Source organism: Bidens hawaiensis, unplaced genomic scaffold (genome assembly GCF_021521415.1).
Source record: "Bidens hawaiensis isolate Kalapana, Puna unplaced genomic scaffold, B.hawaiensis_p1.1 tig00015851_1, whole genome shotgun sequence".
Classification (NCBI taxonomy): domain Eukaryota; kingdom Viridiplantae; phylum Streptophyta; class Magnoliopsida; order Asterales; family Asteraceae; genus Bidens; species Bidens hawaiensis.
In genome coordinates, this window is record NW_027492415.1 from 8,679 (window position 1) to 297,036 (window position 288,358).

Below are 288,358 nucleotides of genomic sequence, written 5' to 3' on the forward strand. Positions count from 1 at the left end.
TTAATATTAAAATAATATATATTATTTCGTTAAACTTTATATCACGCTAACATAATTATTTTTCAAAGACTAATTTTCGTGAAGATCCATAATGCATAAACGTTATAGATCTTAAACCCGTCAAATTCGTTTAAAACTAGTTTAGCTTATATATATATATATATATATATATATATATATATATATATATATATATATATGTATATATATATTTTCTTTCGTTAAACTTTAAAATTCATTAACATGTCGTTGTTCAAAATAAAATATACCATTAACATCCAAACTCCGTAAACTTTATAATATTCAAACTTAGCATTTACCTCGTAATTTAAAAATATTAGATTTAATAAATCGTTAAAATTAAATTATAATATTATAATATCAACCTTCATAAAATGATGAAAAATATATAACAATCCCGACAACCCGATTTATCTACTTTTTATAAGTCGTTAGTTAATATTGATTTTGTACTTTTAGATTCTAGTTTGTGAAGTTAAATTGCTTCAGTTTCATTTACGCACTTTCGATTTTATTGCAAGTTTGTCTTCAACTTCAAGGTGAGTTTCTCACACCCATTTTTACCCTTTTTACTATTTTGGGGGTAGCATATATATCCTATCAATTCAATTTCTTTTATTTATTATTTACAAACTACAATTCGCATCATGGACTTGTGTGTTTACTTGTTACTTGCTACAAATTACTTGCTCATGGATTACTTCAAGATAGTATGATCATACGCCCCCCCCCCCTTGCGCTTAATACATTTGTTGTTATGAGTGGAAAAGGGCCTCATTATCCGAGTACCTTGGTGCACAATCCCAACTGGAAAGGACCTTACTTGCGCTTATCTGAGTACGCTGGTCCACAATCCAAGTTGGAAGGGACATTAGTTGCGCATTTACACTTGTTCATGGAATTGTATGATTTTTATGTACGTATATCAAAACTTGTGTGAACTCATCAACTATTCATATAGTTGACTTTATTTTATATATATGTTACAGGTACAATTATTAGAGGATGAAACAGAGAAGACACTAGAACTTAGGTTATATTAATAAATGGAAAAGTTATTAATTGTTCTTGTATTTTCCTTGTATTTCTTGTAACAAACTTGTGTACTTGATGTTTAAATTAATTAATGGTAATATCGTCACTGAATAGTGTCACATGTGTTTTGGGCAATCTGTACGTCACACTCAGGCGTATTCCGCTTTAGCCGGTGTGTTACACTGTAGGACTGATGATGTCGTTTGATGACGACAACAATTCATAAGATGGTGCCGACAGTGATCGCTAATATTGGGTGTTTTGTTTACAATAACCCATACGATGCTTACTACATCCCGTATATGGCAATAGGTCATATATATGTTGGTGTTGATGATGCTGTTGAAAGATGATGATAACACTGATAACGAGATATATGTTACCCGTATGATCGACGCCGACTACGATAGCCTATACAATGACCACGTTGATTACCCGCACGTCTGATGATGATGCCGTTTCATGGTGACAGTGATCGATGATTATGATGATGATAACTACTATAACACATGATAATGATGATAACTTTATGATGTAGATCATCATCATAACACATATGGTGATGATGATAACCTAGAAGACGATAATGATACAAAACTACATACTTATTCATTATGATAATGATAACACTAGAATGTTATGAGCTTCTCAATTACGAAGTTGTAAATCTTATCCAGAAAATCTTACTAATGGTTAAGATAAGTAGTTCAATAATGGATAAAATTTTAATTTTATTTAAAAAATACGATTTTTTAAACGAACTCAATTTTTAACGAAATTTATACCGGAATGTTCATAAAAAAAGTAAGTAAGACTATGTTTTTATATTTTTTTTAAAAAGTGAAATATACTACTCGTAATAAGTTATAAAACAAAAACCAAAAAATATATATAATTAAATGTGTAGAAAATAATAGAAAAATAAAATAAAAAATTTAACCAATATAGATTGTGATCACGGTCCCACCAATTCTCTATTTATTTTCTATCTATAAAATATCTAGTAGAGATAAACATTGATCCTCTATAATTATTCTCTATTTTTTGTCTATTGTTGCCTTCTCTTTTTTCCCTCTCACTTCCCATTTTCCCTATCATTTACCATTTTCCCTCTTTCCTCATTTCGCATCTCAATTCTGAAATTTGTTTTCTGTGCCAAAAATCAATTCTCGATCTTCAGGTGGGTTACATTGTTTACTGTGATTTATGTAGTCAATGATATTCGTAGACATCGCTTATCCTGGTTAATTTGTTCTGAACATATAGACTCGTCTGACATAAAAATGCCACGTCTCAATAATGGAGTTAAGTTCTTGGTAGATATCGACAGCGATTCCATGAGTAACATGGTATGTTAATGTTATCAAAAAAAAATTGTATGAAACATTTTACAGTTTTGCAACATATACATTCTAAGAACTTTTTTGTGTTACTTATAGCTCATTCCTAAAGTTGTTCAACCAATGTTTGCTGACATTAAATCGAATACCTGCTGTTATTTAATTTATGATCAAAGTGGTAGAACATTTTCTGTAGTTATAATCAAAGTACTTGATGACTTTTATTTTGGAACCGGTTGGACTGAAATAATCAGAGAATGTTGTATAGAAGCTTGAACATATGTTGTTTTTCAGCTTAAGTCAACATCTATGTTGAATTGTTTACTTTCAAAAGAAACGTAAATGATCAATCCGATACTATGTTATACATTCCAGTCAGAAACCGACTCGTCCATTTCTTGGTAAGTTTTAATTTATGTTTTTAATGATTGTTTCCAAATTCAAATGTCTATTAATTAACATGTTTAACAAGATTTCCCTAAGTGGTATGTGATTAAAGAATTTGGTGAAAATCACATGAATTTGCTTTTCGAGGTTATTGCTCCAGATAGATTTATATTTAAAGTTTCATGTCTTTTGGGATGGAATGGGTTGTAGGCTAGTGGATGGATGGATTGAGGTTTTTAAACAAACAAACTTGAAAGGTGGTTCGTTTGTTGGGTTTGAAATCATATCAGATATTACATTTCATATTAATGTCTTTCATGAAGATGGCATAGAATTTATCCTTTCTGGTACAAATCAGCTGTTTCTCAACTATCAATTAAGCAATCAAGGTAATTCCTCCCAAAACTCAATTCATCTTGATGAGCAAAATGATGACTCTAAAATCGTCTTCCACATGAACACGTCAACAAGAAATTGGTAAATTGAATTTTTAAATTTCTTTTTTATTTACAAGTATATTCGTTTAAATTTTAACAATATCATCTTAACTTTATAATATATTTGAAATTTTGCTTTTCACAGCGTCTTCCGTGTCACATTGCTACCAAGATTGATGCCTATGATGGAATGCTAATCACTTTGGTCAATCCTAAGGTCGTAAAAATAATGACTCTTCATGGTGAAGTGTCGAATCTGAAGTTCAGATATTATTTACCAAAATGGAAAAATTTCAAGGATGAAAATGAATTACAGATTGGTGATAAGTGCAAATTTGAATATGACTTCAATGAAGGTACTTTGTTAGTTTCAAAACTTGATTAGTGCAAGAATGCGCGTTGTGTTTGGTGATTTTTGGAACATTTATGATTTGGTGACTTTGGAAACTATTTATATGTTTTTAAATGTTTTGAATGTGGTTTCGAATGGTTGTATTGATACATTTTTTAGTTTATTGTCTTGAATGTTGGGATGTATTGTAAAAACAAAAAACACTTTGTTAAAAACGCTTGTGATATGCTTATTAAATCGTAAACACACTTTTTTAAATCTAAAAATAAAACAAAAACACTTTGTAAACTATAAGGTTAAAATATGTTATATATTTGTTCAAACGAGTCTATTACGCTTGTAACACGCTTATGTACAAAACATATATAAATATTCTAATACGCTAGTAACACGCTTATGTACAAAATCAGTTATTCAATAATTGATGGTTTTTGATTAATTTGAAACAAGAATTAAAGTCTATTATGCTTGTAACACGCTTATGTACAAAAACATATATAAGTATTCTAATACGCTAGTAACACGCATATGTACAAAATCAGTTATTGATTAATTGATGTTTTTTGATTAATTGGAAACAAGAATCAAAGTCTATTACGCTTGTAACATGCTTATGTACAACAAATCCTTTCAAAACCCTCCTATATATATATATATATATAGTTTTTTTCAATAAAAACTCCTTTTTCAACCCCATAAACACTAAAATAAAACACTTAAAAAAACCACAACATTCAGTAACAGAAGCAATCGATCTTCATGGATGAAATCTCATCGCGGACCACAACATCCAGTAACAGAAGAAATCGATCACAGGTTTATTGTTTTTGTGGTCAAGAAGCCATTCTAAGAACATCAAGGACCACCAAAAATCCAGGTCGGAGGTTTTACAATTGTGCATCTCAGGTTAGTGAAATTGCAAATAATTTTGGAACTCATCCCGTCTTTATGTTGACTGTTGACCCTAAACTCTATATTTTTTAACTTAGGGCAAAAAATGTGATTTATTTATATGGCCTGATTGTGTTTCATCCACAAGATCTGGTGTGTGCACAAGATATACAGACATAATTCCTATCTTGATAAGGGCAAATAAGTCATTAGAGAATCAACTTGCAAGGAGTGTAGCTTCACGGATTGAATCAGAAAAAAAAATGAAGATATTGTATTTTATTTGCTTCTTGTTTTTTTTAGGACTTTTAATTAGTTTTGTAATCTGAGTAAAAAGCTAAGAAACTTTGTTATGATTTAGACCAGCTATTATGATGTATTTTTATGTTTTGAACGGATTTAAAGGTCTTTTAATGAGTAGTTTAGTTTGAGTGTTTTCAAAATGAGATATTTGACCATACATATTGTATCTATTTTATTAAAAATTTAATAAAAATATGTTCCTCCTAAATTTCGAACCTGCGATATTTGCAATCTATGTTTAATCACAAGCGCCTCAACCGTTTGAGCTACACCCTGAGATCATAATAGAACCTCTTCTAATATTTATATAACAAAATTTTGAGGTTTAAAATTTTCGTTTTTACCCACCAATTAATTGAGTTATCTTCTTATGGAAGACTACCAAATAAATTATTGACCAAATAAAATATCACAATCTCACCAAACCCTAATATATGATCTGCTAGTGTATTTATTGAACTCTCATCAATTAATTTCTACTAAGCAGCTTCATTAATCTCAGGTGAGTACCAAATATTTTTGCTATTAGTGTCATACATAATAAAATTTCAGTTACATTTATTGGCGTTAATTAGTATATATATATATATATATATATATATAGTTGATGACACAGTTAATAAAAAAATACTTGGAAGATGGATAAGTCTTGGATGTCAGTAGGCGACAGGTGCAGTAAAGCATACAAAGATGGTGTTAAGGCATTTCTAGATTTTGCAGTTCGTAATTGCAATGAGACATCACCACCAATTTCTATCTCTTAGTGTAGACGATGTAGAACATGACTTGTACAGGCCTGGAATTGATAAGAATTATACTACTTGGATAAAATATGGAGAAGCCGACACCAACATTCCAACTAATGTTAATAATACTGGGTTTGCCTGCACCTGCATTCCAACTAATTATGGTAATAATACTGGGCTTGTTGACACCAACATTCCGACAGATGCCTGTGAAACTGTAGAAATGGTAAATACTACAAAAGACAATTTCAAAGGCGACAAGAAGCATCAACAGTTTCTACAACTGCTTGTTGACGCTGAGAAGCCCCTGTATAAAGGATGTCCTGACTTCACCAAGTTGTCTGTATTAGTACAACTACTCAACTTGAAGAGCAAGCATGGGGTATCTCATAAGTTCGTTGATGAACTTCTGAAATTGTCGAAAAAGATGCTACCTGCAGATAACGAAATAGTAAATAATATGTATGAGGGCAAAAGGATGATGAAGGCAATGGGCTCTGGATACGAAAAGGTATATGTGTGTATCAGCGACTGCATTATTACTATAAGGATTACAAGGATTTAGAAGCATGTCCAGTTTGTAACAAGTCAAGGTGGAAGGTGGATGAGAAGACTAACAAAACTTTCATAAACACGGCCGCTAAGGTACTGTGATACCTTCCCATTATTCCAAGATTCAAGCACCTCTTTCAATCAAAGACCACAACAGAGAACTTAACATGGAAAGCCACGAGTACCAATAAACCCGGTGTTTTACGCCACCCATCAGATTCACCAGCATGGAAAGCCATAGATGACAGGTACTCTAATACCATCGGAAGCGATCCAATAAATCTTCGTCTAGGGATTTCCACCGATGGGGTCGACGTACATAGAGGCAATAGAAACCACAGTGTATGGCCTGTTTTAGTAGTCATTTACAACCTTCCACCTTGGATGTGTATGAAAAGAGAGTTCATCATGCTTTACTTATTTATATCCGGAGTGCCAGGAAACAATATTGATGTGTTTTTACAGCCTTTAATTGACGATCTAGCATCTTTATTTGAGGTCGGGGAGCCAACATATGATGCATATAAACAAGAAATGTTTACACTACGTGCATTTGTTTTATGGATGATTAATGATTACCCTGCTCTTGGTACACTATGTGGTTGCCCTTACAGTGGATTCAAAGGTTGTGTAGTGTGTCGGGGAGACACTCAGTGTGTTCGACTTTATCACACAAAGAAGCGGAGTTATGCTGCCCACAGAAGGGATTTATCACATGATCACCCTTTCAAAAAACAAACAAAGACCTTCAATGGAAAAGAAGAGATGAGAACCGCTAAAGAGCCTATGACAGGAGAAGAGATATACGACGAGGTCAAAAATAGTAACAATGAATGGGGAAAGGGATCTGAATCCGTAAGTTGGAGTAAGATAAAAAGGGATAACACAACGCCGCAACCATATTGGAAGAATTTCAACATATGGTACCAACGGCTCAGCTATTGGAAGTATTTACCTGTCCAACATTGTATTGATTTGATGCATGTTGAAAAGAATGTAGAAGAAACTATTTTCGGGACGTTGCTGAACATTCCCGCTAGGATAAAAGACGGATTGGCGGCTAGAAAGGACTTGGAGTTTTTAGGGATTAAAAAGGAGTTGCAACCGAATGCAAAAGACAAAACAGAACTGCCTGCAGCATGCTTCACATTATTAGCTCAAGAAAAAGACATGTTTCTTGAAATATTGTATAAACTGAAGGCTCCACTAGGGTATTGTTCTAACTTCTCTAGTTTGGTGAATGTTAAAAAAAGGAAGCTACAAGGCCTTAAATCAAATGATTATCGCATGCTTATGCAACAGTTTTACCCCTTGCAATACGGTCCATCATGCCAGAACCAATGAGAAATGCTATAATCAGGATTTAATTTTTTTCAAGTCAATTTTTAGCAAAGAAATCATTGTAGAAGAGCTTGATAAGATGCAGGAGAGCAAATAGTTACACTGTTCCTGCTGGAGAAGTACTTTCCTCCATCATTTTTTGATGTCATGGTTCGCTTAACCGTGCACCTTGTCAGTGAGATAAAATTATGTGGGCCACCATGCTTTCATTGGATGTATCCATTTGAAAGGTGTATGAAGGTTATCAAAGGGCATGTGCGAAACAAAACTTATCCAGAAGGGTGCATTGCTAAGGAGAACATTGCGGAAGAAACAATCGAGTTTCTCAGCGAATACCAAAAAAAATCAAGAGTACTATTGGTATTCCACATGATAAGCATGATGATAATGGGGAGACAATTCCTATCACAGGCTCTAAATCAGTTGAAGTTTCTCCTGATCTCTTCAAGAGAGCACATTTCTATGTGCTGCAGAATACGCCTGAAATAGCGTCGTATATCGAGTAAGTATTACTAACATATATACTCTAAATTATATATATATATATATATATTAATTCATAATATATTACACTCCTACTTGCAGACAACACAAGACCTCTTTGAAAAACCAAATGCCTAATAAACGACAAACATTGCTGAAGAAGGAGCAGACTTTAAAGTTTTGTGACTGGTTACGCGATAAGGTAGATCAATTTATTAAGTCTTCTATAATTTTTAAAATTTTTTTATAGTTTCTGCAATGTAGGTGAACTAATCCTTGTAATGAAATTCTGGTTGAAAGAGAGCTAGCAGGCTCCCCAGGTTCTATATCAGAAACGGTAAAGTGGATTGCACACGGATAAACCGCAACGTATACAAATACGAATCATACGAAATCAACGGTTTTGCATTTCGTACAAAATCTCATGATGGTAGAGTTTACCAGAACAGCGGGGTTGGTGTAGAGGCGGATGACATGCACATCAAAAAAGATGTGGTGACCTATGGACAAAACTTTTATTTTTGGGTTTTGCAAGAGATATGGGTCATAGATTATCATACTAAAAGAATTCCGGTCTTCATGTGCCGATGGGTTGACCGTAAACATGGCAAACATGATATTCTTGGTTACACGTCGGTCGACCTGAACAAATTTGGCCACAAGGATGATCCGTTCATATTGGCCTCGCAAGCACGCCAGGTGTTTTATGTTCAAGATCAACTGGATAGAAAAAAAGCATGTTGTCCTCATGACTCCATCCAATAATTATAGACATTCGTATGATGAGGTCGATGAGGAATATAGTACAGTAACTTTCCCTCATGAGGGTAATAGATTACCACGTGTACAACCAAATCAACTGCTTCGTAATGAGTCCCCGGATGATTACTGGAGGCCGGGGAAAAGCTTACAACTATTCGTAATGGAGATTGAACCCTACATAGTCCCCGGATGATTTCCACGTGTACAACCAACCCAACTATTCGTTTGATACAGTAGTTTGTTCGCCTAGTTAGATGTCAATAATGTTTAAATTTAGTTGTGATACAAGATATCACCAGTCTTTACTTTGTACTTATTAATTCAATGTAAACAAATATTTTAATGTTAATAATACTATTACTACTTATACAGGCCGGTTTGTCGAATTCATTTCAATAAAGTCTCAGTCATTAAGTTCAAACAAACATTAACTAAATACACACATTCAAACATCAAGTGTAACGCTGAAACCAAATAAGAAACAAATATAAAATACAACATCATGTTGTCACAGTTAATCCACTTTATTTCCATACTGTGACAGTCATCATTTCTCCGCCTGCTGGTTTTGTTTCTTGCACAACCTCTATTTGTTCCTATTGTTCTTCTGCTTCTAATTCAACTTACTTTCAACAACTAGTTTTCCTGCAAAACATTATCAACTCATTTTATAAAAAAAGACCATTATGCCCTTCTTTTCACTAATCTGCATACCAAAATTGTACCCTCCATACTCAGATCTTTGACCAAATCATCTGTGGGTCTTAGACTTTGAAGAAGCCTTTGAACAAATAAAATTCAGTTTTGAAAAAACCCTTCAAACTCAATGCCATCACTAGTAACCTAATTTAAGATCTGGTGATGGCATCGAGTTTTGGAAGGGATTTTATCAAAATTTAAGATCTTTGGGATGTTTAAGATCTGTGGAAACCTTAGATGTTTTCTTCTTGGCCAAGTTTGGAATTCACATAACATATATATAAGCGTAATAAATTTCAGTCAGAAGTTTTATTGCAGTCATTAAAGTCAAAATAGTTGGTAGTTTAGTAACTGCATACTACCTATCAAAATGGTATCCACACGCTACATTAAAGTTAATTAAAATAAAAAAAACTATATCTAGTACGCTTTAAAAACGCTTACTATAAATATTGGATGTTTTAAATTTTTAATACTATTACTATATCTATTACGCTTTAAATACGCTTACTAGAAATATTGGTTGTTTTTAATACTATTACTATAGTACGCTTTAAATACGCTTACTAGACATATTGGTTGTTTTTTTGTTTTAATACTATTACTATATCTATTACGCTTTAAATACGCTTACTCGAAATATTGGTCGTTTTTAATAATATTACTATAGTACGCTTTAAATACGCTTACTAGACATATTGGTTGTTTTTTGTTTTAATACTATTACTATATAGTTAATACTTAAATTACATTACATTATAAAAAAACTAACACCTGGCATCAGATTCAAGTTCTGAATCTACATCAATATTAATATTAGTTCTATTAATATATATATATATATATATATATATATAATGACAGACTCGTTTAGGCTCGCGAGCCGGCTCGAGCTCGATAACTGATATAAAATACATCAACACAGTTAATTATAGGATAACCAAAATACAGAGTATTAATAATTAATTTACATTCATTATAATATTAATATATCTGAATCTATCATCTGATCATTCTCTTATGCAATAAGAGAGGGCATGATCCTCTACCACATGCCGTCTGAGGTGTTGGCGGAGTCCTTTTAGCCTTTGCAGGTGAAGGTGAACCTCAGTATGGAATGTCCCATAAGCGGACACATCCTTGAAGTCCTCGATTCCGTTCAACTCGATCCAGGCGACCTCGATGCCCTGGACTTCCAACACAATGCTGAAATTATCAGCAGTGGTGTACCCAAGAAACCTAACCATTCGGTTAAATTGTTGGTACCGAAAGGCTAGAGGGTTGACATAGTCAACATACCTCACACGTTGATTCTTTCGGACGACGCCAGAATCAAAGTGGAAAACAATTGTTAAGAAGGTGGGGTCATAATAGATGGGTGGAGACTCACCCTGTTCTCGTACAATTCAATTTGCCGGCGCCATAATATTTTCGAAAACAATGGTGAAGAAGATGGTGAAAAAGGTGATGGGTTGATTATGATTTGCTGGATTATTGGAGACGATGTGGGGGAAATCGGAAACCATGAGTGGTATTTAAACACCATCATCGGAAACTGGTACATCTCCCTGACAATTTGAAATTGGCGACACAAGAAAACTAAAGGACAATGATTACTTGGCCACTCGTCAATTTACCGTGTGGCCATTAATTACGTTTGGACACACTTAAAAATATTTTAGTGTGACAATTTATCACTAATAGCAATACATAATAAGTGTATCCGTGACAATAAAAAAACTTAGAAAAAATAAAACTAAAATACTCTTTGGTCACATAACCTCGTATAAGTGGCCATTAATTACATTTGGACACACTTAAAAATATTTAAGTGTGACCATTTATCACTTATAGACACACATAATAAGTGTATCCGTGACAATAAAAAACTTAGGAAAAATAATACTAAACTACTCTTTGGTCACACAACCTCGTATAAGTGGCCAAATATTTTAAGCGTTTTAGCCACATTACTAATAAATATAATGGTTGTTCGTCATATTTCGCCACATTTTTAAAAATGTGGCTAACAAATGTGACATTAGGTAAAACAACGTAATATAAGTGGCTATATCTTTTACCTTTTAGACACATCTCTTATCAATAAAGTAGCCGTTCGTCACATTTGGCCACACTATTAAAACATGTGGCCAGTTAAATGTCACAGTTTTCCCTTGAGTGTGGCTAATACATGTGTTTTTGGTCACATGTTTCAAAGATCAAACAAACTATGACTGTAGGTCACATTTCGCCACACATTTTTATAATGTGGCTAGCTTGTGTCACAGTTTTTTTTTCAAAGTGTGGCGAAAAGTACCTGAGTAGGTATGGAATGGTCACATGAAGAAAAACATGTGTGGCCAAAACTAGTCTGGATGGTTTTCAAACGTGGTCAAAGACCTTTTAGCCACACATTTAAGCCGAAGTGTGGCAAATCGCCCGGACCACATGTGTGGCTAAAAGGAGATTTTCACGTAGTGGCTTTAAATAATATGTGAACTTTGGTACTTCAAGCGTGTTTATGTGTTTCAGGATACTTGACGGTAAGGACGCTTATCGGGATGAATTACGGGCTTGAAACGAAGATGTAGAAGACTCATGATGATTGGCACGCTTTCCTATGTAAAATAAAAGAAGAAAATAAAGAGGATGTGTCAGACAACCTTAGCGCGGCGCTAAGGGACCTTAAAGCTACTCTAAAGTCAAAGTTGAGAAATCAGGAAAGTAGACCTTAGCGCGGCGCTAAGGTCTCACCCATGGACTTTAGCACCGCGCTAAAGTCCTTCCAGACGGGAAAATTAAACCTAACTTTAATATTTTGAGTTTTCAGCCCTCATTCGAGTGAACCTTCATTCTAGTAAACAAGTACAAGCGCTAGAATGATTTTGGATTATCCCGAAGCCTCTGGTTCGTCCGCTAATCGCATGCTTTCGTCCTCTTATCAGATAAGCGAATCCTTCGTGATTCCGATTTCAGGCTAAAACCATTGTATTCACTTTAGGTTAGGGTTTTCTGTAAACTAACTTTGATCAGATTCTATGTTTTGAATGCTTATGAACTTGATTGAATGTTTTTAATCTTGTTTTACATTATGAATTGATTGTTTAAATAGTTTATGTTTTTGATTATCAAACTTTGCATCCCTTTTCTGGTTGTGTTCATCACATGTAGGGTTAGCTCTTATGTCATTGAACCGGTAATCGTTAGTCATTTCTTAAAATTGGTTTTCAAACATTAAACTGGTAATTGGGTAAACCGGAGTTCAGTTGTGTCAGCAATTCGGATAGGGTATCGTTTGTTTTCATACCCCAACTGTTATGAATCTGTGATTATTTGGTCAGCACATTACCGGAACCTGAAGTGAATAATTTTCCCATAATTGTTTACAGCTTTAAAAGTAATCGTGTGTTCTTATAAATCAATTTTTGCTAAACCACTTGACATCGCCTGTCCACCTTGGTATAATAATTAATTCTTATGAACTTTACTTGCACTTTCCACTGATTCTCTATGGAGACGACCTTACACCCGTGCTAGTTATAGGTATTTAAGTTTTATAAATACTTGTTTTTTATTAGAGAATGACATCTACATCACAATGCAAGAGAAAATTTTAACAGGACATTCCCTCACATGTTCGCCTTTGACCAGTTTGTTTATGTTTTTAAAGTTTACGTCGCCGAGACGTCTATGCCATAAAGATGACTCATTCTCTGAGGCCTTAGATATTAAACATGAAGCGGTTCTTTGTGAGTAAGATCTATTCATGTCCAGTATTCAAGCAACACTGCGCTTCGGAGTACGCATCAAGATAGATTCTTCAGGGACTTTGAAACCTGGTTTTAGAATCAAGCATTCATTTTCAGTGAATAACGTGGAATATTTTCGATCACATATTTGTGAGACACTAAGAAGATTGTGATTCAGTTGCTCCACCAAATTGAAGTCATCAAACATCAGGATTCCATTTGACATTCTTCCTCTTTTTTTGATGTTTCCTACCACGTCTCTGGCAAATGAATTGTGTCCACCATCAAACGGTTTAACGTTGAACAGTAAGGACTCGTCTCCCATCGCGTGTCCAATACAGCCATTGTCTAAGTACCAAATACTGTTGACAGACCTTCTTGATAGACCCTACACATATTAACAGTTTAATTAGACATGGGTTCCCGATACTTAGTTGTATCAGGAAGGTCGACCACAGAGTTACCATATTTTAATTTCGTGTCATGGATTATGAATTTTTGGGATGTGTCAGATGTCCTTAGAAACCCATGCAGATGCAGGTTTTCTGGTTTTTGAAGAGTTTCTGCATTGTCTTCTTCTTGGTTTTAAAACAAAATCCTCAGATTTCTCAATCTTTGGATTCCTTTTCTTGTTTCTTTTTGGTGAGTCCTTTGACCTTTCAGACTTAGAACTCCTTTTAGCTCTTTCCTTTTTGGTTATCCAAAATGATGGTTTACTGGTTTTCCTGCTTTTTGGATTCACGTCCATTTCACTGGGAGAACTATCAGTTTGATCAGTTCTTGCTCTTGGGCTTGGTGTAGCCTTAGAACAAATTGATTAAACTGTCTGTTCATTTCTCTTTGCTTTCTATGCCAGCTCTTGCAATGTCTTGCAAGGTGAGATGGTAAGCACAAACAAAACAAAGTTTCTTCTAGAATCTCTATAGAACTCATCAAAACTATGATATACATGTTGTGGCGAATAAGATGATGCTTGAAAAGGAGCATAGAGGTTATCAGATCTGTAACCTCGATCATCAAAAACATTTGAATGGAATGCTTTGGCATAATCTTGTTGATTAAAACCATAGTAGTTGTTATCAAAGTGATTGTATAATTGAGGATAATTATTTTGATTTGTTTATTGAAAGAAAGAGTTTTTGTGAGGTGGGATATATTTATAGGATGTACTAGCCTTTTCATTTTCAAAACTATTTCTTTTATTGTATTCTCCCTCAATTTTACCATCTTTTGATGAATAACTAGTTACGTTTGTTTCATCAAACACGTTTTCTTGCACATTTATGTTACTAAAAGATTCATCATACACTGTTTCACAATCACTATCAGACATAGAAACATCATTCTTATTCAAATTAATTTTAGAAGTGCCAACATTAACACTCTCACATAGTACATGATCCACCTAAATATTTTTCAATGTTTTATTATTACAGACGGGGTTAACAAATGATTGTTTTAGATTCACACTAGAATCAAAAAGTGAATTTAAATTATTTTTTTCTCTCCATAACCCATGTCCGTTTCCACACATGTACTTCCTTCTACACAACCTGCCGAAGAAGATGATGAACTACCATTTGGACTAACTGATGAAATAATGGAATCAAAGGTTTTGTAGATAGGAGGAACAAATGTCTTTGGTTTTGGCACATGACCAATACCATAGACCATTTCGTTGTCAGGTGGGTCTTAAAACCAAAGTGAGGTAGGCTAGTATAATTTTCATTAAATGGAGGTGGAACAACTATATTATCATAGCCTATACCTGTCTTTTTTTTTCTCCCCAATCAGTGCTCTAATAATTTCATTCAGTTTATCGGAAGCTAACTCAAATTTTTCAACGGCTGTTATCTTTGTGCTATGTCTAACTCTAGCTTATCAATTTTAGCATTTAATTCGACAACACATCTTTCATGATTTAGCTAGTTTATCAGACTGAAAAAGTTTTTCATTATGTTTAGCCATATCATTATTGTGAGTTTTAATCCTGGTGGCAAATATCTTTTCAGCTTTCTTATAATCATTATTCTGACATCTAAGATCTAGATTTTCATCTATCAATGCAGAGTTATGATTTCTATAGTTCCTAACTTTATCAATACAAGCTTGAGTGCAAAGTTTGTGTACCTCGGGAATGCTAGAAAAATGGAGGTGTTTCAGTAGTAGGGCTAGATGAGGTACTGGCTTCATTTGCAAATGACATCCCAACAAAGGTCAGAGGATTGATCAGCTCTTCAAATTGGTTGTCTTCCCAATATGCTTTTTTCCATCAGTTGTCCAAGTGATCATTGCCTTTGCTCTTGACTTTGAGTTCCCTTTGGATGTGTTTCCTTGACCGATTATTATAACTCTTGATTTTGAGAAGTAGCTTGGAACGAGCCTTTTATCACTTCTCCTCGTACCTTCTTTTTTAGACATCTCAGTGATTTTGATGTCAATTGAAACCGAGGGTGGATTAGTGCATTCCCTAGAAAAATTCCCCATTTCACTACAGTTGTAACAGTGGAGCTTGTCCTTATCAAACCAAAATACATTCCCATATGAATCTCTGAAGCTGTTCTTGCCATATTTCTTTATGAAATTGAAGGCCCTGTGAACAACCATGGCCATCTGATACTTGATGTCTATTTTCTTGAGATCCTTTTTGTTGATCTCGGGAATGTCTCTTTGTTGAAACGGAGGAGGAAGCAGTTTTCCTTGTAGCAAATCGTCATGGCTTGCCATAAAGGCATGAAACAGTGCCATATTGGAGTCATCAACTTGATGAGCTTGAGGAGCAGAGTAGGATGGACTACTTGTGGGTTTCTTGATCCCATGAGCTTTCAAATCTTGTTAAACAACTTTGTCGACAACATCTTGAAATGAGCTTGAACTTGATGAAGCTTGAGGAGTTGCAGTGGTCTTGAAGGTTGAGGTTTGAGCTTGTTGACTAGCAAAATTGTTGACCACATTAACAGCATGAATTGTGGGATGTGCATGGCTCAGAAAAGTTGTTCTAACTCCAGACCCAGTAGATATTTCAACATGTTGGAAGAACTGATGTGGTTGCCCATTTTTAACTTGTCATCTATCTCAAATGACTTGATGATGGATGTAAAATCATCAAGAATGGTTATTTAAAGGTTCGTTGTTCTCTTGATGGTGACCACACTATTGTTCTAGGTATAAGGTAAGGAGTTTAACAGCTTGTCATTAATTTCAATTTGGTCATAATCAATTCCTACACTCTTGATCTTGGTAATCAATGCTTCAAATTTATGAATGAGATTTGTGACCAATTCTCCTTGCACATGGTTGAACATGTTGAACTCACCCTTTAACATGCCCTTTTTAATGTTTCTCATCATAGTGTTTCCCTCAAACTTACTAACCAAGGCATCTCAAAGGCCTTTAGCCGTGGTGTGATCTCTTAAAGTTTGAGCCATTTCATGTGAGAGGAAACACTAAGAACACCATAAGCCTTATGGTCTTCATTGAACAACTTTCTATCATTGTCATCATAAGCAGTCACGGGCTTAGGAACTCGACCATAAGCAGTGGTAATCATGGGAACATGTGGACCATTCTCAATGGGTCTAAGAAGTACGTAATTAATGATTCTAATATAGTTCTTAAAGCACCATTTGAATTCTTTAAAATCATTGTCCGATCTAAGTAGCTTGGGAGGCTTAGTTGTAGTTCCAGCCTCATTTTCAAAGATCATATAGTTCCTAAGATCCTCATTTTCAGTCTTCATGGTTTAAACAAACTTTAGCTTTAAAACAGTCCAAATTGATTCAGTGAAAAAGTTACAAGTCCAAAGTAATCGAATGGAAAGTAATCGAATGACCAAGTCATCGAATGGTAGTTCTAATCTAATAAAATGGCTATTGTAATCGAATGACAAAGTAATCTAATCGAAGAGGATTCTAATCTAATCGAATGAACTAATCTAATCGTATGGTGATTCGGTTAGAATGGTTTGAGATTCGATTAGAATAGATTTTCTAATTCCATTAGATTACTTGAAAAAATGATTAGAGAACCTGGGATTCGATTAGATAACATCTCACTCGATTAGATTAATTTAGTGGAAATTACTGATTGTACTTTCTGGTCTTCTTTTCACCTTTTTCCTTTTAAGGAAAGTCACATCAATCCCTTCACGATCTAACAAACATCCATTCTTAACACTTTCCACACCCAAATCTTGTATTTTGAACACCTTTTCACACATATTCACATAAACAACCAAACAACTTCAAACCCTAAGCAAGAACAACTACTTTTGAGCTTGTAAATACTTGTTCTTCACTTTTAAGAACTCGTAACCCACTATAACACTTGAAACCCGTCTTTTACTCAAACAAGACTAAAATCAAAGGTTGTGTCCTAAGATCCACAACTAGTAGAGCCCAAAAGCTCTAATACCAATTGTAGGTCCTATGGAAGAATTAAACAACACAAGATCTAGTCTACTTGGATCAATCTCAAAACTAGCTAGCGGAAATCACTAGTGAAGAACCGAGATCTCGGATCTTGTTTGGTTGTTTTAATACCCGAGAAGGAAGAAGGAAAGAGTTGAGAGAGAGTTGGTAAGATGATAAGATAAATGTATTTTCAAAAAGGTTAAGTTTGCATTGGAGACATACACTATTTATAGTGTATGTTCTCATGCACCATTATATCATTAAACGGCCCAATGGGCTTTGTTTACATGGCCTCGGGCCAAAACATACAAAGAAACAAACCGACGAGCTAACTAGGATATAAGATTTACATCATAAGTAAATACAAAATACTAATAACAAAACAAGCCTTTACAATACATCTTTGAAATCGAAACAATTGAACTTTTTCCATCTTTTTTGGTTCGTGTTTTTTTGTTACATAGGCCATGAATGCAAGGCATCCCTTACCTAAGCAACAACTAGCTTTTATATTTGAGATAATTCCTATTTCTCCAGCTTCCTCATCTCAAGTTATACGAATTATTTTGTTACTTGGTGTTCAGATATCAATTGCTTTGTCTTCACATAGGATACGGGCTTGGTTAGTCGACAACTAGTCCATACCCAAGACTACATCAAAACCTACCAATGTCATAGGAAACAATCATACAAGTATGACGTGTTCATCAAAGGAAACTGTTGTATTGTCTAAAGCTTTGGAAATTCTGATCAAGTTTCCATTAGCGGTTTCTACTTCGTAGTGACTGTTTAACTTAACTAGAGGTCCATTTAATAGACTACAAAACTTATAATTTATAAAACTCTGGTGTGCACTTAAATAAATCAAAACTCTAGCATAAATATTATTTAAAGGAAACGTACCGGTGATCACATCCGATATCTCTGCAGCCTTCCGAGTATTGAGTAAGAAGACGCGGACATTTCATTTTTGGCATCTGTCTTGACACCATGTCAACTTTCACCTATTGTTGTTGTTGTTGGTTTTTTTTTCGGACACTCAGTACTGAAGTGCCTATTCTCTCCACATTCAAAACAAACTATGGTTTTTCTCATGCAACAGCTTTAGTATAGCAAATCTTTTTGCAGAAGTTGCATGTTGTCACTGATGGATTAAATTGGATAGTGTCAAATTGTCATAAACATTTTCATAATGCCTTCTACCACAAGTTTTGCAAATCAAACGAGTGTATGTGAACGTTCTGTAACATCCTAAAGTTTATAATAATAAATAAATAAAGGAAAGTTATGGTTGTGAAACGTGTGTTAATATTTAATGAAGATTAAAAATAAAGAAGAGTATGGACTTGGGTGGGAAAAGATGGAATAAGGAATGGGTTGGCCTTTGGTCCATGGGCTTAAAAGAGTATAAATACTCCCTCAAACCTCCCGTAAACCTCCCTAAAACCCTAAATCTTTCATTTCCATATTTTATAAATCTCTACACACTCAAAACACACGCACACATACTCTTATACATACGACCGCAAGAAGGAAAGAAGGATCCAAGGACAAACAAGCTTATTTTCTTATAAATCTTAGCTATATAACAAGATATAAGATTAAAGTTCATAACCAAGCTAACCGTGACCTAACGAACACATAAAGGTATGTTCTTTATCCTTAAAGGTTGCACTTTTATGAACGGTTTGCTATGAAACTGAACCCTAGAGTAGATCGGGTATAGATAAATCATAAAGGTTCAAACTTGATGATTAAATTGAACTCAACGAACCCATGGATATGAAAGACTCATAAGAAACCCTAGATCAAGCCTTAATAGTTTTGGACTATGAAGGTCCAAGCTTTATGGTCACTCGGGTCAAGTTTTGTCCGAAAACGGTTAAGGGAACATTTATGGGTCAATACCAAGCCATAATAAGGTGGTAAGGTTAAAACGAGTAAATATAATAATGGTAAAGGACCAAATCGTGACCCATTTATTCAGCTCGTTCGATTACATTATTGGAACTCGATTACAATCTTATAATCGATTACATTGTCTAAATTCGCTTACAAATGAATAATTCGATTACAACATACACTCCATTCGCTTACATCCTTAAAGTCGATTACAATGACAAGTTCACTTACAATGTTATGTTCGATTACAATGGACCAATCGCTTACATCATTAAGTTCGATTACAACGAAAGGACTCGAAAACAACCTTATATTCGCATACATATGCCTGACTCGAATACAGTATATGGAACTCGAATAAAACCCTCAACTCGATTACAATGTGATTGATTACAAGGGACTTGTTCGCATACAATGTTTAATCGATTACAAGCTATACTCGATCACATGTCATGACTCAATTACACTAGACTCATTCGAATACAAGTGTGGCTTGGATACAACGCGGTATTCGGTTACTCTAAAGGTTCGAATACAATCATAGGGTTTGATTACATTAGATGATTGGACACGACCCGATCTAATGTTATTTAATTACCTTATACACGTATTCAAATGAGTTGAGTAACCCGAGCACTATATACATAGATATGATAGTATGCATGGGAAGACTCGAATACGAAAGAAAAGAATACCAATGAAAGAATACAAAAATAATGGAATACCTTGTATTCAAATGCATATTAGGGTTTAAGGATTTAATAATCAAGTAAAATGCATTCTAACATAAAACCATTAGATTAGACCTGACTTAGCCAATTTGGCTGAAATATAAATAATATGATAGGACAAGTATTGATGCATGTAATTAATATATAGTTAGCTGAGCTTAGTTAAGGAAGGGCATAACAATAAACGGAGAACGTAACAGGATCCAGGTGAGCTTCTAGCCCCATTTCTGGTTATGTTTTCGGGGCTGTGTGCATACTCGATGTGATAGTTAATACACTTACCTTAAATGGTAAGTGTATTCCTTATATGATTTATGTATGAATAAATGCTTGACGATGCATGTACGATCTTTGGATATCGCATGTACCGTCAAGGGATAGTTTAAAGATACGATATATATATATATATATTAATGATGTATGTACGTATGGAAGGTACGGTTTGAAAGGGAACGGACCCTAATAATATCCGCTAATGTAGGGAACGGACCCTAATAATATCAGCGAATGTAGGGAACGGACCCTAATAATATCCGCGAATGTAGGGAACGGACCCTAATAATATTCGCGAATGTAGGGAACAGACCCTAATAATATCTGCGAAGGTTATAGGACGAAGTAGATGTATATATGTATGTATAAAAGGAAATGATGAAAGTATTATTGTATGAATGTATGAAGAAAGGTAAAGAACTATGTATGTATGTGTACCTTCGGGTGCGTATATAAAAATGTGTATGGATGTATTGTATTTTATATGATTAACTATAACTCACTCATCATAGCTGACTTTTAGTATGCACGCAAGTGAGTAGAATGAGGCAGCTCGCTTGATATGGACACATGGCATGGAATTGAAAATATTGGCATCTCAATGAAATGTTATGATGATTTTAAGACTATCTTTTTTATATTTAAATGATTATGAATGTTGTTAAGACAATATTTGAAAGTTATATAATATATTATGGTTGAAGTTTTATATTCTGCGTAAATTTTTAATTAACTCTGATATTAGAACTGCGTTTATGAGTAAATCCAACGTCAAAAGTGAGGCACCGGTAACGGGGACTTACACGTTCCCTCTTTCTTCTTTTCAAACCTCTTTGTCTTTCCTCCAACATTCTATTTTCCCTAATCTTTCTTCCTTTCATCCTTAATTCTGATCATACCATCCATCAAATATTCGGCTAACTCCATAGCAGATTCCGTTTTCGAAGGCATATGTGAGCAAACCAAATCGCGGGTTTATATCGGTAGTCAATAAATATAACGAGTAACTTTGTTGAATAAAAGGGACTTAATGTGAAACAATCCTACAATATTAAAGTTGGCTTATTCCGTGAGATTCGTTCCTATGACTTTGTGATTCCATAACTTTGTATGGATTTGATCCATCTCGTGGATCGAGCATAAATTCTTCATAATGATTTCTTAAACACTTTCCATTCCAAGTTATAAAAATTCTCCGTACCCTTGACCTCAATCAGGGTATTCCACCATTAATCGCCTCTCCCTTAAACATTTGGGAGGTATACTGAACTTTTTCCAGTTAAGTGCATTTACTGATGACGACTATGGATTCCATTTCCTCCAGCCAACGGAGGATCACAATTTCACTTCTGTCACCGTTAAACTCCTTTGGGTTAAAAACCTTAAAGACCTTGAAATCACATCACTCTTGTATTTATAATTTATTTGTCTTGTAATGTAGCTCATTTGATAACTTTCATCTTCTTTCTTTTTTGAATCTTTCTTTGTGTCTTTCTTCGATTGAAACATTTCTCCCTTGCTACGGCTTTTTTAAAGTCTTTTATTGGAATGTGAGGCACTCGCGCTTGGATTGTTTTTCATTAAATAAATAAGCAGATTTACGGCTTCTTTAATTAGATCATGAATTCTATTTAAGTATTCGCTTGGTATTGCAAGAATATTTTCTTTACTGACTTTTCGTTGTCATTGGTTTTGATTGTAGGGTTGCTGTTAGCTTGCCCTTTTCCAGACATACTACAAATAAGTAAGACAAAGCTTTAGATAAAGGAAAACATACATTCTTTATATTACATTATTTGTAGTACATTAAGGAAAAAAACAACAACAAGAGAAATGATCCTTAATAACTTTCTATTCTAATTCATGACCCATTTCTTGACAAGGCTTCTCATTTATCACATTTATTAATGATTTTCTTGCCTACTCTTTTCTTCTCAACCCTTTCATTTCTCATTTCATCCATATCCGCATTTGGCAGGTTCGGGTACGCTACACGTGCCAATGCAGATGGGAAGAGATATGATGTTTCCTATGGGTATAAATGTAAATTTTCAACTTAAGCATGCATCTCTTCATCAGGAATGTTATTTGTGCAAAACTCTTCAGTGAGTAGGGCCTCATCCCGAATTTCGTTAGCTTGCTCAGATATTTTTGGTATTCGACCTACATAGTACATAGGGGGTATTTTATTTCTTCTTCTTTTTCATAATCCTATTCCTCTATGTGTTCAGATGGATAGCTAGTTTGCATTTGGAATGCCACTTTTTGATAGGGCATAGTAACCCTCATTTTCGGTTTTGTGCTTAGTCTCACTATTGGTTATGGGACAGGATAATTTGGTGCCTTGATCCAAAGTGCCACTTACTCTAATCAGAATGATAATTCATCCAACTGGACGAATCTGAACTTCGATTTCTTCCGAATCTTGATATGATGGGATCTCTGATGGGTGGTATATTATCGGTATTGTCGTTAGATATCTCTATTGGCATTTTTTGGCTTCCCAGGAGATACACTGGTTGGATTCCGTTTGGTAACATCGGAACTATCGGGTGATTTTGACCGAAAAAGTTAGTATAGTAATTGTTGATGCTGGCCATGTCTGATAATTCAGGCGCGGGTGCTAGATTGGATCGTCTAGCTACTCGTTGTCTATGACCAAAGTTGTTTACGTAATACACCTGCACTAATTGGTTTTAGGGATAAGAAGAGTACCAATCCTTTCTTATCTCTACGGAATATAATAATCATAATAATAAAAATGACCTAAGGTTAAATCTTTATACTAATATTTTAATATCTAAATCACTGAAACTGATGGCTTTACCAACCTGTTACAACCCTACTTAGGGCCTAAACGTATAACCAACAATTGGTACATGTACTGTAAATATATCAGAGTTCGTGAGTTGATTTTAGGGGAAGACTTAAAGTTATAAAATATTAGTTTACACTGAAACTTTACTCGAGTATTTGTTTACAAAACATTGTTTTACATATTACAAGGATTTCATTATGAAAACCGAGCCATATTGTAACACGAACTTCTATTTCCGTGATGACTTTTAATCCTTGATTTTGCTACTGAACTTAATTACCAGCAATGTGGGGAAAAAATACGTCAGGTGTATGCTGGTGAAACGTTTAACTCTAAAATCATTTAAAGTACTATTAAAATACAAATATAGTTTTCTGTACAAGCTCAATGGAAACGTCTTTTATTTCAAGGATTTGTACCACTGCTATACACAAACATTTCAATATTTCTACGAGCCATGTAGTGCCATACACACAAAATCCAAGATTTCCCCAAGCCATGTAGCCCATTGTGGAGAATTGGTTATGGCTGCTTGTTGAGCATGTTTGGATCCAAACACATGTGTAATCCATCTGAGTTGCTTTTATTTTCTATTTTGTATTATAACGATTTTAGATATCACGTAATCTTATGTAAATTTTTACTGACTCTTTAAGATAAACAACATGTTCATCTTATAGAGTATATATAAATATGTTTTGACTGTTTGTAAAGGTTTAACAGATTCACCCGTACCTTCATTGTTCGTTTGAAAACCTTCTTGTATGAATGATTTTAACCTATAAGTAATATAGGTTTGTAAAAATACTTGGATTGTGTTTCTTGATCCAGCTACAGACCACACTGGCTAGGTTTTATCGTTTCAAACCACGTTTATAAAGATCGTTTCGGTTTACATGGTTTAAAACATAATTATAAATATAATATTAAATTTTAATATGAGACGGACCATATCATGATGTTTGACTGATTTTGATTTAAGAAGGACCGTAGACGGTTGGTATATATGTGACATGCCGTTTAAATTTTTTTGACCCGTATCAAAATTGAAGATGAGATGGACTATATATTGATCAGATGGTCCGTCTAATCTGTTTAACCATTATATGAATATGAACAAGTATAAAAACATGTATAGTGCATCTGTATATCATTTTAACAGAGTTGGATCGATTCTTGGATTCTAGTTTAAACTAAGTAAACGAAAAATGAGTATTTTAACCACCTACCTTACTTCCAAGCTATATCAGAACCTAGGATTGGTTGAAAATGACTTCTAAACCTTTGGAACACTTGATCAAAACTTGAACTCGACCTGAATCTACTCCTTTAACTTGTTCTTGCTTAAACACCCTTAAAACAACTTCAAAACACTATCTAGCTAGACTTTTTAGTGAGAGAATGATTCATGTGATTGGTGAGGGTTATGGATGAGTTAAGACTTCTATTTATAGGCTAAGGAGTGCAGGATAAGTTATGAATAGCAAACAACCATGTAGCAAATGATTTTGACATATCATGCTGTTAGAAGTGATTAGACGAACTGTCTAATTATGAGACAGTCCGTCTCATAATTGCGGCCCGCCCCGTCTCAAAGGGTAAACTAGTGAGACGCTCCATCACATCTAGGATACCTTTGAGACTAGGTTTGGTTTGATACAGACCGTCTAATAATGAGACAATCCGTCTCATTCAAATTTTGTCTATTACAGATTAGACCATATACTTTAAGTTTGAAAGAATGACCAAATGGTTCCATAACATTAAAAATTGGCATGAATGGCATGGAAGTTTTCTGGATGTTACAACTATTCATCAACTACTTCAGTTTGTCCAACCTACTCTTCAATGATTGTAACTTCTGAGTTCTCGAATTTGTTCGTTTTCGATCTCTTAACTTCTTAAGCATTAATAATCGGATCCCTATTTGCTAAAAAAACAAAAATAAAAGATTAGGAAAAAATTAATTGGATCTTTTGTGAGAAATTTTTGGCAATATTTAAAAAAAGTATATAGTTGCTTTAGTTTCCAAATATATCTTAAACTCCATATATATTATTGGAAGTTTTAAGTAAAAGTGTGTGTGAATGAAGTCTTAATAAGGAAGTGGTAAAGGTTGTCTCACATCGGATTGGGAACAAAATAATGAGTGGTATACAAGGTAGAGCCTTTTCCACTCATTTGAATCTTTATGGAATGTTTTACCACAAGTCCTGCGCGCGCGCAGGGGGGTGCAAATTTGGGTTTCTGGAATAGAAATTCATCGAACTCGTGCGTGCCCGCACGTACCGCGGACACGAATGCAGCTCCAAAACCCCGAGCCCACGTGAGACGATTTTTTGAATTCGTTTTTTAAATTCAAAATCTGTTGGTCTGGTCAATAATACCATTAATGATCATAATGATTATGATTACTATTATTCAGTTTTCAATTCTGCACTAATGGTCATTATATGAATATTATTATTCTTTAATATTCTTTAATGGTCATATATCAAAACTGATTATATGATTATGATTCTTGGTTATAAATACCATGACCATTCTTCAGTTTTAGACACACCAACATACACACTTCATCTTACTTTTTGCTACAACAATGTTATTTTCGTTTTCGTTTCAGGCAAGTGATCAGTCCGACAGAGCTACGATTCTATTTCGAACCGGAGTACCCTGGGAACAAGCCGCGAATCTGTTTAAGGGAATTGTGTTAAACACAAACCCGGTTTACTGTTTTTTTTTAATTTTGTTCTTCTTTCGGATTTGTTTATACAAGTTTTCTAACAAACTTAAATAGATTACCTCTGATTATTCTTCTATTTTCGTTTCAGAATGGAATCCCAATCCATGAGTACTGCCGAATCTTCAATCGTCACTTCCGATGTTGCTGTCACAACCGGTTTGGTTGCTCCGATGCCTGCTACAGTCACGTCTCATGCTGAGAAACCAGAAACGTTCACCGGTGTGAATTTCAAACAGTGGCAACAAAAGATGCTCTTTTATTTCACCACTTTGAACCTCGTGAGGTTCTTGACTGAAACTGTTCCCCAAATTTATGAAGGGGAAATGGATGCGCAATCATTTAGCGCGGTTCAGGCATGGAATCATTCGGAATTGTTGTGCCAAAACTATGTCTTGAATGGCATGGTGGATGCACTTTATAACGTGTATTTTAATGCCATGACTGCCAAAGAATTATGGGAGTCTTTGGACCACAAATACAAAATGGAAGATGTCGGTACTAAGAAATTCATGGTGGCTAAGTTCTTGGACTTTAAAATGATAGACTCAAAAACTGTTATGAGTCAAGTCCAAGATTTGCAAGTTATTCTTCATGATATTCATGCAGAAGGAATGTCGCTTAGCGAGACATTCCACGTTGCATGTGTTATTGAAAAGCTACCACCAAGTTGGGTCGATTTCAAGAATTATCTCAGGCATAAGTGAAAGGAGATTACCATTGAAGATCTTGTTTTTCGTCTTCGTATTGAAGAAGATATCAAAATTGCATTAAAAAGGATTGACGGTCCTGGAACAACAAAGGCCAAGGTTGTTGAACATGGCCAATCTTCAAAGGGTAATAAAAACGGTGGAAAGAAGAACATGAGAAAGTCTTCAACCTTGGTCCTAAGGGAGGGGGGTGGGAAGAAAAACAAGTTCCAAGGAACTTGTTATAATAGTGGAAAGCAAGGCCATAGGGCCAATGAATGCAAGCTTCAAAAGAAAGAAAATGCTCGACAAGTGAACATGGTTCGAGAGGTTGAGAACCTTGTTGCAATGGTCATGGACCTCTCGATTTTGGTCACCGAAGTTAAATTGGTTGGGCAAAATAACAAAGATTGGTGGGTCGATACGGGGGCTACCCGTCATGTCTGCTTTGACAAAAGTCTCTTTAGCACTTTCAAAGAGGTGACTAATGGAGAAAAGGTGTTTATGGGAAACTCCGCTATGGCCGAAGTTAAAGGTGAGGGGAATGTGGTTTTGAAGATGACTTCAAGACAGGAACTCACTTTGTCAAATGTGTTGTATGTTCTCGAAATTCGTAAGAATCTTGTGTCAGGGTGGTAGTTGAACATGTTTGGTTTCAAAATGGTGATTGAGTCTGATAAGGTCGTGTTGACCAAAAATGGTTTGTATGTTGGTAAGGGCTATGCCCTCAATGGTATGTTCAAGTTGAATGTAACTGTGTTTAATAAAATGAATGAGAATGCTACTAGTTCTGCATATATGCTTGAGTCCTCTGATGTTTGGCATGGTAAACTAGGTCATGTTAATTTTAATTCCATTCGGCGTTTGATTAAACTTAATTGTATACCAACATTCGATATTTACTCAAATAATAAATGTGAAACTTGCGTCGAAGCAAAACAAACAAGATCATCATTCAAAAAGATTGATCGATTTACCGAAACCCTCGAGATGATTCACACCGATGTGTGTAATCTAAAAGCAATTCCTACTCGTGGTGGGAACAAGTACTTCATCACGTTCATTGATGATAGTACAATGTTTTCCTGTGTTTACTTACTTAAGAGTAAGGACGAGGCTATTGATAAGTTTATCTTATTTAAAGCCGAAGTTGAGAATCAACTAAATCGAAAAACCAAAAGAGTAAAGAGTCACCGAGGAGGTGAATATGTTTCACCTTTTGTTGACTTGTGTGAAAAAGAAGAAATCATACATGAACTCACGCCTCCTTACTCTCCTCAATCAAATGGTATAGCGGAACGTAAAAACCGAACCTTAAAAGAAATGATGAATGTCATGATGATAAGTTCTGGGGTAAGCGCGAACATGTGGGGGGAAGCAATCTTATCGGAGAATTATGTCTTGAACATGATACCGAATAAGAAGAAAGATCTAACGCCATATGAATTATGGACGGGAAATAAACCATCATATAAATACTTGAGAGTGTGGGGGTGCCTAGCCAAGGTAGTGGTGACTCCACCAAAACGCCTACTACTAGGACCCAAAACCATGGATTGTGTATTTATTGGATATACCTGTCCTGGTGGTGCATTTCGATTTCTTGTGCATGATTCCAAGAACCCTGGAGTAAACAATGGCATCATAATAGAATCGAAGGATGCATCATGGTTTGAACATATGTTTCCATGTTTAGAGAAAGGAAAACCGAGCTATTATAAACGACGGTACTGAAGAAGAACCTCGGGAACAATCTGAGGCAGAGGAGGTTGAAATCAGAAAGAGTAAATGGCAAAGGACTGAAAAATCCTTCGGCCCTGATTTCCTTACCTACATGGTAGAAGAGGAACCTCAAACATATCAATAAGCGGTTAATTCCGCTGAAGGGCCTCAGTGGAGGGAGGCCATCAAATTTGAGATAAATTATATCTTACAAAATCATACGTGGGAACTAGTGGATCTTCCTCAAGGGTGTAAACTACTAGGATATCGATGGATCTTAAAAAAGAAGATGAAACCTGATGGTACCATCGATAATTATAAGGCAAGGTTGGTGATCAAATTATATAAACAACGAGAAGGTTTAGATTACTTTAATACGTATTCACCAGTTACGCGAATAACCTCTATCAGGTTGGTGCTTGCCATTGCCGCCATTAGAAACTTGGAAGTTCACCAAATGGATGTAAAAACAACTTTCTTGAATGGAAATCTGGAGGAAGAGATTTACATGAAACAACCCTAAGGCTTCATAGCCGTTAGGCAAGAAAAGAAAGTGTGTAAACTTGTGAAATTCTTGTATGAATTGAAACAAGCTCCTAAACAATGGCACCAAAAGTTTGATCATGTCATGCTTGATGCTGGATTCAAAATCAACGAATGTGAAAAATGTGTATATGTGAAGGACACATCCGATGGATATGTCATTTTGTGTCTATACGTAGATGATATGCTCATTGCTGGAAGTGATGACAAAATCATAGCGTCCACAAAGAACATGTTAAAAGCAAGATTTGACATGAAGGACATGGGTTTTGCGGATGTGATTCTGGGAGTTAAAATCACACGAACCCAAAACGGACTTGTTTTAAGTCAATCCCACTACGTAAGCCAAATTCTTGAGAGGTTTAATGCGAATGACTCTAATGTAGCTAGAACTCCCATTGACACAAGTCAACATCTAGCTAAGAATAGAGGTGAACCCGTTAACCAGTTGAAATACTCAATAATTATTGGCAGCTTGATGTATCTTATGAGTTGTACTAGACCCAACTTAGCATATGCTGTGAGCAAGCTAAGTAGATACACAAGCAACCCAAGTTCAAGTCATTGAAATTGTGTGATTCGGTTGCTTCGGTACCTAAGATACACTAGGGAATACGAGTTACATTATAACAGATATCCAGTAGTTATCGAAGGACACTGTGATGCAAATTGGATATCTGACACGAATGATTCCAGAGCAACAAGTGGGTATGTATTCACACTTGGAGGTGCTGCTATATCGTGGAAATCGTCAAAACAAACGGCTATCGCTAGATCCACGATGGAATCGGAATTCATCGCCCTAGATAAAGCGAGCGAAGAGGCAGAATGGTTACGTCAATTTGTTGAGGATATACCAAGATGGCCTAAGCCAGCATCGGCCATCTGTATACATTGTGAGAGCCAGTCGGCAATTGGCAGAGCTCAAAGCACAATGTATAATGGTAAGAATAGACATATTAGACGTAGACATAATACGGTACGACAACTAATATCTACTGGAATTATCACTATTGACTACATGAAGTCCAAAGATAATATTGCGGACCCGCTAACACAAGGCCTAAGTAGAGAGTTAGTTCAGAAGTCATCCATGGGAATGGGACTGAAGCCCTTGAAAAATTAAAGTTCATACGAACGAAACCTAACTCAATAGATTGGAAATCCCAAGAATTATGTTCTATAGGAAAACCTAATTGTATGAATTATTGTGGTCATTGTGGGGGGGGGGGGGGGGGATAACCCTACAATTTAATAGGGAGTTTACTACATAGCTAGGTAACCTTCCTAGTCCTTTCCTAAAGTGACAAGTGTGAGGGTAAGCATATGGCTTTTAATGATTCGACCAAGGTAGTCATACATGGTGAATCACCTATGTGAGAGAGAAGTGGGGTCGCTTCGAAGGGTGTTGTTGGGCACAATACTTAATAGCTCTTGCAGAACCAGGCACATGTTCATGACGATAACGAACATAACTATAAGGACTTGGCTTTGTCAGGGAGAGTCTTGTGTGAAGTGTATTGTCGTCTACACAAACGGCAGACGAGTTCGAAGACATCACTGTCTACTCAGAGTCAGTGGGCTAAGTATGCTTCATAAGCAAAGGTTCAAAGGACAACACCTACCTATTGTATGCAAGATTCAACTGCTGAAATCTAATCGGAATAATGTTGTTGTTTCGACCTCCATTCATGTGGGGGATTGTTGGAAGTTTTAAGTAAAAGTGTGTGTGAATGAAGTCTTAATAAGGAAGTGGTAAAGGTTGTCCCGCATCGGATTGGGAACAAAATAATGAGTGGTATATAAGGTAGAACATTTACCACTCATTTGAATCTTTATGACATGTTTTATAACAAGTCCTACGCGCGCGCAGGGGGTGCAAATTTGGGTTTTTTTCGGACTAGAAATTCATCGAACTCGTGCGTGCCTGCACGTCCTGCGGACACGAATGCAGCTCCAAAAACCCGAGCCCGCGTGAGACAATTTTTTGAATTCGTTTTAGACACACCAACATACAGACTTCATCTTCCTCTTTGCTGCAACAATATTATTTTCGTTTTCATTTCAGGCAAGCGATCAGTCCGGCAGAACGACGATTCTGTTTCGAACCGGAGTACCCTAGGAACAGACCGCGAATCTGTTTAAGGGAATTGTGTTAAACACAAGCCCAGTTTAGTGTTTTCTTTAATTATGTTATTCTTTCGGATTTGTTTATACAAGATTTCTAACATATATTACTTCAGGACATCTGATAAAATTAGAATGATACAAGAAGATTTAACATAGTCCTGTGCAAGGATGTCATGTCCAAATCGAAATCGAGTAACATAAATATTATTTCCAAACGGTGACATAAGAACCACTTTTGAGGAATTGAATTCACCATCTAAAGCTACTTTCTTGAAATAGAAAACACAACCATTTTGGAGATCAGTAACAATCTAAATATTAGTTATAAATATTTTACTAGCTCCAGCTACTAGAAAGTAAAATATAATTCAACCTCGGCTAAATGTATAAGAAAATGCACGTGTCAAAGTTACCACATGAGTTTTGATATAATTAGTTTTTCTTGTTTTCATATAAATATTGAAATTATAGTCACGATTACAAGTGTAGGGGTATGGTACTAAACCCGGCTTACGACCTTAATTTATTATGTTTGGCTTATTTTATTATATGGACTAATACAATATTATCGGGCTGAGGGGGTTTTGTGGAGGTAACCCTAACTGGGCTAGGCCCGTTAGGGTACCATGATGGTGGCCATGAGGCTCCCTATATAAGGAGGTCTCCACCTCCTTATGAAGGGTTGGTTGTTGTTCTCAATAAGAGCCACCACCATAACCATTTTTGTGTCTGTAAACAAGAGATCCTCGAGATTTCTTAGCAGTCACCTCCACACCCCCAAAAAAGCCATTGCAGATCTCAAGCTACCGGAGAAGAAGATGAAGTTGTGGTTCGTTTATCTCGAACACCGAGGAACATCGTCTTGGATCAGGTCAGATTCATTTCATGTTTCTTCATTGGCGCCATCCGTGGGACCGGCAACTAGCTACCCTTCGATTTTCGTCTCGGTTCTCAGATCTGTTCATCCATTATTCTAGATCTGTGATTTTCTTTCTCCCAAGAAAAATCCAGATCTGAAAGTTTACAGAAAGATGCTTCAAGATTTGTTCTATTAAAGCTCAAAAAGATCCATAGATCTAAAAGATGCTTCCAGATCTGTGCAAAAATGAAGCTGAAAAAGATCTAGATCTAGGTTATAGATCTGGATTTTAGGTTTAAAATCACAGATCTAACTCTCTCATCCTCAATATGGAAGACATCATATACTGCGCCATCGCCATCGCGGAAAAATGTGATGGTCGCACGTGCGCCATCGCAGATCAGTACTCCGTCATCACGTGCGCTCCAGCGAACAACACTCCCGACGCCATGCATGCGCGCCCGCGAGTCATCACTTCGCCGCCATTCATGCATGCCCGTGAGTCACCACTCCGCCGCCATGCATGCGCTCCCACGGAAACCAACATGTGGGTTGAAAGACTTCGTGCCTTTGGTTTGGCGCAGAAGACTCCACCGCCATGCATGCGCATCCGCAAAAACCCACCATGTGGGTCGTGCCTTTGGTTTTGCGCAGAAGACTTCGCCACCATGCATGCGTGCAGCCGCGGATCTACACTCCACCACCTGTGGAAGACTTCGCCACCATGCATGCATGCGTCCCCGCGGATGAGCATTCCACCATTATGCATGCGCGCCCGCGGAAACCACCATGCGGGTCGGAAGACGACTCCATGTCCTTGGTTTTACGCAGAAGACTCCTCCGCCATGCATGCGCGCCGCGAATCAACATTCTGCTGCCATGTATGCGCATCCGCGGGTCCTCAATACGCTGCCATGCATGCGCACCCGCGAATCCTTACTACGCTGCCATGCTTGCGCGCCGTGAATCAACATTCTGATGCCATGTATGCGCATCCGCGGATCCTTAGTATGCCGCCATGCATGCGCGTCGCGAAGCAGCATTCTGCTGCCATGTATGCGCATCCGCGGGTCCTCAATACGCTGCCATGCATGCGCACCCGCGAATCCTTAGTATGCCGCCATGCATGCGCGCCGCGAATCAGCATTCTGCTGCCATGTATGCGCCACCGCGGCACAATACATCGCCACCACGCGTGCGCCACCGCGGTTCGATACATCGCTACTACGCATGCGCCACCGCGGTTCAACACATCGCCGCTATGCATGCGCACAGCCGCGGATCAACATTCCACCACCTATGGAAGATCCCGCGCACATGGAACGCAACACAACTTAGAAAATGTCTCATGTAAAAGTTGTCAAGTTCATAATCAAGGCTTTTTAAGCCATTATGAATAATGATACGCTCTATTTTTTCTTAACATGCGTTCTATTACCTTTTGCATACATGTTTCACACTTCCCTTTATTAATTTTGAGCAATATGACAACATTGTATTGACATCAAACTAAAAATAAAACGAAGTAAAACATACATGCGCGAGCTTCAAGCTCAGACGCGTTAACGAGTTCTAACTCTAAAACGTTAGGGCCTTAGCCCAATAATATGAGCCTTAGCTCAAATTACTCATAGCATCCATCCTACGTATTGCGCAGCTGGACCATAAAAATACCTAAGCACAACTAAGGCAAAGCACATGCGCGCTCAACCCTTCGCCATGAATGCGCGCTCAACTCTTCGCCATGCATGCGCGCTCAACTCCCGCCATGCATGCGCGCTCAACTCCCGCCATGCATGCGCGCTCAACTCCCCGCCATAGCGGGTTGCATGCGCGCTCCCGGCGATTACTCTCCGCCACAGCGGGTTGCATGCGCGCTCCCGGCGATTACTCTCCGCCACAGCGGGTTGCATGCGCGCTCCCGGCGATTACTCTCCGCCATAGTTCCCGCATGTCAACTTCAATCAACCGCGGATCAAAATCGCTCCCCGCGGATCAACTATAATCTCATGGGGGTCATTTTTTGCTTCCGCGTTGCGAATGAAGCTTTATGAACCTTAAGGATCAACTTTTGCTTTCGCAGTCAACTTCTGCTTCCGCAAGCAAAGTTCCCGCAAGGCACAATCAAAGCCTCAAGGGTCAACTTCTGCTTCCGCAGGCAAAGTTCCCGCGTGGCGTTATCAAAGCCTTAAGGGTCAACTTTAGCTTCCGCAATCAACTTTTGCTTCCGCAAGCAATGTTCCCGCGAAACAAAGGCACAATCAAAGCCTCAAGGGTCAACTTTAGCTTCCGCAATCAACATCAACCTCCACGCCGTTCGCGAAACAAACAAGCCGCATGCGTGCTCCGGCGATTCAACTCCGCCATAGCATGCCGCACGCGCTAAATAATAATTGGCGGATCACATTTTGAACTCCCGCGGATCAATGAATAACTAGCGGGCAACTTAAATTTTGGAAGGGACCAACCTCACATACCGTGGGTCACTAACGCGCAACCGCAGATCAAATCTGACCGCGGGTCATGGCGAGAAACTCCAGCAGCTTAAGTACAACCTCTGCGGGTCACTAGAGCTTCCGCGGGTCAAGCCCGGCTTTTGCGGATCACATGTACGCTCTGAGCAAAGAAATGGCCGGTCAGGTACGGCTCCCGCAGGCCAAGTTAAAGCTCCGACACGATCACCGCGGGTAACATACGCGCCAAACTTAAAGGTTGGGAATCCTCATAAACCCATAAGGCCACGCGCCAAATTTAAAGGTTGGGAATCCTCAAACCCATACGGCCATCGGCCGCGCGCCAAACTTAAAGGTTGCGAATCCTCATAAACCCATACGGCTTCGCGCCGAATACAAGACCGAACGCGGCTCCGCTCCGCTCAACACGCCATCATGATTAAACCTCTTATAACCCGAAGCAAAGTATACATATGCAAAAAGGTACATTTGGGAAGCACCGGGTCCAAAAAACGGTACAAGCACTCCTAATAAGTCCAGAACTCCAACTAACCGCTTGCACGCCCAGGAGCAGCACTGGACTAGGGGGACTAGTGGAGGTAGGATCCTAAATACCCGGTGGGTCCAGTTTCCAATTTTCTTATCATCATCCAAGAATTTCATTGAAAAACCTATCACCGGAAAAAACAAAAACATGGCTGGCAATTAGAGTCCACGCTGCCTCCTGCTCCGGCAAGCAAGCCGCAAGTTGTGATGATCACCGTGGCACAACTCTCCGCCACCGCGCATGCGCTCGTCGTGGTTCAATACAATGCTAACATTCATGCGCACCACAATGAACCTCGCCACCGGGTAATGTCATTGCGCCACCACGCGTACACGCCACCGCGGATAACCATCTGGCCGCCATGGTGCATGCCACGATGCATGAGTTCCACCGCTATGAAGCAGCAGCGCGCCATCACGCATGCGCGCTGGCGCCGAGCAACGCACCACCGCGATCCAACACCTCGCCACCGTGCATGCGCATCGCTAAACAACACACCGCCATCATACTTGCGGATCAACACTACGCAATCACGTCACAAAAGAACACTGCGCCACATGCGTGGGCGCCGTCGCGGAACAACACCGCGTCATTATGGATGGGCGCCTCCAAAAATTTGGTTTCTTGCATCCGCATCACTGTTCAAGCGGGAAGACATGAAGGCCGCCATCACGAAGACCACCATGCATGTTATTTGTATTCCGTTCACGGCGTGTCAACCGCTTTCTCATGCGCGTAGGCGGACAAAAACAGGCACAGCGGATTAACACCCGCCACCGCGGATCAACATTCTGCCACCGCAGTCGCAGATCAACCCTTCCGCCACTCTACATGCGTACCGCCATGATGCTTACGCGTAGTCGCGTATCACATTCCACCACCTATGAAAGATTCCAACGCCATGCATGCGCACGCAACCCTTCGCCGTGCATGCGCGCTCAACTCTCCGCCTTGCATGCGCGCTCAACTCGCCGCCAAGCATGCGCGCTCAACTCTCCGCCATGCATGCGCGCTCAACTCTTCGCCATGCATGCGCGCTCAACTCTCCGCCATGCATGCGCGCTCAACTCTTCGCCATGCATGCGCGCTCAACTCTCCGCCATGCATGCACGCTCAACTTTCAGCCGCTATGCATGCGCGCCCGCGGATCACCACTCCGCCGCTATGCATACGCGACCTTGGGTCACCACTCCGCCTCCATGCATGCGCGCACCTCAGATCAACACTCCGTTAGACGAACACCGATCACCGCGGATCATTATGAACGCCGCGGGTCACCTATGAACATTCGCAGGTCACTAATGCAAGTCAGTGGATCAAAACAACGTAAGTCGCCTCTGCAACCTCATGAAAGCTCCAACATCTGCGGCCACGCGCCAAACATAAAGGTCGGGAGCCTAATAATACCGCAAACGGCTACGCGCGACACTTAAAGGTTGGGAATCCTTATAAACCCATATGGCCACGCGCCAAACATAAAGGTCGGGAGCCTAATAATATCCCACATGGCCACGCGCCAAACACAAAAAGGTCGGGAGCCTAATAATATCCCAAACGGCCACGTGCCAACGTAGGTTGGGCACACCTCATAATTTGCCCGAGATGGGAACCTTGTAATACATCCACTTTTAGTTGATATGTTTTTGCAGATTCGGCTACGAGTCGCACAAGCACCTATGACATTATTATTATTATCTGGCCGTTTGTGCCTCCATTATTATTTTGAAGACAAGCCGGGATAGTCATCCTGCGTAGAAGAGGCCCTTGTGGGCCAGTCATTATCATCATATCATAGCTCATAAGCCGCAACTCGCGCATGCTTCATTTTTTTTTATATAGCTCGTAAGTCGCCTCGCGCGCAAGCTTCATTATTTTTATAGCTCGTAAGTCGCCTCGCGCGCAAGCTTCATTATTTTTATAGCTCGTAAGCTGCCTCGCGCGCAAGTTGCATTACATTATTATCGAGATGCGCACTCTATCTTTTATCAGGCCCCGCGCCACTATTGTTATGATGCGTGCTATATCTTATTCATGCCAGTGCACCATTATTATCATAAGGATCACAACATGTCACCATCATGGAGAAAACCTCCCAAAACTCAAAGACAATAAAGACAAGGCCGAAGAAAGGGGAAAAAACCGCCTCATATCCTAAAACACCTTATGAAGTCCAGCGCTCCACCTAAACGCTTGCACGCCTAGGAGCAACACTGGACTTGGGGGGCTTGTAGGGGTATGGTACTAAACCCGGCTTACGACCTTAATTTATCATGTTTGGCTTATTTTATTATATGGACTAATACAATATTATTGGCTGAGGGGGTTTTGTGGAGGTAACCCTAACTGGGCTAGGCCCATTAGGGTACCATGATGGTGGCCATGAGGCTCCCTATATAAGGAGGTCTCCACCTCCTTATGAAGGGTTGGTTGTTGTTCTCAATAAGAGCCACCACCATAACCATTTTTGTGTCTGTAAACAAGAGATCCTCGAGATTTCTTAGCAGTCACCTCCACACCCCCAAAAAAGCCATTGCAGATCTCAAGCTACCGGAGAAGAAGATGAAGTTGTGGTTCGTTTATCTCGAACACCGAGGAACATCGTCTTGGATCAGGTCAGATTCATTTCATGTTTCTTCAACAAGCGAGAATACCATGGCATTGAGTAGTCTTGTTGTGAAATAAATGGAGAAATATGATTCTCCCTGTCTTATTTTGTTATTTAGCTAAAATTAATATCGTAAACGTTATTGTGCTTTAAAGTTTAAACTACTTCCCGTCGGTCCACAACTCATTTTTTTTCAAAAAGATGGCCTCTCCCATTACTTTCACCAGCCTATATTGTCTTTATCAATTAATGGAGTCGAAAAATAATAAATAGGAAAAAAAGAAATTACAAATTGGTTACAGCTTTACAAACATGAATGATTTGACGGTAAATTTGTAGTGTTTTATTTAAATAGTCAGCAATTTCCAAGATACATGGGTAATAATAAAACTAGGGGAATGAATCTCTTGGGTTAACTATAAAACTGGGCATGTGTAGGATTTGCGACTGTAAAAAGGGTCGGTAAATTCGATTGCAAAATAATCCTTGGCCCCACAACAAAATTACCATGGTTTTCAATTGCCACCACTTTTTTTATAATTTTTATTTTTTTTTTCCCACAAAAGGTTGTTTTACAGCTCAAAATGCATCGTAAATGCCTAGTTTTCTAGTAATAATTATTATAACAGTAAAACCAAACCTACGTGCGTATTTTTTAGCCCTTAAATCCATAGGTATTTGTTTTCTAATTCGCAGTTTGGTTTATATGGTTTTCGCGTACGGATGGTTTCATTTGCACTTGCATGCTAATCCAGTTAGGTTCGGACTTAAATCAATAACAAAAGCATCAATATTAGGCACAACATAATTAAACAACTGTAAGAGGTCGGTGGCTTTATGTAAGTATATATAATCCATCTTTTTGTATCAACCTTAACTAGAATTATTAATAAAACATACAGGTAGCTTAATTTACGCATGCACAGATAAGAGATTCAAGAGAAAAGTTAATAATGAAGTCATTTTCTGTATTTATTTTTCATAAATTAGTTTTGTACCCTCTCTCAGAGTGGAAGAGTCCAGCTAGGGCGCTGGTAGTCTGAGCATGAGTGGTTGATGATGAATATTTTTGGCTCGGAAAACCATGCTTGGCAGCCGGAGACTGGAGATGTGGACTTGGACGGCGGAGGTACGGTGGCTCTGTAACATGTCTGGTATTCAACTGTGTGTGAATTCAATGATGGCGGGACCGTCCTACGTTAAATGCGAACTCAGACCACGCTATCTCCGTGCTTTCTCTCATGTTCCTCATTTATTAGTTTTTTTATTTTTTATTTTAAATCTTATAAGTTTCATTTGATTCTCTCATCCACTACAAAACAAAGCTCTAGAAAATTTATCAACTAACGTACTTTTTAAATAGTTACACCTTAAAGTGTGTATATTTTAGAAATGATTTAAATGATATAAGATAAAGATGAACTAACATTACTTTATGGTACTTGACTAGATTATAATATGATACACCTTTCTTTCTAGTTAAAGTATCTTATTTTGAAAAACATAAAATTTAAAATATATTAAATTACTATTTTGTATTGCTTAACAAATGATAACAATGCCTTTAAAAAAAATAAAGATGAACTAACATTACTTTATGGTACTTGACTAGATTATAATATGATACTCCTTTCTTTCTAGTTAAAGTGTCTTATTTTAAAAACACATAAAATTTAAGATATATTAAATTACTATTTTATATTGCCTAACAAATGATAACAATGCCCTTAGAAAAATAAAGATGAACTAACATTACTTTATGGTACTTGACTAGATTATAATATGATACTCCTTTCTTCCTAGTTAAAGTGTCTTATTTTGAAAAACATAAAATTTAAGATATATTAAATTACTATTTTATATTGCCTAACAAATGATAACAATGCTCTTAGAAATTTGGTCCATAAATATTGTTTATTAATGTTAGTTGTGTGTGTTTAAGGGTAAACTTGAAAATTGGTTAATAAATTTTGAAAGTGGACATTTGTAATGAGAAAAATAAAAATGAAATGTGAACACTTTTAATGGGACAAATGGAGTATTACCAAGGTTGGTTAAACCTTTTAATAGTTCTAAAAAGAATCCTATATTTGAGGTCGTTTTATAATAAAATGAAATTCATAGACCTTGTTAGAGCATTCTCAATCTATTCTCTAAAATATGTGAGATGAGCTTGCAAATTATGTGGTGGGGTTATGAATGGTTGTGAGTGTAAATTATAGGGTGAAGAGAGAAAATGTAGTAATTTTTTGTAAATTTGAGGAAACTTTGCTTGCCCTTATTTGTTTTTTAGTGTTTGTTGAGTTGGTTGTAAGTAGATGGGAGAGAAAACTGTAATAATAAATCTATTAAAAAGTATTATTATATTAAACATGATAGAGAAATATAGTGTTTTTAGTGTAATTATAGATATATATAAGGATAAAAAACGGGCCGGGAATGCTAGTCTTACATATATAAATAGTCCGGTTGATTATTGAAGAGTAATTTGGTTATTTTAAAGTTAACAAAAAAAAATAATGATAGTATTAGATCCCATACTTATTACAAAATTAAAATCTTAAACCCCAATCTTATTACTTTAAAACCTCGACCACATATCCATTATTTAGGTTAAATAGAAGGAACAATTAACCCTATAAGTAATTATTTTTCTTGTAGTACAACAATGACGTATCATAATACTAACCGGATATAATATGAGCATACATCGAATAAATTTATCGTATGATAGGCTCCTTATTAATTAAAATATTTATGTTAAAAGAAGTTTATGTTGTATATAAGTTAGGTTTTAATTCATTTGAGATTCATTTGAGATACTCCTAATTCATTTCGGCCGGTCAAGAAACTAGGCTGTTATTGTGTTATATTTGACCCGTTTTTATTAATGTAAATGATAGATTTCTTGAAATTAAGGCCAAACAAAAATGTCGTGTTGTTTTTTGTTGCCCCTAATTTTCAACAAGGAAGACATACATATGATATATCCAATTCCAATCCCACTATTTGAATCATACCTTCTAATAAATTTGAATTAATTGAATTGAGTGATTCCTCGGCTTTAAACCACACATTTAATTAAATGATATGAAATATGTGACTGATATTAAATTTAATTAAAAAATGAAGCAGAAGAGAGAATAAATATTTTTGATAATTACACAAGTTTAAACGTTAGTTACACATGTGTAAAAAGTCATTTCGGTGTGTAAAAAAATACCGTAATTTTTTGTACATCACTTACACTTACGTATTACACATGTGTAAAAAAAATTCGGAAAAAAATTGTTACGTTGGGTTCTTTCAAGTTCTTAAAACTCAAAGTGATTCTCAAAGAAATCAATCCATATATATATATATATATTTTTTCTTTCAGAACCTAATATTTGGCTATTTTATTAGTTAGTCACTTGGTTCAAGATATTTTAGCTTTTTTATTTTCAATAATAATCCAAAGAAACAAAAAACATAGAACGGAATCAGATGTTAACTTTATTTTCATGTAGCTGGTTTCGAAAATCGCTTCGTTCCTAGCATTCCAAGTGATCCACCAAAAAGCAAAGAAAATTCTTTCCACAAGTGATTTCTTCTTAGTTAAATGATTTTGATCTATCCAGGTATATGTTTTTTGGTTCTATTGTATTCAGCTCGAAAAACTGAATTCAAACGAGAACTGATACCCAAGCTGCAAAGGCTACTCCATAAATTGTAAACAAATGGTTAGTTGGTTCAATTTCTCATGCACAAAACGGGCACAAAATAAACCGAATGTCTAACCCTTTATTTGAGAGGTGAGCACTAGTCGGTAATCTGTTAAGAAAAGCCGCCAAAAAAAGACGTTTACTTTTTTGGGAACACTTTTATTCTGTCTAGTTTGTCACGAAACTGACGGGAGCACTTTTCTTTGTATCGACTTTTTTATATATTTTACTACAAATTCTTTTTGGTCTTTAACATTCTATTTCCACGAATCCTTACTCGAAGGCCAAGAATGGATCCAATCGCGGATCTACACAACAAATGGATGGTTCTGCGGAACCGCCCGAGTTTTGAAATAATAGTGTATGATATATAGAAAATATTAGAGAGAACCACCTTATAATTAGGAAGGAACCACCTTGTTAACAAAATTAGTGTTGATCTTGTTGGTAAGCCATTAGTTCTGCAATCTGAAGGTCGGTGGTTCGATTCTCTGTGCCAGCGATTCTTTACAACATTTTTTTTGTATTTTAAATTCAGTCTTATATCAATTAGGGTTTTATAAAACATAAAGTAACACAATACGCATTCACTCAACGCACACTACTACCCGACCATCGTTGTTGCTTTTCTTTTCCGGTCGACCAAACACCACCGTTGGTTTGTTGCTCCTTCCTCTTGCCTTGCTACTCTTTCTTGAATTCTCCCACTGTGAAGATAAGTTTAAATTTATTTGTTAAATGTTTAATTGTTCTTGATGTTGTTAATTGAAAAGTTATTTGTTAAATTTTAGTTTTAATTTGTTAGTTTTATTTTGTTTTAGTTTGTTAGTTTTAATTTGTTAGTTTGTTTGTTTTTTTTTTAAATTGTTAGTTTGTAATTGTTGATAAATGAATTGATATACATAAGAAACAATATAGAATCCGATTACATGCTTCGGCTAGAAGCATTGTTGAATGGTTCATTAGCTTTTCGTGGTCATTATAAGGACTATTGTATTTGTATTACGTGTTTTTTAATTTCTAATGACAGTGATTTTTTTTCATTTTATCGTATTTTTATTATGTAATGAACTTTGTGTGAACCATCGAACCGACCCGAACCTCAAACTGACCCGGGATTTTTTATACCTAACTCTATGAAATTGAAGCATCTAAAATTAGTGTACTACCTTAAAAAAATTCTTGGATCCGTCACTGAATGAATCTTGACTAGACGAAACGTATATAAATAGTTTTATGTGTTATACATTCAAATCTTAAAATTTACTGGCTAAAGAATTTACACACCATAAAAGTAGTATTTACGTTTTGTTTTCAATTTTGAAGGCCACTTGCATGTACATATATTGTACTTTAAATGATGCCCAACAATTTTTTATAGCATCATAAACGATTCCAAACGATGTAGTTCTTGCTAACTCGTTTTCTAATAAACACGGATGTAGTCATTGTAGAATTCCATCCATACGTAATGTTGCAACCCCATAACGTACATTTATTTACATGAGGGTAACAATAAGCAAAAATATACCATTCGTTCCTTTTTAAGTGTCATGGTTTGAAAAACACAAAGTTCAAATTAGATTGAATAGTTACTTTTTTTTGCTTACTAAATAACAATAATACTCTTAGAAATTAAGTCTATTAATATTATTTATTAACGCTAGTTACACGTGTTTAAGGGCAAACTTGAAAATTAACTAATAAATTTTGAAAGTAGAAATTTGTAATGATATAAATAAAAAAAGAAATATGGACACTTTTAATATGACGGGAAAGTATAAAATAGGGTTTTGAACTTCCTATATATACCCTGGTTACTAACACAATGCCCCTCAACGGGCGATGAAAATTTATGCTACCTCAACTGGCGAAGAAAATTTTGCCTGAAAATCGGGTTGTGTATAGAAAGACAAATAACGTCTGGCATCGTAGCATCCCCAAGTTAGATATAAAATTAACCTTATTTTGCATATTACTTGAAAGTGTATGTTATATAACTGGCTGTTAAACCAGTATGTTACATGTAATTTCTCAAATGATTAAATAAAATTAATAAGGTCCGTTATTTAAAATAAAAGAACAAACTTAAGGGTAAAAATGAAATATATATTACAAACAATAAAAAATCTAAAATATCAAATTTATATATTTGAGAAAATCTCTTTATATACAACATTTGTTATTTTATCACAAGTATTCCCATCATTGTCCAATAATAACAATTTAGACAACGTCTGTTAGTTCTCGATTATTTTGTTCCTTAAACAAAATAATATTATTTATTATCACAAGTATTCCCTATATAATGCAATATATAGTGTCCATGGGGAAAAAACTTGGACATCGAAGGAACAAACCAATCCTAGAAAAAGATTGTTCTCGATTATTTTCTACTTTTTCTAACTTTCATATTTCTACTTGCTCGATCTTAAATCAATGTTTCACTTTTAATATCTTGACTTTTTTATAACCGAATTGCTAAAGTAATTTTAATCATTGCACATGGATAACTAAGATGAATTGAATGAGAGATTAGAAGATTATGTGATAATTGATTATTTCATAACCTTGTTAACATGATTTTGACACATGACTTATGGATAACTAGGATGAATGAGATGAAATATTAGAAAATTACGAGGAAAAATTAGACTATAATTGAATGTGGATTTAACAACTAAGACTCATTATTCTACTTTATTAGAATAATAAGATAAGGTTGCTCAAATTTATAGCAACTCAACACATATCAAAAGTATTCATATGAGGCATGAATTATGTTGAAAAAATTCGACAAAAAAATATTTATTAGTATTTATCACCAATAAATTAATTTTTAACGTGTCCAAATATAACGATGAATATGATATCAATACTCTTAAAGTGGTTAAGAACTTTAATTGGCAAATGAATTCTTCTCACATTGGTTAAATGATAAACTTGTGAGTGTTTTTTTTTAAGTAGGAAAGCTCACAATATTATATTCTTTTATGATAATACCCATTTAACGGCATGAGCAAGGGTGTGAGCACCCAACACGCCCCAGCACGGGCTCGGGACCAAGGAGCGTATTTTTACCAACATGTGAGACAAGTGTCATCAACATGATGCATGTGTGACAAGTGTCACCAGCATGCTTCACTAGGAGATACGCGTGTATAACAACTGTCCACGATGCATGTGTGTGAGACAAGTGTCACCAACATGATGCATGTGTGACAAGTGTCATCAACATGCTTTACTAGGAGATATGTATGTTTGACAAGTGTCCACCATGCATGCGTGTGACACATATGTCAGCACCAACATGCATGCATGCCATGTGTCATGATGAGACCACCCTACAATCAACATATTTAGATGGTGAAATGTACATAAAACGACACTAAACTAGACACAACCAAAAACCGTTTCTAATTCTCTCAATCCCGAGCTCGCATTTCAACTATGATTCGGGTGCTAGGTTAAATTCCGGCAATACATACTACTTTGGTTATTGTACCCTAGGAGACAGACGTGTTCACCGAGGTGGCCCGAAGTTCCAGTATTGAACATGATTCGTTAGCCAAAACCGTCAATTAACTTTGTTCATTTTGTAGCTTAGACAAACAGTTGTAGAGATAGTAACACGCGCTAAAGTCGGCGTTTACCACACTAGAGACGTTACCCCGAAAACACCACGCTAAGGATCGTAAAATAAGTAACAACTCAAGCACTCATTGAAGGCTACATTAAAGATCTTTCAAGAATACACGATTCAAGCACTAGTCAAACACGTTGGTATTTATAAGGTATACACATATATTGTATTTAGTGTTAAAATTCGTTTGGATATGTATAAGGTGTATGTACTAAAATATTATAAAGATATAAAGAAAGGATGCTTACTAGTTTAATTTAATATATTTTATTAATATTGTGGCCCACGTCCGACAATAATCACATTAATCTCTAATACACCTTTTCATTTGGGATTAAAAATTATAATATAGATAGATAGAAAGATCAAATCCGCGCGTCGCAAAGAATGAGGAAACTCAAAAATAAAGTTGTAATATAATCAAACGAGTGTCGAAACATGTTTGTTTCATTGTTTTTCGATTTATTATGTAGCGTCCAAAATCCTGCAACCAAACTTGCATGTTGCAATAGGTACCAAATGAACACAACGCCAAAAACGGGCTTTCTACATTAGAAAAAAGTGTGGTCGTAGGCGTTTGGCCACAAATAACGTTTTCTACTTAAGTGTGGCCAAAGGTCGCGTCACTGCAAGCATCATACCGCCACATTCTCATTTTAGTGGTCATATCCACTTAAAAGTGTACCTAAAGGATACCAATATTTTTTGTTGGAATAAGTTATTTTCTTCCAGTAAGTGTGGCTCACACAAATTGTGTTTTAGTCATATAATTTCAAAAAACCGTGGCTAAAGGGTTGTGATAATCAATGTAATAAATGTGGCTAAATGTTATTGTAAGGCCTTAGTGCCCTACTTTGGCGTTGAATTTACTCATAAACATAGTTCTAAATATCATAGTTAATTAAAACTTTTGCGGAATAAATAAAACTTCAATCATTCGTTACAAACATTCAAACTTGTCTTTAAAAGCATAACATAAAACATCTTATTTAACATCATAAAAATTTTTTCTGTAGATGCCAGCTTCTTCGGATCCTGCCATGTGTCTCCCTCAAGCTAGCTGATTCAGTCTATTAACCTACGTGCATACTAAAAGTCAGCTACGCTGAGTGAGTTCTAGTTAAAACAGGTAACAAACAATACATTCACATACTTACTCATACGTATCTGTAGATTTATATTACTTAATTAACCTGCTTATCTTTCTTCCGCACATACATAAGTTTATACTTTCTTTCTGTTATTCTTTCTTTCCTTCATACTTTCATATTTTTATCTCGCTTTACATACATACTTATACGCTTTAAAGAGCATTTCGCCCTATAACCTCACAGATATTATTAGGGTCTGCCACCCTTAAAGAGCCTTTCGCTCTATAACCTCACATATACAGGGTCTACCACCCTCCTTCACATATATTATTAGGGTCTGCTACCCTCATTCGGAGATATTATTAGGGTCTGCCACCCTCTTACCGTTAATTCATACATACCTTCCTTTTCTTTTGTATTTATATACTTTCATACATACTCTTAATCTTTTCTACATCATTCATATATCATACATACATCATTCATAGACATTCATATATCATACATACATCATTAATAAACATTCACATAGCATACACTTACCACTTAAGGTAAGTGTATTAACTAATAACATCGAGTATGCACACAACCTCAAAAACATAACAAGGAAATGGGGCTAGAAACTCACCTGAGCTCGGTTCCTTTCCGAGTTAATGGTAACTCCTCTCTTTAACCGGGCGCAGCTAACTGTTTTACACGGATCAATTAACTATCACTACTCATATCGTATTTCTAATTTAATATAATCCTCAACGAACAGGGGTCCGGGAGCGGGGCTAGGGGCGGCAGCCCCTAGCAGGGTCTAAGGGGCAGAGCCCCTGGCTGGGGTCGAGCTGCCAGGTCAGCTTGAAAAAATTTTATTTCCATTAAAGGTTCTTTACTAAAATTTCATCAAAACCAACTTTTATTAAATACTTTAGATCATACTCTACCCCATTCGTTATGACGAATGATTCTATTCGTTATAACAAATGGCTTGATCTGAGACGAATGAGTGCATAACGAATGATTAAGGCCATTCGTGTTTTCTATAAGACGAATGAGAGGCGCATTCGTTACAAGAGCCTATGAGTGTATCTTATAATGAATGACTTGATTCGCTGTCTTATCATGACGAATGGATGAGTAACGAATGAGTAGATCATTCGTGACTTCAGTGAGACGAATGAGAGATTCATTCATTACAAAATCACGCGAATGTGTCTTATTCGTTATGACTGTTTAACGAATGGCTAACGACTCACTTCACATAGAGAATGAACATCAGTATTTATCAATTGGTTGACTTAAATTGACAAAGTCAAAATCGTCAAGAACAGAAAATAGTCAAATGACACCATATCTACAATACACCTTTAAATATCGTTGAAATAACACGAATTCGGTATCATTCTACTCGTATACCAGCGCCTACAAACCCATATCATCCAAACATCCAAACATCGCAATTAAATGGTGCTTTTAATTGATAAATGAAACTGTAACACTCCGGCTAAAGCGGAATACGCCCGAGTGTGACGTACTGATCGCCAAAAACACATGTGACACTATTAAGTGACAATATTATCATTAATTAATTTAAACATCAAGTACACAAGTTTGTAACAAGAAATACAAGGAAAATATAAGAAAAATTAACAACTTGTCCATTTATTAATATAACCTAAGTTCTGGTGTCTTCTCCGTTTTATCCTCTAATAATTGTACCTGTAACATATATATAAAATAAAGTCAACTAACTGAATAGTTGGTGAGTTAACACAGTTTGAAATAATATATAAAAACCATACAATTTCATGAAAACTTGTGAAAAACACATAAGGGTTCTTTACTCTAGAATCAATGGTCCATGAGCATAATGAATAAATGAAGGTCTTTTCCAGTTGGGATTGTGCACCAACGTACTCAGATCGAAGTCCCTTTTCCACTAAAAGATATGGTCCATGAGTTCAAAGGGGGGCGTATGATCATACTTATCGAAGAAATCCATGCACGTAATAATTGAGCAAGTAACAAGTAAACACACAAGTCCATGATGTGAATTGTAGTTTGTAAACAATAAATAAAATAAATTGAATTTTTTATAGGATATATATACTACCCCCAAAATAGTTAAAAAGGGTAAAAAAAGGGGTGTGAGAAACTCACCTTGATGTTGAAGACAAACTTGAAATAAAACCGAAAGTACGTAAATGAAATCGAAGCAATTGAACGTCACGAACTAGAATTAAAAACATAAAAATTAATATTAACTGTCGAGTTATAAAAAGTAGATATTCATACAAGCACTATAAGTATTTTTTAAGCGATTCCTAGAATCCTTAATATCCAAACAATTCAACAAATTATTGAAAGTTTGACCAAAGTTTGACTTTCCGTTGACTTTGACCAAAAGGTCCAAGTTGTTGACCGTTGACTAAAAATATTGACCGTTGACCAAAATATTGACCGTTGACCTAAATATTGACCGTTGACCCTAAATGTTGACCGACGACCCGTTGGTGACTTTTGACCATCTATTTAGACTTAAAATAGTCATAAGATATTCATAGTCGCAACCAAATAATCGATTATGTAATTTGCAGTTAATCATTTTTCATGCAACCCTATGACTAAGTTACACTTTTACCAATTTCATTTCTCATAAGTAAGACTAACCACTTAGTCAAATAGTTATAAGTTGACTCATAAAGTCAAAATTCAATTTACCACAATTAATATATTACAAATTACAATTAATTTCACTAACCAATATGTTGATCATCCTTAACAAGTTTTTGTAACATCCTAAAATTTTAATGTTGAATAAAGAAAGTTATGTATAGTGATTTCGCGTTAATTATTGGATATCGAGTAAGGAGCGGATCATGGACTTGGATTAATTGAGATGGGTTAAATGAGAATGGGCCTTAGGTCCATGGGATTTAAGGGATATAAATATCCCCTAAACTCTAAAATATCTTTCATTTCACCATATTCTCTTACACTCCAAAACACACACACCACACACCAACACCGCCGCCGGTCGAGGGAAGAACCGAGCCAGATCCGAGAGAGAGAGCGATTAGTTGTGATAACAAGTTAAACAAGATCCAAACAAGCTCAGAAAGGTATGATTCTTGATCTTTGAAGTTTAAAGATCCAAGTTTTATAGTGTAGATACGACCGAAAATGGTCGGGAAGCGTAGTGGGTGATGTCGAACCTTAACAAGGGTGTTAAAATGGCCAAAATGCTCAATAAAAACCAAAACAGCGGTTGATCTGGGCAACTTCGCCTGCAACTGGGCAACTTCGCCTTCAAAGCGATAACTTCGCCTTCAAAGCGATAACTTCGCCTTCAAAGCGATAACTTCGCCTGAGGCCAAGTTCGCCTAATTGATAACTTCGCTTACGGCTAAGTTCGCCTGATGACAACTTCGCCTAGAGCTAAGTTCGCCTGAGGCTTAACTTCGCCTAAAGCCAAGTTCGCCTGATGACAACTTCGCCTAAAGCTAAGTTCGCCTAAGGTTTAACTTCGCCTAAAGCTAAGTTCGCCTAAGGTTTAACTTCGCCTAAAGCCAAGTTCGATTAGAAAATAAATTAAAAACCTAATGAAAAATGTGTTAAGACAGTTAATGTAAATAAAATTTTTCCAAGCTGACCTGGCAGCTCGACCCCAGCCAGGGGCTCTTCCCCTTGGACCCTGCTAGGGGCTGCCGCCCCTAGACCCCGCTGCTAGGGGCGCTGCCCTCGGACCCCCGTTCGTTGTGGGTAGTAGTTAAGACTAGAAAGATGATATGAGTAGTGATAGTTGTTTGATACGTATACTTGTTATACAGTCAGCCGTGCACAACTGAAGAAAGGGATTACGATTAACGGTGAACGTAACCGTGTTCAGGTGAGTCTCTAGCCCCATTTATGTGTTATGTTTTCGGGGCTGTGTGCATACTCGATATGTTTGTTAATACGCTTATCCTAAGAGATAAGTGTATGCCTTATGTGAATGATGTGATATGTATGAATGATTGCTTGATAGTACGTGAACGATCTTCGGATATTGCACGTACTGTCAGGTTGTAACGCTAAGTATAAGGTAAGTATGATATGTATGCTTATGTGTATGAATGTGATAAAGTTAATAAAAGAAGGAAAGGATGGTTGAATGGTAACGAAGAGGGAATCGAACCCTACTAATATTCGAGAACTAGGGAACCGAACCCTACTAATATTCGAGGAAAGAGGGACCGAGCCCTAATAATACTCGAGGAAAGAGGGTACCGAGCCCTAATAATACTCGAGGAAGGAGGGTACCGAGCCCTAATAATACTCGAGGAAGGAGGGTACCGAGCCCTAATAATACTCGAGGAATGTAGGGCGTAATGCTCTTTATAACGTAAGATATGAAAGTAAGTTAATACAAAAGAAAGTATGAAAGTAAGAAAGTATGAATGAAAGAATATAAGTTTATGTGTATTGTATAGTGTATGATTAACTAGAACTCACTCAGCGTAGCTGACTTTTAGTATGCACGCAGGTGAGTAGGATGAGGCAGCTCGCTTGAGGAGACACGTGGCACTGAATAAGAGTCTGGCATCTGAAGACTTATGATGTTTTAATTTTAATGCTTTAATGTTGAAAGACAAAGGATGTTTTGAGACAAGTTATGAATTATGTAATGTTTTATGAAAGTTTTATATTCCGCGTAAATGTTTTAATTAACTCTGATATTTAGAACTGTGTTTATGAGTAAATCCAACACGAAAGTGGGGCTACCGGTAACGAGGCCTTACAGTTTTCAATTATCAAAACTGATTTTTCCAACCAATAAAAACTTGTGATTAAATTACCAAATAATTCACACATATTATTTCAATTATTATGCATAACATATATTTTTCTATAATTTTCCAATTCACACAAATAGACAAAATATTCACACTCTATAAAAACCTAATTTCAGTCTCTATTTTAACGCAGCAGTACACAAATATTTGCCAAACATTCTATATTTCTCCAATTGATGCAGGACCAATTGGATTAGATTCCTACTTCAATTTTTAACATTCTAGAAGTGTAATAACACCCATATCTATTTTCAATATCAAGTTATACAATTTACAACACAACTCAGAAAATTTCTCTTTCAATAAGGATTGCAACCTAATTTTGTAAATTAATAAAATGTAGTCAAACAAAGTCCAAAAATTATGATTTTTTACTTTTCAGAAACTAGATTCAAAGTACTTAATCATAGTATCACAAATCAATCAGAAACACTATTATATCATCAAGTTATAAATTCTACAATCTAAAACACGGAATCTGTCAACAAGAAGATTCAAACCAAAAGTCACAAAAATCATGATTCTTATATCCTTATGATCTTTAATCATCAAGGAACCATTTTCTATAACCAAATCTCATGTATTTCATTATTTTACTGATTTATAAAATACTATTTATGTACAAAAGGTTTCCATATTTTCTTTTATGACAAGACACACAATTTCTTTTAAAACCATCCACTTGATCATCTTTTTATTTCTTATGATTACATGTGTTTGGATACTCAATCCCACAATCCCGTATCAAATAAACATAAACAAAATATATATTAACCATGCTTACTTACTTGCTTGATCAATGCTATATCACTATTTGTTCCAAGAATCACCCAACTTGATTATGATATTTTGAGAGTGTTTTAGAAAAATAAAATCTATGTGTGTGTGATGCGATATGGACGGCCAAAAGGAAGAAAAATAAAAGTTATAACCTTAATTGTTATTTACTCATTATTAACACAATCATTAAGACATAATTAATTTTATTAAACTTTAGGTTATGTCAATTTTTATTTCATGTGACATGTTACATTCTATTATAAATATTTTCTAGTAACCATATGTTGTGTACTATTCTTTTTGTTACTTGTCATGTAATATATAATTGGTTATGTTATTTTAATTATTCATTCTCCTACAACATATAAGTATACAACAACTAATCATGTAGCATGTAACACAATTTCACCCACCACATAGAATACGTGTAACATATCATGTGTGACAAATTTATTATAACCTATCATATATTATAACATGTGTGACAAGTTTATTATTCTAGTTATCAATAACTAGTTACTCTCACTTAGGTCACCAACGACACCACTGACTCAATGTATGCATACATGACACTATATGCATGGAAGTTCATTAACTTAGTTAACAGAACTAACTGGGATTACTGACACAGTCAACCGGATTTAACTGAATATGCCGGGTGTCACGTTGGGGATTAGAAATGTTGAATGTATATTTTATTATGGAGTTGGATATTATAATATGTTTTTATACTTACATTTACAAATAAAAATCAAAAATTTAAAACGGGTCGGATTTTCGGGTTTGAGAAGTAACGAATGCTAACTTTTGGAAATTTCGTCCCGAAATTAAAATAAAAATAAAATTTAAAAGAGAACAACTAATATACGAAGTTGTTAGAAGTTTAAATAATTTTATACATACATAATATAAAAAATAGAATAACACCGATCTTTTAATGACCCAATAGAACGACACAAATTGAAAATATGAGAAGGACACTTATATATAGGATGTACCAGCGGCACATCCACCATACTCTTATCATATTGTGTTTGTCCCGTTCCCCAAAATCATTTCAAGTTCCGAGTTATTTCACACAACTAGACTTATTATATTTTCCATGCGAGGACTTTTATAATTACGTGTCGACCCATAATTACCTCTATCGTTGGATGGTCCATATAATGTGCTCATATTGTATGGTTTTAAGACATAGACCTTAGATATATAAATAAAATCCTCATATATAACGTTAAAAAAATAATAATGAATTAAAAGGGTAAACACATTACAAAACACATTCATAGATCATTCAGGCCAAGGACAACACGAAAATACTAAATCAAATTAATGAAATCATCCTAGTCTGAACCAAGTAAACAATGTTGAAAACAAAATAAAAGAGGTAATAAAATTAAAGAATGGAAATATTTGAATTATGAACATCATAACATGTAATTGAATAATGGGGTTGAGAATAACGTGGTAAGTAAACGTATCATTTAACCAACGAAATATGAACATGTAATAGTTTAAATGAACGAAACTTTTATGTATCAAAATATCATGATGTTTAAAAAAAATGAAAATCTCCAATAGAACATTGACGTGACCGATGGTAGCGTTGAGATGAATAAACAATTATATCATACAAACATGTAAATTGATAATAACTTGAAATGAAACGGATAAACAAAAATTTTAATATTAACATATTGAAATCGATTAAGTTTGTGAAATGAAAAATTTTCAATAGTAACTTTGTGCTTATCAAGTATATAATTAAAACTTAGAAATTAAAATAAAGTATTTGTCTTAGATTGATGAAATCAAGAACAATAAAATGGTTCAAATAAAACATTGAGTGGAAGAGAAGTACAAGAATAAACCAAACAATTTGTGTAAAAATAAAACATCAGATAAACTCGGCATGTACATGGGACACAGTCCAGTTTCTGAGTAAACGAATTCGTTTGGAGAGAACCGGTCATCGATAGTAAAATGTAGAAATAAAATGAAAATACGGTTTCTATTAGGTAACTATGTACACATACATGTTCATAGTCCCAATTTCCACTTAACGGTTAAATTGATGGGAAATTGGTCATAGATCACAGGATTCGAAATAACAAACGTAAACCGATTTAATAAAGCGAATAAGAATAATGTACAATTTACGTTTTGTAAAATACAAACGAATATGGATCAAAGATCAATGAACAATCAAAATAAACTTCGTAAACAATATTCTAAAGACGTGGATGTCAAATCACTTTGGGTATGTCCGAAAAAAAATACGTGAAGGAGAAGTTAACGAAAAGAAATTGTTGCTTGTGACGATTGTCTTCTCGAATGTCGGTTTATTTAGGGTAGGAGAGGTTGACGTGGGAGGTGGTGCCATGATTTCTTAGCCGAAACTCATTGGCGTTAATGAAGGGAAATGGAAAGAGAACTTTAATCTTACGAAAATCGGTTGTAAATCGTGATGCTTTTAAATCTAATGGTGAAATAAAATTTGTTTAGACAAAAAGTTTTTTTAGCTATCGCAAAGACTTGCAAATTTTATGAAACTTTTACATAAAAAAAATATTTTCTTTGCCTGCAGCCTAGGTAGAAAGGAAAGAAATGATTTTCAAGGTATCCGACTTGTTGAATGAAAAATAGCCTTAAAGGGCTTAAGACTTGTTTGGAACAAAAAGTTTACTTTAAATATGGTTTGAATAAATAATTACATTGTTATTAGTGGTGACGATAATACTAATAATAATAATATTACTAATAATAATAAATAGTATTAATAAATTTTATTAATAATAATATTGATAATGATGGTAATAAAAATAATGATGACGGTAATGGTACTAATAATAATGGTAGTAGTAATATTAATAATGATGTTAATAACTTTAATAATAATAATAATAATAATAATAATAGTAATAATAACAATAATAGTAATATAGGTAATAAATCATTTTTAAAGAAAATCCATTTAATTGAAAGTTAAAAACAGTCAAGGATTTGGGTTTAAGCGCGAGGTGTTAGTAAAAGAGACAAAAATTTAGGAAAGTATGCAAAAGAAAATATAGACGAGTTTGATGAGTTTTTTAAAGATCTAAGTATTGAAACTGGAAAATCGTGTAAGGTCGACAAAGGATGCGGGGTTAGGATATTGCATGGCGGAACCAAGTTAGGCCCTTCCAAAGTATAGCGGGTGTGCTAGGGTCACCACAATGATAGTAGGCTTGAAGCATGAGGTCAAACATGTGATTGAGACAAATGGTTAGGTACAGGTCTTGCAGATGGGTGAGTGGCGTTAAGTTTGGGTGGGTTTTAGCAATAAGTGGTAATTGAATCTACCACATATTGAAGTATACTAACGTTTCAGGGAAGTAAAGTAGTTGGATTTACACATAGTGTACAAAGGGTGTATTTCAGCGCGAGGCTTTTCGGTTGTGTTTAGCTTGCGTTTCCAAGAATGGTGCTGGTTTGAATTTGAATTTACTATTGCGATGAAGGTGGGTGTGGTTAAACGTGGGGTGATCGGGATCGCAGAGGCCATTTGCTTGATAACTCAGATTGTCATTTTGCGGGTTGAGTGCGACAACTAAGAAAACAAGAAGGCATGATACGAAACATGAAGAATTCGCGTGACTTGGAACGGAAGTATGAGAACGACTAATAGATACATCAATAAAAACAAGTACAGAAAAGAAATCGCATGAAACAAATTTGAAATCGAAACTGGAATCCCCATGAAACATCATGAGTTTTCACCCTTCAATAAACGAAAACCTCATAAATTATTAAATAATCATATGGAAAATGTGTAAAACTTAACAATAAATAGTGAAATCGAATTGAAAATCGAGTGTTCATGAACCACAATGACTTTTAAATTTCAATTCCAAAACGTAAGAGTAAATGCGTATAGCAATAAGGTAATCGAATTGAAATTCGACCATTCATGTATCACCATGACCTTTCGAATTTTCAATTCTAAAATGTAGCAGTAAATGAATAAAATAATATAATAATTAAATTGAAATTCAACCATTTATGTATCACCCTAACTTTTTTTTTTTTGAATTTTCAATTCTAAAACATAGTAGCAGATGAATAAAATAATATATTAATCAAATCGAAATTCAACTATTTATGTATCGCCATAACTTTTTAAATTTTCGATTCTAAAATATAATAGTAAAATAACAAGGTAATCGTTGGAAATTCGGTTATTACTTTGCAAACTTTTAAAAGTTTAAGCCATAAATGCGCGTATAAATTAAGAAAACTTGTCACAAAATTTTTAAACTTAACTATTCTCATTTTTTTTTTTTAAAACTTTATTATCCGCTGTGATTTTCATATATATATATATATTTTTTTTATCGAAGTTTTATATAATTTACTATAAAACGATTACAATAAAGTGGCAGGCAAACGGGCAACAAGCTGTGCTGCAACCCCCTTTTGAACAGCAAAGCCAATCCTGCTAAAAACGAAGCTTTGGGACCTAGAAGCTGAAGAGGTTCCGTGTACGACGCGCTGAACCCTACTCAAAAATTTCTCAGCCTCTGGAGCCAGAAAACCAAATGTATCAAAGGCAAATGGTAGAAAGACATGTTGATTATCTAAACAAGCTTTCGGTGTTTAACAACTTTGCCCGATTCAGCCTTCAACGCAGCCTGACCCACAACAAACCCACGGTCCCTGAGCCGAAAGCTGAAAATAAAAAATCGAACCGAAAGCTGAGTATTCGTGGATCACCACGACTTGACAGACTTTCAGTTAAAACACATTATAAAACATAGCGAGTTTGACGTCAAACATCACATAAACCATCGAAAACTGAAAATAAAAATTCTGATTATTGAAAATCCTCGTGAATCTTTACGTTAGGCATAAGCCTTGGACTTGTGTGTGCTTGTGTAATTGAAGTAATTGAATCATCAGTGTAACAATATTTGGGTACATGAGGCATAAACAAATCAATAATAACCAAATTATGTGGATTGAACAATCAAATAAGGCTCACATAATTTATAATCATGAAACCTAAACAATTAAGCAAATAAACTATAACCAACTAGAACACTACGTCTAATGTCCTATCTTTTAGTCACGGCTCTTATACCAATCTGTAACACCCCGGCTAAAGCGGAATACGCCCGAGTGTGACGTACAGATTGCCCAACACACATGTGATACTATTAAGTGACAATATGATCATTAATTAATTTAAACATCAAGTACACAAGTTTGTAACAAGAAATACAAGGAAAATACAAGAACAATAAACAACTAATCCATTTATTAATATAACCTAAGTTCTAGTGTCTTCTCCGTTTCATCCTCTAATAATTGTACATGTAACATATATACAAAATAAAGTCAACTAACTGAATAGTTGGTGAGTTCACACAGTTTGAAATAATATATAAAAACCATACAATTCCATGAAAACTTGTGAAAAACACATAAGGGTTCTTTACACTAGAATCAATGGTCCATGAGTGTAAAGAATAAATGAAGGTCTTTTCCAGTTGGGATTGTGCACCAACGTACTCAGATTGGAGTCCCTTTTCCACTAGAATCAATGGTCCATGAGTGAAAAGGGGGGCGTATAATCATACTTATCGAAGAAATCCATGCACGTAATAATTGAGCAAGTAACAAGTAAACACACAAGTCCATGATGCGAATTGTAGTTTGTAAACAATAAATAAAATAAATTGAATTTTTGATAGGATATATATGCTACCCCCAAAATAGTTAATAAGGGTAAAAGGGGGTGTGAGAAACTCACCTTGATGTTGAAGACAAACTTGAAATAAAACCGAAAGTACATAAATGAAATCAAAGCAATTGAACGTCACGAACTGGAACTAAAAACATAAAAATTAATATTAACTGTCGACTTATAAAAAGTAGATATTCATACAAGCACTATAAGTATTTTCTAAGCGATTCCTAGAATCCTTAGTATCCAAACAATCCAACAGATTATTAAAAGTTTGAACAAAGTTTGACTTTCCGTTGACTTTGACCAAAAGGTCAAAGTTGTCGACCGCTGACTAAAAATATTGACCGTTGACCAAAATAATGACCGTTGACCCTAAATTTTGACCGACGACCCGTTGGTGACTTTTGACCAATTATCTAGACTTAAAATAGTCATAAGATATTCATAGTCACAACCTAATAATCGATCATGTAATTTGCATTTAATCATTTTTCATGCAACCCTATGACTAAGTCACACTTTTACCAATTTCATTTTTGATAAGTAAGACTAACCACTTAGTCAGATAGTTCTAAGTTGACCCATAAAGTCAAAATTCAATTTACCAATATCAATCTATTACAAATTACAATTATTTTCACTAACCAATATGTTGATTATCCTTAACAAGTTTTCAATCATCAAAACTGATTTTTCCAACCAAAAAAATCTTGTGATTAAATTACCAAATAATTCACACATATTCTTTAAAGTATTATGTATAACATATATTTTTCTTATAATTTTCCAATTTAAAAAAATAGACAAAATATTCACACTCTACAACAACCTAATTACAGTCTCTATTTTAACACAGCAGTACACAAATATTTGCCAAACATTCTATATTTCTCCAATTGATGCAAGACCAATTGGATTAGATTCCTACTTCAATTTTTAACATTCTAGAAGTGGAATAACACCCATATCTATTTTCAATCTCAATTTATACAACTTACAACACAATTAGAAAATATCTCTTTCAATCAGGATTGCAACCCGATTTTGTAAATTAATAAAAACTAGTTAAATAAAGTCCAAAAATTATGATTCTTGTCGTTTTTGAAACTAGATTCAAAGTAATTAATTATAGTATCACAAATCAATCAGAAACACTAACGTATCATCAAGTTATATAATCTACAATCTAAAACACAGAATCTGTCAACAAGAAGATTCAAACCAAAATTTACAAAAATCATGATTCTTATATCCTTATGATATTTAATCATCAAGGAACCATTTTCTATAACCAAATCTCATGTATTTCATTATTTTGCTGATTTATAAAATAATATTTATATACAAAAGGTTTCCATATTTTCTTTTATGACAAGACACACAATTTCTTTTAAAACCATCAACTTGATCATCATTTTATTTCTTATGATTACATGTGTTTGGATACTCAATCCCACAATCCCAAATCAAAGAAACATAAACAAAATATATATTAACCATGCTTACTTACTTGCTTGATCAATGCTATATCACTATTTGTTCCAAGAATAACTATTTCTCCTACAACATATAAGTATACAACAACTAATCATGTAGCATGTACCACAATTTCACCCACCACATAGAATACATGTAACATATCATGTGTGACAAATTTATTATAACCTATCATATATTATAACATGTGTGAAAAGTTTATTATTCTAGTTATCAATAACTAGTTACTCTCACTTAGGTCACCAACGACTCAATGTATGCATACATGACACTGTATGCATGGGAGTTCATTAACTTAGTTAACGGAACTAACTGGGTTTACTGACACAGTCAACAGGTTTTAAATGAAAATGTCGGGTGTCACATCGGGGATTAGAAATGTTGAATGTATATTTTATTATGGAGTTGGATATTATAATATGTCTTTATACATATATTTATAAATAAAAACCGAAAATTTAAACGGTTCGGATTTTCGGGTTTGGGAAGTAACGTATGTTACAGAAACCGTTTCTTTATTCGATTAATTAACCTAACAGATGTTAACGAATTTCAACGAGGATCGTTGCGTTTGATTCGTTTTTACCATTTATATATAGATCTAAGAATACTAAACGAGCCGAACGAGTTTTTCATTATAAACGTACCTTAGACAAATCTGTTTGACGAACACAATCTAAGCTTGTATGTCTTTCTCGTCACGACACTCTAACACCCACAAGCACGGGTATTTTCCTCCGGATCTTAGTCCGTGATAAAGGAGGGTGTTTGTGTGTGTTTTTGAGATTCTATGGAGGCTTAGAGAAAAGAATGAAAGTTTTAGAGTTTTATACTGGTTTAAGGGGTTTATTTACCCTTAAGCCGATGGACCTAAAGCCCATCACCATCCCTTATTCCAACTTTTAATGTCCAAGCCCACACTCAAATATTTCATTTATCTAACTAGATAATAGCGCATTATTAAATAAACGAAATTTCTTTTATTATTATCATCGAAAGTAGGATGTTACAGGTACCAAAGACCACATGAATTTATTATAAGTGTGACTATTTATATCGTATAGTCACGGAAATTTTTTTTGGCTACATCTATTTATAAAAATTGTGGCTAAAGCGCTGTTGAAATCATTTATTTTTTTCCTAATAAGTGTAATTAATGGATCTAAAATGGAGTATGGAAATAATCGCGAGTAAGGTTAAAAGGTTTACACAAAGGATAGGAAAAGAATTTCCAATAATGAACAAGAGAACTGGCTTTGATAAGTTGAAAGTCAAATGCTACAATTGCCAAGAGTTTGGTCATTTTGCAAAGGAATGTGACAAGCCCAAAAAGGAGTATTCTTTTTCACCTAGGACTCAAGATAGAAACTCTAATAACAACACGAAGTATAATAACAATGAATAAAAGGAGAAAGATAAAGGTGCTGAGTCCTCTAACCAAGTGGATCACAAGCCTTGATTGTTCAAGAAGAAATTGATTAGTCTCAAAGGTTATTTGGAAATGCTGAGGGTAATCAAGCTAATTTGGCATTGTTTGAGCAAACTGAGCAACTTGGGCATGCTGAGGTGATCAGCTTACTGATGAAAGTGATGTATCAGAATTAGAGACTGAATCAGATGATTCAATCATTGAGCAACAAGACACTTTGGCTTGCTTGGCAAAAATAGAAGATTGATCTGGATGATCTTCTAACTTTCATATTTCTACTTGCTCAATCTTAAATCAATACTTCAATTTTAATCAGATTTATCTGTATGATCTTCTAACTTTGTGTCAGGTGATTCAGTTAATTTAATCATTTGTTGATAATGAACTAGTGTGTGTTCATTTTGGTGAATTTAAGTCTAAACTTGATTCATTACGTCACCACAATGATCAACTTGCTTGTGATTTAACAATTATTCGTGATAACTGCCAATAAGCAGTTGAGATAGAAGAAAAATCAAAAGAAAAGATTAATGCTTTTTTGGTTAGTAATCACGACTTAACAACAAAGATGTCTGCAAAGTTAATAATGATTGATAATCAATTTCAAGAAATTCTAAAACTGAGAACCAATGTCACTATGATTGAAATTGAGATACTGGGCTTAAAATATAAACTAGGAAAATTCAGAAATTCTTTTTATTTAAATGAAATCATTGAGGTAAACAATAATCAACAAAATTATGGTAAGGTCGGTTTAGGATTTTTGAAAATTCCTCCTCCTCGTTATGTATTCCAAACACATGAGATCTTTAGAAAAATGATAGTGGTTGTTCATTGATTGTTGATCCTCCAGTGATTATAAATAATGTAATCAATGAGAAGAAATCTAAACCAGTAAAACCTTTTAAGCTTGTTGATGAAAAATAAATTCCAATATCTCAACTTCAAAGCAATGCCGTTTTCCCTGAAAATTAGTGTGATGGTTTAGATGAAGAAGTTGATTAACCACATGTGATTAATAAGGATAAGAATATTTCTCGTGAAAATCATATTCTTTGTGAACCGCATGATTTTGAAGAAGCTGTTTATGGTTCAAGAAAGAAAAATCGCCAAAAAAGGCCCGTGATCTCTAATGAGGATTTGATGAAATTCATTAATCCTGTTTAGAGTAGTAAAGTGTCAAGTTGTCGGGTTTATAATTTAAAAGGGGTTATTTTAATTTTTAATGAAAAGAAATCCCTTTGAGATTAGTTAAACCTGAAATGATAGAGAGTGTGCTTTAAGATGAAACATCAAGTTTGACAAGTTGACAGAACTGGAAAAAGCCTTTGAAAATTAAACAATGGTTAACAAGTCACAAGTGAAATATAAACCAAATTTGATGAAACCTATAAATTTGTAAAATCATTTGGTTGGATACACTTCTAAGTGTTACTAATTGTTCCAATCTGTAGTTTTATAAAAATAAAAAGGCAAACAACCTGGCTAGTTCAAGTTCTAATGTAAAGGTATCGGAAGAGAATCACATTGATGTAGAGATTCAAGATAAGAAAATTATTGTTGATGTTGAGGTGATTCTTGAAGTGTTGAGATTCCCGGATACAGTAGATGATTGGTGTGAATTTGATAAGACGTTGATCAAGGGTTTACTTGGGCATTTAAAGTATAAAGGGGACCTAAAGAATTCACTGTACAATAAGGCGAATATGTGCAAACATTATAAGTACTTACTAGACGTACTTATTCATTGCCTTGGTGGACGAATGAGCTTTTCTGACTACCTGAGGGGTAATCCTGACATCGGGTTATAATATCCCAAGTATGATAGTTTTGATCTTACTGGTTTTTCATATTCTGACTATGGAGGACGCAAGATCAATATCATGTTTACTACAGTGGGATGGATGTCAATTCTTAGGAAACCCGCTTTTTTCCTGAAAGTGTAAGAAGCAGACAACGGTCTCCACTTCAACAGCCGAAGCCGAATATGTGGCAGTCTCGAGTTGCCATTCACAAGTTTTGTGTATCCAACAACATTAGCGGGGTTATGACTTGAAGTTTCTTACTACTCCCATATATTGATAATTCTACTACAATTTGTATCACCAAAAACCCTGTTCACCACTTGAAAACGAAACATATCGAAATTCGTTATCACATTATCTGTGATTGTTATGAAAAGAAATTAATTGATATTGAAAAGATACACACGGTCATCAAAAGGCAGACCTGTTTAACAAAGCGTTTATTAAAACAAGATTTAACTTTTTTGCTTGGTTTAAATGGTTTAAAATCTCTTGCTGAAATTCATAAGTTTGGTTAATCATTTTATTTGGTTTTTGTACAATTTTATTTTTGTTATTTTCTTTCTTTACTGTTTTGGTTTCATGGGGAGAAAACGGGAAACTACAAAAATATTGTGTTTTCTGTTTGTATAGATAAAACCCAAAAACATTCAAATATTTGAAAAGTCAAAAACATAGAAAAATACTCCTCATAATGAAACTTTGAAGCAAAAAGGCAAAATGACAGTACATTGATCATTTATATCCTATACCCATTTAGAAATATGGGAAAAAGATTGCGTGCTTAGTTATATTAGTGCATTTGTAGGTCTTAAACAAACAAGTAAGGAAGATTATGTGATAGAAACATAAATATTGCCAAATTGAAAGAGGTGCTCGTCTCTTGCAAAGTCTTGGTAATGAAATCAGAATATAATAGCCTTTCATACTCAAGCCATAAATCATTTTGATCACCAAAATCGTTACAAATTAAATTGATTAAAGCTTCTAGTTAATGGTTAATACTTCAACGATGTATGATTTTATGGCCTTAAATCCTGTATTGATGGGATGTTTCGAAAGTTCCGGACTCCATTGGGTCTTTATGCGATTTCTCTTTGTGGTATTCATTTTAGTGAATATTCTTATGATCAAAAGGTGTCACACCCCCAAACCACGGCCTAGGCGTGTGACACATATGTTGGTACCACATTTGTAAATAAATCAGAGTTACGGTTAATTAGCGGAAGACTTATAAACATGTGGATTTAAATTGTAAATATTTACGTACAAAAGACGGGATTTAAAAGTTTCCTGTTTAATGTTTAAAAGGTTACTTGTTTAAGTTTTTTAAAACCACCATTAAAATTGTATTAATTTTAACAAAATAACCGAGCCATCGGATATCTTTGAGCACTTCGTCTTTTCCAAGCGCTATCCTTGATTACCTGCAAAATGTTAAGAAAATACGTCAGCAACGAATGCTGGTGAATATGCTGACGCTAAAGATATTTCCTTTACTTTCCCTCGAGACTATGTAGATCTCGGCCCAACGTGGCTTAGGAATAATCAAGTTAAAACAACACAATTCATAAACTCAAGTCTCTATACTCGGTTCCCCCAGCAAACACCGCAACGTTCGACTAGTTAAGTGCCTATACGTATACACAAGGTCATACTCCCCGCATGCGAGCGTAATTGTGACCAGGTGTGATGTGCCCACCACATATGTAAGGATCCAGACAAACGTACACGATAGCCCGAGGCCAGTATTTATACCCTTGTTCATAAATGTTTTAGAGACACTTAGTCTCATGTAAAGTTTTTCATATAACACGTTGACTCGTTTGAAAACAAGTTTGTAAAAGTTGGGGCGTATTCACCTTTTTCAATTTGGATCGACTTCAAACACCGTCCGAGGGTCTTTCCCGTTGCTATCTCGCACCTATAGTACGAGTATAACCAATTGTTAGTCGGATATATACAATCCGGCTTAAGACCTTTGGTCTTATTTTATAAACTTTACCTCGATGAACCTTTAGTTCAAAATCTCTTTTACTTGAAAACCTTTAGTTTAAAAGTAATTTATAAACCTTTAGTTTATTTATAAAACCCTACGTTTCTTCTTCTCTAAGAAACGTATTCTTTTCTTTTCTTTTATTATTTAAGAATAGTTATTTATTCCTTAAACAATATTTCTGTAACAAAGAATATATATACTTACACACATATATACATTTTTATAACTTTTCATAATTTCCTCTTTTATTCTTTCTTTGTTATATTTTCTTTTATTTTATCGAGGTATCGAGTATAACATCGACTTAAGGTTTAAGCCTTTATAATTTTTATTATGATTTTATTTGGGCATTATGCCTACTTTTGTTCGGCTTATAAACCCTAATAACTCGAGCAACACTCCAACGCCACTTTGCCTTCTTTATCTACTTGATCAAACTTCTTTTCTCGTCACCATTTCCTTAGCATGCCAAACGATAAACACCAACACTTTCACCACTCGTCGGCACGCTTTCCAAGACTAATCACCATATTGGTGTCGGGGAACAGCAAACTCCTTCTTGGTTGATACGTCGGTGGAAGATGGCACGAACTTCAAGGAAACGACACGACAATCGAGGAAATGGGCACGATAATCGAGGAATCGGGACACACTTTTCGAGGTGGATCGATAATATGATAGTAGGATCTTAGAGAGATGCTAGAGAGAAAATGGGATATGAAATTTTGGTGTGAGAAGTGATGAACCCGTAGCTTACTATTTATAGGAAAATCTGGAGGGCATCGCGATATGCGATGACCACCTTTGAACCCGTCGCGTATCGCGACGTAGCGTCGCACCGTCACCATATAGGTCTGCCACATGGCACCACGTGGCAGACGGTGTGCCATGTGTGGACACGTGGCAGAACTTGTGCCAAAGGTGTCAGGCCACGTCATCGCGATACGCGATGACATAGCTTCCACGACGATCGCGTATCACTGTTGACCCTCTTCTAGAAGGTTTGACTAAGCCCTTCGCGATACGCGATGGGCTTGTCCTTTTTCCCGTCGCGTATCTCTATGGGACAAAAAAATCAGAATTTTTGTTTTAAACCCTATGGTTTGGAATTTTGACATTTTTGGTCCTTTGACTTTGGAAACTTGGTTTTTTTGATCCGATATTTTCATGATGTTACCAAAGGCGAACCCGCTGTTTATCTGCTATTATAAGTCATTGAACTTGATCTACTGTACTCTGTACAAATTCACTGCTGACTTGATCAAAGCACGTTGTGAGTCATACATTGTCCCCTTGTGCGCGTCTTATTATTATTAAAAAACGGACCACACATGACACAATGTATGTAAGCCATCAGATGAAATCATGCACGCTCATCCATGGGAAAGAAACTCAAGGTATTTTTTGATAACGGAGGTATATCATGTAGTGGGGGGTTATTAGCTAGTTGTTTTTTTTTTGTTTTTTTTGTTGTAAAAACTGAAAATCAAACTACTTTGATATACTGATTTCAAGGTTTAATTGTTTATGTATAGTTGGGGTGACATTGTAAAAATCAAAATAAGCCTGAATCGATATTAGAGGCTGATAGTTTCTTAAGTTATGTGCCCTAATTGCACATTAAAGCATATCACATATATTTCTGAAAAATATGTTGAGAGGTTTAGGTGGACAACAATACCATGACTGACTTAAAACCAGACATAATAAATCAAAATATAAAACTGTTATGGAAGGAATTCTTGCTTAATATGATTCCCTATTCAAACTCACAAAAATATATACTAGCTTTCGTAGTTTACATTTTTAATTTCGTTTAGGTTTGGTTTTTGATAATAAATTTGAAAAATCCAAAAAGATTTTATCTTCTGCATTACTTTTCGATTATCAAACTATGAGAAATAAATTTTGAAAGAGAAAAAGGTTTTTACGTACCCATAATTTTAGTTAAAGAGGTTAATTTAAATGTTTTTAAGGTATTTTTTTTAATGTATTTACCTTAGGGTAAATCTTAAGGTAATTTTTAAGTTAATATGACATCAAATTTGGTTTTCAATTATTAAATTAAGCATTTTACAATGGTGTGTAATGGTAAAAATCTTACATTCGTTACTGTTCATTCGTATAACAATGTAACGAATGGTAGATCATTCGTTAGTTAATACTAACGAATGTGCTTCATCCGTTATCATTTCACATTCGCTTCCGCTATGCATAATCAATGAGAGATCATTAGTTGTTTGATTCACGTATGAGTAACAATTGATGGGCTACTCGTTAAAAGTTTAATGAATGAAAGTTTATTTGTTTAAAACTTTAACGAATAATTTAACGAATGAGTCATTGGGTTGTATTGGGATGTGTGTCAAGCTGTAAGGCACATATAAAAACCCTAGGAAATGAATGGACATCCATTCGTCCTAACACTGTTTGTCTTGTAAACCCCTCAGCCTAAACAAACCTTCGTAAAAATTTTCCCACCATTTTCTGATCAAAACTTGTTGATTTCATCATCTATTCGTGTTATAAAGGTATAGACGAATATATTGGTGGGTTTAATATAAGGTTATGTTTTAGTCTGGACTGTGTTGGACGCTAAAATCCTTAATGAACATAAATTGAATCAATAGGACTTGAAAATTGATGTTAAAAATAAATTCAATGGTTTGGGTTTGTTTTCGATGATTCATCGATACTAATAAACCAATTTTTACTTTATATGATCAAGTATTGATTGATTTCAAAATTTAAAATGCATGTCTTGACTTTCTGAGTTTCATCTTGATATTGACCTTGACTTTGATAAAACAACGGATCTTATTCGTTAAGAGTCATTCGTTATTACTTTAGTGAGATTCCTTCATCTAGCGATGAATGAGCTTCATTCGTACACAATGATTAACGAAAGACTTTATTCATTGAATTTCTAACGAATGAGGATATGCCACTCATAACGAATTTTCCTTTTATTTTAAATTTTAAAAAATGTACCCATCCGTTTTAAGGTTTTAACTAATGTGTCTATTCGTGAATAAGTTTTAACGAATGAGATTTGCTTTATTCGTTAATCTTTAAAGGCGATCGTTAATACCAAAACAAGCATATATCATCAGTCAAGCTGAAAAAGACTTATAGAACACTTATATAAGATGACTGAAGCAATCCGTGAAAATATTTTAGATATTTACAACGAGTCATCACGTTTTTCTTAATTTACAAAAACTAGCTGAAAAACACTCGTTTTTGCGGAATTAAAATAGTATGCTAATCCTCTAAACGTCTACTTTTGGTAAATTCGAGAATGAACCCAGTTAAACATAACTTTGCAATAATTAAGGTAAAAGACTGATATACATTATTCTTTCCGAACATCTTCTATCAATTTGACGAGTAAAAAGTCTCCATCGGCTGATAAACAAGTCTTCCACCTTTCAAGAACCAATCCTCAAAAGTCTTTTTCACTGCTAAACTCATTCCATATATTTCAGACACCATCTTACAAAGTTAATCCCAAAGCACACATGATCTAAACGTTTAGAATATTGTGCTTGAATCATACCCAACTCACTCACCAATCACATGTCGTCTCTTCAAAATCCAAATTTAAAGTATCAATATATATACACAACGTATAAGTAACATTCCACGTGTATGTTCAATCTTCAACATTTAAGCATGTATACGGCGTATAAGTCATACGCCCATATTAGTTTGTATGAATCAAAAGGCATATACGACATGTAAGTACTTATCCATAGATGATATACATTGAAAAACATACGTGTAGAGGATACATGGCATAAAAGTACATATACGTTGAAGTTATACACCGTATAAGTCAACAACAAGATGTTATACGGAGGATATGACATATGTGCTCCGAACTTATGCGCCGTATAAGGTAAACGTGTACGGTTTTGACAGTTTTTTTGGCGAAAACTAAGATGTAATGATCTGGTTTTTATGGATACAGTTCAAACCATTGAATATAATAATATGTAAAAGTTTGATAAGGTTTGAACGGTTACATCTTCTAGAATGATAAAAAACAATTTGGAAAAGAGATGAAATTGTGCTTTTTGAAGTAGATAATAAGCCAAAGACTTTTATACCAATTAAAAGATCGTGAAGGATCGAAAAATAAGATCTACAAGAACGTTCACGATGATACCTACTGTACAAATGTGGAATCCATAGTATAGGTGAAAAACACAATACATCTCTTTAATCTTCTTTATTTACTTGATAATAATGAAGTACATCAAGATATGACAAGTGAAGCACATGTACAAGTTCAACCAAAGTCTTTGAACGTTTAAGCTTGAACCCTATTTTTAGACTTGACATACCTACTTATACGTTTTATGAGTTATACGGCGCATAAGTTATGCATCATATAAGACTTATACGTCGTATAAGTTCGTATACATTCTATTCATGAAAACACATTCTAAACATTGCTATCCTACAACAAAATACCTACAAGACCTGAGCGATAGACATTCTAAGCACTAACAAGTACCAACTCAAGAACAAGAACAAGCTAATGAGTTAGTTGAAGGGGTACAATCGGTGGCTAATCCCAATCATAATATTGGTGCCTTCTTGGGCTAAAATTATTTTGATAATGTTGAATTCGATGGGATTATCTCATTTTTGAGGCATTCAAGGATCTACCGTGCTATTTCCACAAACTTGGTGCATCTCTGTAAGGCCCCGAACCCGTGTGCCCTATTTAGACGTTAGATCTACTCATAAACACATTTCTAAATATTATAGTAAATAAAAACGTTGCAGGAGGAAACTTAACATTCAACCATATATTACATAGACATTAAATCGTGTCTTTGTTAGTGTATGATTTGTTGTCCGTAGTTGATCGAATAAGTTAAGGGTAGATTAGTCTTTATGCTACATTGTAATATGGCCCATTCTCTATGGATTGTATAGAGAATGGGGTCCATTCGTTAGACTAGCTGCTCATTCTTTAAAGTATGAGCTCATATGCTAAGGATGTAGCGTATGAGGCTCATTCATTATTTAATAAAGCCCATTCGTTATGAGATTTACTGAATGGGAGCTCACTCTTTAATGGGATACACACCATTCGTGAGTGATGTTAACGAATGGGATCTGGGCCTATAAATAGGCAGATCCTATTCACATGAGCTATGAGATCCGTGTCTAATGTATTAAAGTAACGTTTCCATGCCAGATTCTCTCTAGGCCTGAGCATAACGTATGTATTGTATGAACAGTCTAGTAATCAATAAAGTATGGTTAATGTAATTGTCTCGTGTACGTATCATGTTATGCTATTTTCTATTGAAAGAGGATAAAACGGTCTTCTCAATTGGTACCCAGAGCTGAAACTGTTTTTGATTCGTACCAATTTCGTTGTGATTTTGAACCGAGGCGTGTTCGTCATGTTCTTCATGTTCATGTACTATTTGATCGATTTGGATTGATTCAGTGGATAATTGATGAAATTAATGTATGATTTGTGTTCCTGGATGAAATACAAATCTTTAGAATATATTTTGGTAGATCAATTGGTTGTTTTATGTGACATTCATGATAAACGAGGTACACATTATTCACTACGTAGCGAGGGAACAACTAATCAGTTATTTCGTGGTGCTAAAACGATTAACCCAACGATCCTAGTCATGACCCGTATATATATTAGGGGATTATCTATGAGTTATAAATACACTATAGTGGCTAACATGTTGTTATTAAGACCCCAATATGTACAAAACCATTTAAAAGAAAAGAGTTTCGTGTAATTATACGCTATTAACTTAAACATGATCGTTAATACCTAAACAAGTATTATATCATCAGTCAAGCTGAAAAAGTCTAGTAGAACACTTATATAAGAGGTTTGAAGCAATTCGTGAAAATATTTTGGATTTTTACAATATGTCGTTACGTTTTTCTTAATTTACAAAAAACTAGCAGAAAAACACTCGTTTATGCACTGTTTATCAAACCCGAACTATTTTCATGCAAAAAACCAAACTCGAACTAAATTTGGAACCAAGACTAAACTTCGGGCATGCAAAACGAGGCAAGTGGGCAAAAAGAAGGGCATATGGCCCCCCCTTTTTCTTTGCGCCACAATACACACATTCCTTAGATATTTTAGCTGAAATATCTCAATTACTTTATCCCTTTTTCATATTTTAAACTAAACAAAAATATTAGCAGCTGTGTTCTTCACTTCCTCTAGCCAAAACCTTTAAGGTATGATGCAAATTAACAAGTTTTAATCTCATTTTAAACTAGTTATAACCCTAAGAAAATGTTTTGATTAGTATAAAAAAATTTTAACCATATTAAAATCACCTAAAAATATGTTTTGATCTTAAACATGATTAAAAACCATAAACATGTGGTTTTTGACCAAAAACACGGATTAGACCTTTTTTTATTTTTTATATTTTTACAGTTTGAAAACTTGATTTCAAACCTTAACAGAAAACCTAATTTATAAGGCTTTTTTATTGATGTTGGATGCTTGGTTTTGTGTTATTTGACCTGTAGACATACTAACTTCATAATTAAGAACCCGGAGAGGCGAGAAAACGATCAAAATTCTCGGAAAACCGTGAAGGTAATAACAGAATTATCGTTTAGGGGCTGTTTAGGTTTGGATTGTGACTTGCTTGTTTTTAGCTTATGAATCTTTTCAGGGAAATTAAGGACCATATAAGAGAGTCTCTGTCCAAATTTGAAAAGTTTTCGATAAACGGAGAATATTTGGAGATTTTAATACCGCTTATTGAGGATTTATTATAACAAATAGTTAAACTTCTGGAAAAATTATTATATTTTTATGGAGAACTTGGAAATGTCATTCTTAGATAAAAAAAAACATTTGGGATCAATTGGGGAAGTGTAATTATGGTTCGTGTAGTTTCGTTTAAGCGAGTTTTAATAGCCGAATCATGCACAAAACGGTTTTTAGCCAAAGAGTTAAATTCTGGAAGTTTAATAGGGATTATTTGATAATATTTTAATCATTCATGAATTTTATCGGATTTTCGGGAGTCGTTTGGTATAAATGGATGATTTTTCGGTTAATATAACATGTAAAATGAATATTTATAAATAAACATACAAGACTAAAAATTCTGGAATTATTTTTATAAACTTATACATATTTTAATTTGTTTGTAAAAAAATTCTCATAATTTATATATAATTATATAAATAGTTATAATAATCTAAAGGTTTAATTTTTATATGTTTTGATAAAACCGACAACGTTATGTTTAACGAACTGATTGGTATGTCATATTATTAAAAGTGGTCAAATATCATAGTCTTGAATTAATTTGATAAAAACAAACTTTTTACGAGATTTTCGGACTATTCGGGTGAATTGTACACGTTTTGTACAATCAAACTCGTATGAAAACGAAAACGAACCCTGAAACTCTAATTTCATTTTATAAATCGAATCATTTTATCAAACAATACGATTACTCAAGTTTGTGTGATCTTTCCTATTTCGAAAGTGTTAAACAACCAACTTGGCTAGACACGGAAAACGGTGAAACTAAGCCAATACTGGTTCTGAACATTTTATATCGTACAACGTCACAATCTAAGACTACTGACATGTCCTGGGCATAACAGCCATACCCATACTAGATGTACAGCCCGATCCAATTTAATGATTGTACTGGTGTGTTAACAGTACTATACCGATTATAGGATATGAGTTATAAGTGAGGCATATTATTTACTGCATGAGTTACCTCTCGATACTATAATAAGGTGAGTTTCATGACCCAACATTCTATTTTACGAACGTTTAGGGTGCAAAGCATTTTATATATACCTATTTATTTGGAAACGTTTTATAATATGAATTATCTAAGTGCTAACACTTGAAAGTCCTCCCACACGAGTGATTAACTACGAGCCGAAGGCATGTGAATAGTACTCTTGGTTTGACTAACCCAATTGACAGGGACGGTGGGGTATGTCGGAACATGTTTTACAATTGCACATGACAATGCAAACCTTTTGTAACATGCTATGTGGTGTTATACATAGTACCTGTTAGGGAAAACAAGGCCAATGTGGCCATAGGAAGTGCGTGTGCGGTGGAGGCCATGTAATAGAAGCTAGTCGAGGATTCACTCGTGGCTTAGTATAATTACGTCGCATACATACAAAACATGAATCCTATGGTTACGCATATTGGTTTCGTTTAGACTTGTGAAACTCACCAACTCTTTGTTGTTGACCCATTTTAACATGTTTTTCAGGTAAGCCGAAGTTGGAATGAATTGTTTACGTGCTTTGTTCTAAGAATTAGACTGACATGGTGCATATAGATGTAAGTATACTAATACAGAATAAACGTCCAGAAGAACTAGAGTTGTGTATTTCCCCTACTTTGTAAACTTAGTAAAAAACAATGTAACATGATGAAATTAGTATGTTAATTTTCTTTATAAACAATGTGGTTTGTACCAGAGGTGTCTGTTACATTCTCGTATTATGATTCTGAAATTACCTAGTCGGGGTGTGACAAAAGTTGGTATCAGAGCCATTAGTTATAAAGAATTAGGATGTCCCTTAGGATATCTAATATAACCGTAGGCTCGATTAGCTTTAGGAATGAATAATATTTAATAATACATACTGATGATTCTCGGGATGAACTCGAATGACAAGTGGGTTATTACGGTCCCGAACGTAATAACAGGCTTGCTCGTACGAGGGAATCATGAAGAAGTCTTTGAACACTTAAATAGGTAAAAAAAAGACACCATACGTGTATAAAAATAAAATGTTAATTATATATAAATTTATACGAATAATTATTTGTGTTATGTGTATAAATACGTGTACGTATCAAACTGTAATTAATATTATACCTTATTATAAGGGTCCTGTTAATAAGACACCCACCTTCAAAATTCAGACACCCTTCATACGACTCGTATAGCTTATACGATTCGTATAGACTTCCGTACTCTAACATCCACCAGCTTTTTTGAAAAGGTGTTTGACCAGATTCTTAAACGACTTATATGACTTATACGAGACGATGCTGATATTTATACGAGTAGTATAACCTATACTACTCGTATACTTCCCATACACCCTCTAGACGAATAGTATAGTCTATGCGAGTCGTTTTGGATCTTTATACACTCAGGGTCGTCTCTGAGAACTGTTAAAAAAATTGTGGCCTTAAGTAAAATGTATTTTTGTTTAGTTTAAACAATTTACTTTTTAAATGGCCTTACTTGGTTATGATTTTGGTTGTATAAAAACTTTTTGTATAAAAATATAGTTAAAATGATTCAGGTGAGACTACAACCCACAACTTTTTGATTAGAAGTTATTCCCATTTGCCACTAAACGAAGCTAGTGGTTGTGTAAATATGTTTAAACATCAAATATACATATTGTTTTTCATACATATACATACACACACACAGCTATATATATATATATATATAAAATTCCTTTTAAGAAAAATAAAAAAAATATAAAACAAACAAATAACACACAAATAAAAAAAATAAAAAAAACAAAAAATCTTATTTTCATCCCAGTTTCATAAAAAATTAAAAAAATATCGGTTGGCAAAATTACAAATATATGTATAATACTACTAATAGTGCTTGTTTTTTTTTGTTTGAGAAAAAAAACAATTTTATCTATTACAAATAAATGCTATTAATGTCAGTTGAAAAAAATTTAAAATTCATTTCTTATAGCCCATACATCGTATAGTTAGTCTTGGAAAACATGGTTAAAGTACAAAAAGTTGTCATATGAAAATTCAAATTGTCTCGTATAGCTCATACAACTCCTATAGGCCTCCACTAGTATAGGCTTTTTCGCATTAACTGGTTAACGGATACTGAAAAAAAGCTGCCACCTATACGAGTAGTATGAGCTACACGACTCGTATAGATGGCTAGGGTGTCCGAACATCAAAATGGGTGTTTGAATAGAGAAGGCCTATTATACTTAATACTATCAAGAATTGTTATTCTTATACTAACATTTGTGTAGAAAGATGTCAAGGAGTAGATAATTTCTCGCTGATCAAACACCAACACTATCTAGTAAAGAGGAAGAACACGAAGAAGACCCGAAGGAGGATCCGAAGGACGAGAGTGAGGGAGATAATGTGATTCCATATGAGGCACTTGCTGATGAGCCTTATTTATTAGGATATAGGTGTGATAATTACCCTTCTAGGACATCGTCTAGACATAAGGTAGGAGCCACCAGTATTTATCATTCACCTACTAAAGCTCCTAGATCTCCCACGCCATCATCACACCATACCCAGGTGACTACACCCATACATATGGCCAGTTAGACTGCCCGTACTAGTACACCACCACCTGATTGTATGCCTTCCCCACCCAGGTCGACCTATCCTATGGGAAGAACCTTCCATATCCATGTTACCGAGATACCTTTCCCTATCTGGGGTATACTCGTAGGAACCTGCTCATTTATCTGACCCAACCTCGTTAGTTGTATTGACTAATCAAATATTAGAGCACTCAATAGCTATAATCACCAACATTGAGATGGCGTGAGCTATATGATTATATGCTGGATATACAGCAGATAATGATGAACTTACATTGATCTGATGCTCATTCTTGGCGGCTCTTGGACAGAGTGACAATCCAGTTATAGGGTTGTCAAGCAGTTATTACAGCCTTAGTGGCTGTTCGTGTGTGACTATTGTATTATATACATATGGACAACTAGAAATAGAAGTAGTACGATTTGTTGTATGTAGTCTTTTGATGCCCAATGCAGCACATGTAGTAGCATGTTACGCTGACATGGAGGATGTTTTGATATACTATTATCACAAGTACTAACCCTTACCGGGTTAAGCCTCTATGTCACATAGTGACAAATTTTAGTAAGCATATTTAAGTGCTGAACTTTACTAGGTTAAGCCTATGCACTGATTTTGGGATACATATGTACATCAATAGTTATGTGTAATACAAATGTGTTCTTCGGCATAGTTGGTTGTATATGATTATGATTATCTTAGTAATGTGCTTGCTATGTTGGAAGTAGTACTAATTACTATATAATTGATTATTCTTATAGAATGAATAATGTGCTTGCTATGTTGGAATTATTACTAATTACTATATAAATAAACCTAAAGCACCAGTGAAACCTCAGAATAAACGAATTTGTCCTGCAACTCAGAGTTATGCCATGACAAGTTCCGACACGAAACAAGATACATACAAAGGGTCGTTGCCGAAATGTGAAAAAAGAAATTACATCATACTGGTGAACGTCGAACAACCGTGTGTCAAAAGTGTGGAAATATTGCGCATTATGCCCAAAATTGTAGAACTATAATGGATACTCCAAACCGACAACCTCAAACAACCCAACCTCGCCATCAACAAACACGTAATCCCCAACCAATTCAACAACAATCTAATCAACAAACCCCATCTACAATGAAGTTCCATACATGTTATATGTGTGGTAGTACGAAACACTTTAGGAGATACTGCCCCAAATTGAATCTCGGTGCAGTAAAACAACAAAACCAAGGGAAAACATCAAATTCTAATCCAGTTAGGAGACGCACTTTTGTAAATGAATCGGACCAAGCGCAACAGGATCCCAATGTAGTAACATTACACATGTAGTTACTAACTAGTATACTTCCTTTGTGTTTGATTCGAGCATCGATAGAAGCTTCGTGTATCTTAACTTTTACCTTTGAGGAATATGCCGGTTAGTGAACTAACAGATCCTTACACTATAGAACTCGCTAACGGTAAGTCTATTATTATTAACCAAATAGTTCGTAACTGCCCTTTTATCCTAAATGACCAATCCTTCCTTATCGACGTACTGCCAGTAGAATTAACAAGTTTTGATGTGATAGTTGGTTTGGACCGCCTATCTAAGTATAAGGCAGAAATTGTTTATAAGGAACAAATTGTTAGAATTCCCCTTTCGAACAGTGAAACGATTACCATAAAATGAGAGAAATTTTGTTTTATAATGCCTCTCGTATCTCATCTTAAAGCACTAGATACTTGCGCCAAGGTTGTAGGCGCATTTGGCAAGTGTAACAATTAGGAAACCTGATGAAAAGCGTTTGGAAGACATCTAAATGGTACGGGAATATTCAAATGTGTTTCCCAATATGTTACCTGATTTACCCTAGATCCGACATGTTGAATTATGTATTGACCTAATACTTGGAGCAGCTCCCATTGCTAAGGCACCTTACCCACTTGCACCTTTTGAAATGCAAGAACCGTCCAATCAATAGCAAGTATTACTAGATAGAGGTTTTATACGACCTAGCTATTCTCCGTGAGGAGCACCAGTTTTGTTTGTGAAAAAGAACATAAGTTTTCGAATGTGTATTGATTACTTGGAATTAAAGAAAGTGACTATCAAGAATAGATACCACTTACCACGAATTGATGACTTGTTTGACCAACTTCAAGGAGCGAAGTATTTTTCTAAAATTAATGTTAGATCTGGTTATCATCAAGTGAAAATTCAAGAAGAAGATATTCCAAAAACAACCTCTCGAACTCGATACGGTCACTATGAATTCTTAGCTATGCCTTTCGGTTTAACCAATGTACCGGCGATGTTTATGGATCTTATGAACCGAGTCTGTAAACTTTACCTTGACAAGTTTGTAATAGTATTCATTTATGACATTTTGATATACTTGAAGAGTAAGGAGGAATATGAGCAACATTTACGTGTAATTCCGGAGTTGTTAAGGCAGGATAAACTGTTTGGAAAGTTGTCCAAGTGTAAATTTTGGCTACAAAAGGTGCAATTTTTAGGACACATTGTGAATCGACAAGGAAATCAGGTTGATCCCAGTAAAATTGAAGCTATTAAGAACTGGAAAGCGCCTAAGTCACCGAAAGAAATCTGCCAATTTCTTGGATTAGCTGGGTATTACTAGCGTTTTATAGAAAACATTTCGAGTATTGCCCAACCTTTAACCCTCTTAACTCATAAAGACCGAACGTATGACGGGGAGGGGGAGGGGGGAGAACAGGAAACGGTCTTCCAAACGTTAAAACAAAAGTTGTGTGAAGCTCCAATATTAAGTCTTTTAAAAGGAACTGATGACTTGGTAGTCTATTGTGACACATCTCGTAAAGGTTTATGATGCTTACTAATTCAATGAAACAAGTGATAGCATATGCCCCCCCTGACAATTTGAAGTGCACGAAAATAATTTTGAAAAGAAAACTGATGAAATATATTACTTCAAAAACCGAGTATGGATCCCGATCCTTCATAACCTTCGCAAATTGATTCTTGATGAGGCGCACAAATTCAAATATTCTATTCATCCAAGTGCCGATAAGATGTATAAAGGCATTAAAGAATTATACTAGTGGCCTGGTATGAAGAAGGATATGTATATAAGTAGATGCATGACCAGTACTCGTGTTAAGGTTGAATATCATAAACCTTCAAGAATGTTACAACAACTTGAAATATCCCAATGGAAATGGGAAAAATTTATAATGGGCTTCATTATACACCTTCCGAGGGCATAATGCAAATTGGGTAATTGTAGACCGATTGACCAAATCTACATACTTTAATCCAATTAGTAACAATTACACTACCGAGAAACTATCTCGAATCTACATTGATAAAATTGTGTCTCGACACGGTGTACTACTTTCGATTATTTCATATATGGATAGTCATTTTACATCTTATTTCTGGCAAGCTATACAGGAAGCTTTGAATAGATCTAAGAACAGTCTACCACCCTCAAACAGATGGCCAATCAAAAAGAACCATTCAAACTTTAGAAGATTGACTTCGAGCTTGACACCTCCCACCCATTGAATTCGTTTACAATAATAACTATCATAGTAGTATACAAGTGGCATATGAAGCATTATATGGGCAGAAATTTAAGTCAACTATTTAATGGATGAAAGTGGGTGATACACAAGTTACAAGGTCTGATTTGATTCAGGAAACAACCGATAAAATACACAAGATTAAACGAAAACTAAAAGCCGCCCGTGACCAACAAAAGAGTTATGCCGATATTCGTAAAAAATCGTTACCTTTTGAAGTAGGAGATAAATTATTTCTTAAAGTATCCACGCGGAAAAGTGTTATAAGATTTGGTAAGAGGGGTAAATTAGCTCCAAGGTAACGAAGTTATAGCAAAAATTGATCCCATAACCTACTGACTGAAACTACCTAAGTTGAGTTTTACTCACGATATCGAACATGAAATTGTACCTTACTGATGAAACAACAATAGTACCACTGGAAAATGTACAAGTAAACGATAAGCTGAACTTTGTGGAGGAACCTATAGAAATAGTATACAGGAAAACCAAACAGTTATGAAACGAAAAAATCTCACTGGTAAAAGTTCGGTGGAACTCACAACGAGGACCCGAATATACTTGGGAACGAAAGGATGAATTCCGAATGAAATGTTCACACCTTTTTCTTAAAGAAAAAGCCGTTGATACACCGAACTTCCGGGACAAAATTTCTTAACGAGGGGAGAATGTGACATTCATGACAAAACGAAGTACACCTTATTCACTACATAGCGAGTGAATAAGAATAATCACTCTTCTATGAAGAATTATGAAGCACATTAGTGGAAGAGGATGCAGGAATTGTAGAGGAACCACCTGAGCGAATATTGAGTGGAAGACGAGTCAAATGTAACGTCTAATATTTTGGTAAATACGAGAATGAACCCAGTCAAACATAGCTTTGCAATCATTGAGGTAAAAGACTGATATACATTATGTATTCCGAACATCTTCAATCAATTAGACAAGTAAAAAGTATCCGTCGGCTGATAAACTAGTCTTCCACCTTTCAAGAACCAATCCTCAAAAGTCTTTTTCACTGCTAAACTCATTTCGTATATTTCACACACCATCTTTCAAAATTAATCCCAAAGCACACATGATCTAAACGTTTAGAATATTGTGCTTGAATCATACCCAACTCACTCACCAGTCACATGGAATCCATCACATCAGACTAATTCCATGTCGTCTCTTCAAAATCCAAATTTAATCCATCACTATATAAGTATACACATCGTATAAGTAACATTCCACGTTTAAGTTCAATATTCAACATTTAAACATGTATACGACGTATAATTCATACGCCCATATGAGTTTGTATGAACCAAAAGGCATATATGACATGTTACTTATCGATAGATGATATACATTGAAAAACTTATGCGGAGAGGATACATGGCATAAAAGTATATATACGTTGAAGTTATGTACCTATAAGTCAACAACAAAATGGTATATGGAGGATATGACATACGCGCTCCGAACTTATGCGCCGTATAAGCTAAACATGTACCTTTTTGACAATTTTTGTGGAGAAAATTAAGATGTAATGATAAATAGGAATATTAGTGGAAGAGGATACAATATAAATTTCAATAACAGTCTTCTCTATGCGCTATGTGGCCATAATTTTATTATAAGTTCATTCATACAATCGAATTTATATTACTTTATAACGTCGCATGTACACATATTCACATACACACACACATACACTCTAAGGCTTACGCCTAAACAATTTTAATAATATTTTGGAAATCTTTTATTTTATGATGTTCAAGTCGTGTTTTGATATTGGCGTGCGGTCGAAGGCTCACTCAAAAATAAACCAAATACAACTAATTAGATAACAGTAAGTGGGCATCGAACACAATTTGTTTGTGGAAAATGTGTTACTAAGTAGCTTTGCTATTCATCTATATTAAACTAAATGCAGAAAATAACTTCAAAGACTAGGTTGTTTGGATTGGTTAATAAAAAGAACTAAAACAATTAACGAATTTCAAGTCAATATGAGAAAATATTCCTTCCCTCGGTTTCAGGTTTCTATGAATGTCAAAGTAAATGTTTAAACTGAGATGAACGATAAAATAAATTTAAACTATTGCGATAATTGAAGATCAAGTACTTGGATTATACAATGCAAAGTAATCACTCAAAAACCAATTAGTTTATCCAACCCCAAATCCCTCCCGATTAATCTCGATTACTTAAAGCACCAAGAACTGACAGTTTAGAACACGAACTCATAAACACCATAATAACGAAATCAATAAGATCAAACTATTATCTCAGAAATTGCGTAAACATTCAATCAAACATTCTTAATAAAACCTTACAATCCGAGGGAAATCACAAAGGAATTTAGACGAGCATTATTCGGTTCATCATTCCTTCAAATAAAGTATGCATATGAATCAAAACCTAGTATCCAATGATTACCACCCTCACAATAATGTTATGGAACCTTAAAATCGCCCCTAGGTCGTTCTTGGATGAAAAGTAATGATAAGAATATGAAAAACCGTTCAAAAACGAGTTATAAAAGGATGTAACAACTTTCAACGCTGGGCCCACCATAGCCACCGTGGCTTGCGGTGGCTTCCAAAAAGATATGATGGGTGAAATCTGCCTTACGGTGACCATTTTCTTCAGGGCCACCGTAAACGTAAGCTACGGTGGTGCTCTTGCTTAGTCTCTTGTTTTCTTCATACCTATCTCGTTTCAACACTGTTTTCTTCGCCATTTTCGCCCATGTTCTCGTGATTTCGTCCTCTATCTCCTCCTACCTGAAATTATACCAGTAACCATAGTTTACTAATTCCAAAAAATAAACCGATCATATGTATGATTATTAAAGGTCTTATATCACTTAAGGGTTGTCCAATGGACCACCCGTCAGATATTTTGATTTTTTGTTCACCTTAAAGATGGCTTTACGTGACGGGTATGTAGTAACCGGAAGAGTGGCACACTTGTTTTTCGAACCCTTGACACTAAGGTTTTAAACCTATGGATAAGCAAAGCGCATAAATCCCAATCAGACGCGGGACCCGGTTGCTTACCTAGAGGGTTCGAAAATGGTGCTGGAACTTATTAATCGAAAGCATACCACACTAAACGTCATATTGTCACACCCTCAAAATCCACTAACGGAGTTTTACCGTCAGAGGGTGTGAACTGGCAGGATCGGAATCATTAGTTATAACCAAACCAAAGAAAAACGTTTAAATGAAAGTAAGTGCGGAAGCGTAAAACCTTAATTCAAAAGTTGCGTCACGCAGGACGACTTAAAACCAAATGTAACTGTTAAAATTAAGTTTGCAGAATAAAAGTGTTTTCATTAATGCATGCTCCTAAACCGCGCGCCCGCCTCGGCTACCTGAGAATAACATACTAAAAGTGTCAACACAAGGTTGGTGAGTTCACAAGTAAAATAAGATAAATCGTTTAGCGTTTTGCGTAACCTCGTTACGACGTTTAAATGTTGCGTAACCCCGTTACGACGTTTGAGTGTGTTACCACGTTACAGCGTTTGAGTGTGTAACCACGTTACAGCGTTTAAGTGTGTAACCACGTTACAGCGTTTAAGTGTGTAACCACGTTACAGCGTTTAAGTGTTTTGCATTACCAGATAGTGTTATGTCAAATTATATATCGATAGGTAGCTAATCTATACAACAAGTATCGCTAAGTGGTTCGCGACCGAAGCTGACTGTTTATCAAGTGCCCGTCACCAGGTCCTCCAGACCATGGTAAGTGTTAGCCAAAATTTACACCCACTCAACCTCCAGTTGAGCTTAGCGTCGGGTGGGGTTTGTCAAACCCAGTAGTACTACCCAAAAGTGACTCGCTATTCCAAATATTAACCGGTCCGATGTGTGGGACTTCAAATGTTACGTATGCCGCTTAGACTTTACAAGTGATATATAATTTATAACAAAATCTTTCATATGCGTTTATCTCAGAAAATATGTTTATCGGAGTATGTTATCTCCCCCAAGTGAAAAACGTTTGAAAACAGTTTAAGAGTGGGGTAAGTGAACTCACTGTTTGCGAAAATATCCGATCTAGATCACCGAGTGATGCGCGTCGTAGAAAACTCTCTAGCGTTCTAAAATAACAAAGAGATTTTCTAAGTATCGGAATGTTTAACGAGTCTCTAGACTCGGCACATAATACCTATACACGTAACATGTTTCGTGTTTCGTTTGTGAATCGTGTGTGACTTAAACAAGTAAAATTGTGATACGATACATGAGTGAGCAATTACTTTCGTGTCACGTATTAATAACAAACTTATTAGCAATTATTCCCGTAGGGGCATTTTGGTCAACAAACAAAGACTAACTAACCATTATTCCCCATAAGGGCAATTTGGTCAATTCATGGCAATCAACTAGCAACTATTCCCCGCAAGGGTATTTTGGTCAAAATACAACAATTATAAAAACTATCATATTTCATGCATTCCTATACAACTCAGCAGCTAGTTTCGTTATGACAGAATTTCTACTTGAAAGATTGCACTAGTTTACCGATTATAACGTCTCAATTAATTTACCAAAAATTACCACAGGAGCATACATATCTTAGGTTTCCAGAACATCTTTTATCTTATTTTTATTCCATATAGACTGTTCATAATGATCAAAACATTACAGCTAACTTATATCAGTCAGATTCATGCACATCAGAATGTTATTTGCAATTCCCGTTAAACGAAAAATCCAATAAATGCAAGACCACTTGGGTTTGGTTCCTAACTCAGTGAGTCAACCTCCAGAAGTGGAACCAACCCAATTGGTCTCGTAGTTCATGAGATATAACATTTACAACATAACCTAACAGCAGGTCTAACAGCTCAGCTTTGCATCACGTTTTTGTAAAATCATAAAAGTATACTTCCACTTATCCAAAAATTACGAATTTATACTTCATAGAAACTAGACTCAACCTAGTTTACTGCAGTACCCACAATCTCAATCAATTTTCACGTTTACACTTCGTTACAGTCAGTTAAACATCGTATATACGTTCTGTCCAGAATCTGTTCACATCAAAACTCATCATAATAACAATCTATGAACTATCATGCATCCATATAACCCTCTAGACACTATAACTACTATCCATGCATATCAATCACACCATACATACAAGATTAGGGTTTGTGTTTTAATTCAAATCAAGAACAACAATCAATCATGTATCAATATCAATCTAGTTATCAATCTATTATCCAACTAACAAGAATCATAACAATCACATACATACAAGATCGGCCGATTTAGGGTTTTCACACAACCCATCAAACATCAAAATTAAACAACAAAGAGGTAAGAGATGATCAAGTATACCTTCCTAGCACCTAGTTCTTGGATTAATCTCTTGATTTGATGTGTATATGTGTGTGATGGTGGACGGCAGCCGTGGGTCAAGAGAGGGAGAGAGAGCCGATCGGTGGTGTTGTAGGTTTAGAATAATAGGTTAGGGTTTGTTTATTAGTGATATATTTATAAACAAACAAGTTACACTCTAGTCCTTCTACTTTCAAGTGTTGTTTTTCTAGAACATTCTATCCTAACTTGCACATAATCATGACAATAATATAACACATAATCCTAACACATAGTTATCACATCATTAGTGTTTTAGTGTGCTTCGTTTATTCCTCAATCGTTTGCGTTTCGGTGCAAATCCCGAAAGACTACTACACATGTAGTAAGTGTTAAGCGTCATTTAAACCCTAGTTTAAATGTAATGAAGTATGAGTTATAGATTCAACGATCTTAAAGTTTGAATTAACGGAGTTGAGTTAACGAGGTTAACCTGAAATTGACGATTGTCACATCATTCCCATGTTAAAGAATTTTCGTCCCGAAAATTTGAGTCAAGTCGTGATGAGAGCCTGAAAAAGTAAGAAAGATTTTCAGTTTGTCATATCATCCCCTAGTAGAAAGAAATTTCGTCCCGAAATTTAGTTCATACCTCCGGTGATGTTTGACGGTTTGCCGGGTTTCGCGGTTTTCGGTGTTTGGTTAGCCCTTCAAAAAGGTGAGGATACTTTTTCATCATGTGATCCACGCGTTCCCATGTGAACTCCGGTCCACGTCTCGAGTTCCAACGAACCTTAACAATTGGAATTTTGCTGTGTTTGAGCGTTTTGGTTTCCCAATCCAAAACCTCGACTGGTTCCTCAATGAACCGTAACTGTTCATCAACTTGTAGTTCCTCCAAAGGGACTACTTGGGTTTCATCAGATAGGCATTTCTTCAAATTTGATACGTGGAATACATCGTGTACGCCACTGAGTTCTGTTGGTAGGTCCAGTCGGTACGCCACCGGACCAATGCGCTCAGTTATCCGGTACGGACCAACATATCGTGGGTTGAGTTTGTTTCGCTTACCAAAGCGAACCACACCTTTCCAGGGTGAGACTTTGAGTAACAGTCGATCGTTTACTTGAAATTCGAGAGGTTTTCGGCGCTTGTCGGCGTAACTCTTTTGGCGATCTCGTGCTGCTGCCATGCGATTTCGGATTTGAACAATCTTTTCCGAGGTTTCGAGTACCAGTTCCGGACCAGTGATTTGGCTATCACCCACCTCTGCCCAGCAGAGTGGTGATCGACACTTCCATCCGTACAGCGCTTCAAACGGCGCTACCTTAATACTTGCGTGGTAGCTGTTATTATACGAAAACTCTACCAAGGGTAAGTGGGGTTCCCAACTTTTTCCGAAATCTAAGACGCATGCACGCAACATATCCTCCAGGGTCTGAATAGTCCGTTCACTTTGCCCATCCGTCTGAGGATGGTATGCGGTACTCATATCGAGACGTGTGCCCAGTGCGCTTTGCAGCGACTTCCAAAAGTGTGAGGTAAAACGAGAATCTCGATCGGAAATGATCGAGACAGGCACTCCGTGTCTCGACACTACTTCCTTCATGTAGACACGAGTCAGTCTTTCCATTTTGTCTGTTTCCTTAATCGCTAGGAAGTGCGCCGATTTAGTCAACCGGTCAACGATCACCCAGATGGTATCGCATCCCGTCGGTGTTTTAGGCAAACCCGTAATAAAGTCCATTGAGATGTGTTCCCATTTCCACATTGGGAGTTCCGGTTGTTGCAGTAGACCAGATGGTTTCTGGTATTCTATCTTGACTCTGGCACAAGTCAAGCATTTGCTCACGTAGGTGGCAATGTCGGCTTTCATGTTCGGCCACCAGTAAAGTTCCTTTAAATCATGATACATTTTATCTGAGCCAGGGTGGATAGAATATCGGGACTTGTGAGCTTCGTCCATCACTAGAGTTCTCAATTCTCCGTATCGTGGAACCCAAATCCGGTTCTCAAAATATCGGAGCCCGTCCGATCTGGTTTCAAGTTGCTTGCTCATGCCCCGCATGAGTTCCGATGGAAGATTATCATCTTTCAACGCTTCCAGTTGCGCATCGCGAATCTGATCGGGTAAGCTGGCATGAATCGTAAGTTGCAATGCTCTCACCCGTCTGGGTTTATCTGTTTCTTTTCTGCTGAGGGCGTCGGCCACCACATTGGCCTTGCCAGGGTGGTACTTGATGGCACAATCGTAATCTTTAAGCAGCTCGACCCAACGACGCTGTCGCATGTTCAGCTCCTTCTGATCGTAGATATGTTGGAGACTCTTGTGGTCGGTGTAAATGGTAAACTTGGTACCGTACAAGTAATGCCTCCATATCTTAAGAGCAAACACTACAGCTCCGAGTTCCAAATCGTGGGTCGTGTAGTTCTTCTCGTGAACCCGTAGTTGTCTAGAGGCGTAGGCTATAACCTTCTCGAGTTGCATCAGCACACAACCGAGACCTTGTATAGATGCGTCACAGTGTACCTCAAAGTTTTCCGTTCCCTCGGGGAGAGCTAAAATAGGGGCGCTACAAAGCTTGGTTTTCAACAGTTGAAAAGCGGATTCTTGCGCGTCACCCCAGTTGTACTTAGTGCCCTTGTGAGTCAAAGCGGTGAGGGGTTGAGCAATCTTTGAAAATCCCTCGATGAAACGCCGATAGTAGCCGGCCAGTCCTAGGAATTGTCGCACCTCAGTCGGAGTCTTAGGTGCTTCCCAGTTTTTGATGGCCTCTACCTTACCGGGATCGACATGGATACCATTCTCGTTGATCACATGTCCTAAAAAGTGAACCTCGCGAAGCCAGAATTCACATTTCGAGAGTTTAGCATACATTTGTTCCTTCTTCAGTAGTTCCAGAATTATCCTTAAGTGCTCTTCGTGGTCAGTCTCGTTCTTGGAATAGACGAGAATATCATCGATGAAAACAATCACGAACTTGTCGAGGTACGCCTTGCATACTCGATTCATGAGATCCATAAATACGGCTGGTGCGTTGGTTAGGCCAAAAGGCATAACCGAAAACTCGTAGTGACCATACCGTGTTCTGAAAGCCGTTTTTGAAATATCTTCTTCGCGCACTCTCAGCTGGTGATAACCGGATCGTAGATCGATCTTCGAGTAGTAACTCGATCCCTGAAGCTGGTCAAACAAATCATCAATTCGGGGTAAAGGATAACGGTTCTTGACCGTCATCTTGTTCAACTCCCGGTAGTCGATGCACATTCGGAAAGTCCCGTCTTTCTTTCGGACAAACAAGACAGGGGCTCCCCATGGCGATGAGCTAGGTCGGATAAAACCTTTATCCAACAAATCTTGCAACTGGGTGGACAACTCCTGAAGTTCCGCCGGTGCGAGCCGATACGGGGCTCGTGCTATGGGTGCTGCACCGGGTGTCAACTCGATCTGAAATTCGACTTGACGAATAGGAGGGAGTCCAGGTAAATCCTCCAGGAAAACTTCCGGGAAGTCTCGCACAACCGGTATGTCTTCAATTCGTTTCTCCTCCGCGGGTTTCTCAACAATCTGCGCCAAAATTGCCGGATGACCCTTTCGTAAATACTTCTGCGCCTTCATAAGGGTAATGACGCTGGTGGTCATGCCGCTTCTCTCGCCTCGGACCGAAATGATCTCGCCAGAAGGGGTGGTAATATGGACTATCTTATCATGGCATATAATCTCCGCTCGGTTCTCGGATAACCAGTCCATGCCGACAACGACATCGAAACTACTAAGCGTAAAAGGAATAAGGTCGATGTCAAAGACATGACCTGACAGTTTCAACTTACATCCCGCAAGTATATGAGTTGTTATTACAGTTTTGCCGTTAGCTAATTCAACAGGAAACTTAGCGTCTAACGGGGTTGGAGTAAGGTTTAAAAGTTGGCTAAAGGCCTTTGACACAAAACTCCTATCAGCTCCAGTGTCAAACAAAACAGAAGCAAAACAATCGTTTACAGGGAACTTACCAGACACCACATGCGGATCTCTGCGGGCTTGACCTGATCCAATCACAAACGCTCTTCCTTTGCCATTTCCTCCACCATTACTGCCACTTCCATTGCCCCCATTGTTGTCATTATGTTTCAGCTTGGGGCAATCCTTTCGGAAATGACCTTCCTGTCCACATTCAAAACATCCCTTAGTCGTCATCGGTGGCTTAGGAGCACCCTTCGCCGCAAGGTCTCCTCTACATTCCTTCGCTTGATGACCTATCTTTCCGCATCTTTGACACTTGACACGGTCACATTGACCAACATGATGAAAGTTGCACCTGTTGCACTTTGGATATTTCCCAACATATCCGCTCGAAACCTGCCCGCTACCGTTGTTGTTGTTGTTGTGATTCTGAGTGTTGAAACTCCGAGTAAATTCGGGCTTACGGTAGTGGTGTTGCGGTGGGAGGTTTGAGGATGAAGATCTGGTGTTGTCAAACTTTCTCTTCCCGCTGTTCGGGTTGCTGTTGTTGTTACTGTTGCTGACGTGGTCATTACTCGGGTTGTCACGGGCTTTAACAGTCGAACCCCTCGGTGGTAACGCACCCTGGGTCACAGCCTGATCCGTCAGTTTGTGAGCCAAACGGATCGCTTGTTGGATCGTGGCTGGTCTGGAAGACGTCACCATACCCTGAATCTGTGGTGCTAACCCATCAATGTACATCTCTATTCTCTTGCTCGGCGGATCCACCATCCGCGGACACATCACTGCAAACTCGTGCGAACGAGTAGTGTAGCTTTCAATCTCTGAACCCACCATTTTCAACGACCAAAACTCCGACTCTAACTTCGAAATTTCTTCCCTCGGACAGTACTCCTCTCGCATCATGTTTTTGAACTCCTCCCAGTTCATCGCGTTAGCCAGTTCCAATCCAAGGATCTGGACGTTCGAATTCCACCAAGTGAGGGCGGAATCCTCAAGTGTCCCAGCAGCGAATTTGACCCTACTGGCAGGGGGACAATTACACATCTCAAAGGCCGACTCGGCCTTCTCAGCCCAACGCAGGAAGCCTATAGCTCCCTCAGTGCCCTTAAACGTACTGGGCTTGCAGTCTAAGTAGTTCTTGAAGGTACATGCTCCATTCGGACCTCCTGTTTGATTTTGAACGTGTGCAGCTAAAGCGGCAGCAACATGGTCATTCAGCAGGGTTTGGAGTTCAGCTGCAGTCATGCTGATGTTACCTCGTCCTCGTCCAGCGTTTCTTCCGGCCATTTCCTAGAATCATAGTATAAAACGTGAATTTTTCTTTCATATACAACACACCATACATGTAATAAAAGATAGGTAAGAAAAAAAAAACAACATCACATCACAACCACTTATTAGTCTAATTAAAAATTCATGATTAAAACCATTGTATTCGCTACAAAGTATTTCCAATCAATCCTTAAAATTATAGAAAAATAATAGTTCGGATGGAGACAACCCCTCCATCTAAGTGTCATCCTCACTAGATGTCGTCATCTGAGGACACCTCTGAATGTGCCTCCTCCTCAGCTGGTTCCTCCTCCGGTTCTTCTTCAGGTTCCTCCTCGGGCTCCTCTTCGGGATCTTCCTCGGGATCCTCCTCAGGCTCCTCTTCGGGATCTTCTTCAGGTTCTACATCAGGCTCTGCCTCGGGCTCTGCCTCAGGTTCTGCTACGTTCTGGGCAAGTTGCATTTGTAGGATATCGCAACGTTCTAAAGCTATTTCGGTTCGGGTCCTTGCTTCTTGGAGTTGCTCTTGCAAGTCTATCATCTCGGCTTGCATCTTCATCATAACCTTGGTTTGTTGCTCACTAGTCTCTTGCATTTCTTTCATTGCCGCTGCCATGCGGGCAATCTCCTCCTGAGTCTCGGTTCCATCTTTAAACAGTCTGGCAACATTTTCTCTAGTGTAGCGCATGTAACCCACATCACGCTCCAAACAAGAAACGACAGCTGCGAGAACTCGCTCTACAGGTTCGGTTATAGGTGGTAGAGTGTTAGGGTAAGCAGGGTGGTTCGGGTGAGGCAATGGGGGAACTTGTTCACGGTAGACCATACGTCTGATCATGTTGGGGTACCATTCCCAGCTAACGTTGTTGTCATACAAGCCTCCGGATAGGCGGTACCTCTTTGGTGCAGGAGCTTCGAGTTCCGGGACTACACGGGGTGGCGAGGCAGTAGGTAACTGCGGTTCCTTCCCGTGAGCATGCGTCATCGAATCGGATGATGATGAGGGTGGCGTCGACATTCCTACAGGTAAGCCGGGTATATGCGCGCGTATGAGTGAAGGAGATAAGGAAATAAGATTTCAAGACTACACAAACCTATGCAGTGCGTATCATTATAACTAATGGGTCGTCGCGGTTATAGTCTAGTATGCATGCAGTTTCTAGTTCGCTATAACCAATGGCTCTGATACCAATCTGTCACACCCTCAAAATCCACTAACGGAGTTTTACCGTCAGAGGGTGTGAACTGGCAGGATCGGAATCATTAGTTATAACCAAACCAAAGAAAAACGTTTAAATGAAAGTAAGTGCGGAAGCGTAAAACCTTAATTCAAAAGTTGCGTCACGCAGGACGACTTAAAACCAAATGTAACTGTTAAAATTAAGTTTGCAGAATAAAAGTGTTTTCATTAATGCATGCTCCTAAACCGCGCGCCCGCCTCGGCTACCTGAGAATAACATACTAAAAGTGTCAACACAAGGTTGGTGAGTTCACAAGTAAAATAAGATAAATCGTTTAGCGTTTTGCGTAACCTCGTTACGACGTTTAAATGTTGCGTAACCCCGTTACGACGTTTGAGTGTGTTACCACGTTACAGCGTTTGAGTGTGTAACTACGTTACAGCGTTTAAGTGTGTAACCACGTTACAGCGTTTAAGTGTGTAACCACGTTACAGCGTTTAAGTGTGTAACCACGTTACAGCGTTTAAGTGTTTTGCATTACCAGATAGTGTTATGTCAAATTATATATCGATAGGTAGCTAATCTATACAACAAGTATCGCTAAGTGGTTCGCGACCGAAGCTGACTGTTTATCAAGTGCCCGTCACCAGGTCCTCCAGACCATGGTAAGTGTTAGCCAAAATTTACACCCACTCAACCTCCAGTTGAGCTTAGCGTCGGGTGGGGTTTGTCAAACCCAGTAGTACTACCCAAAAGTGACTCGCTATTCCAAATATTAACCGGTCCGATGTGTGGGACTTCAAATGTTACGTATGCCGCTTAGCCTTTACAAGTGATATATAATTTATAACAAAATCTTTCATATGCGTTTATCTCAGAAAATATGTTTATCGGAGTATGTTATCTCCCCCAAGTGAAAAACGTTTGAAAACAGTTTAAGAGTGGGGTAAGTGAACTCACTGTTTGCGAAAAATATCCGATCTAGATCACCGAGTGATGCGCGTCGTAGAAAACTCTCTAGCGTTCTAAAATAACAAAGAGATTTTCTAAGTATCGGAATGTTTAACGAGTCTCTAGACTCGGCACATAATACCTATGCACGTAACATGTTTCGTGTTTCGTTTGTGAATCGTGTGTGACTTAAACAAGTAAAATTGTGATACGATACATGAGTGAGCAATTACTTTCGTGTCACGTATTAATAACATACTTATTAGCAATTATTCCCGTAGGGGCATTTTGGTCAACAAACAAAGACTAACTAACCATTATTCCCCATAAGGGCAATTTGGTCAATTCATGGCAATCAACTAGCAACTATTCCCCGCAAGGGTATTTTGGTCAAAATACAACAATTATAAAAACTATCATATTTCATGCATTCCTATACAACTCAGCAGCTAGTTTCGTTATGACAGAATTTCTACTTGAAAGATTGCACTAGTTTACCGATTATAACGTCTCAATTAATTTACCAAAAATTATCACCGGAGCATACATATCTTAGGTTTCCAGAACATCTTTTATCTTATTTTTATTCCATATAGACTGTTCATAATGATCAAAACATTACAGCTAACTTATATCAGTCAGATTCATGCACATCAGAATGTTATTTGCAATTCCCGTTAAACGAAAAATCCAATAAATGCAAGACCACTTGGGTTTGGTTCCTAACTCAGTGAGTCAACCTCCAGAAGTGGAACCAACCCAATTGGTCTCGTAGTTCATGAGATATAACATTTACAACATAACCTAACAGCAGGTCTAACAGCTCAGCTTTGCATCACGTTTTTGTAAAATCATAAAAGTATACTTCCACTTATCCAAAAATTACGAATTTATACTTCATAGAAACTAGACTCAACCTAGTTTACTGCAGTACCCACAATCTCAATCAATTTTCACGTTTACACTTCGTTACAGTCAGTTAAACATCGTATATACGTTCTGTCCAGAATCTGTTCACATCAAAACTCATCATAATAACAATCTATGAACTATCATGCATCCATATAACCCTCTAGACACTATAACTACTATCCATGCATATCAATCACACCATACATACAAGATTAGGGTTTGTGTTTTAATTCAAATCAAGAACAACAATCAATCATGTATCAATATCAATCTAGTTATCAATCTATTATCCAACTAACAAGAATCATAACAATCACATACATACAAGATCGGCCGATTTAGGGTTTTCACACAACCCATCAAACATCAAAATTAAACAACAAAGAGGTAATAGATGATCAAGTATACCTTCCTAGCACCTAGTTCTTGGATTAATCTCTTGATTTGATGTGTATATGTGTGTGATGGTGGACGGCAGCCGTGGGTCAAGAGAGGGAGAGAGAGCCGATCGGTGGTGTTGTAGGTTTAGAATAATAGGTTAGGGTTTGTTTATTAGTGATATATTTATAAACAAACAAGTTACACTCTAGTCCTTCTACTTTCAAGTGTTGTTTTTCTAGAACATTCTATCCTAACTTGCACATAATCATGACAATAATATAACACATAATCCTAACACATAGTTATCACATCATTAGTGTTTTAGTGTGCTTCGTTTATTCCTCAATCGTTTGCGTTTCGGTGCAAATCCCGAAAGACTACTACACATGTAGTAAGTGTTAAGCGTCATTTAAACCCTAGTTTAAATGTAATGAAGTATGAGTTATAGATTCAACGATCTTAAAGTTTGAATTAACGGAGTTGAGTTAACGAGGTTAACCTGAAATTGACGATTGTCACACATATGAACCACAACTTTAAGTCGTCGAAACATGACCAATTTCCTTTGTGAATAGATAATGGTTACACTTCTACTCTTATAATGTACACAAGTCATGGTGGTTCATGCAACATATGATTCCTAAGTCTTAATAGTTTATATTTTAGTTTTAATTGAAAAGTTCAACAAGTCATGGTGATACATGAACACTTGAATTTTTCAATTCGATTTTTTTTTATAAATATTAAGTTGTGTTAGAAAAATCATGGTGATACATGAATATTCTAATTTCAATTGAATATAGTTTTCATGTGATTTTAGTATTATGGAAAATTTTATTTTATTCACATGGTTTAAGTATTTTACTCCTAGAAATCTTCACTCGAGAACTCATACTCGTATTATTCTATTGTATTTCCATCATGTCTACTCGTTTCTCTCGTCGCCCAGCAAGAAAATCCAGCCGCAAGATGACAACCCATATCACTAAGAAACTGGTTGTTGTGCTCCCGGGAATGGGGCACATATGCACCAAACCGTTGCTTCCATTTCGAACTCAGCCACTTCGGGTCCTAACTCCATCTCTTGTCGCTATAGACATTCAGATGATGCAAAACCTCGTAGGTTTGATTGCTCCGAAGCTTACCCCCACCCCTCGAGCATGTTTCAATTGTAGAGATCCTAGTCATTTCCGCAATGCGTGTTCTCGTATTGCATATCAAGTCCAAATGGTCGCTCCACCCATGTATCCTACTCAAGCCTATCAAGTTCAGGCCTTTCAACCAGTTTCGCAGCTTATGGAAAACCAATTTGTTCAACCGGTTCAAGCTAATCAAGCCCTAACTTCTCAAGCTGCACCAACCATCCCCAATGCTCGCGGGATGGCATTGGTGATCACTGCAAATCAAGCTCAGCATAACAACGAGGTGGTGAATGATACGTTCTTGTTTATTAAAGTTTATGCATTCATTTTATTCGATATCGGTGCCTATATGAGTTTTGTGTCTTTTGATTTTGAGCCTATGATTTTGTCGTCTTGTTCTAAACTCGAAAATTATTTTAAAGTTGAAGTCACGAACGGTAAAACTATCTCGATTGATTCGGTGATTCGTGGTTGTACCCTAAATCTCGAAGACTATGATTTTTCTATCAATCTCTTTCCTATGAAACTCAGAAGTTTCGATATCATAGTAGGCATGGACTGGTTAGCATAACATTGTACCGAAGTCGTGTGTTTTGAAAAGTATATCCGGATTCCGCTTGATGGCGATATAATTTTGCGTATCTTCAGCGAAAATCCTTCCAAAAGGCTCAAGCTTATGTCGTGTACTCAAGCCCAAAGATACTTACGTAAAACTCATGTGGATTTTCTTGCTAACTTTGTGGAAAAGAAACAAGAAATGAAGACAATAAAAGACATTCCGGTGGTTCGTGATTTTCCCAAAGTTTTCCCTGAAGACGTTTCTGGTTTACCTCCTACTTGTGCAGTGGAATTTAGTTTCAACCTAATGCCTGGTGCGTATCCCTTCAGCAGGCTCCCTATGGTCTCACACCTTCGGAAATGCAAGAATTAGTGAGTCAACTCCAAGAACTCTTTAGCAAATGTTTCATCCACCCAAGTTCGTTACCTTCGGGTGCACATGTTCTTTTTGTTAAAAAGAAGGTTGGTTCCTTTCAAATGTGTATCGACTATCGTGAACTCAATAAACTTACTATTAAGAATCGATGCCCTTTGCCTAGAATTGGCGACTTTTTCGATCAACTTCAAGGCGTATCTTGTTTTTCGAAAATCGATCTTTGTTCGGGTTATCACCAATTGCGCGTTCATGAGGATATTAAACCCTAAACCGCATTATTAACTCGCTACAGTCATTACGAATTTATGGTTTTGCCTTTCTGCTTGACCAATGCGCCTGCGGTATTTATGGACCTCATGAACCGTGTATGACAACCTTGTCTTGATAATTTTGTGATCGTATTCATCGATAACATTCTCATTTACTCAAAATCTATAGTTGAGCTTGAAAAGCATTTGCATGATATCCTTGAGTTGTTGAAGAATGAACAACATTTTGCCAAGTTTTCCAAGGGCAAGTTTTTGTTAAACGTAGTCAATTCCTTGTTCACATCGTCAATGAAAAGGAATTCATGTTAATCTCTTATAAAGACTTTGTGTGCTGTGGTTTTACATTAAGTACCGGATTTCTCCAACCAATACGTGGGTCTATCTCATTAACATATTTTCTTATTGGTACATGCAATTTAAATAATTTGAACCCATACCTTACTTCATGTATCATGTGATGATAAAACCAATCCGCCCACTGATTATCACCACGATTCATAAACGGTTGACGTTCCAATGTATAGAACCTATAAACATCAACTCGAGGCTGCCACGTAGTCGGCTTCGGAGGTTGAAGTAGAGACCGTTGTCTGTTTCATGCACTGCCAAGAAACAAGCCGGTTTCCTAAGAATTGACCTCCTGTGGTGGTAGACTTGAAGTTGATCGTGCATGCTTCATAGTTAGAATCTGTGTATGCCGTAAGATCAAAACTATTATCCTTGGGATACCCTAACCCAGGTCAGGATTACCCCTAAAATAGTGGAAAATATGCTAAACAAGCGCCTGATGAGTCACTCGGGGACACGATTGATAACTGGCAGATAAGTACATGATATCAAGATGAGACATAACTAAGTACATTAAAGAACCAATCATAGATCGATAAAGGGTCAAATCAATGGTTTCTTCTAATTCGTCCAGTGACAATTGTGACCCACATGAAGAGGCATCGAGGGGTATTTTCCTGCAGTCATCTCGAACTGGCTCAAGACGTCATTCACATACTTGGTCCGATGAATGAAAATGCCCGAATTAGACTGGTGAACCTGAACCAGGAACCCCATGAAAAAATTCATCTTTTCCATCGAACTCATCTTGAACTTGGTCTGCATTGTCTTCTTGAAGTCCTTACATAGCTTTTCGTTTGTCGAGCCAAATATGATATTATCAACATATGTCGGAAAAGAAGGAGATCATCTTTCATAGTCTTGAAGAAGAATGTGTAATCCACAGTCCCTCATTTGAAGCCACTATAGATCAGATGGTCAGCCAATGTACTATACAAAGATCTCAGGGCTTGGTGTAGACCATATAGAGCCTTGTTTAATTGTTAAACATGCTCAGGATAGTCAGGATCTTTGAAACCAGGAGATCGCTTCACATTCACCTCCTCGTGAATTTCTCCGTTCAAGAACGCACTCTTAACGTCCATTTGATTGATATTAAAGTTCTTGAAAGCTGCATTGGCTAAAAAGATACGTATAGCCTCTAGTCGAGCAACCAGAGAATATACCTTAGTGTAATCTATGCCTTCTTGTTGATTAAAATCATGGACGACTAATCGTGCCTTATTTATCACGGTTACCCCATGATTTTCTTTATTTACATTTAAATACCCATTTTTTCGAGATCGCCTTCTTCACCCAAGCCGATTGATGAATGAGATCCCAAACACCCAGTCGTACAAACTACTGCAACTCTTCTTGCATTGCTTCTACCCAAGACGGTTCTTGAAGTGCCATTGAAACACTTCTTGGTTCAACTTGGGATATAAAGCACGTGTACTTGGAGATACGCAAGATCCCCGATGCCTACATATCAGCATACGCACACAATACAATATAATCACACAAATTAGCAACTTGATGTAGCGTATGAACCCCTCAGTTACAACACCAATAATGTATCCTGAGGATGATAAGAATGAATTCGAAGTGTTGGATTCTCAGCAACTTCAACGTTTTCTTGAAAGTTGGTGACGTTTTCATCAGCCGATTTAGCATTCAAAGGTTGGGAAGATTCTTCAACTTGTATTTCAAAAACATCCTGAGATTTAAACAATGGTGCGGAAGAAGAATCTTCAAAGTTAGCATCATTAGAATAAATAGAAACATCATCTGATGTTTCAGGTGGATAAGGTACAACAAGATCTTAATAAATAATTAGATAAGATTTCTTATTCAACATAAGCACAAATCAAATATACTTGTTCTACATCATCTAAGGGAATGAAAGAATCAAAAAGACTTTTATAATCGAACATCCAATCAGGTCCCTTGTCGGCTTGTGGTATGGTGTACCTTTGACAATCAACATGATACCACTCTTCAACACACCTAGAATAAAAGTTAAATACCCTTTTCTTAGGCAGCAAATACCCAAGAAAGAATCCTTCAATCGCTTTCTCTTTAAATTTACCTGATTCATTCTTCAACATTGTTCAAGGACACCCAAATGGTTCAAGAAATTTGACGGTTCGGCTTATGATTATTAAGCAACTTATAACTAGTCTTTTTAAGCTTCTTAACCATGAGAACTTGATTCAATGTATAACATGTGGTATTCACAGCCTTGTTCCAAACTGAATAGCAAGCTTAGAATCCGCCAACATTTTTCTAGCCGCCTCAATTAAAGTCTGATTCTTCCTTTTAGTAATACCATTCTATTCGTGATGAATACCCCGTTGCAGACAGAAAAATTCTATCATGCTATACTTGAATTCTGTGCTATTTGGGTGATCAAATTTTGCACAAGAACATGTATTAGATCCTTTGTACTCACAAATAACACCCATGAGAATCGAGAGGAGCTATTGGTAACGACTAAACAATACAGATCTTCAGCAATACTCGCTTTGTTCACAGGTGCGAACAAATCCATGTAAAGGTGTTCTATAGGAGTATTAATAGAGTTGATCACTTCAACGGATGTGACTTCTTCTTTTGTTTACCTTTCTTGCACGCAACATAGTGATCGGTCATCTTTAAGTCTATCAATGCAACACCATCGACCAAATCATTTGTTGTCAAATGATTCATCTTTCAAATGTGGATACGACCCATCCTTCTGTTCGATAAAACTGAGGATCATATCTTCCTCAGTTTCTTTAGAGATAAAACACGTTTATGTCGATGAGGAATCGCTTTTGAAGCCTTGTCAAGCACATAAATATCATTCGATCGAGGTTATTGCAATATCAAATCCCGGTTGAAGAATAACACACTCCTTATCAGTGAACAAAGTTATAACTTTTTATCACAAATATGTGAGACACTAAACAGATTATAATCAACTTTGTCATAATAATTAACCTTCTCAATAGTATTTCAACCATTCGATACTTATCCTTCCTTTGTAAATGAACCTCCTTGATTACCTGCAAAAGCTACATAACCCCGTTGAATATCCTTTATATTTGAAATGAGATTAAGATTGCCTGTAATATGCCAAGAACATCCACTATCCATGATCCATGTGTCTCCTGAAATAGTCTTGGATGAACTTTGCACAATCAAGTAAATGATTAGTTTAAAAAGGCAGCCCCAGCCTCAGTCTTGGGCTCAACCTTTGTTTCCTTTCGGCATGATTCAACTTTAGGTTTCCATGTTGGAAGAACATCAACAGGTTCCTTGATCTCACTTGATTTCTTGCTCAAGTTTTGCTGGTGTAATTGATGAACATGACTATAACTCAAAGATGTCTTTGACTTTCGTTTAAGATATTCATCACGAATCACACCGGTGTCTACATTCTTACAAACTTGTCTAACAAGCTCAACCTTTTTGTTACTTACTTTAGGATCTTGAAAAGTAACCCTCACAACCTTCCTAGGGTTAACTTCATTAAACATTATGTGAGTATCATCAATTTTGACTTGAGGGGGTTGCCTTTTCAAAATGCTTTTAATCATTGGAACTTTTTTCCTTTGATTTTCCATTAAGTTTTACCCCATATTCACATTTTTAGCAACATGACCACATTCACCACAAGAGAAACAAGTTCTCATATCCACAAACATTTGTAATGAATCATCAATGACTTGTGAATCCTCACGTTGAAAAGTTACAACCTTCTCAATAGAACCTCCCATTGTGTTTGCATATTTATTTTTGTAAAATTCAAGATTAGAACATATAGAAAAACTTTTGAGTGTTTCTAATCCGGATGATTTCAGAAACATGAATGGTTTTAGAAAACTTGGTTTTTCTTTCACTTGAGACTTATTAATCAATTTTGATTTCTCAAAAGTTTTTTCAAGTTCAGTCAAGTTTGATGTCAATCAACTCATGTTTAAACAATGTTAAAGGTATGTCTTTCTCATGAGATACTTTATTAACACCTTTCAATTTGTAAACCCGACCACTTTTTTACTTTATCATTCTTAATCACATTAATAACTTTTATTAAATTTGCATCAGAAATCACAAGTTTTTCTGATGACATGACATTTACTGATTCCCATGGTTCACAAAGAATATGATTAGCAAGAGGTATGTTCAACAACATCTTCAACTAACACATCATGGTCAGTTATAGTAAAAACCACATTTCTATGAATATGAGATTTTGGAGTTGACTTTGGTTCAACTTGTTTAGTTTTCTCCTCGTTAATAACCTTATCCACAATCACCGGTGGATCAATAGTCAAAGAACCATCAATATCCACCTTTTATATGTTCTCTTGTCTATGGGATACTTGTATAAACATTATGAAATGGAGGAGGAATTTCAGCATAACCTTAACTAGCTTAGTCACTTTTCAGATGAGTATTATTAAGTATTAACTTCAACGATTTCATTTAACAAGAAAGAAGAATTTCTAAATTCTTCTAACTTGTTTTTAAACCCTTCACCTCATTTTCAAGCTCGGTGATATTAGTTCTTAATTTCAAAATTTATTGAAACCGGGCATCAATGATGGTTATTTTAACAGACATCTCAGCTTTCAAGTCATGATTACTAACCAACAAGGCGTCAATTTTATCTTTTAATTTTCGATAGATCTCAACCACTTGTTGATAGTTATCACACATGATAGTTAGCTCATAAACTAGTTGATCATTGTGGTGACTAAGTGATTCAAGTTTAGACTTATATTAATCTAAACGAAAACATTCTTTTTCATCAACAATAGAAACATATTTAGAAGAGATGGAACTAACCTCTCCTATTTTAGCCGTGCAAGCAAAAGTTTCATGCTAATTAACACTTGAATCATCAGATCTGTTTCTAATTCATCACTCTCGTCACTATGCTTATCATCCTTTGCATCTTCAAAATTCTCAGCATGATCAATCTTAGCCAAATTAGCTTTATTTCAATCAGAAGATACATTACCCAACATCCTTTAAGACCAGCCAATCCCTTCTTGTGTGATCATTACATGTGACCCTCCTAGCTTTGCATAATCAACTCCTTTAGGTTTCTCATTGGACTCATTGCTGTTATACTTCTTGATGGTATTGAAGTTTCTATCTCTTGATCATGAAAAATATTCATTTCCTGGCTTCTCACACTCTTTGCAAAATGGCCAAACTCCCGCAACTATAACACTTGACCTTGAGTTTATCAAAACCAGTCCTATTGCTCATGGTAGGCAAATCCTTCCTAGTCCTTTGCCTAAAGTTCTTTATCTTCCTCACAATTATTGCCATATTGCACTTCAAATCCATCAGCTCAAGATCATCAGGATCAACCTGGTCATAATCCTCATCGGTCATATCATTGTTTGTTACATGACCACCCACCAGTTGTTCATAAGAAGCCATAAAAGCTCCCATGAAAGAAAAATGCATTTATGCTTCCTTCATGTTTACATTAGGTGGTGGTGTGGCCTAAGGAACTGAATAGCACTACCACCAGCTAAACTAGGAAATAATTAGGTTTCGAAACAACTTCTCGAGGAATGTATTGAGTTGTTTGAGAATAAAAGGCAGTAATTGGTGTTGATACACTTTTTCTATCTGGATTTGTCCCGCCATATAAAGTAGGATCTTGACTAAAATTGGAAGAACTTTGACACTTCAAATCAAATTCCTTTTCTTCCAGATTTTATACAAAATCCATTGCTGATAGTTCATTCTTGATATACCCATTCTCCATGAGAATCATCAGATAAGTTGAATAAGAAAGAAGTAGGGAATTCTTCAATGTGTCAATAAGATCACTATCAACTGGAAGCATTTTCAGTTTGTGCACCTCTATGGTCAAATGATATAATCTTGCAATCAATTCCCCAAAAGTTTCTACTTGGACGAGGTTAAAGTTTGTGAACTGATACTTTAACATTGACTTCTTGCTCTCCTATGTATTTCCATGCTTGTTGATCTTAGGGTTTAATCCAAATGATTACTAGTTATAATATGACTAAATTGGTGAAAAATATTATCAGGTAATGCCATAGTCAATGTGGAATAAGCCTTTGTCTCAATCTCATAGGCTTTACCTTACATGCAAGAGTTCATCCTCGAATTTACTGAACTTCTCTTAGTTTTCTTGTTTAACATTTTTTCTCGAAATTTGCTGTAAAGTGTTGAAATTTATATTTTCGTGTTAATCAGATCGTATGATTCTGATTATACTTTACAATCTAGTCTATTGATATGAATACGTTTAGGTTGAATTACGTTAGTGTGTGTTGAGGGGAAATTTGGACAAAGTAACGAGATCTAGAATGATAAAATATTAACTATTAATTACTTCGTAAATTTATAAAGTTACTGGTTATATATAGATGAATGTTTAATTCGTTTACGAATGAAGAAAAAACACGAGGTGTCTCACTAACGAATGAGACTTATATTTACCAAAATACCCCTATACATTATTCTAATAAGAAAATATGTTAAACAAGCAAACTAAGAGAGGTGATGAAAACTTAATTCCAAAGGCTCATTACCAAAGTAATCTTGTACTTACTCAGAGCGATGATGGTGTAATACCAATGTAATCCTATGTTTGAGCCAGTTGTGATTCCAAAACTGAAAATATTCCTTTAGATAATCATATTCATTGATTCCGCCTTTGATGTTCATCGGGCTCTTCACAATAGCATCCTTCGTAAACATCTTGTCAACACTCTGTTGTTGGTTAAGATATTGATTTAGTGAAAGATCGGTTCTGACATGTTAAAATACTGATTAATTATTATTTTTTCTTCACTCCTTTTTTTTTACCATATAGTCAAGATCATTATCATTTATATCTTTGATCTCATCAATTGTCATGCCAAACTTCAATAGAGCCTTTATTCTAGGATCATCTCTCTTAATATCCTCCATTCTGGCTCTAATATTCTATAATTGTTGATGAGATAAGTGAATTTTATGAGAAACTTGTTCAGCATCTCCAACATCATCTTCATCGTCTGACAAATAATCAAGTGCACCTGTTGGGACTAATTTTTTGGTTTATGCTATGTATAGCGTTTATGGTTTTGTTCAGTATTAATCGAAATCTCTTAAGGGATTTCAGTGGGCTAGACGGGTATTGGGTTTAGATTGGGCTTGGCAGGTGTGATTTGTAATAACGTATATAAAGTTTATCATATGCTAGGTTAGATTGTGATTTTCATTATTCTTTCTAATTGTGTAACCAAGTTTGTTATTGATGGATTAAGTACCCGATGTTTATAATAAGCGTGTTCTTTGAATCTTGTGTTTGTGTTCCTTTCATATATTTCTTGATTTATCACGTGTTTGGATTCCGCTAAATCATATGTTTATTTGATACTATATTGTAGTAATCCAAATTCGAGACTTACAAGCGGTATCAGAGCCTATAAAACTATTATAGGCTCGTTATGATATCAATGAATTCAAGAAACAGATTTTTGGATTTTTTAGGGTGCTAAAATCAATGTTTTGGGGTTTTTTTTTGCTTGTTTGATTGTTGATGTCTGCTGGAAACCGTAGCCACAAAAAAACTGATATTCATCGTGTTCTAAGGCTTTTCAGTTGGAGTTTTGAGATAAAATTTTCTCAAATCTTTGAAAACAATTTAAAGATATTGAAATCCCTCGGTTATCGGGATTTTGAGTATTAATCAAGTCAAACAAGGTTCTCGTTACTACAAGGGTACAACTGTGATCTTGGCTTCACCTGTTTCTAGGAAAAACCTAGTTCTCAGCAAGATTGTGATTGGGTTCTCGGTAACAAAGGATCTCGTATTGAGTTCTAGGTCCAGTAAAGTGTTTTCGGCCCGGTTTTGAGTTTTCGGTTACGTGCAAAGGTTCTCGGTGTGTTCTTGGTATTACTGGTTCTCGGCCTGATCTAGTAGTCGAGTTGTGGTTTTGGCTAAGATGGAATCAAAGGATGACATAGTTGGCACCAATATCCATAAGGAGCTTGACTCCATGATGGGTATCACGACTCGCGTTCCTCGTCTGTTATCTGCTAATGGGTACGACGAGTGGAAGTATAGATTTGAAAGATGCATGAAGAAGAAAAATTCGAGGGTTGGAGAAGCATTCTTAGAGGTCCAGCAGTAGTGACCTATACTTTGGATGATGAGGAGAGGATTGTGGCTCCCAAACCATAATATATGTTCACTAATGAAGATTTTGCTTCGGTAGAAGATGATGAGAGAGCCTTTTCTACTCTCACTCTAGCACTATCCCCGGATATTGCTATTGCCATAAATCACGCTAGCTCTTATAACATTGATGGTTATAGTCCATTCACTAATATTGCCTTCTTTGCTAAAGATGGAACAAGGATCAAGATCCACCTCAAGCCAGTTTTCCCCAACACCCTCAAAGGCATCTATCAATGCTAATGCTTTTTCATCCAAGGCCTCTTCAGCCAAGCCTGCCTCTCAGATTACCTCCATCTCTAAGGAAACTGAGGATAACATCACCTTGATTGTAGATAATTTTATGAACTGCTACAATGCTTATTTTGCGATTGTCAAATTCATCCTGAAGATGTTGAGGAGATGGATATTTCGTGGCTAATGGCAATTGCCATTTTCAAGGCAAATAACTTAACAAAGAAGACTAGTAAAAATAATTGGGCTATCACCAAAAACAAAAAGAGTGTGATTCGACAAAAGAAATATGAGGTTCTACAGCTGTCACGAGCCCGGTCACTTTGCTCGTGAGTGCACAAATCCTGCCAAAGAACCAAATGGGTGAGGTGGAGGAGTTGGGTTGAACAGTGAGAAGGCTATGGTTGTACAACAGTTTGGATGTGAGGATCATATGAAGGCACTCAATTTGGGCGAAGAATTGGCTAATTTAGCTCAATTTGACAATATGTAAGAGGAAAACCAGACTGAAGATCTGATGAAGGAACTTCAATTAGCCTTCATGGTAACTTCTACTACGAACTTCAACTAGGTAAAAACTAAACTATGTTCTTCGTAATGTGCTTATAAAGTTGAAATGTATAGACTTCCTAATGAGATACCTTCAGACAAATGGAGGATTTTAAAAGGGCTTACAATACCTACAAGGCTCATGAGATAAATTATAAAAAAAAGGTTGAAGCTCAAAGAAAAGATATTTCTAAACTAAAAGATGGTTTAAGTCAACAAAGTTGCATCTATCTTGATGCTAAAAAGAAAATAGAAACTTTGACTACAGAACTAGACGCATCTAAACTAGAAATTGCAAAATTAAATCGTAAATTTGAAAATACCAGCTTCAATTTTAAGAAATTTGATGTGTCTAGCGCGGTAGTTGAAAATATTATTGAACAACAGTTGAAATATTAGGTTAATACGAGTGCAGGTCTTCGGTTTGATAAAGTTCCCCCATCCTTTCAACAATAATTATACATTTCTTTCAATGACAAAATAGGAAGAGGAGTGGGAACAACATCAGCAATATGGTAAAAAGGTTGCATATGATACCATGGGAAGGGGCTCCCTCAAACCCACCAGGCCTAATTTTGTTAAAAATGTTAATTCTAAGGCCTCTACTTCATGTGTAGATGAAGATTGGCTGTTAGAAGAAGAAGATATTTACAACTGTTTGTGACTTTGGTTCCGTTGAAACTGATGTTTGCGTGGGCTCGACTTTAAGAGCGGAAACTGTGTGCTTGAATCTTTTGTTATTGCTTTTACTATTGGTGTGGTTGATTATAATGTTGGTAGACCCGTGAAAACTAATAAATATGTAGTTACAAAACTTGAAAAAGAAGGTGAACTTGTAAATGCTCTTACGGTAAAACAAGTAAAAAGGAACAGATTAATAAAGATCAAGCAGGTTCATACAAACATATGGCACCAGTAGTTGACAGCAATGGATTTTATTTAAAGAAGCAAACCTGCTACAACTGTGGAACTCCTGGTCACATAGCTAGAACCTATCCATATCATCCATATGTTTCTTATTATGACGAAGACAAAGAAGTATTCCTAGGCAAGGGTTTCAAAATTAGTTTAACAAAAAAAACCCTCCAAGGAAAACTCCTCTAAGGGTGACTGGAACATCCGTAAACGCGCAGATCAGGGATCTAAACCTCATAAACCAGCAATGGAAAAGAAACTTGATAAAAGACCAGGTTCGCCCCCCAAACCGAACCTATGTTGAAATCTTCCAAGGGACAAGAATTCGTTCACCATCTGTTTCCAAATCCAAATCAGAAAACCCATATGTGTTGATCATAAGGTGCTCAAACCTGACTACAGATGGTTGCCTAAAACTGTAACAAACTAGTCCCTCAAAACTGCTTCTTTTAATTCTAGAAATTTATTTGAAAACAAGGAAGACATGACATAGCGACATGTTCCATGTATAGAGACTTTGTGCGTGAACAACTATGGAGGATTATCATCACACCATGGTATGTTGATTGTGGTTGTTCTGGCATATAATAGAAGACATCACCCATTTGATTGATATTCAAACCATTAATGGTGGGTATGTGTCCTTTGCTGGATATGAAAAGGGAAAGATCACTCAAAAGGGTACTTTAAATAATGGTGTGTTAAAGTTCGAAAATGGGAACTATCTATTAAGTATATCTCAAATTTGTGACAGAGGCTTTTCAAGTCATTTTACAAACAAAGAATGTCTAATTTGGCACCACGCATTGTCATACCAGAAGACTCGACACTTGTTCGATCATTAAGAAAAGATAATGCATGTATGAGAAACATGAACCAAAATGTTCATAAAAAATTACTTGTTTATTTTCAAAAGCGTCGGAACAAAAAGCCATGCTCTAGCATCGTCATCTGGCCCTGAAAATGTCAAAAATTTGAATCATCTTGCTAAAAACAACATTGTTCGTGGCTTGCCAATTAAAGAGTTTATAACCTTTGAGAAATGTGTGGCATGTGCTCAAGGAAAACATCAACGTAAATCTGGCAAGTCTAAGATTGTCTACTCTATTGACTCTCTACTTCAATTGATTCATATGGATCTTTTTGGTCCTATCAATGTGCTCAGTATTTCTCATACTTATTATTATTAGTTATTATTGATGATTACTCATGTTATACTTGGGTTTTCTTTCTGGCTATCAAGAGCGATATTACAGAGTTGATTAACAGATTTGTAGTGTTGATGGAAAATCAAACCAACTTGAAGGTCAAAGGGATACGGTGTGACAATGGTACTGAGTTTAAGAATGCTATTTTGAATCGCTTCTATGCTGAATAGGGTATCCAATATCAATATAGTGCTACAAGAACACCACAACAAAATGGAGTGGCTGAAAGAAGAAATCAAACCTTGATAAAAGCTGATCGCACGATGTTGTGTGACTCAAAATTGCCCCTTTTCTTTTGAGCTAAGGCAATCAACACATGGTGCTATGTGTAGAATATGGTGCTCATCACTATACAACACATGAACACACCCTATGAGTTGCTTTATGGACACAAACCAACTATCGCTCATTTTCGCGCATTCATGTGTCCTAGCACTCTTTTGCACTTGGAGTCTACACCAAAGTTTGAATCAAAGGCCAATGATTGTTATTTCATTAGACACGCTAGACATACTGCTTATAGAGTTTACAACAAGGCAATAAAACAGATTGGGGAATCACATGATGTGCGTTGTCTAGAGTAAAACAATACTGGTGCAAGTGTTTGTCAAAACTGGTTATTTGACTATCATGAATTGTTTAAATCATTTAATGTTTATCCACATGTTATTGCAGATACTGCAGGCCCATTTCACGGTGAGGATGAAGAAGATGAGGCTGTGACTACCACAACAATACATAAGCCAACAATGCTGAATATTGATCCAACTAGATTATATAAAGAAGCACCTGATTCTTCAACTCCTACACATGAGTCAGTTCCTGAGACATAATCTCTTTCAATCATTGCTGATTAGTCTGTGCAACCTACAGTTGATGCTGAAGCAACAAATGTTAGTGAATCCGTTCATCAAACAATTGTAAGATATGTTTTTCCGAATCGATCTCGAATGAGTTTGTTGCAAGTACTTCTTACATGCACAGTTTTTCTTCCGGAGAGTATATTTCCACATATGGGATACATGATACCTTTTCAAATCTTCCAGTCACAGCACCAGTGCCAAGTTATCCGATTCCTACCAGCATTCAACGTGATCATTCAATTGAGAACGTTACTAGTCCACTTGAGGCAGGAGTTTCCACGCACAGTCAAACAGGGGAAATCAATGATTGCCTCTACTCTTGTTTTTTCTCCCAAATTGAACCAAAGAGTGATTTTATGGCCTTACAAGAACCAAGTTGGGTTGAAGCGATGCATGAGGAATTTAATCAGTGCGAAAGTTAACATGTATGAAACTTGGAAGAATTTCCCAAGGGCAAGAAATCATTATATATGAGATGGGTCTTCTGAAACAAACAAGATGAAAGTATTTTTATTGTGAGAAATAAGGCTAGATTGGTAGTTTGTGGGTTTCGTCAAGTTGAGGGTTTTGATTACATAAAGGTTTATGCTCCGGTCGCTCGGATTGAAGCCATTCACATTTTCTTAGCTTATGCCTCTGATGAATAAGAAAGTATACATATTTTCAGCACTGAAATATCTCCAAATAAGCGTTATTTCGGAAACAATATTAGAATAAATAACCACTAATCTTTATAATTTCTATATATAGGTAAATATATTCCTAAGAAATAAAAAGGCTGAAATATGAAGAAAAACGGAGATAAACGGTGAAAATAGAACTCAAGAAACCTCATGGTGAATCAATACATGGCCATGCCCAGAGCATATGAAATACAGACAAAAATTAGGAAATCAAGAAATGACCATGTTAACCAAAACACGCCCAATGTAATCGAGATCAAGAAAAAAAGACAAAACAAAATATTCGAAGCAAAACACGGCCATGCCTTCCCAAGACATGGTCATGCCTTCAAGTACAAGAGAATAGGACAAAACTGATGGAATTTGAACTGTTGTGGAACTCATCATGGCCATGTTAACCCATAGTTGTACGATCTGTTGTGGAACTCAGCATGGCCGTGTTAACCTCTTTGTTATTCATGTAGTCAACAATATCAAAGCCAATGCCATGTTCAACAAGAAATCCGGATTTTCCTCCAAAACTTCTTAAAACACTGGTTTTTCTCTTCAATTCATCATTGGCTCTCAAATCAACTCTTCTATTCTCTTTTCAACTTCATCTTCTTTTGCTTTCAAGGCCTTGCCCAAATTTTCAATCTCTTCAAAGCTTATTTTGCTCAACTATTCTTCAGAATAATTTCTTTGTTTTAAATGAGACAAGTGTTAGTTCGAAAATTTTCTTTTATTTTCCCTTTTCTTTTCCTCTTCTTCTCTCCACTTAACCAACATATATTCAAGACTTTCATTAGAAAGATTCTTGATTGTTTCATACTCCATTCCATGTCTCAAAAGAGCAATGATCCTAGGATCTTGCCTTCTCAGTTCCTCCAATCTCGCTTCAATTTCCTCCATATCTACATGAAGTGAACTGTGTTCAACGTCTTTGTCTTTTACCCCTTCCGCTTCTTCCTCTTCTTCCATATCAGAGAGATCCTACAATGCACCAATTTGTGATTCATTGAGGTCCATGTTTTCATTATGTTCATACTCTTCTTCCTCTTCTTCCATATGTACAACATGAATTGGTTCTTCACATGATTTTTCTTTTCTTTCTCAACCTGTACCTTTTCTGTCACAACCTTTCTCTTCTTCAAAAACTCCTCAAAGTTTGGTATATTTTGACCGTATCTCTTTTTCTTTCTAGGAAATTTAACCAGGTTCACAACCCTCTCAGCAGATCTTATTTCTTTCAGTAAACCAACAACCACCTTTTCAGATGATTCTTTGGCCATTTCCTTCTGTATTCTCTTGTCATCATGATCAATTACCAACTGCCTGTCAAGATTTTCTTCTATTACATGTTCAGCAGTTGTTGTTGTCTCCACTGGTTCTTCCACAACTTTCTCCTTTATTCCTTTAAATTTATTAACAACCACTGCTAGAGCCTTTCAACATCTTCAGATTGTTTTAGTTTCAAGAGTCCCTCAAGGACCTCTTGATCAAGCTCATATTTATCTTAGCAGCTTGTTATGTAGTTCAATCTATTCTAATAAGAATCTCTGCTCATCAAGCTCTTTTTCTATTAGAATAATGTTCAAAAACTCTCTCAAACATATCCTTCAAGAGTTGATCATGTAATGCTTTGGTTTTTATAGAAGAGTGATCAATAAATATAATAGACAAGATCTCGTTACTATACTATATATACGAATCTGCCTATATATTTTAGCATCATTCGTCCATTTTGAAATACTGCTAAATACATTTATGGAGAGAATCACATTGCTGTAGAGATTTAAGATATGAAAATTATTATTGATGTTGAGGTGATTCTTGAGGTATTGAGATTCCCGGATACAGTGTATGATTGGTGTCACTTTGATAAGACGTTGATAAAGGGTTTTCTTGGGCATTTAAAGTATAAAGGGGACCTAAAGAAATCACTGTACAACAAGGCAAATATGTGCGAACATTATAAGTACTCACTTCACGTATTTATTCATTTCCTTGGTGGACGAAAGGGTGGTTTTGACGAGTGTAAAGTCATTTTACAATCGGCGTTTGTTGCTCTCGTGTTGAACAAGCTGTTTAATTTCTCGTAGATGGTGTTTTATTATCTGAAGGAGAACTTCACGACTAGGAGGAATGATTTTCTAATGTATCATCGCTTCGTACTGTTAATTATCAACCATCTGGAGCCGAATCTGCTGAAAGATCCATAAATCTCAGCTGACCTACCGGTACTTGAGCATATGAATGAAGACCAGATGATACATGTTAGAACTTATCATGGTCAGACTTCACAGATGAAGCCGAGGTTCAAGAGATTGATTGCTTTTGTGGCTCGTGCTGATTATGTAGCTCCACCTGATGATCTTTGGATTCATTGATGATTCGGATTCTGAACGTGAGGGTGGGAACGATGGTGATGATGGCGGTGATGGTGATGGAGGTGACAGTGATCAAGGTGCTGCTAAGGCCACATGTAAGTGTAAAGGAAAGGTGATTGCGGTGGATAAACCGACGAAAAAACCCATAGAGGTTCGGGTGCTGAAGAACGTCCGAGGAAGGAGAAAGAGAAAGTTCAGGGCAAGACTAACGTATCATAGAGAGAGACAACTTTTGATAATATGCTAAAAAACGTGAAGAAAATGAACAAGATCATCGAGGTCTTGAGATACGCTGAACGTGAAGATTACAAACATTCAAAGGCTCGAGAATCAGCATACCAAATGAGGAAGTTTGTTGATGTGTAGACGGTCAAAGGTAATCTTAATTCGTGGTTTTATGACTTGGATTTGAAATTTTGTATCGTTAAATGTGATAAGTCCAAAAGGTATAAAATAAGTAAAAAGGGGAGTGATTACTCAACTCGATGATTAAGCGAGTAAACTGAGAAAATGATTAATAGAGTAAAATCACGCGATGAGTGATCTCACCGAAATAGACCTGAGACTTATACATAATAAAATAGAGTCAAAACCCTGAACATAGCCATTTTAATCAATCCAAACGAATGTATAGAACTCCATGTATGAGATTTTCAACAAATAAGCGAGCTGGTACTGACCAGAATCCGAACAGGGAGTTGGGAGTCGGGTTTTGGTCAGTACACTCAAAATTTTAAAACAAGGAAAAAGTCTTCTGGCTCGAAAGCTAATTTTGACCAGAAAATAGAGAAATCAAATAGTCAATCTTGTTGACTATTTTGCCCTTAAACGGGTCGGAGTCCAATTGACACGGTAAATCCTCTCAATCTCAGAAATTTATTTTGGGAATTTTTAAAGGATATAAAAACCTACAATATTGAAGAAGAAAACTTACCCAAACGTGGATTGGAGCTAGGAGAAATTGTGGTCAACGAGGTCTTGAAGCTTAAAACTCAACGACAGCTTGAAGAACTTGATTAATCTTGAAGAAACCGACATTGGAGAAGGGAACTTTCATGGGATATGAGGAGGATGGCTGGACTTCAGTTGTTTTTAGGGTTTATAGGTGTGTTTTGATTTAATATTGAGAATTATAATGCATTTATGAATGAATCCACTCGATTAGGAAACAAAATAAGCTATTAATGAGAAAATTGGGTATAATAACTAATACAATTTGGCTTGGACAACAAGAAAATGGTTTGGGCTGATTTGAAACATTAATTTAGATATCTTGGAGCTTAAGTTTCATTAAATTAATCGAAAATATGCAAAACTAGTCAATGTACTTCTATAAATGCGATTTTTAGCCGTTTTAAGGGATTTTAATGGTTTTTAAGCAAAGTTTAACGAGTTTGAAAGTTATATGAATATAAAATAAGTCTAACAAAGTTAAAAACTATTATGTAAAAGATTGTAATAATTTAAAAGATCGAAAATATATTCCCGAGCCGGGTAAACGAATACGAATTCAAATACGAAAACCCGAGTTGCTACAGTCTCCCATACCTTAGGGAATTTCGTCCCGAAATTAAATAAAATCATTAAGTTTTGAGGAAAAGAACTAGTTAAATATAATTTTTTTTGAAAATTTTTATCATAGCATAGAACTTTCAATAGTCAAATCAACGCTCCAAATGAATATCCGATAAGGGCACTTATATATAGGATGTACCGGCGGCATATCCACCATTTCCTTATCATCTTTACATTTGTACAATTATCTCAACTACTTTCGATTCTATATTATGACACACAATCATACGCATTATACTTTCCATGCGAGGACTTTGATAATTATGTTCCGGACCATAATTATTTAAATTGTGGGATGGTCAACATGATTCGTCTTATCGTGTGGGTTTACAAAAACGTTTGAAAATATAATTTTAAGAATAGAAATCGTTTAGGGAAAGGAGTTTTAAGTGAGACGTCTTTATATAGACAAAAGTTTATAGTTTGGTGATTTACAATGGGGAATTTTATAAAACAACCCTTTGATAATTTTAACTTTACTTGGGGGCATAACAATAGAAAATCTAAATTAGTACTTTAATAATTCATAAAAACGTTAATTCCAAACTTATTAAATATTCGATTACAGAGCAGAAAAGTCAAATTCAAGTAAGATAGAATACGACGAGCGGAAAAGTCTTCTAGTAGCTTAAATCTTCAGTTGCTGTAGGTTCCCTGGATGGATCTGCACGGGATATCTCGATCTACACAGGTGCAGAATCCTTGCGTAGGTTGTTACGAGCGTAGAACACGAATCAAACAAACACACGATACGAATAAACGAACACACGTTATATTATAACCGAAACACGTGATATAATCACTGAATACAGACTCAATACTCTCTGGTTCTCACGTCTCTCGACTCACACACGTCTGTATACGATTACCTTCAACAAACTAAACAAGCCGTGACCTAGCGTATAAATACACGACAACTTCGCCTGATATGTTCAGGCGAAGTTGTTGCTAACTTCGCTTGACTAACAAGTTCGCCTGATAAGCGAACTTGTCAGTAACTTCGCTTAAACATAAACAAAACACAATTAACATTACAGACTGGATTACAGACACTAGACTATGAACTACTGACATTATGCACCAACAGACTCCCCCTTGGCAGTAGCTTCATATCTTTATCTTTAAGCACTTGTCTTGTAATCTTCATGCATGCACTCCCTCTCTTACACAGACCGTGACTACTCGCTGATATTTCCTCGCTTCGCCTTTCCAAGCAGGAATATAGAATATCTTCTTCTCGTTTAACACCTGCAGATCAGCTTTAGATAAATTAACAAGATGCATCGGATCATACACTCTTAGCACTTATTGTTCGTCTTCGTCTTCCATCACGGCTTCAGCAGTCTGGCAATCCACATACCACCATTTCAGATCTTTCAGCACATCTTGAGGCATAGTCTTCATTGGAACCTCTTTCAAACACCGAATCGGCTTATATTTCATCACCATCCAAGGTTTGCCATCTGCTCTCATTCCTCTTTCAGTATCTTCAACTAATTTCCCTTTCCGTGGTTTTAACAACTCAAACTTTTTCTCTTTAATACTTTCTTTCCATACTATCTTCCCAATAACTCTGGCCATATTATCATCACTTCTATTAATCAACCCCAGTCTGGCCAAATCCTTTACCTCACACTCAGGTAAGGTATTTAGAGATCTCAACGTCCTCTTAAAGTATTGGATCGCATCATATCTTTTCACCATGAACACTTTTAGCTGTTCATCATATAACCAACAGATAATGCCTTTCTTTGACTCAGCGTACCCTTTAATATTATAACTTTTCTTGAACATTGTAGGTACCACTGGCTTCTTCGTTTTGATAAACCAATGAGCATAGCCTTCCTTCCATCTAGGCTGCTCCTCCCATTCTGTATCATCAACTACTGTATCTTCACATACATTCGACTTCTCAACGGTTGGAAGCTCGTGTTCAACATTCTCCTCTACAATTTCACCTTCTTCAACATCATCTTCTATCACTATCTGTGCACCAATCTTCTCAATTTCTTCTAATGGCAGCACATCATCATCACACACATCATCAACATCTAACATATCATCATCCAACTCCTTCAAGGCATCGATCACATCATCTCCCATCTCCTCGTCATCTACCATCACCACCTCATCACCACCAGAACCGCCAGCTGCACCTGCAGACTCCCCCTGAGCTGTGGTTGTCCCAAGAGCTTGAGTAGTTCTTGGCAACTCACCACCTGCACCTTTCGATGCATTGGGATCATCGTCTCTGTCATTCCTCTTCTTTGTCCTGAGCTCGTCGCCTTTACAGCTCGTCTCCCCCTGAGATACCAAGAACTCCTTCATAGCATCTATAATTTTTCCATGTTCAACCAGGAGGGACGACTGTAGTTGATTTTCTACTACTAGGCGCTGAATAGCCTGGGTCTGGCTAAGATATATCCTAGATTGCTTTGCCACGACCCGCTCTAGTGCATCTATTCTTTCCGAGTCTGATAGGGTTGCATCGAAATCGAACCTCATGTAAGATATGTCTTGAGTATACTGAGGAGGGATTTCGAATGAAACCGAGACATCAGAAGTAGCTGTGGACGTAACCGCAGGTGGTATCGTGACCGACAACCCTGCAGTGTGAACCACTGTCGACTCAATAACCTGTGCAACAACCTCCGACGGAGTAAGCGTTTGAGGCGGCAACGATACAATATCTGGAGTCGTCAGCTGGAGTGTGATGGATGGGAGGCCAACAGATGATGATGTAGCCACCACGGGAACGTCCGTGGCGCTTGGCCTTGTGACCTGTAATGGTGTAGGGACAATTGACATACCGGACAGTGCGGGCGGAGCGAAACGTATGACTCTAGAGCTCTCACCAGCTCCCCTACCTGCACCTGTCCTGTCCCTTCTTGAACGTCTGATCAACTTATGAATGTCTTCTTCTTCTTCTGACTCACTGTTGTAATCTGTCCTCTTTCTCTTCCCATACGTCCTCTCTTGAGTCACCATCATACGTCTTGCCTCATCCATTACATCATCAAAATCTGAGTCATCCAACGTCGTAGCTGCTCTAGTAACATTTACTCCCGTACTCTGTGGAACCGAGACCTGTATATTTTCTTGAAGATCAACTCGGTCCATGTCAAAAAATCCTTGGCCGCCAAAAGCAGCGTCAAGGTCTACCTCTTCTTCAGCTGACACAACAGGCGCAGCAGGTACAGCTTGAGGTGCTCCCGCCTGTTGTGTTTGAGGATCTCTAAACTCGTCCCCATTAGCAGGAACATACTCCGGGTTGATTAAATACCCAAACAGTGGAGTATGCTTAGGACGCAGTTCAGGCTTGCTTCTAGCACTCGAAGTTCTACATTGAGCAAAGATACGCTTGTTCACACTCTCCACGTATCTGATAGGGCGACGTTGAGGCAACGTGGGAGCAACATGATTCAAGATCATTTGGAGAAATCTTGGAAATTATGATCCTGTTTGACCTTAAAACTTCTTTATATAGGGTCAAAGTTAGTACAGGCGAAGTTATCGACAACTTCGCCTATTCCAGGCGAAGTTATTAACAAGTTCGCCTGTATTTACAAAACACACCCCTATACTTTTAATAATTTTCAATAAAGTTTTAAAAACATCCTTTAAAGCGTTAAATGATACGATCAAGACCAAGTAACCAGGTATAAAATCAAACAATTACAAAAGTAACAAAAATTTGAAAAATTAAAGTACACGGGATCAAATTTCAGTCTCGACAGGGACTACCATGTTTTAGAAAAGATCCGAACAGGAATCATACTAATTTCGTGACTGTCACACAGATCCGTGTTCAGCTGTATTATGACATAAAGAAACAGGTTGTAAGCAGGTAAATAAATTAAGATGGTTTTCATCGTTTCTGTGATACGAGTTAAGTTCAATTAAGCTCAAAAATTAAGTGGGCAACAACTCAGAGATTATGATGCCTCCTATCTATTCTCAAAGCGTATTTGGCTTTCCCCAAGTCACCCCGAATTGACTTCAACCCATAGTGTCTGATTAAGTTTGTAAGTACTCTTCATCCGCTTCCCGATCTCTTTCTTACTCCATGATTGAGAAGTCTTGACATTGTCAGCTCTAGAATGTTTCAATAACTCATAAGTTTTTTTTTTTTTTTTTTTTTTTTTTTTTTTTTTTTTTTTACGATAAACATTTACATAGACTTCAGAGTAGTAAACAACTGCAAGTCCTGAATCTGGATCACTGCAGTTTCTTCACACACTATCTTTACGGGAATCAGAACACTTACGGGCTGGTGTATGACTGGGTAATCGCTTTTCTGCCTATCATTCGGAAAGATATATATGAAGACATGCAAAACTCTTATGGAGTTTCCACGTAAAATCGAGTAGATTTAGTTTGTATCACATCTACTTTTACGCACCATAAAAAGCTACCATGACATACAATGACTGTTCTAAAGCCTTTTTAGCCTAATAACTTCACTAGTTAAGCACACAGAATCAGTAAATCTATCATTTTCCAAGGTTGGATCAATTTTCTGTTAAAACATAGTAACAGAACTTCTTACGAAGTAGTAGACTTGAAAAATAATTTCATTTCCCTAAAAAAAAATTTTGACTTCAATCGCCCCGATCAGTTCAAAGTCTTCAGGTAAACGGTTATCCTACGAATCCAATGGATTAGCTGGACCAACCACATACAAGTATGTGTCATTCTAACTAAGTATGATCGACTAATTTTCAGCGAAAGAATAAAAAGACATCATAATCGCCCCGGTCACTTTCAGTCATCTGGTTAATGGCAACCCTCATACTCTACAAGTAGAAAATGAGGACCAAACATATCCGAGGATATGTCCTTCAAACTGAGGTAACCGACATAATTTTAAGCGATAGTGACATTTTTTTTTTAATCAAAAACACAAAGCATGGTTACTCGGGATTGATCATCCCATTCAGCTCAACAAGGTTTTGAAATCTAGTTTTGTCAAACGCTTTAGTATATAAATCAGCGAAATTATCAAGCGTATCCACCTTTTCAAGCACAATCAGTTTCTTCTCAGCACAATCCCGTACAAAATGATGACGTATGTCAATATGTTTAGTTTTACTGTGCTTTACGGGATTATTAGTTACTGAGATCGCAGCAGTGTTATCAATACAAATTGGAGTAAGTGAGAAATTCAGACCATAGTCGCGTAACTGTTGTTGAATCCGCAGAACCTGGGAGCAGCAGTTGGATGCTGCCATGTATTCTGCCTCACATGTTGAAATGGCGACTGATGTCTGCTTCTTGCATTGCCAGGACACTAATCTGCCTCCTAGAAACTGACATCCTCCAGTAGTTGACTTCCGACTCTGATTGCACCCTCCAAAATCAGAATCTGTGTAAGCTACCAACTCCAAGTCTCCTCCCTTCGCGTACCACAACCCCAGCTTAGGTTTGCCTTTGAGATATCGCAAGATCCTCTTCACACCCTTCATGTGAGATTCCTTTGGGTTTGCCTGAAAACGAGCACAAAGACAAACTGCAAACATAATATCAGGCCTAGAAGCAGTTAAGTACATTAAAGAACCTATAATAGCCCGATACTGAGTTGGGTCCACATCTGCGTCATTGTCTGTCTCAGCACCCAATTTATGGTTGACGCAGATTGGAGTATCGAATGGAGTGCTGTCCTCCATCTTGAAGCGTTTGAGCACATCATGGACATACTTGGTCTGATGAATGAACATCCCATCCTTCTTCTGATCAACCTGCAATCCTAAAAAGAAAGTTAGTTCACCCATAGCACTCATTTCAAACCTTTTCTTCATGACGGCCTCAAACTCCTGACACATGGAGACTTTTGATGCAGCAAAGATAATGTCATCCACGTAGACTTGCACCAGCAGGAAGTCGCTTCCTTCTCTCTTGAAGAACAACGTGCTATCTATCTTCCCTCTTTCAAACCCATTTTCAAGCAAGTAATCTGATAAGGTTGAGTACCAGGCACGAGGTGCCTGATGTAGTCCATACAACGCCTTGCTTAACTTGTACACGTGGTCTGGAAAGTCTGGGTCAGGAAAACCCGGAGGTTGCTCAACGTACACAACCTCATCAACTTTCCCATTTAGGAACGCACTTTTCACGTCTAACTGAAATACCTTCATCTTCTTATAAGCAGCAAATGCCAAAAACAATCTAATGGCTTCCAATCTTGCCACAGGAGCGAACACTTCATTATAATCAATCCCCTCTTGTTGATTAAAACCTTTAACGACTAGCCTCGCCTTGTTTCTTATAATAATCCCTTTCTCATCTCTCTTGCACTTAAAAACCCATTTTGTGCCTATCGCATGCACATTCTTTGGTTTTTCAACCAAAGTCCAAACTTCCATTTTCTTGAATTGAGCCAGCTCTTCTTGCATGGCTTCGACCCACGAGCTGTCCTTTAGAGCCATTTGATAATTCTTTGGTTCAATCTGGCTGATAAAGCAGGTGTACAAGCATTCGTTGATTATGCTTGTCTCCTTAATGCTTGTGTAAACACAGGTGTGCTCATTCAAGCTACGTCTTGTTTGTACACCGGAGGACACATCACCAATCACATTCTCCAAAGGGTGATCTTCATGAATTCTCGTGGTCGGAACCGAACCGACATGCAAATTGTCTTCCAAGTTAGAAGAGAGCTCGTCAATGGTTGTTCCTTGCTGAGAGTGAAACGGATTGAAAAATTCTTCTTCAGGAGAGGCAGCAGGGGTATCGATAGCATTTGATGAGGAAGGTTGACATTTATCAAACAGCTGTCTTTGCACTAGATTTTCTTCCTCATCAAGGATCATCTTCGTAGCAACTCTTTCTTCTACTTCTGCACTATCCAAATAAGGTATGTTAAAAGACTTAAAAAGTCTATCATAGTCGAAAAACTCAGCAGGTCCGTTGCTTGGTTTTGGCGGTTTGTAACTTGTGATATCGGTGTTACACACCACCTCAACCTTGCCGGTCGATGTATTAAAGACACGTCTGTTGGGAGTCCCAACAACATAACCGACTAAGATTCCTTCATCGGCTACTTCACCAAATTTAGAATTTGTCTTTAAAATCGAACAAGGGGACCCGAATGGTTCAAGACCACTCAAGTTGGGCTTCCTCCCATGCATAAGCTCATAACACGTTTTATTAAGTCTTTTAACAGTTAAGACTCTATTCAGGATATAACAGGCTGTAGCAACAGCTTCAGCCCATAACACCACAGGAAGCTTCGAATCAGCCAGCATAGTTCTGGCTCCTTCAATTAACGTTCTATTCTTCCTCTCAGCCACTCCATTCTGTTGCGGAGTATACGGAGCGCTGTACTGGTGCTCAATCCCTTTCTGAAGGCAGACGATCTCCATTTCATAATTCTTGAACTCCGTTCCATTGTCACTCCTGACGAACTTAACCCTTTTATCCATAACGTTCTCAACTTTGGTAATCAAATTCTTCACCATCTGAGCCGTTTCATCTTTTGATTTCAGGAAATATACCCACGAATATCGTGAGTAATCATCAGTGATCACCAAGCAATAAGAAGTACCTCCTAGACTTTTTGCATTCACGGGACCGAAGAGATCCATGTGAAGCAATTCTAGAGTACTGACAATAGAATTGACCTTCTTGGTGTGATGGGATTTCTTGTGCTGCTTTCCCTTCTTGCACGCTAGACATTTGTCTTCAAAGTTGAAACTTTTCAAGGGAACGCCCAGCACAAGTCCATTCTTGACAATGTGGTTCATCTTCCGAAGATGAATGTGCCCCATTCTCCTATGCCACAATTCGGACTCCGATTCGCTCGCTTTTGTCATAAGGCATGATTCTCCCGTGGCCATTTCAGTCGTCCTCATATCCATAATATACGTATTCCTCTCACGTGGAGCCTTCATCACAATCCACTCCTCTGGTATCTGAAAAACAGGATGCAACACAATCGCCTCATTCTTTGTAAAATGTACGGTGTACTCCTTATCACAGATCTGAGACACACTCAGCAGATTGTGCTTCAATTCTTCGACAAAGTTTACTTTCTTTAGGGTCATCTTTCCATTAGACACCGTTCCCATTCCTGTAATCTTGCCTCCACTTTCTCTAGCAAAGCTCACTCTCCCTCCTTGAACAGGTTTCAAATCGTGTAACAAGATTTTGTTACCCGTCATGTGCCGGGAACAGCCGCTATCCACAACCCAAAGATTATTGGCAGCCCTGTTCAACTGTTCCTGCACGATTAAAGCAAAAGATTAGAATCTAGGGACCCAAGACCAATTGGTCTTGGATCTATACATCCCGAACTTTGGCTTTCCAAAGTTAGTCTCTGTATAATTCCTGTAAGTCCTATTAGTATACCTCCTTGTATATTGATTGTGAGGCCTTCCAAACCTTTGTGAATTGAAAGAATTATAACTTACTGTTTGGTTATCAGCAGTGTGAAACTGAGATTGGTTTCTTTGAAAACCTGAATTAGTCTGATTTCTGAATTTTGAATGGTTTTCACTTTTACCAGTATTATAATTACCATTAGGCTTAGTCTCAGTTTTGGTATGCCTCACACCTCTGAATCGCTGCTTCAGAGGGCAATCTGCAACTAGGTGCCCTAATTGATTACACCTAAAACAACAACTATGCTCAACTTTCTTTTCAACAGTTGTTTTGGATGTCAAGGCTGTACTACCGCCCGTTCGTCTCACATATGGTGGGACATAAGGGTTTAGCGGAGAACTCTTTTTAGTTGTTTTATCTTTCTCTCCACTATTTGGTAATTCAACCTCCTCCTTTGTCTTACCCGACTCGAATGACTTATCCGAATCTGATGAGACCGGACTTGGAACAGAAATTTTAACACTTGACACAGGCGGACTTGTATCGCCTCTACTAACATCTGGTTCTTTACTAGTTACCTTAATTGGAACTGTCTGAACAACCTCAAAGTCAACAGATTTCTGATTACTAGGATTAAAAGTGTAATTGTGATTATAAGGTGGTGGAACCTCATGATAACCAATTCCTCCCCTCTTAACTGAGGAACCTTGATCACTAACAAGGTGATCAAGAATAGCAGAGGAATTTCTGAACTGCTCAAGTTTTCTATTCAGTTCCACCACTTTCACCTGGTGATCAGCAATCTGTTTTTCTCTTTCAGCTATTAGTTTGGTTTTTTCTTCCAAAACTTCCTAGCTTAGATCAATCACTTGAATTTTTTCAGCAAGTTTTGCTTTTAGACTTTTAATATCTTTTTCACAAGCTTTTATTTTAACTTTATAGCTATTTTCTCTTGCTTTTGTAAAATGATGATCTTCTTTTAGAGTTTTAAACTCAGCATCCAAACTAACATACTGATCAGTTATAGTTGCTAATTGCTCAGACAAGTTTTCACATTTAGAACAAGTAGGTTTAGAACATACCTTGGAGAGCTGGTCTTTAGCATCAGCCATGAAAGCTTTTTCTTCTCCAGTAGCTTTCTCACTTTCTTCATTTTCCACATTCGCCAAATTTGCCTGTTCAAAGATTTCTTCAGAATGCAGGTTCCAGTTATATTCACCATCTTCTCTGGAAATCATGGCACTATAATCTTTACTACCCCCATTATGCTGTGTAGACTTGCCTTGACCACGTTCTACACGCTCATTTCTGCACTCCTTAGCAAAGTGGCCGTTTTGCTGACAGTTGTAGCATCTTACCTTCGTCTTGTCAAACCCTGGCCTTCCACCGACAAACTTTCTTCCGGTCTTTTTCATAAACCGTTTCACTCTTCTCACGATCATAGCCATCTGCCATTGCAGATCCATTTCTTCCAGATCATCAGCATCAATCTGGTCATAGTCTTTATCCAACATAGCTGGATCAACAATCTTCCCCTGAATGTAGTTCTCATAGGAAGCAATAAAAGAAGCATAGAGAGCAAACTGCTCTTCAGCAGATTTGACACTCATAGGCATCTTAGAGTAGTTGTTGCTAGGAATACTTGGAGAGCAACTACTCTTGCTTGCTTGCGGTTTAGATGCACTAGATCCACCTGCTACAAAGCAAACATCACCATTCGTGTTGACTGACACATGCCCCTCATGTGATGAGTTGGCGCCCGACTCTCCCTTCGAGTAGTAGGCAGCTGATTCAGTCTTCGAACCTGAACTAGAGTTGACTTTAGCACTATACATACCTGGATCTTGAACCTGATCCGTAGGTGTCTCCTTTCTAACCATGTTAAGCTCAAAGGTTCGGAGCTTGTTAACTGCTGTCTCAAGGTCATAGTCAGCAAAGTCTTTATCTTCTCTCATCAACACAGTATACATCTCCCATTTTGGTGGGAGAGCATCAAGAAGCTTCTCAACAATCTCATCTTCTTTGTATGCTATTGAATAGTTGCTGAGTTCAGTCATCAGATGATAATATCTGGTGATGATATCATAAAGTGATTAGTTTTTCAGATACTTGAAGACCGAGAATTGAGTTTTGAGCAATTTGATCTTCGAAGCACGGATTCCCACATTTCCTTCAAACCGGTTCTCAAGAGCTTCCCAAAGCTCTCTTGCTGTCTTGTACTTTCTAAAAGTATGAAGGATCTCTTGTGGAAGAGCCATAGTGATAGCAGCATGAGCCTTGCTCTCGGCCTCATACATCTTTTTCTCTTCTTCTTCTTCTTCCATTTTGCTGTACTTTTTGATCTGATCACGACCTTCGTACTCCATAGTTGGTGGAATATAACCATCCTGGATGCATACCCACATTTTCGCATCCTGGTACTTGACATATTGTTCGAACCGATCCTTCCAAGCAACGAAGTCGGTTCCTTTAAGCAACTTTGGGGCCTTAGTAGCTGACCCTGCTTCTACTTCCATCTTAACTAACTCTGACATATTTCTTCTGAAAAGTACTGTAGGCGAAGTTACGGATAACTTCGCTTAAGTCTTAACTTCGCTGATTCTTAACTTCGCTTGAGTTAAGCTAACTTAGGAGGTAGGCGGAGTTGTAGAGAACTTCGCTTGAGTTAGGCGAACTTGAGAAGGTAGGCGAAGTTGTGGATAACTTCGCTTAACCTTATATCTTCGCCGAAACCCTACGAACAGTGACGGCAACTTCGCCTGATGAACACGAAGTTTCTACAGATCTGATTTCTGGGTTTTTCGAGGTTTTTGACGGTGTAAAGGGTTGAATACGATGGTAGGAGGTAAGAATGACACAAAAACACAGAAAACACGTCCCGCGAATAGTCGAAACGGGACGATTTCTACACCCGCGTGAATATCCCGAACCACACAATTGAGCAATAGCTCTGATACCAATTGTAGGTTCCCTGGATGGATCTGCACGGGATATCTCGATCTACACATGTGCGGAATCCCTGCGTAGGTTGTTACGAGCGTAGAACACGAATCAAACAAACACACGATACGAATAAACGAACACACGTTATATTATAACCGAAACACGTGATATAATCACTGAATACAGACTCAGTACTCTCTGGTTCTCACGTCTCTCGACTCACACACGTCTGTATACGATTACCTTCAACAAACTAAACAAGCCGTGACCTAGCGTATAAATACACGACAACTTCGCCTGATATGTTCAGGCGAAGTTGTTGCTAACTTCGCTTGACTAACAAGTTCGCCTGATAAGCGAACTTGTCAGTAACTTCGCTTAAACATAAACAAAACACAATTAACATTACAGACTGGATTACAGACACTAGACTATGAACTACTGACATTATGCACCAACAGTTGCCCATGACTTGAAATCTTGGGACTTGAGCATGTTGAATGATTTGATTGATGCGAGCTTGAGCATTCGTGGTAGATTTATTTGGCATAACTTAAGCTTGAACGGTCTACAAGAAGGTGGTTTGATTAGAGTAGGTTTGGTAAGCTTGAGCTTGCGGGTGCGGAATCTGATAAGTTTGGGTTACCTATGAATGATCTTGCTTGACGAGAAGCGCTTGAAGAAAGTGGGATTGATAGGTTTGGACTTGATAGGTAATGTAGTAGGGTGTAACCATAGTTGAACTTGATTGGCATGAAAAATATGAGGGCACATATTACTGAGAGGGTTTGGGTCTCCTGTATGGTTGCAAGCACGAATAGTAGGGGCATCAGGTTGAGCATGAGGGGTAGGCTGTTGCGAGACAACTTGTGCATTAGGCGGTGTATGGCAAGTATATGCAAGGATGATTGAAGCGATTACATTGGGTGCAAAAATGACACGAGTATTGAGTCGACTGATGAAAGTTACTAGTGGGGCATAACGAGTGAATACCGATGGAGAGTTTCTTGCTCGGGATACTTTGATTTTTTTTCGAGGTTGATGATTGATTTTGTTAACAACATAGTTTTCATGATTAGACTTACGCTTGTTGTTGTTGTTGTTGCGATGATGAGTAGGGGTAAACGAATTAAAAATTCAATCAAGGAAGTTAATAAACAATTTTTGAATTTATTGCATTAATGTTTTGAATTTGAGTTTATAGTTTAGAGGTTGCAGCAGTTAACACCTTGGCATGCGGTGGTCATGAGAACTAGACTATTGATGTCTAGGACGACGATGGATTCTTAGGTGAGACATTCTATGAGGATCAATAAAATAAAGATTATAAGATAAAAGATAAGTTGAGGAAACTTATTAAATATTAAAAGTTTAATTGTCTTAGATAACTTATAATAGCTTTGATTTTATGGAAAATGAGGATTTGCGTCACATCATGAGAAATAAAAGTAAAAGATTATAAGATAGGGGGTACATTGCGTAAGTAGTTATTAGATGATGTAGCCAATAAGATTAATGTGTGATGACTACACGAAGAGATGAAGTCAGTTTAAAAGTTATTTTTTACTTGATTAAGTCAACGAAACATAAATTGTGTGTTGGCCTCCCATGAGCTTTCCATGACAGTTTGAATGGCCCAACAAAACTAAGGAATAAAAAATAACTGAGTTGGACAGCCCATGAGCGTTACATGGCATTTTAACTGACCCAACTAATTAACGAATTAACAATACAATAGATTTTGTCGGCCCATGAGCGTTACATGACCTTTTAACCGACCAAACTAAATAACGAACATACAAGAGAGAAATATGGGTAGTTGGAGCATCCCGTGAACCACCACGTATGATGAACTACTACAAAATAACATTCAAAACAAGATGAGGAATGGATAGTATGAGTATCCATGAATACCATAGATTTTTCATCCAACTAACTGATTAAATAACAAAAAACAATAATCAGAATTTACCGAATTTAGCCACGAACCACCGTGAATTTGGTTTAAAATCAACCTAAGGTGTCGGTCGTATGACAGTTTGTTCCTCTTTGGCTAAGAGGAACTTGTCATGCTACCTAGCATTAAGATGAAAGAGTAAAAACAAAAGTAGGGATTTCATAAGGAATTTCCCAAGAACAAAAGGAAATCTACTTTGATTTAAAGATATTTACGAAAAATTTTCTTTGAAGGTTGAGCCATAGCCTCGGAGTTGTGTGTGTGTGTGCACGACAATATAATAATAAACAATTATTTAATTACCTAAGAAAGTTGTAAACAATTAATTTGAACACATGAGGAAAACAGATAAGCACGTATGGGGCTCCTAAGCACGTATGGGGCTCCTAAGCATGATCCCATGTGGCTGGTTAACCTATCTAAGTCTAATAATGAAGTTTTATAAAAGAATTGGATCAGATATGCGGACATTCAAAGACAACGATCAAACTATGCAATTCCAATGTGTTATTCGAGTATGCTATGCATTTGGGAATCCTATTTGTGCTGATTGGAAGACTATCCGATTCAAGAAGTGAAGTACAAAGTGCTTGAGATGAGGGGGAGTTTGTTAGTGCTCGTTTTTACGTCTAGGCCTTTGTTAATGTATTTTGGATAATAGATAAAGTATAGGGGTATGTTAGTCATTAATGTAAAGGCCCACTTGTTAAAGAGTGTTTAACGCATGTGATCCGCATGTTTTAGATGTCTTTCGTTAAACATGTTTAACGAATGAGTGTTAATGTATAATGTCATTCATTATGGATTGTATAACGAATTAACTTAAGTCTTTGTTAGCGAATGAGTGTCCATTCGTTTGTTATGTCTGACGAATGAACTCTTCGTCTATATATACCTTGTAATATTATCAAGTAATAAACAGTTCTTCATTTATCAAGTTTTCTCTCACTACTCTGTCCAATTCACCTCTCAATACATACAGTTAACGTATCAATCCTACCTAAAAGTATATCATATCATAAGACTATATCCGTAAAGTATGAACTTGTATTTAATTAGGATCTGGTTCTCTCAATTATTCAGACCAGGTTTAATGCCGACTTGCCGTCTTGTTCGTTCATGAATCATTTGAATATACACAATTCTAATTTCTGAAACCCTCGCTGATTGGTCGTTGGTCGTCTGCTCCTTTATAGTTTGTTTCTTGCATATTATTATTTTTTAGCATATTTGGGCCATTTTACAGTTTGGGCTTCTGGACTGACTATTTAGTGTGAAAAAACTAGCCCCTCTTGATTTTGGGATCTGTGCGCCTGCCTAGACTGCACAGGCCCAAAACAGCCCATGTATACCCTATTTGAATACAACTTCATTCCTCCGCTTCACTCTATCACTTTACACCACACATCATCCACATCTGCCATTAATGTTACTCTACTCCACCGTTAATCCCTTAGTTCCACTTCCACGTGAAAAAGAGTTAATGTTAACTACACACCTCTCCGGAAACACTAATGCAATCAGATTCGACATCAGTGCTTCTAGACATAATGATATTGCCTGTCTATGGTTCTAGATGTAGACGGAATGTGGATTTTGGTAGAAACGGGTTAGGGGGTGTTCGAAGGGCGTCAAACTTTGGTTTCTTTGTGTTGTCTTCAAAGGGTGAGAGAGAAAGAAATGAAATTAGAGTTAAAATCAATTGAAAGAGAAGCCTTATAAATGAAAAAAAAAATGGGAGGGAAGTTGAATTTTAGGGTGGGAAATTTTGTTTACGTTTGGTTGGAAAATTCAAATAATAACTAGGCTTTGTTATTTAAATAAGAGGCAATTTCATATAAAGCCTTACAAATATTGAAAATATCATATATACCAATGCATAACTCAAAAATATATCATATATACATAGTTCATTAAGAAATTTAAAAAATAACATATTTCTCTAGTTTGATTGTATGAGATAAAAAGGTTTACAATATAGACCATGTGATGCGATACAACTTCGAATGGTTTGCAATTTTGAAGAAGTGACGAAAAACAATTTGGTTGTCATTAAATTTGAGACGTTGATTGAAATTAAAATAATAACATATGATATAAACACATTATGTCATGAAAATGGGTAGAATGGTCTATTCATTAAAAATTACATATATGAAAGTTAAAATACTTGAAAAATAATGGTAAAGTTGACATTTAGTAAATTATTGTTAATGAATATGGGTATATATGATACTTTAATCACTAGTACAAAATCGGGCTTCGGTGACACAAAAAAATCGTCACTGTAGGTAGTTAGTGACGCTTTTTTTTCCCGCTAAATATGTCACCAAAGGTCGCGCCATTGTAGATGTTGTTTGGTGACACACACAAAATCGTGACTATAGCATATAAAAATCAGTCACCGTAGAGTAGAGGTGTCACTATAGACCAATGATTTTCGTTCCAATTTTATCAAATAATGTCAATATAATCCCTTTTCAGTGACACATGTTTTTTTGGTTAGTGGCAATATATCAACAACTGGTCACATGATTTTTTTTTTTCAATGTGACGTTTTGCTTGAAATCGGGCACATTACACTACGTTCAGTGTGACTCTTGTTTAGGTTTTAGAGACATAAATCGTTTTTTGAGTGTGAATATTGGTTGGTATCTGATCACAATTAGAAATCAAGTTGTTAATCTAAGTTGTGACTATTACATACCTTCTAGTGACATAACACAAATAAAAATGTGACCTAAAACGTTTAATATAAACTCGTATTATTTTAAGTGTCACTGTTGTGTATCCTTTAGTCACACTAACTTTGAAAATTTCTTGTTACAAATCCATTTAGTGACATATATTGCGTAGTTACATGACCCTAACACACTTGTTGTTACACTATTATTAAATAAATGTGAGTTTTTATTTATGTTAGTGGCAAATAATTTTGAACAGTATGACTAAATTGTGACTATTACATACCTTCTAGTGACATCTCTTATTTTAAGTGTCACTTTTGTGTATTTTTCAGTGACACTATATTTGAATATTTGTTGTTACATTTCCCTTTAATGACATATATTATGTAGTTACGTGACCCTATAATATACTTGTAGTCACAGTCTTTTCTAAAGGCTGTGACTGTTTATGGGATGTAGACATAAATATTTCTTTAAGCAGTGATTATATGTAGTTAGTTATCACACAAATGTTAACACAAAATTATCAATATATACCTTTTAGTGACACTTGTAGTAACACTATCTTTAATGAACGTGACCATATATATATGTTAGACACAAATTATTTAGTAAAATGTGGCTATATATAGTTTATAATCACCCAAATGTAACCTTTTAGTGACATATGATAATTTAAAATGTGACAAAAAATGAATTATAATTACATGAATTTGATTGCAATTCACATTTAGTGACATTTGCGAAATAAGTTTAATAATGGAGAAAATATAAATGAAACGATACAAATATATCATTAAAATAAAATGAAATTCTTCTACATATATATAAATTTTTAAACGGTAGTTAATACAAATAAGCATCCTAATCTACCGACCTCAAACTTTCTCATAAACTCATCAAATTGTTTTGTCTCCTTTCTTCATTTTCCTTAAGTTCTTTTTTCATTTGTTCCATTCGTTGCAATCGTTCTTCCAACTCGTTTCTTGACTTCCTTTCATTTTCTAGTTCTTTTTCCATTTCGGCAACTTTTTGAACCTAAAATTGTTAAAATATTAGCATCATAACTAGTAAAGGGTTAATATGAGGCGAAACCAAAAAGCCAAGTAGGGTGTTCACGGTCCGGTTTTCGCGGTTTTACGTCAAACCATAAACCCAGCCGTTGGTAGCGGTTTTTTATTTATGTAAACCAAAACCAAATCTTATCACTATTAAACCGAACCAAACCAAACCAAGAATATATAAAATAATTAACTAATATATTACCCCGAAAACGAGCAAACATAGGAGCGATCACATTCTTTGGCACCATTCTGAATGTAGCCCAAAGTTCATCAAAGTGCTCGATTAGTATTTTTGTGATATTCCAATGAATCTCATGACTCGCAAACCTATAATATTGAAATAACCAAGTAAGTATATTTGTAACATAAATAATGAAAATGTTAAAACTAAAAACATACTTCCTAGAGGTATCCCGAGGCACGATAGATGACGTGTCTCCCATAAGTATACATTTGTAGACCTTCGACTTCGCGACTACCAACACCATCCGCATGTGATCCAGCAAGTGATGCCCTACCACAATGGTTTTCACCCTCCCTAGTTACCGTGGTACGTCCACGCACAGCACGATGACTATCACGTACAATCATATTAGACATAATGTATACACAAACACAAACTTGAATCGATGACTCGTTGGTGATAATAATCAATGTCAACTGTACTAAAAAGTCCGAACATGTATCCACACATCGTATGATGACAAATCAACCAAACATTCATCATACAACTTAACATATGATCACTTAGTTCACGAGACAGATTATAGCATGTACATACTGATTTTTTTCACTAAGAAAAGATTATGTATAAATTCTACAAACTTTACCACAGTAGAATATGTGAATTAGGTTTCTCGAAAAGTTTTTATTATATTTTTATCATGCATACAAAACTCATATAATTCAACCATTACAGATATGTACCAACAGTTCAGCAGATTGCACAACAAACACTTGTTTAATGGTTCTATCTGTTGGAAATTATGAAAAATTAATTATATTTGTCAAAAATATAATTGTTATTTTATTATAATGTTCATATGAATGAGATATCAAGTCTTTAAGTTTGTGTGGTAAAACTTAAATGGTGTAATTGTACTTGGTAGGAATAGTTTAGAAGAGACTCTTACGATTTCTACATGACAAAAGAATTTATATCTTTGCAATTCAATAACATTGAATGAGAAATTCAATTATGTATTGAATTAGACTAGACTCTTTACATGGCTTTGGAAACCTTATAAATAGAGGCTTGTGTTTTTGATAAAAAAGAGGAAAAATCCTTATGAACAATACACCACACACAACCCCAAAGGAATTTCTAGACTTCTCTGTCTTGTGCACTCTTGTTTCAGGTATAGTTCAGGTGCTAGGCTTATCCCGGCAGTACAAATATGCTTAGGTTGTTGTACCCTGAGAATCATAAGGGTTCACCTTGGTGGCCCGAAATATGTTTTAAGGGAAACGTGTTTTACGCGTGCTTCAGTCATGTTGTTTCTAGTTTTGTTATTTCTTTATAATTTGTTTGTATTTTGGTTTCTATCTTAAAATTTTTCTTTTCTTATTTTGTATTGTAACATGCATTATATTAATAAAGTTTCAGTTTAATTGTGTTTCATGAACGGTGTTCCTACAAGCTTAACAGATTTTCAAAAACACCGTTCTTATTTTGTGTTTTTAAAAGGTGGTTTGATTTAAAAAGAAAATGTTTCCGCAAGTTTTTTAAAATTCAGTTTGTTGGGTTTTTTTTCTTAACAAAGGCTTTTGAATTTATCATATTTATTGTTATCTTATCTAACTTCATTTTGAACTTTTTTCATTTTATTTTAATCGTAAACTTTTGGATGAACTTGAGTAAAAATTGTTAATGTCTTTTGGCTTTTGTTTTAGTCAAACACAATCTTCGGTTCTTTTTTTTTCTTTACGTGTAGCATTTAATTTTGTTAGTAATGTTCTTTGATATTATGGGGTTGGTTTAACTAATAAGTTGGTTAGAAAATTTTGGTTTTATGTAAACCAATATGTTCATATTTTGGTTCTCTCTAAGCCAATTTTAATTGGCAATATATTCTTGTTTCAGAAATGGCGAGTACTGTTGCATCCTCCACTACCGTTTCCATGGGATCCACTACTATTGGGTCAACCTATTCCACCATGGGACCATTAGTTGGTACCCACGCAGCCCAAACTGTTGCTAACCATGCTGAAAAACCAAAAAAAATTTCTGGTGCGAACTTCAAAAGTTGGCAACCAAAGATGATGTTTTACCTAACCACTTTGAACCTTGTGAGGTTTTTGACCGAGTCTCCCCCCTCAACTAGAGGAGGGTGCGGATGTTCAAGTCGTGAGTGCTCTTGATGCTTGGAAGCACTCCGAATATCTTTGCCGCAACTATGTGTTGAATGGCCTTGTTGATGAATTGTATAATGTGTATCACAAAATACCAAGTGCCAAAGAATTATGGGACACTATGGAACGAATGTACAAAACTAAAGACGCGGGTACAAAGAAATATGTTGTGGTCCGGTTCTTGGACTTTAAGATGGTTGTTTCTAAAACTTTAATGAGTTAAGTTCAAGACTTGCAAACTTTAATTTGCGATATGAATTCTGAAGGAATGACTTTTAGTGACACATTCCAAGTGGCTGCCATGATTGAGAAATTGCCTCCAAGTTGGGTAGACTTTAAGAATTATCTTAAACATAAGCGAAAAGAGATGACCAATGAGGACTTAGTTTTCCATCTTCGAATTGAGGAGGATAATAGGGTGGCACTAAAGGGAACACAATTTGAAGTTTCTTCAAAGGAAAACATGGTTGAACATGGTCAATTGTCAAGGGGGTACAAAGATAACAATAACCACAAACCGTATGGAAAGGGAAAGGGAAAGTTTAATCTTGGGCCTAGAAAGGGTGGTGTGAAGAAAAAGCTTTCGGTTTTTAAGGGAAAGTGGTATAATTGATGAGAATTTGGTCATCGTGTTGATCGACGCAACAAACCCAAAAAAGAGAGGGCAAACATGATTGATGAGGATGAGAAACTTGTAGCCATGATCACTGACCTTACTGCTATGATGGATGAGGTAAACTTGGTGTCCAACCACCCTGTAGGATGGTGTTTCGACACCGGGGCTACTCGTCATATGTGCCCCAACAAGACCCTCTTTAGCAAGTTTAAGGAGGTGGTAGGAGATGAAAAACTCCACATGGGGAACTCGGCTACAGCAGATATCAAGGGTGAAGGTGAGGTGATTTTGAAGTGGACTTCAGGGTAGGAGTTCACTCTAAGCAACGTGCTTTATGTTCCCGATCTGCTCAAGAGTCTTGTTTCTGGATGGTTGCTGAATAAGTTTGGCTTTCATCTAGTTTTTGAAAGTGATAAGTTTGTGTTAACTAAGAATGGCATGTCTGTTGGTATGGGATATTCCTTTAATGGCATGTTAAAGAATAATATGAATGAAAAAGCTACTACTTATGCTTACTTGACTGATTATTTTAATTTGTGGCATGGTCGTTTAGGTCATGTTAACTATAATTCAATGCGTCGTTTGACTAAACTAAATTACATACCTTCTATCACTTTCAACTCAAAAACAAAATGTGAAACATGTGTTGAAGTCAAAGAAACAAGATTATCATTTAAATCGATTGAACGAATAACCCAACCCTTTGATATGATACACACTGATGTTTGTGATCTAAAATTAGTTCCCACAAGAGGAGGAAATAAGTATTTCATCACTTTTATTGATGATTGTACAAGGTATTGTTATGTATACCTACTTAAAAGTAAAGACGAAGCCATAAACAAGTTTGTCTTGTATAAAAATGAAGTAGAAAACCAACTAAACAAGAAAATAAAATGTTTAAGAAGTGATAGAGGTGGTGAATATGTCGCACCATTTGCAGATGTATGCGCACAAAGTGGAATTGTTCATGAGCTTACCCGACCATACTCCCCACAATCTAATGGCATTGCCGAACGTAAGAATTGTACCTTAAAAGAAATGATGAATGCCTTATTGTTGAGTCACGGGTTAAGCCCGGACATTTGGGGGGAAGCCGTTTTGTCGGCTAATTATCTTTTGAACAAAATACCTTTCAAGAATAACGATATAACTCCTTACGAATTATGGACAGGTAGAAAACTATCTTATAAATACTTGAAAGTGTGGGGGTGCCTAGCAAAATTGGTCATACCACCACCAAAGGCTCAAAAGATAGGACCCAAAACCATAGATTGTTTATTTATAGGATATGCTCATCATAGTAGTGCATATCGGTTTCTTTTTCATGAATCAAAAAATCCAAAATACACAAAAATACTATAATGGAGTCAAGGAATGCATCATTCTTTGAAGATGTGTTTCCATGTTTGGGAAATGAACATGCTAGCTCATTTACACATGCTAGTTCAGCAACACGTTCTACTACATCAACCCATGTTGATGAGATTGTTCAAGATGAAACTCAAGCACAATCTGAGGCTGAGGAGGTTGAGCCAATAAGAAGCAAAAGGCAAAGGACTGAGAAATCATTTGGACCTGATTTTCTTACTTACTTGGTTGAGGGTGAGCCACAAACCTATCAAGAGGCGACCACCTCTTCAGAAGGACCACAATGGAAAGAAGCCATTAAAAATGAAATTAATTCTATCTTACATAATCATACTTGGGAATTAGTGTATCTTTCACCGGGTTGTCAACTTCTTAGATATCGATGGATATTTAATAAAAAGATGAAAACGGATGGTTCCATTGATAAGTACATGGCAAGGTTAGTTATCAAATGGTTTAGACAGAAGGAAGTTTTAGACTAGTTTGATACATACTAACCTCTATAAGGTTGGTGCTTGCGATTGCTGCTTTGAGAAATTTAGAAATGCATCAAATTGATGTAAAAACTGCATTTCTAAATGGGTAGTTAGTCGAAGAAATATATATGGAAAAACCTGAGGGTTTTTCAGCTCCTGGCCAGGAGGGTAAAGTTTGCAAACTTGTCAAGTCCTTATATAGTTTAAATCAAGCTCCAAAACAATGACACCAAAAATTTGATCAAGCCATGCTGGAAAATGGTTTCAAGATAAATGAGTGCGACAAGTGTGTCTATGTGAAAGACACAACTAGAGGTTATGTGATTTTATGCCTGTATGTGGATGATATACTTATCATAGGGAATGATGATAAAATTATCAAATCTACTAAATATATGTTGAAGGCGAGATTTGACATGAAAGACATGGGTTTGGCCAATGTGATTCTTGTAGTTAAGATCACTAGAACCCAAAATGGTCTTGTGTTAAGCCAATCTCATTATTTAGATAAAATCCTTGAAAAGTTCAACGCGGGAGACACGATATTTGCTCAAACTCCAATTAATACTAGCCAACATTTGTCTAAGAATAGAGGTGAGGGTGTTGCTCAGTTGAAGTATTCAAGGATAATTGGCAGTCTTATGTATCTTATGTCTTGTACCCGGTCGGACTTAGTATATGCCGTGAGTAGGCTAAATAGATATACTAGTAGTCCTAGCTTAGAACACTGGAAGAGTATGACAAGATTATTAAGATATTTGAGATACACAAGGAGTTATGGACTACATTATGGCCAAGACCCAGCTGTTGTAGAAGGATACAGTGATGCTAACTGGATATCCGACAAGAAATATTCCAAATCCACTGGTGGTTATGTGTTTACCCTTGGAGGAGCTGCCATATCTTGGAAATCTTCCAAGCAAACACTTATAGCTAGATCTACGATGGAATCATAGTTCATTGCATTAGACAAAGCTGGTGAAGAGGCGAAATGGTTACGCCAATTTTTGGAATACATTCCAGGATGGCCAAAACCAGTTACGGCTATTTGCATACATTGTGACTGCCAGTTGGCGTTTGGAAGAGCTCAAATTGCAATGTATAATGGCAAATCTAGACATATACGTCATAGACACAATACTATATGTCAATTTCTCTCAACGGAAGTTCTCACCATTGACAACGTGAAGTTAAGGGATAACATTGCGGATCCTCTTACAAAAGGCTTAAGTAGAGAGGCCGTATGTAAGTCTTCCTGCTTAGGCTGTTGTACCCTGGAAAATAGACGGATCCACCCGCGTGGCCCGAAATCTGTTTTCAGGGAAACGTGTTTTATGCGTGCCTCAGTCACCCTGTTTCTAGTTTTGTTATTTCTTTATAATTTGTTTTTGTTTTGGTTTCTATCTTATAATTTTTCTTTTCTTATTTTGTATTGTAATATGCATTATATTAACAAAGTTTCAGTTTTATTGCATTTCATGAATGGTGTTCCAACACTATCAACTCATTAATCCAAATTGTGCAAGACCAATTGGGTTGTCCTTAAAACTCATAATACTAATTTTTAAAACTGGAACCAACCCGTTTGGTTTTGTCATTAGGGAGTTATAGTGTCGGAAAGACAAACAAGAATATAACTCCCCGAATCAGCATTGACCAGTATTTTTGTAAAATCATAAAAACTATTCAAAACGCGTCCAAAATTTACAAACATTACCTTTCTGGAAACTAGACTCATAGTTCTATAACCTAGAATCAATAATCGTTCGGTAATCATCTTTTAACATCAAGTTACATACCAATAAATAAACAAAAACGAATCTGTTAGCAAACTGTTATCATTAAAACTCAAACCCTAACATTTTCATGACATCTCTAGGGTTCTAATTCATCAATTAACCTTTTAGCGATGAAAGAAGAAGTACTAAGCTTCAATTACGAGTGAAATACATACCTTTTTAGCAATGAAAGAAGATGTACAAAGCTTCAATTACAAGAAATAACACTTAAAATTGAAAATCACCAAACTTGGTTCTTAGGGTTCTTCAGACTCAACACGAACCCGGAAAAAATCGAGATAGAATTGATGGAAACCGACAACACACGTGAATTCCACTCTCAAAATAATAAGATTAGAGCCCAGAATCAAAGGATTTATTTATGAATTGAGTGAGTTAGAGAATTAAGGATGAAGGATTATGATGGGTGTAGAGAGATGAAGATGAAGAAGAATAAGAAGGAATGATGAGAAAGAAAAAAAGGTAGGTTAAATATGTGGTCAAGTTATATTTAAGAATGGGAGGGTAATTCAAAATGTTTTGAAGAAAAGAGGGGGTGAGTTTAATTTGAAATTTTGAGAGAAGTGATATTAATAGGAACTAAATAGAATTAAATTTTTTTATTTTTAATAATTAAAATAAAAGTTGTTAGTGAATATATATATATATATATATATATATATGTATATATATAAACTAATTAAACCTTAAATAATATAAGAAATTGTATTTTAAATATAAAAACGTATAAAATAAATACAAGTGATATTTATAGTTTCTCTAAAAGAGTTGTATAAGAGTGTAGTAATTAGTGTTAACGCCCAATAAACCATACGTTCATTAGTGGGTCATACTAGTTCTTGATCGGTGTTGGTGTCCCACTATAGCATCTATCATGTCGCAGTTGCTCTAAAATAGTTGTATAAGAGTGTCATTTATCATGGTTAGGTGTTAACGCCTGAAACACATCATACTTTCGTCAATAGGCCTTATTTGGCTCTCATTAGTCATAGTTAGATGTTAGTGTCCCTTGGTTACGTCATAGTAGCTTTAAGAAGTTTGTATAGGACTATCATTAGTCATAGTTAGATGTTAGCACCCAAAACATGTCATATATTCATCAATGGGCTTTGATTGGTATTAGTGGTCATTATAGCATCTATCATGTCCCAGTTGCTACAAGAGGGTTGCATATGAGCGTAGTTAGCCATAGGCATGCGTTAACGCCCAATAACATATCATACTTTTATTAATGGGCCATATTGGGCCTTGATTGTTGTTAATGGCCAGTATGGTCTCTATCATGTCATAGTTACGTTAATAGGTTGTATAGGAGTGTAGTGAGCTATAGTTGGCTGTCATATTTTGCATTAATGGGCCGTCTTGGGCCTTGACTGTTGTTAGTGACACATTGTACTCTCTATAATATCATAGTTGCTCTAAAAGGGTTGATATGAGTTTAGTGAGTCATAGTTTGGTTAACGCCCAATAATATGTCATACTTACATCAATGGGCCTTATTGGTCCTAAACTGGTGTTTGTGGCCCATTATAGCCTTTATCACATCATAATTGCTCTAAGAAGGTTGTATAGGAATGTCATTAGTCATAGTTAGATGTTAATGGCCGATAACATGCGATACTTTCATTAACATGCCTTATTGGGCCTTGTTGGTGTTAGTGGCCCATTATTACCTTTTTCATGTCGTAGTTGCTCTAATGGGCCATATTAGGGCTAGAAATCTCCTAGTGACCTATTATTTAATGTGATATGTAACATTAGATATTTAAGGGTTATATCGTGTTATAGAGACTCATTTATACTATAATAGACAAAAAAAGTCATACATGTCCTAATGGACCATATTGGGCATTGAAATCTCTAACGGCCCATTATGCATATAATTTTAATTTGTGTCTTAAGAGGTACAACTCGCCTAACCCTTTGATATACATTAAACATAGGGGTGCCAAATGGGTTGGGTTGGGTCTAAATGGGTTAGGGTCGGAACGACAATTAAAAAAAGGGTTGTTATGGTTCTGGTTGAAACGGGTCAGAATCAAAAGGTTCGGGTCATAACGGGTCTGGGTAAAAACGGGCCAAGGTCGGAACGGGTCAAAACGGGTTTCGGGTTGTTTTTCTTTTTTAAACAAGGACAACGGAGGAAATGTTTTAATTTTTTTACATTTTCCGTTTTTTATTTATATTTTGACTTATGATTTTTTTATTATTATATTTGAATATTTTTTGAGGGCTTTTAATCTTAACAAAAACACCTTAGAAAAAGTTCAAAAAAAATTACTAAAAAAATCATAAGTTAAAAACCAAAAAAAGTAAAAAAAAAAAAAATAAATAAAAACGTTTTCTCCCGTGTCAACGTTCAGCAAAAAAAACTGAGAAATGAGCCTAAAACGAAACCGAACTCGTCGGGTGCGAACACTCGTGTTGGCACATTTCAACAATTTTTCAAATCGTTTCAACAATTAACAGCTCGTTTTAACAGCAAACAACATGTTAAACAGCTCGTTTTTGCGAGTTTTCAGTTCGTTTCAGCACTTAACAGCTCGTTTTTACTGCAAACAGCATGTTGAACAACTCATTTCAACGAGTTTTCAGTTTCTTTTAGCACTTGACAGCTCATTTTTATAGCAAACAACATGTTAAACAGCTCATTTCAGCGATTTTTCAGTCAATTTAAGCACTTAACAGCTCGTTTCAGCACTTAAGAGATCGTTTCAACGTGTTTTGACCAGTTTTGCAGCAATTTAGCAATAAAAAATCAACATTTCAGCTTGTTTTTGCCTGTTTCAGCACGTTACATAACCAATACTTCAAAAGTTTAGTGTTTTCAAACCCAGTATGTAAGTATGTCCGTTTTGTCAATCCAGAACCTAGTGTCGTGTGTAATAGAGTTTTCTCAAAACCAAATGAATGCATTTGACTCACTAATTATTACCTTGTATAAGTGTTTTAAGTTATGAGAGTATGTTCAACAACACATGACTTTAAGACCCAAGTATGAACTCACACACAAATACTAACACAAACTTGACCCAGCGAATCATTGTTGATAATAAGTAATCTCAACAGTACAAAAAGTCCTAACATGTATCCACACATCATATCATGGCAAAGCAATCAATTATTCACCATACAATTTAACTTATGATCATTCGGTTCACGAGACGGATTCAGGCATGTACAAACTGATTTTATTCAAAAAGTTAAAATTAAGGATAAATTCTATAAAATTTACTGCAGTAGGATATATGAATCTGGTTTCTTAAAAATTTTTTATTATATTTTTCTCGTGCATAGAAAACTCACAATAATTCAACAATTACAGATAGGTAATAACAGTTCAGCAGATTGCGCAACAAAAACTAGTTTAATGGTTCTATCAACTCATTAAACCAAATTGTGTAAGACCAATTGGGTTATATTTTAAACTCATAATACTATGTTTCAGAAGTGGAACCAACCCGTTTGGGTTTGTCTTTAGAGAGTTATGGTGTCCGAAAAATGGACCAGAATGTAACTCCCCGAATCAGCTTTGACATATGTTTTTGTAAAATCATAAACTGTATTCAAGACGCATCCAAAAATTACAAAATTTACCTTTCTAGAAACTAGACTCAGTATAATATATTTTGAAATAAAGAATTGATCAATAACCATTGTTTAACATCGAGTTACATACCAAAAAATAAACGAGAATGAATATGTCAGCCAACTGTTCTCAACAAAACTCAAACCCTAACATGTTGATGACATCTCTATGGTTCTAATTAAACATGTTAAAAACCCCCTTTCGATTTGATCGCAGGATAGTTGATGAAGTTTGGATCAAGAAGCAAAGTGATGAAGAAGAGAAATGAACTTTAATCGATGTTTATGGATTTGGTTTGTAATTGCGAAGAGGTGAAGGTGATGGTCACCAAATTGTAATTCTAGTAACATGTTTTTTTCCATTAATCATGACCATAATATATAATTTGTCACACATTCATATTCGAGATGTGACCATAAAATTCTTATACATCAATAATTATTTTGTTAGTTTAAGTTTGTAGTCACACATAATAAAATGCAAGCTAACCATTTGTAACTTCTAGTCACATGTTTTTTTACATTTTTCATGACTATTAGTTATCGTTAGTGACTCACTGTAATTTTAATTGTCACCATAAACTTTAACACATGGTAACACAATTAATTAGTGTGACTAATAAACATAAACTTAATGTCACACAAACAAATGTTTACTGTCATTGTAAATTACATTTACTCACAGTTACGTTATGTCACTGAATGTGCGCCATTATATAGTGACACAAACAATTGCCATATGTGACCATATGTTTATCTATGGTAGCACAAAAAAAATTTACATTCGTGACAAACGAAAAATGTGACCAAATAGTGACATTTGGTCACATTCCCATTAAACGTCACTAATATTTGTGACATACGTTATGTTTAGTGTGACAAAAGAAGTGATTCTCTATTCAATAGTCACACAAGCCCGCTGAAATCGTCACCAGAACATTCCAAGAATTTTCAAGCATACATAAGGTGACACTTTTCTTCGAAAGTGTCGCATAGACCTGACGGGGTATATGTCACTAAAAGTCGATTTTGTACTAGTGAATTGTTTTATAAAGGCATATATGATATTTTAGTTACTTTGTAAGGGTATATATGATATTTTAAGTTTTTATTAGGTAGATATGATATATATAATATTTGCAAGGGTATATTTGAAACTAATTATTTTAATTATAAGTTTATAAATAATAAACATATATGTCGGTGCACTTAACACGACTTAGCATGTATTTGTAGTAGTGTGAGATGATGTCTCGTCTCTATAAGTTTATTTTTTTCCAATACAAAAAATAATTTATTTAAGCTATATAGATGCTTTATCTTTGAATTAGGCCGTACATGCTATCACGAACCATATTGGGCCTTGATATCTCTTAGTTACCCATTAAAACATTTGTTATGTAACATCACGTATCGAACGCTCATATCATGTTATATTGAGTGATATTAAACCGTAATAGATAAAAAAAATATACATGTCATAGTGGACCATATTAGGACTTAAAATTTTATAGTTGCCCGTTTTAACATTTGTTATGTAACAATAGGTATTAAAGAGTTATATCATGCTATAGCGAGTCATATTAGACCATAACAGGCAAAATGAAATCATACATGTCCTAACATAACTTATTGGGCCTTAAAATCTCTGAGTGACCCATCATGACATTTGTTATGTAACATTAGCACTCTTCTCCACTCTAGAGTCTCACATTGGAGGAGAAAGGAAAAGAAAGTGAAAGAAATTAGAAAAGAAAGGTGTTCCCTAGTTTTTTTCTAAGGTGAAGAGATATTTCTAGAAGGGACCATCATTCGTCCTTTCTTAAATAGATGTGCTTCGACCTTATTTCCAAAACCTGGGTTTGCTTTACCTATTATCCATTTTCCCTTGGCCTTACTTACCCTTTCCCGCCTTTTATTTCCAAGTTCTTCAAGATCACTAGCCTGAGTTATGCTCACGTGACGCCAATGACCTGGAGGATACTATTCATGCTTAATAACATTATCACCATCCACAACCTAGACTAGACTTTGACATCTATGACCTAGTCACCGTCTATCGCTTGAGAACCCATGACTTCAGCAATTTCATTTTTCAAATGATTCCTGGCCAAATCCGTTTGATCCTGAAAACAACCAAAAATTACGGGGAATGGAATAGGAAATTCTTTTTTCTCCGGAGGGATTCCATCCTTGGAAGCAATAATCTTCCATTCCATTGGGTTGTTAAGGGTAGGAAAATAAGAATTAAATAACTAGTTAGACAAAATCAATACTTATCTTTTTTTTTTCTTGTTGCAACGCCCAAGTTTGAGGATCTATCATAAAAAACAACAGAATCTTGTAAGAGGATTACTACCCTTCTAAGGATTCCGGAGTTAGAAAAGCTCTTTCGTGTTGAAATTCTTGCATCCTCTTCCACTAGCCATAATTGCAAAGCTACGCTTGACTGGGTTCAAGATTGCAATTTTCTTCGATTGTTGATTGATTTGTTAGATATTGATATTGGATAATGTTGGCTACGAGTGTCTTCCCGTTTACTTCTTTCTAAAGGATTTTGATCCTAACTATGTTGGCCACGAGTATTCGATGGATTACTTATGTTGAATGGGACAATTCTTGGATGTGTTTAACTTGTTGAAGAAATCAATACGAGTCTTTTCATCAGATTGAAGAATCAGATTGTTCAGTATTGATTAATAGAGGTTGGAACTCTGCATCGTATGCCCAAAACATTAGCGCATCCAAGAGAATGGGATGTAAAAGAGCTCCAAGGGAAGGAAAACCAAAGTGAAAGATTTTAAATGCTCGGGTTGTTCATGAAGATGTGTGACGAGGAAAAAACGAGAAGATATTTTTGTTTCACCTGTGCTGATGGATAGCTACTGACTTGCTGCAGATTGTTGAAACATTGACCAATATCATATGCCAGTTGGATGATCAAGATAATCACCTGGAATTTCTTACTTTGATTGGGAGATCTGATATGATAAGCTACAAGTTATTGGTTTGCTGAAAAGACTTAGAGATTGTCTATCTGCACAAGACCAAAAATCATCAGTCAAGGGGGAGTTTTCTGACTCATATTAATTATGAGTGATGACTTGTAGGTAAAGTATTCGAATCTAAAGTATTCGAAGTTAAAGTATTTGACAGCTATGGAAAAAGGAGGAGTCGGTTAGTGCATAATTTGTTGTCTTCAACTGATCGAATAAGTTAAGGGTAGATTAGTCTTTATGCTACATTGTAATATGGCCCATTAGATATGGATTTAATAGTGAATGAGGTCCATTCGTTAGACTAGCTACTTATTCGTTAGAGTATGAGCTTATACGCTAAGGATGTGGCGTGTGAAACTCATTCGTTATTTAAGGATGCCCATTCGTTATGGGAGCTCATTCGTTAATGGGATACACACCATTCGTTAGTAATGTTATCAAATGGGGTGCGTGCCCATAAATAGGCAGATCCTATTCACATGAGCTAGGAGATCCATGTCTAATGTATTAAAGTAACGACACTATGTCAGATTCTCTCTGGAACTGAGCTTAACGTTGCAATGTATGAACATCAAAGTAATCAATAAAGTGTTGTTTATGTAATTATCTCGTGTACGTGTCATGTTATGCTATTAGATCTTGCAAGAGGATAAAAGGGTTTTCTCAATCTTTAACAATATTCAAACTTGTCTTAAACATAACATAAAACATCGTAAAGTGAAACATCAAAGCATTTCTTCTCAATATTCCAACCTCTTGAATCCATGAGACGTGTCTCCCTCAAGCCAGCTATTTCATTCTAATTGTCTGTGTGCATACTAAAAGTCAGCTACGCTGAGTGAGTTCTATTTTAACAAGCAACTTACCATACATTCACATACTTACACATACGTATCCATAGATACATTACATACTTAACATGTTTAACTTCCTTTCATACATACATACATGCATGCATACATACATACATACATACATACATGCATGCACACATACATACATACATACATACGTACGTACGTACGTACGTACGTACGTACGTACGTACATACATACATACATACATACATACATACTGTCACACCCCGACCAAAGGCGGCGAAACTTTCCGGGGTGCAACGATTGCTCATAAACGGATGACAGTATTTATGAGACGATATTTAACAAACTCATTTCATTTCACAACATCGAAAATGTCACATAACAAGGTTCATAAGTCAAATACAACAACACATAACAAAATATAACAAATCAAATATTGTTCATTTTTGCTAATATCCTAGAGGTATTTGTGACGTTTTCTTCTCCAACTCCATAATCAACCTAGATGCAAACCTGTAACATTTCATAAAATAAAGTTTATCAACATAGAGGTTGGTGAGCAATTCAGAGATTTTGAACAATATGTATATAATAAGAAAAGCCACAATCTTGTATACAAAACAACAAATAAATAGCAATAATTTGGATAATATGAGGTCGCTAATAAGAATACATTAGTGGCACCGTCTATAAGAGAATACCAAATAGATTCGGATTTTGTGAAGTCGTTAATAAGAATACATTAACGACACCGTGCTATAAGAGAATACCATATTATTCACGGATTTATGATTCAACCCTCCAAAAGCAGTAAACACATAAGCACGTAATCATGTAAGCATAAAACACCAAATCAAGCATTTATTTAAGTAAAGTATACAATAACGTTTGTGGTTTAATACTCAAGTATAAAGCATTTAATTTGAATAAATATGAAATGTCACCCCAAAACAAACGATAGAAAACGGGGGATGAATGTACTCACGTTCAAGTATTAACTTTGAAAGGTTGGTAATTTGAAGATTTGCCGAAACGACGGTTTTAACGTATGAAGCCTAAATATAAAAAAGACTTGGATTTAGAAAGGTTGTCTTGAATATCTTTAAATAAAATAATTGTTGCAAAAAGTAAATAATTAAAGTTCAAGGTTTAAAATGTAACTATTTAAGAATTTATAATAACAACCCTTTAAAAATGTAAGTTTGCTCGAAACCGGGTTAAAGTATCTAACCTTAATATTTACTTAACCAATGTTAAGTAATAAGGAGGGAAAAATGCTAAAATGCAAGTTCCAATGGGATAAAGATACTAAAACGAGTCTTTAACGAGTGTTCGGGTTGTTGGTACGGGTCTTGTCAAATGGTCAAACCCAAAGTCAACTTTTCAAAATATTAATTGTTATGAGATAACTCATTATAATTTAAATAATACTTAACCAAGTATGTAGATCTATTGTTTTAGAACTAACAACGTACGTTAAGAGAGTGTTCGGTTTTGTCGATCCAAACATTGTTATGAGATCAAGTTGGATCCAACATTTCCAAGTACTTAGGAAAATAATTAAAATTAGTTTGTAAACTATTTTTAAATAAATATACAAGTCTTGATAGCTAAAAACACACTTGTGTGTCTTAAGCTAGTAAAAATCGGATCGATTCGGTTTCCCTCTCACAACAAGGTCATAGATGGATTTCACAAACCCATATATCATAGATCTTGTAAAATAATGTACAAATGAAAATATTTAAGTTCTACAATTAAAAAGTCAACAATAAGTCTTTTAAACAAAAATTCGGTTTGGTTCGGTTTCCATCTCACAATGAGTTCATAGATGGTCTCCACATACCCAAGACTTGTAAATGTGACTAACAACTAAAATAACCAGAAGTTAAGCATAAATAATATGTGCAATCAAGTTATGTGAGTGTATATATATCAAGAACACGAAGTCCTCCATGAAGCCTTGCCTTACAATGTCCGAAACTTAACCAACCGAAATCGTAGAAGTAACTACCAAAGGTAACAAGGGGTTTGTATTATATATATGTTGTACCACCATATTCAAGTATTAATAAGATTATATAAGCTAATTAGAATGAAAGATAAAGCTCGGTTTGACATTTGGAAGTCAAACCTTCAAGGACACTAAGAAAATAACAACGTTGAATCTATGGAGTTTGAGAGAATCTGGAGATGTAGCAAGAGTAAAATGAAGAAGATGGGTGTGTGTATATATAGGGAAGGAGTGAAGGGTTGGGTATAAAGATTCTTTTATGGTTTGCGTGAAAATAGGTGTGTTTAAATGGTCAAACAATGCATAATATAAAAATCCAATATTTTATATATTTTAAATGACAAAATCCAATATTTTACATATTTAAAATGTTCAGGTTACAAACGGGTCGGGTTTACATAACAAAAGTGACCCGAAATTGACGAATGTCATAGTATCTCCTACGTTAGGAAATTTTTTCCCGAAATTAAGACGAAGACGATGATGCAAACAAATGTGGATACTTCTCTTTCATTGTGTCTTCTCGTTCCCAAGAAAATTCTGCGCCACGTCGTGATTCCCATCCAACTTTGACTAATAAAATACGACTACGCTTAGTTTTCTTCTCGTTGCGATCCATGATCTCAACGGGTCGTTCAACCATGACCATCGACTTATCGAAATGTACTTCGTTGAGAGGTATATGGAGATTACCCTCGGATAAGCACTTTTTAAGATTCGAAACATAAAATGTCGAATGAACACTGGCAAGTTCTTGCGGTAGTTCGAGTCGATAATCTACCTTCCCAACACGCTCAAAGATTTTGAAAGGACCAACGAAACGAGGAGCTAGCTTACCCTTCTTTCCGAAACGGACCACCCCCTTACAAGGAGATACTTTTAAAAGGATAAGATTGTCGACATTAAATTCGATTGGTTTTCGCCATTTGTCGGCGTAACTCTTTTGACGACTTCTAGCGGCTAGGAGGTTCTTAGGAATTTGATCGATCACATCGGTAGCTTCTTGGACCATTTCGGGTCCCGTGATTTGAGCTTCACCGATTTCGTTTCAACTAATCGAAGATCGACATTCACGACCGTAAAGGGCTTGAAAAAGAGCCATATCAATGCTAGGATGGTAGCTATTGTTATAGGAGAACTCGATGAACGGAATGTGGAATCCCAATTCCCACTGAAATCAAGAACACACGATCATAGCATATCCTCGAGTGTTTGAATCGTACGTTCGGATTGACCGTCCGTTTGAGGATGATAAGCGGTGCTAAGATCAAGACGTGTTCCCTAAGCTTCTTGTAGTGAACGCCAAAAATAAGAGGTAAAACGGGCATCGCGATCGGAGATGATAGACAATGGTAAACCGTGTCGGTACACGATTTCCCGAACATAGATCTGAGAAAGTTACTCGACAGAATACTTCTCGCGAATCGGAATGAAATGTGCAGATTTGGTCAAACGATCGATGATCACCCAAATTCTATCGTTGCCTTTTTGGGTGTTGGGTAGTTTAGTGATAAAGTCCATAGCAATGTCTTCCCATTACCAAATGGGAATCGGTGGTTTCTCGAGTAGGCCAAAAGGTCTTTGATTTTCGGCTTTGACTTTTGAGCAAGTAAGACATTTAGATACAAACAACACGACGTCTTTTTTCATACCCGGCCACCAAAAGGTAGCATGAAGATCGAAATACATCGTATCTGCACCGAGATGAATAGAATACCGTGAATTGTGAGCATCTTCGAGTATATAAGTACGAAGGTCATCATGATTAGGAACCCACAAATGATTGAGAAAGTACTAAAGACCATCGGGTTTGGTTTCAAGTTGAAGTTCGGCACCACATGACATTTCGTCATACATGTTACCTTCTTCAACGGAGGTACGTTGAGCTTGGAAGATACGAATTTGGAGATCGGTTTGAACAACAACGCTTAGAAGCAGAACGGATTTAACATTAACCTTTCGACTTAGGGCGTCGGCGACAACATTCCCTTTACCGGGATGGTAGCGAATTTCGCAATCGTAATCACTAAGTAATTCGGCCCATCGTCGTTGTCTCTTGTTGAGATCTTTTTGGTCAAAAATATGTTGAAGGCTTTTATGATCGATAAAAACCACATATTTTGTACCATAAAGGTAATATCTCCAGATTTTGATAGCGAAAACGACGGCACCAAGTTCGAGATCATGAGTCGTGTAGTTCTTCTCGTTGACCTTAAGTTATCTTGATGCGTAAGCGATGACTTGACCTCGTTGCAAGAGAACACAACCAAGACCTTGATGAGAGGCATCACAAAATACAACAAATCGTCATTTCCATTGGGAAGGGTTAGAACAGGAGCATTACAAAGCATGTCTTTGAGAGTACAAAAGGCTTCCTCTTGCTTTGAACCCTAATCGAATGGTTTTCCCTTATGGGTGAGAGAGGCAAGAGGCAAGGAGATCTTAGAAAATTTCCGAATGAAACACCGATAATATCCGGCTAAACCAAGAAAGGATCGAATTTCCATGGGAGTCTTTGGAGTTTTCCAATCCTTAACAGCCTCAATTTTAGCGGGATCAACATGAATACCTTTGTCGTTTACGATATGTCCTAAAAATTGAACTTCCTCTAGCCAAAATTCACATATGGAGAACTTGGTATAAAGTCGTTCATTTCTAAGGAGCTCGAGAATGGAACGCAAATGATGTTCTTGTTCGGCTTTGGATTTAGAGAAGATAAGAATGTCATCAATAAAGATAATAACGAATTTATCAAGGAATGGTTTGCAAACGCGGTTCATGAGGTCCATAAATACCGCAGGTGCATTTGTTAACCCGAAGGTGATAATCAAAAATTCAAAATGTCTATATCTAGTACGGAAAGCGGTTTTAGGAATGTCTTCTTCGCGAACACGCAATTGATGATAACCCGATCGAAGATCGATTTTGGAGAAACAAGTTGCGCCTTGAAGTTGGTCGAATAGGTCATCGATTCGTGGCAAAGGATAATGATTTTTGATAGTGAGTTTGTTAAGCTCTCTATAATCTATTCACATACGAAACGAACCATCCTTCTTTTTCATGTAGAGAACGAGAGCGCCCCAAGGAGAAGAGCTAGGACGAATGAAACCTTTATCGGAAAGTTATTCGAGTTGGTTCGATAGTTCTTGCATTTCCGGCGGGGCTAAACGATAAGGAGCCTTGGACACGGGCATTGCACCGGGCACAAGATCGATACGGAATCTAATCGGATGAACGGGAGGAAGACTGGTGACATCATCGGGAAAGACGTCGAGGAAATAACAAACAATGGAAATATCTTGGATTTTCCTTTCCCTTTTTTCTTTTGTCACCACGAGAGCTAGAAACGGAACATACTTTTGGCGTAAGTAGTTTTGTGATTGGGCGCAAGACATAAAATTTAACCCTTCAAAAAGTTGTGTTGCCGAAGACTTTAGGAATTTTACCTTTTATAAGCGGAATGCGAATGAATTTATCGAAACAAACGACTTCGACACGCTGCCAAGATAACCAATCCATGCCTACTATGACATCGAGACTTCCCATTTGCATTGCGATGAGATCTATGGAGAATTTATGTTTGGAAAGAATGAGAGAACAATCGCGGACAACAGAATTGATGGTAATAGAATTACCATTGGTGACTTCAATAAAAAATGGTCGGGAAAGCTTAGTTCGAGGCATCACAAGTTTCGACTCAAATTTCAAAGAAATAAAACTTTTATCGCCACCGGTATCAAACAAAATAGAAGCCAAATGATAGTTCACCAAAAACATACCGTTCACGACATCGTTTGCCACTTGAGCTTGATTTGCATTCATCATAAAAGGTCGCCCTTGGTTTCCATGGTTGACTTGAGGTGCTTGTTGTGGAGGTGGAGGTGGTGCTTGGATTGCTTGGATGGGTTGGATGAGTGGTGCATTGAGTTGTGGGATTTGGGGTTGGTAGGTTTGGACTTGGTAAGCTTGGGTTTGGTAGTAAGGTACGGTCATGGTTTGGTTAGCAAAAGTGAGGCGAGGGCAATTGTTGCGGAAATGGTTTGGATCTCCACAATTGAAGCAAGCTCGGGGTGGTTGAGGTTGGTTTGGTGGGTAGGGTGCATAACGGTTTTGGGTACTTTAGGGAGTGGTTCTTGGTTGGTTGGCTTGGGTTGGTCGTGTGGATCGAAATGAGGTATTGAGATGACCAAAACGGTTACAAAAGGTGCATTGGCGACATGGAAAATGTGATGGATGGTGACGTTGGCAATTATTTCAAAGTGGGAAGTTATCGGTGTAGGGTCTTCGGGTTTGTGGTGGAGCTTGGGTTTGTTGTTGTGGTTGGGTTACGGCAAAGTTTCGGTAGTTGTTTTTGGTTTTCTTGTTGTTGTTATTGTTGCTTTTGGGATTGGATGAGTTGAAGTAATTGATGGCTTGTGTTGCGTGTTCAACCTTGGCTTGAGGTGCGGGTTCGGGCTTAGCTTTCTCACTTGGTTTCTTGAGGGTTAGAGTACCCGCTTTCACCTGGTTTTCCGATAGCGCACCGGCTAGAGTGATAGCGTCCTCAAGTTTCACGGGTTTGCTATCCATTACTGAGTCACAGATTTGCATTGGTAGGCCCCCAATATATTTTTTAAGTTCACGTTCGGTAGGGGTAACCAAGTGAGGGACGAGGATGCTCAACTCGTGAAAACCAAGTGAGTAGGATGCGTTATCACCACTTTCTTGTTTTAGGTTCCAAAATTCTTCCTCTAGCTTTTGGAGCTCGTGTTTGGGACAGAATTTCTTCATCATAAGCGCCTTGAGATCGGCCCATGGAAGAGCCATATCCGTATCCAAACCTTGGAGGTACATAACACTACCTCACCATGTTAGAGCGGTCTTTCTAAACATGCTTGAAGCGAAATTTATCTTTTTCGCTTTGGGGCATTCACTATGTCGAAACACACTCTCGATCGATTCGAACCATTATAATAAGGTAGTCGTGTAATTGGTTCCAAGGAACTCGGATGGGTTGGCACTAGTAAATTGCTTGTACATGTAGGATGCGGGTTTTGGGTTCAACGGGTGCAACAACAGATGTCGGTTTGGTAGCTTGGATTTGTATTACAAGTTCGGGAATCACATTGGCCATTTGCTTGACGATAAAAGCAGCCATACGTTGGTTGGAGTTCTTGTGCGGTCTTAGTGGAGGCATGCTAAAAGATTATAAAGAAAATGAGATAAGTTTTGGGTAAAATGAAATGAATACGGGGGTATATAAAATAAAATAAGATGAAGTTTAGATTTTTGATTGTGAATCCTAGAGTTAGTGAGGAGATGATGTTAGTGTTAGATAAAATATAAAACTTTGTTTACAAATAGCAAAACCAAAGACACACGTAAATGATTTTGAGATGGTTAAAGCTTGAAAATTTGAGATTTATAGAGTCGGAAAATCGTGCATGAACCACCATGACTTGATATTCCAACACTAAAAATTATATAAAAACACCACGTTGGAGTCTAAACATATGCAAGAACCACCGCGACTTGTTCATGTTTTCGACTCAAATAAAGATAATAACACAATAAATCGAGATACAACGTCATGTCAAAACACTAGTCCACGAACCACCATAGATCTATTGCTTTAACACCGAAAATTAGGATGGCGACCGGAATGCTCCCATTCGACTACTTAAAGAATTGACATATATATTGCGATTTGTGGCCTAGAAAACGAGCACTATAACTCAACCATCCCAGGTAAGTAAATCACCTTCGATTCTTGGAATCTTTTTGTCAAATGGTCGTTTCATAATGTCTCGTTTCTATAATGGCTATAAACCCGATATAAGTGAAACCTTTAAGGGGTTTGAAACAACGGGATCCAAGTTAATCTTGTAATCCATAAAACACAATGAAAATCTACTTTTTGCATTTTAAGGTAAGGATACCTTGGAAATATTATTAAAGTGTGTGTATGTGAACATTTAGGATATTGGTGAATTTTAAACAAGTTTTTAAATAAATAACATGCGATATGAACAATCAGTTATAGAGTAAACACGTATAAGCACACGTATCAGTCGCTAAGCATAACAATACTAGGTCGTAACGTCTAACCACATATCCTATTGTCAAAGCTCTGATACCATTTTGTCACACCCCGACCAAAGGCGGCGGAACATGCCGGGGTGCAACGATTGCTCATAAGCGCATGAAACTATTTAAGCGACAATATTTAACAAACTCATTTCATTTCACAACATCGAAAATGTCACATAACAAGGTTTATAAGTCAAATACAACAACATATAACAAAATATAGCAAATCAAATATTCTTCATTTCTGCTACTATCCTAGAGGTATTTGTGACGTTTTCTTCTCCAACTCCATAATCAACCTAGATGCAAACCTGTAACATTTCATAAAATAAAGTTTATCAACACAGAGGTTGGTGAGCAATTCAGAGATTTTGAACAATATGTATATAATAAGAAAAGCCACAATCTTGTATACAAAACAACAAATAAATAGCAATAATTTGGATAATATGAGGTTGCTAATAAGAATACATTAGCGGCACAGTCTATAAGAGAATACCAAATAGATTCGGATTTCGTGAGGTCGTTAATAAGAATACATTAACGACACCATGCTATAAGAGAATACCATATAGTTCACGGATTTATGATTCAACCCTCCAAAAGCGGTAAACACATAAGTACGTAATCATGTAAGCATAGAACACCAAATCGAGCATTTATTTAAATAAAGTATGCAATAACGTTTGTGGTTTAAGACTCAAGTATAAAGAATTTAATTTGAATAAATATGAAATGTCACCCCCAAAATAAAAGATAAAAAATGGGGGATAATGTACTCACGTTCAAGTAATAAACATGAAAGGTTGGTAATTTGAAGATTTTCCGGAACGACGGGTTTAACGTATGAAGCCTAAATAAAAGAAAGTCTTGGATTTAGAATGGTTGTCTTGAAGATCTTTAATTAAAATAATTGTTGCAAAAAGTAAACAATTAAAGTTCAAGGTTTAAAATGTAACTATTTAAGAATTTATAATAATAACCCTTTAAAAATGTAAATTTTCTCAAAACCGGGTTAAAGTATCTAACCTTAATATATACTTAACCAATGTTAAGTAATAAGGTGGGAAAAATGCTAAAATGCAAGTTCCAATGGGATAAAGATACTAAAACTGGTCTTTAACGAGTGTTCGGGTTGTTGGTTCGGGTCTTGACAAATGGTCAAACCCAAAGTCAACTTTCCAAAATATTAATTGTTATGAAATAACTCATTATAATATAATAACACTTAACCAAGTATGTAGATATATTGTTTTAGAACTAACAACGTACGTTAAGCGAGTGTTCGGTTTTGTCAGTCCAAACATTGTTATGAGATCAAGTTGGATCCAACATTTCCAAGTACTTAATAAAACAATTAAAATCAGTTTGTAAACTATTTTTAAATAAATATACAAGTTTTGATAGCTAAAAACACACTTGTGTGTCTTAAGCGAGTAAAAATCGGACCGGTTCGGTTTCCATCTCACAACAAGTTCATAGATGGATTCCACATACCCATATATCATAGATCTTTTATAATAATATATAAATAAAAATATTTAAGTTCTACAACTAAAAGGTCAACAACAAGTCTTTTAACAAAAAATCGGTATCGTTCGGTTTCCATCTCTTAAGGAGTTCATAGATGGTCTCCACATACCCAAGACTTGTAAATGTGACTAAAAACTAAAATGACCAGAAGTTAAGCAGAAATAATTTGTGCAAACAAGTTATGTGAGTGTATATATATTAAGAACACGAAGTCCTCCATGAAGCTTTGCCTTACGAGGTCCGAAACTTAACCAACCGGAGTTGGTGAAGTAACTACCAAAGGTAAAAAGGGGTGTGTATTATATATATGTTATACCACCATATTCAAGTATTAATAAGATTATATAAGCTAATTAGAATGAAAGATTAAACTCGGTTTGACATTTGGAAGTCAAACCTTCAAGAACACTATGAAAATAACAACCTTGAATCTATGGAGTTTGAGAGAATTTGGGGATGTAGCAATAGTAAAATGAAGAAGATGGGTGTGTATATATATGGAAGGAGTGAAGGGTTGGGTATAAAGATTCTTGTATGGTTTGCGTGAAAATTGGTATGTTTAAATGGTCAAACAATGCATAATATAAAAATCCAATATTTTATATATTTTAAATGACAAAATCCAATATTTTATATGTTTGAAATGTTCGTGTTTCAAACGGGTCGGGTTTACATGACAAAAGTGACCCGAAATTGATGAATGTCACACATACATGCATAAATACGTACATACGTACATACATACATACATACATACATACATAAATACATACATACATACACACATACATACATACATACATACATACATACATACATACATACATACATACATGCATACATACATTCATAATTTCTTATTTTTCACTTACTCATACTTACATAGTAATTTCTACGTTTTAAATAGTCTTTCGTTCAATAACCTCACACATATTATTAGGTTCTGCCACCCTATTTTTTACATATATTGTTAGGGTTGCCACCCTTTTCACGGAAATTATTAGGGTCTGCCACCTTAGTTTTCCCACATCTTATTAGGGTCTGCCACCCTACTTTCACAGATATTATTAGGGTATGCCACTCTCCTTTCACATATATTATTAGAGTCTCCCACCCTACTTTCACAAATTTTATTAGGGTTTGACACCCTCCTTTCACATATATTATTCGGGTCTGCCACCCTTCATAGCCATACAACCATTCCTTTATACATATATATATATATATATATATATATATATATATATATATATATATATATATATATATATATATTTGGGATCATGTGAGAACCATTTTGAAATTGAGAACTATAAGAACCATTCTGGACCACATAAAAACATATTTTTAAGAAAAATAAAAAAAATTATAAAAAAAAAAACGTTAAAATAAAAAAAGTAAAAAAAAAAACAAAACAAAAATATTTTTCGTCGCTGTTTCATAAAAAAATTTAAAAAATATCGGTTTAGCAAAATTATTCATATATGTATAATACTTATTTTTTAACTTTACACATGTTATTATTTATACACATTTATACAATTAAGATAAATGACAATGTACATGTGTATTTTTATGTAAATCGAGATTAATTAAAAATATACGTGTGTATAATTAGGTTTTTTTATGAAACAGGGCTAAAATTAATTTTTTGAGGTTTTTTTTTACTTTATTAAAACTTTTGTTTTTTTTCTAGTTTCATAATTTGTTTTAATACTTTTTAAAAGGTTTTCTTATTGCCCAAAATGGTTCTCAAAGATATCAATTTCAGAAAGTTCTCTTATGATCCTCACCCCATATATATATAAGTGTATATATATAAATGTTTCTTTCTAATATAATCGTAACACTCTTTTCATCTGTGCACGACTAACTATTTTAACAAGTATAGGTGTTAATTAACTATCTTTCTAACTAAGTAGTTACTATATAAGTCAGTGAACTAATCTTACTTACTTAATCGGATTATTGTTTTACGGCTTCGATCTAGCACTTGGTCTTGATATTTCTTGCTTGTTTGAGGTAATAGAACTCAACGAGCTTGGTCTCATTTCATATTTGAATCCGGAATTGTAGAATGAATGTTTTTCTGCATTTGAGTATGTGGAGGCAAGGATGGAAATGATAGATTTAGGGGTTTGGGAGGTTTAAGGAGTTTAAATACTCAAAGCCCAAGGACCTTAGGCCCATATAAGTGTCTCAAGTCCATAAAAAATTTTCAAGTCCATCTTCACTCTAAGCTCGTAAATTTTCAAGTCCATCTTCACTCTAACACTCTCGGGTAACACTTACGCATTTCCTCCTCAACTTCCCAAGTAGCATATGATCCCATGCGATACTTTCATATTACTTTAACCAAAGGAATAATCTTGCAACAAAAATGCATTTCTTTCCTTTCTACTATCTCCACCGGTTGCTCGTTTTAGTTCAATTGTTCATCAACTTCGATGTCCTCTAATGGCACAAGGGATGTGTCATTGGCTAAACACTTTCTTTGATAATGGACATGGAAAGCGGAGTGAATTCCTTACAACTCTTCTAGTAATTCAAGCTTATAAGCCACCTCAACCACAAGATCTATGATCTTAAACTGTCCATTGTATCATGGACCCAACCTCCATTTTTCCTGAAACGACTAATTACCTTCCAAAGAGAAATTTTAAGCATCACATTGTCACCAACGGTTAACTCGATCGGTCATCGCCGCTTATCAGCATATGACTTTTGACGATCTTGGGTAGCTTTCATCTTTCCTTAGTCTAATCAAACCTTGAAGAGGTTTCTTGCACAGCTTCTAAACTTCCAGCTCTTTCTGACCAATTTAACCCCAACATACCGGAGTTCTACCATGTCTACCATATAACGTCTCAAACGGTGGCATACCGATACTCGAATGGTAGCTATTCTTGTTATAAAATTCTGCTAGGTGTAGATGGTCATTCGAACTTCATCTACTGTCTAACATACAAGCACGTAGCATATCCTCAAGGGTTTGAATAGTCCTTTCAGACTACCCATCTGTTTGAGGATGATACGTCGTACTGATGTTTAGTCTTATTCCCATTACTTTATGAAACTTCTTCCAGAATCTTGAAGTAAAGCGAATATCTCTATCAAACACAATTTACAACAGTTTTCCATGCTTTTCCACAACCTCACTTATGAACACGTTGGCCAAAATTTCTGACGAGATAGCTTCTCGTATAAGAAAAAAGTGAGCAATCTTCGTTAAACTGTCTACAATCACCCATATGGAATAATGATTTTTAGATGTACGTTGTAGCTTGGTATCACAATCATTGTCCTTATTATCACAATCATAGTTCTTATTAGTTCTAACTATCTTCTCTGCCTGATATTCAGTTCTTCTTGCTCAAAGAAATACGCCAAACTCTTATGATCTATTTAGATGGTACACTTAGTACCATACAAGTAATGTCTCCAAATCTTGAGAATGCACTACTGTAGCTAGCTTTAAGTCATGCATTGGCTGCGTGCTTTCGTGAGCCTTCAACTTTCTAGATGCATAAGCTATTACTTTACCTCGTTGCATCAACAAACAACCAAACACTCGATGTGAATCACTAGTATAAAACACCTAATCCTCTTAACCATCGAGTAAAACAAGGATATGAGCTTGTGTGAGTCTTTTCTTTAATTATTTAAAAGCTTCTTCTTGATACTTACCCTAATTAGAAAACTACAACCTTTCGGGTCATACAGGTCAACGATGTGGCAACTTTAGAGAAGTCTTGGATGAATCTCCTAATAGCCAGCCAGCCCTAAGTAGCTGCGTATCTCAATTGGGTTTTGCAGAGTCTTCCAATTCATTATTGTTTCAATCTTAGCGGGCTCCACTGTGATCCCTACAAGATTTACTATATGACCTACAACTTGCATCTCCTGCAACCAGAATGCCCACTTCGAAAACTTAACATACAGTTTCCCTTTCTTCTAGACCTCCAACACTTCTATTAAATGTTTGGCATGGTCGGACTTGTTCTTTGAATAAATCAAGATGCCGTTAATGAAATCGATAACTAAGTTGTATAACATCGGCTGACATACCATATTCATCATATCTATACATGCTACATGAGCATTCGTCAAACTGAACGACATCACGAGAAACTCGTAGTGTCCATATTGTGTCTGACACGCTGTCTCTTTCAGCTTCTACTAATGATAGCCTGGTATGAGATCTATTATCAATAACCAGCTTGCATCTTGCAATTGATCAAAAAAAAATCATCAATCTGTGGCAATGGATATGTATGCTTTACCATAAGATTTTTCAACTTACGGTAATCTATACACATTTTCATACTTCCATCCTTCTTCTTAACAAACAACATCAGCGCACCCCATGGGGAGACACTCGGCCTTATAAAACCTTTATTAAGTAGTTCTTGTAGTTGGGACATTAGATTTTTCGTCTCGAATGACGTCAGGTGGTAAAGTGCTTTCGCGATAGATTGTGCTCCTGGTATTAACTCTATCTGAAATTCTACCTCTCATTCCAGTGGTAATCACGGAAGGTACTCTAGGAACACTTCTGGATAGTCACACAGTACTAGAACGTCTTTTACTTCTTTCGTCTCGGCCGTAGCTTTGACAACATACGCCAGGAAGGCTTTACACCCTCGCCATAACAAACCTTTGGTTTTTATCATCGAAATTACGTTAAGCCCTGAACTTTCTTTATCACCATAAATCGTATTGTACCACCATCCAAGGACTTCAACCTTATCAACTAACTCTAACACACTATCTGAGCCTCAAACTCAGACAACCAATCCATTCCCAAGGCTACATTGAACCCTCCTAAGGTCATTACATATTGGATAGCAGGGAACTCACATCCCTCCTTTTCTATCTTACACTTCTTAACCATTCTCATTATCCTAACAGAGGTTTCACTATTAATTTTTACTGTGAACGTTTTATTCACAAGACCATATTTCGTATTTTCTAACTAACAAAATGACATAGCTATGAAACTTCTATTTGCACTCGAATAATATAACACAGAAGCATAAATAACATTGACTAGAAACGTACATGTTACAACGTGTGAAATCTGCTTGGCTTGTTCATGCTTCAGCATGTAAGCTCTGTTCTTAGGCATAGACTTGTCAGAATCCTTATTCTCATTTCCCCTAGCTTCTGCTTCCGTACACTCTCTCGCCATTTGAACCATCTTACCGCATTTGTAGCACACGGGTTTTGCATTGCATTCATGAGAGAAATGCCCTACCTTTCCACACTTATAAATGCATTAGACCCAAACATGCGTTCTCAACCATGAACCTTACAACATTTATGACACGTACCTTTACCAAAACCTCACTTGCACTCGCCACTGTACATCTTACCACATGTCTTACATGACATTTTCTCCAATACCTTCTGATTCTTCTCTTTAGAATTCCATGACTGAGTACCAGATCGCTTAGCAAGAGTGATCCATTTCTTCTCCTTCTTCTCTTTCCACATTATCCACAACAAGGTCATCATAAACCTTTTCTGCTAGCTTCATAGTAGATTCAAATGTCGTAGATTTACTAGATCTAACAAGAGTGCGGATATTTTATGGAAGTTCCCTTAAGTAACACCTGATTAGATTCACCCCGGTATTCACCATGTTAGGTACCAATTTGGACAAACGATTGAACTCTGTGGTATACTTGCGATTTGTCTTCTTAACCGCCTTTAGATTCAGAAATTTTACTCAGCCCTCTCTACTGCTGCATCAGCACAGAATCGCTTCATCACCATCTCCTTCAGATCGTCCCATATCATAGCCTTAATCTCTTTAGGAGTCTTTTTCTGTTCCACAGTCTCCCACCAGAAGAGGGCCTCATCACCAAATGAATGTGTAGAAAATCCCACAACTTGATTGGGACGACACTCAATGATTCGGATAACTATATCCATAGCAGTCATCCATTGGAGAGTGGCTATTGCATCATCCATACCAGTCAGCTTAAGTGGTCACAAAACTTAAACAGTCTATGCGTGCACCCACCACGATTCTTCTCATTCTTACTAACCCTCAAAGACTTGACCTTGCTCGAGCCATCATTCTCAGTCTTATCATCCCTCTTGAATCCCCCTTAGGTCGCTTGGTGGCTCTAACATGACTTCCAGAAAACCATTCTGGATGTGTATTCTTCACTAGAGTAGGAACAGCCTGAGCAATAACAGCTTGAATAGCAAGACCAAGTTGGTCCGTTGTCTCGTGCAATTCCCCTATCTTCGTCTTTTGTGTTAATAGTTGCTTCTTCAGAAGGCATTGAGTTAACATGTGGCCTACCACAGCGTACCGTACAACCCCATTGACCGATAGCTTTCCTTGCGCCAACCATTCATATTTTATAAGTAAACACAGTTAATAATAGTGGCCACTTGTGATAGTATGGAAAACAGTTAATAGTAGTGGCCACTTGTGATTAACTAATCACGTTACTTTATGTGTCCTATACACTTCCATTTGTGATTCCACTTGTGCAAGGTTTTACTTTTAAACAATTAGGTAATCAATCAAACACTTCATATAATCACCAATATAAATACTCCTATAACTAGCAATTAAGCTAACTTTCATACATATTCTTACATTATGCATCAAGTATGCACTTTACCGTTACCGAGCTTGTTTGAGCGAAACATGGCATTCTTGAACTGGCATCTTCATTATTCCTTTCACTTAATTCCATTCTTTGTTCGACTCTATGTATTTAGGAGGCCTATTTTTCAGAAACTTGTGCTTTGATACCAAATTGTAAGGCCCAAAACCCATGTGCAAACTTGGATGTTGGATTTACTCATAAATACAGTTCTAAATATCATAGTTAAAAAAAACTTTGCGCAGAAGACTTAACAGTCAACTATATATTACACAGACATTAAATCATGTCTTTAACAGTATTCAAACTTGTCTTAAACATACATAAAAATCATAAAATGAAACATCATAACATTTCCTCTCAAGACGCCTACCTCTTCAATCCATGCCACGTGTCACCCTAAAGCCAGTTGTTTCATCCCATTTGCCTGCGTGCGTACTAAAAGTCAGCTACACTGAGTGAGTTATGGTTTAACTGGAAACTTTCCATACATTCAAATACTTACACATACGTATCCAGAGATACATTAGATACTTAATCTGTGTAACTTCCTTTCATATATACATACATACATACATACACATACATACATACATACATACATACAACATACATTCATACTTTTTTTATTTCATTCTTTATTCTTTCTTATTTTTAATTTACTCATACATACATAGTTATTTCTATGATTTAAAGGGTATTTTACTCTATAACCCCACAGATAATATTACGGTCTTCCACCCTACTTTTCACATATATTATTAGTGTCTGACATTCTCTATGTCGCGCTGGGACATACATACATTAGTGTTCAAACCATTCAAGAATCGTGGAAACAATCAATTGATGGATTGGTTCTATCATTATTTGGTCCACAAGGTTCATCACGGTTTCAAGTCTTTTAAGACCCAGGTGTCTAAACAACAATATGTGGATGAGATTGATCTTTGCACTGCTAAATAAAGTTGGTATTGAAGATAAATTGGTCGTGCACTTTGAAGAAAGTTCCTTCAAAGATTTTACCACAAAGTCTTTATAAGAACTTCAATCAGTGGTACTATGATAATAAGAAATGTGAAGTCATGATTGTGCTAGGGTTGGGTGACAACATAAAGTTTATATTGATTTTGGATCCGATGTGGTTGGTTAACCTGTCTGAGTTTGACAATGATAATTTATTAAACAATCAGATTTGATGGGCGCACAATAAAGATAACGAGTTGGCTATGCAATTCCAATTGGTTGTACGTGTTTGTCATGCTTTCTGTATTCATAGTTGTGCTGATGGGATGACCAACCACTTCAAGATGTGAAAAACCAACAAAGCTCAAGAATAAGGGGAGTTTGTTGATACATCAATAGTCGTCTTGTTCTTTGTTTATTAATTTTGTAATAGTTTTAAAGTTATATTTTCTATGGAATATATAGCGAATGTAGATTGTTGTGGTTCCTCATATTCTATTGGAGTCAAGCATATGAGATGGTAATGTATTAGGCCATTTGCTAGGGGAATGTCTAGCGAATAGCATGGAAAATGTGGCTCATTCTCTATGCATGTATAGCTAATGAGGCATTACCATCTATATATACCCATGTAACTATTTTATTTATAATAGTTTTTATTATTAATTTATTTCCTCTTGTTACATTGCCCAAATACACTATCAATACACACATTTACACACACTCTAATCCTAATCAATTAACACTTGATCATATCAATAGACTTGATTCAACAGTACATGAATCATGAAGATCAACCATGGTTTCTTAGTGAATGTTGATGATATTGAAGACGGAGAGTTCGTTAGCCATTTTTTTTCGAAAGAGCCAATTGCGATGTTATTTGACATGAATGAGAACGAAGTCGAGAAGTTATTGAGAGAAGAGGATGAGGAGGTTGAAGATTGTTTTGATGAGGATATTTGTCAGAATATTCCTGAGACAACATGTATTATGATGAGGTAGAGATTGAAGATGTGACGGCGGATGAATACCCTGACTTGTATACAAATAACAACACCGATGAAGGGATTCCTTTCTTCACTAACGAAGTTGTAAAAGAGGCCGAGGAAAATATTGAAAATGAGAGGGCTGAGAAAGAGAAAGAATGTGTTCCATCTTATGCTAAGCCTTCAGGATCTCTTTTATTGTTTGAAAATAATGCATAAAAGCTTACAAATGACTTGAGACAATCAGAAGAGCTCAAAAGAAGTATTATGTACATGTCAAAGCCATGTTGTCAGACAAGCAGAAGAAAAAGTATTTGAATGTGAAGATTGTTAAGGGTGACATAGTGTCGTTGATTTATGATCCAGATTTGAAAGTCTGCATTGTTAAGTGGGAGAACAACATTCAGTACTTTGAGAGATTTACTAATATTCTTACAATGTCGAGATGGGATATGCGTACCTTGGCATATCTATAATTCATAAACAAGAAAAACTTTGAATTGTTGAGATTGTGTCAGAGTCACATGGTTTATGAGGTTGAGCTTGGATTCAAATTCTTGCAACCATAGGTTCCCACAAAGCACACAAGCTTCAGAGAAACAAACCCTCGTACTGGAATTTTGAAGATATTTCTTAAAGTCAAGTCGCGTCTTGTTATGAAGAAGATTCCTTTGAAGATCATGCCTCAAAAATTTACAAGGAATTTAACAGGTGGTATTATGACGAGAAGACCGGTGAAGCAGCTATTGTATTCAGATCAGGAGCCGATGTGAAGTTTATCCGAGTATTTGATCCAATGTGTCTAATAAATCTGTCTGAGGAGGATATGCATGTGTTCTTCAAGAATCAAATCAGGTGGTTACATAGTAAAGGCGACGAGTTGGCTATGTAGTTCCAACGTGGAGTACTGATGGTGGGTTAATTTGTATACTCTTTAGTTCGTTTATTTATTAATTTTAATTGTTTATTTTGGGAACTTCGATACTTCATACGCGATTATTGCATTTCAGGTCATAGATGTTAAAGCAGTTAATTTGGACCTGTTGAGGCACGAGATGAACACCCGGGACGTCCAGCACGCAAAACAAGAAAGCAAAATGATTTTGCTGGTGACATGGCTAATTGCGTACCGCGATGGGTGTTAACAAAAGTTGAATTTCTGGTACATAGCGATATGCGATGGACCACTGAAGATCCCATCGCTTATCGGGAAGGGTGACAGAAACGGGATTTTTAGGGTTTTTTTATTATTTTCATCAAGCTCGACCCTATCTGCACATATCTTAAACCAGGCGATTTCTAGAGCACAGGGAGGGAGATTCCATCATACCGGATTATACCAACGCCAAGTACATGTTCTATTTCATCATTATTGACGATTCCATGATGTCGAGGCTCAGCAAATCTATCCGATTCATTCCCGGGATGTAGAGTTTGTATTTATTTCAGTTTTGATAGTAACCATGAACGTTCTATTTGTAATTATCTTTGATTGATCTATGAGTATTGATATTTAGTATTGTTGTGCATTCAATCGGTTTAGGTTTACGTTGATTAGAACGATTTGTTTGTCGGTTGCTATAGTAATTGTTCATAGGGTTGTTTAACTAGATTGAATATAACGAAGCACACAATTGCCCTTAGTTGAGTCACACTGGCAGGGACCGTTTGATAATTAGTGTCGTGTGTTAGCGATTATTGGTGCCTAAGGTTTAACTTGTTAATCAGTCTTTAGTCAGCATGTGATAATTAATCTGTTAGGTTGCATGAGAAACTGTTTAATTACATTCTTGAACCCCCGGGATGATTCTTCTTTGTTAATTTCTTGAACTTAAGAATTTGCTTAATCATATTTAAATCAACTTATTTGCTTGTGTGATCAGCACTAAAACTTACTACTTCATAATATTGAAACCAGTTAATTGATTACATTGATCACATACTCCTCGTGTTCGACACCCTACTTACTCTAGCTTGCTTAGTTGATTAGGAACTAATAGTAATTGTTTTTTACTATATAAAGACAGTCTAGCATCAAAAAGGCACCGTTGCCGGGGAGTTAGTGCGCTTAGTGTTTTACGTGTTATTTGAATTTTGTGTTTATTATTGTTTTAAGTTTAGATTTTGATTTTTAGTTTAGTTAATTTTTATTTTTCCATTTTATGAGGGGTGTGTTGTTTGCGTAGGTAACAGGTTTATGCACACCCGACACTCACGCAGACAGTCACCGCTTGTTTTTAGCCCGAAACTGAATTATTAGCTCGGCAGAACCGAGTTCAAAACAAAAGTTTAGAAATGGAGGGTCAAAACCAAAACCAAAACCAGAACCAGAATGAAAACCTGAACCAAGACCCAAACCAACTCCCAGAAGACAATGTTTTTTACCCCGACAATAATGACCAACCCTACAACAACCAACTTCCACCATTAAATGCCAACCAGCAAAACAACCTGAGAAACTTAGCTCGTTTCTCCAGAACCCGAAACAGAAACCGAAACCAAAACCAAGATGCCGATCTGGCCGAACCATCAACACCACATAACACTCCTAGACGTAGAGTTCGGATTAATCTTGATGATCACCCCAATATGCATTAAGAAGATGGGGAAGAGGGGGAAGAGAATGATGCGGGTCAAGGTTTTGAAGGTAATGAATAGGTGAATTAGTGAAGGGAGAATGAGGGTTTTGGGATTGAAAATGAGGGTGATGAAAATTGGGATGAAGTAGTGAAAGAACCGGTAAATTAGAGATGCGGTGATGCAATTAACAGAAATTGGGGAAGGAACAGCATGGGCCGAAACAGAGTTAACTGGGCAGAACAGGTTGAAGACCCGGGACGTCCAACACACAAAACAAGAAAGCAAAATGATTTTGCTAGCGACATGGCTCATCGCGATACGCGATGGGCAGGTTTGAAGACCCATCGCGTATCGCGATGGGTGTTAATGAAAGTTGACTTTTAGGTCCATAGCGACACGCGATGGACCACTTAAGATCCCATCGCTTATCGCGAAGGGTGACGCAAACGGGATTTCTCGAGTTCAACCCTATCTATACACATCTTAAACCATGCGATTTCTCGAGCACATGGAGGGAGATTCCATCATACCGGATCATACCTGATGTGTTGTAAAACACACTTACTTTCCGTATTGTTTTGTCATGTTTTACGTACTTAATTGTTTAATTAATGAGAGTTATGGGTGGTTTTTGCTTAGTTTTACAAAAATTGAATGTTTACTTGTAGGTTATGAAAGTTGATGGAAAAAAGTGGCAAATTTGAAGACTCTAGGGGCTTATTTGAGCAAGTTTTAATACTACAAGTCAAGGCCCGAACCAAGCCCACAAGTTCAAGCCTTACATTCATTATTATATTAATTAAAAGAAAAAAAATAAAACCCTAACGCCATCTAATCTACCGATCGGAAGTCACAACAAGAAAGAAAGAAATTTAGGTTGTTGTTTGTGTGTTGCCAGCTTTTAGTTTTGTTGTGAGGAGACAAGGGTTCATTTGTTGTTTTTGTGGCTGGGAATTAATCCCAAGACCAGCAACAGCACAAATTAAATTCCAAATCTAACATCCTCCCTAATCATCGATCGGGAACTTGGGCAGCCAAGAAAAGAAGGAAAACAGTTTTGTGCAAGGGTTGTTGTGCCTAGGAAAGGAAGGAGATCGTTAAGGAAGAATTGGTACAGCAGCTAGGGTCCTTATTCATCAAGAAACTCAGCCATAATATTAAGTATTACTCTCATAAACTTTGTGTTTTTGTTCAAGTTTCTTAACTAGTTGATTTTGATCTTTAACTTGGATTGTTTTGCCAGTAACTAAAAGATTGACTTGTGTTTGATTGTTCTTGAAACTTGAATGAGTTTGATTATGTTTATGTTGATGTTTATGATGTTTAAATCAATTGTTTGCTTCTGTCCAAAAATCATGTTAGGCTAAACTCATTAGTTCTACCTAGGTTAAATGATTATTGTTAGGTTTTAGTAAGTTGTTTGGATTGTTGATGATCATGGCTTGAATTATTAATGTAAAGTTTGTTTTAACATAGAATTAGGTTGTGTTTAGTGGCTGTAAATTTGTTAATTACACTCATATACCTCTTGCTCTGATTAATTGAATGAGTTTTCATTGATTGTTTCTTGTTAGAACTCTTTACTTGGTATTTAGGGTTTGTTTGCGGGAAGTACAACCGTAGGGTTAAGTGAATGTATTAATTGAATATTATCAGCGGGTAGACACCTTCTTTGAGACCGAGAGGTGATAGGAAGTAAACTCGTCTCATAGCTCTTACTTGTTAGGATTAGGATCGCGCGAGAGCGGGTTCGATTCTTGTCGGGTTTGTGTTTGTGAGCGATTAGTTGACCTAGTTTAAGTTGAGATAAATTGTTCCTCTATCCTTGGTTGCTTAGTATTCGTCTCCATTAGGGTAGTGTGTCAGTGAGACAGAGAGGAGAGTCAGCATTAGAGCACTTTAAAAATTCGTCACCCGGTTTTGTTCTTAAAATCAATTAAGGGAAGGTTAGGGTTTGTTAGTGAGACCGAGAGGTAATCTAGCTTCCTAAGTGAACCTTAGTTGTGTCATTCCTTAGGAACCGGTGTCGTGAGATTCTACAATCCAATAGCTTATTATACCTATAGGATTCTTACCTAGGTAGACGTTTTTCCCATTAATAATTCTTATTTTCAAAGTTTCGTCTAGTTTTCTCAATTCAAGTCTTTTAAGTTAATTTACGTTAGGTTAAGTAGTTAATAATTAAAAATCAATTTATAAAATATTATTTTTAGGTTTGTCTTATTAGGGTTAAGTATTAAATACGGTTTCACGTGTCTTTGTGTTCGACACTCGGACTTCCTTAGTGCTATACTATTAGTGATCGGTACACTTGCCGGTTTCGTGTGGTTTTTTTAGGATTTTCGTTTAATAAATTTAAATCTTAGTTGTGAGAACATCATTATACACGCATCAAGTTTTTGCCGCCGTTGCCTGGGACACGGTTAGAGGCGTATTAAGAACAACTCGAGTTAGGACTTGCCTTGTTTACTACTTGTTTTTCTTATTTGGTTTGTTTGTTAGTTTAAAATAGTTTAGCTAATTGTAGTTTATTTTGTTTATTTTATAGTTGTATGCGACGTAATCGATCTCTAGGACCACCAGAAACCGAAGGATTTTCCGAACCACGGAGAGAGCTTCGTGAGAGACGTCGTACAAAACCGTCTTCCAGTTCATCTACGTCCGTCGGTAATACATTAGGGATAAGATTATGGGCGACACGAATCCACCACCGAGGAGGACAGTTGCAGACCGGGCCCGTCCGGTCGACGCTGGCGCGAGATGGAGCATTGCTTCACCAGCCATCGGAGTTCTCACGACTTGGCAGATTCCATCTAATATTCTGAACACGATTGCTCATTCTGCTCAATTTCACGCATGAGAACCTACATGCTCATCTCACTCACATCATACGAATTTGCGACACGTTTCATCTTGCCGGCGTATCTGAATACGCCATCAAACTTAGCATATTTCCGTTCTCACTCGTTGATCATGCGAGTCTGTGGCTTTAGTCCCTTCCACAGGGATCCATTGTTACTTGGGCTGCCATGCAGACCTAGTTTCTTGAAAAATACGATACTCCGGCTAAGGCCGCTCGTTTGCGAAACCAAATTCATTCTTTCCAGATGGAGGACACCGAGAGCTTCTACGAGGCATGGGAGAGGTTCAAAATTCTACTTGTTTTATGTCCGAACCACGACCTACAAGGCTTGGCAGTTGTTGAAAAATTCTATAACAGAGTGACATACGCGACTCAGAGTATGCTCGACACGGCCGTGGGAGGAAACTTATTGACGACGAAGGATACTGATGAGTGCATTTCCTTATTTAACAGGTTAGCCATGAGTGGATACCAGTGACCACCAGCTAAGAGTACCAAAACCGTTGACTCCTTATCACGCGGCATGCATTCGGTCGACACGAGCACAACACTTGCAGCACAGATTGAGGCGTTGGCAAAGATCGTGAAGAACTTTCAAGTGAAGAGTAAGTTGTGTGAGATCTGTAGAGGGGGGCATGATACTATTCAGTGCCCCGTAGATTTCCAGGAGGAGGCAGTCGACCTCGTTAATAATCCAAACCGAAATCAAAACTCTTTCAATTCTTATAATTCGGGGTGGTGGGGTAACCAAAATTCCAACTGGAGTAACGGAAATCAGTCCGGCTTCCAGAAACGTTATAGCCTATTCCAGGATTCCGGTGAGGGAATGAGTAGTGGGGAGAAGAAGCCCATGTTGGAGGAGATGATGGCACAGCAGACACAGATCCTGTCGCAGCTTATGACTCGAGAGGACTCCCGTCACAAAGAAACTCAAGAGAAATTCGGGAGCACGAGTCATTCATTAGAAACCAGGGTGCGTCAAATCAAAATCTTGAGCGGCAGATGGGAGAGATAGCAATTCGTCTAAAAGAGAGGTCGCCAGGAACACTTCCAAGTAATACCGAACAAAATCTGAAGGCGTTCGCGAAGGCCGTAACGACTAGGACCGGTGCAAGGGCACGTAGCGATCCCGTGAGTCAGGAGGAGCCTACAGTAGATGTAGAGGAGCAGGTAGACGAGGAGATTCAGTTGGAGTCTCCACCTGCCAAGGGGCATCAGAGGCACAGCCCAGGAAGTACAGCACATGCCGAGAACCGGCCATTACCCAGCACACCACCGAGAGTCTACAAACCTAGACTCCCATATCCCGGGAGAGTCCGTAGGGACAGAGACGAGGAGCAGAACTCTAATTTTCTTGATATTCTGAAGCAGCTTCATCTTAACATTCCATTCCTTGAGGCACTTACGCAAATGCCCAAATATGCAAAGTTCCTTAAGGATATTCTTTCGAACAAAGAGGAGTTAGCCGAAGTTTCTTCCATTCCTCTGAGTACTGGTTACTCTGCAGTCTTGCAGAGAAACTTACTAGAAAAGATGTCCGATCCTGGGAGTTTCACGATTCCCTGCATCTTGAGTGATAATACGGCTGTTCATGCGCTGGAGGATCTTGGTGCCAGTATTAATCTCAAGCCGTATTCCGTGTATCGCTAGTTGGGTCTAGGCGAGCCGAGGCCTACCTGTATGAGTATCTAGCTTGCTGATCGTTCTGTGAAATACCACCAAGGGGTGGTCGAGAACATGCTTTTTCGTGTCAACAAGTTCATCTTCCCGGTGGACTTTGTCATCTTGGACGTGAACGATGACGATAGTGTCCCGCTTATCTTGGGCCGACCATTCCTTACCACTGCACAGGCGTTGATCGACGTCTGCGAGGGTAAGTTGATCTTAAGAGTTAGGGATGAGAACGTCACCTTTGACATTCGACAGTCACCGAAACACCCCAAGTCTGCTGATGACTTCTTATACTTCATTGATATCATCATGGATCATGTCGGGGAGTTTCTCAGCGAAATCTATGGAGGATCTGCCTCCGACACCCAGATTCTCGATAGGGAGATTCCGGAGATTGAAATGGTTGCCGTAACCAATCAGTCCTTAGATGACGACACCGAGTCGCATATCCCTGAATCTGGCGTGTCTGCTGATATCATACGAGGCGATCCTATGGACTGACCTTCAGTCGAGAGTCCTCCTTCTTCCTTAGAGCTTGAGGATTTGTCTTCCCACCTGTGTATGCGTTTTTAGATGAGGAGAGGAAGCTGCCAGTTATCATTGCATTCGTTTTTCACTCATAAAATCCTTATGGAGGAAAATTTCAAAACTGTCATTCAGCCGCAACGACGGCTTAATCCGAAAATGCAAGAGGTCGTTAAGAAGGAGATCATTAAACTCCTTGATGCGGGAATCATTTTCCCCATTTCTGATAGTGCTTGGGTGAGTCCAGTCCAGGTGGTTCCTAAAAAGGATGGCATGATTGTCGTCACCAACGAGGGGAACGAACTTATTCCCACTAGGACTATGACGGGATGGCGAGTCTGCATCGACTATCGCAGACTAAATGATGCCACCAGGAAAGACCACTTTCCTTTACCCTTCATTGATCAAATTTTAAAGCGTTTAGCAGGTCAGCAGTACTACTGCTTCCTAGATGGTTTCTCCGGGTACTTCCAGGTTCTGATAGCTCCTGACGACCAGGAGAAAACCACTTTTACCTGCCCTTACGGAACGTTTGCTTTCAAACGTATACCGTTCGGACTGTGTAACGCTCCGGCCACATTCCAGAGGTGTATGGTGGCCATTTTCCATGATATGATCGAGGACTCCATGGAGGTATTCATGGACGATTTTTCCGTATTTGGGAGTTCCTTCGATCATTGTTTATCAAATCTCGAGAAGATGATGTCCCGCTACGTTGACACCAACCTAGTCCTTAACTGGGAGAAGTGTTATTTCATGGTTCGCGAGGGCATTGTTATGGGGCATCGGATCTCAAGTCCGGGGATAGAGGTTGACCGAGCAAAGGTCGAGACCATTTCTAATCTTTCCCCGCCTACTTCTGTGAGATCCATTCGTAGCTTTCTAGGTCATGCCGGGTTCTACCGCTGGTTCATCAAATATTTTTCTAAAATCAAGAGACCCATGACCAAACTTTTGGAGAAGGATGCTCCATTTGTTTTTTCTAAGCAGTGTATCGAGGCGTTTGATCTTCTAAAAGACAAACTCGTCAAAGCCCTGATCATGGTTGCTCCCGACTGGTCCTTACCATTCGAGTTGTTGTGTGACGCGAGCGACTTCGCAGTCGGAGCGGTTCTTGGAAAACGGAAGGATAAACACTTCCATCCGATCTACTATGCTAGCCGGACCTTAAATAGCGCACAGGAAAGCTATACCACCACCGAAAAAGAGCTTTTAGTTGTGGTGTTCGCTTTCGACAAATTTAGGTCCTATCTGGTTCTGTCCAAGACGATTGTTTACACGGATCATGCCACTATTCGATATCTCTTCAGTAGGCAGGATGCTAAGCCTCGTCTTACCCGATGGATCATGTTGCTTCAAGAGTTTGATATTGAGATCCGTGGCAAAATGGGGGCCGAGAATGTGGCGGCCGATCGTTTTTCACTTCTAGAGGGAGTTGATTTAGGAGATTCGGGGATCAGGATCGACGATCGTTTTCCGATGGAGAGTCTGATGTTTGTTACTTCACAAGAGGAAGGTTTTCCATGGTTCGCTGATTTTGCGAACTATCTCGCTGACGGATACCTCCCGAAGATGCCTTACTAGCAAAAGGAGAAATTCTTTGCTGACATCAAATTTTACCTTTGGGACGACCCGTATCTTTTCCGTGTCGGTGCTGATCAGCGTATTCAGAGATGTGTAGATGTTAAGGAAGGATGGAAAATTCTGAGCCATTGTCATGTGGGACCAACAGGAGGTCAGCACGGTGTGAGTTCTACGGCGAAGAAAGTCTTTGATTCTGGTTTTTGCTATCCGTCTATCTTTATGGATGCTCATATGTTCATTAAGAGTTGTGATCCTTGCCAACGTGTCGGCAACATTTCTTCGCGAAACGAAATGCCCCAGAATGCTATTCAAGTTTGTGAGGTTTTCGATGTGTGGGGCATTGATTCATGGGACCGTTTCCATCTTCGCGTGGAAACATGTACATACTCGTGGCCGTCGATTACGTGTCTAAGTGGGTTGAGGCCAAAGCTCTATCCACCAATGATGCCCGAGTGGTAGTCCGTTTTCTAAAAAGTCTATTTGTTTGTTTTGGAGTCCCGAAAGCCTTGATTAGTGATCGAGATACTCACTTCTGCAACTCGCAGATGGATAAGGCGTTACAGCACTATGGGGTCACCCACCGGCTTGCGACCACCTACCACCCACAGACTAGTGGGCAAATAAAAGTGAGTAATCGGGGAATCAAACGTATTCTCAAGAGAACGGTTGGTTCAAATCGTTGGGATTGGTCTGACAAATTAGATGACGCTCTATGGGCCTTCCGTATAGCCTACAAGACTCCGACTGGTTCCACACCATTTCGGAAGATTTATGGGAAGGTATGTCGTCTTCCTGTTAAGTTGGAACACCGCGCGCCATGGGCCCTTCAGGGGGTTAATATTGATTTATCTGCCGCAGAGGGTAATCGTTTCCATCAGTTACACGAGTTAGAGGAGCTCCGGGATCATGCATATGCACAATCATTTAGGTATAAGGAGCACATGAAGGAACTGCATGATAGAAAGTTGAAGGGTAATAAGCAGTTCAAGTGTGGGGATAAGGTATTACTGTATAATCCCGATTGAGGTTATTCCCGGGAAAGTTGAAATCCCGATGGTCGGGACCGTTCACGGTCACTGAGGTTTTCCCGTATGGCAAGATTGAGATACAAAATTAAAGCGGGAAGTTAAAGGTGAACGGTCATAGATTGAAGCACTATATAGGGGAGGCGATAACTGATCAGACAGTCGAGGTATTCTACCTTGACTCACTCACCGAAGCGTAGACGTGATGGATGCACCATTCGGGAGACAGCCCGAGTTGTAGAGTTTGTATTATGATTTTCTTTATTATATGTTTTTATTTGTCTTATTTTGTTATTTATAAAAACATAAATATAAAAAAATAAATATTTAATAAAAATTAAAAAAATTTAAAAAAACACAAAAATATGTATACAATCATTTGATCGTTTGATTGCATGTATTATTATGCGCATGGTAGCTCTGATGGTGTTTTGGAACAGGTTCACCCGAGGTTGCGACCGCGAATGAAATGCTATACGATCGTTTGATTGATACACAACTGATGAAGAATCTGCATCTAAACCAGGGAAGTAACCAGTTCTCTGTTTTACTTTTTGCTATTTTAAGTTTTAATTTTAGTTTAAGTTTTATTTTTATTTATTTTATTTCTTTTCCTTGTTCTCATCGAGGACGATTTCGTTCTAAGTGTGGGGATGAAAATTTATTTTACTTAGTTGTAGAAAAAAAAGTTAAAAGTTAAAAAAATTACTATTAAAAAGTTTAAAATAATTATTAAAAAAGAAAAGAAAAAAAGTTTTAAAAAGAAAATTGTCCCTTGAAAATTGTTTTTTTTCTACGTTAAGCAGGAGATGATATTATTAAAAATGTGCTAACGAACTCTGGGAAGTTTTAAAATATATAATATAATAATAAAAGGGAGGGTTTGCATATCTGATTTGGGATGTGTCGGTAGGCCCAACTAGCTTTGATAGTCCTCTTTAGCAGTTTATATATATATATATAATAATTTAAAAACGGTGAAACCGATTTTCAATGCTTAGGGAGGATTACCATAATCTGAAAACATTGAGATGGTAAGAATTAAATGCACTCAAATCAGCACACACCACATGTCCATCTTTTACGAGCTTAGAAATAGTTATATATTTTAGGGTGATATAAAAGATTGAAAACAAAAGAAAAAAAAAAGAAGTATGTTTTGAAAGTTTCTTATGTATTGTATTATCCAAAGTTGTTAAAGACAAGCAAAATGCTTATGAAGAAAGTTATGTATTGTAAAATGCCAAAGAAGCATTGTTTAAAGTTAGAAAAAGAGGCCAATGATACACATACTAGACGGGACTTAGAGTTTACGTGTTACCTTGGGGATGTTGACTATGAGGATACACTATTGGGGCTCGAAAGTTCTTAGTCAATAAATATGAAATTAGGAATTTATAGGACAAAGTCCAATAATATTTAGGAATAGCTCGTACGACCTCCACATGACCATTCATCCATCCAAATTTCACCGAGTGCATCTAATTAGTACCATCAACGAGTCCTAGTTTAACGCAAAGGGGGGCTTGATTGGGGTAGGTGTAGCGTTAATTTTTGGACTTAAAATGTTTAATGCAAAAGGGGGGCTTGATTGGCTGGTGGCTGGGTTTATGTGGACAACAATGTCGACAATCGCGGTTAATATGTCAGGCTATTTCTTGTGCATTGAAAATGATAATAATCTGAGAGTTTGTTGTTTTTCACTTGGTTATGATCCTGTGTAGATTTCTTTTTCAGGGACGAAAACGACTTTGAGTGTGGGGATGTTTGATGTGTTGTAAAACACACTTACTTTCCATATCGTTTTGTCATGTTTTACGTACTTAATTGTTTAATTAATGAGAGTTATGGGTGGTTTTTGCTTAATTTTACTAAAAATTTAGGAAGAAAGAGAGAAATTTAGGATGTTGTTTGTGTGGCCAGCTTTTATTTTTGTTGTGAGGAGACAAGGGTTCATTTGTTGTTTGTGTGGCTGGGAATTAATCCGACGACCCGCATCAACACAAATTAAATTACAAATCTAACATCCTCCCTAAGCATCGATCGGGACCTTGGGCAGCCAAGAAAAAAAGGAAAAAAGTTTTGTGCAAGGGTTGTGGTGGCTAGGAAAGGAAGGAGATCGTTAAGGAAGAATTGGTACGGCAGCTAGGGTCCTTATTCATCAAGAAACTCAACAATAATATTAAGTACTACTCTCATAAACTTTGTGTTTTTGTTCAAGTTTCTTAACTAGTTGATTTTGATCTTTAACTTGGATTGTTTTGCAAGTAACTTAAAGATTGACCTGTGTTTGATTGTTCTTGAATCTTGAATGAGTTTGCTTATGTTTATGTTGATGTTTATGATGCTTAAATCAATTGTTTGCTGCTGTCTAAAATTCATGTTAGGCTAAACTTGTTAGTTCTATCTAGGTTAATTGATTATTGTTAGGTTTTAGTAAGTAGTTTGGATTGTTGATGATCATGGCTTGAATTGTTAAGTAAAGTTTGTTTTAACATAGAATTAGGTTGTGTTTAGTGGCTGTGAATTTGTTAATTACACTCATATACCTCTTGCTCTGATTAATTGAATGAGTTTTGATTGATTGTTTCTTGTTAGAACTCTTTACTTGGTGTTTAGGATTTGTTTGCGGGAAGTACAACCGTAGGCTTAAGTGAGTGTATTAATTGAATATTATCAGCGGGTAGACACCTTCTTTGAGACCGAGAGGTGATAGGAAGTAAACTCGTCTCATAGCTCTTACTTGTTAGGATTAGGATCGCGCGAGAGCGAGTTCGATTCTTGTCGGGTTTGTGTTTGTGAGCGATTAGTTGACCTAGTTTAAGTTGAGATAAATTGTTCCTCTATCCTTGGTTGCGTAGTATTCGTCTCCATTAGGGTAGTGTGTCGGTGAGACTGAGAGGAGAGTCGGAATTAGAGCACTTTAAAAATTCGTCACCCGGTTTTGTTCTTAAAATCAATTAAGGGTAGGTTAGGGTTTGTTAGTGAGACCGAGAGGTAATCTAGCTTCCAAAGTGAACCTTAGTTGTGTCATTCCTTAGGAACCGGTGTCGTGAGATTCTACAATCCAATAGCTTATTATACCTTAAATAGGATTCTTACCTAGGTAGACGTTTTTCCCATTAATAAATCTTATTTTCAAAGTTTCGTCTAGTTTTCTTAATTTAAGTCTTTTATGTTAATTTAAGTTAGGTTAATTAGTTAATAATTAAAAATCAATTTAATAAATATTATTTTTAGGTGAGACTTATTAGGGTTAAGTATTAAATACGGTTTCACGTGTCCTTGGGTTCGACACTCGGACTTCCTTAGTGCTATACTATTAGTGATCGGTACACTTGCCGGTTTTGTGTGGTTTTTTTAGGATTTTCGTTTAATAAATTTAAAGCTTAGTTGTGAGAACATCATTATACACGCATCAATACCAAGGCCAAGTACATGTTCTATTTCATCATTATTGACGATTCCATGATGTCGAGGCTCGGCTAATCTATCTGATTCATTCCCGGGATGTAGAGTTTGTATTTATTTCAGTTTTGATAGTAACCATGAACATACTATTTGTAATTATCTTTGATTGATCTATGAGTATTGATATTTAGTATTGTTGTGCATTCAATCGGTTTAGGTTTACGTTGATCAGAACGATTAGTTTGTCGGTTGCTATAGTAATTGCTCATAGGGTTGTTTAACTAGATTGAATACAACGAAGCAAACAATTGCCCTTAGTTGAGTCACACTGGCAGGGACCGTTTGATAATCAGTGTCGTGTGTTAGCGTTTGTTGGGGCCTAAGGTTTAACCTGTTAATCATTCTTTAGTCAGCCTATGATAATTAATCTGTTAGGTTACATGAGATACTGTTTAATTAGATTCTTGAACCCCCGGGATGATTCTTCTTTGTTAATTTCTTAAATTTAAGAATTTGCTTAATCATATTTAAACCAACTTATTTGCTTGTGTGATCAGCACTAAAACTTACTACTTCATAATATTGAAACCAGTTAAATGATTACATTGACCACATATTCATTGTGTTCGACACCCTACTTACCCTAGCTTTCTTAGTTGATTAGGAACTAATAGTAATTGTTTTTAACTACATAAAGACAGTCTATCATCAAAATGGCACCGCTGACGGGGAGTTAGAGCGCTTATTGTTTTACGTGTTATTTGATTTTTGTGTTTATTTTTGTTTTAAGTTTAGATTTTAATTTTTAGTTTAGTTAAATTTTATTTTTCCATTTTATGAGGGGTCTGTTGTTTGTGTAGGTAACAGGTTTATGCACACCCGACACTCGGGCCGACAGTCACCGCTTGTTTTTAGACCGAAATTTAAAGATTAGCTCGGCAGAACCGAGTTCAAAACAAAAATTTAGAAATAGAGGGTCAAAACCGAAACCAAAACCAGAACCAGAATGAAAACCTGAACCAAAACCCAAACCAACTCCCAGAAGACAATGCTTTTTACCCAGAAAACAATGACCAGCCCTACAACAACTAACTTCCACCATTAAATGCCAACCAGCAAAACAAACCGAATAACTTAGCTCGTTTCTCCAGAACCCGAAATAGAAACCGAAACCAAAATGCCGATCAGGCCGAACCATCTACACCACATAACACTCCTAGACGTAGAGTTCGGATTAATCTTGATGATCACCCAAGTATGCATTCAGAAGATGTGGAAGAGGGGGAAGAGAATGATGCGGGTCAAGGTTTTGAAGGTAATGAATAGGTGAATTGGCGAACGGAGAATAAAGCTTTTGGGATGGAAAATGAGGGTGATGAAAATTGCGATGAAGTAGTGGAAGAACCGGTAAATCAGAGAAGCGGTGATGAGGTTAACATAAATTGGGGAAGGAAAGGCATGGGTCGAAACAGAGTTAACAGGGCAGAACAGGTTGAAAGAGGTTAGGGTATTCAGGTGAACAGAGGAGGTTTGGTGAATCCCGGGGGGGCGGGGCGAAGGAGGAATTTTGTAGCTCCGATCAGGGTGTTAACAGTCCGTTCAGGACGGCTATTTAAGACGGAGCATCCCCGATTGTTCCACAGGAACGAGTGCCAGGACAACTGACTTTTAAGTCCCGGCCATCTTATATTAACATCGTACCACATGTCAGGTCCCAACTTTTGATAGTCGATTCGGATCGGATCTTCAATCAATCATGTCATAACTCACACAAAATTAATCGTGTTGACAAGCGTGTTAATGACGGGTTACTATGTTTAGAAAGATGACCGTTTGTTAAAGGCGGAATCAATAACAAACATACGGTTGCAATGAATATTCAATGACAGAAGACACACAGACATGATTCACTCAAAAGATTTCCATTTATATAATGTTAATCATACAAAAGGAGTAATCGATTTAGGGTTTATGAGGAATCCTAGGACAGCCGTCACACACAAAATATTCTCTCAATTAATGTGTCGGTCTTATCCGTATTGTGTCATCCCTGTCTCCTCTCCTGGCGGCGTGCCCTAATTATTCTATTTATTGGCCTGCCAACCTAGGACATGCTATCATTCCTTCTAGAAACCCTATCCGATAGTACATATTCAAATTACATATTCAAAAATAAAACTAAGTGTAAAACAAGTCTTCCGGGTAGGCTTTTCATTAAACTTCAGTCTCCGAGTACGCAATGTACTCGGCCTTCCTTCAGACTTAGTAAACATAGAAGTGTACTCGGAATCAGTTTCCGGGTAGACTTTACTTAAAGAATATTTTACCAAGTAAAATATTCATCGAGTAGACTTCAATCTTCTTGGACTTATCAAACTTTGCTCGACAAATCCTTACGAGCAACCTTGTTTTTCTATGATCCTGTTCGGCTCATTGTCAGTTGAACAACTTATTGATAAGGCGTACTCGGGAGTACATACCTTACTTGAGCACAACCTTACTCGAGATAACTTAAAGATATTCTATTAACTCATCAAGTATACTCAGACCATAATTATTAAAGAATATCTTGTCCGGTCTTCCAATTACTTGGCTACTTAGACTTCGTGACCATACCTTACTCGGAAGAGTAAAATACTTGGTCTTGAAGAACAACCCTGCTTGACAAAGTGAACCTTGCTCGGATACGCCAAATTAATGAACCTTACTCGGGAAATCACCAAAAAGCATACCTTGCCCGGATATCCACTTAAGAAGACTATTTGAGGTAAACCTTGCCCGATAGGCAAAATCTCGTACTCGGCTAAGTAAAAGCTTACTCGAAGGTCCAAGGTGTGCCCGGATTCAATACTTAGAAGTTTCTGAGGAGGTTGAGAAGATTCCAATCTTCCATATTCTTCATTTTCGGTCAAATCTCCTCATTTGGGTCAAATTCTTGACCCAACAATCTCCCCCTAGATTGGAACACCTCAGCTGACCCAAAACACTCTGTGGTTACATACACTTAGCAAAATACACACCAAATTTCATAATCAAATTACATAAACAAAATTACATAATCAAAAGTTTGTCCGAAGACATTACAAAGCAAAGCCTATTCTATCTATTTTGTCTTTTCCTTTCATTGTAGGCTGCTTGTCTTCTCAGCTGGATTACAGATGCTGCTCTTTCTCTGAAGATATTGAGCACTTAGTAGTGAGTGTGTCCTTCTGGTATCACCAAGTCTCAAATATCAGCTAGATCTTGATTATGCAAGCAAGCAAGATCTGCATCTCTCTTTATCACAGCCAGCACCTTTCCATCAGAATTCATCAATGCATATTCTCCATTTTCCTTGTATTCAACGTGAGCAATGATGCCATTCTTCTGTACAGTGTAGTTTGGCCTTTTCATTCTTCTTCTCAAACTTATACACTTACTCATGTTGGACAGTGAGTCTTCATCTCTGACATACATCTTAAAGTCTCTTACAGCAATATCCATCTTCTTTACCTTTGCAGATCTTCTTGCTTTGTTCATTGAAGCTACACCTCTGCTTATGTTGTCTTTTAAGAATCTAAACCCATTTCCAGCTTGCTCATACAGGTATTTAGATAAGTCATTCATTTGTCTACCTGCAGATCTGCTTCTGTCCCTGAAATCATAATGATGAAGTGACTCCATTCTGCTCAGTTGTTCTTCATTGTATTCTCTGAAGTCACTTCTCACAATAATTTCCCTCAACTGCCTACTTTCCAAAATCACCTTCAAAGTATCAGTTACTGAATCATAGTAGAGCTCTCTTGGTAGATCCACACCAGATTGTGGTCTTGTTCTTTGTTGTACTGAGCTGCTTAATTCTCCTCTTCCTCCTTGGCTTCTTCCTCTTAGGAATCTTTGATGGAGTGGAGGTCTGAGTGGAATTGATTTCTTGGGCTTTTGAGGTCCCAAGTTAAATGTCTTCACATACATAGCTTCCACCATCTCAGTAGGAAGGTTGGCTATCTCCACCATGTCATGTCCTGCAGCCTCCAGTTCAATTAACATTTTTATCATTCCTGGAGTTCTTGCCAGTCCAGCAGGTACAAATCTGCCATCAGCATAATATCTGGGATTTTCTCCTTCCCTCAATGCCTTTTCCCACTCATCTTTTTGCAGATAGAAAAGAGTCTTGAAATCCTCTTTCTCCAAAACATTAAAATCTGCTTCAGTCATCCCTCTCTTGTTTATCATTATGTTTCTTAGGATGCTGATCATTTCCTCATTCTCCCAAGGCATAAATGGTTCATCATCAGGTTTAACTTCAGGCTGTTCTGGCTAAGGGATCAGAGGTTGATCAGTTGTCTTTTCTTGTTCCATCTCCTTTTCCCTCACAGTCCTGAGTCTTCTTGTTCATTTAGCAAGTGGCTCATCAGATGTTTCTTTTAAGATTGAGCTCTCAGTATAGACCCTTTTTAATTCTTTTTCTTTCTTCTTGGAATACTGGTCAAATACTGCCTCTGTACTCAGATTTCTTACAACCTCAGGCTTCATGCCTTTCTCCATCAAGTATCCACACATACCATCATATTTCTTCTTTAACTCTTCCAACTCAATCTTATCATCCTGTTTTACAAATTTTTCTGATACTATCTCTTTCTCACTGTTGTAAAGATCTTGAATTTGGTCAACAGTGTATTTCGGCAGCTTCAGGATAGCCTCTAACTTTCAAATAAGTTTTATAATGCTCAGTATTTTTCTTTCTTTTCTCAATCTTCTTTAAGACTTCCTCTGCATTGATTTCCATGTTGCCTCTTTGAATATAAGTCTTTTCAGCTTGAGGGGTCTCAGCAGTGGAGCTTGTACCAACTTTCTCACCTCCTTGATCAGGGTTGTCATCACCCTCTTCATCAGACTCCTCAGATTCATCCTCCTCATCATCTGATAGATCAATCATGGCATCTATTTTGGGTTCATCAGAGGCAGGATGATCTGGTTCATCATTATTTTCATTTTCATCAGAAACATTAACATCAGGGACCCGTGGTAATTTTTCTCCTGGTTTCAGTGTTTGTAAGGGGATTGTCCTGATTGGTTCATCATCCTCTGGGGTTTCCACATAACATTTATTCTTTTCATCCCATATACCCCTCCTATCAGCTCTTTCAGCTTCAGCCTGCTCAGCAGATCTCTTCGTTCTTTGATAAGTCTTTTCAAAACTTCTTTCTGGCCAGTTACTAGTAGGGTTCTTTCTCAAATCCTCTTTTACTTGTTCAACCCATTTCTTGGCAGCCATAGTTGCAATTGACTCGCCAATTTCTTCTTCAGGAATTATACCAGTAGTTGGTTCAGCAGCAGTTTCTGATGTTTGACTTTTAGATTGAAACATGTTGACCACTGTGCCCAAAGAGTTGTCCACTTCCTCAACTCTTTTCATCTTAATCAATACCTCAATAACTTCTTGATTAGCCTCATCTTCAGTAAGTTCTTTTTCAATGTTGGCTTGTCTGATCAGATTTTCTTGCTCTGCTATTTTTTCTGAAGCTAGAGATAGGGCTATTTTCTCCCTCTCCAAAGTTTCTTTGATTATTCTTTCTTGATCTTCAAGAGCAGCAGCAGCAGCAGTATATACAAAGGATACATCCTTCTCAACATATACAATAGGTTCATCATCAGTTGCTAAACCTTTTCCTTTTTCTTTCCTTTTTCTCAACTCTTCTTCATCCTCTTGCTCATCACTTCCAAACTCATCAATTTCTCTAAATAATTTTTCCAACTCAGAGTCATGCTCTACCCTCTTGGAACTAGCTTCTTGATCATCATTTGGCTCAGTGTGTTCTAGTTCCTCAGTAGCAGCATTCTCATCCACATTCTCTACTGTCATCTCCTCATCCACAATCTCAGTCATTTCTTCTGTAAGTACAACCTCTTCATCATCATTGGTTTCTTCTTCTCTTACTTCCATTATAGATTCATCACTATCATCATAATTGTTCATTAATATCTTCAAAGCATCAATACTATCAATACTTTCAGTATCAGTCATAACCACATCATTATCATCTATATTCTCCCCCTGTTTTGGGGCAGCTGAGGTCTTCTCAACCTCCTTCACCAGGGTTTGAACTTTCAATTCAGCCTCTACCAGCCTCTGCAGCAACATCACATTCTCTCCAGTCACCTCCTCATTCCTCATTTTCAAATCCTGATTCTCTTTCAACACTTCCTCAATTCTCCTTCTTAACTCAGCATTCTCCAACATTAGATCAATATTTCTTTGAAGTGTGTTATCTTGTTGGCTTGAGGGTGGGGTTGTAGGGAATGGTTCATAAGTGGGTTGTTCAGTAATGGGTGGAGATTGTGTGTGTTGTGGGCTAGGTATAAATGGTTCTGATTTGATTTGGCTTATAAGTGGTGAAGTATGTGGTTGTGGTGAGTGTTGTGTAGAGGTTTCAGGTTGGTCTAAGGTAAGGGTTTGAGGTGGTGTTTGATGTGGTGAGGTTGGTGGTGGTGAGTGTGGTAGTGTAGGAATAGGTTGTTCAAGTTCTTCTTTTTGCTCCCCCTGTTCAGGTGACATAATTCCCATCTCCAAACCATCTCCACCTCATTTCCATCAACATCATCATCAGAATCTCCTTCATCACTGTCATCATCACCCCCTTCTTCCTCCTCTGAGCTCAGCTCAGGCACAGGCATTACAGCCAGATCATGGTTTAACAACCAAGGTAAAATTTCAAATGGAACATTTGCATCAAAGTTATTTGAGACACCTGGATTTTTTATTCTCTTGTAAGCATCAGGATCTTGGAGTTTATGTGTGACTCCAATTGTTGGTAAATCTTGTAAAGTGCTGTTGAAAATGATCTGCAGGAATCTTGGGTACTGTAAAAATCTTTTGCTTTCTGGTTTCTTCAGATTCCCCACTAACCCCTCAAAAATCATCTTTGAAAAATTAAATGGCAGATCAAATATTGTTCCAACAGTGGCATTTGCTAGATCAAGACTCATCAGAGTCCATGATCCCTTTCTCGGAGCAAATCCATGAATGATATGATGCATAAGAAATCTGTATAGCATCGGAAACAGACCCTTCTGAAACTGTCCCTCATGGACATTTCCTTGATACCCCATCGTTTCTTTAAAAATCTTCAATAAGTGCTTTGTATTGAAGTTGATGTGATTGTGATCATCGTCATTTAGTCTCAAACATCTTCTGATCATCCTTTCAGTGATCTGTATCTCCTGTCTGGCCACGGTTGCTTCTATTCGTTTTCCATTTACATCTTCAACTAGCTCTGCTGATCTCCAGAAATCCAAGGAGTGATTTCTGTAAATAGTTGGGCTTTCAGTGAGAGCGAAGCTGATATTTGACCGTGCCATCCATAATATCATCCGAGCCATCGGTTAATTCTCTGGTGAAACTTGTAGTAACGCGCACATGTTGTGCTTTGGCTCAAAAACATACTTTGGCTCGTTATCTGCCATATCTGCAATACATAAACAAACATATTCAAAGTGAAATTAGACATAAAGTTCAGTACTTTAGACAATTTCAGTGTATAAAAAATGAAGAAGATAGGGAGAAATCTTCAAGAACCTGCTCTTCGATAAATTTATAACCTAAACACATAAACAGAGTGTTAGTACTCGAATACATAATCAAGTCACATTACAATCTAATCGTGATCGGAAAACATAATATTTAATGCATACCGAGTAGGAATTAGAAGGCTGACAAAAATTAGGGTTTGGATTAATGTTGAATTCGATAAGTCGGTTATGTTTCTTAGTGAGGAAGGATTTGCAGTGGAAGGAGAGAGAGATAGGGAAATAATGTTGAAAATTTTGCCTAAGTCCCTCTTTTATACATTTTGAAAGTGGGTTTTAAATGCTTTTTGTCTTCTTGTGAATTACTAGCTGTCAACCAGTAACATTATCCACTTGATATATTAAAAACATTTAATTTCATTTAAGATCATAATACCTTACTCGAAAGGTTAATATATCCAAGGTTTACTCGGTCTACTTCCACTAACAAACCTTACTCGGTCAAACTTTGCTCGGAAATTTTCATTTTGGAATGTACAAAGTTTGCCCGAATACTTTCATTTTCAAATCATGCTTGATTAAGTAAATTAATTTAAAGTTAAATCATTGATGATGAAAGCTTACCTGAAATAATTGATTTCATGAGAAATAAATCACAAAGCCAATAATCAAGTATAATCATCAAATAAACATTCTTACTAACAATCAATTAAGACCCTCACAAAGAATTCCCAAATTCAAATTAAAACTTATCTAGCATTAACCCTAATAAAAATCATAAACAAATTTTATCATACTCACTCACATATTCAATTCACGCATTCATCCAAGTATGCTTGTATGAAGTGTGTGCTCGAGCACTCTTTCAAATGTAAAGTGTGCTCGGACAACAATCTTATGCATAGTATACCCGAATAACTTTCATATAGTACAAAGTGTGCTCGAAAAGAAATTCTAGCAGACAGTGTACTCGGAAAGTTAAAGTTTTGAAATTACCAAGTATATTGAAGGAACACAAGTGTACCCGAAATATAAAGTGTGCTCGGAAAACGAAGTTTGCCTGAAAACACTTGTAATTTCAAAGAAATCATAAACACACATATCACAGAGCATGCTCGGAATGAAATTAAACACATAAACATTTAAGTGTGCTATAGTCTAAAATTTCATAGAGCTTGCTCGAAAATCCTAAGTTAGCACTAAGCTTGCTAGGATAAACACATTCAATCATCAGGTATGCCCTTGCTCGAGGGAACTTATCATATCAAACCATACCCGAAAAATGACAAACTTAAACAGTAACATCTAAGCGTGCCCGGAAAGATTAACAAACCTTTCCTTACAACATATTCACTCAAAGCTTACTCGGTGTACTCACTTAAGTTCACAAAGTTTGTTTGGAAACACAATCAGCATATAATATGCATAGCTTACTCGAAACTAGCATATAACATGCATAGCTTGCTCGAAACAAGAATTTCTTGTTAAAAGATAGCTATTTCAACACATAATCATCTCAAGACTTCAAGCTTACTCGGGAGAATGAGTGCAACAGTGTACTCTACCCGAAAAGTGTAAACACTTCAAAGTATGCTCGAAAATCATAAAGTTAGTCAGAAATGACTAAGCTTACTCGGAAAGGTTGAAAACTATCAACCTTACCCGAAACAACATATTCACACATAGACAACTGCTTTGTACTCGGAAAGGTTAAACCTTACCCAAAATACATATTCAAACAGTTTGTGCTCGAGAAGGTTATAAATCATCAAACCTTACTCGAACTTACATATTCACACACAATCAACTGTTTTGTACTCGGAAAGGTTAAACCTTACCCGAAAATACATATTCAAACAGTTTGTGCTCGAGAAGGTTATAAATCATCAAACCTTACTCGAACTTACATATTCAGCCTATTTTAGGCAAAATGCAACACTTTTTGACTTAAACCACTTTTCAAAGACATTTATGAGTTATGTATCATTTCAGAACATAGTTTAAGAGCAAATGGTGCATTTAGAGATCAAATTTCAGTTATACTTCACTTCAAAACAATTTCTTTTATAAACTGAAAAGATCTCAGGAATGGGATCATATTGACTAAGTAGCTTTCTCAATACTTCACTCTCAGCATTATTATGACAACTTTGATAGGTTAACAGCAGGTAAAAACTTAGCATGATTTTCATCTCTTTGGTGATATGATTAAGGTTCAATTTGAGCATAATGCAATAATGGTCAACACTGTGCTCTGATGCCTCATATCTCTTCTCAAAGCTTATTTGGCTTTCCCCAGATCACCCCAATTTGACTCCAACCTCCTGTATTTGGTCAAAAATAGTTTTTGTATGACAGAACTTATTGTATTTTTGCATTTTTTTAGATTCAAACATATATAGAGGTTGAACGTTGGACTTACAGTTAGCAACATGCCTTTCATTCAAGATGAGACAGATTTTGTCAACATCTTTGTAGTTCTTGTTGTAACCCTCTTTTTTGATAAAATATTTAAAACACTTATCAGCTTTTGATTGATTTATTCATTCTTCCCCTTGTTTTTGATATTTTCTCAAATTTTCTTAAAGCATGTTCTTTGTCATATTTAAAAAATGTTTCATTTGGTTGACAAAATAACAACAGGCTCGTGTATGACTTGGTAATCACTTTTCTGCCATATCATTCGGAGAGATCTATCTTGAGACATGCAAAACAACTATGCATCTCCACATAAAGATTAGCATATTCATTATGTTTATATCACCTTAGATTTTACATCATCATGGGAAAGCAACCATACATGTTAATGACTATACTAAGGTCTTTTTAGCCTATTAATTCCATATGATCAGCTAAGTAGTCAATGTACTATCATTTCCCATAAATACAGTTTAATATTCAATCACCCCAATATCTCTTTCTTATCAGGTTAATGGCTATCTTGTTTTGATCAAAAGTGGTCAATAGGACCAAACATACATGTGAATATATGTCCTGTCAAAGTCAGAGTTATTGACATAGTTTTAAGTGAAGAAATAAGAAACAAGTCATAATTGCCCCAAATGCATTCAGTTTTCCGGTCAATGGCTATCCTTTGAATCTGTAGAGATTTAAGGACCAAACATATACAAGTGCATGTCCTTCTAACTGGGAAAATGACATAATTTTCAGCAAAAATAACTACTTGAGACTTTCCCTTTTAAAAGAAACCTTCTTTTAAGCTTCTTAAAAGCTTGAACTGAATAATCTTATCATATCTCAACACCATTAATCAACTTGCTCATGTTTTGACCAAAATATAGTATTTATGCAAAATTCATTATAAATTTCATTGAATCACTTAATTTTGACATAAAACACATTTTGACACAAACAGTTGCTTCACATACTCAAATCTTAATCATTCTTTCATCATAAAGAAAAACAGACTGTACTCACATTCAATGTCTATGTAGGTTCCCTGGACGGATCACACGAGATATCCCGATATACACAGGTGCGGAATCCCTGTGTAGATCGTTACGGACGTAGAACACAAGCTCACAAACACACGAACACGATACGAACAAACACACGTTATATTAATAACCCAACACGTGATACTTACAGACTCTCGACCTCACGTCACTTGACTCACTGAATTACACGTAACTTAACCACCTAAAACCAACAACTAAACAGTTAATCCGTAACTTATATAAATACACGACAACTTCGCCTCAGGCGAAGTTGTCCATAACTTCGCTCGTTCAACAAGTTCGCCTAGGCGAACTTGTCAACAACTTCGCTTGTTTAACAAGTTCGCCTAAGCGAACTTGTCAACAACTTCGCTTTAAACAAACAAATACATAAACAATATTACAGACTCGATTACAGACATTAGACATATGAACTACTAACATTTATGCACCAACAGACTCCCCCTTGGCAGTAGCTTCATATCTTGATCTTTCAGCTCTTGTCTCGTAATCCTGTATCTTCACGCATGCACTCCTTCTCTAACACGTACCGTGACTACTCGCTGATATTTCCTTGCTTCATCCTTCCAAGCAGAAATATAGAATATCTTCTTTTCATTCAACACTTGCAGATCAGCTTTCGATAAGTTAACAAGATGCATCGGATCATACACCCTCAGCACTTCTTGTTCGTCTTCATCTTCCATCACGGCTTCCGCAGTCTGGCAATCAACGTACCACCATTTTAGATTCTTCAACACATCTTGAGGCATAGTCTTCATTGGAACCTCCTTGATACATCGGATCGGTTTGTACTTCATCACCATCCATGGCTTGCCATCTGCTCTCATTCCCCTTTCTGTATCCTCCACGAGCTTTCCCTTCTGTGGCTTTAATAATTCAAACTTCTTCTCTTTTATGCTTTCTTTCCACACGATCTTCCCAATCACTCTTGCCATGTTGTCGTCACTTCTATTTATCAGGCCCAACCTGGCCAAATCCTTCACCTCACATTCCGGCAACGTATTGAGAGATCTCAGGGTTCTTTTGAAGTATTGAATACCATCATAACGCTTCACCACAAACAACTTTATCTGTTCATCATATATCCAACAGATAATTCCCTTCTTCGACTCAGCATAGCCTTTGATGTTATAACTCTTCTTGAACATGGCTGGAACAGCAGGCTTCTTGGTCTTAATAAACCAATGAGCACAGCCTTCCTTCCACCTAGGCTGCTCCTCCCACTCAGTCTCATCCATCTCAGTACCCATGTCGGCTTTCTCAACATCTGGGATCTCATGTTCAACGTCTTCTTCTACTATCTCCCCCTCTTCTATCCCATCTTCAATCACAATCTGTGCGCCAATCTTCTCAATCTCCTCACACGGCAGCACATCCTCATCAAATAACACATCGTCACTGAACATATCATCGTCAAGTTCCCTCAACGCATCAATCACGTCATCATCCACCAACACCACATCATCACCACCAGAACCACCAGCCGCGTCGGCAGACTCCCCCTCAGCTGTGGAAGTACCAAGAGCTTGAGAAGTTCTTGGCAGCTCACCACCTGCATCTTTCGATGCATTGGGATCATCGTCTCGGTCGTTTCTTCTTTTCGTCCTGAGCTCGTAGCCTTTACAGCTCATCTCCCCCTGAGATGCCAAGAACTCCTTCAAGGCATCGATAATTTTCCCATGCTCAACCAGGAGGGATGACTGTAGTTGATTTGCTTCCACTAGGCTTTGAATAGTCTTCGATTGCTCTGCCATGATCCGCTATAGTGAAGCTATTCTCTCTGAGTCTGACATAGGCGTAGGCGAGACATCAGAAGCAGGCGTAACCGCAGGTGGTACCATACCTGATAACCCTACAACAGTGACGACCGTTGACTCTACAAATCGTGCAGCTACCAACGACTGAGTAAGCGTTGGAGGTGGTAGAGACACGATCTCCGGAGTTGTCGTCTGGATGGTAGTGGTAGATGGAATTCCAGCAGATGATGTAGCCACCACGGGAACATCCGCAGCGCTTGTACTCGTAACCTGTACAGAAGAAGGAACGATAGACATACCAGACAGTGAGGCCGGAGCAAAACGTACCATCCTTGAAGTCTCTCCAGCTCCCATACCTGCACCTGTCATTTCCCGTCTTGATCTTCTTATCAGCTTATGTATATCTTCTTCCTCTTCTGACTCATCATCATCCTCTGTTCTCTTTCTTTTCCCAAACGTTCTCTCTCGAGACACCATCAACCGTCTCCCCTCATTCATGATCTCATCTAAATCTGAGTCAGCCATCGACGTAGCTGCTCTAGTCACACTCACACCCGAACCTTGTGCAGCAGAGACCTGCACCTCTTCAACTTGATCCATATCGAAATAGCCTTGACCTCCAAAAACAGCATCAAGATCTATATCCTCTGTAGCCGACACAACAAGCACAGCAGGTGCAGCTTGAGTTGCTCTTGCCTGTCGCGGTTGAGGATCTCTGAACTCATCCCCACCAGCAGGAACATACTCTGGGTTGATTAAAAACCCAAACAGTGGAGTATGCCTTGGACGACGTTCAGGGTTGCTCCTCGCACTCGAAGTGCAGCATTGAGCAAAGATACGTTTGCTCACAGATTCCACGTATCTGATCGGTCGTCTCTGAGGTAGATTCGGAGCCACATGGTTCAATATCATCTGTATAAAACGTGGGTACATAATGAACCGCTCCCGAGACATCGCCCTTCTCTGTCTGTCAATCTCGTAAAAGACCGTCTGACTAAAACTATAGCGTTTACTGTAAGTCAGTGCAGTCATTCCGGACTGCATGGTCGCACCCATACCGTCAGTGCCCGCCTTCCTTCCTGACATGCAAACTATTATGACGTGCATAAGGAAGCGCCACTGATCAAGCAGAAAACCCTTCCGTCTCTGTGTATCGCCTAATGGACCAGAATAGCCCATTCGGAGAAACGCTCCATCACGAAACGGAGCCACAAACTCAGTTGGGTCGTCCCTCGTCTCTTCTCCAAACCGTAATGCCACCCGAATCTGTTCAGAATTGAACTGAACTTGTTGATTGTTCACAGTCGCTCGCATGACCGGGGGCTCAACACGACAGTCATATTCGACCGTCTGCCAAAAGTCTTCGATATTTGGTAGAGATATCGGCAGAGTGTTTGTGATGGCATGAAAAATCCTCGAGCGTAGGAGGAAAGTTATGATCTCGCGGTAATCGTCCACACCGCTCGCCTCCGGGTCTAAAGTGATGTATATATTGTGACCCGGGAAAAATTGACGTTGGTTATCACCATCGTCTCCTCCTGCACCTCCAGCACCAGCTACCGCAGCCATATCTGCAACAAACTAACCAAGTTAGATAAACGTTAATGAATAACACAAGTTCGCTGGTTACCATGAGCGAAGTTGTGATAAACTCTGTATAGGCGAAGTTAAAGTTGAGGCGAAGTTGGGAACAACTTCGCTTCAGCTTTAAGTTCGTCTAATTAATATTAAGTAAAAATGATTTAGGCGAAGTTAATGTTAACTTCGCCTCATCACAACATCGCCTCAGGCGAATTTAAGTTTCAGGCGAAGTTACAGATAACTTCGCCTCAGGCGAACTTAAGTTTCAGGCGAAGTTACGGTTAACTTCGCCTCAGGCGAACTTAAGCTTCAGGCGAAGTTACGGATAACTTCGCCTAAACCCTAACTTCGCCTGAATCTGAATCGGCGACAGTTCGAATGATTCAAACATGAAGATCTGAAGTTTTCAGGGTATTTTGACGATTTAGGACTTTTAAACTCAAGCTTTTAACAATAGGTTGACGATCAGTTTGTACATGCCCACGTGAAAACGAGTTTTGAAATTGGGTTTAATGGTCGGTCGTCCGAGGGTATTACCCGGTTGTCGAAACAACCTTAGATTAATCAAAGAACATATAACATCAGATAAAAGAACCCAAACAACCTTTAGATCGGTTTGAAATCGAAGAACAAGTGAACAAGTTTGGATTTGTTTGGATATATATCTTCGCTGAATAATCGGTTTGGATATAAGTTCGCTGAATAATGAACTGTTTGCCTCCAAGAATTCCTTATATAGGGGCGAAGTTATACAGGCGAAGTTACGGATAACTTCGCCTAGGCGAAGTTATCCACAACTTCGCCTGTTCAACAACATCGCCTATATATTTACAGAATTTAACCTTATAAGTTTAACATTTTTCCAATTAAATTATAAAACTTTCCTTGAAGAGATAAATGACATGATCAATTCTAAGTAACCAGTTAAAAAATCATAAAACTATCTAAGTACAAAAACTTAAAAAATTTAAAGTATATGGGATCAAATTTCAGTCTCGATAGGGACTGCTACGTTTTAGAAAAGATCCGAACAGGAATCATACTAAGTATGTGACTGTCACATAGATCCGTGTTTAGCTGTATTATGACATATAGAGACAGGTTGTAAGCAGGTAATATACTTAAGATGGTTTTCATCGTTTCTGTGATACGAGTTAGGTTCAATTATGCCTCAAAATTTAAGTGGGCAACAACTCAGAAATATTGATGCCTCCTATCTCTCCTCAAAGCGTATTTGGCTTTCCCCAAGTCACCCCGAATTGACCTCGACCCATAGTGTCTGATTAAGTTGTAAGTATTCTTGATCTGCTTCCCGTTCTTCTCTCTTACTCAATGATTGTGAAGTCTTGATTTTATCATCACTAATATGTTTCAATAACTCCATATATAATTTTTTTTTTTTTTTTATTTTAATAGACATAGACTTCAAAGTAGAAATTAACTGCAAGTCCCGAATCTAGATCACTGCAGTATCTTGAGACGCTATCTTCACGGGAATCAGAACACACATGGGCTCGTGTATGACTGGGTAATCGCTTTTATGCCTATCATTCGGAAAGATATATCTGAAGACATGCAAACTCTTAAGGAGTTTCCACGTAAAATCAAGTAAATTTAGTTTGTATCACGTCTACTTTTACGCACCATAAAAAGTTACCATGACATACAATGACTGTCCTAAAGCCTTTTAAGCCTAATAACTTCACTAGCTAAGCACACAGAATTAGTATATCTATCATTTTCCAAGGTTGGATCAATTTTCTGTTAAACATAGCAAATGAACTTCTTACGAAGTAACAGACTTGAAAAATAATTTCATTTCCCATTTCTTTCAAAATTTTAACATTAATCGCCCCGACCAAAACAAGGTCTTCAGGTAAACGGCTATCCCGAAGATCCAATGGATCAGCTGGACCGACCACATACTAGTATGTGTCCTTCTAACTAAGTATGATCGACTAATTTTAAGCGGAAGAATGAAAAACTCATCAAAATCCGCCCCGGTCACTATCAGTAATCTGGTTAATGGCTATCCTCAAAATCTACAAGTAGAAAATGAGGACCAAAACATATCCGAAGACAAGTCCTTCAAACTGATGTAACCGACATATTTTTAAGCAATTACTGACGTTTTATTTTTATTTTTATTTTTTTTTATTTTTTTTTTAAATATCACAAGAAAAGCATGGTTACTCGGGATTGATCATCCCATTCAGTTCAATAAGGTTTTGAAATCTGGATTTGTCAAACGCTTTAGTATATAAATCAGCGAAATTATCAAGCGTATCCACCTTTTCAAGCATTATCAGTTTCTTCTCAGCACAATCCCATATGAAATGATGACGTATGTCAATGTGTTTGGTTTTACTATGTTTCACGGGATTGTTAGTTACTGAGATAGCAGCTGTGTTATCAATGCAAATAGGAGTAAGTAGGAAATTCAGACCATAGTCGCGCAACTGTTGTTGAATCCAAAGAACCTGAGAGCAGCAGTTGGATGCTGCCATGTATTCTGCCTCACAGGTTGAAATTGCGACTGAAGTCTGCTTCTTGCATTGCCACGACACCAATCTGCCACCAAGAAACTGACATCCTCCAGTTGTTGACTTCCGACTCTGATTGCACCCTCCATAATCAGAATTTGTGTAAGCGACCAGCTCCAAGTCTCCTCCTCTCGGGTACCACAACCCCAGCTTCGGCTTGCCCTTGAGATACCGCAGTATCCTCTTTGCACCTTTCAAATGAGATTCTTTTGGATTTGCCTGAAAACGTGCACAAAGACAAACAGCAAACATTATATCAGGCCTAGATGCAGTTAAGTACATTAAAGAACCTATTATTGCCCGATATTGAGTTAGGTCCACATCTGCATCACCGTCTACTTCAGCACCCAATTTGTGATTGACGCAGATTGGAGTATCATATGGAGAACTGTCCTCCATCTTGAAGCGCTTGAGCACATCATGAACATACTTCGTCTGATGAATGAACATCCCGTCCTTCTTCTGATCAACCTGCAATCCTAGAAAGAAAGTTAGTTCACCCATAGCACTCATTTCAAACCTTTTCTTCATGACGGCTTCAAACTCCTGACACATGGAGACTTTTGACGCAGCAAATATAATGTCATCCACGTAGACTTGTACCAGCAGGAAGTCGCTTCCATCCCTTTTGAAGAACAACGTGCTATCAATTTTCCCTCTTTCAAAACCATTCTCGAGCAAGTAATCCGATAAAGTTGAATACCAGGCACGAGGAGCCTGATGTAATCCATACAACGCCTTGCTCAACCTGTACACGTGATCTGGAAAGTCTGGGTCAGGAAAACCCGGAGGTTGCTCAACATACACAACCTCATCAACTTTCCCATTCAAAAACGCACTCTTCACATCTAGCTGAAACACCTTCATCTTTTCATAAGCAGCAAATGCTAAAAATAATCTTATGGCTTCCAACCTGGCGACAGGAGCGAACACTTCGTTATAATCAATCCCCTCTTGTTGATTAAAACCTTTAACGACTAGCCTCGCCTTGTTTCTTATAATAATCCCCTTATCATCTCTCTTGCACTTAAACACCCATTTTGTGCCTATCGCATGCACATTCTTTGGTTTTTCAACCAAAGTCCAAACTTCCATCTTTTTGAATTGAGCCAACTCTTCTTGCATGGCTTCGACCCACGAGCTGTCCTTTAAAGCCATTTGATAATTCTTCGGTTCAATCTGGCTTATAAAGCAGGTGTACAGGCATTCATTGATTATTCCAGTCTCCTTAATGCTCGTATAAACACAGGTGTGTTCATTCAAGCTACTTCTCGTTTGTACACCTGAGGACACATCACCAATCACATTATCCAAAGGGTGATCTTTATGAATTCTCGTGGTCGGAACAGAACCGACATGCAAATTATCTTCCAAATTAGAAGAGATCTCGTCAATGGTTGTTTCATGCTGAGAGTGAAAAGGATTGATAAATTCTTCTTCAGCTGAGGCAGCAGGGGTACCGATAGTGTTTGATGAGGAAGGTTGACATTTATCAATCAGCTGTCTTTGCAATAGATTTTCTTCCTCATCGAGTATCATCTTCGTCGCAACTCTTTCTTCTTCTTCAGAAATTTCCAACTCCGGTATGTTAAAAGACTTAAAAAGCTTAACATAGTCGAAAAGCTCAGCAGTTCCATTGCTTGGTTTTGGCGGTTGGTAACTTGTGATGTCGGTGTTACACACCACCTCCACCTTGCAAGTCGAAGTATTGAAGACACGTCTGTTGGGAGTACCAACAACATAACCGACTAATATTCCTTCATCGGCTACTTCGCCAAATTTAGAATTTGTCTTCAAGATCGAAGAAGGGGACCCGAATGGTTCCAGACCACTCAAGTTGGGCTTCCTTCCATGCATAAGCTCGTAACACGTTTTACCAAGTCTCTTAACAGTTAACACTCTATTCAGAACATAGCAGGCTGCTTCAGCCCAGAACATCACAGGAAGCTTCGAATCTGCCAGCATAGTTCTGGCTCCTTCAATTAAAGTTCGGTTCTTCCTTTCAGCCACTCCATTTTGTTGCGGAGTATACGGAGCGCTGTATTGATGTTCAATTCCTTTCTGAAGACAGAAGATCTCCATTTCAAAATTTTTGAACTCCGTTCCATTGTCACTTCTGATGAACTTAACTGTTTTACTCATGACGTTCTCAACTTTGGTAATCAAATTCTTCACCATTTGAGCCGTCTCATCTTTCGATTTCAGAAAATATACCCACGAATATCGCGAGTAGTCATCAGTGATCACCAAGCAGTAAGAAGTACCTCCTAGACTTTTTACATTCACGGGACCGAAGAGATCCATGTGAAGCAGTTCTAGAGTACTGGCAATAGAGTTGACCTTCTTGGTGAGATGGGATTTCTTGTGTTGCTTTCCCTTCTTGCATGCAATACATTTGTCTTCAAAGTTAAAACTTTTCAAGGGAACGCCCATCACAAGTCCATTCCTGACAATGTGGTTCATCTTCCGAAGATGAATGTGCCCCATCCTCCTGTGCCACAGTTCGGATTCCGATTCGCTTGCTTTCGTCATTAAACATGATTCTCCCGTGGCCATTTCAGTAGACCTCATATCCATCACATAAGTATTTGTATAACGTGGAGCTTTCATCACTATCCACTAGTCTGGTATCTGAAAACCAGGCTTCAACACGATCGCCTCATTCTTCGTGAAATGAACAGTATACTCCTTATCACAAATCTGCGACACACTCAGCAGATTGTGCTTCAACTCTTCTACAAAGTTCACATTCTCAAGAGTCATTTTTCCATTGGACACCGTTCCTTTTCTAGTAATTCTGCCTCCACTTTCACCGGCAAAGCTAACTCTCGCTCCTTGAACAGGTTTTAAGTCGTGCAACAAGTATTTGTTACCCGTCATGTGCCGGGAACAGCCGCTATCTACAATCCAAAGACTGTGGGCAGCCCTGTTCAACTGTTCCTGCACAATAAAGCAAAGGATTAGAATCTAGGGACCCAAGGCCAATTGGTCTTGGATCTATGTATCCCGTACTTCTGCTTTCCAAAGTTAGCATCTGGATAATTCCTGTCAGTCCTATTAGGAAATCTCCTTGGAAATTGAGTGTGAGGCCTTCCAAACCTATGTATATTGAAAGTATTATATCTCACGGTTTGGTTATTAGCATTGTTAAACTGAGGTTTGTTTCTGTGAAAACCTGAATTAGTTACATTTCGGAACTTTGAAGGGTTTTCATTTTTAGCAGTATTAAAATTACCATTAGGCTTATGCTCAGTTTTAATAGGCCTCACACCTCTGAATTTCGGCGTCAGAGGGCAATCTGCAACAAGATGTCCTAACTTATTACACCTAAAACAACACCTATGCTCTTTTTTCTTTTCAAAGGTTGTTTTGGATGTCGAGGCTGTGTTACCGGTCGTTCGTCTCACATAAGGTGGAACGTACGGGTTGAGTGGAGTACTCTTTTTATAAGTTTTATCTTTTTCTCCACCAGTGGGTAAAACTACCTTCTCTTTTGTCTTACCCAATTCGGACAACTTATCCGAATCTGATGAGATTGGACTCGTTACAGAAATTTTCACACTTGAAACAGGCGAACTCGTTTCGCCACTACTAACACTTGGTTCTTTACTCGTAACCTTGATTGGAACTGTCTGAGGAACTTCAAAATCAACAGATTTCTGAACACTAGGGTTAAAAGTGTAATTGTGGTTATAAGGTGGTGGAACCTCGTGATAACCAATTCCCCCCCTCTTCGCAGAGGTACCTTGATCACTAACAAGGTGATCAAGAATAGCTGAGGAATTTCTAAACTGCTCAAGTTTTCGGTTCAGTTCCACCACTTTCACCTGGTGGTCAGCAATCTGCTTTTCTCGTTCAGCAATCAGTTTAGTTTTTTCTTCTAAAACCTCATAACTTAGATCAATTATTTCAATTTTTTCAGCAAGTTTTGTTTTTAAGCTTTTAACATCTTTTTCACACGCTTTTATTTTAACTTTGTAACTGTTTTCTCTTGCTTTCATAAAGTGATGATCTTCTTTAAGAGTTTTAAATTCAGCATCTAAACGAACATACTGATCAGTTATGGTAGCAAGTTGCTCAGACAAATTCTCACATTTAGTACAAATAGGTTTAGAACTTACCTCGGAGAGTTGATCCTTGTTATCTGTCATGAAAGCTTTTTCCTTACCAGTAGCTTTCTCTTCTCCGGTACTCTTCTCACATTCTTCATTCTCAACCTTAGCCATATTTTGCCTGCTCACTAGTTTCATTCGAATGCAGGTTCCAGTTGTATTCACCTGCTTCTCTGGACATCATGGCATTGACTTCTTTACTACTCCCAGTGTGCTGTGCAGACCGGCCTAGACCACGTTCAACTCGCTCGTTTCTGCACTCTTTGGCAAAGTGCCCGTTTTGTTGACAGTTATAGCACCTCACCTTAGACTTGTCGAACCCTGGCCTGCCACCAACAAACTTTCTCCCCGTCTTTCTCATAAACTTCTTTACTCTCCTCACTATCATGGCCATCTGCCATTGTAAATCCATTTCCTCCAGATCATCAGCATCGATCTGGTCATAGTCTTCATCCAGCATCGCTGGATCAACCACCTTTCCTTGAATATAGTTTTCATATGAAGCAATAAACGAAGCATAGAGGCCAAACTGCTCTTCAGCAGATTTGAAGCTCATTGGCATCTTAGAGTAATTATTGCTTGAGGAACTTGAAGATCCACTACTCTTGCTTGCTGTCTGTTGAGTACCACTTGATCCACCCGCAACAAAGCAAACATCCCCATTTGAGTTTACTGACACATGCCCCTCCTGTGAAGACTTGGCACCCGACTCGCTCTTCGAGTAGTAGGCGGCAGAATCAGTCTTTGAACTTGAATTGGAGTTTACTTTAGCACCGTACATGCCTGGATCTTGAACCTGATCCATAGATGTCTCTTTTCTGACCATATTAAGCTCAAACATCCTGAGCTTGTTGACAGTGGTTTCAAGATCATAAGTAGGGAAGTCCTTGTCTTCCCTCATCAATACAGTATACATCTCCCATTTTGGTGGGAGAGCATCGAGAAGCTTTTCCACAATCTCTTCTTCTCGGTAGGAAATGGAGTAGTTACTCAATTCAGTCATTAGATGATAATATCGAGTGATAATATCATCAAGAGATTCGTTCTTCAAGTACTTAAAGACTGAAAATTGAGTTTTGAGCAACTTTATCTTTGAAGCCCGAATACCTACATTCCCTTCAAATCTGTTTTCAAGAGCTTCCCAAAGCTCTCTAGTTGATGTATACTTTCTGAATGTATGGAGGATCTCCTGTGGAAGAGCCATTGTGATTGCAGCATGGGCCTTGCTCTCGGCTTCATACATTTTTTTCTCCTCCTCTTCCATTTTACTGTATTTCTTGATTTGGTCTCGACCCTCATACTCCATGACTGGTGGAATATATCCATCTTGGATGCATACCCACATCTTCGCATCCTGGTACTTAACGTATTGTATGAACCGATCCTTCCACGCGACAAAATCGGTTCCCTTCAGCAACCTTGGGGCCTTTGTAGCTGACCCCGCTTCAACTTCTATCTTTACAAGCTCCGAAATGTTGATCGACGACATTCTTCTTGAAGACTAAGAAACCCGAAAAATTCTGAGTAGGCGAAGTTAAAAAATTTCCTCTGAACAGTACTGTAGGCGAAGTTAAGGATAACTTCGCTTAAGTAATAACTTCGCTGGATCCTTCTTAAATTCGCGTGACTGGGCGAAGTTGAGAAAAACTTCGCTTAGGGTAAGCGAACTTAGAAAGTAGGCGAACTTGAGGAAAACTTCGCTAAGCTAGGCGAACTTGATGAGAACTTCGCTGAGTTAGGCGAAGTTGAGGAGGTAGGCGAAGTTGTAAATAACTTCGCTTCTCCTTATATCTTCGCTGAAACCCTACGTATCCTGACGGCAACTTCGCCTGATGAACAGCAACTTCGCCTGACGAACTTAAACTTTCTGCAGATCTGAAAATCGGATTTTAACGACGTTTTTGACGGTTTAAAGGCTTGAACACACTGGTAGGAGGCTAGAATGAGCAAAAACACCAAAAACTCGTCCCGTGAATAGTCGAAACGGGACAAATTCTACACCCGCGTGAATCTCCCGAACCACACAATCGAGCAAAAGCTCTGATACCAATTGTAGGTTCCCTGGACGGATCACACGAGATATCCCGATATACACAGGTGCGGAATCCCTGTGTAGATCGTTACGGACGTAGAACACAAGCTCACAAACACACGAACACGATACGAACAAACACATGTTATATTAATAACCCAACACGTGATACTTACAGACTCTCGACCTCACGTCACTTGACTCACTGAATTACACGTAACTTAACCACCTAAAACCAACAACTAAACAGTTAATCCGTAACCTATATAAATACACGACAACTTCGCCTCAGGCGAAGTTGTCCATAACTTCGCTCGTTCAACAAGTTCGCCTAGGCGAACTTGTCAACAACTTCGCTTGTTTAACAAGTTCGCCTAAGCGAACTTGTCAACAACTTCGCTTTAAACAAACAAATACATAAACAGTATTACAGACTCGATTACAGACATTAGACATATGAACTACTGACATTTATGCACCAATAGTCTATTCTATCTTAACAACTTCAGAAGATCGGATTAAGAACATATTCAAGTAACCATAAACATGTGATTACTCATGACATTATATAAGCAATTAATCTCACCTAAACAGATCAAACTACTTATCATAACATCAGATCAGTTAACATGATAATCAAGAATTATCATCAATTTCAAACAAATTGCACAGATAGTTACTTAACCACCTATCAGTTAACTTCAAAACAGTGACATAATCAAAACATATTCAATCAACATTCAGTTGAAACATATTCAATATGTGTAATCTCTAAGAAAATAATCAGTTATCACAGAGAGACACACATAGAAACTGTTAAGTCACATAGCATAGAACATACTCAGTAACATATTTAGCAACATATTCAGCAACATATTCAACATGTGTGACCTCTTCTAAAATATTCAAGTAGCACATAGAGGTACACAACCAAGGACACATCCTTAATCAGATTTCACTGCAATCTCTGATGAAGTGATGTCTGATTTCAATGTGCTTAGTCTTAGAATGTTGCACAGGATTCTTAACAATAAAATATGTAGCAGTATTATCAATCATAATAGGGGTGTTTAGAAAATTCAAACCATAGTCCAGCATCTGATTTTGAATCCAGAGAACTTGTGCACAGCAGGCATATGCAGCAACATATTCAGCTTCTGCAGTGGAGATTGACACTGTGGTCTGTTTCTTGCATTGCCATGACACTAGCCTTTCACCCAAAAATTGGCATCCCCCTGATGTTGACTTTCTACTCATATTGCATCCATCATAATCACTGTCTGTATATGCAATCAGATCAAAGGATTTGTTCTTTGGATACCAAATCCCTAAGTCTGGTCTTCCCTTCAAATATCTGAATATTCTTTTCACAGCATTCATGTGGGAGACTTTTGGATTTGATTGGAACCTAGCACATACAAAAACAGCAAACATGATATCTGGTCTTGTTGCAGTCAAATACATCAGAGATCCAATCTTGGCTCTGTATTCATGTTCATCAACTGACTCCCCCTTTTCATCAGCTATCATCTTTTCTTTGGTGTCCATTGGAATTGAGGCAGCCTTATAATCATGACAGTTGAACTTATTTAAAATGTCCAGCACATACTTAGCTTGGTTAATGAAGATTCCTTCATCCTTTTGTTGAACTTGCAGTCCCAGAAAGAAATTCATTTCACCCATGGAACTCATGCTGTACTTGGACTTCATCACCTCTTCAAACTCCAAACACATATTTTCATTTGTAGATCCAAAGATGATATCATCAACATAGACTTGTAAAAGCAACAAATCTGACCCTTTTCTTCTGTAGAAGAGTGTCTTGTCAATGGCTCCCCTTGTGAAGCCATTTTCAAGTAAATGAGTTGATAACTCATCATACCATGCTCTAGGAGCCTGATGCAATCCATAAAGGGCTTTGTTTAACTTATACACCCTGTTTGGATACATGGGATCCTCAAAACCTGGTGGTTGAGCCACATACACTTCTTCATCAATCTTTCCATTTAGGAATGCAGATTTAGCATCAAGCTGGAATACTCTTATGTTCTTTGAGGCAGCATATGCAAGGAAAATTCTTATGGCTTCCAGTCTTGCAACTGGTGCAAATACTTCCTCAAAGTCTATCCCTTCTTCTTGAAGACATCCCAGTGCTACAAGTCTTGCTTTGTTCTTAATCACCAAACCCCTTTCATCCCTTTTGTTTCTGAACACCCATTTGGTTCCAATTGCATATCTGTCATGTGGCTTGTCTACAAGATCCCATACATGTAAATCTCTAAACTGGGCCAACTCCTCTTGTATAGCCTCTACCCAACTGTTGTCTTTTAATGCTTGAGCAATATTCTCAACTTCATTTGATTGGTTGCTTGTGTCATTCCCATTCTGAACATGATCATTTTGTACATAAGGACTATCTTGACTTGTCATTTCCTGATCTTGTTCAATGTCATTGTTTGAGGAGCTTTTCACAAAAGTGTATTCCTTTTCTTTCCTAGCAACCTTTTTCCACAATTCTTCCAAGTCCAGTTTTTTCTTCTTATTTTCTTCAAGTACACTGGTCTTGTAGAATGTATCATCAAAGTCTTCAGAATAAATTTTGAATGACTTAATTAACCTCTCATGATCAAACAGCCATGTTGCACCACTGACTGTGTTGAATTGATTCTCATTAAAAATGATGTCAGATGACTCTATCACACTCAAGTGATCTCTCACATATACTCTGTATGCCTTTGAGTGAGTAGAATATCCAACAAAGAAACAATCTAGTGACTTAGTTTGAAACTTGTTCAAATAATCTCTAGTGTTCAATAGAAAACATTTGCAACCAAAGGGCTTGAAAAATTTGATGTAAGGCTTTCTGTTTTTGAAAATTTCATATGGAGTCTTGTTATGCCTTTTGTTTACAAGTACCCTGTTCTGAACATAACATGCTGTATTGATTGCTTCAGCCCAAAAAGTGACAGGCAGATTTGCATCAGCCAACATGGTTCTGGCAGCTTCTATCAAAGTTCTGTTTCTTCTTTCTGCCACACCATTTTGTTCAGGAGTTCTAGGAGCTAAGAATCGTTGAAGTATTCCTTTCTGTGTGCAGAATTCTTCCATAACTCCATTCTTGAACTCTGTACCATTGTCACTTCTCATCTTTTTGACTTTCTTATTCAGCTTATTCTCAATCATTGTGACACAACCTTTGATCAACTCAGCAGTCTCATCCTTGGTACTTAGGAAATAAACCCAAGTATATCTTGAATAGTCATCAATGATCACCAGACAGTATCTCTTCTTTCCAATACTTGGCACACTCACAGCACCAAAAAGATCCATGTGAAGTAACTCAAGTGGTTGATCAATTGAGTTGATGAGCTTTGTCTTATGAGTAGACTTGTGTTGTTTTCCCTTCTGACATGAGTCACAATGATCATCTAACTTAAATTCTCTTGTAGGTAAACCAATCACATGTTCACCCTTGACCAGTCTATTCATGTTCTTTAAGTTTACATGACACAGTTTCCTATGCCACAATTTTGACTCATTTTCAGTGTCTTTGGAAACAAAACATGCACCACCTCTTGAAATAGCTTCTTTCATATTCAACTCATACAAGTTGCCATTTCTGTGTGCCATCATCATAATCATCTCAGGTGGAATTACAAACTCAGGTTTTAAGATGAAACAATGAGAATCATCAAAACTAACTTTGTAACCTTTATCACACATCTGTGATATGCTCAGAAGATTGTATTGAAGTCCCTCAACATGAAACACATTATCAAATGACACTTTTCCATTTGTCAAGATTCCTTTACCCACAATCTTTCCACCATTTTCATCACTCCCAAAGGCAACACGACCTTCATATTTCTCTTCATAGTTCACAAGTGACCTCTTGTCACAAGTCATATGCCTAGAATAACCACTATCCATATACCATATATCATTCAATGGAGTGGCCTGTTCCTGCACAAAGAGAAATTTGATTAGTTTAGTGATGAGATGCAAGCTTCAGCAACTTGCAAGTTAGCAGTGTCAATTTCAGTGGCAGCTTGGGAAGTAAGTGTTGAAGGTTCAAGATCTTCATGAGTGATTTCCAAGTTATCTGAATGGTCAGTTTCATAACCACACTCTCTTGGTGTTTTAACAAGTGAAGCTGAATTGTTAAGCTCAACTGAGTCAGTCATCTTCTCTTGTAAGACATAGTCCTTAGTTTCTGAGAAGTCTCTTACATCAGTCACAGCTTCAATTTTAGTTTCTGTTTTAGGTTTCCAAGTGAAACCTTGTGGTTCATATCCATGCTTCATCAAGAACTTCTCATCACCAGTAAGTTCTGTTGGTTTAATTCTCTGATAAGTTTCTTTCTTTCTTATCCTCTCACTGTTTGAGGATTCTTGAGACTCATCAGATTTAACTGATTGAGTGTCTTGATTAATCTCCAATGACAGAATTTTCTTCTTTGTCATCTTCTTGTGCTTTGGTGGTGACTTATTTTTTCTTGCATACTCAGTCACTTGTTTCTTTCCTTTGATTTTAGTATTCTCTTCATTACTTGTCTTCTTTCCACAGACATTTCCTTTTCCCAAATACATTTCATACTTCTGTGTGTACAATGCAAAGTCTTGACCATACACTTTTCCATCTGGCACATGAAATGGTTTGAGTTTAAATCTTTCATGGCATGAATCTGTGTGGTGACCATATTCATCACACTTTCTGCACCAAACCTTTCCTTTGAAGACTTCATGTTCTTTTGGTTTCTTGAATCTTTCACTTGGCTTAAGTGTATTGACTCCTAAAGTCTCCTGATTCTTCAAACCATCAAAGTCAATTGAAAAAGGAACAAATTCCTCAATCTTGATGTCTTGTCTTTCAATATTGCTTTTGACAAAGACCATCTTCTTCATAATCATAGGTTCCTCAACACTGCTTTCTCTAACCTTTGACTGTCTTTTCTCATATTCTTCCATTGTTTCCACTTCCCCAACATCCAACACCTCATGGCTAGAAAAGATTGGATAAACTGGGATAAAATTTTCTGTATCAGTTTCTTCATTCATCTTCTTCTTCTTGTTGTTCTGCTTTATCCTATTTAATACAGTCTTGCTTGGTGGTCTGACTGCATTGTAGTTTATCTTCTTCCTTTCACAGATGTCAAAAGATACATGTTCCCTTTTCATTATATCATTTTGTTTCTTTAATCTTGGTGGGACTGGTGGATACTTTGGAAGTTTATCACCAGATTCAGGTTTTTTATACTTTCTTCCTTTTTCAGCAGCTTGAATTTCCTTTCCAGTAATTTGATCACTCAAATCACTCAGATCATCTTGATCCAACTCATCTGAATCAAAGTCATCTTCAGAGACTTGAACTCCAATTGACTTTTCCTCTTTCACTTCTTTCTTAATAACAAACTCTCCATCTTCATTCACTTCTATCTTTTTGTATAAATCAACAAATTCTTCCCTGTCTTGAAAGACATCTTTGAATTGTTGTAAGTATGCATCTCTTTTCTCTTTGTCAACTTTTGGCATAAAGTTGTTGTTGAATGGAGGTGGAACTGTCTTGTATTTGTCCTGTTCTTTCACTTGATTCAGTATTCCACAAATGTTGCCAGTTGAGACCAAATTCTTAAGAAATTCAGTTTCAACCTTTAGTCTTGTGTTTTGCACCTTTTCTTCAATCAACAATTTTTTTAGACCATCAATCTCAGTGATGTATCTAGTTTGAGATCTATAAATGATCATACAATCATCTTCAAGGCACTTAATCTTTTCATCACTTATCATCTCACTTGCCTCATACTCATTTATGATACTTTCCTTTCTAAAACACTCATTTTCCAGCTTGCCCACTTTTGTTTTCAATTCACTGACAAGTTCATTTAAATCAACTGTAGGAGCAGAGTGTACCTTAGATGAAGATGCAGAGTCTATGGCCATGAATGCCACATTAGCTCTTCTGATATCATCTGCTATATCTTCCTCATGGTTACTCCAGTCAAAGCTTCCCTCATGCTGAGTTGTTACAGCCACATTGCCTTGATTTCTTGGTTGATTTTGGTTTGCTGGAATGTTGTTAGTTGCAGAGTTTTGAACATCTTGATTCTGAGTGTTGTTCATTGGATACACTTGATTCTGATGCATACCCTGCTGGTTGTTCATCTGAGGCTGATATTGGTTGTTAAAATTGGTATTGAAGTTGTTGTTTGGATGGAAGTTGTTATTTGGATGGAAGTTGTTGTTGTTGGGATTGAAGCTTTGGTTATTGTTGAAGTTCTGCTGGTTGTTGTTTCATTGCACATTCTGCTGGTATTGTTGTTGGTTTCTTGGCTGTTGGAATTGATTGACTTGAAAGTTCCTTGGCATATTGCACTCTCTTGCAAATTGTCCAGGCTGTTGACAGTTGTAACTTATAGCCTTGGACTTGTCAAATCCTATTCTCTCATTTGGACCAGAAACTAGTGATCTACCAGTTCTATTGTACAGTCTCTTGCTTCTCAAAGCCAACATTGCAGCTTGCCATTTGAGATCCATGTCTTCAATGTCATCAGCATCTATTTGTTCCAAATCATCCTGCACTACACTTGTGTGAATCATGTTTTTTGCCACAAATGCATTGTAAGACTCAGTGAACATAGACAACAATGCTTGTGTTGCATTGTTTTGAACATGTCCTGTTCCAGGGTTAGGAACATTTCCATTAGACACTGAGACTGAGTCAGAATCATCAATTAGTTGCACATTGAACCTCTGCTGATTTCCTTGAGTACTTGTACTACCCCCAATGAAAGACTTTGAAGTCATAACATTATGTTCAGCAGGTTCTTCTATGATGGGAATTTGTTGTTGGTTCTTTGTTGACAGGTTTCCCATAGGTGCAATTAATGCATTTGAAATACTGAAGCTTGGTCTATCTTCCTTTATCATTTCATTTTCAATCATTTCAAGTTCATCAGCTTGAAGAAAACATACCACATCATCCAATTTCAATTCATTGAAATTCTGCTTCTGAAGGATGAATTTGCAAGCAATATATCATTCTTTCGGCATTGAGTTGAGCAACTTTGTATTCAAATCAAAGTTAGTCATTACATAATCAGTTGTTCTCAACTCATTCACAATACTCAGAAAACGTTCTAGTATTGATTTCAACCTTTCTCCATCTTTATACTTGAACCTTTCCAACTGTTGCTTCAATCTTTGCTTCTTAATGTTCTTCAATTCAGTGATCCCTTCATACATCTCAAGGATGGCATCATACATTTGTTTAGCAGTTGTGTGATGAGCCACCTTGGTCAGAATCTCCCAAGACAAACCTAGCTTAATCATAGCCAAGGCTTTGTCATCCACCTTTCTCATCTTTTCTCTTATAGCAGCAGTTGCAGTAGCATTTGCACCTTCTTCAACAGTAGTTTGTGGACCATTCTTGATGGAGTTCCACATGTCAATGTCATTGTAGCATACAGCTGCTTCAAAGAGTACCTTCCATTTGATAAAGTTTTCCTGTCCATACAATCTTGGTATCTTATTAGTAGACACCTCTTGTTCCTTATATCCAGACATTTTGAGAAGTCAAAAATCAGTTTCTTATAAAAAAAAATTCAAAATAATCAGATCTGAAACCAGAATGCTCAGATCTGATATGTCTGATGTGATGAAAACGAGATTTAGATATAAAGACTAAAACTTTAAATGAAACAATGAAGAGAAAACTTATCAAAATTGTAGATCTGGAAGAAAAATGAAGAACAGGGCAGCTGACGTCACAAAACAATCGAACAATGCTCTGCTTACGTCATTCTTCTTCAAATCTTCAATCAGCAACAATCTTTCTAAAAATAGCAGCAACAAGCTCTAATACCACTTGTCAGGTCCCAACTTTTGATAGTCGATTCGGATCGGATCTTCAATCAATCATGTCATAACTCACACAAAATTAATCGTGTTGACAAGCGAGTTAATGACAGGTTACTATGTTTAGAAAGATGAACGTTAGTTAAAGGCGGAATCAATAACAAACATACGGTTGCAATGAATATTCAATGACAGAAGACACACACACATGATTCACTCAAAAGATTTCCATTTATATAATGTTAATCATACAAAATGAGTAATCGATTTAGGGTTCATGAGGAATCCTAGGACAGCCGTCACACACAAAATATTCTCTCAATTAATGTGTCGGTCTTATCCGTATTGTGTCATCCCTGTCTCCTATCCTGGCGGCGTGCCCTAATTATTCTATTTATAGGCCTGCCAACCTAGGACAGGCTGTCATTCCTTCTAGAAACCCTATCCGATAGTACATATTCAAATTACATATTCAAAAATAAAACTAAGTGTAAAACAAGTATTCCGGGTAGGCTTTTCATTAAACTTCAGTCTCCGAGTACGCAGTGTACTCGGCTTTCCTTCAGACTTGGTAAACATAGAAGTGTACTCGGAATCAGTTTCCGGGTAGACTTTACTTAAAGAATATTTTACCAAGTAAAATATTCACCGAGTAGACTTCAATCTTCTTGGACTTATCAAACTTTGCTCGACAAATCCTTACGAGCAACCTTGTTCTTCTATGATCCTGTTCGGCTCATTGTCAGTTGAACAACTTATTGATAAGGCGTACTCGGGAGTACATACCTTACTTGAGCAGAACCTTACTCGAGATAACTTAAAGATATTCTATTAACTCATCAAGTATACTCGGACTATAATTATTAAAGAATACCTTGCCCGGTCTTCCAGTTACTTGGCTTCTTGGACTTGGTGACCATACCTTACTCGGAAGAGTAAAATACTTGGTCTTAAAGAACAACCCTGCTTGACAAAGTGAACCTTGCTCGGATATGCCAAATAAATGAACCTTACTCGGGAAATCACCAAAAAGCATACCTTGCCCGGATATCCACTTAAGAAGACTATTTGAGGTAAACCTTGCCCGGGAGGTAAAATCTCGTACTTGGCTAAGTAAAAGCTTACTCAAAGGTCCAAGGTGTGCCCGGATTCAATACTTAGCAGTTTCTGAGGAGGTTGAGAAGATTCCAATCTTCCATATTCTTCATTTTCGGTCAAATCTCCTCATTTGGGTCAAATTCTTGACCCAACACCACATTTTCACGGGATGGCTTCTGAATATCCGTATTCTCATTTGTCTGATTTTTTGGCTATTTGCGGGTTGATTGGTGACTGTACGTTTGACCAGGATGAGGTTCGGTTGCGATTATCCCAGTTTTCCCTAAAAGATAAAGCAAAACACTAGGTTAACTCGCTACCGATGCATAGTATTGGGAATTGGGCCGAGATGCAGCAGGTGTTCTTAAAGGAGTGTTATTCGTAGTCGAAGACAAATGAGGTTCGAATGGAAATTCGCCACTTTTCACAGTTATCGGGCGAATTATTTCATGAGGCAATCACCTGAGTCAAAGAAATGATCAGCAATGCCCACATCACCATATTGAATTGTGGGAATTGGTGAAGTGTTTTGTGGATGGGTTGACATACGAGGACAGGAAACATTTGAAATCCTTGTGTATCAGTCGACTGTTGAACCAACTCGAGGAAGATGATTGAGATTTTTTGGAATTCATGTGTGAAGACTCTAAAGAAGAAGCAGCAGCAAAAAGATGAAGACACAGTACTTCTTCCAGATTAGTTAAGTCAGTCACGAGTGAATCTGAAAGAATTGCTGAGTTGGAACGTACACTGGCCGGGTACCGAAAGGGTAAAATGAAAGAGGCTGGTAAAGTTGGAGTGAAATTTCCGGTATGTGAGGCATGTGGTGAGCTCGGGCATAGGTCAGAAAATTTGCCCAAGGTTTATGATGACGAGGAGGATGAGCCCGGGGAGGTTAATTATGCTTACAGGGATTCTAAGGGCCAAGGGTTTAACTCAAACACCTGAACTTTCGATATGGCAACGTGTCTACACAGTTAAACCCTAACTTTCATGGATCGAACCAGAATAGATCGCAGGGAAATTATCGCCAATTGGTCAGCCGGGTTCGTATAATCAGAATCAGGGATATAATAGAGACGGTAACCGGGGTGGAAATATGTCGGTTAGTCAGGACCAGCAGATGGGGTCCTCGGGAAATGCAGATGAGTCGGTGCACTCAAAGTTGGATGCTTTGATGAAAATTTTGACAGATCACCAAGCTGAAACGAAGAAACAGTTCGAGTTAAGGGAGAAGTCATCAGAGGCAATGTCAAAGCAAATTGGTTTAGCTCGCAGCAGATATAGTAAGATTGCAGAAGACTGCGAGTCACCTCCCGAGCGACACTACGTTCAACCCTAACCATTATAGCTCGAGTTCGAAAAATCACGGTAACCGGGTAAGTATTTTAAGAAATGGGAAAAAGTATGATAAAAAAGTTGGGGTTTCACCACCATTGGTTGAGGGGGTGGTGGAAGATATTGATGAAAATCTCTTCAGTGATGACGAGCCAGAACCGGTTAAATTAAATGAATCTAACAAAGGTGAAACCAATATTAATAAACCGTCCCCTATGTCGATGCTTTCTTAGCGCCATCTAAGGCGAATATGGGATCAAAAAGGGGCCCGCAACAAGAAGAAATGTGGGAAACGTTTAAACAAGTTAAATTTAACATGCACCGTCCACCTCTGCCATTCACTGTAATCACCATCACTACACCGCTGTCCCATTCACCATTGCCATCCGTCACCAGTTACACCATCACCATAGTCACTGTACCACCGTACCGCCGTATACTGCCTTCGTAGTTTCTATACACCGCTGTCACCGTTTTTATTATTATCTTCATTACATCCGACTCCAAGGTATGTAGTTAATATTATTTTAATGAGTCGGTTTTAAATATTTCAAAATGCAGGTTCGGGTGATTGGTTTTAGGTAAAGGGTGGGTTGTTTATTGGTTTAGTTTGTTGATTATGTCGGGATTGCCAGTTTGATTTGGTTGTTTAGTTTGTAATTAAATTGTCGGTTTTTATAAAAAGTGGTGATAAATCAGGGTTTTGAAGTTCAAAATCTTAAAATCTTTAATTTATTATTATTTTAATGACGTTTCGAAAATTAAGCAATATTTTTTAACTTAATATTTTATTAATATTTTATTTCACTAACCCGATTTGTCACCTTATATTCTGTCTTGCCGACGTTTTAATTGTTTGTTTTGCGCGTTAATCGAGACTATCTGTCAGTTCATATATTTTCTTCGCATCATTTTGTTGTAGTTATCTGTGTGTTATTAGTTGTATCGAGAGTTTGTTAATCGAGTTGTGGGGATACATTGTTAGTTGGATTTAAATTGAAAAGTGATTGACCGCCCGTACTTAATCTCCATTTGTGCGGGACAATCTGGTTTTTAGAAATATGTGTAGGGTGTCACCGAATTTTTCTTCTTTATTTATTATTTTTTTATTATTTTATTATTTATGCGGTGACCGCGACAGAAATGCTATACGGTGGTCGCCACAGTTTGACATATCTAACTTGAGTTTTGATTTTGCAGATATGTCTGACATTCCAAGTGCTTCGGACGTCCCTGGAGAGTAAGAGGCAGAGGACTCAGCCTGAGGGCGCGGGCCGTCGAGGCCCTGTTGCTGCTCCTCTGGGTGATCCTGAGCCACACCGGGTTATTCAGTAGCACCCACCCGAGTGATACAGTACGATGGTCAGGATTTGCCGATTACTCCTGACATCGAGCGAGAGGAGATTGTTGGTGATGGGCGACGCACCCACCACATGGTGCTCAGATTCAACATCTTGTCTGAGGAGTATACTAGGCTGACACGTATTCGAGGTATACAGTTCCTTAGACATAGGATATTCGTCTGGGTATTATTGAGTACCTTGGGGGCGGAGACCAGGTTATGGTAGATGATATCGGCTCGGTGGCTGCGAGTGCTCGAGTGTGACTCTATTCCATATGTCGAGCTCACACGCGAGTTCTACTCGACATTCCGATTCACAACCACCAATTTCGCTGAGCTGCATGTCGTGCCATTCTCACTTGGACGACACGTTTATCAGATGTCGGTCCCAGATTTCCCTGTGACCACTGGCTTCTATACTCGGGAGGAGGTTTAGTCTCCTAAATTCTTGTAGAGCTTCCGTGGTTATACTCAACAGTCACAGCGAGACCGACAGTTTTGGTTGACTGAGGCTCAGTTAGCTCAGTTAGCTCAGTTTTGGGAGCAGGTCACGGACGGGGCCCACTCGAGCTCTGTAGTGGCGTCAGCCATTAATGACCCCATCCATCGGTACTTACATCGTATAGTTGCTTACACTATTGGTCGTCCGTCATTCGGGTCGAGATAAGTGTAGCAACCTAGATCTGTTGTGCCTCCTGTCTATCATTACTAGCAGGGAGGCCAACATTGCGATACTGCTCCTCATATCTTTTGCTAGGGGTCGGAGTTTATAGGGGGCATCGGCCTAGTTAGCTTTGGTTCTGTATATTATGACGATTGCACAGAGTTTGGGGGTTTTTGAGAGATATCCAGTCCAGTTCTTCACCTCTGGACCGGCTACAGAGACATTTGGGTTAGAGGACACACAGAGGGCCAGGATTTGCAAACTACATGATTCGTCGATGCTCATCCCGGTCAGACAGAGACCGCAGGAACCTCCGCCTCTAGGATCAGTTGTTTTCGCGTCATTGGAGATGGGGATTCCTACCCATCGGCAGCGCTTGCTGATTCCGTGCATGATGCACCCTCAGCAGCAGCATCCACCGAGGCAGGCGTCATTTTCATCATCACACCACCACCACATTCGCAGCAGCAGGTCACATTCGATATGATTTTTCAGCAGCAGCGAGAGATGCTGGAGGAGGCTCGGGCCGAGAGGGAGGAGGTTCGAGCCCATAGGGAGGAGGTTCGAGCCCATATGGATGTGATGCGGGCCCACCTAGGCCCTCCATGATGATTATTTTAGATTACTTTTTGTTCGCTTGCAGGTACTGCTTCCTCCTTCACTGATCATATTTATTAAGCAGCCTGTGGATGAGGACGCACCACCACCATATTAGCTTTGGTTACCCTTTTTGCTTTATTTTTTTATCTTTTATTTTATTTTTATTCTCATGGTCTATATAATATTAATATTATATTAGGATTATTGTATGGTGTATCTGGTTGGGCTTATTTGTATATATATCTTTTGTTGTGGTTGTTGTGTAAGGCCCCGTTATCGGTGCCCTACATTGGAACGCTGGATTTACTCATAAACACAGTTCTAAATATATCAGAGATAATAAAAACATAAGCAGAATATTATAAACATTCAAACCATTACATTACATAACCATCAATTCTTGTCTTAACGAGCATTCAAATCATTTAAACATAAAACATTGTCTTTTTGATAACATAACATTTTCTTGAGATGCCAGTGTCTTCAATTCCATGCCATGTCCTTCCCCTCAAGCGAGCTGCTTCATTCTACTCACCTGCGTGCATGCTAAAAGTCAGCTATGTTGAGTGAGTTCTAGTTAATCATACAACATACAATCTTTTCACATACTTGCACACATACCCTAAGGTGTGTACTTTATTCATACTTTACTTGACATGCCTAACTATCCATACTACTTAAAGAGCCTTCCGCCCTATAACCTCACAGATATTATAATGGTTTGGTCCCCAACATCACAGATATTATTAGGGTCTGGTCCCTATCCTCATAAATATTATAAGGGTCTGGTCCCTATCCTCATATATATTATTAGGGTCTGGTCCCTATTCTCACAGACATTATTAGGGTCTGGTCCGTATCCTCACAAATATTATTAGGGTCTAGTCCCTATATTCGTGCAACTGTACCGTACATGTCTTTACATACTTTCATTAACAATACGTGCAATATCCGAAGATCGTTCACGTGATATCAACATAACATACATACATCATTCATACATCATATATATATATATATATATCAATCATATCATTAACTACCACCTATCGGTATATGCAATATCGGAAGATCGTTCACGCACCGCCCAGGAATCGTCATACATAAATCGTACAAGGAATACAATTACCACTTAAGGGAAGTGTATTAACTATCACATCGAGTAAGCACACTGCCCCGAAAACATAACAAGTAAGTGGGGCTAGAAACTCACCTGAACGCGATTACGTTCACCGTTTATGGTTATCCGCTTCGTGAGGTGTGCACGACTAACTGTATAACCGTTACATATATTAAATACTGTTCTAGCTCTTCTTATTGTTTACTTAGTTAATCTTACGTATCTAAGCCGGTTTTACTTAATTGGATTATTACCGATTAGTTAATCGTTACTCGTTAACCTTCATAAATCATTAAGGTATCTTTCATAAATCATTAAAGTCCACGGGCTGTTATGTAATTATATCATTCTTCTTTAAGTCCAGTGACCATTCTGTCATTTATCAAACTTCTAGTTCGTTACTTGATTCTTAACGAATGACCCGTTCGTTACCTTGTAACGAATTGGACATTATAACGAACTGGTCCTTTAACGAATTGGACCTTATAACGAACTGGTCCGTTGACGAATTGGACCTTATGACGAGCTGGTCCTTTGACGAATTGAACTTCTTAGCGAGTGACCTTTCTGTAAGGAATTGAACCTTTCTAGTTCGCTATCTTCTTTTAACGAATGACTTTAACGAATTGAGGGTAATTCGATATCTTTTTCCCTAAACGAATTAGATACGAGCTAAGGCTAGTTAGAGATGATTCCTCTAACGAACCACTTGACGAATCACCCCTAGTTCGTTAACTCCTTGTTAATGAATTAGGGTTAGGTAAGAGAATGTCAGAAACATTCTCTGACATATTCTCCTCGTACCCGCCGCCTTTCCGGCGCCGTCGCCGGAAAAACACGGCTTCACCGGAAATACGAGATCAGACTCGTTTTCCACCGTTTTTTACCGTTTTTCATCCCGTTCGATCCAGATCTTAGCTAGGGCGAACCATAAGCTCATCTTTGGTTTGCTTTATACCCGATTCCACCCGGATCTTGTGAATTTAATGGTTTAACGGTGCCAGCTCGTCGTTTCATGACTAAATCTAACGGGTCCGAGTTCAAACAACATCATAATATCATTACCTTGGATCGGGATCGGTTTTCCTTCTTGGTTCGGCTAGAGAAAAGAGAGAAACTAGAGAGAGCTTAAGTGTGTGTTTTGGTGGTGTATGGAATATGTGTAAATGAAGGATAAATTGGTAATTAAGGCTTATACAATTATGGATCATGGGCCTAAGCCCATGGTCTTTCCTTCTTTCCTTCTTATCCCTAGTCCATAACCCATATCCATTTAACCCAACACTAGCCCGACCCATAATAACTCATATTTTCATGTTATTAACCGAACTAGAAAATGGGATGTTACAAGTCTTCCTCCTTAAAGAGGTTTCGTCCCCGAAACCTAACTATTGCTAAAATAAATCTGGAAAAAACTTGCGCATTTCCTCTTCAACTCCCCAAGTAGCATCCAATCCATTGTAATGTTTCCATATTACTTTCACTAATGGGATAACCTGACGACGAAGCTTCTTTTCCTTGCTGTCAACTATCTCGATTGGTTGCTCATTGTAGTTCAACCGTTCATCAACCTCAATGTCATCAACCTCGTGTCATTGGCTAGACATTTTCTCAGATGGGAGACATGTAATGTAGAATGAATTCCTTCCAACTCTGCTGGAAAATCTAGCTTGTAAGCCACTTCACCTACTCGATCTAAAATCTCTAACGGTCAAATGTACCTCGGACTCGTTTTCCCTCTCTTCCTAAAACGGCTATTCCCTTCCAAGGCGTGACCTTGAGCATCACATTGTCACCAATGTTAAACTCAATTGGTCGTCGCCTCTTATCAGCATACGACTTCTGTTGGTCTTGAGCATCCTTCATTCTTTCTTTGAATTGATCGAACTTTGAAGAAGTCTCTTGCACGACTTCTAAACATCCCATCTCCTTCTGACCAATCTCTCCCCAGCATACCGGGGTTCTACATCGCCTACCGTAAAGCATATCGAACGGTGGCATACCAACAATTGAATGGTAGCTGTTGTTATAAGAGAACTCTGCCAGATGCAGATGATCATCCCAACTTCCTCCAAAGTCTAAAACATATGCACGTAGCATATCCTCAAGGGTTTGGATCGTCCTTTCAGGCTGCCCATCTGTTTGAGGATGATACACCGTACTGATGATCAATCTCCTTCCCATAGCTTCATGGAACTTCTTCCAAAACCTTGAAGTAAACCGACTATCTCTATCAGACACGATTGATAACGGTACTCAATGCTTAGATACAACCTCTTTGATTAACAAACCTGCTAACGTATCTGAAGAGATGGCCTCTTGTATAGGCAAAAAGTGAGCACTTTGGGTCAAACGGTCCACTATCAACCAAATGGTATCATGATGCTTAGCTGTACGAGGTAGCTTAGTTATGAAATCCATGGTGTTGTGTTCTCATTTCCATCCTGGTACCCCCAGAGGTTGCATCTTTCCATAAGGCTTCTGATGCTCTGCCTTGACTTGTAAACTAGTTAAGCATTTACTAACATACTCTATCACATCATTCTTCATTCTTGGCCACCAATAGTCTCTTTTCAAATCCTGATACATCTTAGTAGTTCCTGGATGAATTGAATACATTTACTTATGAGCTTCATCTAGGATTCGACCTCTAAGATTTCCTTGGCGTGGAATCCACGTGCGGTCAAACCTAGTCTTAACACCATGCATGTTCTCCATCAACTCGCCTTGTTGACTGAAAATCCTTTCTTTCTTCACTAGCCCTTCATCTACCAGCACCTCTTATTGTACTTTGACAATTTCTTCAAATAGACTTGAATTCATAATCAACTAGTATGACTTGACTATTTCAACGACTTCTTCATTCTTACGGCTTAGCGCATCAGTGACCACATTAGTTTTACCAGGATAGTACTTAATGTCGCATACGTAATTCTTTATCAACTCTAACCATCTTCTATGCCTCATGTTTAGCTCTTTCTGCTCGAAAAAGTACTTTCAACTTTTATGATCCATATAGATAGTACACTTAGTACCATACAGATAATGTCTCCATATCTTGAGAGCATGCATAACTGCTGCTAGTTCTAAATCATGCGTCGGATAAGTACTTTCGTGGACCTTCAACTGTCTGGACGCATAAGCTATAACCTTTCCTCATTGCATCAACACGCAACCTAACCCACAATACGAAGCATCGGTACAAACAACCAGATCCTCGTCACCATCGGGTAGAGCAAGGATTGGAGCTTGCGTGAGTCTTTTCTTTAGTTCCTCAAAAGCTTCTTCTTGGAACTTACCCCAACTAAATACTACCATCTTCTAGGTCATACCGGTCAACGGTGAGGCTATCTTGGAGAAACCTTCGATGAATCTCCTATAGTAGCCAGCTAACCCTAAGAAGCTTCGTTTATCAGTCAGATTCTGCGGAGTCTTCCAATTTGTTATCGCCTCAATCGTAGCTGGGTCCACTGAAATCCCTTCAGGCTTAATCACATGACCTAGAAATTGCACTTCTCACAACCAGAACGCGCATTTCGAAAATCTAGCATACAACTATTCTTTCTTCAGAGTCTCCAATACTTCCCTCAGATGCTCTGCATGATCAGACTCGGTTTTTGAATGAATCAATATATCATCGTTGAAGACGATAACTGACTTATCTAACATCGCCCGGCACACCCTATTCATCATATCCATAAATGTTGCAGGAGCATTTGTTAGACCGAATGACATCACGAGGAACTCGTAGTGTCCATACCGCGTCCAAAATGTTGTTTTAGGGATGTCTGCCTCTTTCACCTTCAGTTGATGATAGCCTGATCTGAGATCTATTTGTGAGAACCAACTTGAACCTTGTAGTTGGACAAACAGATCATCAATCCTTGGCAAAGGATATCTATTCTTTACCGTAAGCTTGTTCAACTCGCGACAGTCTACGCACATTCTCATACTTCCATCCTTCTTCTTCACGAACAACACTGGCGCGCCCCCAAGGGGAAACACTTGGTCTTATGAAACCTTTGTCGAGGAGTTTTGCAGTTGGGACATCAATTCTTTCATTTCGTATGGCGCTAGACGGTAAGGTGCTTTCGTAACGGGCTGGGCTCCTGGTATTAAATCTATCTGGAATTCTATCTCTCGCTACGGTGGCAACTCCGGAAGATCCTCAGGGAATACTTCTGGGAATTCACCCACGATAGGAACATATTTCATTTCTTTCGTCTCGGCCATAGCGTTGACAACATACGCCAGGTAGGCACCACACCCTCGCCTTAACAAACCCTCGTCTTTTATCATTGAAATGACATTAAACCCGTAACTTTCCTTATCACCATAAATCATTACCGCACTACCATCCGAGGACTTTAGCTTTATTATCCTACTCTTACACACTATCTGAGCTTCATAATCAGACAACCAATCCATTCCCAAAACTACATCGAACCCCCCCAAGGTCATAACATACAACTTAACAGGGAACTCGTGCCCCTCTAACTCTATCTTACAATCCTTAACCATTTTCATTATTTTAACCGAAGTGTCACTAGCGGTTTCTACTATAAGGGTTTCAGGCACTTGGCAACATTTCATTTTAGCTAGTTTACTAAATATCATAGCTACAAAACTTCTATTAACACCCAAATCAAATAATACGGAAGAAGAAATACTGCTTACTAAGAATGTACCAGTCACAACATCAGGAATCTGCCTCGCTTGTTCCTGGGTCAGCATGTAGGCTCTAGTTCTTGGCCTTGCTTGTTCATCATCTTTCTTTCCACTTCCTCTAGCCTTGCCAACGGTGCAATCTCTTGCCATATGTACTATCTTGCCACATTTGTAGCATGCTGGCTTCGCACTACACTCATTGGCATAATGCCCTACCTTCCCACACTTATAACACGCATTAGACCCCAATCTGCATTCCCCACCATGAGCCTTCCCACATTTTTTACAAACATCAGAACTCCTACTCCACTTGCAATCACCACCGTGCATCTTTCCGCAGGTCTGACACGACCTCTTCTCCCAAACTCTCGGTTGTTTGTTCTTGGGGTTCCACAACTGAGTACCAGGTCGTTCAGAAACAAAAGGGATGAAAGGGGTTTGGTGATTAAGAATAAAGTTAGACTTGTAGCACTGGGATGTCTTCAAGAATAAGGAATAGACTTTGAGGAAGTCTTTGCACCAGTTGCAAGACTTGAAGCTATCAAGATTTTTCTTGCATATGCTGCCTCAAAGAACATTAAATTGTTCCAGCTTGATGTTAAGTCTGCATTTCTAAATGGAAAGATTGATGAAGAGGTGTATGTTGCTCAACCTCCAGGTTTTGAGGATCCAGTGTATCTAAACAGGGTGTATAAGTTAAAAAAAGCCCTTTATGGATTGCATCAGGCTCCTAGAGCATGGTATGATGAGCTGTCAAATCATCTTCTTGAAAATGGTTTCAAAAGAGGAGCCATTGACAAGACACTCTTCTACAAAAGAAAGGGATCAGACTTGCTTCTAGTACAAGTGTATGTGGATGACATCATCTTTGGTTCTAAAAATGAACAAATGTGTATGGAGTTTGAAGGGGTAATGAAGTCCAAATACAGCATGAGTTCTAAGGGAGAAATGAACTTCTTTCTAGGATTGCAAGTTCAACAGAAGGCTGAAGGGATTTTCATTCATCAAAGAAAATATGTGCAGGACATCTTGAACAAGTTCAACTGTCATGAGTACAAGACTGCTCAACTCCAATGGACACCAAAGAAAAGATGATTGTAGATGAAAAGGGGGAGCCTATAGATGAACATAAAAAATAGAGCCAAAATTGGATCTCTGATATATTTGACTGCAACAAGACCAGATATCATGTTTGTTGTATGTGTGTGTGCAAGATTCCAATCAAGTCCAAAAGTCTCCCACATGAATGTTGTTAAAAGAATATTCAGATATTTGAAGGGAAGACCAGACTTAGGGATTTGGTATCCAAAGAACCAAGCTTTTGATCTGATTGCATATACAGACAGTGACTATGATGGCTGCAACATGAGCAGAAAGTCAACCTCAGGAGGATGTCAATTTTTGGGTGAAAGGCTAGTGTCATGGCAATGTAAAAAGCAGACTAAAGTTTCAATCTCTACTGCAGAAGCTGAATATGTTGCTGCATCTGCCTGCTGTGCACAAGTTCTATGGATTCAAAATCAGATGCTGGACTATGGTTTGAATTTCTTGAACACCCCTATTCTTATTGACAATAATGCTGCATATTTTACTGATAAAAATCTTGTTCAACATTCCAAAACTAAACACATTGAAATCAGACATCATTTCATCAGAGACTGCAGTGAAAAAGGTTTGTTTGAAATGCAAAGGGTTGATACAGGTGACAATTTGGCTGACCTATTCACCAAACCACTTGATAGAACCAGGTTCAACTTTCTTCTGAAAGCCCTGGGAATGATCAACTCTGATGAAATCTGATTAAGGATGTGTGCCTGGTTGTGTGTCTCTCTATGCTAACTGATTATTTTGACAAATGTTACACCTTATAAATGTTGATTGAATATGTTTTGAATATGTTTTAACTAAATATTGATTGAATATGTTTTGAATATGTTTTCAACTGAATGTTGATTGAATATGTTTTGAATATGTTTCAACTGAATGTTGATTGAATATGTTTTGAATATGTTTCAACTGAATGTTGATTGAATATGTTTTGAATATGTTTCAACTGAATGTTGATTGAATATGTTTTGAGTATGTCACTGGTATGAAGTTAACTGATAGGTGCTTAAGTAACTATCTGTGCAATTTGTTTGAAATTGATGATAATTATTGACTATCAAGTTAACTGATCTGATGTTATGATAAGTAGTTTGATCTGTTTGGGTGAAATTGAATGCTTGTCTGATGTCATGAGTAATCACATGTTTATGGTTACTTGAATATGTTCTTTATCTGATCTTCTGATGTTGTTAAGATAGGATAGACATTGAATGTTAGTACGGTCTGTTTTCTTGATGATGTTAAGAATGATTAAGATTTGATTGTGTGATGCAACTGTTTATGTCAAAATGTGTTTTATGTCAAAATTAAGTGATTAAATGAATTTTATAATGAATTTTGCATAAATACTTTATTTTTGTCAAAACATGAGCAAGTGGATTAATGGTGTTGAGATATGATAAGATTATTCAGTTCAAGCTTTTAAGAAGCTTAAAAGAGGATTTTTAATGAGAAGTCTCAAGTAGTTGTTTTTGCTGAAAACTATGTCATTTACCCAGTTGGAAGGACATGTACTTGTGTATGTTTGGTCCTTAAATCTCTATAGATTCAAGGGATAGCCATTGATCTGAAAACTGAATGCATTTGGGACAATTATGACTTGTTTCGTATTCCTTCACTTAAAACTATGTCAATAGCTCTGACTTTGAAAGGACATATATTCACATGTATGTTTGGTCCTGTTGACCACTTTTGGTCAAACAGGATAGCCATTAACCTGAAAATGAAGAGATATTGGGGTGATTGAATATTAAATTGTGTTTAATGGGAAATGATAGTACATTAACTACTTAGCTGATCATATGGAATTAATAGGCTAAAAAGACCTTAGTATAGTTATTAACATGTATGATTGCTTTCCCATGATGATGTAAAATCTAAGGTGATATAAACATAATGAATATGCTAATATTTATGTGGAGATGCATAGTTGTCTATGCATGTCTCAAGATAAATCTCTCCGAATGATATGGCAGAAAAGTGATTACCCAGTCATACACGAGCCTGTTGTTATTTGGTCAACCAAAAATGAAACATTTTTAAATATGACAAAGAACATGCTTTTAGAAAATTTGAGAAAATATCAAAAACATGGGGAAGAATAAATAAACCAACCAAAAGTTGATAAGTATTTTAAATATTTTATCAAACAAGAGGGTTACAACAAGAACTACAAAGATGTTGGCAAAATCTGTCTCATCTTGAATGAAAGGCATGTTGCTAACTGTAAGTCCAACGTTCAACCTCTATATATGTTTGAATCTAAAAATACAAAAATACAATAAGTTCTGTCATACAAAACTATTTTTGACCAAATACAGGAGGTTGGAGTCAAATTGGGGTGATCTGGGGAAAACCAAATAAGCTTTGAGAAGAGATATGAGGCATCATATCACAGTGTTGACCATTAATGCATTATGCTTTAAATGAACCTAAATCATATCACCAAAGAGATGAAATTCATGCTAAGTTTATACCTGCTATTAACCTATCTATGTTGTCATAATAATGCTGAGAGTGAAGTATTGAGATAGCTACTTAGTCAATATGATCCCATTATTGAGATCTTTTCAGTAAATGGAAGAAACTGTTTTGAAGAGAAATATAACTGAAATTTGATCTCTAAATGCACCATTTGCTCTTAAACTATGATCTGAAATGAAAAATATATTTTGACAAAGTGGTTTAAGTCAAAAAGTGTTGCATTTTGCCTAAAATAGGTTGAATATGTAAGTTCGGGTAAGGTTTGATACCTTATAAACTTCCCGAGCACAAACTGTTTGAATATGTATTTTCGGGTAAGGTTTAATGAACTACAACCTTTCCGAGTACAAAACAGTTGATTATGTGTGAATATGTTGTTTCAGGTAAGGTTTAATGAACTACAACCTTTCCGAGTACAAAACAGTTGATTATGTGTGAATATGTTGTTTCGGGTAAGGTTTAATGAACTACAACCTTTCCAAGTACAAAACAGTTGATTATGTGTGAATATGTTGTTTCGGGTAAGGTTTGATAATTTTCAACCTTTCCGAGTAAGCTTAGTCATTTTTTGACTAACTTTATGATTTTCGGGCATGCTTTGAAGTGTTTACACTTTCTGGGTAGGGTACACTGTTGTACTCATTTCCTAAATTCTTGTTTCGGGCAAGCTATGCATGTTATATGCTGATTGTGATTCTAAGCGAACTTTATGAACTTAGTCAAGTACATCAAATAAGCTTTGTGATTTGTGTGAATATGTCGTTAGGAAAGGTTTGTTAATCTTTCCGGACATGCTTAGATATTACTATTTAAGTTTGTCATTTTTTTCGGGTATGGTTTGACAAGTGGAAATCCCTCGGGTAAGGGCATACCTGATGATTGAATGTGTTTATCCTAGCAAGCTTAGTGCTAACATAGGATTTTTGGGCAAGCTCTATGAAATTTTAGACTATGGCACACTTAAATGTCTATGTGTTTTAATTTCATTCCGAGCATGCTCTGTGATATGTGTGTTTATATTTCTTAGAAATTACAAGTGTTTTCAGGCAAACTTTGTTTTCCGGGCACACTTTATATTCCGAGTACACTTTTGTTCCCTCAATATACTTGGTAATTTCAAAAGTTAACTTTCCGAGTACACTGTCTGCTAAAATTCCTTTCCGGGCACACTTTGTACTATATGAAGGTTATTCGGATATACTTTGCATAAGATTGTTGTTCGGGCACACTTTACATCAGAAAGATTGCTCGAGCACACTATGTTTTTCAAGTATGCTTGATTGAATATGTTAGTTAGTATGATAAAATTGATTATGATTCTTATTAGGGTTTATGCTAGATAAGTTTTAATTTGAAATTGAGAAATCTATGTGGGGATCTTAATTGATTCCTAGTAAGGATGTTTATTTGATGATTATACTTGATTATTTGCCTTGTGATTAATTTCTCAAGAAATCTAGTATTTCGGGTAAGCTTTCTTCATCATGTCTTAACTTTAAATTTATTTACTTGATCGAGCAAGGTTTATAAATAGAAGAATTCGGGCAAACTTTGTATATTCAAAATGAAAATTTTCCAAGCAAAGTTTGACCGGGTAAGGTTTGTAAGTGGAAGTATACCGAGTAGACTTTGGATATATTAATCTTTCGAGTAAGGTCTTATGAACTTAAATGAAATTAAATGTTTAATATATCAAGTGGATAATGTTACTGGTTGACAGCTAATAATTCACAAAAGGACAAAGAGCATTTAAAACCCACTTTCAAAAGGTATAAAAGAGGGAGTTAGGCAAATTTTTCAAAATTATTTCCCTCTCTCTGCTCCCACTGCAAATCCTTACTCTCAAAGAAACACACTTTACCTTATCTTTACACACTTTTAAATAGATAAGGAATTTATAAGCTAAAAGACAAAACACTTTTCAAATTTCTCACTTTACCTGACATATAAAAAGAAAAAGGCAGAAAGAAAAGAACTTTATCTGCAATTTTGGCAGAAAAAATTGCAGATATGTACTTTACATTTGTCTTAACTCTCATTAAAAGAAGACCTACATATGCTATTCAAAATTGAAACTTCACATTTCAAGAGTAACTTACATTTGTGTTTTGTGCAGATTTCTATATCATTCAAGACAACGGTTAGAATTGAAATATTATTTATACCTTAATTTTTTTTAATACTTACTTTGAGATCTAACTGATAATTGTGTGTTCATTGATATAACAGAAAATCAGCAATGGATCCAACTCCAAGTAATTCCAATTCCTACAAACATCATCTTTCTGAAGAACTGAAGAAAGCATTGCAATGAGTTCAAACCCTAATGTCTGAGGTTGAGAAAATCTCAGCTGCCCCAAAACAGGGGGAGAAATCACTGAATCAGGGGGAGAATTCGCTGAAGCTTCTCTCAATTTATGAAAAGAACAGCTCAGATGATGAAACTGACAACATTCCAAAAGATGAAAAGAAAGAACTTGAGGAAAGCAAGAAACTAAAAGGAAAAGAAATTGCTCTGGAGGATGATAAAATTCAGACTTTAAATTCTCAGAAGGAGAATACAATGGACTCGAAAATGAATGAATCTGAATCAGAAGCCAAAAGAGTCTATGTGCAAAGAATGACAGAAATTTAAGACAGAGAATTTCTGAGTCAAATGATGTCTGATAAAGACTTTGAAGAACAAGAAAACTTGATGAAGCTGTTTGAAGATGAGAGAAAGCTAAGAGATGAAGTGAAAAATAATCAGAGAGAAGTCCCTCAAGAACTGATTGAAAAATGCTTGAATGATCAAGAAATTCCAAATGGTGTGGTAGTCTCTCTGCTCAAACTAATTAAGCAAGAAGAACCAGAGAAAAGAGAAACTAGACACTGTCATTGATAAGATTTCAAAGGCTTTAAATGAAGAAAAGACTGTTCAAGACAAAATGAAAGATGAATTGGAAGAAGATATGAACATTCAAAAATTCTTGAGTAAATATGGTGGTAAACCAAAATTTTTGGTTAAAAATGGAATTCCTTTTGATTATGTAAAAGTCATGAAAAGAAAAGAGATTTTGAGCAACTTCAAGAAAATGAAAAGACAGCAGTTAAACATGAAAAAGGGAGCTGCCCAGTCTCTAGTTGGTAAGAACAAAGGAATATCCAAAAAGATGGTTGATCTATCAAGGATGAAAATGAAGGGGAAATACAAAGTAAAGAAATTCTGCAAACAGACAACATCCTTGCTCTCAAAACATAACAGTACAAAGAAAAGGAAGATGTCTATGACGACTCAAGGAAAATCAAAGCAGATGCACTTAAAGATGGATAAACCCTTTGTTGAGATTGCAGAAAAAGCCAAAAACCATTCAGTCAACCACAATGTTATGCCAAGTGGAGTATTCTATGACTCCAAGACTGAACATCTGAATGTTATGATGGAAAATGGAGAGATTGTGAAGATATTCTCTAAGAATGACTTCAAAAAATTCAATCTATGGCAATTATCTGTGATTGAAGCACTGCATCTCTCAGATTGTAATGTAAGGCAAAGGCCTACAAGTGCTAAGCAATCAGAACTGTTAAGATTCTTAAGAGAGCAGGAAAAGTTGGATTTTCCATGCCTAAACAAGCATCTCTAGATAAACTAAAGAATCTTTGAATAGGCTTTGTTTTGTAATGTCTTCGGAGAACTTTCTGATTATGTAATTTGCTTATGTTATTTGAATATGTAATTTTGATTTTTAATTTGATGTGTATTTTTGCTAAGTGTAAGTAACCATAGAAATGTTTTGGGTCAGCTGATGTGTTCCAATCTAGGGGGAGATTGTTGGGTCAAGAAATTGACCTAAGGGGAGATTGTTGAGTCAAAGATTTGACCTAAATGAAGTACATGGATGATTGGAATCTTCTCAACCTCCTCTGAATTTTCTAAGTAATGGATCCGAGCACACCTTAGACCTCCGAGCAAGCTTTTACTTAGCCGAGTACGATATTTTGCCTACTGAGCAAGGTTTACTTCAAGTAGTCTTCTTAAGTGGATATCCGAGCAGGGTTTGCAAATTAGTGTATTGCCGAGTAAGGTACACTAATTTATGTAAATCCGGGCAAGGTTCACTTTATCAAGCAAGTCTGTTCTTCAGAGCCAAGTATATTACTCATCCGAGTAAGGTTTGGTTAACCAAGTCCAAGAAGCCAAGTGATTGGAAGACCGGGCAAGGTATTCATTAATAAGTATGATCCAAGTATGCTTGATAATCTAAAGGAATATCTCTAAGTAATATCGAGTAAGGTTCAGCTCGAGCAAGGAACAGTACTCCCGAGTACACTTTGCTAATAAGTTACTTTATCGCAAAGAGCTGAAATGGATCATTGAAGAACAAGGTTGCTCATAAGGAGCTGTCGGGCAAAGTCTGGAAAATTCTAGAAGACTGAAGTCCACTCGGTGAGTATTTTACTTAGTGAAATACTCTTTAAATAAAGTCTACCCGAAAACTGATCCCGAGCACACTTCTATGTTACCAAGTTATGAAGGATGGCCGAGCATACTCGGAAAGACAAGATTGATGCAAAGCCTACCCGGAAGACTTGTTTTACACTTAGTTTATTTTGAATATGTAATTTGAATACGTATGACTGTATTTAGGGTTTCTAGAAGGAATGACAGCTGTCCTAGGTTGGCAGGCCTATAAATAGAATATTTAGGGCACGCCGCCTAAGAGAGCACAATACGGATAAGACAGACACATTAATTGAAAGAATATTGTGTGACGGCTGTCTTAGGATTCCTAGAAAACCCTAAATTGATTATCCTTTTGTATGATTAATATTATATAAATGGAAATATTTTGAGTGAATCTTAAGTGTGCTTTCTACCTTTGATTATTCATTGCAACCGTATGTTTGTTATTGATTCCGCCTTTAACAAACGGATATCTTTCTAAATATAGCAACCCGTAATTAACTCTCTTGTCGACACATCAATCTGTGTGAGTTATGACATGATTAATTAAGATCCAGGTGAACTCGAAGGGACCGACAAAATCTGATGGGTTTGTGTTCAAACAACATCATACTATCATTACCTTGGATCAGGATCGATTTTCCTTCTTGGTTCGGCTAGAGAAAAGAGAGAGAGCTTAAGTGTGTGTTTTGGTGGTGTATGGAATATGTGTAAATGAAGGATAAATGGGTAATTAAGGCTTATATAATTATATTATTATTCCAAGTCTTACGCCCCTTAACCAACTGAGCTACACGGCATTATGGGCTTAAGCCCATGGTCTTTCCTTCTTTTCTTCTTAACCCATGTCCATAACCCATATTCATTTAACCCAACACTAGCCCGACCCATAATAACCCATATTTTCATTATATTAACCGAACTAGAAAACGAGATGTTACATGTTGGGTTGTTTTATTTGTATATTTTGTTGTATTTGGAACTTTGTTGGGTTCATTATAAACCCTCACGAGACCTCCCTCTTCCACCCGGGCTACCAAGGGGTTTACAGGGACTGTTGGATACGCTAAATGCAATCGTGATTCCTACGAAAGTGAGTTAAGTCTTTTACATTTTTTAACCTATTTAACAAAATTTGTTATGAAACGACTTAATTCGGCTCGATAATTGTTTTAAAAAAGTTAAATGAAAATCATTTTTATAACTCTTAAAAGACCTATGTCTTACACTTGTGAGAAGCTTGCTTCTACACATCTCAAGATTTTGCAAGATTGGTTGTCAGTTTTGGTATTTTGGGTGAGACGAGTGTGCACAAGTGTTTACAAGGGTTCGCGAGCCGATTGTTCCATTTCATTGTCGAGGATATCTACTGATTTCAGTTTCATAATCTATTTTGTTTTTATTAGTTTAAATTTTAAAAGTGTAATTGTATAATTGCTAGTAGAACCACCACATTAGAGCCCCGAGTTTTAAAATTGTTAAACAGTCAATTTCAACCCCGATCTCAAATGTTCATTAATGGTTTACATATTTTAACATTGAGGACAATGTAAACCTCAAGTTTGGGGATGGGGGAAATTTGAAAATTTTAGCCCGATAGTACCTCGAAGAATGTTCGGAAACCAAGTTTGTTAACTATTAATTATTGTCATTAATTCCAAGTTATAGGTATCTGGTCATGGTTGTCTTTTCAGCTTCTTGATTCTCTTACTCACAAATGTTTTCAAAAACAGAAGTTGAAAATGGGGTCGTTTATGCAGGGATAACGAGTCAAGGGGACGGGTATACATGTTTCATATCTGCAGCCCATAATTCCAGACACATTGTGAGATGCCCCCTATACATAATACACATATTATATAATAGATATAAAACACGTCTTACACCATTGATTGAGGGAAACCGGTATGTTTTACAGAGTTAGAACTTTTTTGTCACATGTTTATCGAGATCTTAATACCACCACCTGTATGGAGATTAGGACTTTAGAAAACCCTTGCATACACTTTTCCCCCACTAAATAAATTTTCTTACCGGACATTATCCCCCTAGGAGCCCGTTTGGACCATATTCCTTTTCATTTATTAAACTGAACATTACACACCATATTAGCCTTGGCCTTCATTTTATTTTAACCGTGTGTGATGAAATCTAGTTTGTTATCAAGTTGTATATAGTCAGTTGTTGAGCATAGTACACAATGTACGTATGTCTCGGCTGAGTTGTAAATAAGTGTTTATCAGAGTTGTACATTTATTTGCTTCAGTGTATTGTCTATCAGTTTAGTAAAACAAAATTGAACTGATAGACAATACACTAAGTAAAATCAGTTGTTGAGCATAGTACACAATGTACGATGGCCTTTCTATTTATGACCATCGCGTATCGCGATGGGGTCCAAAATCAGCTATAAATAGGAAAGAAACGGGATATTCCTCTTTGCCCAAAAAATTTATTCTCTCTGAATTCCCGCACACATATACATATATATTAATAGTATAGTAAAATACCCGAGTTATCATAACGATATCCTATCCGTTTGAAAGAAATATACACGAATCCGAAAGCTCTACCTATTAAGGTAAGACATTGTTCCATCGTGTAATGTTTCTACTCTCGTGATTATCGTTATCATTATTGGTTTTATACTAATCTAGATATACTACATTGTGTTTATCCAAGGTGCTTAATACCAAGAGGCGTTTTCTTTAATTGTAAACCTGCAAGGTGAGACATTCGACTTTTTGTACCACTCACATTTGTGTGAGATAACTATTTTTCCGACACTGTCATGATGATTTCAAAACCCATAAAACTCATGGTAGATGGTCTAAATGTTTCCAAATATATTTTTTAAAGTATTTTAAATACATTACAATGATTAAGTCTTTGAAGACTTACGGGATAGTTACTACTGGTATTGTGGGGTTTTGTATAAAAGGCTTGCCTACTGGGCTATTACACGTTACTTATTGGACAAGTGTTAGCCAATAAGTAATATGACCACAGTCATAGATACGGTCGAGTGACAAGTACCTTTCGGTAATTTGTAAGCAGGCAGGTGTAAAAACATCTTAATGGTGTAACTGTAAAATGTGTCATTTACAAATAAATGTACTCACCAGTATTTCATGCTGATCAAATATTTTAAACATGTTTCAGGTGACTTGTTAGAGACAAAGAAATGATGCCTGCGGGCATCCAACTTAAATAAGTGGCTTGTAACCAGAATAAAGAAACGTCTTTTGTAAATTAGGGTTTAACCCTATAAAACTTATGTTTGTATCAATAGGGATTAAATTCCCAATTTATCAAAATAATAAACTTGGTGTTTTTATAACTCTGATGATTTTTCCTAACTACGGTTCTGATGAAATATTCCGCTACAAAATAATTTAATAAACACCGATACCACAAATCAATGTTCACGGCTTCCCTCCCAGGGTGTAGGGGTCGGAGGCTGTGACAGCTGAAGTGGTATCAGAGCCACTGGTTTAAGCAATATGGGTATTTTAATAATACTTAATCTTAAAACTAAGAGTTAGGAAATACATGCATTATCCTATATGTTACCATACAGATAAATTTCTATTCACACGTGAAAATAAATACTATTTTCTTTTGGAGTTCGTTGTTTTATTGTTTTTGCTTAACAGCATGAGTGAGCTAGTTAAAGCATTCGAAAATATATCAGTTAACACCACGGATATGGAAGAAGGACAAACTAGTGAACAACAACCTGAAACCATGGTTTTTCAAGCACAACAAACTTTAAAAAAACCAAAGCCCAAAAGAAGAAGGAGGCTCAAAGACTGGCAAAGAGGGTTGAGGAAAAATAAGAAAGGAAGAACCTCAGTTATGCAACCACCACCCCAACCTGAACAACCAATTCAACCACAACCACAATCAATTGAACCACCATCAATTTAACACCACCTATTTCAACAATACCGATGAAGGAGCAACTAGGCAGATGCCTAGATGAATGTGAAATCTTTTAGCCAATATATAACGATATAGGTGGAGCAAGCTCTAGCAACCTTAATATGCCATCCCAGGACCCAAATAATACACTCCTCCCTGATGAAATAATCAACCAAGCCCAGCTGGAAGAATGGTGGACGAATGATTGGCAATATCAAATGATGATGACAAACCCATATGCACCGTTCCAAGCTGAAACCTCCAATTACCCCAACATGACACCAGAAATGACAGCTAAGCTCCGCCATTACAGGGAAGAATTAATAGATACTGGGAATAGAATAAGAAATATGGGGGAGAACTTAACCTGGAAATACTATGTGCGAGAACCATACATATAAACCATATATATAATATTTATATGTTCATTATCGTAATTTCGTAAAAAATGTGTGTATGCATGTAAGAAAGGTGTGTAGTGAAACATATATGTAAAAGTGTGTAGATGTAAAATATAGTGATTCACATATATATAAAAAAAGTAAATGTCGCAAAGATCGACGATTTTGACATATTATGTGCCTATGTGCTATTTTATGCTTATGTGTTCTTAATATCTTATTATTTGATTACGATATTAATAATTTATTTCTTGTATGTAATTTAGATATCGAATGAGCACAATCACGAAAAAGAGCACAATCACGAAAAAGAGCACAGTCACGAAAATAAGCATAATCACGAGCACAATCACGGAAACAAGCATAATCATGAAATTCACAATGAAGAAAATCGTCTGAATATGAATGCTATTGAAAATATGATAGCTCTGAAAATCACTGAAGCAATTCCTTTAATTGCTGATGCTATTAGGCAACCCGTTTCTGTAATTAAGCATAATACCGAGAGTAATAAACGTAAGGCTAACACTGAGGCTAGTCATAGTGTGAATGGAGGAAATAACAACCCATTACCCAAAAAGTCAAAAGTTCACGGTTGTACTTACTAGGATTTCTTAGCTTGTAAACCAACCGAATTCTCGGGAAATGAAGGACCTACTTCAGCACCACGCTGGTTAGAGAAGACAGAAGCCATCATAAGAATCCGTAAATGTCCTGAAGAAGATAAAATATTATATGCTTCTAACCACTTCATTAATGAAGCAATGGAATGGTGGAACACAGTCCTCCAGTCAAAGGGAAGTCACATAGTCTATACTATGACCTGGTAGAAATTTAAAGAAATAGTATAAAGGAAATTTTGTCCTCCTCATGAAAGAGAATAGATTGCTACTATGTTCTTAAATCACAAGATGGAAGGTGTGAAGTGTCGTGCGTATACGACAAAATTCTTCGAATATGCAACAATGGTACCGGCTTTGGCTTCGCCAGAATCAGTACTAATTTCTCGTTATATTTGGGGATTAGTAAGTGAAATCCGCGATCTGGTAAAGTCAGCTAGACCTCAGACTATTGAAGAAACAGTTGAGCTAGCTAATACCATGACAAACGGATTTGTCCGAACTCAGGAAGAAAATAAAAAGAAAGATCTAGCCAAGAAGATAACCCAAGAATTTCGGAAGAAAGGAACTGGGCAATCTTATGCTCATCCTTTCTGTAAAATTTGCAGAAAAAGGCATTCAGGGAGATGCGCTTTTAAGAAAACTAAGTATTGCAATTATTGCAAAATGGCTAGAAATACGGATGAAGAATGTAGGAGAAAAGAAAGCCGTGTTTGCTACAACTGTGGAGAACCTGGTCACATCCGTCTAGAATATCCAAAATTGATAAAGGTGACTGACAACAAAGCAAAGAACACAGATGGGCCTAAGAAGAATGCACGAGCTTTTCAGCTTACTGCACAAGAAGCAGCAATGATTCCAGACGTCATTGCGGGTACGTTCCTTATCAATAACGTTTACGCTAAAGTATTGTTTGATTCTAGAGCAAATCAAAGTTTTATAAACACGAAGTTTTGCCAAGCCGTAAATCAACCATTAATCAAACTTAATCAAGTCTGAATGGTAGAAATGGCCGATGGAAATTCTATTCATATTCATGAAGTACTTCAAGAAGAAAACATAGACTTACTAGGCTACAAGTTTAAAGCAAATTTACTCCCCATGAATTTGGCTGGATTCGATGTCATATTAGGGATGGAATGGTTAGCAGCCAATCATGCTCGAATCCTATGTAATACAAATTCTATTGAAGTCTGTACGCCAACGGGAAAAATCATTACCATTCAAGGAGATAAAATGCTCAAGCCTAGAAAGTTCATATCAGTAATGAAAGTGACAAGCTATCTAAGGAAACAAGGCGTAGCATATATGATTTTTGTAATCATTAGCGCCAAAAAAATGAGCTAAAAGAAATTCCGGTAGTATCAGAATATCCTGACGTCTTTCGAGAAGATTTACCTGGACAACTGTCTGATCGTGAAGTTGAATTTAGAATCCATATAATATCAGGAATAGCGCCAGTTGCTATAGAACCATATAGATTAGCGCTAACATAGATGTTAGAATTAAAGAAGCAATTAGATGAATTGCTAGAAAAAGGTTTCATACGACCTAGCTCATCACCCTGGGGAGCACCAGTCTTATTTGTCAAAACGAAAGATGGGTCAATGCGTATGTGTATCTATTATAGAGAATTGAATAAGGTCACAATTAAGAATCGGTATCCCTTACCGAGAATTGATGATTTATTCAATCAACTCCAAGGAGCTCGATATTTCTCTAAAATTGATTTACGCTCAGGATACCACCAATGAAAAGTGCAAGAAGAAGATATTCCTAAAACGGATTTTAGGAAAAGATATGGTCATTATGAGTTTACATTCATGCCATTTCGTTTAACCAATGCACCAGCTGCATTTATGGATATGATGAACCGAATATGTAAACCATATCTGGATAAATTTGTAATCGTTTTTATAGACGATATACTTATTTATTCCAAAACCAATGAGGATCATGTCAAACATCTTCATACACTCTTGACACTATTGAGGAAAGAGAAGCTTTATGCTAAATTCTCAAAGTGTGAGTTTTGGTTACAGGAAGTAGAGTTTCTAGGACACTTGACTAACCATAAAGGTATTCACGTGGACCCTTCCAAAATAGAAGCTATTACAAAATGGGAAATTCCTAAGACTCCTACAAAAATTCGAAGTTTCTTAGGATTAGCAGGATATTATAGACGCTTCATTCAAAACTTTTCCCGAATAGCGGTTCCGTTAACCAAGTTAACATGTAAGAATACCAAGTTTGAATGGGGACCTAAGCAAGAAGAAGCTTTTGTAACTTTGAAACAAAACTTAAAAAATGCCCCAATACTTGCATTACCAGAAGGAACTGAAGATTTCACAGTTTTTTGTGATGCTTCTAAATCAGGATTGGGATGTGTACTAATGCAACGTGTAAAAGTTATTGCTTACGCATCTAGACAGTTAAAAAAGCATGAAGAGAATTACACAACACATGATTTAGAATTGGGAGCAATAATTTTTGCCCTAAAGATTTGGAGACACTATCTATATGGTAGTAAGTTTTCTGGATTCACAGATCATTAAAGTTTAAAATACATATTTGGGCAAAAGGAGCTTAACATGAGGCAAAGACGCTGGATGGAAATTCTTAGCGACTATGATTGTGAAATCCAATATCGTGAAGGCAAGACTAATATAGTAGCCGATGCATTAAGCAGAAAAGAGCATGAGAAACCTAAAAGAGTGCGAGCTTTAAGGTTAGAAGTTCAAATCAATTTATTTGATGAAGTAAAGAATGCTCAGAAAAAAGCAATAGAAGAAAATAATATTGCTGATGAGAAAAGAAATGGTACCATTGATCTACTTGTAATAGGAAATGATGAAATTCTCCGAATAGGGAACAAGATCTGGATACCAATCATAGGAGGATTACGAGAAAAGATTCTCGAAGAGTCCCATAAATCCAAATACAAAATGCATCCAAGAAGAGATCAAATGTATCAAGACTTGAAGAAAATCTATTGGTGGATAGGAATGAAAAAGGACATAACTAGTTATGTTTCAAAATGCTTAACGTGTTCCTAAGTTAAAGAAGAACATCAAAAGCCATCGGGATTACTTCAACAGCTAGAAATGCCAAAATGAAAATGGGAATTTCTAACAATGTATTTTGTTACTAAATTACCTACTACAAGAAGAGGTAATGACACAATCTGGGTGATTGTAGATAGATTAACAAAATCAGCTCATTTTATTCCAATGAAGGAAACTTTCAAAATGGAACAATTAGCTAAGTTGTATGTAAACAAAGTTGTCTCATTACATGGAGTTCCATTATCCATTGTATCGGATCGGGATAGCCATTTTACTTCTCATTTTTGGAAAAGTTTTCAAGTAGCTATGGGAACAAAATTAAACTTAAGCACAACATACCATCCATAGACTGATGGTCAAAGTTAAAGGACCATACAAACATTAGAAGACATGCTAAGATCATGTGTAATAGATTTTGGTGGAAATTGGGATGACCATTTACCATTAATTGAATTCTCCTATAATAACAGTTATCATACAAGTATTAATGCTGCCCAATTTGAAGCCCTTTATGGACGAAGGTGCAGAACTCTAGTATGTTGGGCAGAAATAGGAGAAAAGCAATTATCACGTCCTGAAATCATTCAAGAAAGTACTGATAAGATAAATCAAGTTAAGGAGAGATTAAAGACCGCACGAGATCGTCAGAAAAGTTATGCGGATCATCGATGCAAACCATTGGAATTTCAAGTTGGAGACAAAGTGCTACTAAAAGTGTCTCCATGGAAGGGAGTAGTCTGGTTCGGTAAAAGAGGAAAGTTAAGTCCACGATTTGTTGGACCATTTCAAATTATCAAACGAATTGGACCAGTAACCTATCAGCTAGAATTACCAGAGGAAATGTCAGGTATACATGATGCATTTCACGTAAGTAACTTAGGGAAATGTTTAGCTGATAAATCACTAAAAGTACCCCTTCAAGATATAAAGGTACATGAAAAGTTGATATTCGTGGAGAAACCCTTGTAAATTGAAGATAGAAAGGTCAAGAATCTCAAGCATAAAAGAATAGTTATGGTCAAAGTGAAGTGGGATTCAAAACGTGGACCAGAATATACTTGGGGATTGGAATCCGAAATGAAACGGAAGTACCGACACTTATTTCAACCAAATCTCGAGGACGAGATTCAAAATAAGGAGGGGAGACTATAACAAACCATAAAAATAAATAAACAAAAGAAGAGAAAATTCCATCCCACATTGGTGGAGGAAAGAAAATGAGAAGCTTCCATCATGATATAAATAGGATTTTAAGTCCTTGTCCCACATCGCTAAATTACAAAACTAATGAGCTCTTTATAAGAAAGAAAACTCATATGTTAATGTTCTTATAAGACATATCACACCTAGTGGTCCTAGCGGAGGGTGTGAAGCACCCGAATGCGAACGCGCATGGGCATGGGCGAAGTGCGATGGGCGCAATGTGGCGCTTTGATGACGCACTTTGCACTTCGCACGCTCGCATCTCCGCGAGCCACTTAAGGGCCGCCTTAGTATTTTTTGTCAAAAATTATGATTTTTAATAATCCTTCCATAGCAATACGCGATGGGTTTAGATTATCCTCATCGCGTAGCGCGATGACGTGTAATATAATCCAGAAACTTGGTGGCATAGCGATACGCGATAGACTCCCAAAGTAACACGTCGCGTATCGTGACATGGAAGTTACGCAGACGTGACACGTTTCATGCCTTGTGGTGTGCCACGTCGCATGCCTAGGGCTGACTCAGCTAAGCTACAAGATTCTTCGCGATACGCGACGCCTTTCTATTTATGGCCATCGCGTATCGCGATGGGGTCCAAAATCAGCTATAAATAAGAAAGAAACGGGACATTCCTCTTTGCAAAAAAAATTTGTTTCTCTCTGTATTCCCACACACATATACATATATATTAAGTGTATAGTATAATACCCGACTTATCATAACTATATCCTATCCGATCGAAAGAAATATACACGAATCTGAAAGCTCTGCCTATTAAGGTAAGACATTGTGCCATGGTGTAAAGTTTCTACTCTCGTGATTATCGTTATCATTATTGGTTTTATACTAATCTAGATATACTACATTGTGTTTATCCTAGGTGCTTAATACCAAGAGGCGTTTTCTCTAATTGTATACCTGCAAGGTGAGACATTTGAGTTTTTGTACCACTCACATTTGTGTGGGACAACTATTTTGCTGACACTGTCATGATGATTTCAAAACCCTTAAAACTCATGGCAAATGGTCTAAATTTTTCCAAATATGTTTTTAAAGTATTTTAAATACATTACAGTGATTAAGTCTCTGTAGACTTACGGGATAGTTACTACTGGTATTGTGGGGTTTTGTATACAAGGCTTGCCTACTGGGCTATTACGCGTTACTTATTGGACAAGTGTTAGCGACCACAGTCATAGATACGGTCGAGTGACAAGTACCTTTCGGTAATTTGTAAGCAGGCAGGTGTAAAAACATCTTAATGTTGTAACTGTAAAATGTGTCATTTACAAATGAATGTACTCACTAGTATTTCATGCTGATCAAATATTTTAAACATGTTTCAGGTGACTTGTTAGAGACAAAGTAATGATGTCTGCGGGCTTCCAACTTAAATAAGTGGCTTGTCACCAGAATAAAGAAACGTGTCTTTGTAAATTAGGGTTTAACCCTATAAACCTTTATGTATGTATCAATAGGGATTAAATTCCCAGTTCATAATAATAAACATGGTGTTTTTATAACTCTAATTATTTTTTCTAACTACGGTTCTGATTAAATATTCCGCTGCAAAATAATTAAATAAACACCGATACCACAAATCAATGTTCACGGCTTCCCTCCCATGGTATAGGGGTCGGAGGCTGTGACACCTAGCTTGCTTAGGTGATTAGGAACTGATAATAATTGTTTTTTACTAGATAGCGACAGTCTATCATCAAGTACGTGTATGTTTTTCTATTGGTATTCATACAGGGGGCGTTGAAGACCAAATTGACATGAAGTGAAAAAGACAAAGCCCAAGACGAGAGTGAGTTTGTTGATACATTTATTGTCGTCATGGTCTTTGTAATCTTGTTTGGATCTATTTTATAAGTTGAAGGGTTGATATTGTAATAATGTAAAAGTCGTTCGCCTGGCTTGTAGGTGAATGGACCTTAGTTTTGTCCATACGTTTGGTTGTTAGGTGTATGATGAGTTTGGTAAGCCATACGCCGGGTTTGTAGGCGTATGGGCCATCCGTTAGATAAGTAGGCCATTCGATTGGTATGAAAACGAATGGCTTGGGGAATGGAGGTCATTTGCTGGAGAATGTCAGCGATTGGAACTTCGCCTGTTAGTACCTTGTAACTTATTCTAAATTAACAAATGATCTTTATTATTGATTCCTTACTTTATGCTACCCAATTCTCTTTAGAACACACACACACACACCACAACAGTCAAACCTAATTCATTGATTAAACGATATCAAAAAACTAGCTCGTATGTGTTAGATAATCTGGATTCTCTATATCATTCAAGCTTGGGGTCGTTAGTATAACACTTTTATGGCCCAATTTTGGTTTAAATATGGGTTGTATAGAATGGAAGAAATGTATGAACCGATTCAGATGAGGCTATCTTCCAGATTTCACGTTAGGTGTATAAGAGAGATTTGGAATTTGGCCACATCCAATACGCTTTCGGGCCCATGTCGAAATGGGTGGTTATGACCCTAAGCATTTCCAAGAGCGCAACATCACGAGATCCTCTCCACCGTTACACCCATTTCTTACTTAGCCATTTTGTCACACTGCAAGGCCAACATGAGGGAGTAGTTAACTTGTAAGAACTTTTGGCAATGTGTTGCATAGTAAATATGTATCATTGTAATCTCAATATCTCTTTTGCCAAGTCTTTAGCAAAAACAACACTACATACCAAGCACCCCATTGGTTTGTGGAGGTTGGATTTGTTGGAAATAATGGACCTTGTAGATTCCCAGCCGGATCTACACAGAAGTATCTCGTAACACGAGGGTGCGGAATCTGTTAGTGCACCATTTTGCATCTCGAGTCTTTGTATTTAATGTTAACGTATTTGTCGTTTATGTTTAATGTAATAAACAATTAAGTTATATTGTAATTCGTTATTAGTAATGTCTAGTTCGCTAACGTTGTTTAGAGAACTAAGACTTAAGTTTATTCCCTTCTGATTCGTAGGGGGCGATTCGTTAGGTAGATTGTGTTTGTTTAATGTATATGACGAATTGGAGATTAGTTCGTTAGGGGATGTTAACGAACTACTCCATCGTCTATTTATAGTGAACTCTGTTCACAAGTTATTTAAGCTTTTGATAGTTAATTAACGAAGTTCTGTCAAAATCTCTCACGATCTTCATCTTAATTTTATACATACATACACATACTACTGATAATCTATATATATATAACATATAATCAAACGTAACTATGAGCTAGATCCGAGTTAAGAATTAACCGTATATATACAGATCTGAGATCTGTTTTTATTAAGTATTAATTCGGAGGTTCAAACAAGTGGTATCAGAGCTTTCGGTTCTCAATTACGCTTGATTTGGTTGTTAGTTTGAATTATTAGACTGTTAATTGGTATAACGTATTTTTAAGGTTCTGTTTGATTAAATTTGTATCAATTTGAGCTTGAATTGGTTGAATTATGGAATGTTTGGATTAGGTTGGTGATTGTTAAGGTATTGACAGGTTAGTGTGAGTTGGAATTGGATTTTGGTTTGGATTTGGATTGTGTTGGTTGGATTTGAGTTTGGCCGAGAAACAGGGAATGGTTTTTGGTTAAATTGGATATGTGTTAAGGTAAATTGGATTACGGGTTTGATACGAGTGTAATCGTGTTTGATTCGCGAGTAGTTTGATTGTTTATTTGTGGAATTTGGTTGACAATTGAGATTGTATTACAAATTTGAGTTTATGGGTTTTTTGGTTTGATGTTCATCATTTCCAGAAAAACTGGAAATCTTCTTTGAAGATTTGAAGATCTGAACATGATTATGATTCGTTATCATATTCACATTGATTCGTTATCATATTCACGTTGATTTGTTATCGTATTCACGTTAATTCGTTAACTGATCTAGTCAATTCGTTATCTATTCTTAGTGATTTGTTAACAAATTCACTACTTTGTTGGGTCAAGAGTTTGACCCAAATGGAGATTTGACCTAAACGAAGAATATGGAAGATTGGAATCTTCTCAACCTCCTCAGAAACTGCTAAGTATTGAATCCAAGCACACCTTGGAACTTCGAGCAAGCTTTTACTTAGCCGAGTACGAGATTTTGCCTTCCGGGCAAGGTTTACTTCAAATAGTCTTCTTAAGTGGATATCCGAGCAAGGTATGCTTTTTAGTGGTTTCCCGAGTAAGGATCACTGATTTGGCATCTCCGAGCAAGGTTCACTTTGTCAAGCAGGCTTGTTCTTCAAGACCAAGTATTTTACTCATCCGAGTAAGGTTTGGTTAACCAAGTCCATGAAGCCAAGTGATTGGAAGACCGGGCAAGGTATTCTTTAATAATTATGGTCCGAGTATACTTGATGAGTTAATGGAATATCTCTAAGTTATATCGAGTAAGGTTCTGCTCAAGTAAGGTATGTACTCCCGTGTACGCCTTATCAACAAGTTATTCAATGACAATGAGCCGAACAGGACTATAGAAGAACAAGGTTGCTCGTAAGGATTTGTCGGGCAAAGTTTGATAAGTTCAAGAAGATTGAAGTCTACTCGGTGAATATTTTACTTGGTAAAATATTCTTTAAGTAAAGTCTACCTGGAAACTGATCCCGAGTACACTTCTATGTTTACCAAGTCTGAAGGAAGGCCGAGTACACTGCGTACTCGGAGACTGAAGATTAATGAAAAGCCTACCCGGAAGACTTGTTTTACACTTAGCTTATTTTGAATATGTAATTTGAATACGTATGATTGTATTTAGGTTTCTAAAAGGAATGACAGTTGTCCTAGGTTGGCAGGCCAATAAATAGAATATTTAGGGCAAGCCGCCAAGGAGAGGCAGATGGACACATGATACAGATAAGACCGACACATTAATTGAGAATATTTTGTGTGTTCCGGCTGTCCTAGGATTCCTTATAAAACCCTAAATCGATTACCCCGTTTGTATGATTAACATTATATAAATGGAAATCTTTTGAGTGAATCCTGTGTGTGCCATCTATCTTTGAATATTCATTGCAACCGTATGTTTGTTATTGATTCCGCCTTTAACAAACGGCTATCTTTCTAAATATAGTAACCCGTCATTAACTCTCTTGTCAACACGATTAATTTTGTGTGAGTTATGACATGATTGATTAAGATCCGAGCCGAATCGACCATATGAAGGGACCTGACAAGTGGTATCAGAGCTGAATACTGCTATTTTTAGAAAGAGTGTTGCTGATTGAAGATTTGAAAAAGAATGACGTAAGCAGGCACTGTTCGATTGATTTGTGACATCAGCAACCCTGTTCTTCATTTTTCTTTCAGATCTACAATTTTCGTTGTTTTCTTTTCCTTGTTTAAATTAAAGTTTTAATCTTTATATCTAAATCTTATTCTAATCACATCAGACACATCAGATCTGAGCATTCGGTTTCAGATCTGATTATTTTTTTATCAAAGAAACTGATTTTTGATTTCTCAAAATGTCTGGATATGAGGAACAAGAGGTGTCTACTAACAAGATACCAAGGTTGTATGGACAGGAAAACTTTATCAAATAGAAGGTACTCTTTGAAGCAGCAGTATACTACAATGACTTTGACATGTGGAACTCCATCAAGAATGGTCCACAAACTACTGTAGAAGAAGGTACAAATGCTACTACAACTGCTGCTGTAAGAGAAAAGATGAGAAAGGTGGATGACAAAGCCTTGGTTATGATTAAGCTAGGTTTGTCGTGGGAGATACTGACCAAGGTGGCTAATCACACAACTGCCAAACAAATGTATGATGCCATCCTTGAGATGTATGAAGGGAACTCTGAACTGAAAAACATAAAGAAGCAAAGATTGAAGCAACAGTTGGAAAGATTCAAATATAGGGATGGAGAAAGGTTGAAATCAATACTAGAATGTTTTCTGAGTATTGTGAATGAGTTGAGAACAACTGATTATGTAATGATTGATTTTGATTCGAATACAAAGTTACTCAACTCAATGCCAAAAGAATGGTATACTGCTTGCAAATTCATCCTTCAAAAGCAGAATTTCAATGAATTGAAATTGGATGATGTGGTATGTTTTCTTCAAGCTGCTGAACTTGAAATGATTGAGAATGAAATGATTAAGGAAGATAGACCAAGCTTCAATGTTTCAAATGCATTGATTGCCCCTATGGGAAACCTGTCAACAAAGAACCAACAACATATTCCCATCACAGTAGAACCAGCTGAACATAATGTTGTGACTCCTAAATCTTTCATTGGGGGTAGCACAAGTACTCAGGGAAATCAGCAGAGGTTCAATGTGCAACTAATTGATGATTCTGACTCTGCCTCTATGTCTAGTGGAAATGTTACTAACCCTGTAACAGGACATGTTCAAAACAATGAGACACAAGCTCTGTTGTCTATATTCACTGAGTCATATAATGCATTTGTTGCAAAGAACATGATTCACACAAGTGTGGTTCAAGATGATTTAGAACAAATTGATGCAGATGACTTAGAAGACATGGAATTGAAATGGCAAGCTACCATGTTAGGTTTGAGAAGTAGAAGGCTGTATAACAGAACTGGTAGAACTCTTGTCTCTGGTCCTAATGACAGGATTGGGTTTGACAAGTCAAAAGCAATATGTTATAATTGTCAGCAACCTGGTCATTTTGCAAGAGAATGCAATCAACCAAGAAATTTTCAGATAAATCAATTTCAGAATCAACAACCAAGAGGTCAGCATCAATATCAACAGAATCAACCAAGAGGTCAGCAGCATTACCAACAAAATCAGCCAAGATTCAACAACAACAACAATCAAATGAACAACTTCAACAACAACAACTACAACCCAAACTTCAACAACTTTCAGTCTCAAATGAATAATCAACAACAAAGTATGCAACAGAATCAAGGTTTTCAAATGAATAACAATCAAAACCTTCAAGTTGTTTAAAATGTTCCTAACAACACTGTTCCAGCAAATCAAAATCAGATCAGAAATCAAGGAAATGTGGCAATGACTACACAACATGAAGGAATTTTTGATTGGAGCAGTCATGAAGAGGACATTGCAGATGATATCAGGAAAGCAAATGTGGCATTCATGGCCATAATTGAGAAAGAAAAGGGATCATCTTCTCAGGTACACTCTGCTCCTACAGTTGATTTAAATGAACTTGTCATAGAACTAAAAACAAAAGTAGGCAAGCTGGAAGGTGAGTGTTTTAGAAAGCAAAGTATCATAAATGAGTATGAGGCAAGTGAAATGATTAGTGATGAAAAGATTAAAAGCCTTGAAGATGATTGCATGATCATCTACAGAAATCAAACCAGATACATCACTGAGATTGATGGTTTAAAGAAGATGTTGGTTGAAGAAAAGGTGCAAAACACAAGACTAAAGGTTGAAACTGAATTTCTGAAGAATTTGGTCTCAACTGGCAACATATGTGGAATACTGAATCAAGTGAAAGAACAGGACAAATACAAGACAGTTCCACCTCCATTCAACAACAACTTTATGCCTAAAGTTGACAAAGAGAAAAGAGATGCATACTTACGACAATTCAAAGATGTCTTTCAAGACAGGGAATAATTTGTTGATTTGTACAAAAAAGTAGAAGTAAATGAAGATGGAGAGTTTGTGATTAAGAAAGAAGTGAAGGAGAAAAAGTCAATTGGAGTTCAAGTCTCTAAGGATGACCTTGATTCAGATGAGTTGGATCAAGATGATTTGAGTGATTTGAGTGATCAAATTACTGAAAAGGAAATCAAAGCTGCTGAAAGAGGAAGAAAATACAAGAAACCTGAATCTGTTGATAAACTTCCAAAGTATTCACCAGTCCTACCAAGATTAAAGAAGCAAAATGATAAAATGAAAAGTGAACATGTTTCTTTTGATATCTGTGAAAGGAGGAAGATAAACTACAATGCTGTCAGACCACCAAGCAAAGCTGTATTGGCTAGAATAAAGCAGAACAACAAAAGGAAAATGGTGACTGAAAAGGTTGAAACAGAAAATTTTATCCCAGTTTATCCAATATTTTCTAGTCGTGAGGTGTTGGATGTTGGAGAAGTGGAAACTATGGAAGAATATAAGAAAAGACAGTCAAGGGTTAGAGAAAGCAGTGATGAGGAACCTATGATTATGAAGAAAGTTGTTTTTGTCAAAAGCAAAGTTGCAAGACAAGACATCAAGATTGAGGAATTTGTTCCTTTTTCAATTGATTTTGATGGTCTAAAGAATCAGAAGACTTTAGGAGTCAATACACCTAAGCCAAGTGAAAGATTCAAGAAACCAAAAGAACATGAAGCCTTCAAGATGTGACACCCGGTAATCTCCCAACCCTATAAACCAAGTAATTAACCTAATAATTAGGTGATTGTGAATATTATGCGCGCTAAATTAGATTCAGCGCGGGCACGTTATGTGCGCCCTGCGCGAGCGCGCTATGTTAGAATCAGCGCGGGCAATTGTTATGAACGCCCTGCGCGAGCGCGCTATGTTAGAACCAGCGTGAGCATATGTTATGTGCGCCATGCGCGAATGTTTTGGCTTTATGTTTTCATGTAACTTAACTTTATGTTGTCTGATGGGTTGACCGTCCCGCATGATGCTAAGGCGGGTGCATCCTAAATCGTTTATGCGCGTGCGGAAGGAGAACTAACCTCCCCGCATGGCGGGAACATTGAGAGTTAGTTTGTCTGAAGCTCCAAGATGGAATTGACTTCAACATAACTGATCACTATGTTGAAATACCAAGACCACCTGGAGAATCTACAAATGAAACTCAATGTCCCTGACTGTGAGAAGGTTACGTACCTACCCGCAGCAAAGAAATGTCCTTCACGCAGCGCAGAACACTTAGCCTAATCTCCAGATATAAGGGGATTATTCCCGCCCAAAAAGGAAACAGTTGCGTGTTTCAGAGATTTCTACTTTTTAACTGTACACTGACAAAAGCACCTGAAAAAGCATACTGTAACATGAAAAGTCAACTGTCAGCCACCCTACTCTCACCAACAACAGACCTGCATGTCCTGTCCAAATCAAATCAGAATCTTTTATCCACTCCTCCACTTTTAAATAAATAATAATAATTTCCATACTTTATCATCATTACACCTAGATATGAAAAGATTACAATCCCCTAAAGCAAGGGATTGTGTTCCCTAAATCTTGCCTATAAATATGTAACCCAAATTATCACCCAAACACACTTCAAACTTCTCTCTTAAAACTGCAAATTGCACTAATCATCGTCCAAGCATCCGTTTGATTTTCAATTCCGTTCCTGTTACTAGGTAAGCCGAGATTATAACCCTGAGATCTACTTTCCAACCCTTATATTCTCCTATTTCTTGATCTTAATATATATATACTTGTTATTTAATCGTATTCTAGACCTTCAATTCCGAGGCCACACCAAGAAAACCTGAATCTCGATTAATCCCTTAACAAGAACCACAGGTGAGTCTCACAGCCCCTATTTTCACTGTTTTCACTATTTTTAAACTGTTTTCGGGGCGAGGGACACGTACTGAAATAATGTTTTATCATGGTATACTTACAAGCTATGCAAGCGATTATGTGTTTAAATTATGTTTCATGATGAGCAATGCAAGCGATTATGTGTTTAAATTATGTTTCATGATGAGCAATGCAAGCGGTTATCTATGGTTTTCGATGTTAGTGCACCAGATTCGAGTAAGTGATCACTTTACCATTGGAACTCTAAGGGTAGGGACTGCTGGTTTGATCCGCCCACTCGTAGGGGTCGCACCTCTTACACAGACGAGTGCCTAGCATGTCACGGGGCAGTACTATGGGATTGAGCCCGCTCGTAGAGGTCGCTCCTCTTACGCAGACGAGCGCCTTGTTTTCCGGCACAACGTCCGCGCGTAACCCGCGGGACGGTATTATTCGCTCGTAGTGGCAGCGCCACTTACACAGACGAGCACGGTTCCCAGAAATGTCCGCGCGTAACCCGCGGGACGGTATTATTCGCTCGTAGTGGCAGCGCCACTTACACAGACGAGCACGGTTCTCAGAAATGTTCGCGCGTAACCCGCGGGACGGATTTATCAAAGGAAACGTTATCAGAACTATGTTTTGCTAAGCATGTGTTTCAATGATGCTATCAGAATTATGTTTTAGAATGATTTTTATCAAGACTATGATGCAATACGATTTATCAAGTTACTAAAACTTGTGAACTCACTCAGTTTATACTGATTCAAATGTTTTACGTGTCTTTCAGGAGATAACTAGGTAGCGCATGGAGTCACACTTAGAGCACCTCACGCTGAACATCTAAAACTAGCTTTTTGGAAGATTTTAGTTCTATCCCTTCGATGCGCGCGGTTGTTCCCGCCACGCAAAGGGGATATGGCGTGGAAATCTTCAACAGTTTTTATACTTGGATGTTTTTATGTAATCTTTAAACAATGTAATGTATTTGTATTAAACATTTCATGCGCAATGAAAATCTTACTTTGAATGTTTGCAATGGCCCGTGCTTAATTATCAATCCCCACTCGCGCGCGCCCGGCTGTTTCCGCCGTTCAGGGCCGGGTGTGACAGATTGGTATCAGAGCACTGGTTATAGCGAACTAGGAAAAGAAGTTTTAACCTAGACTATAACCGTCGGGGAATCGCATGAAGTATTTTTCAAAGAAAATATTTTCGAAAGAAACCACACACACACTTAGGAACACGGGTCACACAATGTCTAGTGAACGTTAAGGATAAAAACACTATGTGCTCATGGTACATGCGCTAAGTTTGTTATATTCTCTTTTTTTAAGAAAAGCGAGAATGCCTCCAACCCGAGCCAAGGGAATTACCATGACACCCGAGGAACTTGCGGAAATAATCGCGCAGGCGATCGCGACACATGAGGCCAGCAAGGCCGAATCTAGCCAGGGTCGTCAGAACGAGACCCCAGAACCCGAATCAGGAGCCTTGGACAAAGGGTGCTCCTATAAGACATTTATGGCCTGTAGGCCTTGGCCATTCAAGGGGAAAGAAGGGGAGTTGCGACGAAACTGATTTCGTGCCTAAAGGCGCGCAAGTGCCTAAGGAAAGGGTGCTACGCCTTCCTGGCGCATGTAGTAGAGAAGGAAGGAGATTAGCGAAGAATTGAAGACTTACCAGTAGTGCGCGAATTTCCAGAAGTTTTTCCTGAAGATTTGCCCGGATTACCGCCGCCGCGACAAGTCGAATTTCGTATTGATTTAGTCCCAGGAGCTGCGCCAGTAGCTCGAGCGCCTTATCGATTAGCTCCATCTGAGATGCAAGAGCTATCCAATCAGCTACAGGAACTATTGGATAAGGGTTTCATACGCCCAAGCTTCTCACCTTGGGGAGCTCCAGTACTGTTTGTAAAGAAGAAGGATGGTTCCTTCCGGATGTGTATTGACTACAGGGAGCTGAACAAGCTGACAGTCAAGAATCGGTACCCCTTACCGAGGATTGACGACTTATTTAACCAGTTGCAGGGATCCAGTTATTATTCGAAGATAGATCTACGGTCAGGATACCACCAACTTAGGGTCCATGAGGAAGATGTGCCGAAAACAGCCTTCCGAACTAGATACGGCCATTATGAGTTCTTAGTGATGCCTTTCGGGCTAACTAATGCGCCGGCTGTATTCATGGATCTGATGAACCGCGTGTGCAAACCATACTTGGATAAGTTTGTGATTGTATTTATAGATGACATTCTGATTTACTCTCGGACCAAGGCCGAGCATGAGCGACACCTAAGATTGATTTTGGAATTTTTGAGGAAGGAAAAGTTGTACGCGAAGTTTTCCAAGTGTGAGTTTTGGCTTAGAGAAGTTCACTTTCTCGGTCACGTTGTAAACGAGAAAGGAATACACGTTGATCCTTCCAAAGTCAAGGCCATCGAAAACTGGGAAGCGCCAAAAACCCCAACTGAGGTGAGGCAATTCCTAGGACTAGCTGGCTACTATCGACGCTTCATTGAGAACTTCTCCAAGATAGCTCTACCTCTGACCGCGCTAACTCAGAAAGACAAGAAGTTTGTTTGGGGCGAAAATCAGGAAGCGGCATTTCAAATGTTGAAACAGAAGTTATGTTGTGCGCCAATTTTGTCTCTGCCCGAGGGGACGGATGACATCGTCGTTTACTGCGACGCTTCACATCAGGGACTCGGATGTGTCCTTATGCAGCGAGACAAAGTCATAGCGTATGCCTCGCGCCAACTCAAGGCCAATGAAAAGAACTACACAACGCATGATCTGGAACTTGGAGCGGTTGTCTTCGCGTTAAAGATTTGGCGCCATTACCTCTATGGTACAAAGTGTATAATCTTTACGAATCACAAGAGCCTTCAACATATATTTGATCAAAAGGATTTAAACATGAGGCAACGAAGATGGGTTGAACTATTGAATGATTATGATTGTGAAATTAAGTACCACCCTGGAAAGGCGAACGTGGTAGCAGACGCGCTAAGTTGGAAGGAGCGAATAAAAACGCTACGAGTCAAGGCTCTAAGATTGACCATTCGCGCAGATCTCACCACCCGCATCCGAGAAGCTCAACAAGAAGCCTTGAAACCAGAGTTTGTTAAAAACGAATCCCTTGGGGGTATGATTAAGGATTTGGAGCTCAAAGAGAACGACACTCGATATTTTGCTAACCGCATATGGGTCCCTCTCAAGGGAGGATTGCGCGAGCAAGTGTTAAACGAAGCTCACAAGACGCGGTATTCCGTACATCCTGGCGCAGACAAGATGTACCAAGATGTTAAAGTGCTGTATTGGTGGCCCAATCTTAAAGGCGCCATCGCGACGTATGTCAGTAAGTGCCTGACGTGTTCGAAGGTGAAGGCTTAATACCAGAAACCATCAGGGTTGCTTCAACAGCCAGAAATTCCCATGTGGAAGTGGGAACAAATCTCTATGGACTTCATTACCAAACTGCCAAGGACACCTGGGGGTTACGACACGATCTGGGTTATTGTAGATCGGCTAACTAAGTCAGCGCACTTTCTGCCGATCAAGGAAACCGATAAGATGGAAAAGTTAGCCCGATTGTATATTCGAGAAGTAGTTTCAAAACATGGAGTCCCGGTGTCCATCATTTCTGATAGAGATAGTCGGTTCACCTCAAGGTTTTGGAGATCGTTACAAGGGGCTTTAGGTACTCGTCTTGACATGAGTACGGCATATCATCCCCAAACGGATGGACAAAGCGAGCGAACAATCCAGACATTGGAAGATATGTTGCGCGCGTACGCAATCGATTTCGGGGGTAGCTGGGATACTCATCTCCCATTGGTTGAATTTTCTTACAACAACAGTTATCACACAAGCCTCAAGGCTGCGCCGTTTGAAGCTTTGTATGGGCGCAAGTGTAGATCCCCACTTTGCTGGGCTGAAGTGGGTGACAAGCAAATGACTGGTCCAGAATTGATCCAAGAAACAACAGACAAGATTTTTCAGATACGGGATCGCCTTAAGACAGCGCGCGACAGACAGAAGAGCTACGCAGATGTGCGAAGGAAACCGTTGGAGTTTCAAGAAGGGGATAGAGTACTTTTGAAAGTCTCTCCATGGAAAGGAGTCCCCCGTTTCGGCAAGCGAGGAAAATTGAATCCGCGCTACATTGGACCATTTGAGATCCTGGAAAGGATCGGTCCGGTTGCTTATAAACTCCGTTTACCCGCCGAACTAAGTGGAGTTCATGATACGTTTCATGTGTCCAACCTCAAAAAGTGTTTATCTGACGAAACGTTAATTTTACCGTTGGACGAGATTCACATCGACAAACAACTATACTTCGTAGAAGAACCTATAGCAGTAACCGATTGGAAAGAACAAAAGTTACGCAGAAGCAGAATCAAGTTAGTAAAGGTTCAATGGAACTCAAGGCGTGGGCCTGAATTCACTTGGGAAAGAGAAGATCAAATACGCAAGAAATACCCACACCTCTTTCAGAGCATGGCTTCTGCCAGCGACGTCTCCTAAATTTCGGGACGAAATTCTCTTAACAGGGGGAAAATGTGACACCCGGTAATCTCCCAACCCTATAAACCAAGTAATCAACCTAATAATTAGGTGATTGTGAATATTATGCGCGCTAAATTAGATTCAGCGCGGGCACGTTATGTGCGCCCTGTGCGAGCGCGCTATGTTAGAATCAGCGCGGGCAATTGTTATGAACGCCCTGCGCGAGCGCGCTATGTTAGAACCAGCGTGAGCATATGTTATGTGCGCCATGCGCGAATGTTTTGGCTTTATGTTTTCATGTAACTTAACTTTATGTTGTCTGATGGGTTGACCGTCCCGCATGATGCTAAGGCGGGTGCATCCTAAATCGTTTATGCGCGTGCGGAAGGAGAACTAACCTCCCCGCATGGCGGGAACATTGAGAGTTAGTTTGTCTGAAGCTCCAAGATGGAATTGACTTCAACATAACTGATCACTATGTTGAAATACCAAGACCACCTGGAGAATCTACAAATGAAACTCAATGTCCCTGACTGCGAGAAGGTTACGTACCTACCCGCAGCAAAGAAATGTCCTTCACGCCGAAAGCTATGCGCACAAAGCTATACGCGCAGAACACTTAGCCTAATCTCCAGATATAAGGGGATTATTCCCGCCCAAAAAGGAAACAGTTGCGTGTTTCAGAGATTTCTACTTTTTAACTGTACACTGACAAAAGCACCTGAAAAAGCATACTGTAACATGAAAAGTCAACTGTCAGCCACCCTACTCTCACCAACCACAGACCTGCATGTCCTGTCCAAATCAAATCAGAATCTTTTATCCACTCCTCCACTTTTAAATAAATAATAATAATTTCCATACTTTATCATCATTACACCTAGATATGAAAAGATTACAATCCCCTAAAGCAAGGGATTGTGTTCCCTAAATCTTGCCTATAAATATGTAACCCAAATTATCACCCAAACACACTTCAAACTTCTCTTTTAAAACTGCAAATTGCACTAATCATCGTCCAAGCATCCGTTTGATTTTCAATTCCGTTCCTGTTACTAGGTAAGCCGAGATTATAACCCTGAGATCTACTTTCCAACCCTTATATTCTCCTATTTCTTGATCTTAATATATATATACTTGTTATTTAATCGTATTCTAGACCTTCAATTCCGAGGCCACACCAAGAAAACCTGAATCTCGATTAATCCCTTAACAAGAACCACAGGTGAGTCTCACAGCCCCTATTTTCACTGTTTTCACTATTTTTAAACTGTTTTCGGGGCGAGGGACACGTACTGAAATAATGTTTTATCATGGTATACTTACAAGCTATGCAAGCGATTATGTGTTTAAATTATGTTTCATGATGAGCAATGCAAGCGATTATGTGTTTAAATTATGTTTCATGATGAGCAATGCAAGCGGTTATCTATGGTTTTCGATGTTAGTGCACCAGATTCGAGTAAGTGATCACTTTACCATTGGAACTCTAAGGGTAGGGACTGCTGGTTTGATCCGCCCACTCGTAGGGGTCGCACCTCTTACACAGACGAGTGCCTAGCATGTCACGGGGCAGTACTATGGGATTGAGCCCGCTCGTAGAGGTCACTCCTCTTACGCAGACGAGCGCCTTGTTTTCCGGCACAACGTCCGCGCGTAACCCGCGGGACGGTATTATTCGCTCGTAGTGGCAGCGCCACTTACACAGACGAGCACGGTTCCCAGAAATGTCCGCGCGTAACCCGCGGGACGGTATTATTCGCTCGTAGTGGCAGCGCCACTTACACAGACGAGCACGGTTCTCAGAAATGTTCGCGCGTAACCCGCGGGACGGATTTATCAAAGGAAACGTTATCAGAACTATGTTTTGCTAAGCATGTGTTTCAATGATGCTATCAGAATTATGTTTTAGAATGATTTTTATCAAGACTATGATGCAATACGATTTATCAAGTTACTAAAACTTGTGAACTCACTCAGTTTATACTGATTCAAATGTTTTACGTGTCTTTCAGGAGATAACTAGGTAGCGCATGGAGTCACACTTAGATCACCTCACGCTGAACATCTAAAACTAGCTTTTTGGAAGATTTTAGTTCTATCCCTTCGATGCGCGCGGTTGTTCCCGCCACGCAAAGGGGATATGGCGTGGAAATCTTCAACAGTTTTTATACTTGGATGTTTTTATGTAATCTTTAAACAATGTAATGTATTTGTATTAAACATTTCATGCGCAATGAAAATCTTACTTTGAATGTTTGCAATGGCCCGTGCTTAATTATCAATCCCCACTCGCGCGCGCCCGGCTGTTTCCGCCGTTCAGGGCCGGGTGTGACACAAGAGCAGGGTTTGGTGCAAAAAGTGTGATGAATATGGTCACCACACAGATTCATGTAATCAAACATTCAACCTCAAACCATTTCATGTCCCAAATGGAACAAAGTATGGTCAAGACTTTGTTTTGTACAAACAGAGGTATGATATGTATTTGGGAAAAGGAAATGTGTGTGGAAAGGAGACAAGTAACAAAAAAAATGCTGAAATCAAAGGAAAGAAACAAATGACTAAGTCTGCAAGAAGAAGTGAGTCACCACAGAAGCACAAGAAGGTGACAAAGAAGAAAAGTCAGTCATTGAAGATTAATCAAGACATTCAATCAGTTGAGTCTGATGAGTCTCAAGAATCATCAAACAGTGAGAAGACAAGAAGGAAAGAAATTTATCTGAGAATAAAACCAAATGAACTGACTGGTGTTGAAAAATTCTTGAAGAAACATGGATATGAACCACAAGGTTTCACATGGAAACCTAAAGCAGAAACTGAAACTGAAACTGTGACTGATATAAGAGACTACTCAGAAACAAAGTACTATGTCTTGAAAGAGAATGTCACTGACTCAGTTGAGCCTCAATGTTCAGTTTCACTTTTCAAAACACCTAGAGAATGTGACTATGAAACTGATCATTCTGATAATCTGGAGATCACTCATGCAGATCCTAAACCTACAACACTCACTTCCCAAGCTACCACTGAAAATGACACTGATGAGTTGCAAGTAGATGAAGCTTGCACCTCATCACTGAACTAATCAAATTTCTCTTTGTGCAGGAACAGGCCACTCCATTGAATGATATATGGTATATGGATAGTGGTTGTTCTAGGCACATGACTTGTGACAAGAGGTCACTTGTGAACTATGAAGAGAAATATGAAGGTCCTGTTGCTTTCGGGAGTGAAGAAAATGGTTGAAAGATTGTGGGAAAAGGAATCTTGACAAATGGAAAGGTGTCATTTGATAATGTGTTTCATGTTGAGGGACTTCAATACAATCTTCTGAGCATATCACAGATGTGTGATAAAGGTTACAAAGTTAGTTTTGATGATTCCCATTGCTTCATCTTAAAACCTGAGTTTGTAATTCCACCTGAGATGATTATGATGATGGCACCCAGAAATGGCAACTTATATGAGTTAAATATGAAAGAAGTCATTTCAAGAGGTGGTGCATGTTTTATCTCCAAAGCCACTGAAAATGAATCAAAATTGTGGCATAGGAAATTGTGTCATGTAAACATAAAAAAACATGAATAGACTAGTCAAGGGTGAACATGTGATTGGTTTACCTACAAGAGAATTTAAGTTTGATGATCACTGTGACTCATGTCAAAAGGGAAAACAACACAAGTCTACTCATAAGACAAAGCTCATCAATTCAATTGATCAACCACTTGAGTTACTTCACATGGATCTTTTTGGTCCTGTGAGTGTGCCAAGTATTGGAAAGAAAAGATACTGTCTGGTGATCATTGATGACTATTCTAGATATACTTTGGTCTATTTCCTAAGTACCAAGGATGAGTCTGCTGAGTTGATTATGGGTTGTGTTACAATGATTGAGAACAAGCTGAATAAGAAAGTCAAAATGATGAGAAGTGACAATGGTACAGAGTTCAAAAATGGAGTTATGGAAGAATTCTGCACAAAGAAAGGAATATTTCAACAATTCTCAGCTCCTAGAACTCTTGAACAAAATGGTGTGGCAGAAAGAAGAAACAGAACTTTGATAGAAGCTGCCAGAACCATGATGGCTGATGCAAATCTGCCTGTCACTTTTTGGGCTGAAGCAATCAATACAGCATGTTATGTTCAGAACAGAGTACTTGTAAACAAAAGGCATAACAAGACTCCATATGAAATTTTCAATAATAGAAAGCCTTACATCAAGTTTTTCAAACCCTTCGGTTGCAAATGTTTTCTGTTGAACACTAGAGATTATTTGAACAAGTTTCAAACTAAGTCACTAGATTGTTTCTTTGTTGGATATTCTACTCACTCAAAGGCATACAGAGTTTATGTGAAAGATCACATGAGTGTGATAGAGTCATCTGACATCATTTTTAATGAAAATCAATTCAACACAGTCGGTGGTGCAACATGGCTGTTTGGTCATGAAAAGTTAATAAAGTCATTCAATATTTATTCTAAAGACTTTGATGATTCATTCTACAAGACCAGTACACATGTTGAAGAGAGTAAAAAGAAAGAACTGGACTTGGAAGAGTTGTGGAAAAAGGTTGCAAGAAAAGAAAATGAATATACTTTTGTGAAAAGCTCCTCAAGCAATGCCATTGAAGAAGATGAGGAAGTAAACAATTAGGACATTCCAAATGTATAAAATGATCATGTTCAGAATGGGAGTGACACATGCAACCAATCAAATGAAGATGAGAATGCTTCCACAGCAAGATTTCAAGACTTGTTTCAAAGCTTGAATCTGGGAAACAATGGTGCATCTACTTCAGGAAAAACCAATGATGAAGCACCAGAGTTTCATGATGCAGAAGCTGATTTGATCATTGAAGAACCTGAACTTAATGAATCAAATCTTGACACAAATTTTTCTACAAATATGATAATACAAACTCCTACTGTTGAAAAGAATCATCCTGCTGAAAATATCATTGGTGACTTGCATGAAAGAGTAACAAGGAGTCATTCTGTGATAGCAAACATCTGTCTGTACTCTTGCTTTCTATCCCAATTAGAACTAAAGAATATTGCTCAAGCATTAAAAGACAATAGTTGGGTAGAAGCTATGCAAGAGGAATTGGCCCAGTTTAGAGATTTACATGTGTGGAATCTTGTAGACAAGCCACATGACAGATATGCAATTGGAACCAAATGGGTGTTCAAAAACAAAAGGGATGAAAGGGGTTTGGTGATTAAGAACAAAGCAAGACTTGTAGCACTGGGATGTCTTCAAGAAGAATGGATAGACTTTGAGGAAGTGTTTGCACCAGTTGCAAGACTGGAAGCCATAAGAATTTTCCTTGCATATGCTGCCTCAAAGAACATAAGAGTATTCCAGCTTGATGTTAAATCTGCATTCCTAAATGGAAATATTGATGAAGAAGTGTACGTGGCTCAACCACCAGGTTTTGAGGATCCCATGTATCCAAACAGGGTATATAAGTTAAACAAAGCTCTTTATGGATTGCATCAGGCTCCTAGAGCATGGTATGATGAGCTATCAACTCATTTACTTGAAAATGGTTTCACAAGGGGGGCCATTAACAAGACACTCTTCTACAGAAGAAAAGGGTCAGATTTGTTGCTTTTACAAGTCTATGTTGATGATATCATCTTTGGATCTACAAATGAAAATATATGTTTGGAGTTTAAAGAGGTGATGAAGTTCAAGTACAGCATGAATTCCATGGGTGAAATGAACTTCTTTTTGGGGCTGCAAGTTCAACAAAAGGCTGAAGGGATCTTCATTCACCAAACTAAGTATGTGCAGGTCATTTTGAATAAGTTCAACTGTCATGATTACAAGACTGCTTCAACTCCAATGGACACCAAAGAAAAAATGATAGCTGATGAAAAGGGGGAGTCAGTTGATGAGCATGAATACAGAGCCAAGATTGGATCTCTGACGTATCTGACTGCAACAAGACCAGATATCATGTTTGCTGTGTGTGTGTGTGCTAGGTTCCAGTCAAATCCAAAATTCTCCCACATGAATGTTGTTAAAAGAATATTCAGATACTTGAAGGGAAGACCAGACTTAGGGATTCGGTATCCAAATAACCAATCATTTGATCTGATTGCATATACAGACAGTGATTATGATGGATGCAATATGAGTAGAAAGTCAACATCAGGGGAATGCCAGTTTTTGGGAGAAAGGCTAGTGTCATGGCAATGCAAGAAACAGACTACAGTATCAATCTCCACTGCAGAAGCTGAATATGTTGCTGCATCTGCCTGTTGTGCACAAGTTCTCTGGATTCAAAATCAGATGCTGGACTATGGTTTGAATTTTCTCATCACCCCTATTCTTATTGATAATACTGCTGCATATTTTACTGTTAAGAACCCTGTGCAAACACTCTAAGACTAAGCACATTGAAATCAGACATCACTTCATCAGAGATTGCAGTGAAAAAGTGTAGGTTCCCTGGACGGATCACACGAGATATCCCGATATACACAGGTGCGGAATCCCTGTGTAGATCGTTACGGACGTAGAATATTAGCTCACGAACACACGTACACACAATACGAACAACCACACGTTATATTGATAACTTAAACCGAGATTCTTACAGACTCACGTCAATAGACTTACACGTAAACTGAACTCGATCAACCAAAACTCTAACTGACCAACCGATTAACTGATTAACCTTAAACCGTAAACAGTAAACTACTTAAATACACGACAACTTCGCCTCAGGCGAAGTTGTCTATAACTTCGCTCGTTCAACAAGTTCGCCTAGGCGAACTTGTCAACAACTTCGCTTGGTTAACAAGTTCGCCTAAGCGAACTTGTCAACAACTTCGCTTCTAAACAAACAATTACATAAACAATATTACAGACTCGATTACAGACTTTAGACATATGAACTACTGACATCTATGCACCAACAGACTCCCCCTTGGCAGTAGCTTCATATCTTGATCTTTCAGCTCTTGTCTTGTAATCTTGTATCTTCATGCGTGCACTCCTTCTCTAACACATACCGTCACAACTCGTTGATACTTTCTTGCTTCATCCTTCCAAGCTGGAATATAAAAGATCTTTTTCTCGTTGAGCATCTTCAGATCAGCTTGTGACAAGTTTACAAGATGCATCGGGTCGTAAACTCTAAGGATCTCTTGTTCATCCTCATCTTCCGTCACAGCTTCAGCAGTCTGGCAGTCAACGTACCACCATTTTAGATTCTTCAACACATCTTGAGGCATATTCTTCATCGAAACCTCCTTGATGCATCGGATCGGTTTGTACTTCATCACCATCCATGGCTTGCCATCTACTCTCAATCCCCTCTCTGTATCCTCCACGAGCATTCCCTTCTGTGGCTTTAATAGTTCAAACTTCTTTTCTTTTATGCCTTCTTTCCACACTATCTTCTCAATCATTCTCGCCATATTGTTTTCACTTCTGTTTATCAGGCCCAACCTGGCCAAATCCTTCACCTCGCATTCCGGCAACGTGTTGAAAGATCTCAACATTCTCTTGAAGTATTGAATGCCATCATAACGCTTCACCACAAACAACTTGATCTGTTCATCATAAATCCAACATATGATTCCCTTCTTAGACTCAGCATAGCCTTTAATGTTATAGCTCTTCTTGAACATGGCTGGAACAGCAGGCTTCTTGGTCTTGATAAACCAATGAGCACAGCCTTCCTTCCACCTAGGCTGCTCCTCCCACTCAGTCTCATCCATCTCAACTCTCACGTCGGCTTTCTCAACCTCAGGTATCTCGTGTTCAACGTTTACTTCTACTATCTCCCCCTCTTCTATTCCATCTTCAATCACAATCTGCTCACCGATCTTCTCAATCATATCATTCGGCAGCACATCTTCATCAAACAGAACATCGTCACTGAACATGTCGTCATCAAGCTCTTTCAGCGCATCAATAACATCATCTTCAACTAACACCACATCATCACCAGAAACACCAGCCACGTCAGTTGACTCCCCCTCAGCTGTGGAAGTACCAAGAGCTTCAGAAGTTCTTGGCAGCTCACCACCTGCATCTTTCGATGCATTGGGATCATCATCTCGGTCATTCCTCTTCTTCGTTCTGAGCTTGTCGCCTTTACAGCTCATCTCCCCCTGAGATGCCAAGAACTCCTTCAAGGCATCTATGATTTTCCCATGCTCGACCAGGAGGGATGCCTGTAGTTGATTTGCTTCCACTAGGCTTTGAATAGTCTTTGATTGTTCTGCCATGATCCGCTCTAGTGAAGCTATTCTTTCTGAATCTGACATTGGCGAAGGCGAGACTCCAGAAGCAGGCGTAACCGCAGGTGGTATCATACCTGATAACCCTGCAGCAGTAATAACCGTTGACTCCACAAAACGTGCTGCTACCACCGACTGAGTAAGCGTTGGCGGCGGTAGAGACACGATCTCCGGAGTCGACGTCTGGATGATAGTGGTGGATGGAATGCCAGCCGTTGATGTAGCCACCACGGGAACATCCGCAGCGCTTGTACTTGTCACCTGTACAGAAGAAGGAACAATGGACATACCAGACAGTGCGGCCGGAGCAAATCGTACAGTCCTTGATGTCTCTCCAGCTCCCATACCAGCACCTGTCCTCTCCCGTCTTGATCTTCTAATCAGCTTATGTATGTCTTCTTCTTCTTCCGACTCATCATCATCCTCTGTTCTCTTCCTCTTCCCAATCGTTCTCTCTCGAGACACCATCAACCGTCTCCCCTCATTCATAATCTCGTCCAAATCGGAGTCAGCCATCGACGTAGCTGCTCTAGTCATACTCACACCCAAACTCTGTGCAGCAGAGACCTGCACCTCTTCCACATGATCCATGTCAAAATAGCCTTGACCTCCAAAAACAGCGTCAAGGTCTATATCCTCTGCAGTAGACGCAACAGGCACAGCAGGAGCAGGAACAGCTTGAGTTGCTCTTGCCTGTCGCGGTTGAGGATCTCTGAACTCGTCCTCGAGCGCAGGAGGAATGTGATAATCTCGCGGTAGTCTTCCACACCGCTCGCCTCCGGGTCAAGAGTGATGTACATATTGTGACCCGGGAAAAACTGTCTCTGATTGTCACCATCATCGCCTCCTGCACCTCCATCACCAGCTACCGCAGCCATATCTGCAACAAACTAACCAAGTTAGAACGACAAAAAGACGTAGCACAAGTTCGCTTTGTTACCATGAGCGAAGTTGTGGTAAACTCTGTATAGGCGAAGTTAAAGTTGAGGCGAAGTTGGGAACAACTTCGCTTCAGCTTTAAGTTCGTCTAATTAACAATAAGTAAAATTGATCTTAGGCGAAGTTAAAGTTAACTTCGCCTCATCACAACATCGCCTCAGGCGAATTTAAGTTCTGGGCGAAGTTACGGATAACATCGCCTCAGGCGAACTTAAGCTTCGGGCGAAGTTACGGATAACTTCGCCTCAGGCGAACTTAAGCTCCAGGCGAAGTTACAGATAACTTCGCCTAAACCCTAACTTCGCCTGAATCTGAATCGGCGACAGTGAGATTCATGGAACAACGTGCAGTTGATGATTCGGCTAGTTTTAGACGATTAAGCACTCGTAAAAACAAGTTTTAAGGACATGTTGACGATCAGTATAGTGTTTAACACGTAAAAACACAAGTTAAGAGAATCGGTTTCAAAACCGATTGGTTCGAGGTTAATAACCGGGTCGAAACGACCCTTGATTTGTACTATATGAGAAAACAACATCTCGAACCTTTGATCGGTGTGAAAAACGGAATTAAAGAACACGTAATCGAGGTTAAATATCAAGTTCGCCGGAGATGGTGTAACTGTGGATATAAGTTCGCCGGAAATAAGTTCGCTGTGGATAAAGTTATGAACAGTTTGACCCTTAAAATCCTTTATATAGAGGCTCTGTTATACAGGCGAAGTTAAGGATAACTTCGCCTAGGCGAAGTTATTCACAACTTCGCCTGTTCAACAACATCGCCTAAAATTTCAAAAATTAACCCTTAAAATTTTAACAGTTGTCAATTAAGTTATAAATTGTCCTTTAAGAAATAAATAACATGATCAATTCTAAGTAACCAGTTAAAAAATCATAAAACTATCTAAGTACAAAAAACTTAAAAATACAAAGCATAAGGGATCAAATATCAGTCTCGATAGGGACTGCTACGTTTTAGAAAAGATCCGAACAGGAATCATACTAACTACGTGACTGTCACATAGATCCGTGTTTAGCTGTATTATGACATTTAGAGACAGGTTGTAAGCAGGTATAACTTAAAGTGGTTTTCATCGTTTCTGTGATACGAGTTAGGTTCAATTAATCCTTAAAATTTAAGTGGGCAACAACTCAGAAATATTGATGCCTCCTATCTATCCTCAAAGCGTATTTGGCTTTCCCCAAGTCACCCCGAATTGACTTCGACCCATAGTGTCTGATTAAACATGTATGTTCTCTTCTTCTGGTTCCCGGTCTTCTTCTTACTCTAAGATAGAGAAGTCTTGATTTTATCATCACTAATATGTTTCAATAACTCCAAATTTTTTTTTTTTTTTTTTTTTTTTTTTTTTTTTTTTTTTTTTATGAACAACATAGACTTCAAAGTAGAAATTAACTGCAAGTCCCGAATCTGGATCACTGCAGTATCTTGAAACGCTATCTTCACGGGAATCAGAACACACATGGGCTCATGTATGACTGGGTAATCGCTTTTCTGCCTATCATTCGAAAAGATATATATGAAGACACGCAAAACTTTTAAGGAGTTTCCACGTAAAATCAAGTAAAATTAGTTTGTATCACTTCTACTTTTACGCACCATAAAAAGTTACCTTGACATACAATGATTGTCCTAAAGCCTTTTAAGCCTAATAACTTCACTAGTTAAGCACACAAAGTTAGTATATCTATCATTTTCCAAGGTTGGATCAATTTTCCGTTTAACATAGCTAACGATCTTCTTACGAAGTAACAGACTTGAAAAGTAATTTCATTTCCCTTTTTCTCTTTCAAAATTTAAACAAAAATCGCCCCGACCAAAACAAAGTCTTCAGGTAAACGGCTGTCCCGAAGATCCAATGGATCAGCTGGACCGACCACATACTAGTATGTGTCCTTCTAACTAAGTATGATCGACTAATTTTAAGCTAAAGAAAGAAAAACTCATCATAAACCGCCCCGGTCACTATCAGTAATCTGGTTAATGGCTATCCTCAAAACGTACAAGTAGAAAATAGGACCAAAACATATCCGAAGACAAGTCCTTCAAACTAATGTAACCGACATAATTTTAAGCGATTAGTGACGTTTTTTTTTTTTTTTAAATAAATAAACAAGAAAAACATGGTTACTCGGGATTGATCATCCCATTCAGTTCAATAAGGTTTTGAAATCTGGATTTGTCAAAAGCTTTAGTGTATAAATCAGCGAAATTATCAAGCGTATCCACCTTTTCCAGAATTATCAGTTTCTTCTCAGCACAATCCCGTATGAAATGATGACGTATGTCAATGTGTTTAGTTTTACTATGTTTCACGGGATTGTTAGTTACTGAGATAGCAGCTGTGTTATCAATGCAAATCGGAGTAAGTAAGAAATTCAGTCCATAGTCGCGCAGCTGTTGTTGTATCCAAAGAACCTGAGAGCAGCAGTTGGATGCTGCCATGTATTCTGCCTCACAGGTTGAGATTGCGACTGAAGTCTGCTTCTTGCATTGCCACGACACCAATCTGCCACCAAGAAACTGACAACCTCCAGTTGTTGACTTCCGACTCTGATTGCACCCTCCATAATCAGAGTCTGTGTAAGCGACCAGCTCCAAGTCACCTCCTCTCGTGTACCACAACCCCAGTTTCAGCTTGCCCTTGAGATACCGCAGTATCCTCTTTGCACCTTTCAAATGAGATTCTTTTGGATTTGCCTGAAAACGTGCACAAAGACAAACAGCAAACATTATATCAGGCCTAGATGCATTTAAGTACATTAAAGAACCTATTATCGCCCGATATTGAGTTGGGTCCACATCTGCATCACCGTCTACTTCAGCACCCAATTTGTGATTGACGCAGATTGGAGTATCATATGGAGAACTGTCCTCCATCTTGAAGCGCTTGAGCACATCATGAACATACTTTGTCTGATGAATGAACATCCCGTCCTTCCTCTGATCAACCTGCAATCCTAGAAAGAAAGTTAGTTCACCCATAGCACTCATTTCAAACCTTTTCTTCATGACAGCTTCAAACTCCTGACACATGGACACTTTTGATGCAGCAAAAATAATGTCATCCACGAATACTTGCACCAGCAGGATGTCGCTTCCATCTCTTTTGAAGAACAACGTGCTATCAATTTTCCCTCTTTCAAAACCATTCTCGAGCAAGTAATCCGATAAAGTTGCATACCAGGCAAGAGGTGCCTGATGTAAACCATACAACGCCTTGCTCAACCTGTACACGTGATCTGGATAGTCTGGGTCAGGAAAACCCAGTGGTTGCTCAACATACACAACCTCATCAACTATCCCATTCAAAAATGCACTCTTTACATCTAGCTGAAACACCTTCATCTTTTCATGAGCAGCAAACGCCAGAAACAATCTTATGGCTTCCAATCTGGCGACAGGAGCGAACACTTCGTTATAATCAATCCCCTCTTGTTGATAAAAACCTTTCACGACAAGCCTCGCCTTGTTTCTTATAATAATCCCCTTATCATCTCTCTTGCACTTGAACACCCATTTTGTGCCTATCGCATGCACATTCTTTGGTTTTTCAACCAAAGTCCAAACTTCCATCTTCTCGAATTGAGCCAACTCTTCTTGCATGGCCTCGACCCACGAGCTGTCCTTTAAAGCCATTTGATAATTCTTCGGTTCGATCTGGCTTATAAAGCAGGTATACAGGCATTCATTGATTATTCCTGTCTCCTTAATGCTTGTATAAACACAGGTATGTTCATTCAAGCTATTTCTCGTTTGTACACCTGAGGACACATCACCAATCACATTATCCAGAGGGTATCTTTATGAATTCTCGTGGTCGGAACAGAACCGACATGCAAATTATCTTCCAAATTATAAGAGATCTCATCAATGGTTGTTTCATGCTGAGAGTGAAAAGGATTGATAAATTCTTCTTCAGTTGAGGCAGCAGGGGTACCGATAGTGTTTGATGAGGAAGGTTGACATTTTTCAATCAGCTGTCTTTGCAATAAATTTTCTTCCTCATCGAGTACCATCTTCGTCGCAGCTCTTTCTTCTTCTTCAGAAATCTCCAAATCCGGTACGTTAAATGACTTAAAAAGCTTAACATAGTCGAAAAGCTCAGCAGGTCCATTGCTAGGTTTTGGCGGTTGGTAACTTGTGATGTCAGTGTTACACACCACCTCCACCTTGCAAGTCGAAGTATTGAAGACCCGTCTGTTGGGAGTACCAACAACATAACCGACTAATATTCCTTCATCGGCTACTTCTCCAAATTTCGAATTTGTCTTCAAGATCGAACAAGGGGACCCGAATGGTTCAAGACAACTCAAGTTGGGCTTCCTTCCATGCATAAGCTCGTAGCAAGTTTTGCCAAGTCTCTTAACGGTTAACACTCTATTCAGAACATAGCAGGCTGTAGCAACTGCTTCAGCCCAGAACATCACAGGAAGCTTTGAATCTGCCAGCATAGTCCTGGCTCCTTCAATTAAAGTTCGGTTCTTCCTTTCAGCCACTCCATTCTGTTGTGGAGTATACGGAGCGCTGTATTGATGTTCAATTCCTTTCTGAAGACAGAAGATCTCCATTTCAAAGTTCTTGAACTCCGTACCATTGTCACTTCTGATGAACTTAACTGTTTTACTCATGATGTTCTCAACTTTAGTAATCAAACTCTTCACCATTTGAGCCGTCTCATCTTTCGATTTCAGAAAATATACCCACGAGTATCGCGAGTAGTCATCAGTGATCACCAAGCAGTAAGAAGTACCTCCTAGACTTTTTACATTCACTGGACCGAAAAGATCCATGTGAAGCAGTTCAAGAGTACTGGCAATTGAGTTGACCTTCTTGGTGAGATGGGATTTCTTGTGTTGCTTTCCCTTCTTGCATGCAATACATTTGTCTTCAAAGTTAAAACTTTTCAAGGGAACGCCCATCACAAGCCCATTTTTGACAATGTGGTTCATCTTCCGAAGATGAATGTGCCCCATACTCCTGTGCCATAGTTCGGATTCTGATTCGCTTGCTTTTGTCATCAAACATGATTCTCCCGTGGCCATTTCAGTAGACCTCATATCCATCACATACGTATTTGTATCACGTGGAGCTGTCATCACTATCCACTCTTCTGGTATCTGAAAACCAGGCTTCAACACGATCGCCTCATTCTTCGTGAAGTGAACAGTATACTCCTTATCACAAATCTGCGACACACTCAGCAGATTGTGCTTCAGCTCTTCCACAAAATTCACATTCTCAAGTGTCATCTTCCCATTGGACACCGTTCCTTTTCCGTAATCCTTCCTCCACTTTCACCAGCAAAACTAACTCTCGCTCCCTGAACAGGTTTTAAGTCGTGCAACAAGTATTTGTTGCCCGTCATGTGCCGGGAACAGCCGCTATCTACAATCCAAAGACTGTGGGCAGCCCTGTTCAACTGTTCCTGCACAATAAAGCAAATGATTAGAATCTAGGGACCCAAGACCAATTGGTCTTGGATCTATACATCCCGTACTTCTGCTTTCCAAAGTTAGCATTTGGATAATTCCTATCAGTCCAATTAGGAAATCTCCTTGGAGATTGAGTGTGAGGCCTTCCAAACCTATGCGTATTGAAAGTATTATATCTTACGGTTTGGTGATTAGCATTGTAAAACTGAGGTTTGTTTCTCTGAAAACCTGAATTAGTTACATTTTGAAACTTTGAAGGGTTTTCATTTTTAAAATTACCATTAAGCTTATGCTCAGTTTTAATAGGCCTCACGCCTCTGAATTTCGGTGTCAGAGGACAATCTGCAACAAGATGTCCTAACTTATTACATCTAAAACAACACCTATACTCTATTTTCTTCTCAAAGGTTGTTTTGGATGTCGAGGCAGTGTTACCGGCCGTTCGTCTCACATAAGGTGGGACGTACGGGTTGAGTGGAGTATTCTTTTTAGGAGATTTATCTTTTTCTCCACCAGTGGGTAACACTACCTTCTCATTTGTCTTACCTGATTCGGACAACTTATCCGAATCCGATGAGACTGGACTCGTAACAGAAATATTCACACTTGAAACAGGCGAACTCGTTTCGCCACTACTAACACTCGGTTCTTTACTTGTAACCTTGATAGGAACTGTCTGAGGACCTTCAAAATCAGCAGATTTCTGAACACTAGGGTTAAAAGTGTAATTGTGGTTATACGGTGGTGGAACCTCGTGATAACCAATTCCTCCTCTCTTTGTAGAGGTACCTTGATCACTGACAAGGTGATCAAGAATAGCTGAGGAATTTCGGAAGTGCTCCAGTTTTCGGTTTAGTTCCACCACTTTCACCTGGTGGTCAGCAATCTGCTTTTCTCGTTCAGCAATCAGTTTAGTCTTTTCTTCTAAAACCTCATAACTAAGATCAATAACTTCAATTTTTTCAGCAAGTTTAGTTTTTAAGCTTTTAACATCTTTTTCACATGCTTTAATTTTAACTTTGTAACTGTTTTCTCTTGCTTTTGTGAAGTGATGATCTTCTTTAAGAGTTTTAAATTCAGTATCTAAACGAACATACTGATCAGTTATGGTAGCAAGTTGCTCAGACAAATTCTCACATTTAGTACAAAAAGATTTAGAACTTACCTCGGAGCGTTGATCATCGTTATCTGCCATGAAAGCTTTTTCCTTACCAGCAGCTTTCTCTTCTCCGGTAGTCTTCTCACGTTCTTCACTCTCAACCTTAGCCATATTTGCCTGTTCACCATTTTCATTCAAATGCAGGTTCCAGTTGTATTCACCTGCTTCTCTAGACAGCATGGCATTGATTTCCTTATTATTCCCAGTGTGCTGTGCAGGCCTGCCTTGACCACGTTCAACTCTCTCGTTTCTGCAATCCTTGGCAAAGTGCCCGTTTTGTTGACAGTTATAGCACCTCACTTTGGACTTGTCAAACCCTGGCCTGCCACCAACAAACTTTCTCCCCGTCTTTCTCATGAACTTCTTCACTCTCCTCACTATCATGGCCATCTGCCATTGTAAATCCATCTCCTCCAGATCATCAGCATCGATCTGGTCGTAGTCTTCATCTAGCATCGCTGGATCAACCACCTTTCCTTGAATGTAGTTTTCATAAGAAGCAATAAATGAAGCATAGAGGCCAAACTGCTCTTCAGCAGATTTGACGCTCATTGGCATCTTTGAGTAATTATTGCTTGAGGAACTTGAAGATCCACTACTCTGGCTTGCTGTCTGCTGAGTACCACTTGATCCACCCGCAACAAAGCAAACATCCCCATTTGTGTTTACTGACACATGCCCCTCCTGTGAAGAATTGGCACCCGACTCACCTTTCGAGTAGTAGGCGGCAGAGTCAGTCTTTGAACTTGTATTGGAGTTCACTTTAGCACCGTACATGCTCGGATCTTGAACCTGATCCATAGATGTTTCCTTTCTTACCATATTAAGCTCAAAAGTTCTGAGCTTGTTGACCGCGGTTTCAAGATCATAAGTAGAGAAGTCCTTGTCTTCCCTCATCAGTACCGTATACATCTCCCATTTTGGTGGGAGAGCATCGAGAAGTTTTTCTACAATCTCTTCTTCTCTGTAGGAAATGGAGTAGTTACTCAATTCAGTCATGAGATGATAATATCGAGTGATAATATCATCAAGAGATTCGTTCTTTAAGTACTTAAAGACTGAAAATTGAGTTTTCAGCAGCTTTATCTTTGAGGCCCGAATGCCTACATTTCCTTCGAATCTACTCTCAAGAGCTTCCCAAAGCTCTCTAGCTGATGTATACTTTCTGAATGTATGGAGGATCTCCTGTGGAAGAGCCATTGTGATTGCAGCATGAGCCTTGCTTTCGGCTTCATACATTTTCTTCTCCTCTTCTTCCATTTTACTGTATTTCTTTATTTGGTCTCGACCCTCATACTCCATGATCGGTGGAATATATCCATCTTGGATGCATACCCACATTTTTGCATCCTGGTACTTAACATACTGTATGAACCGATCCTTCCACGCAACAAAGTCGGTTCCCTTCAGCAGCCTTGGGGCCTTTGTAGCTGACCCCGCTTCAACTTCCATCTTGACAAGCTCTGAAATATTGATTGACGACATCCTTCTTGAAGACTAAGAAACCCGAAAAAATTCTGAAATGGGCGAAGTTAGAAAAATTTCTTCGAAACAGTACTGTAGGCGAAGTTAAGTATAACTTCGCTTAAGTAATAACTTCGCTGGATCCTTCTTAAATTCACGTAACTGGGCGAAGTTGAGAATAACTTCGCTTAGGATAAGCGAACTTAGAAAGTAAGCGAACTTGAAGAGAACCTCGCTGAACTAGGCGAACTTGAGAAGAACTTCGCTGAGTTAGGCGAATTTGAGGAGGTAGGCGAAGTTGTGAATAACTTCGCTTCTCCTTATATCTTCGCTGAAACCCTACGAATCCTGACGGCAACTTCGCCTGATGAACAGCAACTTCGCCTGACGAACTGAAACTTTCTGCAGATCTGAAAATCGAATTTTAACGACGATTTTGACGGTTTGAAGGCTTGAACACACTTGTAGGAGGCTAGAATGAGCAACAACACCAAAAACTCGTCCCGGTAATACCCGAAATGGAACGAATTCTACACCCGCGTGAATATCCCGAACCACACAATCGAGCAAAAGCTCTGATACCAATTGTAGGTTCCCTGGACGGATCACACGAGATATCCCGATATACACAGGTGCGGAATCCCTGTGTAGATCATTACGGACGTAGAATATTAGCTCACGAACACACGTACACACAATACGAACAACCACACGTTATATTGATAACTTAAACCGAGATGCTTACAGACTCACGTCAATAGACTTACACGTAAACTGAACTCGATCAACCAAAACTCTAACTGACCAACCGATTAACTGATTAACCTTAAACCGTAAACAGTAAACTACTTAAATACACGACAACTTCGCCTCAGGCGAAGTTGTCTATAACTTCGCTCGTTCAACAAGTTCGCCTAGGCGAACTTGTCAACAACTTCGCTTGGTTAACAAGTTCGCCTAAGCGAACTTGTCAACAACTTCGCTTCTAAACAAACAATTACATAAACAATATTACAGACTCGATTACAGACTTTAGACATATGAACTACTGACATCTATGCACCAACAAAAAGGTTTTATTGAAATGCAAAGAGTTGATACAAGTGATAATTTGGCAGACTTATTCACCAAACCACTTGATAGAACCAGGTTCAACTTTCTTTTGAAAGCCCTGGGGATGATCAACTCTGATGAAATCTAATTAAGGATGTGTGCTTGGTTGGGTACCTCTATGTGCTACTTGAATATTTTAGAAGAGGTTACACTTGCTGAATATGTTGCTGAATATGTTACTGAGTATGTTAAATGTTATGTGACTTAACTGTTTCTATGTGTGTCTCTCTGTGATAACTAATTATTTTATTAGAGATTACATATATTGAATATGTTTCAACTGAATGTTGATTGAATATGTTTCGATTATGTCACAAGCTTGAAGTTAACTGATAGGTGCTTAAGTAACTATCTGTGCAATTTGTTTGAAATTGATGATAATTCTTAACTATCATGTTAACTGATCTGATGTTATGATAAGTAGTTTGATCTATTTAGGTGAAATTGAATGCTTATATGATGTCATGAGTAATCACATGTTTATGGTTACTTGAATATATTCTTAATCTGATCTTCTGATGATGTCAAGATAGGATAGACATTGAATGTTGGTACAGTCTGTTTTCTTGATGATGTTAAGAATGATTAAGATTTGAGTGTGTGATGCAACTGTTTTTGTCAAAATGTGTTTTATGTCAAAATTAAGTGATTCAATGAATTTTTATAATGAATTTTTGCATAAATACTATATTTGGTCAAAACATGAGCAAGTTGATTAATGGTGTAGAGATATGATAAGATTATTCAATTTAAGCTTTTAAGAAACTTAAAAGAAGGATTTTTAAAGAAAAGTCTCAAGTAGTTGTTTTTGCTGAAAATTATGTCATTTGCCCAGTTGGAAGGACATATACTTGTGTATGTTTGGTCCTTAAATCTCTATAGATTCAAAGGATAGCCATTAACCTGAAAACTGAATGCATTTGGGGCAATTATGACTTGTTTCTTCTTCCTTCACTTAAAACTATGTCAATAACTCTGACTTTGATAGGACATACACTCACATGTATGTTTGGTCCTGTTGACCATTTTTGGTCAAACAGGATAGCCATTAACCTGATAATGAAGAGATATTGGAGTGATTGAATATTAAACTGTATTTTTATGAGAAATGATAGTACATTGACTACTTAGCTGATCATATGGAATTAATAGGCTAAAAAGACCTTAGTATAGTCATTAACATGTATGGTTGCTTACCCATGATGATGTAAAATCTAAGGTGATATAAACATAATGAATATGTTAATCTTTATGTGGAGATGCATAGTTGTTTTGCATGTCTCAAGATAGATCTCCCCGAATGATATGGCAGAAAAGTGATTACCCAGTCATACACGAGCCTGTTGTTATTTGGTCAACCAAAATGAAACATCTTTAAATATGACAAAGAACATGCTTTAAGAAAATTTTAGAAAATATCAAAAACAAGGGGAAGAATGAATAAATCAACCAAAAGTTGATAAGTGTTTTAAATATTTTATCAAACAAGAGGGTTACAACAAGAACTACAAAGATGTTGGCAAAATCTGTCTCATCTTGAATGAAAGGCATGTTGCTAACTGTAAGTCCAACGTTCAACCTCTATATATGTTTGAATCAAAAAAAAAATACAATAAGTTCTGTCATACAAAAACTATTTTGACCAAATACAGGAGGTTGGAGTCAAATTGGGGTGATCTGGGGAAAGCCAAATAAGCTTTGAGAAGAGATATGAGGCATCATAGCACAGTGTTGACCATTATTGAATTATGCTCAAATTGAACTTTAATCATATCACCAAAAAGATGAAAATCATGCTAAGTGTATACCTGCTGTTAACCTATCTAAGTTGTCATAATAATGCTGAGAGTGATGTAATGAGATAGCTACTTCGTCAATATGATCCCATTCCTGAGATCTTTTCAGTTTATCAAAGATATTGTTTTGAAATGAATTATAACTGAAATTTGATCTCTAAATGAACCATTTGTTCTTAAACTATGTTCTGAAATAATACATAACTTAGAAATGTCTTTGACAAGTGGTTTAAGTCAAAAAGTGTTGCATTTTGCCTAAAATAGGTTGAATATGTAAGTTCGAGTAAGGTTTGATGCTTTATAACCTTCTCGAGCACAAACTGTTTAAAGATGTATCTTCGGGTAAGGTTAATGATTTATAACCTTTCCGAGTACAAAACAGTTGATTATATGTGAATATGTTGTTTCGGGTAAGGTTAATGATTTATAACCTTTCCGAGTACAAAACAGTTGATTATATGTGAATATGTTGTTTCGGGTAAGGTTTGATAATTTTCAAACTTTCCGAGTAAGTTTAGTCATTTCTGACTAACTTTATGATTTTCGGGCATGCTTTGAAGTGTTTACACTTTCCGGGTTGAGTACACTGTTGCACTCATTTTCCCGAGTAAGCTTGAAGTCTTGAGATGATTATGTGTTGTTATAGCTGTCTTTTAACAAGAAATTCTTGTTTCGAGCAAGCTATGCATGTTATATGCTAGTTTCAAGTAAGCTATGCATGTTATATGTTGATTGTGTTTCAAAGCAAACTTTGTGAACTTAAGTGAGTATACCGAGTAAGCTTTGTGTGAATATGTTGTTAGGAAAGGCTTGTTAATCTTTCCGGGCACGCTTAGATGTTACTGTTTAAGTTTGTCATTTTTCGGGTATGGTTTGATATGTTGAGTTCCCTCGAGCAAGGGCAAACCTGATGATTGAATGTGTTTATCCTAGCAAGCTTAGTGCTAACTTAGGATTTTCGGGCAAGATCTATGAAATTTTAGACTATAGCACACTTAAATGTTTATGTGTTTAATTTCATTCCGAGCATGCTCTGTGATATGTGAGTTTATGATTTCTTTGAAATTACAAGTGTTTTCGGGCAAACTTTGTTTTCCGAGCACACTTTATATTTCGGGTACACTTGTGTTCCTTCAATATACTTGGTAATTTCTAAAAAAAAAAAAAAACTTGACTTTCCGAGTACACTGTCTGTCAGAATTTCTTTCCAGGCACACTTTGTACTATATGAAGGTTATTCGGGTATACTTTGCATAAGTTTGTTGTCCGAGCACACTTTACATCTGAAAGAGTGCTCGAGCACACTATGTGTTCAAGCATACTTGAATGAATGCGTCGATTGAATATGTGAGTTAGTATGATAAAATTGTTTCGTGATTCATACTTGAATGAATGCGTTGATTGAATATGTTAGTTAGTATGATAAAATTGATTATGATTCTTATTAGGGTTCATGCTAGATAAGTTTTAATTTGAAATTGAGAAATCTTTATGAGGATCTTAATTGATTCTTAGTAAGAATGTTTATTTGATGGTTATATTTGATTATTTGTCTTGTGATTAATTTCTCAAGAAATCGAGTATTTCGGGTAAGCTTTCTTCATTATGTCTTAACTTTAAATTAATTTACTTAATTGAGCAAGATTTGTAAATGGGCATATTCGGGCAAACTTTGTATATTCCAAATTGAAAAGTATTCTGAGCAAAGTTTGACAGAGTAAGGTTTGTAAGTGGAGATATACCGAGTAGACTTTGGACATATTAATCTTTCAAGTAAGGTCTAATAAACTTAAATGAAATTAAACGTTTTTAATGTATCAAGTGGATAATGTTACTGGTTAACAGCTAGTAATGCACAAGAGGACAAAAACAATTTAAAACCCATTTTCAAAAGGGTATAAAAGAGGGACTTAAGAAAATTTTTCAACATTATTTCCCTCTCTCTCCTTCCACTGCAAATTCCTACTCACTAAGAAACATAACCAACTTATCGAATTCAACATTAATCCAAACCCTAATTTTTATCAGCTTTCTAATTCCGACTCGGTAAGCATTAATAATATGTTTTCCGATCACGATTAGACTGTAATGAGACTTAATTATGTATTTGAGTACTGACACTCTGTTTATGTGTATAGGTTATAAATTTGTCGAAGAACAGGTTCTTGAAGATTTCTCCCTATCTTCTTCTTTCTTTATACACTGAAATTGTCTAAAGTATTAAACTTTATGTCTAATTTCACTTTGAATGTGTTTGTTTATGTATAACAGATATGGCAGACAACGAGCCAAAGTATTTTTTTGAGCCGAAGCACAATATGTGCGCGTTACTACAAGTGACACCAGAGAATGAACCTATGGCTCGAATGATATTATGGATGGCACGGTCAAACATCAGCTTTGCACTCACTGAAAGCCCTATAATTTACAGAAATCACTCCTTGGATTTCTGGAGATCTGCAGAGTTGGTTGAAGATGTGAATGGAAAACGAATAGAAGCAACCGTGGCCAGACAGGAGATTCAGATCACAGAAAGTATGATCAGAAGGTGTTTGAGACTGAATGACGATGATCACAATCACATAAACTTCAATACAAAGCACTTATTGAAGATTTTTAAAGAAACGATGGGGTATCAAGGAAATGTTCATGAAGGACAGTTTCAGAAGGGTCTGTTTCCGATGCTATACAGATTTCTTATTCATCATATTATTCATGGATTTGCTCCGAGGAAGGGATCATGGACTCTGATGAGTCATGATCTAGCAAATGCCACAGTTGGAACAATCTTTGATTTGCCCTTTAACTTTTCCAAGATGATTTTTGAGGGGTTAGTGGGGAATCTGAAGAAACCAGAAAGGAAAAGATTTTTACAGTACCCAAGATTCCTGCAGATCATATTCAATAGTGTATTACAAGACTTACCAACAATTGGAGACACACATAAATTGCAAGACCCTAATGCTTACAAAAGAATCAAGAATCCTGGTGTCTCTAATACCTTTAATGCAAATGCTCCATTTGAAATTTTACCTTGGTTGTTAAACCATGATTTGGCTATAATGCCAGTGCCTGAGCTGAGCTTAGAGGAGGAAGCAGGGGGTGATGATGAGAGTGATGAAGGTAATTCTGATGATGACAATGCCGATGGAGATGAAGGGGGAGATGGTTTACAAATGGAGATCATGGCACCTGAACAGGGGGAACATAGAGAAGAACTTGAACAACCTATCCCTACACTACCACACTCACCACCACCAACCTCACCACATCAAAGACCACCTCAAACCCTTACCCTAGACCAACCTGAAACATCCACACATCAATACACACATCAATCACCAACACCACAAACACCTACCACCAACCAACCTGAATTCGAACCATTTACTACATCAGAACCTACAAGTCCACATGTTGATATATTCCAATGAAATCTTGAGTTGATGTTGGAAAATGATGAGTTGAAAAGACAAGTTGAGGAGGTTAGGGGTGAGAATGTTGAGTTGAGAAGAAAGAATGAAGAGATAACTAACAAAAATGAAATGTTATTGAGAAAGTTGGTTGAGGCTGAAATGATGATTCGAACCCTGGTGCAGGAGGTTGAGAAGACCTCAGCTGCCCCAAAACAGGGGGAGAATATGGATGATACTGATGTGAGCATGGATGATGCTGAAAGTGTTGATAATGTTGATGCTTTGAAGATGATAATGAACAATTATGATGATAGCGATGAGACTGAAAGGGAAGTGAGAGGAGAGGAAACCATTGATGATGAAGAGGTTGTGCTTACAGAAGAACTGACTGAGATTGTGGATGAGGAAATGACTGTTGAGAATACTGGTTTGAATGCTACTACTGAGGAACTGGTATACACTGAGCCAGAAGATGATCAAGAGGCTAGTTCCAAGAGAGCAGAGCATGATTCTGAACTAGATCAACTGCTCAAATAAATTGATGAGTATGAAACTTCTAATGAAGAAGAAGATGAAGAGCAGTTGAGAAGGAGGAAAGAAAAAGGTAAAGGAACAGCAACAGAGGAAGAACCTGTTATGTATGCTGAGAAAGATGTAACTTTCAAAGATGATACTGCTGCTGCTGCTCTTGAAGAGCAAGAAAGAATAATCAAAGAAACTATGGAAAGGGAGAAAATAGCCCTATCACTGACTTCAGAAGAGATTGCAGAGCAGGAAGATCTGATCAGAAAAGCCAACATTGAAAAAGAACTGGCTGTAGATGAGGCTGAACAAGAAGTTATAGAAGAATTGATTAAGATGAGAAGAGTTGAGGAAGTAGACAACTCTTTGGCTTTGGTAGTCAGCATGTTTCAACCTAAAAGTCAAACACCTGAAACTGCTGATGAACAAGCAACTGGCATGATTCCTGAAGAGGAGATTGGCGAGTCAATTGCTTCAAAGGCTGCCAAGAAATGGGCTGAACAAGTGAAAGAGGATTTAAGAAAGAACCCTACTGATAACTGGCCAGAAAGAAGATTTGAAAAGACTTATGAGAGAAGAAAAAGAACATTTAAACAAAGTCCAATTAGGGCTACACCTTTGCAAAGTCTAAGACCTGATGAACATATGCAAGGTGTCCCTGATGTAACAACTAGAGATGAAGCAGACCATCCAGCTCCAGATGAACCAAAGATAGATGCTATGAATGATCTGACAGAAAAAGAGGATGACTCTGAGAACTCTGATGATGACAATAATGACAAACCTGAGAATGATGAAGGGAAAATTGGAACAACAGCTAATGTTATGTCCCCACAAGTTGAAATGACTGATGAACACAGGGCAAACATTAAGCTGAGTATGTTGGAAGCCAAAAGACTGATGGAACAGAAGAACAAAGATGCCAAGAAATACAAAGATTATCTGAGAAGACATGGTTACTCTAAGAAAGATTTGGCACATTTCTCTTTTGATGAATTACAAGATTTATACATCAGTGAAAAAGGGAAAGTAGTGGAAAAATGTGTTAAAGAAAATGAGGAAATTGAGTTAGAAGAGTTGAAAAGAAAATTCAATGGTATGTGTGGATATTTGTTGGAGAAAGGAATGAAGCTTGAAATTGTGAAGAATTGGGATAAAATGACTGTTGTGGATCAATATAACAGAAGGAAAAGAAAAGAAAAATCTACAAGGGTCCAAGCTGAAAGCACAATTAAAATTGAAACAACTGATGAGCCACCAAAGAAGAAAGGAAGAATTCAGTCAATAAGGGAAAAAGAAAAAGAAAAAGTCAAACATGTTGAAATCCCTATTATTCAAGAAGAAGTGAAACCTGAACCAGAAGATGAACCATTCATGCCTTGGGAGAATGAGGAAATGATAAACATTCTCAGGAACATAATGGTAAATCAAAGAGGAATGACTGAAGCAGATTTCAATGCCCTGAAAAAGGTGGATTTGAAAAACTTGTTTTATATCCAGAAGGCAGAATGGGAGAAGGCTTTAAGGGAGGGTGAAAATCCAAGATACTATGCAGATGGCAGGTTTGTACCTCCTAGATCAGCAAACACCCCTGGAATGGCCAAAATGCTGGAAGAAATGTACGAGGCAGGATGCAATATTGATGAAATTGTTAATCTTCCTACTGAGATGGTGGAAGCTATGTATGTAAAGCTCTTCAACTTGGGACCTCAAAAGCCCAAGAAGTCAATTCCCTTCAGACCTCGATTTTATCAAAGATTTCCTAGAGGAAGAGGTCAAGGTGGAAGAGGTGAATCAAGCAGCTCAGTACAACACAGAACAAGACCACAATCTGATGTGGATCTACCCAGAGAGCTGTATTATGATTCAGTCACTGATTCCCTCAAAGTGATTATGGAGAGCAGGTTGTTAAAAAAGATTGTGGTCAGAATTGACTTCAGGGAGTATAATGAAGAACAGCTAAGAAGAATGGAGTCTCTTCACCTGTATGATTTCCGAAACAGGGACCAGTCTGCAAAAAGGCAAATTAATGACTTATCAAAATACCTTCATGAACATGCTGGTGATGGATTTAGATTTTTGAAAGAAAAGAGAAGTTGGAGAATGATTCAACTCCACATATCAAAAAGGTCAGAAAAGCTAAAGAGAACGGACAGGGCTGAACTGAACTACTAAATAAGTGTCCGAGATCAGAATCCACTGTCCAACATGAATACGTGTATAAACTTGGGAAGAAGAATGAGAAGGCCAAACTATACAGTACAGAAGAACGGTGTCATTGCTGAAGTGGAATACAAAGAAGACACAGGTCACTATGTGCTGAGGAACTCTGATGGAAAAGTTTTGGCAATAATCAAGAAGGATGCAGATCTGACATGCTTACACAATGATGATCTTACAGATATAAGAGACTTGGTGATACCAGAAGGACACACTCACTACCAAGTGCTCAATATCTTCAGAGAAAGAGCTGCATCAGTAATACAGTTAAGAAGACAAGCAGCCTACAATGAAAGGAAAAGACATAATAGATAGAATAGGCTTTGCTTTGAAGTGTCTTCGGACAACTTTTGATTATGTAATTTTGTTTTTGTAATTTGATTATGAAATTTGACTTTTAATTTGATGTGTATTTTGCTAAGTGTAAGTAACCATAGAATGTTTTGGATCAGCTGAGGTGTTCCAATCTAGGGGGAGATTGTTGGGTCAAGAGTTTGACTCAAATGAGGAGATTTGACCTAAACGAAGAATATGGAAGATTGGAATCTTCTCAACCTCCTCAGAAACTGCTAAGTTTTGAATCCGAGCACACCTTGGAACTCCGAGCAAGCTTTTACTTAGACGAGTACGAGATTTTGCCTTCCGGGCAAGGTTTACTTCAAATAGTCTTCTTAAGTGGATATCCGAGCAAGGTATGTTTTTTAGTGATTTCCCGAGTAAGGATCACTGATTTGGCATCTCCGAGCAAGGTTCACTTTGTCAAGCAGGGTTGTTCTTCAAGACCAAGTATTTTACTCATCTGAGTAAGGTTTGGTTAACCAAGTCCATGAAGCCAAGTGATTGGAAGACCGGGCAAGGTATTCTTTAATAATTATGGTCCGAGTATACTTGATGAGTTAATGGAATATCTCTAAGTTATATCGAGTAAGGTTCTGCTCAAATAAGGTATGTACTCCCGTGTACGCCTTATCAACAAGTTATTCAATGACAATGAGCCGAACAGGACCATAGAAGAACAAGGTTGCTCGTAAGGATTTGTCGGGCAAAGTTTGATAAGTTCAAGAAGATTGAAGTCTACTCGGTGAATATTTTACTTGGTAAAATATTCTTTAAGTAAAGTCTACCCGGAAACTGATCCCGAGTACACTTCTATGTTTACCAAGTCTGAAGGAAGGCCGAGTACACTGCGTACTCGGAGACTGAAGATTAATGAAAAGCCTACCCGGAAGACTTGTTTTACACTTAGCTTATTTTGAATATGTAATTTGAATACGTATGATTATATTTAGGGTTTCTAGAAGGAATGACAGCTGTCCTAGGTTGGCAGGCCTATAAATAGAATATTTAGGGCACGCCGCCAAGGAGAGGCAGATGGACACATGATACGGATAAGACCGACACATTAAATGAGAATATTTTGTGTGTGCCGGCTGTCCTAGGATTCCTTATAAAACCCTAAATCGATTACCCCATTTGTATGATTAACATTATATAAATGGAAATCTTTTGAGTGAATCCTGTGTGTGCCATCTATCTTTGAATATTTATTGCAACCGTATATTTGTTATTGATTCCGCCTTTAACAAACGGTTATCTTTCTAAATATAGTAACCTAACTCTCTTGTCAACACGATTAATTTTGTGTGAGTTATGACATGATTGATTAAGATCCGAGCCGAATCGACCATATGAAGGGACCTGACATACTTAATCTGATTCGTTTCCAACAGATTCATGTGACACGTGTCTACCTTGGAATTTGTGTTATAACAACCTTTGCCACGTGGCATTAGGTGCCAAAGTTTGTTACAAACGGTTGTAACAACCTGATTCGCTATAGGTTGATTCGCTATCAACTGTAGCTGGTTCATCATCTTATTCGCTAAGTTTATCTTAGTGGTTCATTAGAGAATAATCTCTAATTCGCTAAGCCTGTACTTTATGATTCGCTTAGTTAATTCGTTAGTTGGACTCATTCGTTGACCATCTGATACGTTAACCATCACATTCGTTACTTAATTCAAATCTGATTCGTTACCTGATAAACCTCAACTTCGTTAAGGTTTAATTCGTTGTTTACTATTTACAATTCGCTACAACTGTTCACAGTTCGTTATACTGTTTACAGTTCGTTAAACTCTTTTTATTTTAATCCTTAAAGTTTCAAACTTTACAAAAATGGCTGGTATGTATGCACTAGCTTCTCAAAACATGTTGATGCAACAAATGTTGCAACTTGATACCGAGATAGGTTCACATTCGAAATGTCCAAGGTTGATGAAATTTAGCGATTTTGCAAAATGGGAACCCCGTTTTCATGCTCACTTGGGTTCCGTTCACCCTGACTGCTTGTATTGCCTAGATGAGGTATATATTGCACCAATGATTGGTGATGACACTATTGGTTATACTCCTAAAGCTATTTCTCAATACTCACAAGAAGAGAAGAAAGCCTTAGAGATCGATATAAAGGCTTATTCTACTCTTACTATGGCGTTACCCGAAAATATCTTTCATCAAGTGGGTAGCATAAAGAGATGTGCTTCCTTATTCCAACATCTTAGTATGAGAAGTATGGGGAACACAGCTGAGAGTAAGAAAGTAATGCTCAAGTTTCAGTTTTGAAACTTTAATCTATTGAAGGGTGAAACAGTTGAAGAGATGATTACATGGTTTAATCACTTAATTGCTGAAATAGACAAGATGAAATTGGAAGTTTCCGAGATGGATAAGATTGACACTATTAAGAGTGTACTGCCAAGTTCTTACTCCACATTTTTAATGGTTCTGAAAGAAAATAACTATTTCTTGAATGAAGATTTAACTGCCATTGAATTCTTGCAAAAGATTGAAGCAAGAGAATATGATCTTAAGTGTCAGAAATCCTCCAAGGATAGCCAAGATCCTGCTATTTATGGTGGTAGTATGCCTCTACGTTCAACTATCTCTCCGATAACTGTTTTTCTTACCCAAACTGCATGTGAAAAAGAATCAAATATCTTTAATGATCCAAAAGCATGTTTTTACACTGTTGGTAATTCTGAATCATCTGGTGGTTCTGGAAGTTCAAGTACTACTAATCCATTTGCTTCACCACCTAGTATCAATATGAAGGAAGCTGAACAGAATTTTGCCTTTCTAACAGCCTTTATGTCTTCATATGAAAACTTGGTAAGTAGTAAGATTGCCACAAGTGATCTAACTGATGAGGATTATGATCAGATTGATCCAAATTATTTGGAAATCATGGATTTAAAGTGGAACGTGGCTGTGATCGTCCGTAAAGTTAAAAGATTCATGCAAAGGACTGGAAAAGATCTTCTGGCCTTAAACAAGAAATTGGGATTTAACAAGTTGAAAGTGAAATGCTATAATTGTCAAGAGTTCGGGCATTTTGCAAAGGAATGTGACAAACCGAAGAAAGAGTATACTAGTCCTCATGGTCAACATCAAAATTCTTCTATACCACGAGGTAGTGATGCTGAAAAGAAACCATCTACTTCTACATCACAAGCTTTGTTGGCAGATGGAAATGATTGGTCACAATGGTTACTATGTAATGACACTCAAGAAAATTTGGCTATGTTTGGGTTAACTAAAGACTGTCAAGATGCAAGTGAAAGTGAGTTGTCTTCTGATAATGATTCTGAATCTGATTCTACATCTGATTCATGTGACAAGTCTCCAACTGTATTTGCTTGCATGGCTAAGATCAATGAGGTTAGTCATTCTATCTCTGCTACTTCATCTGTTAAAATATCATGTGTTGACTGTGAATCTAACAAACCTAAGTTAGAAGCTTTGAAAACTCATAATGATAATCTAGTATGAGAAATTGCTTCTCTGAAGGATACTTATCGACAATCTCTTGAATCTCAAATGCGATCTCGAGAAAAGATTGAATCATTGTCGACAAGTAACCACGATCTCAAGGCTGAGTTATCTGTGAAAATGACAATTAATGACCAAAAGTTTCAAGAAATTTTGAAACATAGATCAAAGATAACCGAGCTTGAGAATGAGGTTCTTGATTTGAAGAGCAAATTGGGTAAATTTAGAAATTCTTCTTTTCTGTTGAATGAAATTCTTGAAGTATCTGGAAAACAAAAGGATTCAAAGAAAGGCATCGGTTTTGTTGAAATTCCGCCACCGTTTCATAAGGATTATAAAATTAATCCTTTTGCTAGAAAATAAGAGGATTTGATTGAAAAAGAATCTGTGATTTCAAAAAAATCTAAACCGGTTAAAACAGAAACTGTTAAAACCCAAGTTGCTCCTCAAAAACCTCATGTTGAAAGCAACAAAGTCTTTGTTGAGAATGTTGACAAAGTGATTATCGAGGACGTGTTTGAACCTGAGGTAATACACAAGAATAAGAACATCCCAAGTTCTAATCATATTCTTTGCGAGCCTCAAGAATTTGAGGAAGCTGTGTATGGTTCATTCAAGTCTCAAGTGAAAAAGGAAGAAACTGTGAAAACTAAACCAGTGAAGGCAAAGAAGTCAGGTAAACCAAAGATTTCTGATGAGGACTTGATGCGTTTCATTAATCCTCCTAGTTCTAAGCCATCATCTGCTAGAGTTTTTAAGTTAAAAGGAATGAATACTATGTTCACTGAAAAAGATATCCCGATTAGTATCATTAAACCAGAACTAATTGAGAGTGTCTTTTACAATGAAACTGATTAGTTGAAAGATTTGGAACGTCAATATGTTTGTGCCAAGACATCAAAGTCTTCAGACCCAATACTTAAAGCAAAACATTTGTTAAAACAAGCTAAAAAGGTTCAGTTTGTCAAATCAACTGGAACAGATACATTGAAAAGTTTTTCCAATTTTAATAATCTTGATTTTTATATGAAAAAGAAGTCTGTTACTTCTGATGATTTGGCCAAAGGATTCACTGAACATGTAAGTTATCAACCATCGGTTTCCTATGTTTCTACTAAACCTCAACATGGTCATGTTGACATGCGAAGTTGCTTCTTATGCGGTCAACAAGGTCATGTAGTGAGAAACTGTGGTCAACAAAGATCTCAAAATCTCCATCCTTTTGTCAAGGACCATTCAAAACCGGTTCCTGTGATAAAGGATATCTTGAAACGACCAATGTCGTGTGAGGATGATACACATATCATGTTTTCTAACGTGAATCCTCGTAAGGTAATTCACGTGCATGAAACTCATGGCAGGTGAAACCAAAATTCGTTCCAACTGAGCCCATATGTAGGAACATGAATTCAAATATTGTTCAAGCTGCTTATTTACGACGAAAGTCTAAAAAGCCGGCAAAATATTCTCAAGTTGTTGAACAACAGTTCAAGTCTGTTAAAATTAATGATCAAAGAGAAAACCAAAAGGTGCCCAAGACTGAGGCATGGGCTGCCTTTTTGAACTAATCATCTTTACTTTGTGTGTAGGGTACATCCAAGACTGTGCCTGGTGAACACTGGATAATGGATAGCGGTTGTTCTCGTCATATCACTGGGAATCTCGACCTATTAACCAACGTGAGAAATATTCAAGGGGGTTATGTAGCGTTTGCTAGGAATTCTGGGGGCATGATCACACAATAAGGTGAAGTTTCAAATGGTCGCATTACTTTTGAAAAGGTCAATTATTGTGACAAGGTGTACCATAACTTATTGAGTGTGTCGCAGATTTGCGATAAAAGTACACTATGATATTTACTGACAAAGAATGTCTTATCTTAAAACTTGATTATGTGATTCCCGAGGACATGGTTGTCATGCGATCACCACGATCAAATGATATTTATGTCTTAAATATGAACTCTAAAGTATCAACGTCTGTCGAAACATGTTTTGTCTCTAAAGCAACAGAGAAAGACTCTAGTCTATGGCATCGTAGAATGGGTCACATACATGTTCGAAAGATGAATTATTTAATGGCTAATGACTTATTTGAGGGTGTCTCATTGAAGAACTTTAAGTTATCCGATCACTGCATTACATGCAAAAAAGGCAATCAGAAGAAGAAGTCACATCCTTCTAAGTTTTTAAATTCCATTAATACTCCTCTTGAACGACTTCATATGGATTTGTATGGTCCTGTGAATCATGCGAGTATTTCTAGGGATTGGTATTGTCTTTTTGTCACTGATGATTATTCAAGATACTCATGGGTGTTATTTATGAGTTCGAAAGATCAAACGCCAGTTTGGTACAAAACCTTATCACTAAGATCAAATCACTATACAAACAAAAGGTGAGGAGAATTCGAAGTGATAATGGTACTGATTCAAAAACACTGTATTGGATTTCTTTTGTATTCAAAAAGGAATTCATCGAGAATACAGTGCACCTTATGTACCTCAACAAAATGGTGTTGCTGAACGAAAGAAAAGAACTTTGATTGAAGCTGCAAGAACTATGCTTGCTGATTCTAAGCTTCCCGTCCAATTTTGGAATAAGGCAGTGAATACAGCTTGCTATACGCTTAATCAGGTTTTAACAATAAAACGACTCAAGAAGACAAGTTACAAGCTTTTAAACAATCGAAAGCCTAACTTAAAGTACCTGGAACCTTTTGGGTGTCCGTGTACAATGTTGAAGAAGGATGCGGGTAAATTTGAAAAAAAAGCTATCGAAGGGTATTTCTTGGGATATGCATCTCCAAAGAAAAGGGTATTTAACTTCACGTCTGGTTGTGTTGAGGAATGGTACCATGTGGACTGTCAAAAGTACAAAACTCCTTCTCAAGGGAAAGGTCCCGACTGGATGTTTGACTATGATAGTTTATTTAATTCATTTACTCCATCGACTGAACACATAGACAAAGATCTGGTTCGAGCATACTTTAAAGATCATTTGGCCATTCCAAGATTTTCAAGTTCTAATGATGTTGAAGCTCGACCTGATGCTCCAACTGAAGAATCACATGTTTCATCTCCAGTTAATGTTGATAATTTATCTTCTTCTTCTGATGATGATCAAGCTGAAGATCAAGTTATTACACTTGACAGTGATAATGTTTCATCTCCTGAACTTGGTGAACATTATACTAATTTATTTGAAAATGTTGTTGTCCTGAGAATCCTACTATTCGGATTCATGGTTATCATCCACAGGAAAACATCATTGGAGAACTTGATGTGGGCGTTCGTACACGTCATCAAGTTGCTTCGTCAAGTGATAATAACGTATTGTGTGCATATGCTGATTTACATTCATCGGGAATTGTAAATCTTGCAAAATTCACTTGCTTTCTATCTCAAGTTAAGCCAACGACGGCTCGTAATGCACTTGAAGATCCTTCTTGGGTAGAAGCTATGCAAGAAGAATTACAGCAATTTGCACGTGTAGGTGTTTGGGATTTAATCGACAAGCCTGCTAGAGTCAAGAAAGCGATTCCGACTAAGTGGGTATTTAAATGTAAGAAAGATGATCGAGGGGTGATTGTCAGAAACAAAGCACGTCTAGTGGTGCAAGGTTTTCATCAGCAAGAGGGTGTTGATTACACAGAAGTATATTCTCCAGTTACAAGATTAGAGTCGATTCGAATCTTCCTGGCATATGCTGCTTATAAGAATATCAAGGTCTATCAAATGAATGTTAAAAGTGCTTTTCTCAATGGTGAACTACACGAGGAAGTGTTTGTTCTACAACCTCCTGTTTTTGAAGATCTTGATTATCCGGACCGAGTTTACCGATTAAAAAAGGTCCTGTATGGTCTACATCAAGCCCCGAGAGCTTGGTATGGCACGCTCGCCGACCATCTGACTGATAACGGCTTCAAACGAGGGACTGTCGACTGCACTTTATTTCATAAAACTGTTGATTGATTGATTCGTTACTCTGCTATAACGAATTGATTGATTCGTTAGTTTTAAAATTCAAACGAATCTCTTAATTCATACATAGGGTACATTGGGAAGCGTGTAAGTTTATAAAGGACAGGTGAAACAAACCGTCCTTCACTATTCACTCATCTTCCTTATACCTAAAGCTACCCTGTTCAAATTTTCTCTAATTTTTTGACCTTCGAAATTCATATTTTTGAGTATATCACTGTGTTCGTAAGGTATAGATTATTACTTCTTTGTGATTTTTGTCAAAAAAGACACTGTATTGATAGGCTAATTATGCAATTTTGTTATAAGGGTTTTACGAGTTTTGAAACTCTGCTTAATCGATATCATACTGTGTTATTATAGTGTATTTTGGTTTCATTATGATCGGAATGTGATTCCGAGACCCTTGGTGGACTTTAATTAGTGTTTGATTATTGTTTGCCAAGTCAATTGATTGTTTATGGTTTCGGGTGTTTATACTCTGTTAAAAACCCCTATTAACCTACCTTATTTCATGTTGATTGCACTCAAAATCAACACCATTTGATTTATATTGTGTTTCCGAGAGTGTTAAAAATGTTGATTCGGTTATTCAACGTTTATTATGGGATAATCGAACCTGGATTCAGCATGTTGACTTTTAGTGTTCATATTTATTTTGACTTTGACCAGGATTGTCAAAGATTAAGTCTAATTATTGACCATTCGTTAACCCTAGCGAACTGGAACTCTTCCGTGTCCAATTCGTTAAGGATAATACACGAACTAGATTAGCGAATAAAGTATTTTAACCAATCAGCCTAAGATTCGTCAATTTGACACGAACTACAAGTTAATTCGCTAAGTATCATTCGTTAACTTATTTACATTATAGCGAATCAATTGATTCGTTATATTTCATTAACGAATCAGTTTGATGTTGTTAACGAATGAAATTTCAATTTTATCTTATTTATTTAATTTCACCAACTATTGTAATTAATAAATCTGATGTGTGTAAAACGGTGCTCTCACAAATAAGCTTTAAATTTAGTAAACGAAATTCCTAAAGAAGCCACACAAAATCGGCAAGTGTACCGATCACTAACAGTATAGAACTAAGGAAGTCCGAGTGTCGAACACAAGGACACGAGAAAAGGTATCTAATACTTAACCCTAAATAAGACTCACCTAAGAAGAATATATTTTAAATGATTTTTATATTATTAACTATTTAACCTAACTTAATTTAATTAACTTAAAAGACTTAATTTAATAAAAACTGAACGAAAGTGTGAAAATACGATTTATCAATGGGAAAAACGTCTACCTAGGTAAGAATCCTATTGAAGGTATAGTAAGCTATTGGATTGTAGAATCTCACGGCACCGGTTCCTAAGGAATGACACAACTAAGGTTCACTCAGGAAGCTAGATTACCTCTCGGTCTCACTAATAAGCCCTAACCTACACTTAGTTGATTTTAAGAAAAAACCGGGTGACAAATTGTTAACGTGATCTAATGCCGACTCTCCTCTCGGTCTCACCGACACACTACCCTAATGGAGACGAATACTACGCAACCAAGGATAGAGGAACAATTAAGTTTAACTTAAACTAGGTCAACTAATCGCTCAAAAACCCAAACCCGACAAGAACCGAACCCGCTCTCGCGCGATCCTAATCCTAACAAGTAAAAGATATGAGACGACCTTACTTCCTATCACCTCTCGGTCTCTAAGAAGGTGTTCACCCGATAATGATATTCAATTAATACACTCACTTAAACCCTACGGTTGATCACCCCGCAAACAAACCCTAAACACTAAGTAAAGAGTCCTAACAAGCAACAATCAATCAAAACTCGTTCAATTAATTAAAGCAAGAGGTTTATAAGTGTAATTAACAAATTCACAGCCACTAAACACAACCTAATTCAATGTTAAACCAAACTTTACATTAACAATTTAAGCCATGATCGTCAACAATACAAACTACTTACTAAAACCTAACAATAATCATCTAACCTAGGTAGAACTAACTACTTTAGCCTAACATTGGTTTTGGACAGCAGTAAACAATTGATTTAAACATCATAAACATCAATATAAACTTAAGTAAACTCATTCAAGATTCAATAACAATCAAACACAAGTCAATCTTCAAGACTTGCAAAACAATCCAAAGTAAAAGATCAAATTAACTAGTTAAGTATCTTGAACAAAAACACAAAGTTTATAAGAGTTTACTATCGATTTGGGGCTGAGTTTCCGGATGAATATAACCCGTAGCTTCTGTACCAAGTCACCCTCGATGATTTCCTTCCTCACCTAGCTGCCAAGATGCTCACAAAAAATATTTTTTTTCTTTTCCTTTGGCTGCTAACAGGCCCGATCGGACTTAGGGGCTGACGTTGAGTCTTAATTATTTGATGTTTGCTGCTGCGTTTTTTCTCTTTTTCCAGCCCTTTATATTGCAAATATTATTTATATGTGATGCTAATAACTCCAGCCTTCCACCAATTCCACCAACTCGTGAGATATAATCAGCCACAAGACCCAACTCCAATTCAACTTGGTTTCCTTAAAGCAAACAAACTAAGGAAACCAAGTTCTAGCCGACCAAACTCACAAAACCACACAAACTTGATTTCTTAATATTCCGATCGGCAATTATTAGAGAAGCTTGGATGCTTTCTTAGGGTTTTAATTTCTTTAAGTTATATTATATATTAAGACATGTAAGGCTTTCTCTAGCGGGCTTGGATCGGGTTTTGAGCTTTGGTCTTGTTAACTTGATCATAAAGGCCTCCAATATCTTCAAAAACCCAAACCTTTTCTCTTTTAAAACTCGCCACTTACACAAAATAATAAACTTTGTAAGATCATATAAAAACAAGCCATAATTATTATTTATTATACGATTAAGCACTTAAAACATAATAAAAAGGTACGGAAAAGAAGTATGTTTTACAACACATCAAAATCTTTGTAAATTAATCAAATATCCCAAAGTTCTAAACGCGTCGATACATCGATTACACATTAAATTAAATACACCATCTATAAATAGATACATATATAAATGCTAAATGTATGTTACATCTCCACATTGCTTATAATCGTTTAAGTTTATTCAGTATAATGGCCGATCAAATGGATCAAGATCCATGCTCCTCAAGAACAAGAACAACCTCAGGAACAAGAAGAAGTCCAATTGCTATCCTTTGACAAGAAGCACAACATCTGTGATTATGTTGATTCAGACATTGCTGATGAAGCTCTGTTTGCGGTTATGTTAGCATTTCTACGTCGTTCGGTGATACATTATGCTATATTATTAGGCAGTTTTGGAATACTGCTGAGTTCGTTGACACCGAGAATCATATTCGAGCAACAATCAATCAAACTCCTATAACTGTGGATGTTGATGTGATTAGGAGGGTACTTCAGTTTGGGGATAATGATGATAACCCAATTGAGTTTGATAAGAGGTTAATCAAGGGCCTATTTACAAGGGTATTTTATGGTAGAAATATTGAGGATTCTATGTTTAACAAGAACGGACAGTGCCCACCTTACAAGTATCTGTTACACGTACTGATTCATTGCATGGGAGGTCGTAAAGGTGGTTTTGATGAGTGCTGTATAAGTTTGCAATCGACATTTGTGGCTCTTATTCTCAATAAACCTTTCAACTACTCAGAAATGGTTTTCGATCATCTGAAAGAACAAGTTCAGCAGACGGCTCAGAAGAAGAAGTTCTTGATGTATCCCCGATTTCTAAAGTTGATAATTCAATACCTTATCCCAAACTAGGTGATTGATCGAACATTAGTGGACGATGTCCTTGATCCAGAACACATGAAGGCTGACACGGTGCGTAGAATGACGATTTATCGTAAGGAGAGGCCACGGGATAAACGGATGATTGGTCATATCATTAACCCTGATTATGTATGTCCGCCCGAGGATCGCTGGATCCATGATGACTTAGATTCCGAGAGTGAGGGAGGAGAAGGTGGGAACGATGGTGATGATGATGATAATGATGGTGGAAATGGTGGTGATGGTGATGCAGCTCTTAAAGAGCAACAGGCTGCTGTTGAAGCTGCGTTGGCTGCTACCATTGCAGCTCAACGTGAACGTAAACGTAAGGGTAAAGCACCAGCTTCTGAAGCTACAGCAAAAAGACGTGTATCTACTGGAGCTGGTGTAATCATTGGTGTTCCACCCTCTCGTCCTACAACTCCTTAACGCCCAGTAGTGCCAATTACTACTAGCACTCCGGAGATGACTTTGACGACGACGATGGTACCTCACGAGCAGTTGGGTATGATTCCACAATCGGCCTTAACTGAAATACCATTGCCGTTTGCTACACTTTCTACTGTTCCTCCAACACCGTCTATGAGGCCTCCTCCACCTAGTGATGTCTCATTTATGAGAATTACAAGGCCTCAGGGACCAATTCAACCAGTTCATCCATCGTTGTATGCTATGCCACCAAAACCGTCAGACAGACATTCTTTTGAATCTTCTTCATTTGTATAAAAACCAAATGTCTGCTGATCGTATGAATCAAGAACGCTTGATGGAGAACCAGAAGAAGCTAATCAGTTATGTTTCTTTTTGTCAAAAAGAAACAAAAGCCCTACGTGAGATTGTTGATTCTCAGGGGGTGAAGCTTAAAGAACAAGAGGATCTGATCTTGCAATTAACTTGCAAAGATGATGCTTTAAAGAAGATCAAGAATGATGAGGAAGATCCAGATGAATCTGATGCTGCAGGTGAGCCTAGACAAACTCAAGACCCAGCTTCTGGTGCGGGTACGAGTTCTGTTGATGATTCGGGCAAACAGATCATTATTTATCATGATCATTCGGCTGCCAAACCGATAGAGATGATCGAGGCCGATACGGTTATATTTATGGATGATAAGGGGGTGATTAGGAGCATGGTGAATGCTAATGAGATAGCAGTGGGGCAGTTTTTTGATAAGTCGCTGACACGAGATCAGATTGCGATCTTTCTTGGTCTGAATGAAGAGGAGATGACAGTGTTAGAGACTGAGCCTGATGCTGAAGTAATTAATGATGATGAGATCTTAAATGATCCTACTGTGGAGATGAGGACGGATTTTATTTATGAGAACGAGGAGGTTGAGGTGGAAGATGTGATTGCTGAGGATTACCCTGATCTGTTTCAACACACCAATGTTGATCAGGGTGCTCCGGTATTTAATGAAGAAACGGTTAAAGAAGCAGAAGACCATCTTGAGAAAAATTTCAAAGGCAAGAATGTCTATTCTGATTCGCTTATCGACTCGTCTCTTGAGTAGATTAATAGTTGGTTCAGACACAAGCAAGCAAGTAAGATTATCAGAGCATTCAGGTTTGTTGATCAAGAACAAAAAGAAGAAGCTATTGCACGAGCCAAAGCCAACCAGAAGACCTCATTTAAGGCCGTGTCAAAGGTGCAAGGTAATATTATTTCTTGGATGTTTGAGTCTGATCTTAAAGTATGTATTGTCAAATGGGAGAAAGGCGTCCAGTACTACGAAAGGATGTCTAATGTTCTATCATTAACGAGATGGGACGTACGTACTCTGGCGTACCATCCATTCATTAATAGAGGTGGGAATAAACATGCAAGTTGGTTTCACCAACATCTGTTGTTTGAAGTGAACCACGGGTTCAAATTTTTTAAACCACAGATTCCTATTCGCAAGCGTCTCAATGAGATTGATCCAAAAACGGGTTGGAAGAAGTTGGTTCTTAAAGTAAAGCCACCGAAGACGATGAAGCGGGTGCCAGTGAAGACACTAAACCAACACATGCATTTATCCTTCAACCGCTGGTACTTCGATAATCGTACTGGCGAGGCCGTCATTGTTCTTGGTACAGGGTTGAAGACTGAGCTGATAAAGATCATTGACCCGATATGGTTGTTGAATTTAACCGAGACCGACAATGATGTGCTACACAAGAACAGGATTCTGATTGAGCGCAATGAAGACTATAACCTGGCTATCCAATTCCAACGTGTTGTGCGTGCTTGTTATGAAAACGGAATTCATAGTTGCAGAGACTGGCAATCCAAGCGTTTCAAGTGAAGATCAAAGACAAAGAGCTCAAGACGAGGGGGTGTCTATTAGTGCACCGTTTTGCGTCTCGAGTCTTTGTATTTAATGTTAACGTATTTGTCGTTTATGTTTAATGTACTAAACAATTAAGTTATATTGTAATTTGTTATTAGTAATGTCTAGTTCGCTAAGGTTGTTTAGCGAACTAAGACTTAAGTTTATTCCCTCCTGATTCGTTAAGGATGTTTAACGAATCAGGGGGTGATTCGTTAGGTAGATTGTGTTTGTTTAATGTATATGACGAATTGCAGATTAGTTCGTTAGGGGATGTTAACGAACTACTCCATCATCTATTTATAGTGAACTCTGTTCACAAGTTATTTAAGCTTTTGAGAGTTAATTAACGAAGTTCTGTCAAAATCTCTCTCGATCTTCATCTTAATTTTATACATACATACACATAATACTGATAATCTATATATATATATATATATAACATATAATCAAACGTAACTATGAGCTAGATCCGAGTTAAGAATTAACCGTATACATACAGATCTGAGATATGTTTTTTATTAAGTATTAATTCATAGGTTCAAACAGAATCCCCTACGTATACGATACAAGTGTTTACACAAGCAATAGGTAAATGACACGCAAAACACACAAACAAAAAGGAATACTTGTTGTATTGCAATATCGATAACCAAAGACACCAAACACGTAACGCCAAAATGTCACTAATACAACCGTCAAGAGATAAACCAAATGAGCCGAAGTTAGGGAATATATACAACGACAACTTTGCCTAACATGTTAGGTGAAGTTGTCCCTAACTTCGCTATCCCACAAGTTCGCCTGACACCAAAAGCAAACTAACAAGTTAAACCAAATAAGAACAGTGTAATGATTACAGACACGATAAACACGAGATAAATGAACTACTAGCATCATGCACCAACAGACTCCCCCTTGGCAGTAGCTTCATATCTCTAACATCTTTCTCGTGTCTGGTAACCCAAAAATCACGTACCCACCGTCTTCAAGCATGAACGCCCTGTCTCACGCAGACAGAGACCACCCTCTGGTACTTCTTTGCTTCGTCTTTCCATGTAGGAATATAGAAAATCTTCTTATCATTGAGTACCTGCAAATCAGTTTGAGACAAATTAACCAAGTGCATTGGATCATAC

The 288,358-nt window shown here is 37.3% G+C and overlaps 1 protein-coding gene across 1 annotated transcript; it reads left to right on the forward strand.

Moving 5' to 3' along the window:
* Nucleotides 1-26,081: 26,081 nt before the first annotated feature.
* Nucleotides 26,082-27,302, forward strand: LOC143549838 (uncharacterized). The gene is made up of 3 exons (XM_077040630.1): nucleotides 26,082-26,472; nucleotides 26,584-26,671; nucleotides 26,753-27,302. The coding sequence occupies exons 1-3, from the start codon at nucleotides 26,082-26,084 to the stop codon at nucleotides 27,300-27,302; spliced, it is 1,029 nt and encodes a 342-aa protein (XP_076896745.1).
* The last annotated feature ends 261,056 nt before the right edge of the window (nucleotides 27,303-288,358 follow it).

Excerpts from the sequence above, each read along its gene's own strand:
- LOC143549838 (XM_077040630.1), top strand. The coding sequence starts at position 26,082 with ATGAGTACTGCCGAATCTTCAATCGTCACTTCCGATGTTGCTGTCACA. Across the intron at positions 26,473-26,583 it reads ATACAAAATGGAAGATGTCG|AAGGAATGTCGCTTAGCGAG; the intron begins GTACTAAGAAAT and ends ATATTCATGCAG. Across the intron at positions 26,672-26,752 it reads GATTTCAAGAATTATCTCAG|GATTGACGGTCCTGGAACAA; the intron begins GCATAAGTGAAA and ends TGCATTAAAAAG.